The 247842-nt window shown below is 41.6% G+C and overlaps 3 protein-coding genes across 8 annotated transcripts; all 3 read right to left on the reverse strand.

The window, feature by feature from the left end:
• Positions 1–25762: 25762 nt before the first annotated feature.
• On the reverse strand, positions 25763–32571 carry LOC124479107. Of its 3 annotated transcripts, none has more exons than XM_047037643.1 (13): positions 32142–32571; positions 30746–30847; positions 30161–30203; positions 29990–30018; positions 29710–29764; positions 29517–29563; positions 29280–29312; positions 28986–29049; positions 28259–28332; positions 28086–28118; positions 27812–27841; positions 26871–26953; positions 25763–26754 (listed from the first exon to the last, which is right to left on the reverse strand). In XM_047037643.1, the coding sequence occupies exons 2-13, from the start codon at positions 30843–30845 to the stop codon at positions 26728–26730; spliced, it is 618 nt and encodes a 205-aa protein (XP_046893599.1). In that variant the 5' UTR covers positions 30846–30847; positions 32142–32571; the 3' UTR covers positions 25763–26727. The 3 variants fall into 3 exon arrangements, with proteins under 3 accessions (XP_046893599.1, XP_046893600.1, XP_046893601.1); XM_047037644.1 differs by lacking the exon at positions 32142–32571 and adding an exon at positions 31316–32134; XM_047037645.1 differs by lacking the exon at positions 29280–29312.
• A 2810-nt stretch (positions 32572–35381) lies between these two features.
• spns1 (spinster homolog 1 (Drosophila)) lies at positions 35382–117769 on the reverse strand. 3 transcript variants are annotated; one of them, XM_047037638.1, is made up of 13 exons: positions 117505–117769; positions 116496–116705; positions 116247–116312; positions 116015–116151; positions 89935–90086; positions 63288–63354; positions 62966–63108; positions 61537–61689; positions 42887–43076; positions 42350–42415; positions 42103–42201; positions 39023–39191; positions 35382–36598 (listed from the first exon to the last, which is right to left on the reverse strand). In XM_047037638.1, the coding sequence occupies exons 2-13, from the start codon at positions 116701–116703 to the stop codon at positions 36528–36530; spliced, it is 1521 nt and encodes a 506-aa protein (XP_046893594.1). In that variant the 5' UTR covers positions 116704–116705; positions 117505–117769; the 3' UTR covers positions 35382–36527. The 3 variants fall into 3 exon arrangements, with proteins under 3 accessions (XP_046893594.1, XP_046893595.1, XP_046893596.1); XM_047037639.1 differs by having other exon boundaries at positions 117531–117758; XM_047037640.1 differs by lacking the exons at positions 35382–36598; positions 39023–39191 and adding an exon at positions 40989–41497.
• A 55-nt stretch (positions 117770–117824) lies between these two features.
• Positions 117825–223245, reverse strand: LOC124479106 (nuclear factor of activated T cells 2 interacting protein). Of its 2 annotated transcripts, XM_047037641.1 has the most exons (9): positions 223162–223245; positions 194294–194404; positions 153055–153109; positions 152719–152827; positions 121648–121731; positions 121267–121513; positions 120762–120906; positions 120546–120661; positions 117825–118375 (listed from the first exon to the last, which is right to left on the reverse strand). In XM_047037641.1, the coding sequence occupies exons 1-9, from the start codon at positions 223171–223173 to the stop codon at positions 118214–118216; spliced, it is 1041 nt and encodes a 346-aa protein (XP_046893597.1). In that variant the 5' UTR covers positions 223174–223245; the 3' UTR covers positions 117825–118213. The 2 variants fall into 2 exon arrangements, with proteins under 2 accessions (XP_046893597.1, XP_046893598.1); XM_047037642.1 differs by lacking the exon at positions 194294–194404 and having other exon boundaries at positions 223162–223201.
• Positions 223246–247842: the final 24597 nt, after the last annotated feature.

A 247842-nucleotide genomic window follows, 5' to 3' on the forward strand; every position in this document is an offset into this window, starting at 1 on the left:
AGAATAAAAACGACCGGAAGAGTCCGAAACCTAACCGTACATGCAATATCACCTACATCCACCGGGGCCGTTGCTTCAAGCCGAGGGGCGAGGGGTGGGGGCTTGGTCCCAAGACCTCTACTAACCGTGCAGCTAATTTGATGCTTAACACTTCAACGGGGGATTATTACTTGAAAGAGGAATTATTTACTGTGTGTCTGTGACACTCTCAGGGGATACTGTGACTCTCAGGGGATGTACATAACATTTCATAATAATTTCAGTAAATCAAGCAGCGCTGCAAGACCCAGTGAAATGTAACTAATGTTAGCTAGCTAGCATCGACATTAGATAAGTCAACTTCCGTAGGCTATTCTAAGTATTTGCAAGCTAGCTAAACTTATACCATATCTATGCTTCTATACTCTTTGACTATAGCCCACAACTAACATGGTAAATCTTAATAACTTGTTTGTTTATCCAGATATATCATATAATATGGTGTATTTTATCTCCTGCAGCCGAATTCGCAAATGTCTTGCAGAAAAATTTGACCGACTACCGAAACTATCACTGCAGAGCGCGAGCCAATCGCGCCTCGCAGTGCTGTTCGAACAGGGCTGGGTGTGCAGCCACACACGATAAATGTCTCCATCTTGAAACTGTGAAAACTAGAAATGTTATCCATGACCAACGGTTGCTACGTCACAAGAAACCAATCCGATTGGCCAACGCTAACGTTTAATGCTCATGTACATGAAGTTGAGAAATTTCAGCTCACAACATAGACATAATAAAGAATATACCAATTATTTGTTTGTAAACATTCGGGATGCACGCACAATGTGGTTGCAGAAAACCTGGAAAGGATAGCATTTAAAACGGCAAAAGGACCACACGGATCATACAAATAGTTTGATTTAAAAAAGGCCAAAAAGGTTGAGGAGGACAGCCTTAAAAGAGAAAGCGATTCCCCATTGATCTGTCACATAAAAAAAAATATTTGGATCACGAAAGTCTTGAAATTTGAGTGAGAATGTCGCCCGGTACAGACCGCATAGTCGAGCGGCAACCATGTCTTCGTCATGTCACTAAGTTCATAATTTTACAGTTTTACTGTCAATTTTACATTTTAAAAGTCGAAAAGGACAGCTTTCAAGAGATATGGGAATTCTGCTTTTAGCCAGCTGGTCCTATTGTTTTCGTGATTTGTTCAAACTGGCAATCTCAGTGAGAATGCGTCCCCATTACACTGTTTTGACGTTAGCCTCAGTCAGACTCGCTCACTGGCAGTGTGCACAATGTTGTGATTCACTCCATTCTACACCAGAAGGACTGCCTAATGTAGATACGAGCCTGATAAAGATAGCCAGTGTCTCGGATTTCTTTAACCAAGCCTGTTTAATTCGTGATTTGCCTGAGAAAGCGACCTCCGTTAGCCAGGCTAGTTTTGGCCGATCACTTGGTCAGGCTATTTAAGGGTATCGGGGTCAAGTGAATTTTGTGCGTAGACAAGTGAAACGTAAATGTATTTGTCCAAAGGCCAAGAGCCTCCAAATAGTTAATATCAAGCCCTGCAATCCAGTGGCCAGAGATATATGATGACCTGATCGACACTCCAAGTGTAAGAGACCGGGGAGAAGTTTGTCTTTTACAACCGACATGCGCAGTTGAGACTGCTTGACAGTTGTGGGACGTAGGGTGATAATTGGTCTATACAAATGGCGAGTTGAACAAACACGTCGGATGCGCCGTGTTTGGATGCCGATGTAGGTTCGCAAAACCATGAGCAACAACAGCAACGAAACGTCCGCCATTGTTGATGTTGTGTTTGGCGCTACCGCGCTATATGCTGCGAAATATGAGACGTATACAGTGACGTAATGACGTGGCTCTGTGGTGGCTCTCGCCCGTGGAAAAACAAACCGGTTCTTAGTAAGCTCCGTTCTTGAACCAGCTCCGAACTGGCTCTAGCACCAGCTCCTAACTAGCTCCCGGTTCACTTTGGTGGAAAGGGGGTATGATACAACAGGTCACTCATTACTCGCAGACGGCTAGTGGCCCATGTGTGCCCATAGTTGGCGCTATAAAACACGCCCAAAGTCTACGTGAATACCCCAGCGTCCCATAACTCCAAAATGCGGTGTGTTCTTTTTTTTAAAGACACAGATGTGTACCATAAGGAAAATCACAAAAAGAAACCATCAAAGTCTGTTACCATAAATTGCTCTGGGTAACGTGGGCTAATATTCGCTAACAAATGTCAACATAAAACGCTGATGCAGTTTTAAATGAAGGTCATCGCAGGTTTCATCAAATATACGTTAACATCAGGGACAGAACAATAACATCCAGAAATCAGCAACTATATGGATAAAAAAAAAATCTATTTCAGGTTTTTCAATTTATTGCAACAAACGTGCTCACGAACTTACCTTCAACCCCGTCCATAAAATAAGTCACGATTTAGTATTTTTGACCCTCTGAACTTACCCTTGGACAGCTTGGGCACGAGACGGGAGGGCACGAGACGGGAGGGCACGAGACGGGAGGGCACGAGACGGGAGGGCACGAGACGGGAGGGCACGAGACGGGAGGGCAAAGTCGGCGTCTTTTTCGCCTGGAATTGAACCGTGTCACGTGACACGTTGACATTTACACACGTACCTTTTGTCTCAAATTTTGAGATGTGTTTAGCAAACCATGTGGAATTTACGCCTGGTTTGGCTCAATCAGCGTCTGGTTTTAAAGCGTCCAAAATTTACGTCTGCTTGCTTGAATCTCCAATGGGAAATGATGACAACAATTGTAACATCTAATACGTAAGTCAAGTAGGTCAAAGGATGCTCATGCGAGCTACTAGCAAATGCAATGTTGGTTAGCTATTAGTATGAAGTTGGTGGTCAAAATTGCAATACTAAAAAGGGGTGCAGACTAGAGACAAATAAATGCAGTAATATCAGGCTGGCTGGTTGTCTGGCTTGGAGCTTTGTGAACTTTCCTTGCACTGCGATTGTGTTGCCTCAGTATTGTGCGCGATTTGGTTTCACTGCCAACATTCCTTAATGTAAGAGACAATGTGCAAACTCAGTTGTTGGCAAAATACAACTGTCGTTACTATTCATGTCAAGTGTATTTTATTATCATTTTCAATTACTTATGGTTGTACATAATAAAAACAGTATGTACAGTGACAGGACAGTATGTACAGTGACGGGACAGTAGGCTATGTACAGTCATTGGAGGTAGCAGTTATGAAGCGACAGGTTCTCGTGCCAATATATTGTGATGCCAATTTGTTGTCTTCCTTGTATAGACCTACAAAAGTGAAATACACAGCCATGGTGACATAAGTTAATCGGCTGTCCTTCACATTCACACACGTTGTCCTATACTTAACAGATCATCTATGATGTCCCAAAGGCCCAACTCCTTCTCAGGTCACCTTCTGGCAGCAACCTTGCAAGTGGGTTTCACTGTGCTGCTGGGCCAAGGGCTGATTGTAATGGCACACTGGGACTTGCAGATGACCTATAATACATTTTTCTTTCTGCTGTGTAAGATGTAGGCCTACTGCTTGTAATATGAGTTGAACGCTGTTAAACACTGCCATGGTCAGCAAACACTAGCCATGGCTCTACTTCAGAAAGGATACTGTTCACAGCTGTATGAGTCAATAGGACATTACCATTACCTGAATGACTTGTAGTGGTCAGGAGGTTATGCCTGTTCTGATGATAGTATAAACCATGTTAGATTGTTGGCTCTGTGTATTGTTTGGGTCTCCTCTCCCTGTCTTCTGTTTCTGTGTCTTAGGTTCTGTTGCAGGATGGCAGGCAGGTAGAGGAGCTGTGATTGCTGCAGGGGCACACCTGTGACCTGTGCCTTGGTCCTTAATAAGCTGTGCCCTAACAAGCTGGGTCTCTCTATTACTAGCAGGAACATCATCAGTGTTTGCTTTTTAGATTGTAATGATTCTCTACACTTGCACTGATCCCACATCCATTCCTTACACTACAAATTTACATGACCATCACATACAACCGTTTTTTTGTAAGCACTTTCTATGGAATAAATACACTGTTATCCATATTAATGTGGCTTGCCACTTCCTTCATTTACTTCTGGAGCAATAAAGTATCAATCTAATCTTCCTATGAACCCGGTTAACACAAAATATCGTACACTGCTAATCGTCAGCTAACTAAATGGTAGGCGAATAGACAATCAAGCTTGATATGGTATAGTCATGAACTAGCACTGTTCAAAGATGTCCAACTTAAGTTCTCACTGTCAGCAGAAAAGCACAAAAGAGCAGAAACCTGCTCTCGCAATGCAGTGTTAGGCTACTAATAAAATAATTGTGATAACTTTAATTTATCTTCAAAGTGCCCGCTCAATAGGGATAATTTTCCGTAACAAATAACGCAATGCGTCCTCTACTTTTATGAGGTGACCTGACGCTCAGGTCATTGACCCTTTAGTGACACCATCTATATGGGTAACACCATTTTCATTTTCTGGGAAATCACACCCTAATCTTTAGTTACATTTTCTTCCATGTAATACACGTTCCCCTACATTCAGCCTAATAACATACTCCAAACTAACACAATGTACCATCATTAGGCTACAGCGTCTTGGTAAAGGGGTGAAATATACTAGATTTTAACTAAACTTCCATTCAGGATTACGACTGCAGATGCATTGATTACAGAGAAGTTTAAAGAATAATAAGACATTTTTGTAAGTCCAATGGTAATATCTGTAGGTTGTTGTACACTTATAAGCCAATGCTACTAAGAAACCCTTTTAAAATCAAACACTCTAAAATGAAGGTTGTACAGTTTAATTTGAAGTCTTTAATTAATTCAATTATGCCTTATCTGTCACGGTGTGTGGTGGGGTAGAACCCAAACGCAGGAGAGTAGCCAGACATTGCCTCAAACAAAAGGGTTTATTCTTTTAAACGGGAAACAGCCAGGGTCAGTAGCGGTCCTAGCACATTTGGCGCCCCAGGCAAGATTTTTCACCAGCACCCACTCTTATGCCGCCCTAGGCGGCTGCCTATGTCGCCTACAGGAAAGACCGGCACTGGACAGGGTACTCACGTTAACAAGGGTAAGGACAAGACAAAGACTGGACACAAAACAGGAACCTAAAATACACAGACCCAAACAAGACACAGGTGGACATGATAATACAAACAATAACTGAAACCATTCAACGAGACACAGGTGAAGACAATGGCAGACACAAGGACGCGGTAGGGCAGGGCAAAACCAAAAACGGGGGCACGGCTGTGGCCGTGACAATATGCCTGCCCAAAGGTGGGTGACTGTATTATCCCAGACTTCATGTACTGTTTGAACTATACATGGGTTGTGTGTATGGGCAGTCTCAGGGTTATGTCACAGGCGTTGGCCTCTGGGAACACCCTTGGTGCTGGGGGAGGACCAGGGGACAGAAAGATAGTCAAAATATATTGTATTTTCCTTAAAGTAGAGGTGCTAGACATGTCGTAAATGGATACAGGTCACTATACAAACGTTGAATGTATTCATTCACACAAGGTAGTAGCCTACACTAAACCTTTCAAAGTGCCAATACACACATCTGTATAAGCCCGGCCTGAGTAGTGTAGCCCACCAGTGCTTGTTTAATGCTGCCATAACTGGATTCATAGGGAGATTAGATAAGAACTTCAGGAAGTGACAAGGCACGGTAATAAGAATAAACATGTATTTATTTAATAAAAAGTGCTTACAAAGAAACGGTTGGTAAATTAGTAGTGTAGGGAATGGGTGTGGGATTAGTGCGAGTGTCGAGTGTAGAGAATCATTACAAACTAAAAAGCAAACAGTAATGATGTTCCTGCTAGTAATGGAGAGACCCAGCTTGTTAGGGCACAGCTTATTAAGGACCAAGGCACAGGTCAAAGTTGTGCCCCTGCAGCAATCACAGCTCCTCTGCCTGCCAAACTGCAACAGAACCTATGACACAGAAACAGAAGACAGAGAAAGGAGACCCAAACAGTGCACATAAAGGCAACAATCTTACATGGTTCATGCGATCATCACAACAGGCCCAGCCTCCTGGTCACTACAAGTCATTCAGGTAATGTCCTATTGACTCATACAGCTGTGAACAGTATCCTTTCTGATGTACTGCCATGGCTAGTGTTTGCTGACCATGGCAGTGTTTAACAGTGTTCAACTCAAGTTAAAAGCAGTAGGCCTACATCTACACAGCAGAAATAAAAATGTATTTGCAAGTCCCAGTGTGCCATTCCAATCAGCCCTTGGCCCAGCAGCAGCTTGGGTAGGCCTGGTTGCACAGTGAAACCCTCCTGGTTGCTGCCAGAAGGTGACCTGAGAAGGACTTGGGCCTTTGGGACATCATGGATGATCTGTTAAGTATAAGGACAACAGTGTGTGAATGTGAAGGACAGCCGATTAACCTTTATTTATGTCACCTTGGCTGTGTATTTCACTTTTGTAGGTCTATACAAGGAAGATGACCGCTCAACAAATTGGCATCACAATATATTGGCATGAGAACCTATCACTTCATAACTGCTACCTCCAATCACTGTACATACTGTCCTGTCACTGAACATACTGTCCTGTCACTGAACATACTGTCCTGTCACTGTACATACTGTCCTGTCACTGTAGGCTACATATGACCCTGGCACCTTACTGTCATGTTTTCTAATATGGCATCATGGTCCTGGGGAAACTCTGTTTCGTTTGTACAACCATATGTAATTGAAAATGACAATAAAATACACTTGACTTGAATAGTGTAATGAAATGATGTTGTGTTGGCAATGCTCGGACAATGCTTGTTCTTGTAGAGGGGGAAGGATCTAAGGGAAGAGCTGGGGGTGTTAATTCATAAGATACACCTGGTCAGGGATAATGAGCGAATGAACAGGGATATAAAGGACGATGACAGCGACAGGTGAGCAGTCTGGGAAGCGGCGCTAGATGGCTCACGTCGAGCTGCACTCAAAGAGAACATGCCGTTCGCACGCTATTTAGAGCTGCCGGCGGTGAAGATAGGCTAGTGGGGTGACTGATAGCTAAGGCGGGGAAATAGGAGTGCATTGGCTGCTTCTCAGTAAGAGGTTTCTCGCTGACGTCACTCGCAAGACCTACGAGCACTGGATCAGTGGCTGTTGTCTCTACCCTTACCGGTGTTACGTCCCAACTGGTTCCCAATTCAACTGGTTCCCCAGCTGTGCGTGCACCTATCAGTCCGCCTCCATCACCAGATTTGTCACAAATTCGCAAACATATTACTAGCGATTTTCAAGTCGGATCTCATATTTGCTGCGGCAAATATGAAAGTAGGCCAATAGCCTACGTGCGCACTACATAAGGCTACCATTTGCGACAAAATAAATGGAGACAAAATAAAACATTTGCAGGCTTGCATGAAGTGGGATTCGATCCCACAACAGCAAAAATACGTTCACACGTAAGTCCGATGACTTATACCACGTGCCATACCAGCTCTGAGATGTAGGTAATATGATTATGTAATTATTAACTACGTTGGCCTTCAGGTAACATTTTGATTTGGCTTCTTCTGAATCAACTGGTTCCCATAGACACTACCCGAATGTAGGCTACTAATCACGTATTTGGGGTTGTTCAGAGGCAATAGTCGTATTTACCACGACATCAAAGCTCCTTCTGACACCACATATTAAAAATTCATACGAAGAACGTGCTGCTAACCCAGACAATACGATCAAAATACGCGTAACACAACATGGAAACATTCGTTTCCTATGCGATTTGTGTAGCCTATGGCTGAGTGTTTCTTCGCTATATCTTTTGAAATCAATTCATTTCATAATTTAATATTCTGAACAAATGTACTGAGCGCTACATTACAGCCAAGCACACCATAATAAATGGATAGCTAAGAAAATAAAAGATTCGAGTTGGATTTGATACCACGAGCAAAAACACCTGCGTCTTTACAATCCGTTACATTATACTGTGAGCCACTGAAGCACATACATGGAATGGTCACAACATTTTTAAGAACGTTGGCCTTCAGGCAAAATGTTGTTTTGGTTCTTCTGAATCAACTGAACACCACCCGAATGTAGGCTACTCATCACGTAGGCTACTTGGAGTTGTCTCAAGGCAATAGCCATATTAACCACCTATCTTTTGGGGTTAGGCTACTGGAGTTCACCCAAAACAGCTGGTTACCTGTTAGGGTTACTTTGCCATGATAATCAGAAGTATGATCATGTCTGTGCCCACGTTTCTATATCATGCAGCGACGATTGAAGTATTACTTCGCAATATGTGGTGTCATTAGCCTAAGAGTCTGTGATATCGTGGTTAATATGGCCTTGAGACAACTCCAAGTACGTGATGAGTAGCCTACATTCGGGTGGTGTCTACGGCAACTAGTTGATTCAGACGAACCAAAACAACACGTTGTTTCATTCATGTCCGTGGTGGGGCACAGCCGCGATGCCAGCAATAATCATGTTTCTTCCTAAATATTTTAAGAAATGATAACTAATTTTATTTTGAACTGAAATACTCACGATTAGGGCCTACTTAAAAAAAGCAAACAAACATTGTATTGTTGGCTTAACCGGTGAAGACCTCACACTTTGTAACGAGTGGTGCGAACGCAGGGTTGGACCAAGTGTTGATTATTAAACAGAGTCAGGGTACAGGACAGACTACACAACATAACGCTAGACCAAGTTAGCCGGTGACAATGCTAGATAATGGTTCTTGTTGCTTGCTTTCCAGTCAACTTCGAAAGATGCTCCCAGCCAGGCTGCAGAGACCATCGATACATCTATGGCAGAGACGAGCAGCAGTAGCCACGATGCTAGCCAAGAGGAAGCTAGTTTGAGCAAAGCTGACACTGAGAAAGCGCATGTTCTGCATTGCTCATTGCTCTGAGGATATTCTGCACTTACCTTAACCACTTAACTGTGGCAGGAGGAGAAAGGTCCTTAAGTAAACTCAAAATCATAAAAATGACTTGCGCTCCACAATGAGCAAGGAGAGGCTCAATCACAATACTTGCCATTGCGTGTGAAATGGCTAAACAAATTGACTTCAAATACATTATAAAAGACTTTGCATCCAGAAAGACAAGGAAGATAGCTGTATAACAGGCAAAGATGAAGGCAGGTAAATTGCATTTTATACTAGAAAATGTGGTGTGAGTGTAGCAGATCTCAGTGTGTCAAATTGTTATTTTTATGTGTGTGTGTGTGTGTCTGGCGCGGTGCCACACAAGTTGTTAAGGCCTCAGTTATATTTATTAAACTTTATGTTTAAGTTTTATGTATAAAGATGTTTATATTTGTTTTTGAATTTGTTTTTCTATAATGTAGGTCCCATTACTGAGTAAGTCTCAGTAATGGGAGTTTACATATGTCTTATGTAGAGAGAGAGAGCACACGTACATGCGTTAATATAAGTAGCCTAAAGACTTATTGGGGGGGGCCCATTCACTGGACTTTTTCAGGGGCCCAGCCATTTCTATGGGCGGCCCTGCCAGTAGGCCTACAGTATTTGGTCATTTAAATTTGTCATTTTGTCCGCTTAAGTTACATCTTTCCTCTTGTGGGTTTTGCTTTTATCTTTTACCCTAAAACAAACATTTGGAATTGCAAGCTGTCAATATTCTGCTCTAATCTCTCTCTGTTTTGAGCTCTGCATTTACCTGCTCGAACAATTGCAAATTCCCTTTACATCGAACTTCAAGGTGATGATCTATGTGATTGTCTTTCCTCTTAATTTTTCTATGTATGTTACGTAGGCTACGTTGACCAGACTTTTCTTTCTTTCTCAGCCTGGTATATTTAAAGCCACGTATATTTACGTTCCTTAGTTGATTTATCTACTTCTACTATTTGGTACTCTATATTAGTGGCGTTAACAATGCTAACGTGTTCCTGTAAACCAATTACTAAATCATTAGCTTCTCTAACATCAAAAATGTCATTTTGACTTGTCTCATTGGCATCATGAGACGCTTGGGCGGAGTTTCTACAACTTCACGCCCATATTATGGAGGTAGTAGCTCAAACACCACACCGAGACACGATTCTTTATCACTAACTCTTGACTAAATTATCAAATCGTTTCATCAGTTTACTTACAACAGTATGTACTCTGTTCCATATTTGATCATCAAAGTCATGTTCGTGGAGTTTAAAGTTATTTTTAATTATATTAAATGTTACAAGTTGCGCTGGCATTTGAAATACTAATTTGTGACTACGCGTGATAATGTCGATCATGATCCCATTTGTTAAGGTTTTGTAATGGTAATTTACCACAAACCCTATGACTATTTGGATCTAAAATGATAAACTAAACTTTTGCAAGTGGCTATGTGTTGCTCCCCCTCACCTATGAATGCAATTTCAGTAGTTCTTGTTTTTTATCTGCCATAGAATTTCTTTTCTTGTGAAATTGATTGCCAGAAAGAAAGAATATTCACACTTTTTTTTTTGTATTCGTGCATTTCCTGACAGACAAAAAAGGTTATGATTGGTTCCGATTTGTGCCACGTGACAAGAACATTTGCATATCACTACCATGAATCATTTCGGTAGAAACATTTATTTATTATTTAAAAGTCACCAAGAGAGTGGGTTTTATATTGCCAACCTTTGTTTTTTGTTCTGCACACTGTAAAGATACATGTAAAGTGTCAAAAATATTTATCTTTTAAACCAGTAACCATGACCGATACTTGCATCCACATACTGCTATATATAGTAAGGCTAGTAGCACACACAAGATATCAATCAGTTGATGTGAGCATTGGAAGCAGCCTAGCATGAGTCAAGCGCGGGAGTTACAGAGGCTTTAAAGGGGCAATTGACTGCAAAACCGATTTCACCTTGTCATTGTTGAAAAACGACAGTTCGGAGGGTAAACTGAACATACCGTGAATATCAAGGTCCATTGACACCTCTTTCCTATTCAAATCTCAAAAAGAAAAAAATTGGCTGTAAAACGCTAGCTTTTCAACAAAGCCACCGGTCCTACGTAGGACCGGTGATTGCCCTCTTATTGGCTCTGGTCTGTATCTTTGTCACGCCCCAGAATTTACATACAGACCAGTCTGAGGTAGCGTCTATCTCCGATACTAGTTTAGCTGCGCGCTGCTCTGTGTGGGCTACTTATAAGGAATTACAAAGAAGAACGTTTTGAATTATAACAAGGATATTGAAAATGGACCACGGTCGTAAATGCTGTGTTCCAGGCTGTACAGGGAAGGCTAACACTCAGTCTTCCCAAGGAGCCAAACATTCAACAGGCATGGCTGCTGTTGTCTATGAGAAGATCCCGGCGAAGTTCGACACTCAATCATTCGTTTGCTCTGAACATTTCACCCAAGACAGTTTTGACAACCTTGGACAATTTCAAGCAGGATATGCTAGGAAGCTGAACCTGGAAAGAGGTGCTGTTCCAACCGTATGCTCATTGCAACCGCAAGCTATAAGGACAGTATGATGTTGTGCTAACAGTTATTAGCAATGCTAACGTTTCCTGTATATAGCATACCAGGTAGAACAGGAGAAGCTAAATCTTTTTTTGCGTTTTGGACGTCCATATGGACGTCCATAGACTGACGGCGATGGCTGCTGATCTTTGCATGGATGGACGGACGGCGATGCTGTTCAGAGTGCCGTCCATAGAGGGAGCATATATTTTGGACGGCGTCATAGCCGTCCATACGGACGGCGATGCTGTTCAGAGTGCCGTCCATAGAGGGAGCAGATATTTTGGACGGCGATGGATTAGCAGGGACGTCCCTCGTGCCGTCCATAGAGGGAGCAGATATTTTGGACGGCGTCATAGGCGTCCATATGGACGGCGATGCTGTTCAGAGTGCCGTCCATAGAGGGAGCATATATTTTGGACGGCGATGGATTAGCAGGGACGTCCCTCGTGCCGTCCATAGAGGGAGCAGATATTTTGGACGGCGTCATAGCCGTCCATATGGACGGCGATGCTGTTGAGAGTGCCGTCCATAGAGGGAGCAGATATTTTGGACGGCGATGGATTAGCAGGGACGTCCCTCGTGCCGTCCATAGAGGGAGCAGATATTTTGGACGGCGTCATAGCCGTCCATATGGACGGCGATGCTGTTCAGAGTGCCGTCCATAGAGGGAGCATATATTTTGGACGGCGATGGATTAGCAGGAACGTCCCTCGTGCCGTCCATAGAGGGAGCAGATATTTTGGACGGCGTATATGGACGGCGATGCTGTTCAGAGTGCCGTCCATAGAGGGAGCATATATTTTGGACGGCGATGGATTGAATGTTAAGCAGGCTGTTGAGCTAACAACTGCCGAAGGCTACCATAGCATGTAGCTAGCTACATTAACTTTGGATGACTCAATCTTTTGTCAAGTTAATTTGTATGAATTGCATGTTAGTGCAATATTTACGCCTTTATTCTGTTTTTTTTACATAATCAGCAGTATGATCTCATGACAATATAGACTTGAAAAACAATATGTTATGGTTTGGGTTTGCCTATAGGCTACATATATTTTAATTATTTCGAGAATTGTTAATAAAGACTCATTTAAAATGTTAACATTGTGTTATGACCCTATGAAATACATTGCCATTTAGGTCTTTTAAACCGTCAGTTTAAAGTGTTTTATGGGTGGATTTGAAGCCACCAGTCAGTAGCTCCAATCTTGCGCACGAACTTTGCGCACGGAGACAAACGCAAAACAACAAACACTCGCTTGGAGCGGAGACCAATGCAAAACACAATACGATGTGTTGAGCCAAACCAAAGCCGTCAAAGGCTACCATGAATGTAGCTACAGCAACCGTGGATGACTCAATAAGTTTTGTCACGTTATTTTGTAACGTGTAACGTGTAATTTGGAGCCACCAGTCAGTAGCTCCAATGTTGCGCACGAACCACTTTGAGTGACCACAGTATTTGACAGTTGGTTAGCCTTGGCCAAAAATGACGCGTTCTATTGTCCTCCCTAATAATAGGGCCCTTTTAATCTTATATTGCTGCACACCAAATTACAGCTTCTTACTTTGAGATTTGAGTATGTAAATACGCTCTCAAACCGTATGTGTAGCATCTGCCTTCCGCAGCGTCAAACTGACATTTCTCCATTGAAAGTGGTTGGGTGGACGATAATGGGACCCCCTGGCTAACTGCTAAAATCAGGAAAGTAACATTTCTAGGCATATCCTGATTGGATTTCAAAACCGGAATGTTATAATAGAGGCGTGTATCTATATATTAAAGTACAATGTTGTGACATAACGTTTTTAATTTGTATTATAACGACATTTTGGTAACATTGCTAACGAGCGTCGAGAGCTAGGTGGACGATAATGGGACCCCTTACGCTAGCATAATGTTCTTTATTTATTGCCAGGATACGGTAGGCCTACAAGTAGCCTAGGCATACGTAAAATTGAAAGCTAACGCTAATTCGTTTGGAATTTCGAGGCTATTCTTGATGTTACATGTTGATGTTCAGCCTATTCAATTTAACAACTTCAGAAGGACAAGGACAGGCAGTACACTGTTATCCTTATTTATGTGGCTTGTCACTGCCTGAAGTGCCCACGTATCTATTCTTCCTATGAACCCGGTTATGACTGCTTTACACAAGCACCGGTTGGCTACACACCTCATGCCGGGCTTATATAGATGTGTGTATTGGCACTTTGAAAGGTTTGAATTATTATATCCACATATCAATGTATAATTATTAAATCTACTGCAACAATAGGACAAAGGAACACCAACAAAATGTGAATAGCCTACAAACAATACTGTAGTATAGCCTAACTGTAACAGGCTAGAGGCGATTCTAGGTTTTAAAACTGGTCGTAGCACTCTATCTAACCCCTCGTTCAGGTGCTTTCTCGAGTGTTTGCAACCAACTACCGCACACGTCATTCCCGAACCACTCTTCTTCATGTTGTAAATGTTATATCCTCTTTGTCACTGCGATATCAGTGCTTTGTCGGCACAACGGAGCTAGATGGCAAAACAAACCCAGCCCGCCAGAACGGAAACTCCTCATGAACTTGTCTATAGGCTAGTATAAGCAGAGAATGTCTAATAAAGAGAGAACTCCCACTCTCGGGAAACTTTCGGGTTCTGAACTGGTTGCAGTTCCACTCAAGTTCCATATGAGGGCGCTAACGGTCGAGTGCAGAATGAATGGAGGTCTATGGAGCTATACCCCTCAAAATCCACTTTTCTCAGGATATAATTTTTTGTCTGGTAATTTGAATTCTGAAATCGAAAGGGAGGCAAAAAAAATACACACCGCGGGGTGTTGGATTTTTTAAAGTCGCCTTTCTGTTCTAAAAAAACCTTTGAAAATGGCATTGATGTCATACACAATGTACAACTAGAGCTACTGCTTGACGGCAAGCTCTGGTTACTTCCACTTTTCTCTCGAGGTATCGACAACACAGCTGACAGGTTAGGCTCTCCCTGTCAATACACATGCTAGAAATAGTTTTGGCTTGCTAATGTTGTTGCTAATGTTGCTAATGCTCTGACATTCTGGTTCTGCTTCGGATGCCATCAAGCGGGATCTCTGGTCGTAGTCAGTCCTTCACTAACCAATCAGCATTCGTTAGCAGAATGCTAGCGTGTTATGGGCCACAACGACTTACCATGTAAGAAATCGAAAGGACATAAGTACTCCTTCATTCAACTTTTGACTTGTAATCTATGTTGAACATGCAAAAACTACAATCAAATCTGAGATTTATCAACAACAATCAGGCGAAAGAGACAAATTTAGCCGTTTAGCTCCATAGACTCCCATTCATTTTGCACTCGACCACAATCACTCCCAGTGGAACTCTGGTGGAACTGCAACAAAATTCGGTACAATGGGGCTTAATAGGGAGTGGGCAGGCTTTCCTTAAACAGGCTCTGGTATAAGTTTAGCTAACTTGCAAATCCTGAGGATAGCCTACTGTAGCAGACCTTTCTATGTGACAACGGACAAGGGTGTTTTGTCCCTCTGGAGTTTCCGTAGGCTTGATGTTAAACGCATTTGTGAAATCAGTGAGGGCTGTTCGAATAGCGATGTCAAGAAGAGCTGTGGTAAAATACAAGTTATGAAAAGAGACAGCATCAGTGTCTTTTTGTCCACAGGATCATTTACAATTAGATCTAAACCGAACTTACAAAGAGCTTGGTTACACTACCAAAGTTGAATTAGTAATGTTGTTAGCGATGCTAGTTATTTTGCTAGAGCTAGCTAGCCTATAACATTTCACTGGGTCTTGCAGCTGTTTGATCAACTGAAATTATTATGAAATGTTATGTTCTACTAACCATTTGCCTACTTTAGCAAGTCACTGTATTTCCAAGCCCTGATAGTGTAACTGAGATAGCCTAAATAATTCCTCTTTCAAGTAATAAGCCCCCGTTTAAGTGTTGAGCATTAAATTAGCTGCACAGTCTGTTGAAATCTTGAGACAAAGCCACTTTTTTGTTCTAAAACCGGATTATATATTTTTTTTTAATCAGAGTACAAGCCTACTGACTGTCTCAGTTTGTCTGTTATTGGAGTCGAAGTTCCAACATTAACTTACACAGCTACTGTAGGCTAATCAACATTTGTAAAAAATGTTCAGGAAACCTAAACCCAATGCAAACCTTAAAACTTACATCAAATATTAGGCCTTTTTCAATTGCGAAAAGAGCTTCTGGAGCTGTGGAAATATTCTTTATTCTGCTGTCTGTTCTAATTCTTCTATATCTCACAACAAATGTCTCTCTTTGATTTGAATAATGCACCGCAATGCAACTTCTTTCAACAAGAGATGAAATGAAATGTCAATTAGCATCAAATTTCCAGTAGCGAATTACATTTTGGGGTGGCACCCGGGGTGGCCAATCAGATGTCAGGGGTGTCCAGTGCCAGCCCGGACACCCCTCGGGCTCCGCTACTGCCTATGCCACCACAGCTGCCCTGCTAATGAATGCACATTCTGGGTTTGATGTGATCCTAGTTAGTGACTTTCACATCTAATGCGAGCGTGCAGAGCGCACAAGAATTTTTGTTTTTTGCTGATTTGAGCAGAAAGAAAATTGGGAGCTTTATGTCAAATAATAAACATAGCCGTTTTTCGATTGGTAAAACCTTGTCTAGTGAATGTGATGTCTCAATCTTTAAGTCCCATCTTTACGTTTCTTAGCCTGGTCTTCCATCGTTATATTACTAGCTAGCTTTCGATCTGTCATTCCCACTTTTATGTGTAAAAAGCAAGACTAAGCTATGACAGTGACACCCGAAGTGCTTTCCTTATATCCAGTTTATTCTGTGATTTTGTTTGATTGCTGTCACAGCAGAAAATCCCGCTTCCAAAGGATGTTAGAAATGGAAGCAGGGTTTTCAGTGCTGCAATCTCAGGATATTCAGCCTTCTTCCAAAATACCGGCACAGGCTTCATTGAGTGGTAACTATCACCTGTCATGTGTCAAGCGGAAGAGACGCGTGTGATAGTTACCACTCAATGAAGCCAACAAACTTGCTAAAAAATTAGTAAACAAACGTCTTTGCCAAGCTTTTTTGCCCTCAAAAGAAGGAAAGAATCCCACAGAAAAGGAGAGAATCCATTCATTTTTCAGAATAAAACGTCTTTCAGACTCTGATAATCAATTAAAAGGAAATAATGTTATTTTTTCTGTGCGGCCCGGTACCAAATGGCCGCAGACCGGTGGTTGGGGAACGCTGCTTTACGTCATCAAAAGATGCGCAGTAGGCTACGCTCTGACGTAACCATAGCCAACGCAGAGGATAGCCTACCGGAAAAAAATATTAGACCTGGCAGAACCATAGAGTTAATATAACTAGAATAAGCTATTTTGTCTTCCAAGATGGCATCCCCATTCATTTCTATGAAAAGTGCTCAGTGAGGTAAGCGAGAGCGCGAGACTGGACGCAGCCATATTTCCACTTCCGTGTCTTCCGCTCTAGCTTTAAACAGTGGCTGTTTATCAATCCACGTTTTTTTCGTTCTTGTGTTCTCGCGAACTCGTTTGACGTCATCTTTCATTGCCCAAGTACGGTTCCAATCCAAAGAACACAAGTCACCAAGAACGCCAAAAATACCCGGAAATGTTCTTGATCCGCCCCTTTTATCGAGGATGCATCGGATGGTGACTTGACCAGCGAGAACGCTTCTGATTCCCCTGAAGTCATTGCAAGATGTCAAGCGAGGCGGACAAACTTTACAACTGTAATTTTTTTCTTTTCATATTCCAACTTAACGGTACGTGTAAATCAGCATCTGAATTAAAATGTGACGAGAAATAGGCAGTTCAGTCGCTGAAAATGTTCTTCTTTTATTGATGAAACGGCTAATTTGTAAATTTGCTCCAACTTGTCGATAACCTAGCTAGCATCTCAGTGCAGTGCAGACAATAGTTAACATTAGGTACTGTAAGTTAGCAAGGGTTACAGAAAACGTAAAATTACAGGTAGACGGCCAATTTTTTTGCTTTGTTATCTAGTTTTTGTAGTTAGTCAGTGTTATCATAATGCTGCGAGTCCAGGAAAACCCTAACCATCTCAATTCATTCTCCGTCCTTGCGTCCTTGCAAGACCATTCTTCAAAAGAATGTAATTGCGTTCTCAGCGTTCTTCGGATTGATAAACAGCCAGTGGCTCTTTTTTCCCTAGCTCCGAGACCTCGTGCACGCTTGCAACAAGCTGTACACGTCATACTTTGCGACAACCAGTAGCAAGCATAGATTTATATCAGAGAATGTCTAATAAAGAGAGAACTCCCACTCTCGGGAAACTTCTGGGTTCTGAACTGGTTGCAGTTCCACTCAAGTTCCATATGAGGGCGCTAACGGTCGAGTGCAGAATGAATGGAGGTCTATGGAGCTATACGCCTCAAAATCCTCTTTTCTCAGGATACATTTTTTTGTTTATTAATTTGAATTCTGAAATCGAAAGGGGAGGCAAAAAAAACACACACCACTGGGTGTTAGATTTTTTAAAAAGTCGCCTTTCTGTTCTAAAAAGCCTTTGAAAATGGCATTGACGTCATACACATCGTACGACCAGTGCTACTGCTTGACGGCAAGCTCTGGTTACTTCCACTTTACTCTCAAGGCATCGACAACACAGCTGACAGGTTAGGCTCGCCCTGTCAATACAAATGCTAGAAAGAGTTTTGGCTTGCTAATGTTGTTGCTAATGTTGCTAATGCTCTGACATTCTGGTTCTGCTTCGGATGCCATCAAGCGGGATCTCTGGTCGTAGTCAGTCCTTCACTAACCAATCAACATTCGTTAGCAGAATGCTAGTGTGTTATGGGCAACAACGACTTACCCCGTAAGAAATCGAAAGGACATAAGTACTCGTTCATTAAACTTTTGACGTGTAATCCATGTTGAACATGCAAAAACTATAATCAAATCTGAGATTTATCAACGACAATCAGGCGAAAGAGACAAATTTAGCCGTTTAGCTCCATTGACTCCCATTTATTTTACACTCAACCGTGATCACTCCCGGTGGAACTCTGGTGGAACTGCAACAAAATTCGGTACAATGGGGCTTAATAGGGAGTGGGCAGGCTCTCCTTTAACAGGCTCTCTTTATATGGTTACGAGCGTGTGAGCTCAGGCATTGCAGTGGCAGAATCTATGGGCAGAAAGTCCGATAAGAATCAGAGACATGATCCAAACTTAACGGAAATGTATTCTGTCACTGTATAGTATTCCTCCCACTTGTTTTTTAGAAATAGGCTATAGGGCTAAATATAGGGCTATTCTAGATGGAACTCATCACATATGTTGCTTTTTTTCTTCGTGATATGAGTGTGATTTCCAACGCATTGTATTGGATTTAATAAACTGTTAACATGAACAGCTCCGTCGTTGTTCTCGCCAGGCAAAGAAAGCATAATAGTTAATTTGGTAACCGAAATCTTCCATAATGCAGACTTACCATAGCTTACTATCAACTTTAAATTCAAACGAAATGCCACGAAATTCGCACTGCCTTCAATTTATCATCAGTGTAGAAATGTGGCCAGTGTTTTATACGTTCATCCTACAAAACCAAACGCTTATTAATGGATATAACGTGATTTAACAAGACTTGGTAATAATGTAATAAATAAAAGCTTGAGAACTGTGTCTAAAATATACTTTATTGAACATTTGCCTTTGAAAGGGGCTTATTCACAGAACCATATAGGCTACAAGACGTTTCCATCAGATGTAGGTGGGGGTGAAACAATCACTGAGGACCTTCATTGTCCCACAAAAGCAGTCTGGCTTGATGACACAATCAAAAAAAGAATAATGGGTGTGTTTAACAAAGCTTCTTAAGGCAAGACTAATATTATTTAAATATATAAATTGTGGTTAACAGTTAAAGTATTATTCTTCGTCTTTGCTCCAGATAGACATGTCAACAATCTATGCTTGCTCTTAACATAATATATTTGCCATCATGTCATTAACGTTTTTACGAAAAATCTAATCTGTTTTAAAATAACGGGAGTAAACTATATTAACAACATTTCATGTATGTGTGACAACTATTTGCTAAACTAGCGACAACAGGGCAGGCAACTCAAGCCATTTCTCCCTGTGCTCATTCATTAAGTCTATGGCTCATTCAGCTCAATGTAAATCGGCTATTGTCCAATGTGAACTTTTGTGCTCGTGCCCTGTTAGTATCCGCGAGCACATTTGCAGGCAACGTTTATTGACGTAGGCAAATAAATGGGGTGCTAGTTTACCCATTTCGGATTGGTTTCAAACTTAGCAAAAATCTGGAAAAATTATTCTATGAAAAAGCTAGTAGTATGAGCCAGGTTCGAGAATGGAACAAAAATTATTGGGGGAGATAGTTTTGTAAATGTTGACTGGAGTTAATAGGAAAAAAAACCGACCGGAAGACACAGGAACCTAACCGTAAATGCAATACCACCTACATCCACCGGGGCCGTTGCTTCAAGCCGAGGGGCGAGGGGTGGGGGTCTGGGCAGAACGGACGCATTTTTGCAGTGACATGACAAAAAAACTTATTATTAGGAATAGCGATTTAAGACTTTTTTAAGGACCTGCGGCCACCCTATTTGAGCTGCAATGTCTTTACGAAAATGTGTTGTATCAACACAGTTATTATTATTATTCTGCAATTGCTGTAGTTGTGTATTCTTTTCCAAAATGTTAGTTAGGTTTACTCAGGAGAACTGTGATATCCTGTGATTATTTATCTTTGTAAATGATTCGCCTTTTCATCACATTTAACTTTTAAATTATTGGAGCTCAAATTTGCATTGTGTATGATTTATATATCTTTGTCTGCTATACAAATAATGTTAGATTATTAATGTCACACATCGTCAATTGATTGCTTTTGTAATTTTTGGAGTAAAGAATGGAAATTATGCCAAGTTCATTTTAGTATTTTAGCTAGTAGCCCAAATTGTTTCTGTAGATTAAAAAATGAATGACTACTATGACATAAGGCTGTGTTGCCAATTAATTACATGTCAAAGCCTACATTTATACCCGCAGGTATGCAACACTTAATACTGTGCGTGATTGAAATCCATGTAGTAGGCTATATATTTCAAAACTGTCACTTGCAATAGGTTACAAACTGAAAAAATGAAAATGCACTCGAGATCTGTTGTGATCCCAAGACCAGAACGACGTCATCACGGCAATTGTAGCCAACACATCTCCCTTACTGTTATGCAAATAGTTTAAGGAATTATCATGTTACAACAATTTACAATAGAAGAAGGTGATATGAAGTTGCCTGTCTAGTTGGCAGGTTTATTTTTAGGCGTCGTATTAATTGTAGCCTATAAAGGCCCAACGTAGAAAAACTAACCAAGTTTAAAGGAAGCTCGCATCAAGCACTTTTCAAATGTGGTGTCCAAGTCTAGATGCTGCAAAATCCCTATTCTACGTACCCACTTGTTAACAAATCCGATCCATAACTCAACGGTTGTGAACGATGTTGAAACAATCTAAAGCAAGGTTGAATCGATGTTGTTGGAACGACGTTCCACGACGTTGAAAGAACAACCACTTACAACGTCGATTCAATGTTGAATTTAAGTTATCCGACGGAAACCGATCAATATAACCTAAACTCAACATCAATTCAACGCCTTTTTGCTATCTGGGAAACTTTTGAGCACAACTGTATGTAAATGTTCCTTTTTGTCTCTGTGTCCATAAAGCGAATGTTATTTTGACTGATGGTTTTTCAAACCTAACATGCTTCAAGATGACATGACTGTAGTACTGTGGGAAATTTCAACTTATGTCTAAAGATTACTAATTAGACCTTTAAACCCAAATTGGATAACAGTCTACTTGCAAATTACAGACCAATATCAAACCTTCCATTTATTAGTAAAGTACTGGAAAAGATAGTTTCAGTCCAACTAAATTATTAACTTGAAGAAAATAACATTCTGGAAGTCTCGCAGTCAGGTTTCAGGAAATTTCACAGTACTGAAACTGCTCTCACCAAAATAATTAGCGACCTCAGACTAAACTCTGATGCAAATAAAGTCTCTATCCTTATCCTTTTAGATCTCAGTGCAGCATTTGATACCATTGATCACAACATCCTAATCAATAGACTGGAAAAGCTTATTGGGTTCACGGATAGTGTATTGAACTGGATGAAATCATATATCACAGGAAGGAAGCTTTATGTTAGTTTAGGAGACCATAGGTCTAAGAAACATGAGAACTGCTACGGGGTTGCTCAAGGAAGCTGCCTAGGTCCATTACTTTTTTCTCTTTATATGTTACCACTCGGTGACATAATCAGAGAACATAACATGAATTTCCATAGCTATGCAGACGACACACAACTATATATATCCACTGAACCCAACGATGCAACGGCCATCAATTCCATTACCAGCTGCCTGTTGGCAATAAACAAATGGATGAATGATAACTTTCTTAAATTAAATGAAGACAAAACTGAAGTCCTACTATGTGGCCCCGAATCCAAAAGAGAGATGCTTACTAAGAATCTAGGAAGTTTAACCCCCTGGCTTAAACCAGAGGTGACAAGTCTCGGTGTAATCCTGGACTCAGATTTGAATTTCAACTCCCACATTAATAAAGTGACCAAAACTGCTTTCTTTCACCTGAGGAATATAGCAAAGGTACGACCATTCATAAACCAAAATGATGCAGAGAAGTTAATTCATGCTTTTATATCCAGCCGGCTGGACTACTGTAACGCACTTTTCGCTGGTCTTCCCAAAAAAAACACTGAAAGACTACAGCTCATTAAAAATTCTGCAGCTAGATTATTAACCAAAACTAAAAGGAGAGAACACATTAGTCCTGTCCTAGCTACTTTACACTGGCTCCCTGTTACCTTCAGAATTGACTTTAAGGTCCTATTCCTCACATACAAAGCTCTACACGGACAAGGACCTAGCTACATTGCTAACTCTCTTATAAACTACACACCAGCTAGAACACTGCGATCATCAAATGCAGGCCTATTAGAGGTCGCCTGAAGCAGCCATAAGAAGATAGGTGTCTTTGCCAATTACGCCCCAAAACTATGGAACAAATTAACCATAAATATCAGAGAAGCAAATACGCTAGCCATTTTTTAAAGACAGCTTAAAACCTACCTTTTTACCATAGCATTTAACTCATTTTTATCTCAGAAGGGCCTTACAACTGGTAGTAGTTATATTATTGTTTTTATAGATTTGCTTTGTATTCCCGCAAAGATGGCGGCTTGTGTTTGACTCGCACTATTGCTTATGTGTTACATTTTATCAATTTTGTTGAGTTATTGTATTTTGTTATTCTGTATTTTTTATTATTATTATAATTTTACTTTTTTTTAATTTAATTTTTTTTATTGAGAAACCACAAAGACTGTGCAAGAGTGCATGTGTGTTGTTATATTGTTGGAAACTGCAAGTGCAGCTCGGATCTAAGACGGATTCGAGAGACCGCAGATAGAGTGCGGCTTGTCTGGGTTGTTATGTGTGTGGAAACTGCAAGTGGCAGCTCGGATCCAAGACAGATTCGAGAGACCGCAGATAGAGTGCGGCTTGTCTGGGTTGTTTTATGTGCGGAAACTGCAAGTGGCAGCTCTGATCCAAGACGAATTCGAGAGACCGCAGAAAGAGTGCGGCTAGTCTGGTTTGTTATATGTTTTAGATCTATTACTTTTATCACTTGTATTATTGTTTTTGTTGATTTTATGTAAAGCACCTTGAGCTGCAATTCCTGTATGAAATGTGCTATATAAATAAAGTCTTACTTACTTACTTACTTTGTAAACTTCTCAAGTTTCATCCAAACTATTAAGCTAGTCTTGCAGTCTTTTTCTTAACTAAAAGCAAATGGTTATTTCAGCAGTGTTCATAGCCTAGCTCAACTAAACTTAGCAAGGTGTATAGTAATGACAGGGTTGATGGTTTGATCCCTGGGTCCTCCAGGACAGTGGTTCTCAACCCTGGTCCTCAAGTACCCCCTGTCCTGCATGTTTTACAGTAGATGTTTCCCTGCTCCAACACACCTGATTCAAATGAATGTGTCGTTATCTAGTTATGCAGAAGCCTTCTAATGACCATTTAATCGAATCAGGCGTGTTGGAATAGGGAAATATCTAAAACATGCAGGACAGGGGGTACTTGAAGACCAGGGTTCAGAACCACTGCTCCAGGACTTACAATAAAAAAAAAAAAAAACTTATACAGGGTTGGAGCTAGACCCACACCACAGAGGGGGAGGAACATTCTCCCTTCTGATAAGGTTATTCTAAAATGTAAACTGCGATAGGCCTACACACAAATGATCAGATAACAACACTTTAATGAACATGTAGCTACAATTCACTGCTCCTTTACTGAAAATAAAATATCCACTTTATATTGTCCTGCTTTAGAAGATATGGAAGACTTAGCTAGCCAGCAAGTTAGTTAGCCAGCATTTCATTCATAAAGAAATCCTGTTTAAACAAGCTGATTCAAACGACTGTGCCTGCAATGTGACTAAGCACTGCTCATCTGTCCGTGTCTGTGCTGGTTCCTTGTCATGTCCTTGTTACCCCACGTTTTGCAATAAGAATTGTTTTACCTGCATTTCACAGTTCAAATTTGAGCAACTTGAATTTTTTTCTATTAGAATTTTTGGAAGCTTGAATTTTTTTATTTTTTTATTGAAATAAAATAATATTTGCATTTTAAGGTGAATTCATAACTATTGAATTCAGGTATGGCTTTCAAAGTAAAAATGTTGATTCTATGAATTTGGGGTTTAAATGTTAAAGGTCCCATGACATGAACATTTCACTATAGGAGGTTACTTAACATTAATACGAGTTCCCCAAGCCTGCCTTTGGTCTCCCTGTGGCTAGAAATGTTGATAGGTGTAAACAAAGCCCTGGGTATTCTTCTCCGCCTTTTAGAAAATGAAAGCTCAAACGCTCCGATCTTATATCGCCATAAGAGGAAAAGTTACCTCCCTTTTATCTGCTTTGCCCGCCCAGAGAATTTGGCCCGCCAATGAGAAAATGAGCTACGACCGTGCTAGCGCGATATTGTTTTTTCCTCGAGAGACATCGTGGCTTGCAAACGACCAAAGCATGGCAGTTAGCCCCGCCTCTCTCCTCCTATCATTTAAAGCTACAGACACAGAAATGGCACGTCCTAAGGAAAGCTCATTGTGGGACTGCTCGTAGTGGCTGTAATTCTGCACCAAGGCTGTATTTCGGGAAAGAGATTTCAGATACAGTATTAGGGGACCACTAAGGCAACGAATTTCATTATTGAAATTCGTTGTGTCGCTTGGTTATTACGCCACTGAAGTCGTGGAGATGTTTGAGAATTAAAAAAAAAGTTTAGTTGAGCGCAGAGCAGAGCGGAGGTAGAGGAAAGGCCATAAGAGAGACGTTGTTGAGTAACGTTGTTCTGTAACACATGGCGGAGAAATCAGTACGACTTAAGGCTTCCAAGGTGTGGGAGCATTTCACACTAAATACGTTGAAAAGGTGTGTTAATTGACCGAGGTGAAGTTAGATTCATATTCGACATTCGTCTCACATTAGGAAGACGCTACTTTGCAGCATCGCGTTAGGGACCGGGGGAAAACTACCCATACCATTTTGAAAATCTTTGACTTTTATAATATTTTTATGAATATAAAACCTCAAACAGACACCAGAGTATCTTCACAATGTCTGGTATACTTCCACAGCCTTTACGTTTTCAATGACGTTTCAAATAAAATGATAGAAAATCACTAATCTTAAAAAATTGCTTAATCCTGGCAAATGGCAAAATTAACTTTTTTCAAAGTTGTGTCAAAAAATCTTACATATACACCAAATTATTCTAATAAAGTCTGGCCTATTTCCACAACCTTTCAACTTTCTGAGACTTGAGCTCCTTTTACTGCTTCTTGTTGGCATCAATAAATTACCAATAACCAGCATGGAGTCTAATATTAGCAAACACATCCTACCCCTGGTTACCTTCCCGTCCTACCACCTCAACATTTAGTTGAAAAGGTCAATGCCATGTTTCCCTGTTCAGTAGGACTTATAGGCCTGAGTAATTCATGGGCACAAATATTTAATCTCTTTCTGTTACTAATTCCATATTTGGTATGTCTGTAAAAATGGTTTGGCAGGCAAGCCAAGCATGTGTCTTTGTAGACTTTAGAGCAGTAGTGAACCTCAAACTTCACTCAGATAACTTCTGTTTCACAGTTCAATGTCAAACCACACATTTCAAGATAAAAGCACAAACACCCTACCTGAGGCACACACAGACATTACAAATACATTAAGTGAATAAAACAATTTCTCAGAATTTGTCAGCAATTTCTTTCCATTAAAACAGCTACTCAGAAGTCCCTCCCACATCTTGTTTCTTTACTATACTGACTACCACCAGAGGGTGTAATAAAACAACATGGTCTAATTTGTTGCCCCAGTGTGGCCATTGGGTCCAATTGTATCAAGGAAAACGGCCCAACTTCCTAAGGGGATAGTTTATTGCTAAAATAGTTGCTATTGTCTTTGCTCTGGATTGTCTGTTACCAATGGAAGAGATTGTTATAGGATTACTTTCTGAGCATTTATAGCTACAGACTTCCAAAGTTGTCATTATGAGATTCTAGGAGACATTATTATTCACCCAGACATTCTGGATTTTAGTGATGACACTAACACGAGTTGGTTAGGTTCTCGATATACTTCCACCTGTTTGTTTCTTACCATTTTCATAAGCCATTATTTAATACTAAACGGATACTAATACTAAATTATTCCACAAGAATACAATGCTCAGCCTGTCAACAGTATTCTTGTGGAATTATCCTGGACCATACAAATCCATTTGGTATTCATAAATGGCCTATGAATACGGTAAGTACCAAAGTACCAAACCATTAGCAGTAATCTGTTTCCTTACTGAACAAAACATAGCAGGGTCCAAGGCAATTAGAGATCTATAAATAGATGCCAAAAAGCATCACACCAAGCAAACAACTATCAGTATGATTTGGCAAATCAGACATCTGATGTAGTACTAATGAGTACTAATTGATATAGATACATATGCTATGTGTTCCATATTTCCATGAACAGAAAGCATGCTACAGGTGAATCCTTCTTTTGTGAATCATCCATTTCCTCCTCTGTGTCAACATTGATTTACTCATATGGCGGTCTCAGTTAAACGCATCTGAAAGAGAAATGGACAACAAGATGTCATGTAGAGAAGTCAGCCTCTGTTGATATAATACTTAACTCATTAAATGGTAACTGTATAACACAATGACCTCCCACTGAAGAACATACCATATCTTGATTGACATAATTGCCAGTTTCTTCATCACTGTCCTTATCACTGTCTTCAAGACAATACAATCTGGAGGCCATACCTGAAGAACATTCAACAGTAATTACTAGAATGGTGTGTACACCCACAAAAGACTGTCACACACACTAGCATTAAAAACATCTTAAACCAAGCACTGTTAAGTCCTTGTTTGTTGAGCGCTTAGACTCTTTGAAATAAGACAGGATATGTAATAGGACACGTAATTGCTATAACATAGATTTTTAAGATAAGGTTAGAAAACACTTGATCAATCCTGTAGTGGAACATTCGATTATCTGTTTGCTTATTATGTCTTTTGTATTTTCTGTCATGTCATTTACTAAGGGACCTGTGTCTTCATTGCCTTGGGAAAGTCAGGGAGACGTGGTCACAGGTTGTAGACTGGGGATTTATTGTTTTATGACATGGGACACAGAGAGGAAGATGCTGTTTGATTATCTAGAGCATCTCAAGGGTTGGGCAGATTACATGTGCCTTTAAGTAAGTGTGTTTGGGGGTAGTAGTGGGTCATCAGAAGCTGTGAGACGCTGCTTTTGAGCTTAAGCGGTTTCTGATCACTATCTGTTTTGTAGGCCGGATGGTTTTTGTGTATTGTTTGATGTTGTGTGTCATATATAGTTATGTTTAATAAATCCTTATTCAAAATACTTTTAATTACTTTGAGCCGATTGATATTCTACCACAATCTGCAGGTGGTGAAATGTAGGTGTTGAAGCAGCAGAGAGACAGGCAAAAATAGAGATATTACAAATGATGAATACTATATAATAAATGGGATGATAATTTGGATGAATATGACAAATTGTTGAAGTGAAATACTAGCTAATCTTCTGTATGCTTTTCCAAAGCACATGAGAACCAGACCATAATTGGACATAATGACGCAATACTACATTACCAAGGTGAGGATCCACATTCTGATAGTTTTCTGAGGAGTGAAGTAATATATAATCATATTTAAGTAATAAGAAAATATATAATGAGATACATTCATTTTTGGTAATGTAAATGACAAGAAGCAATGTTAAAGATTTAAATTATTTAAACATGGGATTTATTTTAATCTTTAACATAAGTTTAGCAACTGGAGTGGATCAAGGATACAATTTAGATTCCATAATGCAGTTGATAAATTGTTAAACAGATAACGTACATTAGTATGTATCACTTACCTTGCTCTCTCTCAATATTCACATATGGAGGTTCTGCATGTTGACGTACGATTTGATTATCATCCACAGAGTATCATTGTTAAAAAATGGTTTACTACTTCACTATTTAAGTGAAACATATTAAATGAGTCAAAACTTAACTCTAAATGATCCGACATTTATAGTACATTTACCTGAGCTCTGGGTTGAGGCTAGACTCTGATTGGACTGGTGAGTTTCAATCATAGGAGGGTCTGGTAATACATCTCTGAAAGAGATGAAGAGTGAGTGGAAGGGGAAAGAAAATTGAGATGAAAATTACCTCTCATGCAAAGGTAGAAGCTGAGATAGCATTGGGTGGTTTAATAAGATTACAGCTCAAAGTAGTCCTACTAAAGCATGTCATAATTCTTCTATTTCTAAAACAGAAAACCTACATATTAAACACATTTGAGGCATGCAACATTTTTTAAAGATGAAACCATAAGCTCAATACTGTTTAAGCTGTACTAATTATTTCATTTATCAATTAAAACACAAAGCTTTCTTTCACTAAATATTCAATTTTGTAAGGGCACTGCATTATTTTCCTTATACCAAATATGCGATACAAATGATATTTTTAAGCATGGTTTTTTTTTTCTTTACTACCTCACCCCTTGATGTTTTTAAATTCCGTCACATAATCATAAAGGTACATTCTTTTACTTTTTAATATTCAATGTTATTTGGAAAAAAGACAAATATGGCTTGTATGTATCAATGTGGATTGTATCCATCAACAAGCTGCAATACAATTAGTCTATTAAAAAAACATTTTCTAGACTAGTTGAGGCCTATATTTTGAACAAAAACAAACCGTATTTTAGCTGATGAAATGAATTTGAAATCTCCATTCTAAGGTACATTAAGAGGACTTACACGTAGGGCGCATCAGCTGCCTGCTCATACTCCTCATCCTCATCCTCAGTGTTCTGGTACTGAGCTGCACAATGGAAAGAGACAAGAAATTCCTAAATGTCAATCAAGAGCGTCCATCAAGTCAACATGACACATATGTCGGCTTGCTTTGTCAATGCAGACAATGAGTCCATATATTCCACCAAAAAATCCACAATAAATTACAGATGGAGAAAATTATACAAGGGGGACAAGCGCAGAAAGAGATTGATGTAGATGGAGAACTAGGAGACAAGATTCAGATATTTCTAGTACCTTCTGTAGGATTTTCATAACTGGGATTGCTTTCTGCAAAACAGTTTTGGGGTGTTATCAAGTGATGCAGTATTAGTTAAATAGTAGCCTCAAATGGTACACAATACTGTAATCCCTCACATGATGTCTATCCTGTGACTGTTATGTAACGAATCATAATAAAAAATGCTTGATTGATGAGATGTAAAACATAAAAATAGAGTCAGACAACAGTAATGTGAATTAGACATTGCTCACCGTTTTCAGTAGGGGTGAAAGAGTTATGTCGCACAATTTGTTCCGAACTGTAACATACATAAAACAAATACATACAGGGAACTCCAAATATGATACTTCCCTCTCACAATGTTTTGTATGAAGCAGTTTACCTTGTTTGGCTGTTTATGTGTGTGTGTTATTCTATGTTGTGGCAGGTAGCAGAGACACTTACACAGGTAGAAGGGTCGAAGACTGTGTGACCCAGTTTGTGCCGATGGTGCCTTGATCTGATAACAAATATTTATCATCAATATTACTACAATTAGGCTGAAAAGAATATATTATGAATATGTCTGATTCCCAATAACAGTCTATGAATATTAACAGTAATAAGTATATGTACCAAGCCTGGGCTAGGACTGGGACTAAAACTAGCCTTTAAAGGTGCAAAATTGCTTCCACTGAAAATACTTTCTTGCACTCATTTGCCACATAAAACGGCTCATACTCACATGAACGAATGACTCGCATTGGTTGTGTTCTAAATGAGGAAAGATACAAGTATTGTTCATTCAACAAACTGTAATCCAGCAATTACTGAATAAACCCATTTCTTTCAACCTTATCACATCTTATATTATTTATCAGCACATGCCAGTCAATCTTTCAAATATAGTGCTTACTGTTGTGTGTAGTCTTCTGAACCGTGGTTGGGCTGGATAATGACTAGTGAGGGAGACAAAACAATATTAGTGACAAATGTCTTGTTTGTTTCATCCTGGTCAGGTCACTGGTGAGGATGTCTGGGACATGGTAATCTAGTTACTTATGGTATTATTTACAGTAGCTCTCCTAGGTTAAAGTTAGCCAAAGCATTAATATCTAAAGAATCTCTAAACTGACATCAGCTCATGTTGAGGGGAATGTACAGTTAATCCAAGCTGAAATATGGATTGAAGCAAAGGGGCCAAGGAAAGGAGCCACTAAACCAGTTCACCATGTGCTGTACTGCATAGCATGTCTGTCAGGGTTTTGTTATGGGGAAACCTGCATTTATTGTCAAGCAAATGTTTGCACCTCTCTGGCCTTCCCTCTCACCATCAACAAGACAATGATAGTTGTGGTAGTATTTTGGTTTAATAAATCTTTAGAGATGAGACTTTAGAATTCCTGACTGGTCTTCAGGTTATCTTCAACAGTCCTTTTCAAGATGGAATGACATACACAATCTAAGAAATTCTTGTGAGATCAGTCACCAGTCATCTTACAAGGTGCTGAGTGTCTTCTGCAGTGAAGACACAGGCCAGTCAGCAGGACCATGGACAGCAAGAGAGCTCCGCTTAACAATGCCAGTGTAGATATTTCCATTCCTGCAAGAGTACACAGCATCCTGTAAATGAAAACTCATCACAGTCTTTGTGTTACTTTCCAGTTAGAAGCTGGTGTTGACAGTGATCAGCACCATCTTGTACATTTATATAAAACAAGTGCTAGTTTCCCAGACATAAATTAAGCCTGGTTACGGTCTAGAAACTCCACTGGCAGTCTAGGACAAGTTTTCTTGTGAAACTGGGCACCCTTTCTGATACAAGAGCAACTAACCATTAAAAAATAATTTAAATACATACTGTAATATCCTCTATACAGTACTGAAGAGTATAGTGGCAAATGTATCTACAAAACTAGAAAATTACTGAAAACTCTGTTACTTTTCCAGGTTACCAGTCACATAATTGACCATGTTTCAACTACATAGCTGGCAAAAGAGGAACACTGTGTGGTCTAAGAGAAAGCTTTTCATAGAATGAAGTGTGTAGTTTTCTACTTTGAAAACATACCATCAGTCTGTGTGGTTGGTAATATGACATCCTCTTTTTTTCTTTTTCTTTTGCGCCTCAATCCTCCATTTCACACATACTCTCACATGCTACCTCTGTGTAACTGAGGTTGAATTGAGCTCTTTATGGCCAGGAAACGGATTTCCTGTATATTTATGTAACAGAATAACCTTCAACCTTCTTCCTACAGTACAAATTTCTACATAATCTGTCATATGTTTATAATGTCTCACAGTACCTAAGTAATACAGTATATTAAGTACAGTAACAATACAAAATGTCTAACAATATAATAACAAGATGTAATATAAAGCCCTGATCTACCAGAATGCTGATGCTGTGCCTAAATGCTCACAATTTTTTTAATACTGACGTCTCAAACAGACATGTATTTTCAAACACAAACGTTTGAGTTTTTGGGGTGTTTAACAGGGGTGTTTAACAGTGGTACATGCTTTGAAATAAGGATGATGAACAAACCCCAAATTCATAAAAAATATCTTAGATTAATATAACCACAATAATGAACATAAAAATGTATAAAATGATCTAATGACATATGAACTGATTCATAGACAATCAGTGGTCAGGTTGCTTGGGGGGTGCCCAAACAGTCTGAAAGATTGTAAGAGACTGAGGGAATAAGACATAAAAGATATAGAGGGGGAAAAAGATCATAAGGATCACAAATGTGATAGATGAGAATGGAAGCTGAGGGCGCAGGAGGCTACATTCTGTCTAGTTATCTGGTGAGACAAAAGAAACTCATATGCTCCAAATCACATACTAAAATACAGAAAACTAGCTCAACAGAGTACTGACTTACCTACTGCACACGTGTGGATCCCAGTCTGAAGGACAATACGTTGTGCTGCCTTTGCAATACCAGTTAACAGATTTGACCTCTTCTAAACCTAGGCCAAGATTGCATGTACTCCACCTGTGACATCTGTTTAGTGCCTGAGGTCCACCATGTCTATCGTTTGTGTGTATTTATGGCTGTCTTAAGAAGTTGTGCTCTCTGCTACTAAACTTACTAGTTAGTCTCTTGCCCTCTACTGCTCAATACATCAGCTTTAGGTGGGTGTCCCTCTTTGAAGTAGCTTTTTCTTGTGTCTAACCTACTTGATGTGCTCCGACTTCCCGTGCTCTCGTCAGAAGATCTCCTCTTGTCATTGCACCCAACCACCAACCATGCACCGTTTTCTGTCACTCTAGCAAGCCATTTCATTTTACCTCCCCCATCCTACTTTTACAATATACAGTGCCCTCCAAAAGTATTGGAACAGTGAGGCCAATTCCTTTATTTTTGCTGTAAACTGAAAACATTTGGGCTTGACATCAAACGATGAATGTGAAACCAGAGATCAACGTTTCAGCTTTTATTTCCAGGTATTTACATCAGGATCTGATGCACAAATTAGAAAATATCACCTTTTTGTTCGAACCCACCCATTTGTCACGTGAGCAAAAGTATTGGAACATGTGACTGACAGGTGTGTTTTGTTGCCCAGGTGTGTCCTATTACATACATTATTCAATCAATAAATACCACTGAATGTCTACACTCAGGTTCAGATTGGGTAAGATAGGTTTTGTCTATGCAGACTGTATTCAGAGGTGAAAACAACATGAAAACCAGAGCGCTGTCTTTGGGTGAAAAACAAGCAATTGTGAGTCTTAGAGAAGATGGAAAATCAATCAGAGCCATTGCAGAAACATTGGCCATAGCCAGTACAACCATTTGGAATGTCCTGAAGAAGAAGAAAACTACTGGTGTACTAAGTAACAGACGTCGAACAGGTAGACCAAGGAAAACATCAGCAGTTGATGACAGAAACATTGTGAGAGCTGTAAAGAAAGACCCTAAAACAACTGTTAGTGAGATCAGCAACAACCTCCAGATGGCAGGAGTGAAGGTATCACTATCTACTGTTCGCAGAAGACTTCATGAACAAAAGTACAAGGGCTACACCAGAAGATGCAAACCACTCATTAGCAAGAAGAATAGGAAGGCCAGGCTGGAATTTGCCAAAAAGTACAGAGATGAACCTCAAAAATTCTGGGACAAAGTTTTATGGACTGATGAGACAAAGATTAACTTTTACCAAAGTGATGGAAAGGCTAAAGTTTGGAGAAAGAAAGGAACTGCTCATGATCCCAAACACACAAGCTCATCTGTGAAACACGGTGGAGGTAATGTCATGGCTTGGGCTTGCATGGCTTCTTCTGGGACGGGCTCAATAATCTTCATTGAGGATGTAACACATGATGGCAGCAGCAAAATGAACTCGGAAGTCTACAGAAACATTTTGTCTGCCAATTTAAGGAAAGATGCAACCAAACTGATTGGCAGAGCCTTCATCATGCAGCAAGATAACGACCCAAAACACACTGCCAAAACAACAAAGGAGTTCATCAGGGGCAAGAAATGGAAGGTATTAGACTGGCCAAGTCAATCTCCAGACTTAAACCCTATAGAGCATGCATTTTACCTGCTTAAGAGGAGACTGAAGGGAGGAACCCCACAAAACAAACAACAACTGAAAGAGGCTGCAGTGAAAGCCTGGGAAAGCATCAAAAAGGAAAAATGCAAAAGTTTGGTGACGTCAATGGGTCACAGACTTGCTGCAGTTATTGAAAGCAAAGGATTTGCAACTAAATATTAAGTCTTATTCACTTAAATATGTTTTAAGTATATCTGTTCCAATACTTTTGATCACATGACAAATGGGTGGATTCAAACAAAATGTGATATTTTCTTAGTTGTGCATCAGATCCTGATGTAAATACCTGGAAATAAAAGCTGAAACGTTGATCTCTGGTCTCACGTTCATTATTTGATGTCAAGCCCAAATGTTTTCAGTCTACAGCAAAAATAAAGGAATTCGCCTCACTGTTCCAATACTTTTGGAGGGCACTGTAATTAACACATCTTAAAAGAAAAAAAGATTTAAAGAAATATATTTACTATCTACCTCTCAGGACTAAAGCTAGAATGAAGTATGTATTCTCAAAACTGCCAGGCAAGTACTTTCATCAGTTTTTTTGGGAAAAAACACTGATACATATACAGTTTCATAACAGCAGTGGTAATGGAAGCTTAAACAGCTCTGTGTGAATATTTCTCATGCATCTCAAAATAGACAGTGAGTTTGAGGGTCCGACACTCCTGAGATACTGAATAAAGAGCACCTTGTCCAATGAAGGAACATTTTTCTTCTGATCTTGTCTCATTAAATTGTCAACCGTAAACAGCACTGAATTGAAAATTATTCAGAAAACAATTTACATAGGAGGGAACCTAACATATGAGAACCAGTTTTTAAGATGTTAAGGTTGAAAAGCTAAACACGCATAATTCAAGGAGTTAGTCTGCACATTTAACAAACCACCATCAGTGGGAGTTCAGTTGACATCCACTTTGCTGACATGCTGTTCCATTTTTGTGTTACCAACTAAACTGTGCCTGGTCTGTGTGGGTCTCAGTATCAGAAAGGTCAGACAAACTGAATTGCACATCTACTCATACCTCATACACAAAGTTCTTGCTGTTTAGATTGTGTATTTTGTGAGGGTTACTGCAGCAACCTGCCTTATCTCTGACGTTCTCCCACCTACAAACAGGAAACCACACCAAAGGAAGGAAGCCATGCACTCCTCTTTCCCCATAAAAAACAAAAAACAGACTATGCAGACAACTGAAAAAGGAGGGGAAAAAAGGAATCCCTGTGAGGAGAATAGAGGGAGCATGCCTGTAGAATGGGGGGTAGGGGTGGCAAGAACAACTCTTGTAAGGGGGGGACAAAATGAGTCAGGGGTCCATTAAATAATGTTCTACCCTCCATAACAGCAACAGTAACACCAGAGGAACTGTGGAACACAACTCGTGCTTCAAAGATGCAGCTTTCTCAACTTTGCAACTGCAAAGCTGTTACAACCACAGACACACTGTATCCATCCACATTCAAATCAGTCTGCCAAGTCTGTATACATCCATACTACTTCTTTAATGTTTAAAAATAAGATAGCTACAACAAAATGGACCTTTTTTTGGGGGGGGGGGGGGGGGGGGGGGTGTTCCAAAATACACTTTATAGAAAGAATACACCATAATTGCTGATATTAAAAAAAGAGACAATAATGTTTGCTCAGACAATTAAGAAAAGCATACTCTTAAAGGCCTGACTGGGATATCAGTGCCTCTTCACAGAAGAATATAACCACAGATTTTACAAAGAGCATTTTTAAAAAGGTTAAGCTAATGAAAGAACACAAAAACAAATGGAAGACAGATCCCTCTAATATAGTGCTGATCATCTAGTTACTCATCAATTCATTTCCTTTCTAGCCATCTTGCTGAAGCAATTGTGAGTAGACTTTCCAGTTGTGCTGTTACACAGATGGGCATCCATCTTATATGGAACATTGGTATTAAAACATCTAAAATATCTCTGAAAAACTAAATGGCAAATTTAAGTTTGATTCAACCTAATTTAAATTGCATATTGAGTGTTGGGGTCCCATGAATGTACCATGCGATGTTCCCTGCTCTGGTGTGGTGCTCTATCTAGAGTTCTCTTGTATTCCGTAAGAATAACTAGATTGACAAGCCAGATGTCTGTAAATTTTGCCAATGCAAGAATGTTTCATATTAGGAATAGCCAAATACAGAGCAGAACGAATGTAGTGGTTACAACTCACTGAGAATATTGATATTCGAAGTGTCCCACCAGATTCCAGAGGTTTGTGGTCAACACAAATGTTTCCAGCAGAGTAAGTGTTGAACATTTACAGACTCAGTTGTCTGGTGAACACAAAAACAACCAACAGGGAAGATTTTCTTTCACTCAAGTGATGAATTAGTCAACTTGTTCTAATCTTTTACAGATCTGAGATGCCGACCTAAACTCCTTGTTTTCATCTATAAACACATCTGTCCATCAACATTGCCATGTTTAGCAAATTTCAGTGGAACAGCTGGTGTATAACACCAGAATGTCGAAGGCCAAGGTTTTTCTTTTTCCGGTGGTAATTGCCATGTTGCGTTGATGTCATGAGTTTTTTGGCTGCAAATAATAAATAATCATAAAACTCCTCAATAACCATTGTTGTAAAACATAAAATAGGTGTGTAACTGGCAGGGGCTGTGGGGACCATTGCTGATGGAGCCTTCTCCTGCAGTAGCACCCCAGGTCCCTTGCAACTGTCCTTAAATCAGAACACTGGACACTGGCACCCTTGTTGACCTGCCGCTCTTGGGAACAATGATTGGTTCATCATCTGCCAATGATAAAAGTTAGTATAAGTCAAAACCTGTATTGATGAAGAAGAGACTAAATACAGTCCTGGTCAAAATTATTGCCATCCCTGAATTTTAAGTACAGAATTCAGCATATTTTAAGAAATAAATGAAAATGAACCAATTTTGTTTAATCTGAACATTTAAATGATTTGTCCAAAGTTACTGAACACACACCAATTTTTGCATAAGAGTGAAATAAAAAATACAAACATAAAATATACCCTGGACACAATTATTGGCACCCTTTTGATGAATTCAAATTAGTTCCCAATTTTTTTTTTATATGACTCATCTTTGGTTAATTGTCAGTATTCATGTGACCTCAATTAACCAATAAATGGTTCAGGCAGGAGGACTCCGGTGTTATTTACTTGATACTTTATTGCACACGATACAATACATTACTGTAATACTTGAATTTGGCCTATGGTTGTGCTTGCGGCTCTCTGCCCCACCCAACTGAGACACCGTCTCCTGAGAGCAAAGAACGCATTCCCCCTGAGAAAGAAGAACACAGACAAAGGGTGGAGGCCGGGGAGGCGGAGGCAGCAGGAAGACTGAGGGCCTCATGTACTAACGCTTTTGCGCCCACTTCAGGCGTATTTGTTTCGCAATTTGCGCTTAAAAGCATGGCAAGGTATCTACAAACATGGCGCACTGAGGTTACAGCGCAGATTGCCGGTCGCAGGAAATGGAAATGGCAAATTGCGCTTTTTGTGTCATGCATATGCATTCACGGGAGGGTCAAGGGGAAAGTGGGAGTTTCCCATAAAAGATGGGAGGGGATGCGTTAAGTGCGCCTAATTATGTATTCCGCGGTATGTACAAAAACCGGCTGTGAAAGCGCACCTCTATTTAGCGTTGACAAATCTACGCTTTTTAAAAGCAGGCGTAAACCAGGATGCGCATATGCCTCCTGTTGAAATGGCAGCCGTAACCCGAGCAAGACGTCCCTGTTCCGACTTTGGTGGCTGATCCATGATAGAAAGAGAGAAGGAGGCCCATTCAATTGCGCGTTTAAATGCTCGCAGTGTATGGTATAGTGGGCACAGAAAGGCGCTGATTACCCGATGACTTGCATGTTTCGTAAATATGACGTAAACTGAAGTATCACAGCGTGCGCAATCTGCGGGTTGGCCATGGCGCTAATAACGCTACGTTTGCGAATGTACGTACATGAGGCCCTGAGGGCGTCTGTGTGCCTTGACGCGTGATATGACGAGTTGCTGTGACGTGCTAGGTCTCGCATCTCCTGCATGAACCAGCTCCGCTTGATTTTACTGCATTTTGTTTCCAGTTGCTTATTCACAATGGTGAAGACAAGAGAGCTGTCAGAGCATCAGAAATGCTATTATCCAAAAACATAATAATTTACAAAGGCTACAAGTTAATCGCCAAAGATCTAGAAATCCAAGTTTCAACAGTGGGGAATGTTCAATCAAGAAGTTTCAGTAATAAAACTGTTAAGACACTTCCAGGACATGGTGCAAAGAAGAAACTCATTGAGAGAAGTTGGCGAAAGTTGGTGCGGATTGTGGAAAAAACACCACACAAGACATCTACAGAGCTTCAGGCTAACCTGGAGCAATCTGAAGTTGCTCATACCATACGCCGCACAGTAAACATAGTAGAGCTCCATGGTCAAAAACCAAGGAGGAAACCACTATTGAAAGAAAGGCACAAAAAGGCAAGACTCATGTTTGCAAAACCTTTCATAGATAAGCCAACACAACACAGTTTTTCTTGGATAATGTTCTATGGACGGATTACCAAGGTATTTTAGAGCAAAATGTCTTACCCAGTGTCAGACAACTAGGTTTGAGTCGAAGGGCTTGGGTTTTCCAGCAGGAAAACGAGCCAAAGGAAGCATCCAACAGCATAAAAGAATGGTTGAAAAGGAAAATATGGACTATTTTAAACTGGCCAGCAATGACTCCTAACCTAAATCCCATCCAAACGTTTGGAGAGAGCTAAAACCTGCCATTTGAAAGAGGAATGCTGCAAGCTTAAAAGAGCTTGAACAGATAGCAATGGAAGAGTGGCAGAAACTACCAGAAGACAGGTGCAAGAAGCTTCTAGAGGGCTACAAAAAAGTTTGAAGGCGGTCATTGTAGCCAAAGGTTCTGCAACCAAATATTAGTGAGGGGTGCCAATAATTGTGTTCGGAGTACATTTTATGTTTGCATAATTTCACTATCATGGAAGTATTATTTTAGTTTTTACTTTTGTTCAGTAGCCTTGGACATCTTATATATATATATATATATGTTTATACAAAATTGGTTAATTTGCCTTTATTTCTTAAGATATTCTAAATTCTGTACTTACAATTCAGGGGTGCCTATCATTTTGACTAGGACTGTATATTTCACACAGCAGTTAGACCAGATGTGAAATCTTACCGGAGGTGACATCGTTTTCTGCTCGTTGACGGTCTTGCTCAATAAAGAGGGCGGTGGCCAGGAAGAAGGCCCCGCCCCCCACAGCCACAAAGGAACTGAGCAGGAGGGAGAGCTGGAGGGAGCGGAACTGCCACAGGTAGGAGTCTGTCTGCCTCAGAGAATCAGACACCTGAGGGAGAAAGAGGAGGAGAGAGCAATTGTCAGTGGAAGGCCAGTAGACATAGAGGAGTGTCAAATACAGCTCTTTAAGCCTGCGTGTTAAATGTATGTGTGTCGAGTTGCATCTGTGTGTGTGTGAATGAATGTGTCTGCATGTGTTTGTATGTGCTTGCGTGTATGCCGCCCTACAAAAGCAAAAAACCTTAACTCACCAGGGCTGCGTTTCCCGAAAGCGTTGTAAGCTTAAGTTGATTGTAGAATCCATCGTACAACGAATCTTAGTTTTATGGGCCATTCCCAAAACCATCGTAGCTTAAGTGTCTCTTGAAAATGTGTAGCTATTGAAAGCGCGTAGATTAGTCTACTCCTTACAAGCATGTTCGGGAAACGCATGTAAGAAATATCAATGTTTTTGTTTTGTGCCCGATCGTTGCTACGATCCATCGTTATCGGGAAACGCAGCCCAGAGTGAACAACTGGAAATCTAGTTACTCTGTTGTCCACCCAAATGAATTGTAGGCAGAATATAAGAAATGTGCCAATTAATCGGCCATTAGTCGGCCAGAAATGTGCCAATTAATCTGCAATTAGTCGGCCAAATAATAAGGGGTCATACTAAGGCAAAAGGCATAAACTTCCGTTTGATTGAGTGGGTGCGGCTGCAACTGTCTAACACTGTCTAGTACAATTATAGTTATTTTTCTGCTGCTCAACAGTGAAAACGGAGATTGCCAAAGTGGCAGAAAGTCACCAGATTAGTTGCTGATCACTTGATTAAACTTTTTTCTCTAGGGAAGGTGAAGTCACTAAATCTAGCGACAGAGTCGCCAAATTGGCAACACTGCAGAGTACCTTCAATCAATTTGGACGTTCTACAGTGCAATAAAACGATAAAAAAGTCAAAGAACCGTAATTTATGTTACGGGATTCTGTCTTGGATTCTCAAGTGGTTCTTTTGGAAGTTATGGTGAAGACAACCCCTATTTTCTCAATATAAAGCAGACCTTAAATGTCACAAAATAAATTACATTAAATAAGTCAGTTAAACTGCAAAACCAAGTTTACCTTGTCATAGTTGAATAATGACAGTTCTAGGGCTGTCCCCGACTAAGATTTTCTTTGGTCGACCAAGACTCGTCTGAAAATATACTAATCGGAATTTGAAACGCTTTGTTTTTCACAAAAAAAACAAACATACATTTTTAGATCTGACTCAATGGCTGCTGGACATTGCAGATTCAGCCGCTAATAGCCTGAATAATAAGACTCATATCACCAGTCGTGTTGTAACCGAATGCCGATGGTATTTAGTATCTCTTACAATGTACTACAAATAAAAAATATTGTTTGTTTAACATTCAAATCATCAGAGCGCGCTTATCACTGCCTGAAAACTTGCAGCATGCGAACTTAGTAGAAGCCGAGTGGGGATTGGTGCAACAGATGACTATTTTGTTGTCTTGGCCGGAGAAGATAATGTCATTCGATTTGGATGGGATTCTTATAATTAATAAATATTCATTTTTCAACCCAGCATGTTAGCATGAGCGAAGTAGAGCTAGGCCAACTTACGTTTTTCAGGTGGTAGGAAGGCTACATCACATTCAACGTCGAACTATGAAAAATAAACCGTTGTTGGCAGAGTTTGCATTCAACGTTTTTCGAGTCACTCGGTACTTTGTAAATGTACTTTAATGAAATGCTGCCATACCACAGATTTCTTTGCCATTTTGACTAATAACACCGACAAACGTTTGTAGTTCTGCAGCCAATTGTGCTCGTGCTGTGTGCAAAATAACAAACCAAAACAAAGCGCAGATTAACGAAAGGGAAAACAGTAACACCTTTTCTTTTAAATTATACATTTTTAGAGTTGCTTTATGTGTCTTAAATAAGACTTTACAATTTCTGTAGAACATTAAGTTAATTCAGCAATGATGACACAAGCGGGAATCAGATTTTCCTATAATTCCTATGCAAATTCACAATTTGAAACTTCTGCTGTAAAACAGTGTTTCAAAAAAGTCACCTTTGTGACGTCACAAAGGTGGCTCCACCTTTTTTGCCTCTGGTCTGGACCTTTGTCACGCCCCAGGGTTCACGTAGATCTCAGACAATAGTTTAGCTGCAAGCTCTGTTTACTTCCATGGAAATTACAAAGACAAAAGTTTGGAAGTTTTTCAAGGATATTGAAAATGGACCACGGTCGTATATGCAGTGTTCCACTCTGTACAGGGAATGCTGACACTTTTCATAGTCTTCCCAAGGAACCAAACACTTGACGGGCATGGCTGATGTTCGTCTATGAGAAGATCCCTGTGAAGTTCGACACTCAATTATTCATTTGTTGAACCATTTTACCAAAGACAGTTTTGAAAACCTTGGACAATATAAAGCAGGTAAGCCGCTGTTGCTGAAAAGAGGTGCTGTTCCGACTGTATGCTCATCACAACCGCAAGCTGTAAGTATGATTTTGTTGCTTATTAGAACAGTTATTAGCAATGCTAAGTATCCTGTATCTAACATAGGTAGAATGTGTGATTTAGTTAATTGGCAATGGGGCTAACATTATTTCATTTTCCTAACTGTATTTCATTCAAATAAATAATGTTTATTGTCATGTAAATCTCCAATTCACGATGCATGTTTGGCTATGTTGTGTAAAACAACCAATCAGTGGGCAGCTCATCTATATATTCATGAGCATACCATAAAAGGGAGAAAACCTTGTTTTATTCCAGGGCTAATTCACAGGGTTGCATTAGGGCGCATAGAACAGCACCCGGGCCATTTTCAGCCCAACCAATGTTACATACCCTATTCGGAGACCGTAAGTAACAGGGTGAAATACCCTATGAAATAAGTCAATTACCCCTTTAAGGCCTTTTGCTTTTGCATGGTAGTATGTATGTGCATCGTACCACTCCAATAAGATATGGACTCCCTGCGTCTCCGAGCAGGTGAGAGAGAACAATCTGGAAGGCCTCAGCAGTAGAGCGTCGAGTAGGGACGACCACATACTAAGGAGGGAGGGAGGGATGGAGAATAATGTCACAGGGCCACTTGTAAACCTTACTGAGTAAATAGTACCATCTCCATCTTTGTACAGTACATAGAAAAATGACATTCACATTTAAGTTCCTTCACACTGAGAATGTATCAACTCACCAGCAGGATGTCAGCCACTATGGCCCAGTTCATGGACAGGAAGGTCTCACCCAAGAAGATAAACACCTATGTCAACAGAGGCAACATTTAACCAGTTATGCCACCAGATCATCATAATATGGTGCTGAGGAGGGAACACAGAGCTGAGAACGATATAGAGCCAGATTCCAGCCTGGCTCTCTCATGCCCACGAGGCCCACACCAAGGACAAACAAACTCGACAAGGATAAACGTGAGTTTGTTGTGCGTCTCACTATGTTTCCATATCTTGTTAATCTATGAACAATGTTTGTGTTCTTCTAGTGATCATTGGTTTGTTTGCATCTGAGACAAGATGTTCAGCCATTGTGTTCATAACACATTTAACGTGTGCTTATTTATGCATGTGCATGTGTGTAAGGGTCTGAAATAGGGAGAACAGTATGTAAACATGTAGGAATATGTAATGGACTGAATGAGACTGGGAGCGTGTGTGTGTTTGTATGTATGAGCGGGAGACTAAAAAAGTCCCACAGCTTTAGGATGGCCCAGACTCACGTAGGTGGCAATGGTGCTGGCTTGCGCAAACACAATCGCCAGGTAGAGGAATGGTGCTGAGAGGAGGAGCCCTGCTGCGCACACCAGTGGGTCAGCTCGCGGCGTCCTCCTCCGGAGCCTCCGGCTGATCTCTGCACCACTGCCAACCCCCAGCAAACCCGTCACACACGTGATGATGCCAAAAATCAGGCTGGGGGAAGGAAAGAATGAGAGAAATCAGAAGAAAAGGGTGGATGGGGAATGAAAGAAGGAGTGTGAAGAGAGTGAGAGAGGGAAAACGAGGCACAGGGACAGAGAGACAAGAGGGAGGGATGAGAAGATAACTGGTGAACAACTGGCCTTACACAAATATGACACATGGATTACCATCACAAAGGATAATTATGTTAAATAGTCCTAAATTGCTGTTGTAATAATAATGCTGGTGAACTGAGGTATTTATAAGGTGCATCAAAAGATGATCATGGAGTTCATGTTTCAGTCTTGTTGCCAAACAACAAGACTTTGTTCAACTTGAATTTAGTTCTAGGATTAGATTAGAGGTCAAATACTGAAGACGTGTAGAGAAACAGAAAGAGAACGTTTTTGTTCAAAAAGTTCTTTGTCTGTTTATCTAGGGAGTCAAATGGCTGAGCGGTGAGGGAGTTGGGATAGTAATCAGAAGGTTGCCGGATCGATTCCCCGCCGTGCCACATTATGTTGTGTCCTTGGGCAAGGCACTTCACCCTACTTGCCTCGGGGGGAATGTCCCTGTACTTACTGTAAGTCGCTCTGGATAAGAGCGTCTGCTAAGTGACTAAATGTAAATGTAAATCTCTCCCCGCGGACCTTACAGCAGTGTTTCCCACACAGACTAGTTTGTGGCGGTGCGCCACAGAATCAACACCGGCCGCCACATATTGGGTTTCGTAAAAAAACACTTTTTTAAAATTACTATTTAAGTAAAAACATGCAGTGTATTCGTTCTGCTGCATTTCCTTTCCCTGCTCTCCCTCCGTCTCTATATCACTCACGCTCACATACACACACAGTCACTATGTCAGCACGTGTTGGCAACGATGCATACAGTACATACGCCATTCTAGTAAGACCGACAGCTATATCAGCATTAGTGCCGTAGCTAAAGGTCTAGGAAAGTTGAGGCTACTTTTTTCGCTAGGTACCTGCGGACATGGACCTGTTTCATGCCCCCCGGTCTGACATGAAACAACCCCCCCCCCACCCCACCCCCCCGCCACAAACAACTTTCTAATCTGTGGGAAACACTGCTTACAGCAAGATTCAATCAGGATACTGTAGGTACAGTAGGTACTTAGGTACAGTAGGTTAATGTTGAAGGTAGGTTGTGTGACGGCATTAACGAACGTTTATAAAAAATTATGTAAAACTGTAACACTTAATTACAACTTTCTAACAACTTTCTAACAACTTTCTAACAACTTTCTAAATTGATGGTGAAAGTGGCAAAGATGTGTGTTTTCTGTATAACTGTGTGTTTTAGACATTACAGAAGTTAGGAGGGACAGAGGCAGGAACGTCTAGCACAGAGTTTCTCAACGGGAAACTCAGAATGTTGGAGGGTGCTGGAACCAACATTTTTGGAAGGGGGGCATTGAGGTCTTCTTGGTTTGTGTGTGTCAGGTTTTTTTTTCTCAGTTTAGTCCTACATTCAAAGCCTCATTCTCTCAATTTTACCATTACACTTGCTTTTCCAGAATCATCTGAAGTTTGCTTTGACAAGGCTTTCCATGCTAAAGATAGGGCTGCAACTAACGATTATTTTAGTAATCAATTAATCTGTCGATTCCTTTTTCGATTAATCAATGAATCGGATAAAAAAACAAAAAAGCGTTAATTTCCAACCCTTTATTCAAAAACAGAACTGACAGTGCATATTCACAGTGCAAAAAATCTTCAGAATGTGCACAAACAGGCAAACCATTTTGAAAAAGCATGGATTTAATGCTATTTTCAGAGATTAGCAATTTATTTGAGTTTTGTTTATAACATTGAAAATTGAAAGGTTGTGGAAGTAGGCAAGACTTTATTAGAATAATCTGGTGTATATGTACGATTTTTGGACACAATTTTGAAAAATAATTTTATTTGAAACTGAATTGAAAAAGTAAAGGCTGTGGACGTATAACAGACATGGTATACGTTATCTGTTAAGATACTCTGGTGTCTGTTTAAGGTTTTATATTCATACAAATATTATAAAAGTAAAAAAAATTCAAATTGGTATGGGTAGTTTTCACCCGGTCCCTAACGCGACGCTGCAAAGTAGCGTCTTCTGAATGTGAGACGAATGTCAAATATGAAACTATCTTCACCTCGGTCAATTAACACACCTTTTCGACGTATTTAGTGTGAAATGCCGCACACCTTGGATGACTTGGGTCGTACTGATTTCTCCGCCATGTGTTTCAGAACAACGTTACTCAACAACGTCTCTCCGATGGTCTTTCTTCTACCTCCGCTCTGCTCTGCCCTCAACTAAATTTAGTTTTTGAATACTCAAACATTTCCGCGACTTATTGAGTGGTGTAATAATCGCGAAACACAACGAATCGATAATGAAATTTGTTGCCAACGCTTTTATTAATCTATTTTAATCGATTTAATCGATTCGTTGTTGCAGCCCTAGCTAAAGACAAGGCTTTTTTTGTGAATCACGCAGATCTTCAGTTTTCTTTGGATTGGTGTTAGGCCTAATACAATCTTTTCATAGGAAAGGGCATACCATTTTGTAGGGACAAGTCCTAACCAAAGCCACGGAAACATGAATTGTCTAACAAAATTTGCAGAGTGAAACGGAATGTTTGTACAAAAAACGGTATTTACGCTCAAATTAATGCCAACATTTTGTATGAACTATAGCTGTCCCTACCAAAGCTGAGATCAAACTTATGCTATTCATAGACCTGCAATTTATGGACGTGATCACAGTTTCTTTGTTTAATCACAGTTACACATTTTTTTAATGAGATGGGTCAAAAGCGTGGTCACTCTTTTATTTGAATCCATAAACACATTTCAATGCTCGCTTCCAGGCTAAAACTGACTTCCCTTCAACTCACAGTGGAGAACCTGGCAGAGGACCACCAATGGGCACAGGGCTCACACACTAACTTTCAAAGCAATGTAGCTCATTTCCTTTGAAAGTTTAGATAAATAAGCTATAATATAGGATAACCTACATATCCTTCTGCTTTTATTTTTATCATATTTATTGTTTATTTTGGGCGCAATGGCCCATACACGAATACATTACATACAAGAGACATGAATCTACTTAAAAACAACACATGGCCTATGTACAGTGTAGCAGTAGTTCCTCCAAAACTGGCTACTGGAAAAAACGTCTGAGAATAACAGGAGCCTAACTATGTCATTGCCAGACGCCAGGAGGCGAGCCGCAAAAGAATGCATCAGCTTTCGCCTCCTGGCGTTAAAGGTGTCAACACGCAGCTGCGCAAAGAGTCAGCTGTTGCTGCTAGACCTTGGTCGCGACACGATAATCTTAAAAGCGTTGTGGTAAGCAACTCTAAGTCTCTGCAGCTATGGTTGCACCATAGCTGGGCGCAATACAAGGGAGAGCAGTGTGCCATAAACAGGATTTGCTTCGCCTCAGTAGAGCATTTGCCAAATGTTCGGGTTAAAGTGTTAGCTTTTGTGTACAACTGGCAAAAAGTCATGTCATTTTCAGCACCAAAGGCCTCACAAATAGGAATCAGTTTCTGCAGAGCCTTTACCGACGGACATATCAGGCAAATATCATCAGCATACAATAAATTATTAACAGGGACATTCCCAATAAAGCAGCCAGCATTGGCGGCGTTTAGCTTCCCAGTAAGGTTTGAAACATACATCTTGAACAGTAGTGGAGACATTAGACTCCCCTAGGGGACACCGTTACTGGTGCTAAAGCTGACCGAAAGGGTAGTCCCCCAGCGCATCCTGAAGGATAACATATACAGTCATGGCCGAAATTGTTGGCACCCCAGAAATGTTTCCGGAAAATCAAGTATTTCTCATAGAAAAGTATTGCAGTAACACGTTTTGCTATACACATGTTTATTCCCTTTGTGTGTACTGGAACAAAACAAAAAAAAGGGAGGAAAAAATGCAATGGGCTGGTCAAAATTCTTGCCACCCTTAACTTAATATTTGGTTGCACACCCTTTGGAAAAAATAACTGAAATCAGTCGCTTCCTATAACCATCAATAAGCTTCTTACACCTCTCATCCGGAATTTTGGACCACTTTTCCTTTGCAAACTGCTCCAGGTCTCTCTAATTGGAAGGGTGCCTTTTCCAAACAGCGATTTTAAGATCTTTCCTCAGGTGTTCAAAGGGATTTAGATCTGGACTCATTGCTGGCCACTTTAAAACTCTCCAGTGCTTTGTTGCCATCCATTTCTGGGTGCCTTTTGACGTATGTTTGGGGTCATTGTCCTGCTGGAAGATCCAAGATCTCGGACGCAAACCCAGCTTTCTGACACCGGGCTGTACATTGCGACCCAAATTCCTTTAGTAATCCTCAGATTTCATGATTCCTTGCACACATTCAAGGCACCCAGTGCCAGAGGCAGCAACACAACCCCAAAACATAATTGAACCTCCACCATATTTCACTGTAGGTACTGTGTTCTTTTCTTTGTAGGCCTCATTCTTTTTTCAGTAAACAGTAGAATGATGTGCTTTACCAAAAAGCTCTATCTTGGTCTCATCTGTCCACAAGACGTTTTCCCAGAAGGATTTTGGCTTACTCAAGTACATTTTGGCAAACTGTAGTCTCGTTTTTTTATGTCTCTGTGTCAGCAGTGGGGTCCTCCTGGGTTTCCTGCCATAGCGTTTCATTTCATTTAAATGTCGACGGATAGTTTGCGCTTACTCTGATGCTCCCTGAGCCTGCAGGACAGCTTGAATTTCTTTGGAACTTGTTTGGAGCTGCTTATCCACCATCCGGACTATCTTGCGTTGCAACCTTTCATCAATTTTTCTCTTCCATCCACGCCCAGAGAGATTAGCTACAGTGCCATGGATTGCAAACTTCTTGATAATGTTGCGCACTGTGGACAAAGGCACATCTAGATCTCTGGAGATGGACTTGGAACCTTGAGATTGTTGATATTTTTCCACAATTTTGGTTCTCAAATCCTCAGACCGTTCTCTTCTACTCTTTCTGTTGTCCATGCTTAGTGTGGCACACACAATCAAAGCTAAGTGAACTTCTCTCCTTTTTATCTGCTCTCAGGTGTGATTTTTATATTGCCCACATATGTTACTTGCCCCAGGTGAGTTTAAAGGAGCATCACATGCTTGAAACAATCTTATTTATCCACAATTTTGAAAGGGTGCCAAGAATTGTGACCAGTCCATTTTTGGAGTTTGGTGTGGCATTATGTCCAATTAGATTTTTTTCCTCCCTTTTTTTGTTTTGTTCCAATACACACAAAGGGAATAAACATGTGGATAGCAAAACATGTGTTACTGCAATACTTTTCTGTGAGAAATACTTGAATTTCTGGAAACATTTCTGGGGTGCCAACAATTTCGGCCATGACTGTAAAACCAATATACAATGGTGCATACTAAGTAGACAGGTACGTTTCTGTCAATCAATTTCTGAAACAGTGCATAATAGTTAACTTTATCGAATGCCTTAGAGCAGGGGTGTCGAACTCCGGTCCTCGAGGGCCGCTGTCCTGCATGTTTTAGATGTTTCCCTGCTCCAACACACCTGATTCAATTAAAAGGGTTGTTATAACGACCATTCATTCGAATCAGGTGAGCTGGATCAGGGAAACATCTAAAACATGCAGGACAGCGGCCCTCGAGGACCGGAGTTCGACACCCCTGCCTTAGAGGCATCAAGGAACAGATGAAGATGTTAGAAACTCGTCTTTTAAGGTACGATATGATCTCCTTAAGAGCGAAAATGCACGTCTGTACCATGATGTTTTTTAAAACCAAATTGATTCGCTGGAGAAGACAAGCACTCTCCAGGCGGTTGAGCAAAAGCGATTCAAATAATTAAAACGTGGGGCTAGAAATAGCAATGGGACGGTAATTATTCTTGATAGAAGGGTTAAGGTTTTGTTTCATGATTATAGGAATAAGAATGACCTTAAGTAGGATAGGGGAGACATGGCCGTGCACTAACATGGCCGAAAACAAAAGAAACAACAGAACGGTAGACCGAGATCCCGCATGCTTTAAATGCTCAGCTGATAAGCCGTCAGCATTGCACGACTTCCCATTGGGTAGCTTATTAATTGCTGCGCCTACTTCAGGTACAGGTGCTGACATACCGGGGTTATAGCTGACGTCTGTGTTAATTGTGACATCTACAGATGACTTACAATCGTTAGGACCAACAGAGTTCAGCAGTGAGTCGTTATGTTGCCTCCACATTCTGGCAATATTGGACACGCCACTGTGACCATAAATATTGCAAGGAAGGTTCAACCTGGAGCCATTTTGAGATCGTAGGGTTGACCGTAAGCCTACTTGCCCCCCTTTATGTAATCTAGAGGCGAGCGCATCTGCCCTGTGCTGGGCTTCCCTGCGTTGACACTCTCTAAGAGCAAGTTTAAATTTGGCCCGGGTTGATCTCATTAAGTCCCAAATGGCCCCATGCCTCGGTCGGTCGAATTCACGCCAAAGAATGAATGCGTCTCGAGCTGCGGTGTGATACTCTTTAACGACAGAATTCCAACAAGGAATCGCGAGGGAAGTAGCACATTTCATTGACAAGAAAGAAGTCCTAGCTGCACTTTAAAGAGCTGTGACTGTATCAGAAATAAAGTTGTCAAGACAAATTTGGTGGTCGTTGCTCCAACAATTTGGATTTTGGCATAAAAGAGCATTGGTTGGCAATTAAATTTCAGCTAGGAGGGCATCAGCACAAGTGTGTTACCGTGACAGGTCTGAGGAGGATGCACGTTCCCAGTTGATTCTGTTTGGGGTAGAAATTCCGTCGCCAGCTGTGTTTGTAAACACAGGAGTTCAACATCAAAGGAGACCCATATCGGAGCAGACACAGTGATCAAGCCACAACGTTGACCCATGAGCTTCACTGAGGTACGTCAATGTATCCATAGGAAGTAGGTCCACGTCGCTTCCGTGGAGATTACAGTCATGTTATACAATAATGGCGAAAATACACCATCCGGGCGCCTATTGAAGTCGCCCATAATACAGACATTGGTTAAATCGGACTGTTGTATTATAGATTCGATTTTGCCTAGTTTCTCAAGGAAAATATCTATGTTGTTCATGGATTCGACAGGTAAGTACACACAGATCAAAAGAAATTCACAGTTTGCATCAGTGTTAATCGTATGGCTAAGACTCGATCGTCATCATCACTCACAATACTCACGGTGACACCGAGAGACTTGCGCCAGACGACTGCGACGCCGCCAAAAGGCCGACCGTACAAAAGGCCTTTACCCAAGTCTACAGCTGAAGAGCCGTACGTTAAAAACTCCTTGTCCAAGCTAGAGAGAAAGTTTAAATTGTTCGGCAAGAGCCAATGCTCCTGTAGAACGACAATGTCTGCGATCTGGCACAAGTCCTTAACGGCTTGGGCAGAGTTTTTAATGGAGCGGCAGTTAAAGGTAGCCACATTCAGTGAGTCCGAGCCAGTCTTCATGATCCTGGTTGCAGGGTGGAAGACGGACGACTGCCGTGGAACCGCCTAATAAGTACACCGCAAGGCCAGAAGGACGGAGACAGGATTTCAGATATAGCGTCACTGTCTATTGACACCCTAAACGAGGAACAAGTGTCAAACTTAGTTGGCAGGTTCACGCAGGAGAGCGTCCGGTCGTGGGACAGGTTGTCGTGTAGGTACCGTTCAACGTCTTCGGGCTTGGTGTCCGGACCCAGGCGCGTAACAAATATCTCGACTGGCCTGGCCTTAATCGCGGACAAGGTGGAAGGCTTGGCCGTGCCGACCACTGCTCTAGATTTGGATTCTCTCCTTTGGACCACGCTAAACCTATCCTCATTGGAGACTGTGGTGTTGCCCGGTCTACGGCCTCAGAGACGTGAACGAGGTGTCTGGGCAGGGGACTTCGATTTAAAAGTGGAGCTATACCCAACGACCTGGCCTTGGTTATGCGCATGTCGTGGGGCAGAAGATATTCTCACCGTCGGTGCGTGTGTAACCATCTTGGCGTGACTGTCGGAAGCCACATCAGCAAATGTGGCCCTACCGGGTACTTGCGGTGTTGGTGGTACTCACATCCTCTCGTTTTTCAGGTCAGCTATCTCCCTTCGTAGGGACACGAGCTCGGCCCGCACTTCCACAACGTCAACAGAGCAAGCCCGAATGAGCTCTGTCTCCCGTCGCACGATCCACAATTCCTGGAGGCAAACGGTGATGTCGACATGTTCCAAATCCACAGCAGGAAGGCGGAGGGACGCCGACACGAATTTAGGTAATGACGGAGGGTTCGTCGAGTGAAGGACGCGAAGTATGTACGCCATGTTGGTTAAATTGGGACCCTGTCGCTTCTTATGGCGCTCAGTCGGCTTGCATACATCGAACAGAAGCCTTTTTGCTGACTACCTCCTCTTCTAGGTAAGTTTCTGTGCACAGCTTGGTGATCACGTCGGTAGGTAAACAGTCCATTTTGTTGAACGCGAAACATAGCAAGTCATTAATGATAACACCCTTCGTTGGAGGTGAGTCGCTGTACCTGGGTAGAAACCGCTTGTCCGCACAGCTTTGGCAGAGAATTAGGTCTCCTTGGCGGGTCTCAGCCCCAAAGCAATGGCAATCCTCGCAGGTAAGCATGCTATCCAGTTGTGGGTCCCCAGTTGCGTGGTGATTGACATTCATATCTCCGTTGTCCACCATAGCAGGATTTTGTACGGCAAAGCATGAAGTTTAGCTTGCAAACTAGGTGGTCTAGCTACAAGCTACTAGCTACTAGCCACAAGTTCTATGCACGGTGTAGGAAACAACGTTTTTAGTGACCAAACAATCAGTATTGCTATGTCGCTATTTCTTCTGAGGATGTCCACACGTAACCTCAGACTTTTTTCTAGGTAGGCCAGTGTTTCCTTTAGAATTATTTTAGCAGTGGGGGCAGGTCTGTCCGAACAACAACGACCCCCCCCCCCCGCCAAATGTTTTACGTATGAAACGGAACTGACACTGCTGCAACACAAACAAATACATGTATTCACCTCCCACCCACAATGCATTCATCTTTTTCTCTTTCACTCTCCTCTCTTTCTGCCCTCTCCTGTTACATTGTGCTCTTCTGCTCCACTCTGCACTAGCACTTCACTCTGGTGTCCTCCTCTTATACACACCTGATTCAAATAAATGGTCATAAGCAGGCTTCTGCAGAGCTGGATAACGACCCATTTATTTGAATCAGGTGTGTTGGAGCAGGGAAACATCTAAAACATGCAGGACAGGGTGCCCTGAGAACCAGGGTTGGGAACCTCTGGCTTAGCCTATCGATTAAGGTAGGCCACTAACGGTGCGTGTCCACTACAGTGGCGCGGAGCGGCGCGGAGCGACGGCTTCCAATCCATTTTCAATGACGCTGGTGTAGGGCATTGTGGGAGCGTACGCGAGCGTCAACGCCCGGTTTCATTGAAAATGGATTGGAAGCCGCCGCTCCGCTGTAGTGGACACGCACTGTAAAGCACGTGTACACTGTTTGCTTAATTTGATCTTGACATATAGGCTAAGCATTCTGTAGCAAATAATAACAATAAACTCTATATTAATTACATTATCTTAATGCAGCATAACTACTTCAGCATAATAATGCACCTAAAATACAAACGTGAGCAAGGGCGTTCAGCAATCGCTATCAAATCAACAGCCACGTGCAATTTAGCTAGCAAGGAAAAGAATACAAACAACGAAAATCACCAGTTAATTAAATTGGACATCTTTTTTGTATATATATTATTGTGTTAGCATCAGTGGTCGAAAAGTCAACTAATTGAATGTAATGATGTTGTTCAAAAACTGTTTGTATTGTCTTAGAAGTATCAAGATTCTCATTAAAGTCCCCCATGATATTAATTTAAATATGCAAGAACTATATACTAATACTATAACAGGCTTAAATGAACTGACAACATAAGTTTTACGACTTGCACTTCTCAAGGACGCACACACGCGATCTCAACTGGCTAGTTATCCTCCGGACAGCGGCAGTCTCTTTTTTCTTTCTCTCCCTTTTCCGCCGAGTGGCGCGCGTGCCCGAGCTATTCTCCGACATGCACTCTAACAATCACTGTTGATAGACGGCCTTTTGTAAAGCCCAATTTCTGATACTGTGGCGGCAGAAATTTTGCTGTGGCGGGCAAAATTATTATTTGTTCTGTTGGAACAAATAATAAGAATTATTTTTGTTTGGCACAGGCACTAATTTACCACCGTCTGATTGGCTGCTGTTTCAGAATCAGAAGGGATTTTATTCGCCATGAATGTTTGCACAAACAAGGAATTTACTTTGGCAGGGAGGTGCATACATTCAACATATAGGAATATTGAAACTTAAATATGTGGGCTAACTATACAAAAGGAGCAAAGTCTAGCTAATACTAAGGTGGGTATAGCTAATACTAAGGGAAATAAAAAATAAAATATAAAATTTAAGTAGCCCTAATTTACAATCTAACCTAAAAATACAGATAGTGCAAACAATACAATAGTGCAAATTGCAATGTGCTGGGTGTCATTGTGCAGATTGTGATTTAAAGTCAGTGTGAGTCCTTGGCCTTGTTAAAGAGAGACCAACAGCAGATGGGTAGAAACTGTTCTTGTGGCGTGAGGTTTTGGTCTTGATGGATCGCAGCCTTCTGCCGGAGAGGAGTAGCTGGAACAGGGAGTGTCCAGGGTGGGAGGGGTCGGCCACAATCTTCCTCGCTTGCCTCAGGGACCTCGAGGTGTGCAGATCCTCGAGGGAAGGCAGATTGCAGCCGATCACCTTCTCAGCAGTGCGGATGATACGCTGCAGTCTGCTCTTGTCCTTGGCAGTGGCAGCAGCGTACCAGATGGTGATAGAAGAAGTGAGGATGGACTCAATGATGGCTGTGTAGAAGTGCACCATCATTGTCTTTGGCAGGTTGAATTTCTTCAGCTGCCGTAGGAAGTACATCCTCTGTTGTGCTTTTTTGGTGAGGGAGCTGATGTTCAGTTCCCACTTGAGGTCCTGGGAGAGGATGGTGCCCAGGAAGCGGAAGGACTCCACAGTGTTGACTGGGGAGTCACTCAGGGTGATGGGGGTGAGTGGGGCTGTGTTCTTCCTGAAGTCCACAACCATCTCCACTGTCTTAAGAGCATTGAGCTCTAAGTTGTTCTGGCTACACCAGGTCACCAGGTTGTCAGCTTCCCACCTGTAGTCAGACTCGTCCCCGTCAGAGATGAGCCCAATAAGGGTGGTGTCGTCCGCAAACTTCAAGAGTTTGACAGACGGATGACTCGAGGTGCAGCTGTTGGTGTACAGGGAGAAGAGCAGAGGAGAAAGGACGCAGCCCTGAGGAGATCCGGTGCTGATGGACCGGGAGTCAGAGACTTGTGTTCCCAGCTTAACGCACTGCTTCCTGTCAGACAGGAAGTCTGTGATCCACCTGTAAGTGGAGTCGGGCACGTTCAGCTGGGAGAGCTTGTCCTGGATCAGGGCGGGATGATGGTGTTGAAGGCAGAGCTGAAGTCCATAAACAGGATCCTGGCGTAGGATGCTGGGGAGTCCAGGTGCTGTAGGGTAAGGTGGAGGGCCATGTTAATGGCATCATCCACCGATGTAGGCAAACTGCAGTGGGTCCAGGAAGGGGTCTGTGATGGATTTGAGATGTGCCAGCACAAGGCGCTCAAAAGACTTAATTACCACAGAGGTCAGGGCGACGGATCTGTAGTCATTAAGTCCTGTTGGCCTTGGCTTTTTGGGCACAGGGATGATGGTGGAGGACTTGAGAAAGGCTGGCACATGGCATGTCTCCGGGGAGGTGTTAAAGATGTTTGTAAACACAGGAGACAGCTGGTCAGCGCAGTGCTTGAGGGTGGCAGGAGAGACAGAGTCCGGCCCAGCTGCTTTGCGGGGGTTCTGACTCTTGAAAAGTCTGTTAACTTCACCCTCCTGAATTGAGAGACTCGTAACAGTGGGGGGGGGGGGGGGGGGGGGGGGGGGGGGGGGGGGGGGGGGGGGGGGCCTCATGGATGGGAAGGGATGGTTCAGGACTGTCCAATTGTCTTTCAAATCTGCAGTAGAACTTGTTCAGGTCGTTGGCCAGGCGGGAGTCGTTGGTGGAGTGGGGGGCTCTGGGCTTGTAGTTGGTGATTTGCCTTAGCCCTCTCCAGACAGAAGCAGAGTCGTTAGCAGAGAACTGACGCTTCAGTTTCTCAGAGTACAGTCATTTAGCCACTCTCACCGCCTTGCTAAACCTGTTCTTCGACTCCTTGAATCTGTCTCTATCCCCACTCCTAAAAGCTTCCTCCTTCTCTGACCTCAACCTTCTCAGCTCTGCTGAGAGACAGGGCTTGTCGTTGTTGTAGCTCACCCTGGTGCATGTTGGTATACAGCAGTCCTCACAGAAGCTAATGTATGATGTCACAGCCTCAGTGAGTTCATCCAGACTAGTGGTAGCAGTCGTGAACATATCCCAGTCAGTACAGTCCAAGCACGCCCGCAGATCCTCCATAGCCTCACTGGTCCACTGTTTTGATGTCCTCAAAACAGGTTTACAGAGCTTTAATTTCTGCCAGTATGCAGGAATCAGATGGACCATGGTATGGTCAGAGTGGCCCAGTGCTGCACGAGGGACGACGTGGTAGGTTCTACTGACTGTAGTGTAGCAGTGATCCAGAGTGTTCTCTTCTCTGGTTCGGCATTTGATGAATTGTCTGTATTTAGGGAGTTTGTGGCTGAGATTACCTTTGTTAAAGTCGCCGAGTACAATAACAAGGGAATCCGGGTTTGCTCGCTCCACACTCATAATCTGGTCGGCGATCGGCATTGGGCCTCTTTAACCTGTGGACCCGGCACCATGTAAACTCCGACCAAAATGAGCGACGTGAATTCTCGTGGCGAGTAAAAAGGTTTACAGATTATAAAAAATGATTCCAGATCCGGAGAACAATGTTGCAGAATCACTGTCACATCTACACACCAGCCACTGTTGATGTAGAAACAAATATCACCGCCTTTGGTTTTGCCAGAGAGTGCAGTGTCCCGATCAGCTCTCACGAGTTGATCGGGACATTGAGTTTGTGCTCAATAAGGAAAAATAATTAAAGTATGCGTTTTGTTGCATTTGTTTAACACTCAAATACATTCCTTTTAAGATGGCTTTTTTGCTCCCTGGGAAACTAATGACAATATTTAACTTCCAGTTAAATCAAATCTGATATTTGGTATTCAATAAAATGCACAAACAAAATTGACATATGCCTAACACAGAATAACTAAAGAGGGTACAATTTCTGGGGAAATTGTAGAGTGTGCTTGCGTCGGTTGCAGGTGGGTCCATTTTCCCATCTAGTGATATTTTCAAGCATTTAGCCCACTCATATTGCATAATTCATTAAGAACACCCTTTGAAACAAGAAACCCCCTTGAAACAAGCTACTGTAACAACGTTGTCACTGGCATTATTTCAGATATAATTGCGATTCAAATAGTAGTAACACAACTAAATACATAAACATGCAAAAAATAAAGAAACGCGCTGCAAAAAGGAAAACACGCAAACGCAATTGCAAACAGAAAAATGCTGCATCCAGATAACACAACGGAAGTGCTCCAAGCCAGTGGGAGCGCTAAGTAGAAGAGTGTGATTTTAGAACCAGAGAGGGCAGATGAGAAGTTTGTTTTGAATAGGACCAAAATCGAAGTAAAGAGGCGACATAAAAAGATTAGTATTCAAACTTTTCATATGCTCTCTCTTTCTCTCTCGCTCCATGGGGCCGAAAATCAAGATGTTCCACTTGGCTCTCCCCCTAGAGGCCTGGTAAACTTCCGTTGTGAAAACTGGATGCAGCATTTTTGGTTTGCGTGCTTTTGTTTTTGCAACGCGTTTATGTACGGCAGCGTTTTTGGTATGCGTGCTTTCGTTTTTGCAACGAGTATTTGCAGCGTGTTTATGTATTTGGTTGTGTTGTGTGTATTTGCAGCGTGTTTGCTGAATGCTGCACATGTGTTGTCAAATTTATGAAGATGTTTTCTTAATTTGCTTGTGTTTTGTCTATGCATGTGTTTTCTTAGTTTGCAGTGCGTTTGTACATGTCAGCCACCGGTGCTGTTCGCCCTGACGGGGCTTATTTTCCCGATAATGACCGGTGTTATATACATTATCCCTTACTTATTACACGGCTATCTAAATTTAAGATTCCTATACGTTTATTGTATGCACCTACCTGCCAAAGCAAATTCCTTGTCTGTGCAAACTTTCATGGCAAATAAATCCCTTTCTGATTCGGCTACTTGCCAACAAAAATAACTTACCACAGTGTGTCTTTTTACAATGTATTTGTTACCATTCGTATTGTTCATCAGCAGAGAAATAGTTCGCCAAAGACGTTGAACTTCATTGACGTTGAACATTCTTTAGGCTTCAAATCAGCTGACGTGGCTAAGCAACAGAGTACGCTGGGGTTGAAAAGTTACCGGAGTACTTGCGGAGTGCTACGAAAGACGTGAATCCGAGGCAAAAAGGCCACTTCCCTTGACAGCGGTCAAATATGCATAGCAACGGTCAAATATGAGAGGGAAGCCCCATTCAAGTGAATGGAGCATTCTACAGCATTAAGAACAGCCGTGTAATAAGACATAATAAAGTTTAGCCATAGCTGTGTCATTGAAGACAGTACTGTAGCCTACTACTACACACTGCAAGTGGCAGTGGGCGAGCCGAGTCTGTGACTCAGAGGCTAACATCAAAACAAGACGCGGTCTCACTGAAATTCCAAGTTTTACACAAATAACAAAAATATGCTGACCCGCTGGCTGTCTTCACAATCGCCATATCTTTAAAACTCTGCTCTCCATTTGGATGTAGAATTGACCCTGGTACGAAATTAAGAAAATACTCATCAGACGCAGATCGACAACACTGTTGTCGACACTCGTTGACAACACTGTTGTTGCTGCTGCAATCGTCAATGGAGGCTGACGGGGCTCTCACGTAGCAAACAAATCAAAGTTTTACAGCAACCTACATTAAAATCTCACCACCTGGCTGTCTTTACAATAGTCATTTCGTCATAAAAGTTCCCACTTTCTGTTTTTTCGTGTAAAATTTAAGTATAAAAATAGCAACGAAAATACTACTATGACGCTTTGTAGCATGGCTGCCGCCTAAAAGACTAGGCGGTCTCACGGGCGACCCGCACTCGCTCAAATTACAAAGACTTTGACGACCTAAATCAAACATCCGAGATTTCAGCTCCACTCGAAATCGCTTTCTCAATGGTTTCAATTTCAAATGGTTGGGATTTTTTGTTTTATTTTTCACTCGTAATCCAAGCTCCAATTTGTGTGCTAGAACGTCTCTATCACGTTGTATCCATGCACGTTGTATCCATGCGTCGTTGCTAACGTGTGTTGAAGTGGTGACGTAGCTAGCACAGATTACCCTTCGTCGACTAAAGGCACTTTGTCGCCACAAAAACGTTGTAACCTCTTAAACTGTGCAACAGAGCGTAAATCCGAATAGAAGCAACACAATCGCTACCAAGACAAAACCTTTGACACCACCGTTGTCTATGTAGTCCAAATATTGACTGAGCCTTAGGGGCGCGAAAATAAACAAAAATAATAATAGTATATATGTGAGATAACAATGGTTTGTGCTCGCCGAAGGCAAGCACACCCCAATAATCAACATAAGTATTGAGGTAATCTTCCATTAAAACTATTTTTAGCCATTGACAGAATTGATTGAATGTGTATTGATTGAATGTATATTCATGTCTTAAAGGGGCGATTGATTGCAAAACCGATTTTACCTTGTCATAGTTGAATAACGACAGATCAGTGGGTAAAATGAACATACAGTGAATATCAAAGTCCATTGACACCTCTTTCCTATACAAATCTCAAAAAGAAAAAATATGGATGTAAACGCTAGCTTTTCAACAAAGCCACCGGTGTGACGTAGGACGGGGGACCGCCCTTTTTGGCTCTGGTCTGTATCTTTGTCACACCCCAAAATGTACATCCAGACCAGCCCGAGGTAGCGTCTATCTCCGATACTAGTTTAGCTGCGCACTGCTCTGTGTAGGCTACTCATAAGGAATTACAAAGAAGAACGTTTTGAATTATAACAAGGATATTGAAAATGGACCACGGTCGTAAATGCTGTGTTCCAGGCTGTACAGGGAAGGCTAACCCTCACAGTCTTCCCAAGGAGCCAAACATTCGACTGGCATGGCTGCTGACTGTAGTCTATGAGAAGATCCCGGCGAAGTTCGACACTCAATCATTCATTTGTTCTGAACATTTAACCCAAGACAGCTTTGACAACCTTGGACAATTTCAAGCAGGATTTGCTAGGAAGCTGAACCTGGAAAGAGGTGCTGTTCTGACCGTATGCTCATTGCAACCGCAAACTGTAAGGACAGTATGATGTTGTGCTAACAGTTATTAGCAATGCTAACGTGTCCTGTATATAGCATAGGTTAGGGTGACCAGACGTTCTATTTTACCCGGCATGTCCTCTTTTCGAGACCTATAAAATGCGTCCGGCAGGGATTCCAAAATTGTCCGGTATTTTGCCTCGTCAGATATTTTTGTTTCTCTGTGTCTTTCACAGACTTAGTTATTACGCCCTTACAAGTTTTGGAAAGGGTATCTCCCTTACGTTCCACCTTCTTGCGCAAGCTCTGACTGTAGAGAAACTGTCATTGGTCAACCGCCATGTATTATTTAATTATTAAAAATGTCTTATCATTATTGCTTTAATATATGTACAAGACACATTAGACATTAAACAACCACTGAAAGCCACATAAGCACTGGACTAAATGCAAAAAAAAATATGTTTTACATTTGCACTTTGCAATTTTGTTAAGGTTCAAAATTGAGCCCCCCCCCCCCCCGCGTGACGAAGTGTCCTCTTTTTCACAATCTTGTCACCCTAGCATAGGTAGAATGCTAAATACGTTTCTACACACATCAAATTACTCTAGCTAGACTAGCTGTAGTCGGCATTGAAGGGAAGCTTCCGAAAAAAATAGCCAGAAAACGAAAAGCAGTCTGGCTTATTGCCAACGCCTGTCTAGATAATCGATTTGAAAGAACTGGAGAAAGGCAGGTGCTAGATACAGGATACGTTAGCATTGCTTGTAACTGTTACTAGAAACACCTAGACTGTAGGCATGTAGACTAAACTAATTTAGCTTCCTAACGCAAGAGCATAGGTAGAATGTGTGATAATTTAGCCTAGTTTATTGGCAATGGGGCTAACGTTGTTTCATGTTCCTGACTGTATTTCATTCAAATAAATAGCCTGTGTTATGTAAATCTACAATTCACGATGCATGTTTGTCCAGATCTTTGTCATGTTATTTTTCAGCAAGATATCTAGAGCTAGCTAACTGAAGCCGAGTTGAATCACGATATGGTTTGGTTGCTAAGCTGTAGCCTAACGTTCTACCCACCTAAGTCAATCCAGTTTGCTTCAACAACAGAAGTGGAAACCAGTAATGTTATAATTTCAAATGATATGTAGTCAGTCTGTTGAAAACAGTGTTGTGTAGACACAATAGATTTATTTGCGCGTTTTTATTTCAAGTCTCCACCTTCGGTGTTTCAGTGAGTGCTGCTCTTGGCCATGTTGCGTTTTTGCTCCCCAGCTTCACTTGTTGAAAACCAACCAATCAGCGCGTAGCTTATCTAAATATTAATGAGCATACCATAAAAGGAGAAAAGCTAGTGTTTTTTCCCGGGAACATTTCAGAGGATCTATCAGGGGGCATAGAATAGTACCCGGGCCATTTTCAACCCAACCAATGTTACATACCCTATTCGGAGACCTTAAGGAACAGTGTGAAATACCCCAAAAACTCAGTCAACCACCCCTTTAAAAGAGGGCTAGCCTATGTACAGTAATGCGTGATGAGCCATCTTTACTGGATAATCACTGTCTACTATCGGCAACTTGTAATGTAAATACAGTAGACATGAGTGACATAACTTCTTGTGTCACAACTAACCTCAACATTTACGAAATAAAAACCATTGATGGTATTTACTTAATAAAGATTGACTCATTGGTAATATATATTCAAATTGTGGTTGTGGTTTGGAAATAAATGATGTGTAAGAAATAAATTATGTTGTGTAAGACTCTAATGAAGAGACCATTTGAGAGGAGGAGCAGAACTGCTCCAATGCAGTCAATCACTCTTCCTCCCGACACCTCACAATCCATAACCTACTCTCTAGCAACCTTGGGGAATCTATGCAAATGCACGTTAGATGGTATGAATGGATTTTAATGGCCGGAGCCATATCCATTTGAATGCTGCGTTTAGCAGGACAATTTTACCAGTTGTGTACTAAATACTAAAGGGTTATTCTACAAATTAGACATGTGTTAGGGTTGGGTTAGGGTCAGTGTGTATGTTTGTGTGCATGTGTGTATGTACTGTTCTCAACATTGTACCTGTCTGAGGTGTCGCAGGGCCCCTGGACGCAGGGAGACTTCTCCCCGGTGAAGACAGCCGCTCTGAAGAGAAAAGCTGGGGCCCAAAGGGCCAGGGAGCCCGTCACAAAGGCCACCGCTGTGAAGCCGAACGTAGACAACACAAAGCTGGGGCTGCAGGAGTACAAGCAGATTGGTTCCATCAAACAGGACATGTGTACAAGAAGTGCCATCTCACACCACAAAGACACTCTTAACACCCAATAACATCTACCAGTACTTATAGAACATCTACAGCAAATGATGGAGCTGCAGACACAACACAATCTATAATTCCATGGATCTCTCTTTGGGCCTCATTTACTAGCAGGGTTGCGTCCATTTCAGGCGTGAAATAGCGGGTTAAGACATAACACCGTATCTACAAAAGCAGCGCACTTGAGTAAAAACGCAGATTACTGCTGCTGGGTGGGTATAAGGGAAAGTGTGTGTGTATATTTCAAGCTCCTGTTCGCTGAACTAAAATTTAAAAAAAAAATCTCGAATCACCCATGGTGGCAGTATCATGCAGCCGATTTTTCCTGTCTTTTAACGGCGTGCTAATTAACACAAATGGGCGCTGATTGCCCGACGAGGATTTGGTTTGATAAATACCACGCAAAATGCAGAAATACACCGTCCGCTATTTGCTGTTGGGCAAAGGCGCAGATTAAGCTGCGGTTGCAATGTTAGTGAATGAGGCCCTGTTTGTCTCTCTGTATCTCGCAAAGCAGACACTGTATTAAGTTACAAATTTGCAGGTGTCTTGCTTAGGTCCCAAGGTTCCGACTTCAGAGTACAACTGGAATGCACCGACTGTTGAACCTTTTAATTAATGCATACAAATAAGATACAACATCCATTATTGTAGTAAAATGATAGTTTGGTTTGCATAGATTAAAGCGATCTAGCATAGGAATCGGGACAGTTTTGAATATTGTAACACTAAGTTGTGAGAGAAATGTTGCGAATTAATGAATTAACGTGTTTGCTGTAAATCCAGGTGAATACGAAGTAACATCTCTAATCAAACTTTGAAAATGTTTTACCCATGCGCACAAACTCCAATTAAGTTTACTACAAAATTAACTAACCGACTGATCTTAGTCAACAGCTGCATCATGGCACTTGCATTACTTACTCTAATGGAGTTCCTGCACCCCCCTCCCTTCCACCATGCTCAGAAAAACCTTTCAATAGTGAACCTTGTGTGAAGCCATAGTGGATTGCTTCATCTCAGTTTTACTTCTCTTGGAAAAGCCACAAAGAGGGGCAAAAGACGTTTGTCTTGTGACTCCTGATGCACTCAACAAATGGGTAAAAAGTGGCTAACTCAGCACACAATACCATCCCGTACTAGCTCTTGTGATGTTTCCATGGACATTGTCTGAGGTTGTGAAGCTGGACCTACTTTCTGCAGAGGGCCTTCATGTCGGTCAGCCAGCTGGTTCTGTGAACGGTATGCTCCGGCCTAGCCTCGATGGCTCCTCTCTTTGGCTCCTTGACCACGAACAGAAGCAGCACCACAGCAACCAACCCCAATGCTGGAGTTACCTAGTAGATAGGAACAAAAAACTGTTGGACTAATGTGACTACAATTGAGAGGTAGACAACATTCCAGAAGATATACACAGTGTATAATTATTTTTTAAGATTGAAAGGCCATTTTGTTGAAATGTAAATCTCACTTCAGTCTATGACAAACAGCAATACTTCTGTTATGAGTTACTTACCCTTAGTGCCCAGTGCCAATCCTTGGCTAGGTCATCCACCTTTGACCCCACGATGTACCCAAGACCACTGTGGAAGAACATGGGAACACGTATTAATTTGAAAACAAATACTGTTTGAAAAATGTTTTATACAAGGTTTGACGTGTGATTACCATTCATGCTATTGAGAGCCCTGCTGTAATTGTTGTAACAAACTATGAATGCAGTAAATAACTAGAGAGGGTAACATTTCTGGGGAAATTGTGAGGTGTGCTTGCATCGGTTGCAGCTACGACATTTTTTTTTTTTTTTTTTGCTATATCACCTCCAGACTTATTGTTTAAACTATATTAATAATACAAACATTTGGAGAATTTTCAAGGGTGTACTTAAATTTTTAAACTGATATTTACGTATATTTTAAATAAGTATGCATACTTTTTATTTATGAAGATTGCATAGATTAAAAAGCATACATTTGCTGCTGCAAGAAGGAATGGTGATGTGGCAGTCTCAAATCGTTGAAACATTGCATCAAAACAAAGAAATTGGGCAATCATGTATAAAAATTGTCTTAACCTATATGATTTCAAGATTTTCCCTTAAAGTGATATTTTTAAGCATTAACTCATATTGCATTCATTCGTTAGGAAACCCCTTTGAAATAAGCTGATTCTAACAAGGTTGTCACTGGCAATATCTTGGCTGGAATCGCAATTCAAACAGTAACATCTGTAAACTGAAAATATTCCCCCAAGAGCCTTGAAATTTATGGGGGTGGGGGTGCATGTATTTGGATGAGGCACTCAGTGGCCATTTTGGGAACCGGAATTTTAGGGATGTTTACATCAAAACTGAAGTAAGAACAAAGATTATATGAGTGACTACAGCGCAACAGGCAATCACTTTAGAATGATGCAACAAAATTCCATGGGTATTTATGGATGAATACTGTGTTCTGGACTAATTATTTAACTTGATTGGATCATTCGGACCTTTGAGAATTTAACCAGACCATTTTTGTTGGAATGAACTGTGAGGCTCAATATGTCGTCTCTGTTTTCTTTTGGTTTGTTGACATGTTGGTGGTAGGACAAAGATGTTGATTGCACCTGCTTTTGCAACTAGTGCTGTCACGATACCAAAATTTTGACTTTGATACCAATACAAAGTTTAGTAAGGCTGCAACAACGAATCAATTAAACAGATTAAAATCGATTAATAAAAGCGTTGGCAACGAATTTCATTATCGATTTGTTGTGTCACATGATTATTACGCCACTCCATAAGTCGCGGAGATGTTTGAGTTAAGTTTAGTTAAGCGAGGAGCAGTGCGGAGGTAGAGGAAAGGCCATCGGAGAGACGTTGTGGAGTAACGTTGTTCTGAAACACATGGCAGAGAAATCAGTATGACCTAAGTCAGGGCTCTTGACTAACTTTTTTTACTAGGACCACAGTAGCCCCTGACTGAACATTTTAGGAGCGCAAGCAGAAAATGTAGGGACACACCTTATATTGTCCTGCAATGCATTTATTAATGTAACTAGAGAGGGTACAATTCAGTAGCAATTTTAGACCCTTTTTAGGAGTGCTCAAGCACCCCTAAATTTAATCACAGCACCCCTAAAAATATATATATCTTTATATATTGTTTATTAACATTTGATGCTGGTAGTTCATGAAGAAAGGGACATCTTTATTTTTTTTAATTCATTCAATATTTTGCATAATAATACATAAATGTGTTAATTGTTATCCAGTGAAATTAGGGATTAATTTTAGCAAGGGGGTTTACGTTTATCACTTTTACAAGGCAAATTTCTGGGCAAATTGTGGGGTGTGCTTGCGTCAGTTGCAGATGGGTCAGTTTTGTTACCGTCATTTTTACAACTGATATACAGCGACGCACCATATAAGCTTGAGTTTAAATACATTATTTAATGTGACATTACGTACTGTACATGCAAGTCTTAGCTAAATGACTTGGACGTTTGATGCACTTTTTGATCAGTCCTCCGACACCACAACACATACTTGCTGAGTATAACAGCATAACAGCTCAAACACAGGCAGTAATAGAGTAGGAACGCTAGTGCTAAATAGACCAATTATTTGTTTGTAAACATTCGGGATGCGCGCGCAACGTGGTTGCAGAAAACCGGGAAAGGATAGCATTTAAAATGGCAAAAGGACCACACGGATAATACAAATAGTTAGATTTAAAAAGACCAAAAAGGTCGAAGAGGAAAGCCTTTGTGAGAGAAAGCGATTACCCATTGATTTATCGCATCAGAATTTTGATTTGGGTCACTAAAGTCTTGACATTTGAGTGAGAATGTCGCACGGTACAGATCGCATAGTCGAGCGGCAACCATGTCTTCACGTCATGTCACAAAGTTCATAATTTTACAGTTTTATAGTCAATTGTACATCTATAAAGTCGAGCAGGGCAGCTTTCAAGAGATATGGGAACTCAGTTTTTAGCCAGCTGGTCCGATTATTTTTCTGATTTGTTTAAACTGGCAATCTGAGTGACACTGCCTCCCCGTTACACTGTTTTGACGTTAGCCTCAGTCAGACTCGCTTACTGGCAGTGTGCACAATGTTGAATTTCACTCCAATCTACCCCAAAAACGGCAGGGAGGACTGCCTAATGTAGATACGAGCCTGATGAAGATAGCCAGCATCTCGGATTTCTTTAACCAAGCCTGTTTCATTTGTCATTTGCCTGAGAAAGCGACCTCCGTTAGCCAGGCTAGTTTTGCCCGATCACTTGATCAGCCTATTAAAGGGTATCCGGGGTCAAGTGAATTTTGTGCATAGACAAGTGAAACGTAAATTTGAAATTTATTGTTTGGAGGATAACCCCTTGAGATGCAGCATCTCGTTTTCGAAGGGGTCCTCAAGACACAAGACAAATACAATTACATGCACATTCAAACTCGCTCAAGTTCCCCCACTCCCAGACCTCACCCACCCCACCGACTCCTTATTGAATACATATTGTATTATTGAGAGGCATTTATACACATATACATACATACACATATACATACATATATACGCACACATATACACAAACCTTCACCCATACACACATACAGTCTTTATTCATAAAGAAAAAAGAAAGAAAAAAGAAAGAAAAGTCCAGTCAAACATGAGCAAAACATTTACAGCGACAATTTGCTTGTAAGTGATTATAAAGGGATATTTTGAAGGAGTGCAAAGAAATGATAGATCTTAGAAACCCTGGTAGGCTATTCCAGTCTGAAGGGGCTTTAAATTTAAAGGTACGCCTGCCACTCTCTTTTGAGATGTTTGGTACAGTAAAGAAGGGGTATTCGGTGTGTCTCAATCTGTAGATAGGTCTATATATATATATATATATATATAAAACCTGATGAATATTTCCCCCTGAATGAAGCATCGCCTCCTGATTTTGCGTATTCACACATCCCTCGTGTTTCAAAGAAAGGTGGTGGTGTTGCTATGTTATATAAAGCTAGCTTCAACCTCAGCCTAAAATCTGTAAATACCTTTAAATCATTTGAGATAATTTGTATGAAACCACCAACTACTTTAAAAAGGACTAATTCTACTACTGTTGCCCCCCCTCCTTCGTTTTGTATAGTTACTCTATACCGGCCCCCTGGCCCATACTCCCTCTTCCTTGAGGAATTTGCTGATTTTAGTGCTGATCTAGTGACATACACTGACAATATCTTAATTATGGGTGATTTTAACATTCATGTAGATGACCCAAAAGATCCTCTAAGTAAGGCCTTTACTGCTCTTATGGATTCCACAGGTCTCACTCAGGTGGTTTCTAAACCTACCCATCTTCACTCGCATACATTGGATTTAGTTCTCACGCGGGGAATCAAGATTAGTGATGTCATTGTCCATCCCCACAATCCTATATTATCAGACCACTGCCTGGTAACCTTTAAAATGGATCTCTGCCAGAGCCTTGGAGGCACCCAGAATATTTCTATTAGCCGCTGCTTAACCCCAAATACAGCTCTGGAACTGGCTAGTATTCTACCCGCTGCACTAGAAGCACTTGATGTCCCGAATAAATCATTAAATGCTAAAACAAGGGATCTGAATTTGGTTCTTCAGCAATCCCTAGATTCTGTTGCTCCACTCAAACCAAGGAAAAGAATAGACAAGAAACTGGCTCCATGGTATTCAGAAGAAACCCGCACTCTCAAGAGGTCCACTAGAAAATTAGAGCATAAGTGGCGTACCACTAAATTGGAGGTTTTCCGCCTGGCCTGGAAGGACAGCCAAATAGAGTACAAGCAAGTCCTCATCAGGTCCAGATCAGAATATTTCTCTAAGTTGATTAGTAAGAACAAACACAACACTAAGTTCCTATTTGATACTGTTGCAAAACTCACTAAGAAAAGTACACTCTGTGTTAGTTCAGATCTCTCTCCCAATGATTTCTTAGATTTCTTTGACCAAAAAATCTATGCAATAAGGGACAAACTACAGACTAGTCCTGGAGGAGTGGCCATCAACACTGATTTTCCCTCTGTACCCAGCATTCTGCATGTTGAGACTCTCACTCACTTTAACCCTATTTCTATGGAAGCATTCATCAAGCTGATAGATTCCTCGAAACCCACTAGCTGCCTTCTCGATCCCCTCCCTGCCAAACTTTGTAGGGAACTTCTCCATATTATTGGACCGCCCATGCTTAGTATTATTAATGAATCTATTGTAACTGGACAAGTCCCTGACGATTTCAAACAAGATATTATCAAGCCCCTTCTTAAAAAAACAAACCTGAATCCAGGTTGTCTTAGCAATTACAGGCCCATTTCAAATTTGCCATCTCTCTCCAAAATTTTTGAAAAAGCTGTGGCAAAACAGCTCACTGAGCACCTCTCCTCAAATCAGCTCTATGAACCTCTCCAGTCTGGATTTCGTCTTCACCACAGCACTGAAACTGCATTAGCCAAGGTAGTCAATGATCTATTATTAGCCTCTGACGCGGGCTTTAGCTCTGTCCTTGTTCTTCTAGACCTAAGTGCAGCTTTTGACACTGTAGATCATGAGATTCTCCTGGAACGTATGGACAACTATGTTGGGATTTCTGGTACTTCACTTCAGTGGTTCAGATCGTATCTATCTGATAGATCACAATATGTCCACTATGATGGTTGCTCATCCAGGAGCTCCATTGTAAAATACGGAGTACCACAGGGTTCAGTTTTAGGCCCTCTGTTATTTTCACTCTATATGTTGCCTTTAGGAAACGTAATTAGAAGTTTTGGGGTAGATTTTCACTGCTATGCAGATGATACTTAGCTATACATGTCTATAAAGCCGGGAGAACTTCCACATGCTATGGAAACCTGTGTTTCCGGGTTGAAAACTTGGATGACTGCAAATTTCCTTCTTCTTAATTCGGATAAAACCGAGGTTCAAATTTTTGGTCCGAAAAAACACCGAAATAATTTATCCCATCTAACCTTAGACTTAGACGGCGTCAAAGTATCTCAAAGCCAGCTGGTAAAAAATCTGGGAGTCACAATGGACCCAGACCTTTCGTTTGAGTACCATATTAAGCAAATCACCAGAACAGCATTTTTCCATCTACGTAATATTGCCAAAATATGAAAATTCCTCTCAAAGGATGATGCTGAAAAACTAATACATGCTTTTGTTACGTCCCGATTGGACTACTGCAATGTGTTGTTCTCTGGCCTCCCAATTACCTACTTTAAAAACTTACAGCGTGTGCAAAATGCTGCTGCTAGACTATTGACTAAAACTAGAAAGTTTGATCATATAACATCGACTCTTATCTCTTTACACTGGCTCCCTATCCAAGCCAGAGCTGATTTCAAAGTTCTACTACTAACTTACAAATCTCTGCATGGATTGGCACCACTGTACCTCTCCGGTCTCCTTGCACCCTATTGCCCCGCAAGGACTCTAAGATCTCAAAATGCCGGCTAAATGGTAATACCCAAAGTTAAGAAAAAAACTGCTGGAGGTAGGGCGTTCTCATATAGAGCACCTCTTCTTTGGAACAAATTACCCATCTCAATTAAGGAAGCTGATACTGTCTCGACATTTAAAACTAGATTAAAAACGTTCTTGTTTAGTCAATTCTATGATTGTTAAAGGGAAGTATGTGTGTACTTTCTATGTAAACCTGGGGTGTGTGCTTGCCTATGTGTGTATCACATGTAACTTTTAAATTTTAATTATAGCTTATGTTCACATTGCCCAGCTAGATGTTACAAATAAAGTAAACCTGTTACTGTATATTGCTAGTATTATTATTATTAAAGTTCCGTTGCTGTATATTGTTACTGTTATAGTTTTTATTACTAGTTGGAGACAACGGGGGACTGGTTGTTTTCATCCTTATTCGTATAAGTATAACCTACTTTAGAGTTCTTTCCCCTGGAACAGATTTCATGTTCCAACTGAGGGGGGCTGTCGTTGTTTTGGTGTGTGGGGCTGCATCAAATACCCTTTTTGCTCTGTTAAATTGCTGCACTAGTCCACACTTGACCGGTGGGGATCTCATTCTATTATGACTGTAACTGTTAGCTGCTCCTGGCATTCTCTAATCCCTGCTCTCCTCTCTGTCCCCCCCCCACACATTCCCTGTGGTGTGGGGGGTTTGAGCTGTCAGGACCTGCTTGGTCGTCGGTCTGCCAACGCTGAACCAGGTCGTCACCCGGAATCCAGTCTCCATGACGGCCAACAGCGAGTTTCCCGGTCCCATCCAACGTCTATAAAGCCGAACAATGGATTTTGGTGTTTCAAAACCCATTGACACTGTATGACTATGTTTAGCTTGTGTTCTGCTCCTCTCTCTTACCAACCGTCTCTGGAGGAGGGGATCCCTCTCTGAATTGCTCCTCCCAAGGTTTCTTCCATTTTTTCTCCCGGTGGGAGTTTTTCTGGGAGTTTTTCCTTGTCTTCCTTGAGGGTTTAGGTTGGTTGAGGGGCAGTTCTATGGGCGCATGTGAAGCCCTCTGTGACATGCTTGCGTGTAAAAAGGGCTATACAAATAAATTTGATTTGTTTTGATATGGAATTAAATATTCCTTCAGGTAAGGAGGATAGTCAGAGTAGATACATTTGAATATAATCTGGTACCAGTGAAACTGTCTTCTGGCTTTTGGTGATAATAAATTCAGTGTGTTATACATAATACAATGGTGAGTAGTGAACGGACATCTCAACACAAATCTGCACATACTGTAGCAGAGAGTCAACAGACAAAGCTTGGTACCATCCACACCTTTCTCCTACCCCCGAAAAGGGGGAAGGGTCCTTCCCCCTTTGTCCTTATCTCCCAGAAGTAGACGCTTCAAAGCCCTGACCCAGCATGGGGTCAGGAACAGAGACCACATGGTCACACAGTATCAGACAAAGGATTATAAGGGAGAACTTTCTTTCGTGGATTTACAAACATATTTCTCAAAGACTACATGGCTCATGGACACTAATTCAATGACAGTAGTCGATGTGTTATAATGTGTGTTTTTCTCATTTACCTAGAACGTGTTTATTGATGTTTGATTATAACTCCCCTTCAGATATAGTTAAATCAGTCAATCTTGATATCAAAATAATTGTATCATACTAACAAAACCAGTTATGAACGTTGTATTGTTCTATTCTGAAGTTTAAGCATTTCATGGACATTTGAGATAATGGAACTTAAACTATCAGCCACTTCACACCTCTGGGCAGATCTCAAGACGACGCCCAGGTGGAAGTAACTGACCAATGAGAGAGGTCACCTTCACACGGATGACCCCCTGTTCTTTGGAGTATAAAACCCCCAAACGTACAATCACCCCCGCTTGTTCGTAGGATCCACTTGAGGTGTTCGCGACATTCTCTAACCTTTACCTCATAACCTGCACATTCACTTCGCGCCCGGAACTTTGACGAGAGATTCCGTTTCCTATTCGTTGGACATAACGAACCATTGACTCCGTTCTTCAAACCAACAAAGTAACTGCGATTTGCAATATTTCTTACTTGTGACATATTGGCATTTTGTGATTGAATTGTTGATGTTTGATTGTATTTTACAAATGATTTGACTTGACCATCGTTAGGTCAGTTGCTATTGATCGTCCATTGTTACTATAGAAGCCTCTTCCTCTGTACCTCTTCCTCACTCTCTTTCTCCCCTCCCCCTCCACACGCGCTCTACGCAGCCATTGTGTAGTGCGCTCTCATTAGAATTTAGGCCTACTGTACTGCTTTAGCCCAACTAACCCATAACTTATCTGGTATGTGTTCACTATAATTACATTCTCTTAAATAAATCATTGTGTATAATACTTGCTTATCTCTCACGTTATATGATCTGCTCTACTTTTATAGAATTCCCTACTTAAGATTAGACTGATTATTACGAGTGCTATTATTCAATATTATTAAATAAGGTTTCCTCTGTCCCTTTCACAAATCATAGTTGGTGCCCCCAAGAACTACTATACTTTATTATAAACTAAGTATTGCTAATCTTAACCGTGCAAACCTCGCTACAATACTATTGAAAACAACATTTAGTGCTTTTAGATTGGATTCTGATGTGTTTTGATAGACAACATCTACATAGTCTAATATAGGAAATATTAGCTGTGTCACAATTCTTAACCTAATCAGTTGAGTGAAATAGTTAATAGAACGATACAATATTCGTAAATTACAATTTATTTTATTGACTACTGAATGAATGTGACGCCTAAAGGAGAGTTGTGAGTCAAGTATAAGGCCCAAATATTTCAGTTCATCAACTTTAACTAGCGGAGTATCATCTGAGAATTTGAGTAAGATATTGTTGTCTTGATTCAGTGTAGTTGATCTGGTGGGAAACAGCATACTATATGATTTTTTCTTATTGAGTAGTAGGTGGTTGGAATGGAACCAAAGTTGGATGGCATTAAAGTTAGATTGCAGTGTGGATTGAATCCTAGAAATCGACGCGTTACATGCATAGATCACCGTGTCATCTGCATATAGATGAATAAGACAGTCTGAGCTTATTTGAGGAAGATCATTGATAAAAATAAAAGAGGCCCTAAGGAAGAGCCTTGAGGGTCACCTTTTTCCATTATTAAGGATTCTGATAAATAACCCTGAAAAGAGACTCGCTGATGTCTAGAATGGAGATAAGAGTTAATCCAAAGAAGGGTTTGTTTAGAGAGGCCTATCGCATGTAGTTTGTCAAGAAGCATATAATGATCAACCATATCGAAGTAAATGTATTTGTCCAAAGGCCAAGAGCCTCAAAAAGTTAATATCAAGCCCTGCAATCCAATGGCCAGAGATATATGATGACCTGATCGACACTCCAAGTGTAATAGACCGGGGAGAAGTTCGTGTTTTGCAACCGATATGCGCAGTTGAGCCTGCTTGACAGTTGTGTGACGTAGGGTGATAATTGGTCTATAAGTAGCTGCTAGGCTCCATGACGCCGAATAAGAAGGGCTCGTGAAACTGCTCACCAAAAGAATGAAGGGGAACCCACTTGTTTGGTAGATTAACACTTGTTCGTAGGAACTTAACGAAAAATAGCCTAGACTAGACTTTTTAGCTACGGGACTAATGCTAAGGGCTTGCTGATATCGCTGTCTTACTAGAACGTCGTATCTATGCGTCGTTGCTAACGTGTGCTGACATTGCACACCCAATAAATTCCAAATTTGTAGGTCGCACATGCGCGAGTGCTTGTAAAAAAATGCTCGCACTGTTTCAAAAACTGGTCGCAAAATGCAAAATACATTCTACAAAAAGTTTGCTAGCGGCAGGGTTGCTATATCAGCGGATTTCTAGCCAAATTGGGCTACTCTGAAAACACTGTTGCGGGTGAAAATGTATTGGTGGCGGGTTTTTGGGGTACTTCTAAATCTCACTGCGGCCGCTGCATTTCTGCCCCGTGGCGGCCTGCGCTGGGAAAGAGGGAAACAGCACAGATGGGGAAAGTGTGTGGGGAGGGTTCAGAGTTCATAACCTACACACACTTCCTTTACTCAAGTGTTTCCTCACTTTCATAAAGTAATTGTTGCTCTTTGTCTCTGTTTGGTGGTGATAGGAAGCGGCATGATTACATTATTTGTTGTAATGAACCAATGAAATATGAAAATAGTAGAAAACAAGGAAAATATTAGTCCAGCAGTCATTTTTACATTAGAACTATGGAGGTATTAGGCTTGTGACAAATGATCTAAAAAGGGCTTTAGTTTTTGAGATACCCCTACCGGAGGTAGAACTAAACCCAACAATGTTTTTCATCATCTCTAAGGTCTCCCATATATGAAATGGATTCTTGGCAAAACATATTTTCCTGCTAAGACTGTTAAATTAACAGATATTGTTATACACCCCAAAACCAAGAAAGGACTAAAATATAGCCTGTCCGTATGGGAGTTTAGGCACATAAACTAATGCAGATCAATCACACAAGCTCTGAGAGCTTTGAAACTTGGCGTGCTTGTAGTTAGGAAGTTGCTTTACCTGCCAGAAAAGACTGGATGTGAATATATTGATGTATAGATTAAATAAAGACATATAAACACATACCTAAAATAGGCGAACATGCCAAAAATCAAGATCTATGCAGAATGTTTTCATTTACTTTGTGGTTACTTTTCCAGGGATTATCATAGAAACACATATGGCCTGTTGGGAAGGTGGGGTTGTGGTGAATCCAGCAATACCAAATATGTAAATATAGCATCACAAATCAGGGTGTTATGTCCAGTGGCGATCCTTGCACATTTGCCACCCCGCACTACCTTTTTATGTCAACAGAGGCCGCCAAACACAAAAATGCCTGATATTGCCGCCCTTTCTTCATGCCGCCCGGTAGGCTAGTGACCCCACATTTTTGAGATACCCCTACCAAAGGTAGAACTAAAACGAACGTTGTTTTTCATCATCTTGTCTTTGTTGATATAATCCTAACTAGATAGGTAAATCATTACAAATATTATGTCAAATGTCAAATTATTAAGGCTAACCTAGCCTAATACAAGTAGCTAAATAGCTAGCTGTAGAAACTATTTAGTCTAGCTAAGAAAGTACTTAGCCCTCTGTCTAATGTTGCAAGGCCGTAATCATAATACATATTGGGGGGGGACACATCCCACCCAATATTCAAATCTGGTCAAAATGTCCCCCCGAATATATTTATATAAAATTATAAACGTGCTACGCTATGTGCCAGGTACACTGTCCGAAATTATCATAAAAAATGTATTAGTCCCCCCCAATGTTGACTCCATGGCTACGGCCTTGTAATGTGTTGTGTAATTCAACTTGATTTGCATTTCAATGAAAATTCTGAAATGTACATCATTTTTCCTTTTCACTAGTCTATTGAACTATGGAGAATGCCTTACAGACATTGGATCCAAAGCTTTGTATAATTTGTGGGAAACATTTTGAAAAAGGCAAGAAAAAAGATCCCTATATCCAAAACCCTACAGTACAAGGCCTCCAATACATACTTACTCTTGCTCAGCAGAGAGATGATGACATCCATAAAACTCTGGCTCCTTATACAGATTACATACTTTCATCCAAAATCTAAGTTTCATATCATGTATCATGTAGAGCAGGGGTGTCGAACTCCGGTCCTCGAGGGCCGCTGTCCTGCATGTTTTAGATGTTTCCCTGCTCCAACACACCTGATTCAATTAAAAGGGTTGTTATAACGACCATTCATTCGAATCAGGTGAGCTGGATCAGGGAAACATCTAAAACATGCAGGACAGCGGCCCTCGAGGACCGGAGCTCGACACCCCTGATGTAGAGCAAACTACTGCAGTAAGACAAACATCAGTGAGCAGCAGCAAGTTGCAAATGTTGAGAATGAGAGCACATATGCACCAAGAAGGCTGAGTAGGGCTGATACAACATCATTTGAAATACGGAGAGATTGCTTCATTTGTGGAAAGGCCAGCTCTAGACCAGAACCTCTGACAGCCATTTCGACTGGTACAGGCGCAAGTACCAGAGACAAGGTGCTTCGGGCAGCTTCTGAAAGGCTTGATGAAGATGTAAATCTCTGAATTCTTTCATGCCCAGATCTCTTTGCATGTGATGCCAAATACCATAAAATGTGCCTTACACACTACATTTCTGACCGAAATATAGCAGCTGCCAGACGAAGAAAATGATCAGAAAAGCAGACCAATGTCTATGACAAAGCCTTTATTATTAACAGTATTGTCCAAAGATATGAAAGTGAGGACTCTCAACTCTTTGACTGATAGCTATGACAGCATACTAAAGACCATTTCTGAGGAAGAAGGTGTGTCCATTGTTCAACTCAAGAAATACAGATCCTGGAAACTAAAGGAAAAGCTGATACAGCATTATAAAGACAGGCTTGTATTTGTTCCACGTCCAGGACAGTCAGTTCTGATCTGCTCAGATAGTATGACCATAGGCTGTGCACTGAGGGAAGCTGCTAAACTCACAGAAATAACAGTAGACTGTGAGACAACACTTCCACAGACAAGTCAGAGTCTTTCCGAAATCCAAATATTACACAGGGCTGCAGACATATTGAGGAAAAACATGGAGCAGGTAGAGCATGACAGTCAATCATATGTCAGCAGTGACCGTCTATCATATCTCCAATGCAGCAAGTATGTACCCAACATACTGTATGACTTTGTGAACTGGTGTGTTGATTCACATGCCCACAGAGATTACCAAACATGTGATGATGACCCAGTTTCAAAGGACAATCTGTGTGTTATCGCAATCTGTCATGATCTCTTTGGACAGAGCTGTCACGTCCATACGCCAATCACACTGGGACTTGCCATTTTGATACATCATGAGTTTGGTAGTAAGACACTCATCAATAAGCTCAGTGCACTGGGGCACTGTGTTTCCTATACAGAGGTTAGGCACTTCCTCATATCTGTGGCAGCAGACCAGATATCAAGGACAGAGAGTGGTGTCTACATCCCAACTGGCCTCACTGGAGTCGCTGAACATGGAATTGTTGATGCAGCCATCGACAACTTTGACCAAAATGAAGACACCCTGGATGGGAAGTGTACAACTCATGCTATGGCGTCTGTTGTGTTCCGAAGAGGTCAAGTCTCCACAGCAGATAAATGCCTAGCACGGGTTCCACAGAGGTCCCTCACCACCTTAAACCCGTTTGATATGGATGGAGATAAACTTTACAGGTACCTTTTGTTAAAAAATGTCTCTGAAATCTATTTTTATGTTGTTTTTGTTTTCATGTTATGATATTCACTCAGTCACATGAACTGCTAAAGATTAATACAAATTAATGTTCAATATGAATGTTTGTTGTGAGGTTTTAAAGTCATTTGTTATTCAATGCATATGATCATAAGCTTATCCACTCATTTCAATTGTGATTACAGATACAGCAGATCTACAAAGCGACCCGAACCACCTGAACTTGCCCAAACTGCACACAAACACAACAACCTCTAAAGCAGCTGAAGACAGAGATCTGGTATGGAAGCTGTCCCGAAATGTAATTGAGAATCAGCAGTATGTCCCTGCTTGGTCTGCATTTAATGCCTTCACGTCAGACACTGCTTGTTCAGTAGCCAGTGTACTCTACCTGCCCTTCATAAGAGAATCACCCTCAGATTTGTCCACTATCTATACATCTATGATACGACTTGTACAGCTTGCTGCAGAACTGGGACAGCACCATATTCTTGTGACAGCAGACCTTGCTATTTATAGTAAAGCACAACAGATCTTGTGGAGCAAACCATCACCCTTACAAAGGAAAGATCACAATGAGACTGGGAGGTATGCATATCACAATGGCTTACCTAGCAAGCATCGGAAAGCTCTATGGCGATGGTGGACTCTTTGACATACTAACTGAGTCAGATGTGTATGCAGAGGGAACAGCTCGACAGTTGCTTCAAGGGAAACAGCTGGCAAGAAGAGTAAGAAGCATTAAGCTAGCCCCTGAGGCTTTGTTCAGGCTCTTCTGGCAAGCCATGCAATCATGGCTTGAAAAACAAGGCCTATGTGCAATGACTGAAGCACAAGAGCAAATCCTACGAGATATACAGCATGCATTTCATGGTAATGACAAGGCTACTGCTCAGCAGCTCATCGGTGAGGTGGAGACTGAACTTCCTGAGATCCAGAAGAGAATCCAGATGTTCACAAATTAGGGAGTTAAGCAATCAGCAACCTTTGGATACTGGTTAATTTTCCTCAATGGTGCTGATCTATTCTGCCGTGCAAAGGCAAAAGACCGTAACTTCAATTTTTTCAAAAATGATTTTTTTTATTTTCGGAACAGCTAAGGTCTGCTTGATCATGTGGCCAAATATCTTAAATGAACTCGTCTGTTTTTCAGAGAAAATAAGGTTGTTGTCTTCACCGTAACTTCCAAAAGCCTGCTTTGGCTTTAGAAAACCAATGCAGAATGCCGTAACATCAGTTACGGTTGTTTGCCTTTGTTTTGCGGCACTCAAAAACGTTCAAATGGAGTTACGGTTTCAATTGAACTAATACGTAACCTAGCAACAACAAACACATCTAGCATTAGCCTAGCCTACTCGCTGGCATTTCAACACAAAACATCCCAAACATGAGTCGTTTGTAAGTATCTTACCCTGGCAGTTAAATCAAAAACACTCTTGTCTTGTGAGTCTTGTGACAGGTATCCACGTGTATGTTACATTGGCTTATAAAATACAGAGTTTATATCGTGATAAGCAACTAAGTGAGCGAAGAAACGGAAGTTACTGTATTTTGCCTTGGCATGACCACTTACGATAGACTATAGTTTACTACTGTAACTTCAAAATAGGGTTCAAAAGTGCAGTTTTAGATCAACAATTTCAAAGATTTCTAATTTAGATAATGTGTAATCACTAAAACATCAAACTGCTAGATTTCCAGTGTCCTACCTAAAATACATTTGGCAGGACAACTACTTTGAAAGTACAAAAACTTTGAAGTCGTTTTTCTCCGTTCTACACTTCGGCGATTTACGGTCTTTTGCCTTTGTAGGGCAGTATTGCTAAGGATTCTTCGTTCGGAGCGTGAAGCTGACTTTCAACTTCACCTGAATTGCATGTGTGAAGTCATGCCGTGGTTCCGAGCTGCTGGCAGGACCAATTATGGCAAGTACAGGCCAGTCTATGTTGCAGAAATGAAAGCACTTGAACAAGAACAACCAGAAGCATACGCATTCATGCAGCAAGGTGGGTTAGTTGTTCGCCGGTCTGAGCATCGAAGCTTCAACTGTGTGGCTACTGATCAGGAACTGGAGCAAACCATCAATCGAGAAGGCAAGAGTCAGGGTGGAGTTGTTGGCTTCACATTACGAAAAGGAGCTCTCACAAGATGGTTGATGACAAGACATGTGACCACAGCATATGTGGATGCCATGAAAGAGCTTTGTGACACTGATGATCAGAGCCTGAAAGCACACAAGTAGCATGGAGCCTCCAGAATGGACCGAGACGAAAGAGACCTACAGAAGATAATGGAAGCTGTGGAGCAGGGACAGAATCCCTTTGATCTTGATAGCATTCCTGAGGAGCTGATCAAGATTGCAAGTGGTCAGGTTGCATCTGAGAAGGTTGCAAAAGAGCTCTCAAGCTTCCTCCAAGATGGTGCAAAGCAGAATGCCATCTTTATTGAACAACGACTGGCAAAATCAAAAAGAACATAGAGCTTCTGGGAGCCAGAGAAAAGAAAACAGTGTGCAACCTTCAACGACATGAAAACATCAGTTGGAGTCAGCATTTCTAGAAAGGTTCACATGGACTCAGACGTGCTCTTTCGAAGATTACTGGCTGTCTCCAAGCAAAGAGAGGTGTCCATGGAGACTGTGATGTCTCATGAACTCGCAGCTGTCCCACCCTCTTTGTTTTATGATGATGGAAGCATGAGGAAGACAACAAAAGCTGACCTGGCCAAGAAACTCGAGGCTGTCGTTGAAAAGACACAGCAGATGCCAAATGTTGAAGAACCATCAGCATATATCATCGATGGCATGGCTCTTCTACAGAGTCTCAACCTTTCAAACGTTCAACGACCTGGGAGAGTGTGTCTGGAAAAAGATTGCAACTTTAATGGGAAAGGAAGGCAACAGCTGTGTCGTTATTGTGTTTGATAGATATGACCACCAACACTCAGTTAAAGATCTTGAAAGACAAAGAAGAGGCACTATTCAAACCAGCAGACGAACACATATCATCACAGGACAAACAAGTGTTCCAAACTACAGAAAATACCTCAGGTTCAGTGGAAACAAAGCTGCTCTATGTAGCTTTGTCAGCACCTTCATCGCCAGTACTGGGCCAACGAGAATTTCTTTAGGGAAGACTGTCATCTTAGCAGGTGGCTTTGAAAATGGTCAGGAGGTTAAGAGGGTTAGCAAGTCAGGCATTGATTGCTTGACAGATTTTTACAGTGACCAGGAGGAGGCTGACACAAGGCTGGCGTTACATGCAATACACCTTGCACAGTCACATTCTTGTCTAATTTTCAAAAGATGATACAGATGTACTAGTTTTGCTTGTGTACTATTCAAGCAAAGGGATGTTTGGATCCTCAGCAGTGTTTATGCACTCTGGACATGGCCTTAAGGAAAGATTTGTCCCTATCGGTTTGATCGCTCAGAAGCTTGGAGCAGTGGTTTGTGAGTGTTTACCTGCATGCCACGCCCTCACAGGTTGTGACACCACAAGCAGTTTGTACCGAATTGGGAAGGCCACTGCCCTCACAAGACTGAAAACCCATCTTTGTGAGTTACAGGAAATGACCAAATTTGGACTCTCTTGTAGCATGGAAGAGGCTTTGCTTTATCTATTGGATAAATGTGTTGACTCCTCTGTTGTATACCCCAAAAATATTGGTCTAGTTTTCAGGCATTTTGGGCTGGTTTTGAGCACTTGTTGGGCTGGAAATTTTTGCTGGACCTGGCAACCCTAGCTAGCGGGAATTCATGTTAGCTAGTAAGGCTGTCCCCGACTAAGATTTTCTTTGGTCGACCAAAACTTGACTAAAACGTCTGAAAATCGACTAATCGAACTTTGAAACGCTTAAAATAAATTTAAAAAACATACAAAAATGTTCGTGATCTGACTCAATGGCTGCTGGACATTGCAGATACAGCCGCTAATAGCCTTCTAATAATAAGACTCATATCACCAGTCCTGTTCTAACCGAATGCCGATGGTATTTAGTATCTCTTACAATGTACTACAAATTAAAAATATTGTTTGTTTAACATGCAAATCATCAGAGCGCGCTTATCACTGCCTGAAAACTTGCAGCATGCGAACTTGCGTAGAAGCTGAGTGGGGAACGTTGCAACAGAGAAAGATTTTGTCTTGGCCGGAAAAGATAATGTCATTTCGATTAGGATGTGATTCTTATAATAGGCATATTCCTTTTTCAACCCGTGAGTGAGTGAAGTAGGGCTAGACCAACTTACGTTTTTCAGGCTACATCATTTTCGACGTTGAACTATGAAAAATAAACCATTGTTGTCAGAGTTTGCATTCAAAGTTTTTCGAGTCACCCGGTACTTTGTAAATGTACTTTAATGAAATGCCGCCATACCACAGATTTCTTTGCCATTTCGACTAATAACACCGACAAAGTAGGCTATGGCAGATTTTGTAGTTCTGCAGCCAATTGTGCGCGTGCCGTGTGCAAAATAACAAACCAAAACAAAGCGCAGATTAACGAAAGGGAAAACAGTACCACCTTTTCTTTTAAATTATATATTTTTAGAGTTGGTTTATTTGTCTTAAATAATATAATCTACAATTTCTGTTGAACATGTCGTTAATTCAGCAATGATGACACAAGCGGGAATCAGATCTCACACTGCCATATGGCAGCTCGACTAAAACAATCTTAGGCGACCAAGAGCATATCGACCAGAAAATCGACTAGTCGACCAAGTGGGGACAGCCCTATTAGCTAGTAGCTAGCTAGTTTACTAATGATGGACGACCACTGTTTGACGAACTGTGACCACCAGTGGCGGTTCTAGCACATTTGGCACCCCGGGCGTGTTCTTCACTTACACCCCCCCGCCCCATCACAGTACACGAAACGAGTCGGACGCACACAATCGCAATACCTTTTTTCGCCAAACACAAAATGCGGAAAAAGCCGACGCTCTTGTCGGAAAATGCCGCCCCTAACTTCGTGGCGCCCCGGGCGGCTGCCCGTGCCTAAAACCGCCCCTGGTGACCGCACACTGGAGCGGCGCATAAAAAGCACCAAAATGCGACCCCCAAATAACTGAAGCTTAAAATATTTCTCATTTTGGAACTCACGTTTTCTACTATGCTTGCCTGTCATGTTATTTATACAGTAAAGCAGGCCTGACTTAGGCTAGACTACGTATTTCACCACCCTACCAACTATGAAAAGGGGCTCTTGTTGGCATTCCGTATTGTCCGCTAGATGCTTTCTGTGTGTTTGTCATACATTTTTGTCATACTTTCGTTTGAGCCTACATCCACGGACTAAATAGAATGAATAGGGTAATCTCGGGCATTGCATTGTGCACAGGATTTCTTTTTATTTGTTTGACCTGGTAAACCATGAATACATTTTTCAAGCAGTTATCGGAAGATGCGATTTGCACCAAAAGTTAAGACATAACTTAACTTAAGACATGCACCATAATCGGGCCAGGTACAGTGCAATGTAGTCAGTACAGTATAACCTATTTTAGAGTTCTTTCCCCTGGAACAGATGGGCTAGAGCTTTCTTGGTTTTTCAACATTCAGGTACGCGTATCTTCAACTATTTTCAGATTTAAACGTATGACACATCATTTGAAAGCTTATAATCTGCACTTTCACAATCTGTAAAAAACTGGGAAATTAGTTGACCGACAACCGCCCCTTTTCACCAGAGCGTGCCATATAGGGCTTTTTCTTTCATTACATTTTAACCTTCCGTTCCTCACAAAAAATTGTCTTCCTCAACTTTTTTTTCCTTTTTATAAAAGAAAAAGTGTTCAATTTTCTTTCCCGAGCTGTATATGAAAAAATATATTTTGTGTGTCACATAGTTTAGTACTTAACAATCCTACAGCCCGCTGGCCCATAGGAACGCTTGTCATGTCAACTAAATTGATGCAACCACCACATTGGATTTTATTGAAAGGTGTAAAAACTTTTCACTGGCCAAAAAGTTTGTCTGATCTCCCCAAAAATTGGTTGCGATGATCTTCAGACCAAGCCTCATAAACAATCTTAGAAAAAAAAATTCGGACAACCGTTTGTTCGTTACAGCCAAATGTGGCAGCTACATACAGGAAGTGCGTATCTCAGCAACCATTTGTCTTATTGTCAAGTTAATCGGCCACGTGGGGCGCTATAGCTGAAAAACACTTTAAACCAGGGGTGTCAAACATACGGCCTACGGGCCAGAACCGGCCTAACAAAGGGTCCAGTTCGGCCCCTTGGATGACTTTGCAAAGTGTGAAAATTGCAGTAACTTACAGTTTCTTTAACAAAATCCACTGCTATTCCTGATTTGTCCACTAGAGGTTGCGCTGTCGGGTCACTCTGTCCTAGTGTAGCAGGCCTATGCTCTGATGCAATTATAGGTCCCATGTGGTAACGTAGAGGCTGTGAGACACAACACTGTCAAGGGCAGGCAACTGTCGATGTAGGACAGTGGCAGATTGGATTTCGGATCTTGCTGGAGATTTGGACAGCCAAATTATGCACAAAGTTAGTCAGTTGTTGCTTTTTTGTTGCAATCAGTGAGGGCACGGACATTACAGATGTTGCTCAACTGGCCATATTCATTGGTGAGACAAAGGAGTTGGTGCCGATGGCAGACACCGCAACAGTGAATTACATTTTCAACTCTATTGTTGGTGCGCTGTCAGGGCCGGGGTGGACTGGGCCAGTGCTGTCAGCCTGGCTACAGATGGCACACCATAGATTATTTTTCTGTAATGCACATGTAATGCCAACAGACTGAATATGATCAAATTAAGACATCAAATTGTTGAAATTGTACTTATTTTTCTAAGGCTCAGGCTGTTCATCATCTGATTTGTAAATGGATGGTTTATGAATTATGAACGTTTTCCTAATGTACATGTACTTCTTTACACTAAAAGAATTGGAGGTGTTGTTATTAGGTGTGCTTGCTTTCGGCAGCACAACCTATTGTAATCTCACATATGTTATTATATACCAAAATATTACTTTTACAATTTAAGTTAAAAAACATGCACAGATCTGCAACTGACGCAAGCACACCTCACAATTTCCCCAGAAATTGTACCCTCTCTAGTTTATAGGTTATTAACTTGGGCTGTGGGCTAATTATCAAATTGGGCTGTGTGTGGCCCATGAACTAAAATTAGTTTGACACACCTGCTTTAAATGGTCAGTACTCCCAAATGCAGATATTTCAACCAAACTTGATGTGTTGCATGAGTGCAATAGCTTGTTGCACAAGTACCATAGGCTATGTCCTTTCTGGACTGCTTGGCCCTTTCATTGTTGCTTGCAGCTATATGTGGGGGCCAAGCAGCGAAGCTGCGTAGCCACTTATTGTGTTTCTACCTTTTCTTAGGGTTAGGGTTTTAATCGTTTGACAGCACTACTATTACATTTCTATGTAACGCCAAGTTAGTCAAAAATAAATAAATAGGTAAATAAATAGATAAATACATACATAAATAAGGCTATGAAAACAAATCGGGGAAAAAAAGATGACAATAAATATCTAAATATAGCATTATATAATGATATGGCTGAATCCATTTACCGACATCAAAAAATAAATACATTAATTTATTTCATAATGACGTTTTTGGAAAGACAACATTTATTTATTTCATGGGACTTTTCCACACAACATTTATTTACACACCACATTTATTTCTGTGCTGTATTTATTTCCGATCTCACATGCAAACGAGAGGGGCGTGGTTATCTTCAGACCAACGCAGCTCCACACAAGATCAAAGGCAGATAGGGACACCTAGATTCGGTAGATTATGGAAGACATTAGTCGTGTCAGAGATCGCATGCTGGCCTTATAGATCAAATTGATCAGCATGGCTTGTGAGGATGTATTATTTTGGCACACATTGTAGATTTTGTAGAGGAACTTGACTAACTCGGCGTTCCATACATTTCATCAACTGCCATTAGAATCTTTGCAAGGGAGGGAGGGACTGCAGGAAGCAAAAATGTAATGTTTGGCTAATAGCAGTTGATTCAGTGTTTTTTTTTGCAGTGGGGGCAGGCCTGTCCGAACAACCCCCCCCCCCCCCCCCCCCCCAAAATAAAAAAATAAAATATGTTTTGCGTATGAAACGGAACTGTCTGCTTAATTTGATCTTGCCATATTGGCTAATATTCTGTAGCAAATAATAACAATAAACCCACTATTAATTACATTATCTTAATGCAGTGTAACTACTTCAGCATAATAAGGCACCTAAAATACAAACGTGAGCAAGGGCAAGGGCGTTCAGCAATCACTATCGAATCAACAGAATCAGAATGGGGTTTTATTCGCCATGAAAGTTGCGAGACAAGGAATTTACTTTGGCAGGAAGAAGCCTACCGAGGCAGCCATTTTCGGCACCATCTAAGGGTTTCAGCATTACATGAGGAGAGGGGAGAAAAAAGGCAACCCCCAGACTATGCTCCAAGGGGAGTACAGTGTGGGAACAGGCAAAAAAACACCTCTGCACATAAGCACATACATTGTACAACATTACAGAACCACATGACTTGCAACGAGGAGGGGGGGAGGGGTATGGACAAGCAGCATCTGGACCTGAAGCAATAATAGGCGCTGGTCGCAGACCCGCCAGCCACACCGGGGGAACAAACAGGCAAAGGCGTTGGATGGGGGAAGGGGTGTGATAGCATATCTGTAGTAGATGAAAGTTAGTGTATGAGTGTGCCTGGGTTGGCGCCTTCGCCTAGGCCACAATCAGTCAGATTCTCAGTTTGCAGATAGTATTGCCATGGAGACATCCTTAGTCATGACCCAAGACAGAGACGCAATCCACAGGTGTCTGTAGGAGGTGGAAGGGAAGACACTACAGAGAGTCTCACTGCAGCGCTCTCCAGGGGAGATGTTGTTCCAGCAACGGCCTTGGCCAAGGCCTGAGCTGGTTACGGGGCCGAAAGCAGATAAGATTGAGGTAGTTGCTTGGTCAAGTAGGCGCCTTCAATTCCACGTCTACTCATCATTATGGCCTCCAAGTAGGTTCACTTTCCTGTGCAGAGCCGCTAGCTTCTCCATGATGTTACCCAAATTGTGCTCAACGCGTTGTTAAGTCACAGTCTGAGTGCCACCACCTCTGCCCACCGCATCAATCAAGTTGGGCAGCCTTACGGGGCTTTTGACAGCTGGAGCCATTTCTGTAATTTTCCGATATACCAGGCCAGCGCCCAATCCAATCAGCAGAGAGCCTGTAATCATGGTTCCAAAGAGGAAGATGTCTTCAACGTCCTCCACGGAAAGCGCCGCTAGGCACACGACACGCCACTTATACTACGCGTCCATCAAGTACCCAGCTGCGTCCCGTCAGGACAGTTAGGTTCCCCCGAACCCGAGTTTCTCTTCGAGAAGATGGTGTGAATTGCGTTGAGAGACCAGCTAATCAATTCCATGCTTTTTGCTTCGGAGAGTGATGCGGAGAGAGTCTCTCTCGAGTATATACAAGACAAGACAATACGATAGAAGCCAAGCAGGGACGATCAGGGGAGGAGCGAAAAAATTTGACCGTCTTCGTCGAGAGCCAAAGAGAGAAGCCACGTGCCAAGTGCAATTTAGCTAGCAAGTGAACACGTGATCTCAACTGGCTAGTTATCCTCCGGACAGCGGCAGTGTCTTTTTTCTTTCTCTCACTTTAACGCAGAGTGGCACACGTGCCCGCTCGCGGTGTGAAGCACGAGTCCGTGCTATTCTCCGACATTAACTCTGCTGATAGACGGCCTTTTGTACGGCCGTATTTCTGATACCGTGGCGGCAGAAATTTAGCCATGGCGGGCTTAACCCTTTACTGCCTGAGCCAAAATTCTGAACATTCCATATGCTGTTGAAATATGATATTCGTATTATTTCAATATTTTATGAATTTTCATATTTAATCTGTTTAAATCTTAACTGTTTACAACATATTGAAGAGGAGAACTAGGGGATTTTTATGATGTGAATAAACATATGATTACTTAAGGCAAATCATATTTTATCAAGGTGATTTTAGGCAGCAATTTTTTACAAAAACTTCTGCATCCACCATACCTCATCAGACAATTACAATTTTTACCACAATTATCACAAGATGGAGAAATACTTTAAATAGGTGGAATATCCACAAATATGTGGGCAATGTAGAACTTAAGGCAGAGTAGAAATATCATATTTTGATTAAAAGTTATGACCATTGTAGTGACTAGTGGAGATATAAGGGAAACCGGAATTATCCTCCCCAAAAGTAGCTAGCGCTATGGCTAGATACTCCTCTCGATAACTAAAAAACTTTAGAGTTTCTTCCACAATCTACCAAATTGGCCAAACAAGGCATGTACATTTAGCTTACAGTGTACACAATCTAGCTAGTTAATGTTGTTTTTCCAAGTTTTTTAGAAATCTGCTCAAATCGAGGCTAAACAGTGCTACTACCGTCATAGCTGCCTGTCACGAACGGCCAAGCCAGACACGTAATTCTTTCCTGAAAAAACTTGCGTCACTCCCACAAACAAATTCTTCATAAGTAAAACGTTTAGACTTTTAATTGACAATATTGACAACACATATTAAGAAACTTGTATTTAATTATAATATCTTCGATTTCAATTAGAAGCAGTAAATCTAACACTCAATCTTCCATGGTCTCTGCTCTGGCTCCGCCTCAGAAAACAATGGCTGCCGTTGCTGACGATACATTATTTTCCCCTCCCAGTAACCCCTTAACCAATGATATGTACTTTGAGCTTATGTTGTCATGAGTATCTGGCAGTTTTCAGAAATACAATCGGTGATTGGATGGCAAAGATATTAAAAAAAAATAAAAATGCCCATATTTGAATGGTACGGCAGAAAAGGGTGAATTTACTGATTTATTTATCTAGTGATATCGTGGGAGATCCCAAGTCTGATGTGATACCAGTCGAATTGATGCAGTCGCCATTAATTAAAAAAAAAATGTTTTAAAGTTATTCGCTTCTCCTCCTAAAATGTTGTCCCAAGTTCACCAAATTTGTCAAAGATGATCTTCAGACTAAGGCCGAATCCCAATACTCCCGCTTACCCCTAGCCCTTAGTTAACCCCTAGCCCTTGGCCTTCGAAACTAAGGGGTAAGGGCTACATTTCCCTAAGAAATGGGTCGCCACTTGGTTACAGGTACGTCATTTAGCATATATCTCCAAAGCAAGTAGTGTTATGCACAGATATTAAACGAAATTCGCTGCTAATGGAGTTTACTTAAAACTGTAGACATACTAGTAAAATAAATACGGGACTTTTGTGCAATCCAGCACTGTAACATTAGCGTACCAAACTAGCGATTTTTAGAAACGTTTCAATTAGGTAAATCGTTGCAAATATATACAGTGCCCTCCAAAAGTATTGGAACAGTGAGGCCAATTCCTTTATTTTTGCTGTAGACTGAAAACATTTGGGCTTGACATCAAACGATGAATGTGAAACCAGAGATCAACGTTTCAGCTTTTATTTCCAGGTATTTACATCAGGATCTGATGCACAAATTAGAAAATATCACCTTTTTGTTCGAACCCACCCATTTGTCACGTGAGCAAAAGTATTGGAACATATGACTGACGGGTGTGTTTTGTTGCCCAGGTGTGTCCTATTACATACATTATTCAATCAATAAATACCACTGAATGTCTACACTCAGGTTCATATTGGGTAAGATAGGTTTTGTCTATGCAGACTGTATTCAGAGGTGAAAACAACATGAAAACCGGAGCGCTGTCTTTGGGTGAAAAACAAGCAATTGTGAGTCTTAGAGAAGATGGAAAATCAATCAGAGCCATTGCAGAAACATTGGCCATAGCCAGTACAACCATTTGGAATGTCCTGAAGAAGAAGAAAACTACTGGTGTACTAAGTAACAGACGTCGAACAGGTAGACCAAGGAAAACATCAGCAGTTGATGACAGAAACATTGTGAGAGCTGTAAAGAAAGACCCTAAAACAACTGTTAGTGAGATCAGCAACAACCTCCAGATGGCAGGAGTGAAGGTATCACTATCTACTGTTCGCAGAAGACTTCATGAACAAAAGTACAAGGGCTACACCAGAAGATGCAAACCACTCATTAGCAAGAAGAATAGGAAGGCCAGGCTGGAATTTGCCAAAAAGTACAGAGATGAACCTCAAAAATTCTGGGACAAAGTTTTATGGACTGATGAGACAAAGATTAACTTTTACCAAAGTGATGGAAAGGCTAAAGTTTGGAGAAAGAAAGGAACTGCTCATGATCCCAAACACACAAGCTCATCTGTGAAACACGGTGGAGGTAATGTCATGGCTTGGGCTTGCATGGCTTCTTCTAGGACGGGCTCATTAATCTTCATTGAGGATGTAACACATGATGGCAGCAGCAAAATGAACTCGGAAGTCTACAGAAACATTTTGTCTGCCAATTTAAGGAAAGATGCAACCAAACTGATTGGCAGAGCCTTCATCATGCAGCAAGATAACGACCCAAAACACACTGCCAAAACAACAAAGGAGTTCATCAGGGGCAAGAAATGGAAGGTATTAGACTGGCCAAGTCAATCTCCAGACTTAAACCCTATAGAGCATGCATTTTACCTGCTTAAGAGGAGACTGAAGGGAGGAACCCCACAAAACAAACAACAACTGAAAGAGGCTGCAGTGAAAGCCTGGGAAAGCATCAAAAAGGAAGAATGCAAAAGTTTGGTGACGTCAATGGGTCACAGACTTGCTGCAGTTATTGAAAGCAAAGGATTTGCAACTAAATATTAAGTCTTATTCACTTAAATATGTTTTAAGTATATCTGTTCCAATACTTTTGCTCACATGACAAATGGGTGGATTCAAACAAAATGTGATATTTTCTTAGTTGTGCATCAGATCCTGATGTAAATACCTGGAAATAAAAGCTGAAACGTTGATCTCTGGTCTCACGTTCATTATTTGATGTCAAGCCCAAATGTTTTCAGTCTACAGCAAAAATAAAGGAATTCGCCTCACTGTTCCAATACTTTTGGAGGGCACTGTATGTTCAGGACTGTGTATAACACAAAACAAGACTGTTATCATTTTTTCTCAATTAATTAAGCCGAAAATATTACATTTATCGGACTCTGGATGATCTGGCCGCCATTGTTGCCGGTCGCGCAGTATTCACATAGCCCTAGGTTTCAAGTAAGCTCCCGATCTTACTTGGTTTTAAGGGGTGTATACCCCGTAGTCTTAGCCCTACCCCTAGCTCAAAATCGGCACCAATTTGGGTTGTATATCTCAGTAAATCTATAATACACTCACACCAAACTTGGTAAATATATTCTGTCCTGTTCTGAGGATATTTTAATTGTTTGTTGTTTTTTATAATGATTATTTAACAAGAATGGACAGACCTGCCATTGTGTGTGTGTGTGTGTGTGCATGTCTTACCTGCCCACTGGAATTGCAAAATAGAAGACTGACAGCATTCGTGTCCTCTTCTCCTTAATGTACAGATCAGCTATTATGGTGGGTGCTATGGTGGAGTAGCTGGCTTCCCCTACTCCAACCAAACCTCTTGTCAATAGCAGTGCCCAGAAATACTGAAATACAAAAGTAAGTGTAAAATATACATATATTTATATTAGGACTGGCCCCTAATAGTCAACCAAACAATTGATGAGGAAACTCTTTGTTAACCAAGTTGACTGGTGGATTGGTTGCAGAAAAAAAATAACTCAACAGGAAGAGATTTTAATCAGTCAGTGACAGACAGACATGATCGTTTACACAGCTGGTCCAGCCGTAATTAATTATGTCAGGCAGGAATAACAAAGGTTGGGATGATTTTTAGAGGGCCGTGGGCCGTGCCAAATGACTGTGTCACTTCACCCTACTTCCCTCGGGGGAATGTCCCTGTAATTACTGTAAGTCGCTCTGGATAAGAGCGTAGCTAAATGATTAAATGTAAATAATGACTCCAAAAAGTTGACAGGCAAACTCTGCATGCAAATGAAACATATAAGTAGCCTAACATTAGCCACTTTGCTTGGCCGGTAGGTCTAACGTTAGATAACCTAGATAAATATGCACTATATGGCTCATCCAAGTATTAATGGGGAAGTTAAATTAATACCTTGTTTACTGCATGTATAACTCAATATGCATTTCTCTCTCAATACAAGCATTCACTATACTGCCCGTGTCAGCCTCAACTGAGAAACGAAAGAGTATGGACAAAATTGCTGATTTATTGCACTTGACGTGTAACTGATGTTACACTTTGTATATTGATAAATTAGCAACATGTTCAGACCATCTTCTTGCTGGTTTTTCCAACACATTCAGAATCATCAGCCTACCGCTTTTGTTGGCGTTGCTGCGGCTCACTGTGTGTGTGCTTGGAAACGTTATATTTTAAAGGGTTATTTTTATGGTTTACTATTTCTCTGTAATGTAGAACAGTGTTAGCAATGTTACTTAAAACATTATTTCTCAGCACTGGAACTCAAACCATTTTCTGATACCCCCAAAATATATTTTTTATTAATTTAATTAATATCATAAACGTGCGAAGACTAGGAAAATAAGAAAATACTTGGTCAGGGGCAGCCCTTGTGTATAAAATAGTTTCATGTATCTTTTTCAACCTCCTAAAACTGAAGATGTGTTATTGTACTCTAACTCAAACTGTAATGGAATACAATACTTCAGTGATATTCCTGGACTAAATTCCCAAAAAGTTCCAATCGCTAGCTGAGTCATTAATCTAATGCAAAGCTTTATAAAGTGCTTTGTGTCTTATACTATTATTTGTGTGTATTCATCTTTGTGCCTAAACAAGATGTCGCACCAAGATGTGCACCAAAAAAAAACAATGACGTACATTTCTCAGGATCAAATAATAAAACAAATATTTTGGATTCCTAAACCTATTGTAATTGTTGGTATTATTATTATTATTCTAGTAACTCATTTCATGAACTCATGGGTAAAAAGTTTAGACATTTTGCATATTGATACAACATGCCACAACTAGAGAGGGTACAATTTCTGGGGAAATTGTGGCGTGTGCTCGTGTATTTTTGTATGCCCTTTGACTGGTTAGCTCCTGCAAATTCCCACAGCAGAAGTGTAGTAGTTAGACTAGCTAGCTCTACAATTTCCTGGGGCTAGGTCTGAATCTAAGAGCAAAACTTGCAGGTAGCTACTCTGTGCTTAATATGTATTTAGCTGGTGGGCTCCATGACACCGGGAAAGTAGGGCTCGTGAGATTGCTCACCAAAAGTACGAAGGGGAACCAAGTAACCTAAACTTTCTTAGACTTTTAGCTATGGTATAAATGCTGAGGGCTCGCTGTCGTATCTATGAGTCGTTGCTAACGTGTGATGAAGTTGTGACGTTAGGCTAGCACTGATTACCCGTGTGCCACACAAGGCACTTTTGCCATAAAAACTTAATTCAAGGCTAAACCGTCAAACGGAACTTCCGCGCGAATACAAGCAACTCAATCGGGACCAAGACGAACATTTTGACACTGACGTTGTAAGGCAGATTTTCTGTGTACGTGTACAGCTTGAGTCTCTGTAAGGTCAAAAGGTCATACAGCGAGGCCCCCTCTGAACAGAATATAGCACACAGCCCAGACAGTAAGGAAGTAAAGAGAGTAAGGAAAATCATGTACAAATAGGGCTAATGTGAATTACGACTACTTCACCTGCCGAACATTCTAGTGTATCAGTGCACTGACGACTGAATACCGGTTAAGGAACCAATTCTGTTTATTCTATATCTGTACTGGCCAACTCATGTATTTAATCATGGCAGAGAGACAGAGTGTTTTACTCATGCCATCAGTTTGTCTTGAACTGATTGTTTGATCCGGGAAGCTCGACTAATAAACCAAAGTCAACTCCTTTCCTTTGTTGTGACTCCTTCCGGCCTACCTTCTCCAGAATAATCATCATATCAGACGTTGTCTATGTAGTGTAAATATTCAAGTTTTTGAAAGCGTGGGAAAATAATAATGAAAAAAAAACATATGAGACAGAACAATGGTTGTGCTCGCCGAAGGCTTGAACACACCCAACTAACACCCACACCAAGAATGGCCCACATCAGACCTTGGGGGGGGGGGGGGGGGCGCCACAGGCCACGTCCACATGTCAATTTCTCAAACTGATGGCATCCACCCGATTCGTCCCAATTCTTCTGAAACTTGTTGTACATGCTTCATGAGGAACAAAAATGCCTCAAGAACCCATAAAGTCCGCCATGATGGATTTTCCTGTTCATTCAGGGCTCGACATTAACTTTTTGAGGCGCTTGTCCTTTGCACAAGTACATTAACGTTTCACATGTCCATGCACAAAAGTTACTTGTCCGGGTAAAGATTTATCATTTAATATATATATTTTTTTGTGTTGACATTAGCTAGCTAGCGTCGGCAGCTGTGTATATAGCAAGCATTTGTATTGGTTAAATGTACATATTAACTTATATTCAACTGTAAAGTATACACCTTTTAAAGGATCCCTTGGTAAATCAGCCTCTGCCGGGTAGAAAGGGAAATTGTAGAAAAAATTTAAAGTTAACACCAACATTTAGTGGCAAATTCCATTGTTATGTCTACAAAATTATTTTAGATATAGTATAAGTTTAGCTAGCTTGCAAATACTGAGGATAGCCTACCAAAGTTGAGTTAGCCAATGTCGTTAGCGATGCTAGCTAACGTTAGTTTGCTAGCTGTATATAACTTTTCACTGGGTCTTGCAGCGCTGCTTGAGTTCCTGAAAATATTATGAAATGTTATGTTCTACTAGCCACTTTCCTACTTTAGCAAGTCACAGTATTTCCAAGCCCTGATAGTATAACTGAGACGACACAGTAAATAATTCCTCTTTCAAGTAATAAGCTGAGCACACCGGCGACCAACAAGGCAGGCTAACAGCTAGACCTCGTCCTGACACGTAACTGTATCACTGACTTAACCTCTGTAACCCCACTACACACTTCTGATCACTACTTTATCCAATTCTCTGTCTCTCTCCCTCCAACCCCTCCTACGTCCCCTCCCCTTGTAACTTTCCGCCGCAACCTCCGCTCCCTATCCCCCTCCCATTTCTCCTCTATTGTAACATCCTCCCTCCCTCCCATTGACGAGTTCTCGTCCCACCCTACTAACACTGCCACCGACTCCTTGTTAACCACTCTAACTGCATCTCTTGACTCTCTCTGTCCCCTGTCAACCAGGCCTGCGCGATCTTCTCCCTCCTGCCCGTGGCTTACGGATGTTATTCGTGAAGAGCGGTCCACCCTTAGGGCAGCTGAGAGGAGATGGCGCAAGTCCAAAGACGGTCTGGACCTTGATAAGTATCACTCCCTCAAATCTTTCTCTTCTCACATAACTGGTGCTAAAACCATCTACTTTCTGAATAAAATTAACTCTGCTTCAAACCCGCATAAGCTTTTTTCTACCTTCTCCACCCTTCTTAACCCACCTCCCCCTCCCTCCACCCTGACAGCAGACGACTTCTCCTCCTTCTTTGAGAAAAAAGTCGCCGACATTAGCAGTCGGTTCCCTAAACCCACCTTTCCTACCCTCTCTCCCTCCACGACTGACCCAACTAAATGTCTAAACTCTTTCTCTCCTCTGTCCGAGGCAGAGATCTCTGACCTCATTCTCTCTCATCGCCCCACCTCCTGTCCCCTTGATCCTATCCCCTCCCCTCTCTTTCAAACCATCTCCCCCTCCATCATAACTTTTCTTCTCCATGTCCTAAACTCCTCCCTTACCTCCGGCACCTTTCCCTCTGCCTTCAAACAGGCCAGAGTTACCCCTCTACTCAAAAAACCCTCCCTTAACCCTGCCGTCCTCCAGAACTACAGACCGGTATCACTGCTACCCTTCTTCTCAAAAACAATTGAACGTGCTGTATCTAACCAACTGTCTAACTTTCTCTCTCAGAACAACCTGCTTGACCCCAACCAATCGGGCTTCAAGACCGGCCACTCCACAGAGACTGCCCTTCTTTCAGTCACCACTGCCCTCCAGTCTGCCAGAGCGGCCTCCAGGTCATCCGTCATCATTCTGCTGGACCTTTCTGCAGCTATTGACACGGTTAACCACCAGATCCTGCTCTCCAGGCTTTCTGAGATGGGCATCACTGGCACTGCACTCCAATGGATCTCATCCTACCTGTCGGGAAGATCCTACCAGGTCTCCTGGGGAGGCAAACTGTCAGGCCCTCGCCAGCTCTCCACTGGTGTCCCACAGGGCTCCGTCCTTGGCCCCCTCCTCTTCTCTCTGTACACCACCTCACTTGGACCAATCATCACCTCCCATGGCTTCTCCTACCACTGCTACGCTGACGACACGCAGCTGTACCTGTCGTTCCCCCCGACTGATCCGGGGATCTCAGCTAGGATTGAGGCCTGCCTCGCAGACATCTCTGCCTGGATGACCGAGCACCACCTCCAGCTGAACCTCGCCAAAACAGAACTTCTCATCATCCCGGCTAAACCCTCCATCTCCCATGATCTGTCAATCACCCTGGGATCTGCGATGGTGACCCCTTCATCCTCTGCCAGGAACCTTGGGGTTACCATGGATGACAAGCTCTCCCTCACGGCCCACATTGCCGCAGTCTCCCGGTCTTGTAGATTCACCCTCTACAACATCCGGAAGATCAGGAAATACCTGTCTGAGCACTCCACCCAGCTGCTAGTCCAAGCAATGGTCCTCTCCAAGTTGGACTACTGCACTTTTTTGTGTTTTACTAATGCAAAATTAGGCTAAATAAAATTGGTAAAATAGACGTAATGCGTGGAACATAACGTGAAGTAGCATGGCATTTTATTTTGTTTGAGTTTTAACTTGTCCAGTGGTGCAAGTAAATTTCTCTTCCACAAAAAAATCCACTTGTCCCGGACAATCAGACAAGCCTTCATGTCGAGCCCTGACAGTGACATTTTGCAGATGTGTAGAATTGATGTCTTTCAAAACGTTATGAGGGAAAAATGACTCAAATACAACATGGCTGAAAGGGGTGTATTTATGTAAATGTCCACATTGCCTCAATATGTTTCTGTAACTAAATCAATAAGTCATTTTGAATGATGGTTTTTGAAACCTAATAGGCTTTAAGGTGACACACCCCTGAAGTATCGTGCAAAGTTACACCTTGATATGTGAAAATATGACTGAATTACAGCTGTTTGAGCTTGGACCAAATCTGACAATGATTGCCATTGGAGAAACGTCTTATTTTATGATCCAGTTACATCTGGTCAACCTTTCGGTTGTAAAACATAGCAATTAGTGTTTATTTTAGGAGGAATCTGCCAATGCTACTTGCAGGTATATTTTATGTTACTATTATATGTTACTACTGGGAGTCAGGTGGCTGAACGGTGAGGGAATCGGGCTGGTAATCTGAAGGTCGCCAGTTCGATTCCCGGCCGAGCTAAATAACGTTGTGTCCTTGGGCAAGGCACTTCACCCTACTTGCCTCGGGGGGAATGTCCCTGTACCTACTGTAAGTCGCTCTGGATAAGAGCGTCTGCTAAATGACTAAAAATGTAAATGTAAATGTACTAACCATAAACATACAAATTGTTTGTTTGTGGAAATTATATATTCAAGAGGATAATATTAATATATTGCCAGTTGGAGATTTTAAAAAAACTACAACCCCAATTCCAAAAAAGTTTTGATGGGTGATTCTCATGAAACCAACTTAAGACATGTCCAAAATGAATTAATGCACATAATAACAGCAAATGCAAAATAATACATTTTAATATATAAGTACACCATTTTTACTACACAGCCCACTTAGTCCTTTAACATTTGTATATTATAAAAAATATTTTTGTGAGATTTCTTTATGAAAAAATGCATTACTGTAACGCGTCAGTGTTGGCATTTAGCTTTCTCACAACAAAATAAGTAATCTATAAATACATATAAAAACATTTACATACAGTCTATAGCAGAATATATTAACATCCAATAAGTATTTATATAAGTTATATAGTCTTATTATCTATATTACAGGCAATCAAGTTTTATTAACCCAAAAAGCTCGACAGAGAAGAGGACATTCAAGATGGCTACAAGGTAAGAACATCCGTTATCTCTTGAGAGTTAAAGTTTTTACTTGAGAGTTAAAGTTTTTACTTTAGTTTTCTTACACCTCTTTTACCCCACCATATGTGATCATTACTGTAACAATGTAGTATTTCAGATATTGTAAGCAAATATTACTAAATATAAACATCCCACAGTGTTGTGGGAACATTGTGATGGAGTAAAAAAATGCTACGTCATAGTGTTTCCCGCCTTTTTATGCTAGTTGAGCTCAAGAGCTTTCATTAACGTAACACAGTCACTTTTGATATTAAGATCTACAACTTTGGAAGAGAAGAAGGCTGCGACAGGAGCTCGGGTTCCAAATACATGACTCGAAAACAAAGAAAAGCACAACAAAAGAAGTGTAGGATAAAATACAACAGGTGTAATGCTAAAAAAACAAACCAGCTAAGCATCATGAATCTTAAACCAGTGTTTCCGCTATGTCGATTTTGCCCGCCACGGCTACATTTCTGCAGCCACGGTATCAGAAATAGGGCTGTACAAAATTTTAGGCCGTCTATCAGCCGTGATTGTTAGAGTGCAGGTCAGAGAATAGCACGGACACGCGCTTCACAGTGCAGATTGCGTGTGCAAATCTGAAATGCACTACCATCAAGATCCACGAGGGCCTTTATTTCAACCCAAGGAGTGAAGGGAGGGGGCTGGGTTAGCCTATCCATTCCAGAAAGCCTCGTATCTTTGTACTTTAGGGCGTGGAATGTAGCGCCACCTATGGGTAATGGTGGGCCAGTTGTGGTGTGGTAATTACTCTTGGTCTATACTTTCAAAAAAGCTAGACCAGAGCAAACCCCCCGCTCTCAGGGTACTGAGCTTCAGCTCAGTCATGATGCTGGGGTGAATGTAGGCCTATCTGTAGAGACCAGGGAGACAGACCCACCCGGCCAGCTGCCCTGATGGGTCTGTGGTAGATCATTAATGCGGGTTGTATCCTACAACGCTCGTGGCCTCCGAGTAGGACATACTGCTGCTGATAGATCAAGACGTTTGGTGGTGGACACATTGCTGGACGAGAGTGACATTGTCTGCCTTCAAGAAACCTGGATGGCCAAGCAAGATCCGGACAAATTGAACTCCCTACACAAGAACTTTCATGGTGCTGGAGAGTCCACTACCGATCTCAGCATGAGAATGGTTCGTGGGAAGATAGCTGGTGGTGTAGCTATACTGTGAAACATAAAATATGACCCAACGTTAAAGGTGGTGCGGCTTAACGTTGACTGAGCTATTGGGTTGGAGTTTAATCATAATGAAAATAAATGTACTATTTTAAATGTGTACACCCCATATGAATCCTATGACCATGAGGATGAATTTCAGAACAGGTTAGCTTTTATTCAGTCCTTTATAGAGGACAATAGTTCATGTTGTGTCGATGTCATGGGTGATTTTAATGCTGACATGTCAGATAAGTGTTTATTCGCACAACATTTGCAGCAGTTCTGTAATGAAACTCAATTAATTATATAAAGCGTTATTGCCTGATACAAGTTTTACCTATGTAAGTGAAGCGTGGCACACAACTTCCTGGCTAGACCATATTGTGACCACAGCCGATGCTCATGACTCACTGGAAAGTATAGAGATATGTTATGGGCTGGCCACCACTGATCACATACCAGTTGCTATGCTGCTAAATGTTGAGAGTGTACCCTTGTTGGCCAACAAGGCTAATGCTGCTCCCTCAAGAAAACTGGACTGGTCAAAACTGACCAAAGAGGTTATGCACAGATATTCTCTATTAACTGACAGCTTACTTAGTGATGTTGAATTGCCTAGAGATGCCCTAATGTGCACGGATATGAACTGCAAGGATAAACATCATGCTGAAAAGCTCTGTGGCATGTATGATGATATTGTCAAATGTCTTTATGCTTCCAGTGCCTTTTATTAATCACAAGAGTAAGGTCCCTAACACACAGCCTGGCTGGAATGAGTTTGTGTCTGAGCAACATGCTGCTGCTAGAGAAGCCTTTAGAGTCTGATCATAGGCAGGCAGACCCAGACAGGGAGTGCTGCTTGATAACAAAAAACTCACAAATGCTATATTTAAATATGCACTCGTTTTAATAAGAGAAATGAAAACACAATGAGAGCAGACTCGCTGGCCAGAAAGATGCAGAATAACAATCTTACTGACTTCTGGAAGGAGGTCAAGATCATAAATAATAACAGAACTCCCCTCCCTTCTGATATCGAGTGGGTTAGTTGTCCAGAGAAGATTGCTGATCTATGGCGTGAGCACTACAGTAAACTATTTAATTGTGTTAAAAGTAACACAGTGAGAATTGATAATGAATATAAAGGTATCTCTGCAGACTTGATAGTTACATGGTTGATGACGTTGTCCCCAAGAAGGTTGTCCGGTCTTTCCCAAATTAGAAGCCCTGGGTTGATGCCGCGGTCCGGGCCAAGCTGAGAGCCCGTACTGTCGCCTTTAATTCTGGGGACCCTGATGAGTACAGGAAGGCCAGATACGACCTTCTGAAGGCCATCAAAGCAGCGAAAAGGGCCTACAGGACCAAGGTGGAGTCCAGCTACCATGGCTCTGACCCCAGGCGCATGTGGAGTGGACTTAAAGCCATTACAGACTACAAAGGGAGAGGCTACAATGAGACCCAGTCCTCTGTCCTACTGCCAGACGAGCTGAACTCCTTCTACGCTCGCTTTGAGAGGGACAGTGACCCCCCTGCAGTGGAGCTACCTGAAGGCCAAGCCAGCGGTGTGCCTACACTAACTGTAGCCGAGGTGAGGCTATGCTTTAAGAAGATCAACCCACGCAAGGCACCTGGCCCAGACGGCATATCAGGTAGGGCCCTTAGGGGCTGCACTGACCAGCTGGCAGGGGTCTTCAGTGACATCTTCAACCTCTCCCTTAACCTGTCTGTACTCCCCACCTGCTTCAAGAGGACCACCATCATCCCTGTGCCCAAGAACACCAAGGTCACATGTCTGAACGACTATCGCCCAATAGCACTGACCTCTATCATCATGAAGTGCTTCGAGCGGCTAGACAAATCATTAATCTGCTCCTCGCTGCCCCCCACACTGTACCCTATGCAGTTTGCATACCGGTCCAACAGGTCTACAGACGATGCCATTGCTCTGACTATGCACACCGCTCTCTCCCACCTGGACAAGGGGAATACATATGTGAGGATGCTGTTCATTGACTACAGCTCTGCATTCAACACCATCATCCCCTCCAGACTGGTCTCCAAGCTTGTGGACCTGGGACTAAGCACCTCCCTCTGCAAGTGGATCTTCCACTTCCTGACGGGAAGGCCACAGGTGGTGAGAATCGGTGACCGCACCTCATCTGTACTGATTACCAACACAGGCACCCCCCAGGGCTGTGTGCTCAGCCCTCTCCTGTTCTCCTTGTTCACCCACGACTGTGCGGCAACGCACAGCTCCAACCTCCTCGTTAAGTTTGCTGACGACACAACCATCGTGGGCCTCATCTCTGACAGTGACGAGTCAGCCTACAGAGAGGAGGTTGACACCCTGACATCATGGTGTCAGGACAACAACCTCTCTCTTAACATCAGCAAGACCAAGGAGATGATTGTGGACTTTAGGAGGCGGCAGGAGGAGGAGCATGCACCCCTATTCATCAATGGATCGGAAGTGGAGAAGGTCAGCTGCTTCAAGTTTCTCGGGGTGAACATCAGCAATGACCTCACCTGGTCTGTTCACACGGACAAGGTGGTCAAAGCGGCCCGTAAGCGCCTCTTCTTCCTGAGGAGACTGAAGAAGTTTGGTATGGACTCAGTCATCCTTACTAACTTATACAGATGCACTATAGAGAGCATTCTGACTGGTTGTATCACAGTGTGGTATGGGAGCTGCACAGACCGGGACCGCAAGGCCCTACGAAGTGTGGTCCGTTCTGCTGAGTTCATCATCGGCAGGAAGCTCCCAGCCCTACAGGACACCTACCACACACGTTGCCTAAGGAAAGCCAGCAGGATTCTAAGAAGACTGTTCCCACCCATCCTTCAGTCTCTTTAGCCCGTTGCCCCTCTGGCAGGCGTTACCGCAGCATCCGGTCGCGCACACGCAGACTGGACAACAGTTTCTACCCAAGGGTCATCAGGCTTCTCAATGGACACTGATATGGACATTTTTACTGCACACTAGTCACTTATACACTGTCACTTTCAGCTACTGGTTGCTCTTTCAGTAACATTGCACTACTGTACCTCGCCACCAGGCTCCTGTTTGGTCATTGACATAGTCACTGATCTGCAAATTTGCACTACTGCACTGTACTCCACTTAGGTTAGATTAGGTTATAGGGTTGTAACAGGTTTTTTTTGTGTATTAGGGTTAGTATAGCGTACTATTTATTGTTATCTGTAATTTAGGATGTTTTAGTGTTGGGGTTAGTATAGTCGTTTATTTATTGCTATCTGTATATTTAGGAAGTTCACTTATCTAAGCTCAGCATAGATGTAAAATTGTTCTGTGTACTTATATGTTATGTTATGCCAGGTGCTTGCGTTGTCTTGTCTTAAGAATTTCAGTGCCCAGTCTAACCTTGTGTTGCTCTGTGCACCTGACAAATAAAAGACTTGAACCTTGAACTAGATCAGTAGATATTTATAATGCCATCCACATGCTAGACAACAACAAAGCTTGTGGTATGGATTGCATTTCTGCAGAGCATCTAAAAAATGCCAGTTATAGACTCAGTCCATTACCAGCCATGTGTCTCACTGGAATTATCGTTCATGGTGTTCTACCAAACTCTATTATGTCAGTACTGTTAGTGCCTGTTGTTAAAGATAAGGTTGGTAAACTGAACAGCATAGACAACTATTGACCCATTGCATTGGCCAGTATCTTGTCTAAAGTGTTTGAGAGAATTATTTTATTGAAATTGGAAATGTATATTCTGACTGCAGACAATCAGTTTGGTTTTAAAAGAAAACATGGTACTGATCTCTGTATCTATGCTCTGAAGGAGATTGACTCGGGTACACAAGTCTTAATTAATCTGTATTTTTACGCTTTATTGATGCTTCCAAAGCTTTCGATCGAATTTGTCATGAAAAACAGTTTATGAAGCTGCTAGCGAGAGGTGTCCCTAAACCTCTTGTGAGGATTTGTGTTCTGGTATGCCAATCAAACTTTTCATGTTAAATCGGACAATGTTGTATCAGCTCCTTTCCATGTTGGCAACGGAGTTCGACAAGGAGGAATTTGATCTCCCTTTTTGTTTAATGTGTATATGGACGCCTTATCAAGCCAGCTGAATAAAACAAATACTGGCTGTCTTGTTGGTGAATCTATTGTCAATCATCTGATGTACGCAGATGATCTGGTCCTACTCAGCCTGTTGCAACAGATGCTATGGGTGTGCTCTCAATATGGCATAGATCATGATATAAAATATAATGCAAAGAAAAGCCACATAATGATAGTCAGAAGTAATCAGGACAGGAAATTAACCTTCCCTACATTTTATTTATCTGGCAGTCCCCTTGGTGTTTGTGAGGAAATAAAATATCTGGGCCATGTCATTTCTGACTATTGGACAGATGACAACGATATATATCGACAGCGCTGTAAAATGTATTATCAGGCCAGTATGTTATTAAGGAAGTTTTCTATGTGCTCAGATTCAGTTAAATATTCCCTGTTTAGAACCTACATAACACCATTGTACACTGCTCATTTGTGGTCTATGTACAGGAAAAGGAGTATACAGATACTGAAAGTAGCCTACAATGATGCTTTTAGATTGCTACTTAATGTGCCTAGGTGGCATAGTGCTAGTCAGTTGTTTGTGTCTAAGCACGTACCAACCTGTAAGGCACTCTTGAGACAACTGATGTATGGTTTCATATGTCGACTGGACAAGTCTGAAAACTGAATAGTAGAGGTTCTGGTCAACCCTCTAAAGAGCTGCTATCGATTTACTTGGAACTTAAGACGACATTGGCACAAAAGTCTTCATACTTTTTATGCACTGTATTATCTATGTTTTATGTTTTTGTTTTACTCTCTTTTTTATAGGTCTATGTCTGTTATTTTATATGGAACTTGGCGTCTGAAATAAAGATTTATATGTATATATATACATATTTATATATATCAATGTTTCAGGATTTGTATAACTTTTTACCATTGCATACAAAATCGGAAATGCAATACCAAAAAGATCAGCTTTTGTTAAGAGATCCACAAGATCCAAGATCACAAGATCCACAAGGCCTTTGCTAGAGACTAAGGAATGAGTGGGGGCTTGGTCAGCCCACACTCTCCTGAAATGTTGCGTGTGCGTCTTGCCAAGCCCTTTCCAAGTCAAGGATTTGGAGCACGCGCGGGCAGAAGGAGGGGAGAGAGGATTTTTCCAAGGAGCTCTGAAATTAGCCAAGCATGTATATTTAAAATATTCACTAAAAATCTACTTTTCATCTTACATTCAACTTTTTTTCAGATTTGAATACTAAACATTCACTTCTCAAGAGTCTTCTTATGAACTAGTGATAGTATCAGAGTATCCGTTTTAGACCGGTGGATGTGTAAAGCATTATTTTAGCGTTAGCGATAAATTCGATTTGCTTTATCAGTAATTTTTTAAGATATTAAGTCAATTTTTCACATGGTAACATGATGTAGTGTCGTCCACCGATATACCAACTTTGGTTTTGATATCTCAAAGATTTGCCGAGATTTGATCCACTTTCCTGTTTAGTTGCTTTGTTACCGAATTTGATTGGTTGTACCGGACAAACGGTTGTGAGGATCAAAATTCCTTTCAGTAACTTTTGTGAGGCTTGGTCTGAAGATCATCTATGATCATTTTGAAGAAGATTTGACAAGAATTGTAGGAGGAGTAGGCTTTCAAAGGTTTTTGATCAAACCGGAAATTGCGGAAAATCTATATAATCGGAAATTGACGCCATGGTGTACGTTGAACTCGTCTTGATCCAGGGAATCCAATGGGACCTCATCTTTGAAAAATCGGCCATACGGCTTGGCAAGACGCACACGCAACATTTCAGGAGAGTGTGGGCTGACCAAGCCCCCACTCCTTCCTTAGTCTCTAGCAAAGGCCTTGTGGATCTTGATGGTATTGCATTTCCGATTTTGTATAAAATGGTAAAAAGTTCTAAAAATCCAGAAACATTGATAGTATGGGCCAAGAGTAATGACCACACCACAAATGGCCCACCATTACCCATAGGTGGCGCTACAGGCCACGCCCTAAAGCACAAAGATACAAGGCTTTCAGGAATGGATAGGCCCACCAAGCTTGCTCCCTTCACTTCTTGGCTTGAAATAAAGAGCCTTGTGGATCTTGATGGTATTGCGTTTCAGATTTGGTATCCTATTGGTAATTCTGCAGCATTGATTTTTCTAAACAGTTACAATTTGTCAAGAATATACATTTTTCAATGGTTCGCAATGCTTTACACATCCGCCAGTCAAACAAGTTCATATGAAGACTCTTGAGAATGTTTAGTACACAAATCGGAGAAAAAGTTGACAGTAAGATGAAAGGTCGATTTTTGTGAATATTTGAAACATGCATGCTTGGCTAATTTCTAGGCAAATTTCCAATGAAATGTGTCCCCTGCTCCTAATGTGCTCCAAATTCTCACAAACTCATTCTTCCCTTGACACATGCGCGGGCTTGGCAAGACGCACACTCAACATTTCAGGAGAGTGTGGGCTGACCAAGCCCCCACTCATTCCTTGAATGTCTGCATAGGCCCTTGAGGACCTTGGTGTCATTGCAGTTCCGATTTGGTATGCAATGGTAAAAAGGTCTCCAAATCCTGAAACATTGATAGTAAAGGCCAAGAGTGACAACCACACTTTAACCAAAGCCCATGTGGATCTTGTTGGTATTGCATTATCGATTTTGTATGCAATGGTAAAAAGTTAAAACAATTCTGAAACATTGATTGTATAGGCCAAGAGTAATTACCACACCACAAATGGCCCACCATTACCCATAGGTGGCGCTACAGGCCACGCCCTAAAGCACAAAGATACAAGGCTTTCTGGAATGGATAGGCTCACCAAGCCCCCTCCCTTCACTTCTTGGCTTGAAATAAAGTCCCTTGTGGATCTTGATGGTATTACATTTCAGATTTGGTATCCCATTGGTAATTCTGCAGCATTGATTTTTCTATACAGTTACAATTTGTCAAGAATAAACATTTTTCAATGGTTCGCAATGTTTGGAGGAATCCGCCATTACTGCTTGCAGTTATATTTAAATGAGCTATTAGACTATTACATTAACCTGCTCCTAAATATAGGGTTAGGGTTGGAACCTTGTTGAGGGGGGGGGGGGGGGGGGGGGGGGTTCGGACAGACTTGCCCTTACTGAAAAATCCTAGAGGAAACACTGTTACACCACCAACAGATGATGCAGAAGAGCAAAACATCATAATGCGACCCATCCTTAACAGAGTTTTGCAACCAATCCAGCCACCCCATAAATCAGAACAAAAAACCGAAACCGCAACAAAAAAACATTTAAAATTAGAGGGTACAATTTCTGGGGAAATTGTAGGGTGTGCTTCCTTGCGTCGGTTGCAGATGGGTCCGTTTATTAACTGTAATTTTTACAACAGATATTTCTGTATATTTCATATAAATATGCGTACTTGCTATTTATGAAGATTGATTCGATTTTAAAGCATTCACTTGTTGCTGCTCATTTACAATTCAAAATACTAAAAGTGAAGTGCAGAATGAAACGCTTGTCTTCTCATTTCCCCTGCAAAAGGGAATAGTGATAAGCTATAACAGCCTCAGTTGGAAAAGTTGGATTAAACAAAGATATTGGGCAATCCGGTGTAGAAATTGTCCTAACCTCTATGAAGGGAGAAACTTTAGCCTTTAGCCTACTCATATTGCATTCATTCATTATAAATCCTCTTTGAAACAAGCTGAACCCCTTTTGAAACAAGCTATTCTAACAATGTTGTCACCGGAAGTATTTCAGATGGAATTGCAATTCAAACTGTACCATCTGCTAACTGGAAATATGCCCCCAGAAACATAAATAAGCTTACTGGAAACGATCATTGTCAGTAAGAATGCCAAATGCGACCATTTGGTCTCAGTCTAGAGCCCTGCGTGGAGAAGCTGAGTAAATTGTGTTACGAGCAAGCTAGCCTAGATGCTGTTGCTAGCCAAACTTCCCTGAGGGGATTGTTTGAATGCGCCGGAAATGAAAATCGTTTCTTTTGACAACGTTTAGGCTGTGGCTTTGAAGACACACCAGCGACGCACCACACAACATTGAGTTTAAATACATTATTTACTGTATATGCAAGTCTTGCTTAAATGTATGATGCTGCTAGTACACCACGGCACCATGCTATACTTGATGTGCAACAGTCTCGATCTGTCTTGTATCTATGCGTTTTTGCTAACATGTGCTGACGTTGTGACGTAAGGCTAGCACTGATTTCCCTTAGTGCACACAAGGCAATTTTTGCCACAAAACTTTGAAACCTCCTAAACCGTGCAACGGGACTTAAATCCTAATACAAGCAACGCAATCGCTAACAAGACACTAACGTTGTCTATGTAGCCCAAATATTGACGGATCCTTAGGGATGGGAAAATAAATAATACAAATATATATCTGAGAGAACATTGGTTGTGCTCGCCGAAGGTTTGAGTACACCCAACTTGATAACAAATGAGAAAACACCATAAAAAAACTCAAGAAAAAAAACAGGATACTTGATTGTATGAGAAAGAGAATAAAACGACTGGAGGACGACCGAAGCAGAACCAGGCCCATCAGGGGAGGAAGAATGTGGTCCTGACTGTGACCAACACAACGAAGAGAATAGGAACCCTTCTTACCTTTAGAGATGACTTTACAACCATAATCAATAGTAAAGCTTGGGAAGTAAGGAAATGTGGCCAGATCTATCGGAAGAGGTACCTCAGAGATACAATTGAAAATATCCACATGAGGTTTCTTGAAGAGGACCCTACTCTGTAGTAAGGCTGGGCGGTATGGCCTAAAATGTTTATCACAGTATATTTCCTAAGCACTGACGGTAACGGTCCGATATATATATGAAGTACAACGATATATTAGTTATACTTATGTCATGACAATGCAACCCGCACAGCAGTGGCTAACCTGGGAGTCAGATGGCTGAGCGGTGAAGGAGTCGGGCTAGTAATCAGAAGGTTGTCGGATCGATTCCCCACCGTGCCAAATGACGTTGTGTCCTCGGGCAAGGCACTTCACCCTACTTGCCTCGGGGGGAATGTCCCTGTACTTACTGTAAGTCGCTCTGGATAAGAGCGTCTGCTAAATGACTAAATGTAAATTTAATTAATTTCATTGATTTGCAAAGTTAATTGCAAAGTTATCAAGTTATTAAATGCGTATTTCATTTAACCGTACTTTGACCATTCTTGCTCTGATTTAACCCATCGAGTCAAATACCTGGAATTCTATTGGTATTGGCATTATTTGGTTCATGCTAATACACTGTTCAGTTTCCCATCTTCCTTTAAACCATAGGGGAATTTGTTTTGGTTGTTTGGCCAATATTTAACCCCCTACACTTACATGTTATGTTATGCCAGGTTGCTTTGCTAAGAATTTCAGTGCCCAGTCTGACCCTGTGTTGTTCTGTGCATCTGACAATAAAATACTTGAACTTGAAGTGAAAATGGTTGTTCTGGAGAAAACGGTTGGAACTATAGAGCAGCTTGTAGAACTCACAACAGCAGTCTCCCTCGGTTGTGTACACACGTGTCTAACATTAATCACCAGTACAAGCACCTAAAGAAGCTGAAGGAAAGCTTAACCGTGGACCAAGTCGTAGTCCATGTAGGTTACGTATAGTGAAAACTATACATGCAAACGGAGCAGGGAGACTTTGGAGGGTCACACAAGCAGGTGACAATTCACACTGGAGTCCTTTACTTTGCTGGAGGGAAGGTGGAATTGATTGCCACTCTCGCTGAGAGTCTACAGCATGATGCCATTCCCACATGGGCCCACCATGATCCAATCTTGGATCATGTCCGAACAAGCCATCCTGCTGCATCAAAGATCCACTTCCTGTTTGATGGCCCAACTTCTCAGTACAGGAACAAGACATCATTTTACATAGCCTCAACAGTTCCATTCCTCTGAGAGGTTTCACATCAGTCACGTGGAATTTCACTGAGGCATCACGTAGTAAAAGAGCCCCAGACAGATAACTGGATGGTGGCCTATGGGACAGACATTCCTGATGAACTTCTTAATGGAAAACCTGTCCAAACTGAGTTATTTCTGCTTTTAGAAGTAACGAAGGAACAGATCTCAAAAACTGGGATAATGATTCCTCCATCCCTGAAGACAGTGCCAGGGACTTTGAAAGTGCACCAGGTAAGCTCTGCTCATTTTTCATACCTGTAGGCCTATACAAAAGTGTAATAATTTTGATACAACTCATGTTTAATGTATAATGTTTAATGTATAATTTGAACTATGACTTGAACAAGGAAAGTATGAATGATAATTTAAGTATATTTTGTTTATATTATTATAATTTTTTTTTTCTTTAGCTTGTTGCCAGAACCTTGCATCATCAGAACAAGAGACGTCTCTTGCTTTTGTAGTCCTTCTTGTGTTTCTCTCCGAAGACTTAATTTTTAGTCCAAAGGAGGTGGAGGTTGAGAAATCTTATGACAAGCAATATCTTGCAATCAAGGTTGGAACATGGGTTCTTGTTGCCCATGATGGTGATCTCTACCCTGGCACAGTCACACAGGTAGGCCTATATTAAAACAGACGGTACAACTTAATTTGTACCCTGATAATTTAACAGCTTTTTCAGAATTTACATTCATGGATACTTCTCATTCTTTATCAGATTGTTGGATAACAATATGAAATCGAGAGCATGAACAGAGCAGGGGGAACAGGTTTTTTGTACCAGCTATACGGTACCCTGGAGCAGCGTCGGAAATACACGAGGGCAAAGGGAAAAAATGCCCCTAAGAAATATCATTTTGCCCCTGATATCACTAGGAGAGGGGCAAAAATTGCCCCCAAAACAAACGTTTTGATTTTTTTTTATCAATACAGTATTTGCTTCAAAACCAACTTAAATGCGATTTTGCTCCGGAGGCAGAAGCGCTCATTGCCACAGGCAGCAGCACTCGCTGCTAGCTTTGTGACGCATTTGACGTCAAACGCGTCACAAAGCAAGGGATTCAGCAGAGGAGAGCCCAGGCAGATAAGCCGAGTGCACCAGCTGGGCGTAAAAAAGTTGGTTTTAACTCCTACGTCGGTCTTAGCTACGTCCGACTTTGTGATTTGAATTTATATCAAGTGCACCAAGCTTGACAGACCACGGTCGTAGTAGCTACGCCTGGTTTTAAGATGCACGTCCTTGTTGAAAATGCGAAAGCGTCTATCGTTGCCAAGCAACCCATTTAAGAGCCTATCCAAAGCGCACTGCCTATCTCCCTTCAAAACAAGCCATGGTTTAAAAAAAAGAAAATAAATTTCTGATTGAGAAATTAGAACACTTCTAGTGTTGTTTACTCAAAATAGAAGCGTGCTCACGGGGAAAGTTGTAGAAATACCTTAAAATAGGGTTTATCATCAAAAACCATCAAGACGCTCTGGATAAGAGCGTCTTCTAAAAATGACTAAATGTAAAATATTGTCGTTATGTATGCGTTATTATGCTATGATTACTGCTCTGGCCCACTTGAGATCAAAGTGCGCCATATGTGGCCCCTTACCTAAAATGAGTTTGACACCCCTGCCATAGAATGTTTTGGATTCGCGCCTTGACCTGTGTTGCATGCGCGTATATTATCGAACGTTCTAAAAAAAGAAAGAAAAAATGGAGCGCTTCTTGATCAGACCTGCGAGTGTGAGGACACCTGAGGTTAATCAAACACAGTCTCCGTTACCATCTCTGGTTCTAAGGACTAAATTAACTCACCCAGCGACCATAGAAAAATGGAAGCTAGATTGGCTTGGGGTGGAGGTAAATGTCGAGAAAGACACACATTTTTTGTAAAGCCTGTCGATCTTGTGCTCAACGAGATGCTGCCAAAGTCGTCAATCCAGCACAGGCAAATTCTTCCGCTGATTTCATCAAGGGGAGTGAAAATATCAAGAAATACGTGGCCTTTCGTCACCAGGCGACCAAACAACACGCAATCGCCTTTGGTGAGTGATAACTTCATTCATTTCATCATTGATTTGTCGGGCCCTGTCATAGCCTAGGGCTGTCAGGCCCTGTCACACAGGACTGTGACCAGCCGTGCTGCTGCCTGTGACAATTTTCAAAAAGTGCCCCCAATTTTTTTTAAATGCCCCTGGATTTCAGTCAGTGGGGGCAAAAATTGCCCCCCCAAAAATGTGTAAATTTCCTACCCTGCCCTGGAGGCAGGGTCTGGTACTATGAGACGGACATCAAAGAAGTCATTCCTGAACCCATGCCGGCAACATCCTCTGCCAGAAACTTCAGTGTCCTGCCAGAGATTTGGGCAAATGTTAGGTGCCGGTGTACCTCTGTCCGATTTGTCTTATTTTCTGATATTTTGATTAATTGTTTCTTTGGTAGATCGTTTATATTTTTGTTTGCATAATCGGTTATAGGTTCACGGGAGCCTATAACCTTTCCTGCCTAAGCCAAAATTCTGAACATTCCATATGCTGTTGAAATATGATATTCATATACATATTTTATGATTGTTCATATTAAAATCATACACCTTAACTGTTCATACCATATAGAAGAGGAGAACTAGATTTTTATGATGTGATTAAATATATGATTACTTAAGACAAATCATCCTCTATCAAGGTGATTTCAGGCAGCCATTTTTTTTTTTTACAAAAATCTTCTCCATCCACCATACCTCATCAGACAACTTAATGTTTAACCACTTTAATTACAAGATGGAAGAAAACTTTGGAATGTTCACAAATTCTGGGCAATGTAGAACAGAAGACAGATTTGAAATATCATATTTTGATTAAATGTTATGACCATTCAAATGATTAGTGGACACATGGAATAAACCAGAATTCCCCTCCCCAAAAGTAGCTAGCGCTATAGCTGGATATTCCTATCCATAACAAAAAAACTTTCGACTTTCTTCAACAATCGACCGAATTGGCCAAACAAGGCATGTACATTTAGAAAGAGTACATAATCTAGCTAGTTCATATTGTTTTTGCAAGTTTCACAGAAATCTGCTCAAATCGAGGCTAAACAGTGCTACTACTGTCATAGCTGCCTGTCACGAATGGCCAAACCAGTCATGTAATTCTTTCCTGAAATAATTTGCGTTACTCCTTCAAACAAATTCTTCGTAAGTAAATACTTTAGAATTTTTATTGACAATATTGACAACACATAGGAATCCTGTTAAATGTGCTTTAAAACGCCTAAACAGCATACCCAAAGTAAATTGACAGCTGTTCTTGAACCATTTGCAGTACATGCATGTAAATTAACTCTTTTGAAAGCTGACACTCTGAAGTCATGTTCCTTGTTGTCAGGACACCTGTCAGTCCTACTGGTGTTGAGTAATAGAAGCTTGAACACAAGGAAAGTGAAAGTTTCTATTTCCGCCTAGATTTTGTTTTGAAAACAGAGGCCTGAAGAGGCCTAAAGGTGGTAGGTATTAGCTGGAAGACGAAGCCTTAGCCAATTCAAATCAAAAGTCCAACATAATACCACAATATATTCATATTTGTCACATGTTTTTATAAGAGTACATCCAGGCATTTTCTAAAAGGGCCTTTTGGAGACTCCAGAATGACCCTTGTAACCAAGGTCAAATTCTTAGGATAGAAAGGTATAATTGTTATCTCTAATGAAAGGTGGTACTTAGAACTATCATATATAACAGCTAAATCCCTCATTAGTATTACTGAAACACAAAACTGAAGCATGAACACATTGGAGTGCTTTATCTGATTCCCAGGATTGGCGCACAGAGAACACTGATTCTGTCAAACATATTGCGCAATCGACTTTAATTTTGAAGGCTCCACAACACCTAACAAATGGGGTATCGCCATTTACAGCTAGCGCTAAGCTACAAGGATAACTAGCTCATTTCAGAGCCAGTCGAAGCCAGTTAGAAAAAATCTTGTAGAGGGGACGGGGGACGGGGGACGCACAGACCTAGTTGGCTTTAGAGGGCTGTCACCGGGGCATGGAAGCTCCTATAGGGTCAAGGTGTCAATTGAAAGGGAAGAGTGTAGCGGCCATTTTAAGACTATCCCCGCGTTTGTACTCGACCCACATCTCCTCCTATGAGCGATAGTGAGTGAGAGACTGAAATAAAAATAAATGGCGAAGGAAGAATGAAGCAACAAGATCGTGGCTATGTGTTGATTTAATTCACTGTTCGGACAACTATTCGACATGGTTAGATACTTTGGACCTATAATCATATATATATTTGCTTGAATTAAGTCTGTCGTAACTGAGGGAGGGGGGGCAGCATTTCTTTATCGCAGGCGATACAGGACCGTTAACAGGTTACTGGCTCCGCCTAGGCAAACAATGGCTGCCGTTGCTGACAATACATTTATTTTTCACAGCCAGTGACCCCTTAACCAATGATATTTGATTTGAGCTTAAGTTGTCATGAGTATCTAGCAGTTTTCAGAATTAAAATTGGTGATTGGACGGCAAAGATATTAAGGCGGGAACCATGGGCATTTTAATGCCTATATTTGAATGTTCCGGCAGGAAAGGGATAAATGTCACGGAAGAGGGCGGTCGATGATCTCGCCCATTCCGACGCCAGGCTGCTCAAGCACTGGTGTGAGCAGCGTCTTAGTTTTACTTTGGGTGAGACCACTCTTTTAATTATGATTAATGCTACATCATGATCAGGCATAGGATGGGATGCGTTTGGTTAGGTGAAAGCTTGACTTGGGGAGGGATCTGCCCTTTTTTTCAGTCCTAAAACTAGTTACACTTAGGCCTACTTTTATTAAGCATGCCAGAATAAAATGTGCTGCATTCTTGTTATTATTTTGAAAAGACCATTCTCATCAATTAAGGTAAAACTGTAACAGGGTATATACAGCAATCCTTAAGTTAAATGTAATACCTTTTTTTTTTTCTACCTTCAGAATAAAATTAAAAAAACATCACAACACTGAGTTGCAAGTGTTAATAGGCGACCTTTCTAACGTTTACGCAGATTTGGACATATATAACACTATACACAACAGAATAGATTTAGAGACTCATTGATGTTGACCACATATTGCACACATTTATTTCATTTTGTGAATAAAAATAAAACAAACTACATAAAATGTGCAATGAAGAGATACTTCCAGCACACTGGCTGGCCTTCACTGCATGAACTGTTGATGCATTACAAACTGGCATCTGCTATATGAATTGTTGCTGATATCACTTCACAAACTGGCATCCACTACGTGAACTGCTATAATTTGATTTTAACATAAACCTGTGCTATAGGCCTCATATGAACTCATGAGCAAAAGATTCTTATGGCAACTGTCTGAATGGCCTTTTCCTCAATAGTTTTGTCCATTTTAACCTGTTTGTCTTTTGTCTCTTTGTATCTCCTTCTTAGTGTATTGGATTTAGTGATTAGCTGGGCCATTTTTGACACAGAAACATTTCTTTAAACTGCTCCAAAATTCCTTCATTGGAGATCAATGAGTGGTGTTTAACTGCAGTGTTTGCACACCACAGAGCCTCCGCACGCAGTGTTGGTGTGGCGCCCATAGTCACCCGGAGGTCAGACGTAGTTGCTGGAGCCGTAGCGTTGGCTTGTACCGTGGCACTAGTTTTTGGAGGTGCAGCAGCAGACAGTTGAGAGTGGTAGAGTTAACTGCTCTCGCGACCGCGCATTCCATTTTACAAACCGAACAATAAGCCTGCCGGTTATTCCCTACTACAGGCCTGAGCCAGTCCTTAAACGCTGGGTCTTGCACCTAGTTGTAGCACGTAAAACTAGCATTTGCCTATGATGACGACGATGGTTGTCTGGACGTTGAAGATATGCCTCAAGCTTTTGCAAGTCAAAAACATAAGCCAGGCAGTTGGCTACCCAGTTGAAGCGCGCAAAAGATCTTTGATTATTTGCCCAGCTTTGCTAAAGCCAGCATTTAAACGAACTAACGCAAACTTTAGCAGATAAAATTTCAATCAGAATAGGACACTTGATAGTCTGAAAAAATAAGTCCTTTTTTTTTTGTATATATATAATATCTCTATAATCACGTTTAACACTTTCAATGGCCTTAAATTTGGCTATTTTGATTTATCACCTTTTAATACTTTTTAAAACCCAGCGGACACCCTGTGTAAATTATACTGGGATTTATTACCAAAGTATGGTCTCATTACCGTAATGTATAATTTAATTACCGAAATGCATCCATCTTTGCCAAATGTTCAAGTTATGCTTTAACCTTACAGAAAATGTTTTAAGGGTGTTAGAAATATGTAGCATTCTCTTTCTACTGATATTATTGTTTTATAATTTTAGCTCATTAACAAAACCACAAAGAAAATCAACTTGAAAAAGCATTTGTATGCTACGGTAATGACATAATTATATTAATAACAATTATTTAGTTTTGTTTAGTTTTGTTTAAAACATCATTTTAGGATGAAATCCCCTAATTTGTATTATGCAATTGTGCATGCCATAAAATAAATAGAATATATACAGTTGTTATTTATGATTCCTCAACTTTTCTTTTTGTTACAGTAATGAAAAGATACCGGATAGTGTCAGAAAATAAAAACTACCAATATTAAATTGTTGTCTAAATTAATTAAATTAACATCAATAGTAACTTGAGAAGATATTTGATGTCAGGAGACACCTAAGATTTTTCTATATAACTATTTTCTCTAACAGTAACTTCGAGCTTCGTGAGAATCGCTTGGACGCTGTGTAAAATGAAAATATATACAGAATGCAATGACTTGATTGATTTTATAAACTCATGTCATTCACAATAGATCATTTAAAACATATCAAATGTTTAAATTTAGGAACAGTACCATTTTAAGGAAAAAATAAGGTAATTTGGGATTTGATTGCTGCAACACGTCTCTAAAAAGTTGGACAGGGGCAATAAAAGGCTTGTAAAGTAAGTGTTACTAAAAATACACAGCTGAAGGAACATTTGCAACAAACTAGGTAAATTGCAAACAGGTCAGTAACATGAATGGGTATACAAAGAGTATCTTAGATCTTACTCTCAGAAGTAAAAATGGGGTTGACCAACCTAGAAAAACCTGCATTTACACATTGTGGAACCATTTCAGAATAATGTTCCTCAACGTAAAATTGTGAAGACTTTGAATATCTCATCATCTAAAGTACATAATATATAAAAATAATTCTAAGAATCTGGAGAAATCTTTATGTAAGGGGCAAGAGAGAAAATAAATACTGCATTCCTGTGATCTTCAGGTACTGCATAAAAACTGTTCTGATTCTGTAATGGAAATCATTGCATGGGCTCAGAAACACCTCCAGAACTCATTGTCTGTGAACACAGTTTACCGTGCCATCCACAAATGCAGGTTAAAGCTCTATCATGCAAAGAAGAAGCCATATGTGATCCAGAAACACTGCCATCTTATCTGGGCTAAAGCTAATTTCAAATGGACTAGGACAAAGTGATAAAACTGTTCTGTGGCCACACAAATTGAAATATGCAATTATTTTTGGAAACCATGGATGTTGTGTCCCCTGGAGTAAAGAGGAGAGGGACCATCCGGCATGTTATCAGCACTCAGTTCAAAACCCTTTATTTCTCCACACTTGTGGGTGCGCGTGGTTTTAGAAGTCAGATTCTTTTTTGCCATGCGCCATTTTTGGCTTTTGGACGTACATACACTTTTAGTAAGAATCCTACGCAGTTTTATAAACGAGACCCCAGACCTTTCACCAGTTAAAAACATTTGGTGACAAAGACAAAGAAGACCCAAGACCGTTGAGCAGCAAGAATCCTGTAACAGACACACAAAAGGGACAACATTCCTCTCCCACAACCCAGCCACTGGTCTCCTCAGTTCCCAGACATTTACAGACTGTTGTTAAAAAGGGAATGCTACACAGTGGTGAACATGGCCTTGTCCTAACCTTTTTGAGACATGTTGCTGCCATCAAAATCAAAATTACTGTATTTGTTCCTTAACATTTTACATTTAATCAGTTTAAACATTTGATATGTTGTCTATGTTCTATAGTGAATAACATTGGTTTATGAGAATTGCAAATCATTGTATTCCGTTTTTTTTTTTTTTCACAACGTTCCAACTTTTTGGGAATTGGGGTTGTAAAATACTTTGTTTTCACAAGTGTAAAGTGAAATAAAGATACACTTACTTCTTTAGGTGTGTAGGAGCTGGCAAGAGTCACCACCGACCAGAAGCTGATGCCAATAAGCATGATAAACTTCCTGTTGTACCGGTCGCCTAGGTAACCAAATAAAGGTGCTAGAAACATGTAGCTGCAGATGAAAACTGGGAAGCAAAGAAAGTGAGTAAGGACCAAAATTACAAACAGCATTATATATAATATTAAAAACGTCATTTAATATGTCAAACTCTTCCCCCACCTGTCTGAAGCAAGCCTGACTTTCCATCATCAATACCAAAGTACCGCTCAATATCAGGAAGAACACCTGTGTAAAACAGAGGTAGTCCATAGTGAATATGTTTTTTCACAGTTAAGGCAGACACGCCGTAACATACACCTATCTTATTTTGTAAATATTCGTATTACACCTTTGTTTATTTCTAAAGTCTGAGAACCCCAGAAAAACTAATTTGACATTGAATTATCTCTTTATGATGCCCCATCATACCAGCTACAGTGAACCTGTCCATGTAGTTGAGTAGGTTGATGTAGCAAAGGACACCAACGGTAACCGTTGCTCTAATATTAGAAACGCCGCTGGCTGGTTCCTCCTCATCACGTTGGACAGGCTTCATCCTTGGGTCTTCCGACCCTTCGTTCTCGCTGTCGTCTGTAATAAAGGGCATCGAGTCGGAAGTGGGATCGTCGGTAGACATGGCTAAAAAAAGAACAATAAATAACATTGTATATTATTTTCTTGATGTAAGCACTGGTCTCTATCATCAGGGCATGCTACAGACCATAATTGAAAGAAAAATAACAGCATTGATACAGACATAACATATATATAAACAACATTTAGAAAGCAGATACTTCAAAGGGGGTAGACAAAATATGTTCTTACTCCACTGCTACTGAACACCTTAAAGCTAGGAAGGATAGAGCTACATGGATGTACAGACTTATATGGTTAGGCTCTAGTCTCGAGATGCCAGTTGACAGAAACACCTAGCATACATGCGCAATATCTGCAAGCCTAACGTGTGTGTAAAAGTGTCTTCTCTGTTTGAAATGTATTTTCCTTTTGCTCCTAGTCAGTCATTAGCCTAGTAGCCTATTGCATCTCGCCATGATGTGTTATTTTTTCAAATTTATGGTCAGTTAGCAAACAATCTAACTAATTTAACCTTGTACTAATGTTATGAAATTGCTTCACGTTAGTGCAAAGCCTGCCATACCACTAGCTTATAAACTGTTAGCTAGTTTGACACTACTAATTATTGCTAGTAGTAGCCAACAGTCTACTAGCTAGTAGCCTAGCTAGCTACAGACAGTACTGTAGCTACTTTAATCAATGCTGATCAAGCTATCTTAATAAAATGTGCTACATATGGTGACAAACGTTAAATGAACATAATGAGTAAAATGAGTGCAACATCTAAATGTCCAGGTGATTTTTATTTTTTTACTTATACCAACAATCTACGTTTTTATTGTTTACATTTCAACATAGCTACCTGTAACCTGGCTTGATTTTGCTCACAATGCGTCTGGATTGTTGCTGCAAAGCTAATGCGAAGCTTCGTCCTTAAAAATCCCTGGTGCCACCTTTAGCTGACACTTTATATATTAACTTTACAGACAATGGCCAACATGTCAACTATGCGCTGTGAGACGAAATGACCAAATTAAACTGAACTCGGACGTTTAAAAAGCACTGCACTTTTATCCTAATCCCGTCGCAGCCATGTTGACTACCTATACTTCCGCCAACACTCACATGACTATTGCAACACGACCATCAGTTTTGTTACAAATAAACAACCCTCAGTCGTTGACCTTTTCGAAAATAACTTTATCCACAAAATTATGTACATTTGCATTCAGTTACACAGTTCCATTAGATCTTATTACATACATTATCTAGACTAAGAGTTGACCAGCCATATTTTAATTCCAAAACAATTTCCAAATACTTTGTTTATAAACACACTAATACAGATGAAAAAATCTAAAATTGGTGCACACATTTCCACCACTAAGAAAACAAAGGCGCAATTGTGGTTTATTTTAAGCATGTCATTTATGTTTGAAATTGTGAAATGCTTAAATTGAAGTGGACCCCAAAAAGTGGTTCAATATATATTCAGTCTTAGTTGTGTGTCTTCGGTATGTTGCCGAAGGGAGAAAACTTGCACCAGTATTCCTTGCATCAACAGTCAATGATCAGGCCCACACCTCAATAACATCACCATCCTCCATGTCCAGTTGGGATGGTGTCTGGATATTTGTGACCTTTGACCCATCAAACAGGAAGTGCACTTTTCGCCTTGCATCAGTGACAACATTTGAAAGATACTGGGTGAGAATTGAACCTAGAGGAGCACACTGGGAGGGGAAATTGAAAAAAACAGGGGTTAAGAATGCGTTCTGTAGGGACTACTGCCTGCCTGATTATATATCAACAACCAATCACAATGTGTATATACACCGATCAGCCATAACATTTTGACCGCCTGCCAAATATCATGTAGGTCCCCTTTTTGCCACCAAAACAGTTCTGACTAGTCGAAGTATGAATTCCACTAGACCTCTGTGGTATCTGGCACCGATACCTTAACAGCAGATCCTTAAGTCCTTTAAGTTGCGAGGTGGGGCCTCCATGGATCTGACTTGTTTGTCCAGCACATCCCACAGATGTGCGATTGGATGAGATCAGGGGAATGCAGGTCTCTCAAGTGTCACGCATTCGCCATGAGACTCACCCATTTCAACCATTTCTCATGCTAAGAAATAAGGGATGACTTGTCCTGATATACATTAATGGACGAGGTGCAGGCATACTGAGAAGATCGTTTTTTTTTACTCTGTATAACTCAAAACAACTACACTCAACAACTCAGAAATACATCCACATGAATGGCAGGACTCACGGTTTCCCAGCAGAACATTGCCTCCGCTGGCTTGACGTCTTACTATGGTGCCATGTGGTCCTCAGGTAAGCGACCACACAAACTCAGCCATCAAGGTGATGTAAAAGAAAATGTGATTCATCTAACCAGGCCACATTCGTCGATTGCTACGTGGTCGAGTTCTGATGCTCACGTGCCCATTACAGGCACTTTCAGCAGTGGACAGGGGTCAGCATGAGCACTAGAGCTTGACCGATTTATCGGCGGGCCAATATTGTCAGCCGATATTAGCCATTTTCCAAATTATCGGTACCTGCATTTTTAATGGGCGATAAATGATTTAAAACATTTTTTTACAGAGGGCACTCTACTAAATATTTGTATCGATATCGGCCTTAAAAATACTTTATTGGTCGGGCTCTAATGAGCACCCTGACTGGTCTGCATTTACGCAGCCCCATACACATCAAATTATGATGCACTGTGTGCTCTGACACCTTTCTATCAAAAACCAGCATGAACCTTTTCAACAATCTGCGCTTGTCTGTTGGATTGGACCACACGGAGCAGCTTTTGCTCCCCACGTGCATCAATAACCCACGACGGTTCACCACTTTGGTACTGACCACTGCAGACCGGGAACACCCCCCAAGAGCTGAAGTTTTGGAGATGCTCTGACCCAGTCGTCTAGCCATCACAATTTGGCCCTATCAAAGTTGCTCAAATTCTTACGCTTGCCCATTTTTCACTTCAACTTTGAGGACAAAATGTAAATGTTCAATATATATCCCACCTACTGACAGTTGCCATGATAACAATATAGTCAGTGTTATTCATGTTACCTGTCATTGGTCATGATTTTATGGCTTATCAGTGTATAAAAGTTCTGAAAAACAAGAGACAGTACTGTGCAAAGGTCTTAGGCACAATAAAAATAAAAAAAGGTTATGAAAAATGCTTTAAGAATTTTTTTTTTATTTTTTTTACAAAGTTTAGCAAAATTGTACTTTTATCCTGCTGCACAAATTAAAAAATAATATAACGTGTTTATTTGATTAAATGTTGGATTCAGATTTACTATAATTCTAATTTATTTTTACTACAAATAGGTACAGTACAAAACGGTTGCTAAACTTTCTGCATCACTATTAGTATCCTCATCTGACTCCTCACCGACAAGACACCAGAGATGTAGCCTACTAATTAATAAACTGCTTTGCGCAATTCCTGTGTTGTTCTTTATTACAAATTAAATAAAAGTCGCCCTCTTGTACACACCCTCATCAAAATTCAAGAAAAGCTGTAGCATTAAATTGAAGAAATACAGTATAAGACATTATTTGTGTAAAAAATCTTGGGTGCCCAAGACTTCTGCACAGTACTTTAAGTGGTAACCTTAGAGCCATGGTTGGCCATTTTTGCATGCTTGTACGCATTCTGTGGTGCTCATTGCTAACATTGATACGAAAAAGTAATAGTTAAATAAAGAAAGTCGTCTTATTGTTAATGAATTAGATTTTAATTATGTATTTTTGGCTAAGAACAACGGGGGTGTCACCACTACTTCCCATGGCTATGATTAGAGCCAATCAGTTTCCTCAAGAATAGAAACCAGACCGTGGAAAGTATAAACTACTAATACTCACTTTATGTATGGAAAACTCCTGCACTGAGCCTTTCTCCTTACCCTGCAGTCGCAGAGTGATCATGCCACCTTTGTCCATGGGGTCCAATTTCTCATCTGCTGCTAGGATGACACAATCTGACAAGCATGGAGACGTCATTAATGAGGGCATATATAAGGGTATAACAGGTGTGCTCATCTAAAAAGATCCCTTGGAACACCTTGTTATGAGACCCACCTATGATGTCCACAATTCCCAGGCCCAGTTCATTGGCTGAGGAGTGTACAGGAAGCTCAGTATCACTCCTCAGCAGTAGAATCCGTGACGGCGGGACCTTGAGCTTCGCTGACAGCTGATCCACTGCCTTGCTCAGGGGGGCTGTCTACATATGACAGGGCCATAGAAGAATCATGAAATTGCGTAAGTAAAAACCTTGATTGTGCAGACTACTCTTGGGTTAACTCCCTTAATGATATTCAAAAAGCAGTAAGATGAGATGAGCTGAGGTAAAAGGCTGTCACTATCACAGAAAAATCTATACGCCTTACATTCTCTACACAAGCAAAATGGTATCATGGACTAAGAAAAGTTTGGGAATTGTTTTCAGAAATTGCAGAGCCCAAACTTGAGGTACCACCAGGAAAGTAATTTACATACATGTCAAGTTCATAAAAAATACTTCTTAACTTCTAATAACTCAATGACAGAATTGGAAGAAGAAATAATATGCCTCAATTCATACAGAAATCACTGGGATCTTGTAAAGATCTGTACGACAGCGGAACTTGAGCATGAACTCGCGCGATGTCAGCGGGATTTCCACTTTGGTGGGGGGCTGGCTCCTGGACCTGGCCTTGCTTGCAGATAGGATGATGTTCTCATCGTCATCAGTGTCATCAAGCTGGGTGGGGTATTCAAGCTCTATGGCCTTAACCTCCGGTGGAGGTGAGAGGAGAGAGCCAATCGCATCTAACTTTCTATCGATCTCTCTGTGTAGGTGAGAAAAAATGAGAGAGATGCAAAGTGTGAACAATGCTGATGTAACCATTGACCACAAACTTGCATGCATGCATTATACAGAAAATCCTGTCTACTGTACCTAAAAAAAATGATCTTAACTCACCGGATCTTTTGATTGGCACGCTTGGATACTTTCATTGCTGGGCTATCTGGAGGTGGGGGTGGAGAGGGGGAGCGAATGTCTATTCTGAATGGGAGAAAGAGGAGTGAGGGAAATTAGATTCTGTCACACCTTTGATTAATAGATTTTCTGTCAATGGTTCCATATGATCAGCTTCTAGAAAAGTGAATTGGTCTTATGACTCAACTCAAACATCACTGCTGCTATCTACCTTTAACTAAATGTAATACAAAAATTTAACAATTAAGCCTGCTTAACCCAAAGGAAATTCAAGACAATGTCAAGTCATTATTCCTTCCAGCAAGGTATGAAAACGCACTGCTTCTAACTCTACCTGGACTCATTACTTAACCTAAGCAGCATTTAGATTCCTTCTCATGGTTTAGGATAAATTGACCTTTTTGGGGGAGTGTGTAGTATTTGAGATCTTGTTTTGGCATTGTCTTGTGAAAAGACTACACCTGCAAAAAATTACAATGTTATTGAGATAACGTTGTTGCGGCACTGTCTTTTTGCTGAATTATGCAATGTTGTAACTGAGAAACTGTTCTTGTAAAATACAAAACATTCCTTAGCAATAACCTGGGTAATACTGTTAGAACCATTAACTACTAGTCCTTGATTATTGCTGCACTTACAATAACTACAGCTACCAACTACAAAAATAAAGAGACCACTGCACCTTTTTCTTTCATTGAAAAAAAAGTTGAGACGGACAATTTTGAGTGAGGAACAGAAGAGTCAAATTTGCAGTAGCCTCTTAAATTGTACCCTTCTATTACTCACTAAAATTGTCCTTTACAACAACAAAAAAGGTATATGCTTTATATATGCACTGTATATGCAGTATTTGTATGTCGTTTTGGATAAAAGGGTCTTCTAAGTTAATTTAAATGAGTGCACAGTGCCCGTGATAAAGTCAGTGATAATGATGTCAATGAAACACACAAACAGATAAATTGGACTATAGATAAAACTAGAGGGGGTACAATTTCTGGGGAAATTGTAGGGTGTGCTTGCTTACTTGTAGGGGTCCGTATTTAAATTACATTTTACAACTGATATTTCTGTATATTTTATATTAAAATGCATAGCCTTCTTATTATTTATTAAGATTACATAGATTTAAAAGCATATTTTTGATATATAGTTGAATCAAAACCAATATATTTGGCAGACCGGTGTAAAAATTGACCTAATCTCTATGATTTAAACGTCATTGTAAGTTTTTCCCTTCTTGTGATATTTTCAGGCATTTAGCCTACTAATATTGCATTCATTCATTAATAAAGAACCCCCTTTGAAATTTATTTTAACAACAACGTTACCAGATAGTTATCTCAGATGACCATCTGGTAACGTCATCTCAGATGGAATCGCGATTCAAATAGTATCATCTGCTAACTGAAAATATGCCCCCAAAAACGTAAATAAGCTTGACATTTACTTAGGGGAAAATCATTCATTCTGCTGTGTGGAGAAGCTGCCCCGGTAAATTGTAGGCTACAACTACTACTACTGTCTTTGTAGCGATTGCGTTAGTTGAATTCGATTTAACGTTACTTCCGTTGTAAGGTCTAGGCTGAAATGAATTATTTTCATCAACAGATTGAAGTTTAGGCTGTAGCAATGGAGTTCAGGTTAGTAGTCACTAGTCAGATAGTTTCACCTATTGAAAGACTTTTGATTTAAGTAAGGGTAGTGCCGAACATCATTGACTTCCTACTAGGCTACTGTAAACCAGTGGGGAACCGTCAGGGCCCTTTGGCCCTCAGAGAGAGCCTAATATATTCTAAAAATATATATTTTAAAAGTAATCTGTTATAATTGTATTTTATCAATCCATAAATTGACAATATTTCTGAAATAAACCCTTCAATCCTGCCCTATTCAGTTTATGTTGTAATGTGAAGAGTTAAATGAAAAAATACAGTTTTGTCACCCTATCAGAATTTTGCTGTCTCCGTTGTTGGGAGGAAAATGCTATGCAGCTAGCTCTGTGATTGGTGGTCCAGCTATGAATTTTACAGAGGGCCGCTTGATAGAAATTCAATGAAAGACTAATTTCCTCTGACAGTAAAATTGACCAATCATATCTTCCCTCTAAATGGGTGGGCCTTGTTATCGCTAACTTAATGATAAGTTCCGCCCGCTGTGGGAACGGAGAAACGCGATCACAAGCCTAATAAACTAGCTAGCCTGTTCGTTCATTTCACAAGTGAAGCTGCGAGTAACGTTCCCGCTAGTGAGGAGGACATTGTTTCATATTTGTTATGCGCCGTTTTTTAGGTTAACTTTTAATGAGAAGTTGGAGTTAATCGGCAAAGGAAGACCTACACTAGTACTTAATTTTGTGCAGAAAAAAACTAAGCTTTTGAGAGCCTAACTATATGTTATAGTATTGTGCAGAATGACCGGTCAATCTGAAAGTACCAACGCAACGTCATTGTGCACAATTACAGTACGTGAGTAGTGCCGCAAGGGCTGGCTCAAATAGTGCTTAATGACCAACACAATTTCATGTAGGCCTTAATGCTGTGCGCGCTGTATCTTGTGTTTTTTTCCCGACGAGTAATTTAGGTCAGCGGGCCAAGGATTAAGAGTCACGGTTCGCTACTGTACTGCTGCTGTAAACAGCTGTGGAGATGTTTTCTTTTTAGCTACTAACAGTACAGCGTCGCAGTGAGCTAAACTGGTTTGAAACCACAGGTAATGATAATTTCACCAACAAATCGTTTACTTGTAATCTAATGTCATAATAAATCCTACAACGAAAATGTATTTGTGAGGAATGTTTATTTTAACGATTGAAAACAGGTGCATCATAGACCGCTGTAGTATGTGTTGCCCGGACAACAGAGGCTAATGTCATGATGCTAACGCTTCAGTGAAATAGTAGACTAATGTTTTCAAAAGTAGATGTAACTACTTCCTTATATCATTTACATTTATTCATTTAGCAGACGCTTTTATCCAAAGCGACTTCCAAGAGAGAGCTTTACAAAGTGCATAGGTCACTGATAATAACACAGATAGCCCCACAGCATTGCGGGTAGTCAAAAACAAGAAGTACATATTTTGAACAAACAAAAAATAGTGCTAAAGGGAAGAACCCATAAGAGCATGTAGTTAAACAAGTTAAATTACACAACATTAATCTCTAAGTGCAGGTATACCTGTAGAAAAGCAATAAAAATAGGATTAACTAAAATAGAATACAACAGTTTAAACCAGCTACCACTAACCAACAAGAGCAACAGTCTAAGCAAGAGTCATTGTGATCCTTGAGGAGACTAGCGTTGGGTTCAGCAAACCATTCCTAAGTACCATTGTACTCCCGGAACAAGTGCGTCTTGAGCCTTCTCTTGAAGGTGGAGAGACAGTCCGTGTCTCTGATGGAGGTGGGGAGTTGATTCCACCACTGGGGTGCCAGGCAGGAGAAGAGCTTGTGCTGGGACCGGGCGGTCTTGAGAGGTGGGACCACCATATCAGCTTATATTGTTTATCATATCACAAAGTAAAATGAGTAAATAGTTATAACCTTGGCCTATTTGCTTGTGGCGTTTCTGCAGCTCCCTTGCAGTAAAGCAGGTAGCCTAGCTATCTCCCAGAAGTTAACGAGCTGCTAAACTAATGTTCTGCTAGAGGTAGTCACGCGATATTTCGTGACTTTAGTGACGTCAGTAGCGTCAGTGACTGTGGCTAGCAAGTTAGCCACCGTTAGCTTCACTTTTGCCACAAAAACTTAATTAAAACCTAAACCGTGCAACGGAACATAAATCCCAATAGAACCAACGCAATCGCGACCAAGACGAACCTTTTGACAGCGACGTTGCCTTAGGGGCGCGAAAATAAACAATAATAATAAATAATATATATGTGAGATAACAATGGTTTGTGCTCGCCGAAGGCAGCACACCCCAATAAATAAACGTAAAATAAGACATCTACAGAGCTTCAGCTTTCAGCCCGTACCATACGCCGCACACTAAACAAGGTAGAACTCCATGGGCGAAGACCAAGGAGGAAAAACACTATTGAAAGAAAGGCACAAAAAGGCAAACTGTTGGCAAAAACATTCAAAGATAAGTCACAGTCTCCCTAAGATAATGTTCTATGGACGGATGAAACCAAAATAGAGCTATTTGGGAATGCAGTACAGCAGTTTGTATATAGGTGACAAAAATGAAGCCCATAAAAGAACACCTTTCCAAGAGTAAAACATGGTGGAGGTTCCATCATGCTGTGGGGCTGCTTTTCTTCCTCTGATACCGGAGGCACTGAATGCATCAAAGGAATAATGAAATCATAGGATTACCAAGGCATCTTAGAGCGAAATGTCTTACCCAGTGTCAGACAACTAGGTTTGAGTCAAAGGGCTTGGGTCTTGGGCCTGGGTCACTGGCTACCCATCACGGCCTGCATCAGATAAAAAGAAACACCACTGCACTGCTGAAAAAAGCACAACAGAAGCTGTATTTCCTGAGGTTACTCAGGAAGAACACATTTTTAAAAAAACTGTTAGTGTCCTTTTACCGCTGCTCTGGGGAGTCAGTGTTGAACTACGGCATCTCGCTGTGGTTTGCCAGCTGCACTGTAGCAGAAAGAAAAGTACTCCAGAGGGTCATTAACACCGCACAAAAAGTCATTGGTGCTCTCTTCCACCTCTTGAGGACATCTATAAAACACGCTGCCTCAGATAAGGCCACAGCATCCTCAGAGACTCAACACCCCCTGGTCACCACTTATTTGAACTGTTGCCCTCAGAGAGGCACTTTAGGACCATCAAAGCAAAAACAGACAGGCTGAGAAACAGCTTCTATCCCAGCTCTATCATAGCACTTAACAATGCACAAAACTGACCTGTATTTGTCTCTCTGTTGTTGTGTAATATGTCTTTTGTTTTTACTTGTTTTACTTAAACTGAGTATTTATAGTGTAAATCTGTATAGTTCAGTCTACAGTACCAGTCAAAAGTATATGTCGTGTGGGCTCTGTGTCTTGTTTTTAAGGGATGGCTTATGCATGTCTATAATCTGTGATGGGGATGGGAATGTTTGTGTTGTGTGTAGGGGTGGAACGGTACATGTATTCGTACGGTACGGGCGTCACGGTTCGGCTCGTGAAATTGCACGGAGAATACACAGTATAAAAATTAATAAAACTCCCGTGCAAATTAATTAATGTAATGCGGAACTACTGTAAGATATTCGTGTTCTTTAGGGACAATCTGTAGCCCCGCCTTAGCTCTGAAACTGATTGGCGCCGCCACCTGTGTAGCCGAGCTGTGCCTGAGTGAGTCAGAGATAGCTAGCAGCAGCAGCAGCACTAAAGACGTAGCCTATGCAACGCTAGTGCTAAATATAAATGTTTGTAGTGTAAGCATAGCGAAAAATAGCCTAAACTTTCCTAGACTTTTAGCTGCGGTACTAAAGCTGAGGGCTCGCTGATATGGCTGTCTTACTAGAACGTGCATTTAGTCTAGCAGACGCTTTTATCCAGAGCGTAGTATCTATGAGTTGTTGCTAACGTGTGCTGATGTTGTACACACCCAATAAATTCCAAATTTCCAGGCCTGTCTAGTTTCTACTCTGCCACGACCTTCTGTAGCTTCTCAGCTAGCTAGGTGAGTGCTTGTGTGCTGCTCATACAGGGGCCGTGTATGTAGAACTGACGCTTTCATTTCCCACTCAGTCAATAAAATGAGCAGTCATCGTGAGGTAGCTTTCGGTAGCACGAGAAGTCCAACCATCAGTCGTTAGTGAAACGAAGGGTGCAGCTGACAACTCGCGCTCCATCAACGTCGGTGTTTTGTTGTATATGTAAGGGACCAGGGCCAGCGTTGCTGCTACTGTATCCCTGCCTGCGTTTGCGCTGTTGCTCAGCTAGTAGCCTGTCGTGGTGTAGGAGGACTGATCGACAAGCGCATCATACATTTAGCTAAGACTTGCATGTACAGTAGTTAGTCTGGAGCCCTGCTTCTGCATTTTTGTTTTGCTTTTCCCCCCATTGTACTGAACTCGTACCGAACCATGATGTCTAAACCGCGGTACGAACCGAACCGTGACTTCAGTGTACTGTTCCACCCCTAGTTGTGTGCTTTCTGCTGTTCTGCTCTTTCATCCGCTCTCGAACAGGCACTCCGCTGATTGCCGTGCGAGGACTAATTAATAGGACACGGCTGCAGGCCTTCAGCGAGATTGAGTGGCCAACATAGATCGCTGGAGCCCCAATTGAACTGGATACAAGAAGATTTCCAGCGGCGAGATGGGGGAGAACGGAACAAAGGATTCCACGACCAGCCAAGGCGACGGGTTGGATATCCACAGTCGCTTTCCTCCGCGATACTAGCCCATTCACGTACTGCTGCTGTTACGGGGTCTACGCTGTCTACTACGTTCGAGTCCCGAGGGAAGGGGAGCGGAGACATCGGACGAGCGAGATTGTCCTGTGCTTTCAAATATAAGAAAAAGGAACGGTGACTCCAACATCCATTACCGCGTGAATGGGTTGCTGTGTGTGTGGGCCCTTGAGGATTCACCGTTTGTTTGCCATTGACAGGTTCGAAGCAGTAAGGAATCCACTTCCTGGAATTCTCGGGGGGATCCCGAGGGGTGATGTCACCCAGGCGGGGGAAACCACATCAAATGAGCAGCTTCAGCCACTCGAGGACGGGTGGTGCAGCCTGACTAATCCAATATCTAGGTTGGACAGTTTTCCTGAGTTGTGTGTATTTTTGTTTGGTCGACCGAACATACTTTTTTTTCTATTTGTCTGTATGTCCATCTGCTTGCCTGGAAAGGGGGTAGTGTTGGGGGTGTGCTCTATGGGAGGTGCAGGTAGAGGCTTGGGGGGTCCCTGTGTGTACGTGTGAGTGTTGAAGTATGGGATGCTATCTGTGTTACTGAGTAGCTATACGATTCCTTTAATCTTGTGTGCAGGATTGACCTGTGTGCCGTTTGCTGTGTGCCCCCTTGCCGTGTGGTTTTTCACCCTAGTACAAAGACCCTAGCTCTACCGGGTGCCCAATATTGGCCTGTACCCTTCATTAAACCTGTTCCAGGGGTAGTTTTATGAATTCCAAATAAAAGTATTTTCTTAACAACATAAAACCCTCCTGTCTCTGTTGTGGTGTGTCCTGGGATTCGTTGCCTAGTGGGTTTGCTCGTCTGTTCGGCAACATATTTTTTTTTTATTGTTTTTGTTTTTAACTGCACTGAGTCTGAGAGCTGCTAACTAAATGTTGTTGTACTTGTGCAATGACAAATAAATATATTCTATTCTATCCAGTCTCTCGTCCAGCCTTACACCCCCACTTACGGTCTTCTTCTGACAACCATTTGGTGGACCCACCTCAAGAGTGCCCGCTCCCAACCCAAGCTCTTGTCCTGTCTGGCCCCCCAATGGTGGAATCATCTCCCCACCTTCATCAGAGATATTGACTGTCTCTCTTATTGAGGGACTTGTTGCACTTGTTGGTTGGTTGTAACTGATTTATCTACTTGTATTCGCTGTGAATTATATTATTTTTAGTGCTGTCAAACGATAACAATATTTAATCGCGATTAATCGCAATAATGTCATAGTTAACTCGTGATTAATCGCACATTTTTATCTATTCTAAATGTCCATAGATTTATTTTTGTCCCATAATTGTTCTCATTTTGATGCTCTTATCAACATGAAAAAGTGGATCGGATTGCTTAGTGCAAATGTTTGCTTTTTTTTTTTAAAACAACATTGCAATCGCCTGGCTTTGACAAGGGGGCGGAGAATTAGCATCAGCTGTGTGCTTGGCCATCAAGTGGTATTTCAGACTGGACATGCTGCGATGATAGCTCAGTTCACAACGACAAAACACAAAGATCACTTTGGTCTTGTCAATGGAACCATTTGGCAACTTTTTACAAGTAAATGTTCCATTCAGAATTTTGATGGCATCCATTTCGGCGTCTCGCACTCACCATCCACTCAAAACGTAATGTTAGCCTATACTCCTCTTTAGCCGGCTCGCAAGTCCAAACAAGTGTGTGAGGCATGCCTGTTGTTTTATTTCAGGTCTAGCTAGATCCGGTGTGGTGTTATAGTTTTTCTAACGTCAGTAGTTGCTGCAACAGCATGTGAAAAAAACTACAACGTTTGCTTGGCCAAAAGAATTGACGCCGTTAATAACGAGTTAAACTGACAGCACTAATTATTTTGCTTGCTTTCCTCCAGGTACACTCTAGCTCTTATTTGCTTTTCACAATCTATGCTTCATGTTTTGGCTACCCACATTGTTTTTTCTAGTTTTTGATCATTGACTTATGCACATTTTGCTCTTTCTTGTAAGTCGCTTTGGATAAAAGCGTCTGCTAAATGACTAAATGTAAATGTCTTCCAGCAGGACAACGACCCAAAGCACACATCGAACAGCACAACAGAATGGTTAAAAAGGAATAGATGGACTGTTTTAAACTGGCCAGCAATGAGTCCTGACCTAAATCCCATGGAAAACCTTTGGAGAGAGCTGAAATCTGCCATTTCAAAGATGAATGCTGCAAACTTAAAAGAGCTTGAACACATAGCAATGGAAGAGTGGCAGAGACTACCAGCAGACAGGTACAAGAAGCTTCTAGGAGGCTACAAAATACTTTTGAAGCCCGTCATTGTTGCTAAAGGTTCTGCAACCAAATATCAGTGAGGGGTGCCAATAATTGTGCATTAGTATTAGTATTCTTCTTATTATTAGGGTTCCTCCAGTAGGAAGAAACGTATTGTTTTTGTTAGTCTTAACAAGGTTCCTCTGCTAGGAGGAAACCTATTGTTTTTGTTAGTATTCTTATTACTCTTATTCGGGTTCCTCCGGTAGGAGGGAACCTATTGTTTTTGTTAGTATTCCTATTATTAGGGTTCCTCCGGTAGGAGAGAACCTAGGGCTGGGCGATAAATCGATAAAAATAACTATCGAAGTAATGACTTCCCTCGATAAAGATATCGTAACATTAATTCATTTTCAATAATATCGATAAGTTCGATAGAGAATAATTAGGAACAGCAGTCCATTTAATTTCTGTGATGCAGCAGGAAGATGCGGAGAAATGGTAGCCTACGCTCACGAAAAAATACTGAGCACCTCGAGTGGAGTAGCTAATGTTAACCGCGGAAAATTTGTCTTATTGCCGTAAACAGTGACAGCGATAGCCATGGCGAGGGAGAAACTTCCAATGAAGAAATTATTGATAAAAAGGGTTCGTCTTCTTCAGTTATTTGAAAGTTGTTTGGCTTTTTGAAATCCGACAAAGAATGTTCCGTGCAAATTGGTGTAGTAAACAAACAGGTGGCTACCAAGTCTGGTAATACAACAAACTGCAAATGTGGACTTCTTGATGACTACGGTCTCAGTTAACAAACGTTTTAACAAATCTCTGTTTACAAAGGTGTTGGTGGATCTGTCGAAAAGTCCATATTTGTTTTTTTAAATAATATAACAACACGTAGGAAAATCCGAAATCAAAAACAACGAATCTGGAGCAGACGCCATGTTGTCAACATCTCCAAGGCAACCGCTTAGTAGGTCTCGTTTGCAGACCTCTGGAGAGGTCTGGACCAATAAGAACAGCGTATTGGTCCAATTATAATACTAATATATAAGAAACCTTTTTTACCACCTGACGCAAAATCAGTCGTTGGAACATGCAGAAAGTGTGAGTTTGCGCCAAGGTATTGATAGGTAGGCTATTGATAAAAAGCAAGGTTTTAAAAAGCTGAAGTTATTTGACCCCAGGTATGTGCTCCCTGGGTGCAAGCATTTCTCTCACACCGCTCTGCCTAAACCTTATGCCGAGTGTAGGGAAAAAATTGAGGAGGAGACTTATTTAGCTGCTACTACAGATCTGTGGTCTATCGTTTAATTATCTTTATCGAATGTAAATATTAATATTAATATCGATAATATTTTAACCATATCGTCCAGCCCTAAGAGAACCTATTGTTTTGTTAGTATTTTTCTTATTATTAGGGTTCCTCCAGTAGGAGGAAACCTATTGTTTTTGTTAGTATTCTTATTCTTTGTTTTTGTTTTCTACTTGCGCCCCCAATATTTTAAAAAGTCCCTGGTCATAAATGTTTTAATTTGACACATTGATACTACATCCAAGTGGGTACCCCCCACATCAAATATGGGACACACCCTAAAGTCCGATTTTCAAAGTGATGGCATTTCCGCTCCAATTCTTCTGAAACTTGGTGTACATGCCTTATTTTGTCATGGGCAACAAAAAAGCCTCAGGGCATAAGGTCGCCATGATGGATTTTCCTGTACAGTGAAAACTTGGGGAAATCTTTCAAATTCATCTCTTCTTAAACTAAAGGTCCAATTGACTTGAAATGGTGTATATGCAGTGCCCTCCAAAAGTATTGGAACAGTGAGGCCAATTCCTTTATTTTTGCTGTAGACTGAAAACATTTGGGCTTGACATCAAACGATGAATGTGAAACCAGAGATCAACGTTTCAGCTTTTATTTCCAGGTATTTACATCAGGATCTGATGCACAAATTAGAAAATATCACCTTTTTGTTTGAACCCACCCATTTGTCACGTGAGCAAAAGTATTGGAACATATGACTGACAGGTGTGTTTTGTTGCCCAGGTGTGTCCTATTACATACATTATTCAATCAATAAATACCACTGAATGTCTACACTCAGGTTCAGATTGGGTAAGATAGGTTTTGTCTATGCAGACTGTATTCAGAGGTGAAAACAACATGAAAACCGGAGCGCTGTCTTTGGGTGAAAAACAAGCAATTGTGAGTCTTAGAGAAGATGGAAAATCAATCAGAGCCATTGCAGAAACATTGGCCATAGCCAGTACAACCATTTGGAATGTCCTGAAGAAGAAGAAAACTACTGGTGTACTAAGTAACAGACGTCGAACAGGTAGACCAAGGAAAACATCAGCAGTTGATGACAGAAACATTGTGAGAGCTGTAAAGAAAGACCCTAAAACAACTGTTAGTGAGATCAGCAACAACCTCCAGATGGCAGGAGTGAAGGTATCACTATCTACTGTTCGCAGAAGACTTCATGAACAAAAGTACAAGGGCTACACCAGAAGATGCAAACCACTCATTAGCAAGAAGAATAGGAAGGCCAGGCTGGAATTTGCCAAAAAGTACAGAGATGAACCTCAAAAATTCTGGGACAAAGTTTTATGGACTGATGAGACAAAGATTAACTTTTACCAAAGTGATGGAAAGGCTAAAGTTTGGAGAAAGAAAGGAACTGCTCATGATCCCAAACACACAAGCTCATCTGTGAAACACGGTGGAGGTAATGTCATGGCTTGGGCTTGCATGGCTTCTTCTAGGACGGGCTCATTAATCTTCATTGAGGATGTAACACATGATGGCAGCAGCAAAATGAACTCGGAAGTCTACAGAAACATTTTGTCTGCCAATTTAAGGAAAGATGCAACCAAACTGATTGGCAGAGCCTTCATCATGCAGCAAGATAACGACCCAAAACACACTGCCAAAACAACAAAGGAGTTCATCAGGGGCAAGAAATGGAAGGTATTAGACTGGCCAAGTCAATCTCCAGACTTAAACCCTATAGAGCATGCATTTTACCTGCTTAAGAGGAGACTGAAGGGAGGAACCCCACAAAACAAACAACAACTGAAAGAGGCTGCAGTGAAAGCCTGGGAAAGCATCAAAAAGGAAGAATGCAAAAGTTTGGTGACGTCAATGGGTCACAGACTTGCTGCAGTTATTGAAAGCAAAGGATTTGCAACTAAATATTAAGTCTTATTCACTTAAATATGTTTTAAGTATATCTGTTCCAATACTTTTGCTCACATGACAAATGGGTGGATTCAAACAAAATGTGATATTTTCTTAGTTGTGCATCAGATCCTGATGTAAATACCTGGAAATAAAAGCTGAAACGTTGATCTCTGGTCTCACGTTCATTATTTGATGTCAAGCCCAAATGTTTTCAGTCTACAGCAAAAATAAAGGAATTCGCCTCACTGTTCCAATACTTTTGGAGGGCACTGTATGTGTAGAATTGATGTATGTATATAGGGTGACATGCAGGGCATGCCATTGGCACCCGCCCACCCGCCAAATGCGGATAAAATGTGTCTGTGGCGGGTAAAGCAGTCACTCTTACTAGCCATTTGGCAGATGGAATTCTACATATCTCTCGCTATAAGATTTTTTATTGTAGTCTTCTCCAAACAAAATAATAAACTCATTGCAGGGTTCTCAAGCCTCACGCATTGACCGTGAGATGCACGCGTTTCAACCAGCACGTATCGTTTCCCCGTGTTAAACAGTCTCGGCCACTGTACATTTGTTGCTAAGCAACATAGACGCGCGAACACACGCGAAAGCTCGTCTCGTGGGGTTTTTGATCAAACTTGAGGACCCTGCTCAGTGTAAAGCAAGGATTTAGCGGTAGGCTACATAACAGGTGTAGGAAAACCCTGAGGGCAGACAAAAAAAAAGAAAAACTGGTGATGAAAGTGAAACCGAAAATAAAGAGACTAAAATAATGTTGTTGTTTATAAATTAACAGGACAAAAATAAATTCAGTTTAGTTCATATATTTTCAATACATCTTTACACCCCGTTATATGCAATGAGCTACTCTTTTTGTCTTTGTCTTAATCGGTTGCATATTTTCATACAAAAGGAGCCTTACACACTTACTAGAGCTGAAGATTTGGCGACACATACATTTTATGTTGTCTTGATTTGGGGTGTTTACAATGGTCATTTACATTTGAAAGGATTGTAAATCTAGTTCTTCAAGTAAATTATAGCAAACCGTAGTCAACTTTAATCAAATAAAACTTAATTTCCCAACAATAAAATTGTGGCTAGTGAAATTGCTGAGTGGCTAGTAACTTTGGAAAACCACTAGCCACAGTGGCTGGTGAGCAAACATTTTAATGTCAGGCCCTGTTGACATGGAATAAGAAATGCAATACAAAATGGCTGAAAGGGGTGTATTTATGTAAATGTACACATTGCCTCAATATATTTGTGTCAATAAATCAAATATAATTTCAACTGATGGTTTTTCAAACATAATTGGGTTCCAGATTACATCACTAACATACCATAAACAATTTCACCTTGGTATGTCAAAAATATGATTGAATACAACATTTTACACTATGGCCAAATCTAACAATGCTTGCCACAGAAAAAACTGCTTACTTTTATTATACAGTAACTGACCGAAGGAATTGCCAACACTGAAATAGCTCAATGGGCTGAGACAGTGCACTGCAATGTGCATGGTCATAGGTTCAAATTCAACCACAGCCTTTGGGCCTGTCATGATACTGATTCTCTGTTTAGTTAAACAGGATGGCATCATTCTGAAGTACCATGCATGGCCGCGGGAACTAGGGGTACACTGAGGGTGCTGCAGCACCCCCTGACAGGACGAGAATTTAAAATGATATGACTTGAAAGTCCACCACCGCGGCTGCACGGCACAGCCCCGCAGTAGAGGACTGGCCATCGAGAGCACCGGGAGAACAATAACGATGGAAAGCCAGGCTAAGAAACGTAAGGGTGGGGCTGAACAATTAAGAGACAAAAAGACATCAGCTTCACTAGACAAGGATTTACCAATTGAAAAACGGCTATGTTTATTTTACATAAAGCTCAACTATTTTTGCTGCTCAGATAAAGGGCCAAAAATGTGCGCGCTCGCATTAACTATCGAAATCTCGAACTAGCATCACATCAAACACAGAATGTGCATGCATTTGCAGGGCGGCTGTGGTGGCGTATACGGGGGCCGGTTCTGGTGGGCCGGTCTGGATCAAAGTCCAGGGCCTATTTTTACTCCCAGTCCGTCCCTGCCGCCCCGCAACATTAAGCCCAACCCCCCCCAGCACCCCCCTGATAAAATATGTTCCCGCAGCTATGGTACTGTCAGGCCAAATACTGTCCTAGGGCAAATAGTGTCCTAGCGTCAGATAGGACAAATAGTGTCCTATCTGACGTCACAATGCCATTTTTTTTGGACGGGTCCGTCGCTATGCCAACCTTAAATTCCTGAGATATCTACGCGTGCTAGCAGGAAACTGTCATGGTTGCTATACTGGTTACTAGGTAGGAAGTTTTGTATTTAGGCTTATTTAAACCAGTTTATTGGGGTGTGCTCTGCCTTCGGCGAGCACAAACCATTGTTATCTCACATATATATTATTGGGGTGTGCTTGCCTCGGCGAGCACAAACCATTGTTATCTCACATATATATTATTGGGGTGTGCTTGCCTCGGCGAGCACAAACCATTGTTATCTCACATATATATTATTATTGTTTATTTTCGCGCCCCTAAGGCTCAGTCAATATTTGGACTACATAGACAACGTCGATGTCAAAAGGTTCGTCTTGGTCGCGATTGCGTTGGTTCTATTGGGATTTATGTTTTGTTGCACGGTTGAGGTTTTAATTAAGTTTTTGTGGCAAAAGTGAAGCTAACGGTGGCTAACTTGCTAGCCACAGTCACTGACGCTACTGACGTCACTAACGTCACGAAATATCGCGTGACTACCTATAGCAGAACATTCGTTTACCAGCTCGTTAACTTTTGGGAGATAGCTAGGCTGACTGCTTTACTGCAAGGGAAGAGCAGAAACGCCACAAGCAAATAGGCCAGGGTAATAACTATATACTCATTTTACTTTGAGATACTTTTACTTTGTGATATGAAACACAATTGTGAAGTGTAATGTACAATATAAGCTGATATAAGGAAGTAGTTACGTCTACTTTCGGAAACAGTAGTCTACTATTTCACTGAAGCATTAGCATCATGACATTAGCCTCTTGCCCGGGCAACACATACTACAGCGGTCTGTGATGCATCTGTTTTCAATCGTTAAAATAAACATTCTTCTCCAATACATTTTCGTTGTAGGATTTATTATGACATTATATTACAAGTAAACGATTTGGGTGAAATTATCATTACCTGAGGTTTCAAACTAGTATAGCTCACTGCAACACTGTACAGTGGCCTAGTAGGCTACTTACAAAACAGCGTTAGCGGCTAGATAAACACTACTAACAGAACAGCGCTAGCGGCTAGGTAAAGACTACTAACAGAACAGTGCTAGCGGCTAGGTAGCCTAGTAGGCTACTGTAGCTAACAAAAACATCTCCACAGCTGTTTACAGTACTGTAGGAAGTCAAACGGCGGCACATATTTTTGGTGAAACTATCTGACTAGTGACTACTAACCTGAACTCCATTGCCACAGCCTAAACTTTGTCAATCTGTTCATGAAAATAATTCATTTCAGCCTAGACCGTACAATGGAAGTAACGTTAAATCGAATTCAACCAACGCAATCGCTACCAAGACAGTCTAGTTAGTAGTTGTAGCCTACAATCTACCGGGGCAGCTTCTCCACACAGCAGGGCTATATCGCATTTTGCCTTGTTACTGACAATGATCGCTACCACTGACATTCTTTTGAATGAGTGATTTTCCCCTAAATAAATGTCAAGCTTATTTACTTTTTTTGGGGCATATTTTCAGTTAGCAGATTATACTATTTGAATCGCGATTCCATCTGAGATAGCTAGCTACTGCTGGTAACGTTGTTGTTAAAACACATTTCAAAGGGGTTTCTTTATTAATGAATTAAAGCAATATGAGTAGGCTAAATGCCTGAAAATATCACGAGAATGGAACAATTTACAATGACGTTTAAATCATAGAGATTAGGTCAATTTTGACACCGGTCTGCCAAATGTATTCGTTGAGGTTGCTGATCACCATTCCCTCTTGCAGAGGAAATGAGAAGACTACTATAAACTATTTCATTCTACTCTTCACTCTTAGTATTTTGAGTTGTAAATGAGCAGAAAAAATATGCTTTTAAATCTATGTAATCTTTATAAATAATAAGTAGGCTATGCATTTTAATATAAAATATACAGAAATGTAATTTAAATACGGACCCCTGCAACCAACACAAGTAAGCAAGCACACCCTACAATTTCCCCAGAAATTGTACCATCTCTAGTTATTTATTGTTTCTTTTCGCCCCCCTAAGGCTCAGTCAATATTTGGACTACACTGACAACGGCTGTGTCAAAATGTTCGTCTTGGTCTCGATTGCGTTGCTTGTATTGGGATTTACGTTCCGTTGCACAGTTTAGGAGGTTACAACGTTTTTGTGGTAACAAAGTGCTTTTAGTGACAAAGGGTAATCTGTGCTAGCTACGTCACCACGTCAACATACGTCAGCAACGACGCATGGATACAACGTGATAGAGACGTTCTAGCACGCAAATTGGAGCTTGGATTACGAGTGAAAAATACCACCCCCAAAAAATCCCAACCATTTAGCTTTGTTGACAAAGCGATTTCGAGTGGAACTGCAATCTCGGATTTTTGATTTAGGTCGTTAAAGTCTTTGTAAATTGAGCGAGTGCGGGTCGCCCGTGAGACCGCCTAGTCTTTTAGGCGGCAGCCATGCTAGAGAGCGTCATATTATAGTAGTATTTCGTAGCTCATTTTGTAGTTTAATTTTACACGAAAAAAAAGAAAGAGGGAAATGTTATGACGATATGATTAATGTGACAACATCCAGGTGGTGAGATTTTAATGTAGGTTGCTGTATAAACTTTGATTTGTTTGCTACGTGAGAGCCCTGTCAGCCTCCATTGACGATTGCGGCAGCAACAACAGTGTTGTCGATCTGCGTCTGATGAGTCTTTGTTTAATTTCGTACCAGGCCAGGGTCAATTCTACATCCAAATGGAGAGCAGTGTTTTAAAGATATGGCTATTGTGAAGACAGCCTGTGGGCCAGCATATTTTTGTTATTTGTGTAAAAAAAAATTGAGAAAGACTGCGTCTTCTTTTTACGTTACAGACTCGGCTCACCCTCTGGCAGTGTGTAGCAGTAGGCTACAGTCCGTTTGGACCCTTCCACATTTGCGATCAAAATATTAGTGCATGACTGGTCTACTAGTCCAGCGATCTTTCCATTGCTTCACAATCAAATCCGTTCCACTTTATCAGTAGGGAGAATACCCACAGCAATAGAATTCCACTCCACGTTTTCTAGAAAAACAGCATCATGCACGCAGATTCAACTCCCATATTCTTTGATCGACACATCGCGCACTTCAGACATGACGGTTCCACAGACGAGATGGACATTAGGAGGGTTTTTTCGACGAAGAGGAAAGTAAGTCAAAGTTGCCCAGTTTTCCCTTCAGTGGCCAAAGCACCCTTATGAGACATTCTCTGACTATAATAGCGTTAGTTAAGTCACAAAGATCCTTCTGCAAACATTATAATTATTGCTAGCTAGATGAGCAAGTGTTTTACCTACATCTAGCACTAGGCTATACCATACTTTATTTATCCATTACAAGTAGAACAGCATTTGTTGATTCTTAATCTGGGTCTGAAATATGTTGAGCTTTTGGCCGTGTTCAGATTTAGGCGTCTGTTTCAGGCAGTAATAGATGACAAGGATGTTTTTTCCAAGTAGCTACAAAATAAATTGCTGGTGTTTTTTTATTGCCATAACAACCGTGAGCTAATCTGGAGTTAACCTTAGCTAACATGCTAGTTTGTCTAGTTTGTGTAACATTGTCTTCCAATTTAAATACGGTTGCTCAACTTGTAATTTGGGCAATTCGCAGAATTTTATTGCTACATGTTAGTCTGTAACATGAGGGCAAAACTGATTCAACCATTAAAACCATATATCCTCTGAAAGCTTATACCCTCAGGATGTTATCTAATGAGACAAGAGACACGTCCATCTCTCCATATTAGGATGCTGTCCATGCATAATAAATTCGGTATTGGTAAATGGAGTAGGCTATATGGCCGATACTTTTTTGGGCTGTGCCATTTAGGGAAACTGATTCAACCACCTAAACCATGTATTTTCAGGTTTGAACACAAATATGATAATTTCTGAACTGTCCAGTCATGCTTTAGGGAGATGCAATTTTTTTAAATGTATCCTACATAATTATTAGGCTACTAAACTACCAATTCTGAATTTTATATGCTGATAACATGATGTACATCTCAGAAATCTTCATATGAAAAATCTACGTTAAGCTTATTATTATCAATATGAAAGAATGCTCAATGCATCTCCATGTCTCCTGATATAGGTGGTAGAGATTGAGAGTGAGTCAGAGGCAGGGGCAGTGGAGACAGCTCTGTTGCTGAGGTGAGTGCTGAAAGGTGACAGGTAGTTGAAGATGTCCCCTTGCTTATTGGGAAGTTTAGTTTTTAAAATATTTTCATGTCCAGACCCTCAGTATATGTATAACAACTATGGTATATAGTTGGTAAATGCACCAGAATGCGGGAAATTGCATCTACATCTCAAAACATTCTAGGGGAGAAACCCCCAGACCCCCCGCATAATGTGTGTCCCCCCACTCTCAAAATGCTGCTGACGCCCATGGTTACAGTTCTGTCTTCAATGCCACAGCTATGGCTGAACTATATTATGTCTTATTACGCGGCTGTTCTTTAATGCTGTAGAATGCTCCATTCACTTGAATGGGGGTTCCCAACGTTCTGCGGTGAACTATTTTCTCATATTTGACCGTTGCTATGCAAATTCGACCTCTGTCAAGGGAAGTGGCCTTTTTGCCTCGGATTCACGTCTTTCGTAGCACTCCGCAAGTAGTCCGGTAACTTTTCAACCCCAGCGTACTCTGTTGCTTAGCGACGTCAGCTGATTTGAAGCCTAAAGAATGTTCAAAGTCTATGAAGTTGGCGAACTATTTCTCTGCTGATCAACAATACGAATGGTAACAAATACATTGTAAAAAGACACACTGTGTTAAGTTATTTTTGTTGGCAAGTAGCCGTGTAATAAGCGGGATAATGCATATAACGCCGGTCATTATTGGGAAAATAAGCCCCTTCAGGGCTTCTGCTGTTCGTCTTGTCGGGGCTTATTTTCCCGATAATGACCGGCGTTCTTTACATTATCCCTTACAAAAGAAATATCATCATTTCCAGCGCTTTCAAACAATCAGTGAAGTGTGGATAGCAACGGCAGCTAGCTTGCCTCTAGCAAACTGCTTTTGAATTAGCCATGTCCCCCTAAATTCATATCGAACTTATTTACGTTTTGGGTGCTTATTTTCAGTTAGCAGACGGTACTATTTGAATCGCAATTCCATCTGAAATACTGCCAGTGACAACGTTGTTAAAGTAGCTTGTTTCAAAGGGGGTTCCTTGTTTCAAAGGGTGTTCTTAATGAATTATGCAATATGAGTAGGCTAAATGCTTGAAAATATCACTAGAAGGGAAAACGGACCCACCTGCAACCGACGCAAGAAAGCACACCCTACAATTTCTCCAGAAATTGTAGCCTCTCTAGTTATTATTATTACACATCTGTCATGGAAGTCTATGGCAGCCCCAACCACATGGTCAGAAGTTGTGAAATTTGGCACACTCTTTGGGACCAGACCCCTCATCAATTTCACCAAGTTTCATGTCTCCCATTCCAACCATCTAGCGCCACCAATGGGTAAAAGTTGAAGGTGTGTTTACACGTGTTAACTTTGAACCATATGCCCCATTGTCCAAAATGAGGTATCATTGGATTCCTTGGCTCTTTTCTTTGGCTCTCGACGAAGGCGGTCGCATTTTTCTCTCCTCCCCTCCCTGACCTTCCCTGCTTGGCTCTGTCTTGTCTTGTCTGTCTCAAGATACTCTCTCACCACCACTCTCCGAAACTAGAAGCATGGAATTAATTAGCTGGTCTCTCAATGCAATTGACACCATCTTCTCGAAGAGAAGCTCGGGTTCGGGGGAACCCAACTGTCCTGACGGGACGTTCGCAGCTGGCTACACGATGGACGCGTGGGACAATTGGCGTGTCGTGTGTCTAGCGGCGCTTTCCGTGGAGGACGTTGAAGACGTCTTTATATTCGGAACCGTGATTACAGGCGTTCTGCTGTTTGGAATAGGCGGTTGGCTTGTATATCGGAAAGTCAAGGATACGGCTGCGGCCATCAAAAGCCCCTTTAGGCTGCCCGACCTGATTGATACGGTGGGTAGAGCCGTTGGAGCTCTGACTGTGAATTTACAGCATAATATGGATTACAACAGGGATAAGTTTGCGGCTCTGCAAAGGAAGATCGAGGAGCTGGAGACCTTTCTGAAGGGTGGACGTGAAAATTAAGTCGCGTCTACTCGTCAAAACAACTACACCAATCTTATCTACTTTCGGCCCCGTAACCAGCACAGGCCTTGGCCAAGGCCGTTGCTGGAAAACAACTCCCCTGGAGAGCGCTGAAGCGAGACTATCTTGCTCTTCCCTTCCCCCTCCCCCACCTACATCTGTGGCTTGGTCTCTACCCGGGTCATGACCAAGGATGTCTCCTTGCCAACACAATCTGCATAGGGAGACTCGGACTGATTGTGGCCTAGGTCGAGGGCGCCAACCCAGACCTACTCACACACTAACTTTCACCTACTACAGATACCACCACCCCCCCACCCCCATCCAACGCCTTCGACTGCTTGTTCCACTGGGTGGCTGGTGGGTCTGTGTCCAGCGCCTACCATGGCTGCAGGTCCAGATGCTGCTTGTTTACCCCCCCCCACTCCCCGTTGCAAGTGTCTGTGTAAATGTTGGGCTTATGTGCTGAGGTTTTTGCCTGTTCCCATACTGTACTCCTCTAGGAGCATTGTCTGGGGGTTGCCTTTTTCTCTCCTCCTCTCTCCTCATGTTATGCTGTAACTTTTCTTGTTGGCGCCGAAAATGGCTGCCTAGGTACGCTCTCCTGCCAAGGTAAATTCCTTGTCTGTGCAAACTTTCATGGCGAATAAACACCAATTCTGATTCTGTTTCTGATGTAGATTTTTATAATATTTTGCCATTTTGCGGAGGAACCCGCAATGCTGCTTGCAGCTATATTTAGGGTTCCTCTTCTCCGCTAAATGGCTCAATAGCTCAAAAAGTCCTGGACCCAAATTTTCAAATTTGGCCCTATGATACAACAGGTCACTCAGTACCCCCAGACGGCTAGTGGCCCATGTACACCCATAGGTGGCGCTATAAAGCACGCCCAAAGTCTACGTGATTTCCCCAGCGCCCCATTACTCCAAAATGCCTGTAAATTGGTAAAAGACATGCCTTATTTCTCGTGGGGAACAATAAAGCCTCAAGGAGCCATATTGTCAGACTTATAAATTTGCTTGTACTGTCCAAATTTGGTACAACCTTCAATGAACTATAGATCCAATTGACTTGAAATTTGTTACGGATTTGTAGAATACATGACTTTCTATAGGGTCAAATTGAATAAGGAATGCAATACAAAATGACTGAAAGAAGTGTATTTATGTAAATGTACACATTGCCACAATATGTTTGTGTTAAGAAATCAAATAATTTTGACTGATGGTTTTTCAAACGTTAATGCTTTCAAGTTGACATCATTCTGAAGTACCATACACAATTTTACCTTGATATGAAAATGTATTATTGAATTCAATTGAATGGCTCCACAGTGCGCGCACACTCATCCTCCCCATTGACACACGAGCGAGCTTGGCGAGACACACACACATGCTTTCTGGAAATTGTGTGCTGACCAAGCCCCACACCCTCGGTTTTTAGCTCCTGTTTTGTTTTGCTTCCAATCGCAGCTCGCCATTACGAATATAAATTATTTTTCGACGGCCATTGTTGTTTTCAACTGGAGTCGCCTGATAGCCGTGTTGGAGACAGCTACGTTCGGTAAGTCCTATTTTTACGCATTTTAAGATAGAATCAAAAATTGGGTTTGTGAAATTACATTACTTCAATTATGGTGAAGGTTTGAGCACTTTGAGACCTTTAGATCGTGAGTTTGAAGTGACGGAAAACTGAACTCGAAAAGTAGTTAACTTTTTCCCTTTGTGTTTATAATTAGTAAATCATTTTGCATCTCGGCGAATTTTTCACCAAGAAAGTGGAGGGCGGCAGCCTTTAGGAGAATTAGCGATTCCCCACAGAATCGTCTCAGAATTTTGATTTGGCTCGAGAAAGTCTTTGTAATAAGCCTATGCGCCCATCCAACGTCTATAAAGCCGCATAGGCTTGGGCGGCATCCATGTTTTGGTCGCGTCATGTTCATAAGTTCACCATTTTACAGTTTGGTCTACACCAAAAATGAGGAGGGCAGCCTTTAGGAGATGTTGGAATTTTGCTTTTAGCCAGATGCTCCGATTATTTTTGTGATTTGTGGAAAGCTTGCAAGTGGAGTGATACTGCGTCCCAGCGGTACATTGTTTTGATGTTAGCCTCAGAGTCAGATTCGGCTCGCTCACTGGCAGTGTGTAAACAATTTTGTATTTCACTCAATTCTACTCCAAAAACGTTAAGGAGGACTGCTTTTTGTAGACAAGAGTCTGCTGAAGATAGCCAGTATATATGATTTTTCAAAGCAAGCCTGTTTCATTCGTCATTTGCCTGAGAAAGCGACCTACGGTAGCCAGGCTGGTTTTGCCAATTTCACCAGGTCAAACTACTTAAAGGTCTCTGACAGTCAGAATCAGTGTTGGGGGTAATGCGTTACAATGTAAGGCGTTACAGTAGTCAGACTACTTTTGTTAGGTAACAAGTAACTTAACGCGTTACTTATTTAATTGAATGAATCCGTTACTAGTTCCTTGTTCAAAAAAATAACGCGTTACTCAAGTTAGTCTTTTGGTCACCTTGATCCGTATTGCTGTACAGTGAGGATTGATCATGTTATATGCGACTGTCACTGACTATTCAGTCAAATATGTGCTATTGCTGAGGTCAAAAAATTTGCCTTCTGGGCATCAGACTGACCTAGGTGAATTGTCTTAGAAATAAAAGACTTCTTAATTGAAACACAAAAGTAACTTAACGCCTTACTCTACAGCAAGTAACTAAGTAACGTAACTAGTTACTTTACAAGAAATGTAACTAGTAACTGACACCAGCTCTCCACTGGTGTTCCGCAGGGCTCCGTCCTTGGACCCCTCCTCTTATCTCTGTACACCACCTCACTTGGATCAATCATCACCTCCCATGACTTCTCCTCCCACTGCTACGCTGACGACACACAGCTGTACCTGTTGTTCCCCCTCAATCACCCTGGGATCTGCGACGGTGACCCCTTCATCCTTTGCCAGGAACCTTGGGGTCACCATGGATGACGAGCTCTCCCTCACGGCCCACATTGCTGCAGTCTCCCGGTCGTGTAGATTCACCCTCTACAACATCCGGAAGATCAGGCGATACCTGTCTGAGCACTCCACCAAGGTGCTAGTCCAAGCACTTGTCCTTTCCAAGTTGGACTACTGCAACTCGCTGCTCGCTGGTCTCCCAGCATGTGCAACCCGCCTTCTTCAGAGGATTCAGAACGCAGCGGCCCGCCTGGTCTACAATCTACCCAGACGCTCCCATGTTACCCCGCTCCTCATCTCTCTCCACTGGCTACCCATCAACGCCCGTATCAGATTCAAGACCCTGTTACTGACCATCCGAGCAGTGAACGGGACTGCACCCGACTACATCAAGTCTCTCCTGCAGCCTTACACCCCCACCCGCCACCTACGGTCTTCTTCAGACAACCGCCTGGTGGTCCCACCGCTCAAGACCGCCCGGTCCCAACACAAGCTCTCACACCTCCATCAGAAACACAGACTGTCTCTCCACCTTAAAGAGAAGGCTCAAGACGCACTTGTTCCGGGAGTACAACGGTACTTAGAAATGGTTTGCTGAACCCAATGCTAGTTTCCTCAAGGATCACAATGACTCTTGCTTAGAGACTTGTTGCTCTTGTTGGTTAGTGGTAACTGATGTAAACTGTTGTATTCACTGCAAAATATTCTAATTTTGTTCATTCTATTTTAATTTTTACTGTTGCTTGCTTTTTCTACAGGTACACTTGCACTTATAGCGGTTCATGTTGTTTAATTGTAACTTGCTTAACTACATGCTCTTATGGTTCTTCCCTTTGGCACTTATTTTTTGGTTGTTCACAATATGTACTTCTTGTTTTGGCTACCCGCAATGCTTTGGGGCTATCTTGTTATTATCAGTGACCTATGCACTTTGTAAAGCTCTCTCTTGGAAGTCGCTTTGGATAAAAGAGTCTGCTATATGAATAAATGTAAATGTAAATATAATATTGTTGGTCACCCTGATTGTGCATGTTGTGTAATTTCATCTTTTTATTGGCTATTCTCGCAAGCAGCTGAACATGAGCTCTGCCCTAGCCCAGTTGCCCACATGACTACTCTTAATTGTGATTTGACTGAGATTTTGGTAAGAGATCAACTTATGAAGATTTTCGTTATCTGCGGTATTCGGTAAAGTTTGAAAACAGTGTTACGGTTAAAATGTGGGAGGTGTGTTTTTGGGCTACTTCTAAACCTCATGCCGCCGCCGCAGCATTTCTGCCTTGGCGTGACCTGTGCTGGGAGAGAGGGAAACAGCATGGATGGGGATAGTGTGCGGGGAGATGTCTTTATATAGGGTGAAATGGAATAAGAAATGCAATACAACATGGCTGAAAAGAGTGTATTTATGTAAATGTCCACATTGTCTCAATATCTTTGTGTCAATAAATTAAATATAATTTGGACTGATGGTTTTTCAAACTTATTAGCTTCAAAATTACATCATTCTGAAGTACCATGCAATTTTACCTTGAAATGTCAATCGTTTCTTAACCTTTGTCACAAAGCTCTGCCCTTTCTTTTCATTAAATCTACCCTCGTCATCTACACAACATCCACACGACCGGGAGACTGCAGCAATGTGGGCCGTGAGGGAGAGCTCGTCATCCATGGTGACCCCAAGGTTTCTTAACCTTTGTCACAAAGCTCTGCCCTTTTCATTAAATCTACCCTTTTAGCTCTGTTAAATTGCTGCACTAGTCCACACTTGACCGGTGGGGATCTCATTCTATTATGACTGTAACTGTTAGCTGCTCCTGGCATTCTCTAATCCCTGCTCTCCTCTCTCTGTCCCCCACACATTCCCTGTGGTGTGGGGGGTTTGAGCTGTCAGGACCTGCCTGGTCGTCGGTGTGCCAACGCTGGACCAGGTCGTCAACCGGAATCCAGTCTCCATGACGGCCAACAGCGAGTTTCCCGGTCCCATCCAACGTCTATAAAGCCGAACAATGGATTTTGGTGTTTCAAAGCCCATTGACACTGTATGACTATGTTTAGCTTGTGTTCTGCTCCTCTGTCTTACCAACCGTCTCTGGAGGAGGGGATCCCTGTCTGAATTGCTCCTCCCAAGGTTTCTTAAATCTTTTCTCCTGTTGGGAGTTTTTCTGAGAGTTTTTCCTTGTCTTCCTTGAGGGTTTAGGTTGGTTGAGGAGCAGTTCTATGGGCGTATGTGAAGCCCTCTGTGACATGCTTGCGTGTAAAAAGGGCTATACATTTAATTTTATTTGATAAAATCTCCAAAGTTGATGTATAGCAGAGAGGATATAGCAGAGAGGATAGAGAGACTAACTTGTAACCTAATGCTAATAAGTTCAAATCCCCATCCAGGCTATTGTTGTTGGCCAAACATGAAGTAGTTTTGCTCTCTTGTTGTCCAACTCTCGATCTTCTACAATGTATATTTGTATAATATTTAGCAATTTTGTGGAGGAACCTGCATTGCTGCTTGAAGCTATATATTGCATTTATATTCTGAATTATGTACTTAAAATTTAGGGGTGCCAATAATTCCCTATTTTCCATATTACGAACTCCGGTGCATTAAGCGTTTAGTTTAGTTTAATTGTGAATGCCTTTGTTAAAGGCATTAGTTCATTAATGGAACAAAACAGCCTCCAATAAAGCATGCGCTAGTGAAGCGTATGATGCGAGCTGAACATGGATGAAAAAGATCCATCGCCTAACGGGCGGTGAATTATTTATCTAAATGGTTATCCAAACAGTCAACCACAGCACTGCACTCTGTTGGATAATAAAAAGGACACCTGGGGGGTATCATTGAGTTAATATAACTAGAGTAAGCTACTTTTGTCTTCCAAGATGGCGTCCCCATTCATTTCTATGAAAAGTGCTCAGTGGCGCAGTGAGGCAAGCGAGAGCGCGGGACTGGACGCGGCCATCTTTCCACTTCCGTGTCTTGCGGTCTAGCTTTAAACAGTGGCTCTTTTTTCCCCTAGCTCCGAGACCTTGTGCACGCTTGCAACTAGCTGTACACGTCATACTTTGCGACAACCAGTCGCGAGCATAGATTTATATGGTTACGAGCGTGTGAGCTAAGGCATTGCAGTTGCAGAATCTATGGGCAGATTGGGGTACAAGTCTGATTAGAATCAGACACATGATGCAAACTTAACGGAAATGTATTCTGTCACTGTCTTTCACTTGTTTTTTACAAATAGGCTATAGGGCTAAATATACGGCTATTCTAGATGGAACTCATCACATATGTTGCTTTTTTTCTTCGTGATATGAGTATGATTTCCAACGCATTGTATCGGATGAAATAAACTGTTAACATGAACAGCTCCGTCGTTGTTCTCGCCAAGCAAAGAAAGCTTAATAGTTATTTTGGTAACCGAAATCTTCCATAATGCAGGGACAGGGTTGCTTCTATCCCCACATATAAAATACACATCCACACCACTCCCTGTTACTGCCAAATCATTTGAACATCATGATGTTATGCTAACTGATCCTATCAAAGCATGCTTAATTGTTCTTTACCGCCCACCAGGACCGCTAGCCGACTTTGTGGAGGAGCTGGACATGCTCCTCAGCGTCCTCCCGGATGATGGAACCCCCCTGATAGTCCTTGGGGACTTCAACATCCACCTCCAAGGAACGCAGACCATCGACTTCTTGTCTCTCCTGACTTCCTTTGACCTGACGCTGCTGAGCACACTGGCGACCCACAAGGCAGGCAAACAGCTAGACCTCGTCTTGACACGTAACTGTATCACTGACTTAACCTCTGGAACCCCCCTCCACACTTCTGATCACTACTTTATCCAATTCTCTGTCTCTCTCCCTCCAACCCCTCCTACCTCCCCTCCCCTTGTAACTTTCCGCCGCAACCTCCGCTCCCTGTCTCCCTCCCATTTCTCCTCTCTTGAAACATCCTCCCTCCCCTCCCATTAACGAGTTCTCGTCCCACCCCACTAACACTGCCACCGACTCCTTGTTAACCACATCACTCTCTACAACATCCGGAAGATCAGGAGATACCTGTCTGAGCACTCCACCCAGCTGCTAGTCCAAGCAATGGTCCTCTCCAAGTTGGACTACTGCAACTCGCTGCTCGCTGGTCTCCCAGCATGTGCAACCCGCCCTCTTCAGAGAATTCAGAACGCAGCGGCCCGCCTGGTCTACAATCTACCCAGACGCTCCCATGTTACCCCGCTCCTCATCTCTCTCCACTGGCTACCCATCAACGCCCGTATCAGATTCAAGACCCTGGTACTGACCTTCCGAGCAGTGAACGGGACTGCACCCGACTACATCAAGTCTCTACTGCAACCTTACACCCCCACCCGTCACCTACGGTCTTCTTCAGACAACCGCCTGGTGGTCCCACCGCTCAAGACTGCCAGGTCCCAACACAAGCTCTTCTCCTGCCTGGCCCCCCAATGGTGGAACCAGCTCCCCACCTCCATCAGGGACACCGACTGTCTCCCCACCTTCAAGAAAAGGCTCAAGACACACTTGTTCCGGGAGTACAACGGCACTTAGGAATGCTTGGCTAGACCTGTTGCTAGTTTCCTCCTGGATCACAATGACTCTTATTGAGTGACTTGTTGCTCTTGTAGGTTAGTTATAACGAAGTTAAGTCTTGTACTCGCTGTGAAATATTTTGCTATTGATTGTTCTTCCACAGGTACAGTCCTGCACTTTTTGTGGTTCATGTTGTTTTAATTTGCACTTTTTGTGGTTCATGTTGTTTTAATTTGTAAACTTGTATAACTGCATGCTCTTATGGGTCTTCCCTTTTGGCACTTGTTTAGTTTTCCACAATGTATGCTTCATGTTTTGGCTGCTTGCAATGTTTGGGACTACCTCGTTGTTATGATCAGTGACCTATGCTCTTTTGTAAAGCTCTCTCTTGGAAGTCGCTTTGGATAAAAGCGTCTGCTAAATGCATAAATGTAAATGTAAATAATGCAGACTTACCATAGCTTACTGTCAACTTTATATTCAAACGAAATGCCACGAAATTCACACTGCCTTCAATTTAACATCAGTGTAGAAATATGGCCGGTGTTTTATATGTTCATCATACAAAACCAAACGCCTATTAATGAATATAACGTGATCTAACAAGACGTTTCCATCAGATGTAAGTGGGGGTAATATATAGTCACTGAGGAGCTTCATTGCACCACAAAAGCAGTCTGGCTTGATGACACGATCAAAAAAAGAATAATGGGTGTGTTTAACAAAAGCTTCTGAAGGCAAGACTAACATTATTTAAATATAGGCCTATATAATTTCCTATTGTGGTTACCGGTTAAAGTATTAATCTTCGTCTTTGCTCCAGATAGGCGTCAACAATCTATGCTCGCGCTTAACATAATATATTTTCCATCGTGTCATGAACGTTTTTACGAAAAATCAAATCTGTTTTAAAATAACGGGAATAAACTGTATTAGCAACATTTCATGTATGTGTGATAACCATTTGCTAAACTTGCTACAAGATAAGCTAAGATAAAAAACGCCCCTCTTTTTGGTTCATGGAAGCAACTTTCGATATATCAACATAGTAACATATCAATTAGCACTAAACTGTTCCAGAGCAGGCTCACGCAAGTGTAGCTGGATAAGCTTGCCACAGCCCCGGAAAAAAACATGGCAGCTCCCTTTTTGAGAGACTCAGTTGACCAAGGAGCTATTCTAGTTCGATTAGCTTTCCATACCAATACAGTTCTTCGCGATCGCCAAGATCCTTTATTTCACACGGATGAGTTCTTGTTTGAGCGATATCGATTCAGCCGAGAAGGACTCATTTATTTGCAAGACCTTCTCGGGCCGTACGCCTACATTGCAAATATCACATGCCGCAGCAAGCTTTATGCTTTATTATGAACTTCTGCTGCTGTATGTGAATATGTAATTAACGCTATGTTTTAGGAAATGTCTTCTCTTATCTGTTGTGCCTGTGCTTTTTATAGGTTTCACTGTGGGAGAATGGGAAACGTCTTATCGATTCCTTTTTATGTCTTGACATGTGAAGAAATTGACAATAAAGCTAATTGAAACTTTAACTGTGTTTCAGACTCTCTGCATAGCCTTGAGGTTTTTTGCGTCAGGAACATTTTTATACAGGCGATGCAGAAAACATAGGCAAAGCCGCAGCATGCGTTGCTGTAAGAAAAGTGAAGGCTATTGGCACTGAACCAGCTGATGAATCAATTCATCATATTCCCTTGCCATGTCCCAGTCAATGAAATCAAAGAGGGATTTACACATAGGCCTACATGCATATACACATATTACATGATATAAGCGCTTTCAGTATATATATTATCATAAGTGTCTATGAATTCGTATCAATTAGATACTCCTTTGGCCTTGTTTTAACTACTTATTCTTATTAGACTTTAGATCATTATTTTCGCTAGCAAGATCTCATTCAATGATTAATTTCCATTAAGCCTACTGCCAGCAGGCAAATAAATGTGATCTGATTGATTGGGGTAGTGAGGCACTTAAGATGACCCTATACATTTTCCAAAAACTTATGCATTTAGCTTATCGGGAATTTTTGGGCCAAGCTGCCTGTCTTGCTCTGGCAGCGGTGGCAGTGTTCGACCTAGCCATGATAATATGCTTATTGTCTTTGTAGAGACTCATTATAATAGTTTGCTCGGATGGTGAGAATACCACCGCTCTCTCTTTCGTCTTTTCCGCCATCATCCCGTTAGAAAATCACGGTTCTGATGATCGACCTTTCCTGCCGTTTGAAGTAGGACTTGCACGTGCACTTACCCTGATGAGTTTAGCCTGATTTAAATTAACCACATGATTTGGATGCGGATCAGCCGTTGACGAACCGATATTTGCTGTTCTCAATTAGCTCGCTAATGTTAATGGGCTAAAGGGACAATTGATTAACTTAGCTTCAACCCTTACAACGAATGGGGCCCTGCAAATCTGAATTTTGCAGAGTCCGCAGTTCTCGAGATAATCCTGGGAAACTCGCTCCCCTATATCCCATTTTAATACGCGGGTACATACACAGACAGATACATACACACACAGAGATTCCTGGCATTTTTAGATAATGTCTGCTGGAATGTAAAACAAGATTTATTTAAATTTTAATTTATTAAATAATAAATGTATTTGTAAAGCAAGACAAAAACTAAAAAGCACATTTAGGCTATTTAATTTATGCCATGGCAATTCTTAATTTTAGTAATTTAGATTTTTTTTTGCTGAGAAAAAACTTGTTTGGTATTCAGTAGGCCTCAACAACGAATCGATTAAATAGATTAAAATTGATTATTAAAAGCGTTGGCAACGAATTTCATGATCGATTCGTTGTGTCGCGCGATTATTACGCCACTCAATAAATCGCTAAATCAATAAATTTAGTCAAAAAATCTTAAATGTACACCAGATTATTCAAATAAAGTCTGGCCTACTTCCATAACCTTTCAATTTTCAATAAAGTTTGAGACAAAATTCAAATAAATTGCTAATCTCTGAAAATAGCATTAAATCCACGCTAATATTAGTAACTTTTTCAAAATTGTGCGCCTGTTTGTGCACATTCTTTAGATTTTTTGCACTGTGAATTTGCACTGTCAGTTCTGTTTTTGCATTAAGGGTTGGAAATTAATGCTTTTTTGTTTTTTGTCCGATTCATCGATTAATCGAAAAAAGAATTGACAGATTAATCGATTATCAAAATAATAGTTAGTTACAGCCCTAGTATTCAGTGTTAGGTATTTAATTTTGTTTTGGCCAATCATTTTCATTTCAGGGCATCCCTAAGCCCAACTAATGTGGTAATTACTCAGACATGTTTGATCCACAGAACTTACCGAGGTGTACTCTTTTCTAGTTCCTCTGACTCCTCCTCTGAGTCAGATAAGACTATACAGATAGGTTTCTTTTCTGACTGAACACGCAAACTGGCTTCTGTGTTTCCACCTACGGAGAGCACAGATCCATCAGAAATAAACTCAAAGATTAACAGATTGACACGTGTCTAATATGTTTAATCAAACATGAAAATCAATAAGCATGGAAACAATTCTAATGTATATGGTCCTCTTCAGATTCACAATAAAAGGTACAAAATGTACAAATATTGGCTCCTTGAGCACCGTAAAACTCTAACTGAGAAGGCATAATGCGCTACCAGTGGAAACCCTTACCCGCTGTATCACTTTGGATAAAGGCCGTCGGCTTCAGTTGTAAACTGCTGTTTACCTATAAAGAAAAAAAAACTTCAAGCTTAATGACACAAAATAAACATACCTTTTTATGTTCTAAATGGAAACTATTTTACTTGTAAAAGGAATGCAACTTCACCATACCCAGAACTTCACTCACACAGAAATGAGTTAACAACAAAAGGGATGTTTATAGACTTCAGGTCATTTAATCAGCTAAATGCCAGGGGCCGGTTTCACAAAACACCTTAAGTTAGATTTTCCTTAAAGTCAAAGTTAAGGTTTCCTTAAAGGAGACATGACATAAACACTTCATTTTATGAGGTTATTTAACATTAATATGAGTTCCCCTAGCCTGCCTTTGGTCCCCCAGTGGCAAGAATTTTCCATAAGTGTAAACCAAGCCCTGCGTGTTCTTCTCTGCCTTTGACAAAATGAAGGCTCAATTGCTCTGTTTGAAAATCTCCCCCAGTGACGTAGATAGGGGGAAGGTTACCTCCCCTCTCTCTGCTTTGCCCGTCCAGATCATCTGGCCCGCCCATGAGAAACTGAGCTACCACCGTGCAAAGGCAAGTGCGATATCGGTTTTTCCTGGAGAGACATCATGGTGAGCAAACAAACGAAGCATAACAGTTGCTCAGTGCTTGGATGTACAAATCAAAACAAAAGTATTTTTTTGGTTCCTTCATCCAAGCTTCTGCACAACCAGTATCTTAATTTGATTTTCGCTGGAATTGCGCCGACACAACTTCACAAAGTTTTGTATGTCTACGCCAAACATTTCAGCCTCTACTGTTTCCTCAACTTGAGCCAATACAAAACTGGCCTTGCTGAAAAAAAATTCTGGATCATTGCTAACTCTCCTTGGTCAAGCTACAAACCTTGGACAAGTAAGTTAACTAACGCTAGATCATTTTGTTGCTTTACTGTATATGGTTACCTAGCATGCTACCCTTAGAATGTGGCTGTAACATTAGCTCTGCAGCTAACAGCTGAGTTACTGTTGCTAATGTAAAGATAGATGGCATCAAGTATGTGTGTGAATACAAACACTGTAACGCCAGTGTTGTACACTTCTTTGTTATTTGGATAACCGTTATGCTGTTGGTGTTATGGCACGGGCGATATCCGCCATTGAAATTATTTATGAGTGTGCACCTCTGCAAACCTGTGATCAGATGAGAATGGCTTAATTCGAGGCATCTTACAGCAACGGGGGCTACGAGCCATTGCGATAGTCAGCCCATACAGCTGAACATATACTGCGCTAGTCAATTAGCAGTGAAGTTGTCGTGCGTGAAAGGGCGAGTGTTACGTGCACGCCTAGTGGCGGGGTGAGAGGGAGGTTTAGAGTCCTTTCTCGAGAGTAACTTTTAAATGTAACACTTTAGTGGCACGGCAGCCTTGCACATGGTGGTGATTGGAGGGGAGTGGAACGGTGTCCTGATTGGGGCCCGGGTAATTAAGGGGAGCAGTTTATTGTTTTTAAACTCCCGGATGGCGGAAAGATGGGGGGAACCTCAGAGATCTTGTGAGAGAACGTCACTATCGATGCCGACTGGTTGTCCCCCTGGGTTTTCTGTCCCAAGCTCCTGCTGATCCATCTTGCTGTGGCACACGCCGCGCTTAATGTATGGAACATCTATCTAATCTGATCAACCCGACCAACCGCGAGTGAGCTGTCCACCGAAACGAAACGGCGGCTTGGGCTGTCCCGAAGCTTGGGGTGGGAGTCTACCTGGCTGGGGTGAGTGTTCCAGTTTTCTCCTTCCACTTTCCACCTGTCAGGGCCTGCCGCTGTTTCCGATTAGCATCTGTTGTAGCCTCGATATCCCCCTAGACAATGACGACTGTAACAGCGAGGCTTATTCCATCTTAAAACACTGTATAATTATATATTGTTTTAATCAAATAATGTTGGATTATTTTGATGTTGAGCTGCCCTGTTCATGAAGCTGAAAGTGCACGTAATAAAATAATATACCATTGATGGAAACCAACAGGAATCCTTGCCTTTTCTGCTCTATTATGTTTTGGTAGGGCCCCATATTAGTTTTTGAAACGGGCCCCCAGATGCTTAAGGCCGCCCCCGCTCACATATATATTTAGGGTTCCTCCGGTAGGAATTAACAAAAAATTGTTTTTGTTAGTATTCTTATTATTATATTTCTCCGCTAAATGGCCCAATAGCTCAATAAGTCCTGGACCCGATTTTTTCCAATTTGGCCCAATGATTCAACAGGTCACTCATTACTCCCAGACGGCTAGTGGCCCATGTACGCCCATAGGTGGCCCTTTAAAACACGCCCAAAGTCTACGTGATTTCCCCAGTGCCCCATTACTCCAAAATGCCTGAAGATTGGTATACATGCCTTAATTCTCACGGGGAACAAAAAGGCCTCAAGGACCCATATTGTCAGACTTATGAATTTTCTTGTACAGTCCAAATTTGGTACAACCTTCAAACCTTTCTCCTTATGAACCATAGATCCAATCGACTTGAAACATGCTTTTATGAAGGGTCAAATTGAATAAGAAATGCAACACAAAATGGCTGAAAGGGGTGTATTTATGTAAATGTCCACATTACCTAAATATCTTTGTGTCAATAAATCTAATATAATTTTGACTCATGGTTTTTCAAACCTAATAGGGTTCAAGACGACATCACTCTGAAGTACCATAAACAATTTCACCTTGGTATGTCTACACATGATTGAATTCAATTGAATTGCTCCACAGCACGCGCTCCAATATTTCACAGACTCATCCTGCTCCTTGACAATAGGGTGACCACCTGTCCCGCTTTGCGTTGTGTCGCACAGCATTTTCACCTCTTGCTGACCCTTTTTTCACTTTTACAGGTCATGCAGAGGCCTGCTCAACAGAGTGCAACAGAGCATAATAAGAGCAACAAGAGAGGATGCTGAGTGTAACAGAGGATGCAACAGAGGATGTTGGAGCAACACAGACCCCTTGCTGGACTACCCCTTTCTACCTGGACAGCTTCTCTTCAGCCCTGCCCCCAAGACAGCTTCATCCACCTGGCCTGCCCTGCCTGCCTGCCCCTGCCTTGATATCTCAGAAGATCACAGATTTACAGCTGTTTAAACTTCAGCCAAATCTTATAAAGCTTGCCACAGAACAAATAGCTTACTTTTCTATACATTAACTGACCACAATGGTTCTCAACACTGAGAATAGCTCAGTAGGCTAAGACAGTGTACTGCAAGGAGCAAGGTCACAGGTTCAAATCCAGTCGCAGTCTTTTGGCCTGTCATCATTTTGATTATCTGTTTAGTTAAACAGGATGACATCATTCTGATATACCATGTTCAATTTCACCTTGAAATGTCAACCGTTTCTTAACCTTTGTCCCCAAGCTAACCAAAGCTAATACTCAAATCACTGTTGGAGCACAGCTAGATAATCAGCGTCAGCGCCCCTTGGGTACCCAGCATGCAGTGCGGTATGTCAAATAGGCAAAGACTTGTGGAAAATAGTAGGGTTACAACAGCCGTGCAAGGGATTTCAGTTGTTGTGTTTGTTCAGTTAGATGTTTGTAATATTATTGTTTATCAGTTAATATAATCTTGTTGGTCACCCTGATTGTGCATGTTGTGTATTTTAATAGGACCAGAGTCGGCTGCTGTACAGCCATAGGGCCAATTCCAGCGTTATGGATGTGACATTTGTACTCAAAATGACAAGAAAGATTTCTCAGTAAAACAAAACTTCTTACAATATTTTAATTAGTCATGCATATTCTGAAAGTACTCAATGGGTAGAATTAGAGGAGGAAAACAATTCTTTGCAACAAAAAAAAATTCAGAAACAAAATTATTACAAAAACACCTGCGTTATGGATGTGACGAGAAATTACAGTCATTTTCTGGACACAATACTTTTTTCTGTAACTCTGTGAACCCTTAAGTCGAATGTAGAAAGTTTGATATTGACATGATCATGGAGTCTTAAGTAAACATAAAAATAGCAATTTTTTAAACATTTCTTCATAGTCTTTTATGCAGAATTTTATGAGGAAAAACCTCCGTTATGGATGTGACATTATTCTGTTATGGATGTGACTTGTCTGAAATACACACAGAACCTGTTGGGAAATCAAGAATCTAACTTTTACAGCGCTTTTCTCAACATCTAAAATAACTTACGAATTAGTTTTGACATTAAGAAAACCATCTGAAATGTCACTGGAGATTTTCAAGATGGCCACCAAAATAGCATTGATAATGACATTTTGGGCCTTATTTTAACAATCTGAAACGTAAGTATCAAAAAGTGAAACGCAAGTGACTTTGTGGGCGGGACTCCGGCGCTGTTGCTATTATACCGGCGGGATAAATGACTCTGCGCCTGGCGCAAATCTAAAATGGGTTGGTCTGAAGTAGCTACATTACTCATAGGTGTGGTTTGGGCGTAACACGCAATAAACCAATCAGAGCAACATCTCACATTCCCTTTAAGAGCACGCGCGCTTGTTATCTTGCGGATTGCTATTATAAAGGAATTTGCCACAATTGTTACAAATCAAGTTCACATACAGAGACTCATGAAACTCTTTTCAATCATTGACATGGAAGAAATGTAACGTAGCTTGCAGGAATAGGGACCCTTGCCTCACCAGTAGTGCGCATGGGCCAAGCATGCACCCTTAAAATAGCATCTGAATAACGCGCCATTAACTTTAAACAAACTTTTTCCTGGTCTGTGGCGGAATTGTTTTTTGAAAACTGCAAAATGACACCAAGGAACGTTTGCCCCGGAACACGCCCCCTGTTTTCGCTGAACTGCCATGGGAGCGCAAGTTCATTCACTAATTTACCGACGTGCGTCTGAATGGAAAAGTCTGCTTTCCGTTGAGTGCAAAATAGGAATGATACTTGCGTCAGTGTACAAAGTCAATTGCGCTGGGTACAAGAAAAGGACCCCTTATCTTTTTTTAGAAGGAGTTGTTGTCAAATTACTATTATAAAAGTTCAGAATGGTCACCAATCATCTTTAGCTGTGAATAGTCTCACACAGTCTTACAAATGATTTTGAGTAATGAACACAAAAAAATTATTTTTTTTAATATTCTTTTTGGGAAACCAGCATTTCGGATATGATGCGTCTGGACCAGTCTTCTGCAAATTACATAAAACGCCTACATGAATAGTGATTTTCAACATTAAACTATTAATTAGGCTCTGAAATTAAAAACATTGAGTTACAAATAAACTGTGAAATACCCCAAAAACACAGTCAATGACCCCTTTAAGACATCTTTGATCGAAGCTGTCAACTTTACCTCAGCTTGATCCGATCAAGGGGGTTTTAACAGCCAAAAACACGATTGCCATCTTTACCGTTTCATTTTTACGGACACATTGTATTTTGTACACCCAGTATTTTAACATTTTCAAAATCACAACGGGAAAAGCGAATTTAAGGATATTTCACTCCTGTTTACTGTTAAATTTTCTTTCATGCATTCCAAGGCTGCGATTCTCTTTTCTATCAGCAGATGTCGCAAGGGCTCCCATATATGAGTCTTCTGTTATTCAGACAGTTTCATGGTTCATGGCACTTTGCAGTTAAGGCAGCTGCCTTAACAACACACACCTGCCGCCTTGACTTTGTGGTCAAAATATTTTTTTATATGAATTTTATAATTATCGAATATCGCTAATTTTATTAGCGATATTCACTGTGTTTCCGTCAGATTTCTCCGCCAGTAATTTCCCTTTTTTATTCGAACGGCAGTGTCCCTTCTCTAGAGCACTTTGTTTTTGGAGGAGAACCCCCCACCCCTCCCCCGATCCATCAGCAAATCTCACCCTACCACCTTTACTAACACATTTTTCTGCGAGAAACCCTGAGTTTAATATATAGTGTGTAAATGTGCAAAATGATAGGAATTTAACTATTTGAAGTGCATTTGTTTCACATACATTTGTGTGTAGACAATGCAATAAGTGCAATTCTTATGTCCCATTATTTTAGAGCGGCAACAATAATTACCAATAGTAGATGGCAAATAATCAATGTTTTGTAAAGCAGATAAACTTAACAGTTTTGAATGTATTAAAACATATGTCAAACGAATCATTAGACAATACAATCACCAATGAAAATTGACAATCTATGTATGTAAGGCGAATTACTGGATACTCAAACTATAGTTTGCAATCAGCAGGTCTATTGAAGGAGCTATTGAAATGGTCTCAAACATTCAAAGGGTCTGATAGATACATTTATCCTGTTAAAACAGTTATTGTTATTTATTGACAGGGCACGGTCCAAGTATTGCAAAAATGAGAAGTGTATTAGATTGGAACTTTTAAGATAGAAGCTATGGTCTCTGCTTGCTGTCCTGTTAATCCTGCTCTCAAATGTTTGCTCCCTGAACAATAAATTGGACTGAAGCTTGTGTGTTAACACACACAAAACAGTGCAAAAACTCAAAGTTTATAATTAGGCTACTGCTCATTGCTGGTGGAGCTAATGACTGTCGTGTTTTGCTAGCGGGTTCGCTAACAGAGAAATCGCATCAACGTTTGTTTTCATCGAACCAAACCAAACCAGCGGCAGATGTTCAGGGAACCAAACTTGTGAGCTCTGCCAGACATGTAAGCGACATGTAAGCTCTGTGGAATGTAGTAAAAATGCACCAAAGACATGCTTGGAATGTTGACGGGAACATAACTTGAGTTGATTATGTTGAAGGGAAATTTACTTGAGACCAAATCTATTGATTCGCAAGGCAGTCTTTAGGCGGGGGGATGGGATACCCCACTTACCAGACACAGCCTGAAAGTTTGGGGAACAAATCTATGGCATCTGCCAGAAATGTAAACCGGACACACTAAACATGTGCGCTGAATGTTAACAAAGATACTTGTGAATAGTGTTGCTTTCATCAACAAAAATGTTGACTAAATATCGTTGTCAACAAACTTTTATCAAATGAGGAAAACGAGAGGAGACACAACGTATATACTGGTCATGTGACGACTAAAATTAAATGTATAATCAGAGCCTGTTTAGGGAGAGCCTTGCCACTCCCTATTAAGCCCCATTGTACCGAATTTGGCTGCAGTGACACGGAGAGCCTAACCTGTCAGCTGTGTTGTCGATGCCCTGAGAGAAAAAAGTAAGTGACCAGAGCTTGCCGTAAAGCAGTAGCTCTGGTCGTACGATGTGTATGACGTCAATGACATTTTCAAAAGCTTTTTAGAACAGAAAGGCGACTTTAAAACCATCTAACAGCCAGCAGTGTGTATTTTTTTTGCCTCCCCTTTCGAATTCAGAATTCAAATTACTAGACAAAATATTATATCCTGAGAAAAGTGGATTTTGAGGGGTACCGCTCCATAGACCTCCATTCATTCTGCGCTCGCTCGTTAGCGCCCTCACATAGAACTTCAACCAGTTCAGAACCCGGAAGTTTCCCGAGAGTGACAGTTTTCTCTATATTAGACATTGGCTATTTATCAATCCACGTTTTTTTCCGTTCTTGTGTTCTTGCGAACTCGTTTGACGTAATCTTTTATTGCCCAAGTACGGTTCCAATCCAAAGAACACAAGTCACCAAGAACGCCAAAAATACCCGGAAATGTTCCTGATCCGCCCCTTTTATAGAGGATGCATCGGATGGTGACTTGACCAGCGAGAATGCTTCTGATTTCCCAGAAGTCATTGCAAGATGTCAAGCGAGGCGGACAAACCTCACAACTGTAATTTTTTACTTTTCATAATTCAGCTAAACGGTACGTGTAAATCAGCATCTGAATTAAAATGTGACGAGAAATAGGCAGCTCAGTCGCTGAAAATGTTCTTATTTTATTGATGAAACGGCTAATTTGTAAATTTGCTCCGACTTGTCGATAACCTAGCTCAGTGCAGTGCAGACACTAGTTAACAGGTACTGGAAGTTAGCAAGGGCTACAGAAAACGTAAAATTACAGGTAGACGGACAATTTTTTTGCTTTGTTATCTAGTTTTTGTAGTTAGTCAGTGTTATCATAATGCTGCGAGTCCAGGAAAACCCTAACTGTTCTGCCCATAATATGTTTTTATTCTGTCCATAATGTGTTTTATGTATTGGGTTAATCTAACTTGAAACGTTTGTATGTTCACGTAATGTAATGTGTTTGATATGAAAGCAACTTTGGAATGTTTGTATGTTTGGAATGTAAACAAACCAGGCATCGTTCACATAGCAACTATCAACTGTCACATAGCAAAATAACAATTTTATGTATTTTCAATCCGTTGTGTGAATCTTAAAGAAAGCAATGACTAAGTTTTAAACGATCGTAATATGTACATTAAGTTAAATACAATGAGTTATATTGTAACCTTGATGATTATTTGGATGTTGTAGTCAAACTCAATCGCTACAATTGCTAAATACTACTGTCGCATATGTTACGTTATGTTTTCTAGCTTAGAGCTAGTATTATCAGTTATGTATGTATTTTATAACTAAGCATTATTCTACTTTGTCTTTTTATTTTGTAGTTTCACTCCATTTCAATGTTTGTCAATGACTAATAGTCAATAAAGGAGCAAGAGGCTCATTTTCCTGCCTCTTGAAAAAGGAGTTTGGCTCGCTGTTGAATCTACGTTGACGCTAGGAAGCACAACACGTACAGAGAACAGTACACTAACCATCTCAATTCATTCTCCGTCCTTGCGTCCTTGCAAGACCATTCTCGCAAGGAGGCTTGCCAGAACGTTCTTCAAAAGAATGTACTTCGGATAGATAAACAGCCATTCTCTGGTATGATGCAATACACAAGTTCATGAGCCGTTTCCGCTCTACTTCCTGAACTGCTCCCCTACATGCAATCCACTTCCGTTCTGGCGGGCTGGGTTTATTTTGCTAGCTAGCTCCGTTGTGCAGACAAAGCACTGATATCGCAGTGACAAAGAGGATATCAAATTTACAACATGAAGAAGAGTGGTTCGGGAATGACGTGTGCGGTAGTTGGTTGCAAACATTCGAGAAAGCACCTGAACGAGTGGTTAGATAGAGTGCTACGACCAGTTTTAAAACCTAGAATCGCCTCTAGAATCGCCTCTAGCCTGTTACAGTTAGGCTATACTACAGTCTTGTTTGTAGGCTATTCACATTTTGTTGGTGTTCCTTTGTCCTATTGTTGCAGTGGATTTAATAATTATACATTGATATGTGGATATAATAATTCAAACTTTTCAAAGTGCCAATACACACATCTATATAAGCCCGGCATGAGGTGTGTAGCCAACCGGTGCTTGTTTAAAGCAGTCATAACCGGGTTCATAGGAAGAATAGATACGTAGGCACTTCAGGCAGTGACAAGCCACATAAATAAAGAAAACAGTGTACTGTCTGTCCTTGTCCTTCTGAAGTTGTTAAATTGAATAGGCTGAACATCAACATGTAACATCAAGAATAGCCTCGAAATTCCAAACTAATTAGCGTTAGCTTTCAATTTTACGTATGCCTAGGCTACTTGTACCGTGTCCTGGCAATAAATAAAGAACATTATGCTTCATGTTTTGCCAGGATAACTAGCAAACCATTGAATGTTCATTATGTTCCTGTGTGTTTATTCCTTTGACTGGGTACAAGAACGCAATCAGTCAACCGACTATTAAAAAAAATTATGTCGGGCTACGAATTTGTTGAACAACTGATGTCTGATACGTGTGGCATCCTTTAGCCAAATAATTAGCCTACATTTTGCTGAGAGATTGAAGAGCTAGACAACAAATGTTCTAATGAATCACCGACTAAAGTCATCTTCTGACATTGCCTTTGCTCCATGTTAAAAGCTCCAAAATGATGGACTGGCAAAAGCTTTATAACTATAAATCTACTCTAAAATGTACTTTAAAGTATGGCGACGATGTTGGCAACTTATCCAGTAGTAAATGTCGAACGACATGTCAAAGTAGTAGAACCGTGATCCAAGCTAGCATCGACATTGCTGTGTTTACACTGGCAGACGCTGTGCAAACCACTTCCGGCGAAAATAAAGTGCATATTTGTAGCGTTATGGCGGCCCCCTAGTTTTGGCGCGTAACCTTGTGTATATTGTTGACGAATAAAAACGAGACTAAATGTGGTTAATAAAAACTATGCTAAAATGTCTCTTCATTTTCGTTGACCAAAACAAGACTGTGTTTTAGAAATGTTTAACGTTTAGTCGCGTTATTATTATTATTGTTTTACATTTACATTTATGCATTTAGCAGACGCTTTTATCCAAAGCGACTTCCAAGAGAGAGCTTTAAAAAAGCGCATAGGTCACTGATCATATCAACGAGGTAGTCCCAAACATTGCAAGCAGCCAAAACATGAAGCATACATTTTGAAAAACTAAACAAGTGCCAAGGAAAGACTCGTAAGAGCATGCAGTTATACAAGTTACAAATTAAAACAACATGAACCCCAAAAAGTGCAAGACTGTACCAGTAGAAGAACAATCAACAATAAAATATTTCACAGAGAGTACAAGAGTTTAAGAGTTAACTTCGTTATAACTAATCTACAAGAGCAACAAGTCTCTCAATAAGAGTCATTGTGATCTTGGAGGAAACAAACATCAAGTCCGATCAAGCATTCCTAAGTGCCATTGTACTTCCCGAACAAGTGCGTCTTGAGCCTTTTCTTGAAGGTGGGGAGACAGTGTCCCTGATGGAGGTGGGGAGCTGGTTCCACCATTGGGGGGCCAGGCAGGAGAAGAGCTTGTGTTGGGACCGGGCAGTCTTGAGCGGTGGGACAACCAGGCGGTTGTCTGAAGAAGACCGTAGGTGGCGGGTGGGGGTGTAAGGCTGCAGTAGAGATGTAGTTCATGTAGTCGGGTGCAGTCCCGTTCACTGCTCGGAAGGTCAGTACCAGGGTCTTGAATCTGATACGGGCGTTGATGGGTAGCCAGTGGAGAGAGATGAGGAGCGGGGTAACATGGGAGCGTCTGGGTAGATTGTAGACCAGGCGGGCCGCTGCGTTCTAAATCCTCTGAAGTATATTGCAGTATTTCCAGACCCTGTTTAAGGAGAGCCTGTCCACTCCCTATGAAACCCCATTGTACCGAATTTGGTTGAAGTTCCACCAGAGTTCCACTGGGGGTGATCGCGAGCGAGTGCAACATGAATGGGAGTCTATGGAGCTAAACGGCAAAATTTGTCTCTTTCATCTGATTGTCACTGAGAAATCTCAGATATGATTATAGTTTTTGCATGTGCATCATGGATTATAGGTCGAAAGTTGAATGAACAGGTACTTAAGTCCTTTCGATTTCTTACAGGATGAGTCGTTGTTGCCCATAACACACTAGCATTCTGCTAATGAATGCTGATTGGTTAGCAAAGGACTGACTACGACCAGATCCCGCTTGATGGCATCCGAAGCAGAATCAGAATGTCAGAGCATTAGCAGGGCTCTACAGTGCGAGCATTTCACTCGCATTTGCGCCTAAAAATATGTATGTGCGAACTTGAAAAATAATTAACAAGCACAGTGCGCGAGTGACGGGCTGTTGTCAATACACGGAACAACAGCGCGATGAAGTGAAGCACCATTGATTTTACATGGAAAGCAAGTGACGGAGTCGCGACTCCACGATGTGAACATAGCATAATGACGCGCAAGCAACGATTCTTAACCAATGGGCCAGAGCCATATAAAAAGAGAGTTACGACACTCTTTGATCTCGCCGACACATAATCACTTGGGAAAAAAACCCACTGCTGGCAACCTGTTTGGTTTTAACAGGACAGACAGTAGCAGCATCTCGATTTACTGACATTTCCGGTATATTAACATAAAATATCAATTGGTTACTGGTGTGTTGTATTATGTATATGTCTGATACTTTAACATTTATGTATTACATTAACTTATAACACTAGGCAGCAATATTGTCAAGCAGAGCTAGAAATAGCTATGCTAGCTACCATACTGTAGCACACACCAGTTTAATTTAAGTCAAGAAAGGAGTTTGGTAAATAGAACAGAATATACAAGGCAACCAATTTACATTTAATAAATTATTTTACTATGCAATGTCCAGTGAGAGGGTCATTTGTTTTAAGTGAGTGGACCTGAAATTCCTGCCGAGCGTCGACAGCTAGCTGGACGATAGGGGACCCCTTAATCTGCAATTCATTGTTGCTAGCTCTAATCAGATGTGCATTTAGAATCTAACAAGCTATATCTTAAAATAAACTTGTTTTTGTGTTTTGTGTTTCTCTACGTCTTTCACAAACTATTACGCCATTCATGTTCAGTGTTACGAAGCAAGTTAGCTGGTAAATTACTACATAATTTTAAAACTGATTTTCAAATCAGCCAACTTGATTCATAACACCTCTCCTTGAGTCACCACCTTACCGCGGTGGAGGGGTTTGCGTGTCCTAGTGATCCTGAAAGCTATGTTGTCGGGGGCTTTATGGCCATGGTAGGGTCACCCAAGGCAAACAGGTTCCAGGTGAAAGACAAAGCGTGGCTCATGGGGGTCGGGTGCAGTGTGACACGGGCAGCGGCCGAAGGCGGGGGCCTTGGCGGTCCGATCCTCGGCTGCAGAAGCTAGCTTTAGGGACGTGGAACGTCACCTCGCTGGCGGGAAAGGAGCCTGAGCTGGTGCGCGAGGTAGAGAGTTTCCGGCCTCGCCTCGACGCACAGCGTAGGCTCCGGAAGAGGGGCTGGACACTCTGGAGTTGCCCTTGGTGAGAGGCGTCGAGCTGGGGTGGGAATACTTGTATCCCCTCGGTTCGGCGCCTGTACATTGGGGTTCACCCCGGTGGACGAGAGGGTAGCCTCCCTCCGCCTTCGGGTGGGGGGACGGGTCCTCAATGTTGTTTGTGCTTATTCACCAAACGGCAGCTCAGAGTACCCACCCTTTTTGGAGTCTCTGGGGGGGGTGCTGGAAAGCGCTCCTCCCGGGGGTTCCCTCGTCCTCCTGGGGGACTTCAATGCTCATGTGGGCAATGACAGTGAGACCTGGAGGGGCGTGATTCGGAGGAGCGGCCCCCCCGATCTGAACCCGAGTGGTGTTTTGTTGTTGGACTTCTGTGCTAGACACGGCTTGTCCATAACGAACACCATGTTCAAACATAAAGGTGTCCATATGTGCACCTGGCACCAGGACACCCGAGGTCTCAGTTCGATGATCGTGAAGTCGTGTCATCGGACTTGGGGCCGCATGTCTTGGACACTCGGGTGAGGAGAGGGGCGGAGCTGTCAACTGATCACCACCTGGTGGTGAGTTGGCTTCGATGGTGGGGGAGGACGCCGGTCAGGCCTGGCAGGCCCAAACGTAATGTGAGGGTCTGCTGGGAACGGCTGGCGGAACCCTCTGTCAGAAGGAGCTTCAACTCCCACCTCCGGGAGAGCTTCGATCATGTCTCGGGGTGAGCCGGGGACATTGAGTCCGAATGGGCCATGTTCCGGGCCTCCATTGTTGAAGCGGCTGACCGGAGCTGCGGCCGCAAGGCGGTCGGTGCATGTCGCGGCGGTAACCCTCGGACCCGGTGGTGGACTCCGTCAAGCTGAAGAAGGAGGCCTATTGGACTTTATAGGCTGGTAGGACTCCAGAGGCAGCTGATGTGTACCGGCAGGCCAAGCAGGAACGCGGCTTTGGCGGTCGCGGAGGCAAAAACCCAGGCTAGGGAGGAATTCGGCGAGGCCATGGAGAATGACTTCCGAACGGCTTCAAAAAGGTTCTGGACCACCATCCGGCGGCTCAGGAGGGGGAAGCAGTGCTCTGTCAACACTGTATACGGTGGGGATTGTGCGCTGCTGACCTCGACGGGGGACGTCCTGGATCGGTGGAAGGAATACTTCGAAGACCTCCTTAATTCCACCAACATGTCTGGGGACATCGGGGGGGGCCCTTTTATCTCTGGGGCTGAGGTCGCCGAGGTGGTTGAAGAGCTCCGCGGTGGCAGGGCCCCTGGGGTGGATGAGGTCTGCCCGGAGTTCCTTAAGGCTCTGGATGTTATAGGGCTGTCTTGGTTGACACGACTCTGCAACATCGCGTGGACATCAGGGACAGTGCCTCTGGACTGGCAGACCGGGGTGGTGGTTCCCCTCTTTAAAAAGGGGGACCGGAGGGTGTGCTCCAACTTTAGGGGGATCACACTCCTCAGCCTCCATGGGAAAGTCTATTCAGGGGTCCTGGAGAGGAGGGTCCGTCGGATTGTCGAACCTCGGATTCAGGAGGAGCAATGTGGTTTTCGTCCTGGCCGTGGAACAGTGGACCAGCTCTATACCCTCTGCGGAGTCCTGGAGGGTACATGGGAGTTCGCCCAACCAGTCTACACATGTTTTGTGGATTTGGAAAAGGCGTTCGACCGTGTCCGTCAGGGGCTCATGTGGGGGGTGCTCCAAGAGTACGGGGTACCGGATTCCCTGATCTGGGCTGTCCGGTCCCTGTTTGACCGGTGCCAGAGTTTGGTCCGCATTGCCGGTAGTAAGTCGAACTTGTTTCCGGTGAGGGTTGGACTCCGCCAGGGCTGCCCTATGTCACCGATTCTGTTCATTACCTATATGGACAGAATTTCTAGGCGCAGCCAGGCTGTTGAGGGGGTCCGGTTTGGTGACCTCAGGATCGGGTCGCTGCTTTTTGCAGATGATGTGGTCCTGTTGGCTTCATCGGGCCGCGACCTTCAGCTCTCAGCCCGAGCCAGCTGAGGTGGCTCGGGCATCTGATTAGGATGCCTCCTGGACGCCTCCCTGGTGAGGTGTTCCAGGCACGTCCCACTGGGAAGAGGCCCCGGGGAAGACCCAGGACACGCTGGAGGGACTATGTCTCTCGGCTGGCCTGGGAACGCCTCGGGGTCCCCCAGGAAGAGCTGGTGGAAGTGGCTGAGGAGAGGGAAGTCTGGGCATCCCTGCTTAGGTCGCTGCCCCCGCGACCCGATTCCCGGACAAGCAGCAGATGACGGACGGACGGATTCGTAACACTGAACATGAATGGGGTTGAATGTTTGGGACTATAGGTCGCAAATGACACGCTTTACTTCTGGCTTCTTCAATTAGACTACAATGGAAGACTATGGAAGTGGCCCAACTTTCTTTTTATATGGCTCTGGGTCTACCTAGCTTTGACTACTAAGCCTTTTATCTGTGGCGTCCTTACATAGTCTATAAAGTCCCAGTATTTTAAGAAAATATTAACTATAACTATATACATGTTTCTTAACTATTTGTTCTAGTTCTATCAGAGTGAAAGTTGCTTGTTGTCTAGCATTAACTTTTAAGACAGTGGCGTTGTTAGACATAAAACTGTACTGTGGCACAGGCCCTTGTTCATATCCGTTCTTCTAAGCTTGTTGCACACAATGCACTATTAGGCTATAGAAACTTCCCTCGCTTAACCCACTATATAACAGTTCAGGGACGCATGTTTGATATCAGCTTTGGCAGGGACATCTATATTTAATGCAAGCTTTGTGTTTCCGGTTTGTTAAAACTCAAACTTTAGATTTTACTGGGGCACAGCAGATTTATACTGGGCACGTGCCCCTGTTCAAATTACTCGACAAAAAATCCTGAGAAAAGTGGATTTTTAGGGGTATAGCTCCATAGACCTCCATTCCTTGCTGCACTCGCTCGTTAGTGCCCTCACATGGAACTAGGTTGGAACTGCAACCAGTTCAGGACCCGGAAGTTTCCCGAGAGTGGCAGTTCCCCCATATTAGACATTTTCTGTCTCACTTCAGGGGCTGCAATAGGTCGCACTGCGCAGACACAGGCGATGTCACTTCGTCAAGCCCCACTTGCAGCATCATTAGAAGATGCAGCTGCGATGATGCAGTTAGCGTAAACGACAACAAACAAAACTAAGTCTGACACAGAGAAAGGGACCGATGGCCAGTCAGCCGGGGTTTGTGTATGGGAGAAAAAGAAGAAACAACATTTGGAAAAACCTTCATTACGTAGCAGTGGAAAAGAAAACAGAATGTGTTGTGGAAAAGGATGGGGAGAAATGTGGCCACAAAATCACAGGAAAAAAGAGAGATCTCTTTTATTTAAATATATGTGTGGGTACTTCTAAGATGTTTGGTTGGTAAAATAAATATGTTGTAAATTCAAATCAGAGCGTCTTCCATGTCTGTATTCTTGAGTCTATAACACAGGGTTTTTCCTGCATAGAGAATTTGGCGAGCCTAAGCCGTTTTCCCAAGCGCCTATGACAAATCCCAATGAGCAAAGAAAAAAAAAATCTGTTCATCACACGTACAATGCATGTCAGCAAATATGTTCTCAATAGTACGTTTCAAGTAGGCTACAGCCGAACCCTCATTTTGTTTTGATCAATAGTAAATCGAGTTGATAAACGTGTCTTTGTCTGATCAATACACAACTGTGAGGTGCGCGAATGGACAGAGCGGCCAGTAAACTGTCGTTCCGCTGCGAGGGCCAGCCCGACGTGCACGAATACACCTGTACAAATGCAAATGAAATTTCCACTCAAAATGCTGTCAAAAGTTTGATTAACGATTTCCAACGCAGCATCCATTGGTATTCTTAACCCGGAATGATAATATATAGTGTAGGCACAATTTTTTTTAAGGAAATTGCAAAACACCTGGGAATAAGTACAATGATTATAAAAATACATAAAGTTCTATGTGCTCACTATAACTTCTATAGATTCAATTGATATACATTTCAGTAGTTTGCAAATATATCAGTGTTTCCGCTATGTTGATTTTTCCATGGCGGCCCGCCACAGTTAAATTTCTGTCGCCACGGTATCAGAAATAGGGCTGTACAAAATTTTAGGCCGTCTATCAGCCGTGATTGTTAGAGCGCATGTCGGAGAATAGGAAAGACACGCACTTCACAGCGCAGTTGTGCGTCCTTGAGAACTGTAAGTCGTATGTTGTCAGTTCATTTAAGCCTGTTATTTCATTTCATGTCTATTGTGCTTGCAAATTTAAATTAAGTTAACTGCTGATTTCCGTTGTTTGTATTTTTCCCCTGCTAGCGAAATTGCACGTCTGTTGATTAGATAGCGATTTAGGTGCATTATTATGCTGAAGTAGTTTTAATGAATAAATAGTGGGTATATTGTTATTATTTGCTACAGAATACTTAGCCTATCAAGATCAAACCTGGGAGTCAGGTGGCTGAGCGGTTAGGGAATCGGGTTAGTAGGTTGCCGGATCGATTCCCCGCTGTGCAAAATGACGTTGTGTCCTTGGGCAAGGCACTTCACCCTACTTGCCTCGAGGGAATGTCCCTGTACTTACTGTAAGTCGCTCTGGATCAGAGCGTCTGCTAAATGACTAAATGTAAATGTAGCAGAGAGTGTACATTCTTCCGAGTGGCCTACCTTAATCGATTGGCTATAGCCTGTAGGCCACTGACTATTTACAATAAGTTGTTACGTCAATTATTAATTGGCAGCATTTATGCCATTTAGAACATACTTTAAAGTTACACTAGCTATTAGACTATTACATTAATCTACTCCGAAATATAGGGTTAGCACTTTATTTTGGCTGGGGGGGGGGGGGGGGTTCAGACAGACCTGCCCCCACTGCTAAAAAAAAATCCTATAGGAAACACTGTATATGTAAAGGTAAACCTTGATCATCTTTGAAGCATACATGATAGCACCATGGAGCTTGGACGATTGTCAATATATTAGCCTATGTATTTTAATCTAAAGTGGAAACAAAATTATTTCCCCTAGCATAGCTTCCATTATTTATGAAATGGTAAAAAATCAATAATAATACATAGATGTCTGCTTATAAGGTGACACGGTAATAGACTTTTTTTGAGCACCGAAGACTCATTTTTACCTAGGAAAAACCATGTTACAGTGGACAATTTTTTTCATAAGAGCCACAATGATAAGATAAAGTCAATATGGAGAGCTACTTTTACTTCAAAGTATCAAAAGTTACATCCAGTCATAAATATCGTATTTCTTCAATTAAACGCCACAGCGTTTATTACACAATGATAATTTTGGGTGCAGCGAGAGAGATTTTGTGAATTGTAGCTGCAGTGCGGCCATAGACAAACAAAGAATAAACAAGGAGGGCAAACACAAATCCTAGTGTAAAATTGAAGCCGTGCGTGTCTACATTGTGTAGAAATCTGAAGCAGCATGCCGAAACGTTCTTACACGTTCTCTTCAAACAGAGAGCTATGCAGAAAGCACTCACCAGCAGCAACATATCTGTTGCACGTGAACTTGGTATTGATGAAAGGCAAATTTGCAAGTGGTGAAGTCAGCTACCTTGAAATATTGTACATGCAATCAGAGCTGCCGGCACACGTGTGGCGAACATGCATTTGCCCCACTACTTTTCAAAATGGTAGGGCCTTGCCCCACCACTTTCGACACAGCGGAGTATTGAGCGCATGTAATGTATCTACTATTAAAAACGAAAAACTTTATAAACTTTATTTCTTCATGCAATTTATAAAAATAGAAATTTCAGCCCGTTTACTCTGTTGACTATACTTCAAACGCCTACTGCAACAAGTGAATGCACCTGTTAGTCACAGTGATCTCCGAGCTACAGCCAACCCGGCCCCAAAGGCAGAGCCTCAACGGTCCGTGTGCCTTGTGTCCATTGGTTTTTCTATTTTGCAACCCGTGTTGACAAACGCAAAATAGGGCCGTAATATCGTTTTGTCATTTTTGTAACTCAAACACACATTTAAGTATTACGGCTTGTTTTTGGTTGTTTTGTTTTTTGGGGAATAATGAAATAACCATATAACACAAATGGTATAACGAGCCATTAATCGTTGTTTTGATTATTCCATATCCTTCATGTTAATATCGGCAAAAAATGAACAATTGCCTCGTAATATCGTTTTGTCCATTTTGGATGTCAGAACCAGATTATGGGGAAAGGCTTGGTTTCCGTTGTTTTGTTTCATTTTGGAATTACGGAATATCCATATAACACAAACGGTATAACGAGCCATTTACTCATTTGTTTGACCGGCCGTATTATGCACACTGGCATAAGTGAAAAAGAGAGAGAGGGGGAGAGACGTGTAACGATTGGGGGTGTTATTACTATCGAACACCAGAGGACAGCAACGACTAGCTAAAAAAAAAAAATGTCCTGTGATCTGTAGGCCTACAATCTTGAAGAATTACCAGCAGGTTCTTTAGTAAAAGGCACACACCAAACTGGAGGCACATGTTGACCGAGTTTTCTAGTTGCTACTTAATTAATAAATCTTTGATGAACCCAAGTTTCTTTAAAATATATTAGAAACATTACAAGACGGGGCTCCAGTGTGTGTTCAAACAAGGCCAAAAGTGGCAGACAGCATTGGTTGAAAAAGATAATCATACCCTTTGCAAGAAACACTCCACGCAATCATAGTGAGCAAGTTGAGGTCATGAGGGCTACCTTTGCATTTTACATAGACACACAACTGACAGAGGCACTGTTGTGGATACTGTTTTCAAAGTTCTGATCATATTCAATGTCCAAATTCAACTTCTTCAAAGTCCATAAACAACACGGAGCAGCAACGAGAGGGTTCCCAGGAAAATCTGATTTCATTTGTCTGTGCTACACCTTTTATATCCAACAAATTACACCCCTGAACTTTTAAAACAAATCTTTTGGCCTACTACAATTGTAAATAACCTATGAATTCTGCTCCAATTGGGCCTTGATGCAATGCTATGTCATATTTTCAGCTTTTTCTGCAACATTTTTGGGGACTAACCAGGGACCAAACCAGTTCCTCTATTCTGCCCTACTACATGTGTTTTCCAACACCAGTTGCAATCAACCCTGGGTTATAGCCCTTCACCATTGAATGGTGCCATTCATTCTTCACAGGTCACAGGGATCAAGTCAAAGTGAATAGTAACTGGTCCAACTCCATATCCAAGCCCATGGTATCTGTGGAGGAATACAGTCATCACACTTGTCAAATCCTTCCCACACAAGTCCAATGACTTTAATAACTTGTGTGTAGGCCCATACTATAGCAGTTTGCTGACATACAACACAGATGAGACTGAGGAGAGTGAATTAGAGATAATGGTAATGGGAGGGTGTTGCACTTTTCTGCTTCTCTTTTTCTCCACTCACTTTACCTTCTCACGCTTTCCAATTGTTTAAGTCTCTATACTCTATTCTCTCTGTATCCTGCATAAAAGATGACTGTGTACTGTATATCAAAACAATCCGGCATATCAATCCATATATCTCTCCACACTGAGATCCCATCACCCTTTCCCAGCCCACTGCTGTTTTCAACTAACTTATATACTACAACAGCATAATACAATCCCTGAAATTCAGATATGGCTTTTGATTTTGGAGTGCCACCCCAAGATTTCAGTGGCCCCATCTGGCCACTCCTATAAAACATTTCTGGGGGTGCCACTGCTTCTGCCTGTTTATGCTTGCACTGCAATGAAGAAAACGATATGACAACAATAATGTTTAATGTAACTGGCCCCTCTAACAGCACCACTGGCCCCAATGTAACTGCCCCCCCCCCTCATGGTCTAGAACCTCGCCTAGCTACATTGCAAATCAAGACAAGAGCCTTTTCATAAGGCCCAGTGGCAGACATGCTGTCTGAGGCTGTCAAATATCAGCACTCATGGAATGCCTCCTCTACAATTAAAGTAGGCCTACTTGGTTGGAACTAACTTAATATTTAAATTACGAACAAACAACAAGAAAAATTGTATGTAGACACAGCCGCCCCTCTAATTGCATTCATTCTCATTCCTGTGGCTACGGTGGTCTCAAGCTAGTATACTAACTTTAAGCACAGAAGTATAGGCTACTATACAAATCGTCACAAGCAGAACAGTAATTTCCTTTCTCAGGACATTTTAAAATGGTGTGTAACAGCGTATGATTGCATTGATGTAGGCTAAAACGTGTTGTACATTGATGGAAAAATATATGTTTTTTATTAATAAAAAGGGAAGATTTGCTCACTGATTGCCTCAATGCACTTCATTAAAACGAACAACAGAGCTGAAAGGTAATTTAGGTGGGGGGAGGGAGGTCTGGGGAGGGTTTCTTGCACAGGTGTGATTGTCTTTTTCAACTAATACCATTGGGCCCTTTTGGCCTTGTTTGAACACACACTGGAGCCCCGTCTTGTAATGTTTCTAATATATAATACAGAAACTTGGTTTCATCAAAGATTTATTAACTAAGTAGCAACTAGCAAACTATGTTAACGTGTCCCTCCAGTTTAGTGTGTGTCTTCTACTAAAGAACCTGCTGCTATGTCGTCAAGAGTGTAGGCCTACAGATCACAGGTCGTTGCTGCCCTCTGGTGTTCGGAAGTAATAACACCCCCAATCGTTTAGCATCTCTCCCTCTCTCTCTTTTTCACTTGTGCCAGTATGCACAATACGGCCGATCAAACAAACGAGTAAATGGCTCGTTATACCGTTTGTGTTAGGCCTAGGTCCGTGTACCTTGTGGCCATTGGTTTTTCTATTTTGCAACCCGTGTTGACAAACGCAAAATAGGGCCGTAATATCGTTTTGTCATTTTAGTAACTCAAACACACATTTAAGTATTACGGCTTGTTTTTGGTTGTTTTGTTTTTTTGGATATAATGAAATAACAATATAACACAAATGGTATAACGAGCCATTAATCGTTGTTTTGATTATTCCATATCCTTTATGCTAATATCTGCAAAAAATGAAAAATAGCCTCGTAATATCGTTTTGTCCATTTTGGATGTCAGAACCAGATTATGGGTAAAGGCTTGGTTTCCGTTGTTTTGTTTCATTTTGGAATTACGGAATATCCATATAACACAAACGGTATAACGAGCCATTTACTCATTTGTTTGACCGGCCGTATTATGCACACTGGCACAAGTGAAAGAGAGAGAGAGGGGGAGAGACGTGTAATGATTGGGGGTGTTATTACTATCGAACACCAGAGGGCAGCAACGACTAGCTAAAAAAAAAAAAAATGTCCTGTGATCTGTAGGCCTACAATCTTGAAGAATTACCAGCAGGTTCTTTAGTAAAAGACACACACCAAACTGGAGGCACATGTTGACCGAGTTTTCTAGTTGCTACTTAATTAATAAATCAACTGGTGTTCGAAAAAAGGGAAGATTTCCTCACTGATTGCCTCAATGCACTTCATTAAAACGTACAACAGAGCTGAAAGGTAATTTAGGTGGGGGGAGGCATGGTTGGGGAGGGTTTCTTGCACAGGTGTGATTGTCTTTTTCAACTGATACCATCGGGCCCTTTTGGCCTTGTTTGAACACACACTGGAGCCCCGTCTTGTAATGTTTCTAAAATATATTAAAGAAACTTGGGTTCATCAAAGATTCATTAACTAAGTAGCAAGTAGCAAACTCGGTCAACATGTGCTTCCAGTTTGGTGTGGGTCTTCTACTTAAGAACCTGCTGCTATGTCGTCAAGAGTGTAGGCCCACAGATCACAGGTCGTTGCTGCCCTCTGGTGTTCGGAAGTAATAACACTCCCAATCGTTTAGCATCTCTCCCTCTCTTTTTCACTTGTGCCAGTATGCACAATACGGCCGATCAAACAAACGAGTAGGCTAAATGGCTCGTTATACCGTTTGTGTTATATGGATATTCCGTAATTCCAAAATGAAACAAAACAACGGAAACCAAGCCTTTCCCCATAATCTGGTTCTGACATCCAAAATGAACAAATCGATATTACGAGGCTATTTTTTTGTTGTTGCAGATATTAGCATAAAGGATATGGAATAATCAAAACAACGATTAATGGCTCGTTATACCATTTGTGTTATATGGTTATTTCATTATTAAAAAAACCCCCGAAACAACCAAAAACAAGCCGTAATACTTAAATGTGTGTTTGAGTTACTAAAATGACAAAACGATATTACGGCCCTATATTGCGTTTGTCAACACGGGTTGCAAAATAGACAAACCAATGGCCACAAGGTACACGGACCGGCCTATATGGATATTCCGATATTCCAAAATGAAACAAAACAACGGAAACCAAGACTTTCCCCATAATCTGGTTCTGACATCCAAAATGGACAAATCGATATTACGAGGCTATTTATTTTTTTTTGCAGATATTGGCATAAAGGATATGGAATAATCAAAACAACGATTAATGGCTCGTAATACCATTTGTGTTATTTGGTTATTTCATTATTAAAAAAACCCCCGAAACAACCAAAAACAAGCCGTAATACTTAAATGTGTGTTTGAGTCACCAAAATGATAAAACGATATTACGGCCCTATTTTGCGTTTGTCAACACGGGTTGCAAAATAGAAAAACCAATGGCCACAAGGTACACGGACCCTCAACCACCCCTCTCAACAACTCATTGCTGCTAACGCTATCGAGCAAAACGAGTCAGTTGAAGATGGTTACCAAAAAGGTTGATTGTATTGGACAGAAACAAGGTAGCTATGTCAAAATTCCTCAATGTGTATCTATCACAATAAAATGATCATGCAGAGTAGTATCCATTTTTAGCTACTACATGTTAACTTGAAAGCTAGGTTACATGACATTATTAGCTAGCGAGCTAGCTAGGTAGGTAGGTGGTATAATTTTAAGCTCACTGATGACATTTGTTTGCCACAGAAAATATGAAACGATGAACCAAACGATGATACGTGACCCAAAGAGAACAAAATCCAATCATAAATTTGGCATGTACTGTACAATCATGTACTGTAACTATAATTTTTACGTGCCTTTTGTGTAAGTGTCTACTAAATAACTCATAGTATGTGAATGTTTACAATTATCCATTGTCAATTAACAAAGAATACAAACAGGACACAGAAGTTGACTTGTTCATTAAAATATAGACTGGTCCCGAAGAAAGGCCCCCGATATGTCCCAAATTTTGCCCCACCACTTTTGGACCTGTGGCGCCACCTCTGCATGCAATTGTCGCAATTGGACTAAAATAATGTATACATTTTTTGTCAACCAATGTCATAATTTTGAATTATATAATTGCATTCAGTATTATTAAGTGACTATTTGGTAAGAGTACAGTGCCTTTACTTTGAAGGCCTTTTGGAATGCTCGTGAGTGAGAGTCGACAAGCTAACAGCAAGCGCAGCACGGACAATTAAATCCTCCAATAAAAGTTTAAGGTTGTTATAGCTGATGTTTGCGATCAAAGGAAACCTCTAATCCCTTGTGTACAGCATGCAGCCAACAAGGTATGTTTTTTTGTCTGTATTTTACTTCGGTGAACGTTATGTACATGCTGTGCATGTCATTGTATGTTCATATTAATTTAATGTCTTCTTTATTTCCTCGTTATACAGTGGGTTTAGTTTTCACGGTGGATTTGGAGAAGAAGCTTCAAATAGACCTGCAGCAAGAAAGCCACTTGTGTCTGCCAGAACTTCAAGGGAATTATAGTACACTTGTGATTTACTTGTGTAATAACTACTTTGTTTTAATTTAACCAATGAAATAACCGTTGTCTGATTTTTTTGGAGCAGCGTTTAATCGAGGGCAGAGTGTATTTGAGGGTGGCGTTTAATTGAAGAAATAGGGTAGCATGTCTGTCTGTTTATCAATCTGTTATCCCTGAACATGGGGGGGTGTCATTCGCATGCGCCGAATCTTGGTTCCCTGTTTGTCACTGTCACATTGTTTTGTTGCTGTCTACTTGATGCGCGACTTTGTTTAATAAGGAATCGATCCATTTTCAGTCCGTATATAACACTATACATATATAAGCTGGAAATAACAACATAGCATTGTTGTTACAAATTACCATATTATTTATGCGAGGCACAAATTAAAGCTTTGCGAGCCGCTCAATGAGCAATACTGGTCTAGAAGGTAACAGTAGGGGTGGAACGGTACACTGAAGTCACGGTTCAGGTTCGTACCGGGGTTCAGACATCACGGTTCGGTACGAGTTCGGTACAATGCGGGGAAAAGCAAAACAAAAATGTAGAAGCAGGGCTCCAGACTAACTACTGTACGTGCAAATCTTAGCTAAATGTATGATGCGCTTGTCGATCAGTCCTCCTACACCACGACACGATAGGCTACTTGCTGAGCAACAGCGCAAACACAGGCAGGGATACAGTAGCAGCAACGCCGGCCCTGGTCCCTTACATATACAACAAAACATGGACGTTGATGGAGCGCGAGTTGTCAGCTGCACCCTCCGTTTCACTAACGACTGATGGTTGGACTTCTCGTGCTACCGAAAGCTACCTCACGGTGACTGCTCATTTTATTGACTGAGTGGGAAATTAAAGCGTCAGTTCTACAGACACGGATGAGCAGCACACAAGCGCTCACCTAGCTGAGAAGCTACATAAGGTTGTGGCAGAGTAGAAACTAGAGAGGTCTGGACATTTGGAATTTATTGGGTGTGTACAACATCAGCACACGTTAGCAAGTCTGCTAGACTAAATGCACGTTCTAGTAAGACAGCAATATCAGCGAGCCCTCAGCATTAGTACCGCAGCTAAAAGTCTAGGAAAGTTTAGGCTATTTTTCGCTATACTTACACTACGAACATTCATATTTAGCACTAGCGTTGCATAGGCTACGTCTTAAGTGCTGCTGCTGCTAGCTATCTCTGACTCACTCAGGCACAGCTCGGCTATACAGGTGGCGGCGCCAATCAGTTTCAGAGCTAAGGCGGGGATACAGATTGTCCCTAAAGGACACGAATATCTTACAGTAGTTCCGCATTACATTAATTAATTTGCACGCGAGTTTTATTAATTTTTATAGGTCAGGTGGCTGAACGGTGAGGGAATCGGGCTGGTAATCTGAAGGTCGCCAGTTCGATTCCCGGCCGAGCCAAATGACATTGTGTCCTTGGGCAAGGCACTTCACCCTACTTGCCTTGGGGGGAATATCCCTGTACTTACTGTAAGTCGCTCTGGATAAGAGCGTCTGCTAAATGACTAAATGTAAATGTAACATGTGTCAGACATGGGATCGCCCCCCTAGAGGTTAGAGGACACATATCTGTAAAGCACAATAAATCTGACTCTTCTTGAGTATAGATCCTGATGAAGAAAATTACGTCACCCTGCTGAAAATGATGGAGATGGGTTACATTTATGGAACTATCAAATTGAAAAGTGAATGTCTCAGTTATTCCTTATATTATACTCTAAGTTGTATTATGGGAAATGTGATGCTAAGCTCTGACTGAGTAAAAACAATAGAAGTGTGAAACGTTGGTTTTAGCGAAGGAGGATAGGGAAGTACCACTCTAAGGAATGCAGAGGCCTAGCCGTAAATTAGAACGTACACATAGGGCCAAGCTGCAGGAAAACTCCTCCAAACCAAGTCTGAAACTGTCACCCAGGTCAGGCCTAGGTCTGTGTCGAGGGGTTTTCTATGTTTATAAAGCACAAGCATCCCATACCAACTAGAAGAAAGTCTAAGATGTGTGTGCACCCAACACGAGCCTGGACATGGTCAGATTTATGTAAGGACAGAGATGCCAACGTGACACAACTTCTGTAATCAGAAACCCTAGTACAGGGGCCAATTGGGTGACAAAGCGTAGAAATGGTCATCAACAGAAAGGTACCAATAATGTGAGGATGCATAATGTATCTGTGACCAACAGTGTTGTACCAATAGCAAAAAATGACACAAATAATAGGCAGAAAATACAGTATATAAGAGGACGTTTGGAGAGAACTTGCCAGTCTGCTCTTTGGAGCTCACTCACTTTTTTACCCTGTGTTGGAATAAACCTTTGCATCAGACTCTGAGTTCCAGTGCATCTGTTTTGGACTTAGTTTATTTTTCATCTGTTGGGACTTAGAATAATTTGCACTTGTTGGGATTTAGCCTGATTTTTGACTGGTTTGGACTTAGAATAATTTTCAACGTTTGGACTTAGTTTATTTTTCACTTGTCAACACTTAGAATCATTTTCAACCTTTGGACTTTGTTTATTTTTGACTTGTACGGACTTAGGATTTTCTTCACTTCGAGACTCTGATTTATTTTCACTATACACGGGAACTTATAAAATTATCCACAACAATCCCGAGATTGAAACATTATCATTACCATTATGATTATACCGTTAGACAGCTACTGTGGCATACCTGGCTTCACTAAACAGATAAACAAGTATCATGATATACATGATGACTGTGGCTGTATTCGAACCTATGACCTTGCACTTCAGAGTCAACGTCTGAACCCATCTTATCCCAGTGAGCTATTCTCAGTGCTAGGAATTACTGTGGTCAGTTACTGTATAAAGAAAAGTAAGCCGTTTTTCCTGTGGGAAGCGTTGTCAGATTTGACCCAAGTATAAAAAGCTGTAATTCAGTCATATTTTGACAAATCAAGGTGATTGTAATCTGAAAATGATTTCATTACATGTCCATGAATATAGGAGCAACGGCGAACGAGGAGTTCAAAAAAGTATGTTTTTATGAAAATTCCAAATGGCCGACGCCCAAAATGGTGGACACGGGACAATGTGATATATTTCGACTTGGTATGCCACGTAGAATCAGAAGAGACCAATCTTGTGATTTATGACAAATCTGTTCAGAAGTTATGATGCAAGAAATCCGATGCACTGGCTAGATGTAGATTCACTATATCTACAAAGCACAATAAATCGGACTCTTCGTGAGTATAAATCCCCTGAGAATTTAACATTATCGTGGCCATTATGATTATACTGCTCGACAGCTACTGTCGCATACCTGGCTTCACTAAACACAAACCAGTATCATGACATGCCTGAGACTTTGGCTGGATTCAAACCTACGACCTTGCACTTCAACGGAGCCCGTCTTATCCCAGTGAGCCATTGTCAGCGCTGGGAATTGCTGTGTACAGTTAGTGAATACAAAAAGGAAGCCGTTTCTCCTGTGGCACGCATGGTCAGATTTGGCCCAAGTTTAAACAGCTGTAATTCAGTCATATTTTTACATGGCAAGGCGATTGTGGTCTGAAGATAATCTGTGCCAAATCTGGTGAATATTGGATACATTGTGTAGGAGTAAGGTTTAAAGTTTTATTCATTCAAAATGGCGGCCTCATCAATTCGTCTGGTACCACGCGTTAACGTGTCAGAAACGGGATCTACTAAGATATCACGAGACAAAGGAATCAATTAAATAAGACAAACAAATCAAAAGTTATTGGTCAACACACAATCCTACCTATTGTAGTGCCCCCTAGAGGTCAAATGACAATTCCTGTCTCAAACCTCTTAATAAGAGGGCCTTGAGTCCATACACCAAGTTTGGAGTCAATGCATCAAAGATTGGCTAAGATATTACCTCACTTCCCTTTTTACGGATCAGTTCCTCAATTTGATTGGCTGTAACTAACAAACGGTTGCAAAAATCAAAACGCAATGTGATGTCTTTTGTGAGGCTTGGTCTGAAGATAAATGGTGCAAAATTTTTGCCTTTTGCAGCGCCACCTAGAGGTGAAATGGCATGACCTATTTTGGACTTCTTTAAAACAGGGTCCCTAGTCCTTTACCATATTTGTTGTCAATGCAGTAAAGAGGTGCTGAGATATGACCTCACTTCTTTTATGGTGGCTTGGTTGACGACTTTGTTTGGCTGTTCCAGTCAAAAGGTTTAGATAATCAAAAAAACATGTGATTTCTTTTGTGTGGCTTGGTCTGAAGATGATCTGTGCCAAATTTGGTGAAGATTGGACAAAACTTATAGGAGAGGAAGCGAAAAAACGTTATATTCAAAATGGCGGCCACATCAATTCAGCCACATAAATTTGATGTGGCTGTAACTAACAAACGGTTGCGAAAATTTAAGTTCCAGGGGATAATTTATGTGAGGCTTGGTCTGAAGATCATCTGTGGCAATTATGAAGAAGATTCGACAAGAATTGTAGGACTAGCGAAAAAACGCTTTTTCTTTACGTTCAAAATGGCGGAGAATCTATGAACTGGGTATGATGTCATAGAGTGCGTTGAACTCGTCTTGATCCAGGGAATCCAACGATACATCATTTTGGACAATGGGGCATATGGTTCAAAAGTAACATGTGTTAACACACCTTCAACTTTGACCCATTGGTGGCGCTAGATGGTTGGAATGGGAGACATGAAACTTGGTGAAATTGATGAGGGGACTGGTCCCAAATAGTGTGCCAAAATTCACAACTTCTGACCATTTGGTTCTAGGGGCTGCCATAGACTCCTATGGCAGAAGATGTATAATAATAATATTAAATATAGCTGCAAGCAGCAATGGAGGGGCAAAGCAGTCCAGAGCAGGACAAGGCCTCCATAGCACTTGCGCAACAATTAAGTCACAGCAACCTGTTGCACTCATTTAACACACCAAGTTTGGTTGAAATATCTGTTTGCGTTCAAGAGTACTGAGTGTTCAAATTTTTTTTTCTGGTATAACATCACAGGCCTCCTCTGCTCCTCGTAAGAGCGAAGGAACCGAAGTTTGGTGACAATCGCACAAATGGTTGCTGAGTTACGCTCTCACGTGTCTTTTGCGGCTTTGCCACCGCCTTTAATCGGCTCAGCCGAACAAACTGTTTTGAAAATAGAAAATTCATCCAACACCTGTGTGAAGCTTTGTCTGAAGATCATCTGTGCCAAATTAGGTAAATATTGGACAAAATTTGGGGCGTGTAAAAGGTTTTTACACTTTTCCATTAAATCCAAAATGGCGGCCGCGTCAATTCGGTTGTTATAAAATATTATTGATGGTCAAGCTTGATTTCTCACAAGACATCAAAAGACAAAGAAATTACTTTATTAAGGTAAACACTTTAACAGTTATTAGCCAAAACACGTTTATGCTTCCGGCCACGTCCCCTTTTAGTCACATGACACAATCTTTGGAGGGCATCCTCAGAATAAGGTTCCGAGATGGTGTACCAAATTTAGTTTCACTGCCTCAAACAACTGCTGAGATATGACTTCACTTCCTGTTTGGTGGCTTTACTGCTGATTTTGATTTGCTGTCACGGACAAACGGTTGTGGGGATCAAAATGCTCTAACTTCAAATCTAACTTTAAATCCATAACTTTTGTGCGGCTTGGTCTGAAGAGCATATCTGGTCATTTTGAAGAAGATTTGACAAAGATTGTAGGAGGAGTAGGCTTTCAAAGGTTATTGATAAAACCGGAAATAGCAGATAATCTTTACAACAGGAAATTGACGCCATGGTGTGCATTGAACTCGGCTTGATCCAGGGAATCCAATGGTATCTCATTTTTGAAAATGGGTCTTACGGTTTAAAAGTTGCGTGTGTAAACACAACTCCAACTTTGACCCATTGGTGGCGCTAGAGTGCCAAAGTATGGGACATGAAACTTTGTGAATTGGACCAGGGAACTGTCCCCAATGAGTGTGCCAAATTTCACAACTTCGCTGCTTGGCCCCTAATAATAATAATACTAATAACAATAATAATAATAATAATAAAACTAACAATAACAATAGGTGCCTCGCAGCTTCGCTGCTTGGCCCCTAATAATAATAATAATAATAACAATAATAATAATAAAACTAACAATAACAATAGGTGCCTCGCAGCTTCGCTGCTTGGCCCCTAATAATAATAATAATAATAATAACAATAATAATAATAATAATAAAACTAACAATAACAATAGGTGCCTCGCAGCTTCGCTGCTTGGCCCCTAATAATACTAACAATAACAATAGGTGCCTCGCAGCTTCGCTGCTTGGCCCCTAATAATAAAACTAACAAAAACAATAGGTGCCTCGCAGCTTTGCTGCTTGGCCCCTAATAAGAATACGTAGAAACACTTAAGGTGGCTTCGCGGCTTGGCCACCAATAATACAAGTGTTGATATAACTAGCCGCACTCTATCTGCGGTCTCTCGAATCCGTCTTAGATCCGAGCTGCCACTTGCAGTTTCTAATACACAAACATGACAAGGGGGTAGACAGGATAGGAAGAAATTTTCAGCATAACGAGGAGAGGGAGGAGAAAAAAAGGCAACCCCCAGACTATGCTCCTAGAGGAGTACAGTGTGGAAACAGGCAAAAAACACCTCAGCATTAAGCACAGACATTGTACAACATTTCAGAACCACATGACTTGCAACGGGGAGGGGGGGAGTGGTATGGACAAGCAGCATCTGGACCTGCAGCCATACTAGGCGCTGGTCACAGACGCGCCAGCCACACCGGGGGAACAAGCAGGCGAAGGCGTTGGATGGGGGAAGGGGTGTGTATGCAAGAGAAGTCTCGCTGCAGCGCTCTTCAGGGGAGTTGTTGTTCCAGCAAAGGCCTTGGCCAAGGCCTGTGCTGGTTAGGGTGCCGAAAGCAGATAAGATTGGGGTTGTTTGGTCGAGTAGCCGCATTCCAATTTGCACGTCTACTCCTTTTTCCACCAGTCTCCGTCGGTCCAATCATGTCGGCCAGCCTTAGGGGGCTTTTTAACAGCTGTAGCCATTTCCTTAATTTTTCGATATGCCAGGACAGCGCCTAATCCAATCAGCAAAAGCCTGTAATCGTGGATCCAAATAGGTAGATGTCTTCATTGTCCTCCACGGAAAACGCCGCTGGACACCCGACGCGTCCATCGAGTAGCCAGCTGCAAACGTCCCGTCAGGACAGTCAGGTTCCCCCGAACCCAAGATGGTGTCAATTGCATTAAGAGACCAGCTGATCAAATCCATGATTTTTAGTTCGGCGAGCGGAGAGAGTCTCTCAGTATAAGACACAAGACACAGGACTAGACAATACGATAGAATCCAAGCAGGGAAGGTCAGGGGAGGAGAGGGAGAAAATGCGACCGCCTTCGTCGAGAGCCAAAAGAAAAATCAGTGTTCATTTACTAAAACTGCACGAAAATAGTCATGGATAATTCTGACTAAAATAAGATTAAAATGCTTAAACTTTTAGTTGACTGACACTTGACTAGACTAAAAAGAGTATAAACGTGACTAAAACTAATAAAAACTCAAATGACAGCTTGAGGGTCAATGACAAATAAGGTTTCTAAAAAAGTTTCACTTTTTTATAAAGTGTTTTCAAAATGGATGTCATGCATATTTTTACATCTGGAGCAGTGTGTTTAAGCAACTTTTGTTATTTAAATAGCATTTCAAAGTGGTTAAATTCATTTTTTTCCTGTATTTTTAACTTCACTACCCAAAATATGTCAGGTGGCGCAACAAATATTTGTTAATATATATTTATTTTCCGACTATTTATTTTAAGTGAATTATTTTCAAAAGTATCCATTAGAATGTCTATAGTCCCTAACACATTATAATTTTGAGTTGGTGTTTTGTATTTATAACAATTTAAGATCATTGCATTCTAGTGGCCCGGTATTTAGTATCTTCAGCATCCGATTTTCACATTTAAAGACAAAAAAAGTATTCTACAAATCTACAAATGAATGCATTCAGTACAATAGCTATTCACATCATATATATCAACCATTTGTTCACTTTGACCTATTATTAATTGGTTGAATTTAATATTTTACATGGTCGCACCACCTGACAATTATCAGTTGTGCCACTTGTAGGGATGGGCATTCGACTAAATTGTCTTAATCGATCGTCGGGAGAATTAACGATCGATTTTCGATTAATCATTAACATTTTTATATTAAAATTCACAATTTATAGGCAATATTAAAATGCAGTGAAAATAGAAAAAAAACACAGCGTGTTTCCGCATTGAGATCTGTAGCCTAGTATAAAGGGCCCTATTATCGTCCACTCTAAATCTCCAACGTTCGGGGCCCCATTATCGTCCACAACCGTTTCTTCCGTTAATTTCTTAAAGAAGATATGCAGCAGCAACAAAAGAAAGTAACTCATCGATATGTACACATCTTATAGTGCTGCACACCAAATTACAGCTTCTTACTTCGAGATTTGAGTATGTAAATACGCTCTCAAACCGTATGTGTAGCATCTGCCTTCCGCAGCGTCAAACTGACAATTCTCCATTGAAAGTGGTTGGGTGGACGATAATGGGACCCCCTGGCTAACTGCTAAAATCAGGAAAGTAACATTTCTAGGCATATCCGGATTGGATTTCAATACCGGAATGTTATAATATAGGTGTGTATCTATATATTAAAGTATAATGCTGTGACATAGGCCTAACGTTTTTAATTTGTATTATAACAACATTTTGGTAACATTGCTAACGAGCGTCGAGAACTAGGTGGACGATAATGGGACCCCTTACTAGGTATTACAAGAAAAACAACTATTTCTGTAACTCCTAGAAGCGGAGCCGACAGCTAGAAGCCTGTGTTCAAACACAACTGACCCTCGTTTTTTTCCGGCTAATTAACAAAGCTTCATAAAAACCTTCGCCCTCAACAATACTTAAGGGTAGCATTTCCATCTCGATGGACTTACACTGTAAGTTACAGATCCGTTGGGTAATTTTCTCTGCTCGTTGTGCATTGCAGCTCCTCCATGCTAGCACCAAGAACAGGATGCACCGCCACTAACCAGGCTCGGATGTACGTTCTTCAAGTGGTACATCATTTGAGTCGTGGAGGAGTTGTATTTATACTCAGTTTTGCAGTGTTGGCAGTGAACAAAGTAATTTTTTAGTCAATATGGTCTCACGCTACACTTCGCCGTGACCTCTTCATATTTACTTTTGAAATAGCTACATGGAAACTCGCCGGTAATTGAGTAGACCTGTGGCGTTTTTTTCCAAACATTGGCTTCATTTGGTAAAATGTTTAATTGCTGCCACATAGAGAAATCCATTGCAATCCTTCAAGACTCACACTACGCAACAGAACACGCATTAGTTTTATCGATGAACAAATAATGTTATCGACTAAATTCTTAATGATCGATAATCGATCGTCGATTAATTATGCCCATCCCTAGCCACTTGACAACATTATTAATGACAGAAAATATGCTGAATAATATATATTTTTATTTCAAGTACACAATAAGTGTTTAAGTCAACAGTTTTTATTAAAGTAAAAGTAGTAAATTGATCAAAAACAGGATACATCACTATACAATAGCTTGATCGACAGGTAGCGCAAGCAAATTAGAGAGCGCCGCCTTAAATGCCTTAACCAATCTAGTCCCTCGCGCACTTTCGAGTTGCCTCTCTAGTAGGAAGTAAATATTATAAACATAGAGCGGGGATCGAGGTTATGGCAAAGACAGTTACGGCAAGATAATTAGGCTACTCAAAATTTAAGTATCACTCGAGAAGATGTCGATCGTTGATATGTTTATATCATGTTTGGTTTACCCATGATGGCGACTATAATCATCACTGGAATGTCCGCTGTACTGAAACACGTCGGTGAAAGGGGTTATAACATGCCGAAAATTAACATTGTGTAGCGTCCGTAACGTCACGTCCATATAACACATCATTAGAGTTTTTAAAAGCAACAAAGGGGCAATATTTGTTAATTAAACTAACCATAGGTATAAATAAGCTTTGCACAGAAACTTTGGATGTTGTAGCATCGGCACTGTTTGAATGGCATAAACTTATTCTACAAAACGTTACGGACGTGACTTGGCCATGGAACTCGGGGGTCAGATGGCTGAGCGGTTAGGGAATCTGGCGGGAATCAGAAAGTTGCTGGATCGATTCCAGGCCGTGCAAAATTACGTTGTGTCCTTGGGCAAGACACTTCACCCCTACCTGCCTCAGGGGCAATGTCCCTGTACTTACTGTAAGTCGCTCTGGATAAGAGCGTCTGCTAAATGACTAAATGTAATGTAAATGTAACTCACTGACTCATAAAGGCTTAATGCATTTAAGGAGTTGTGGTTTTAACTCAAGCTGAGCATACACAATGCTCTATCATTCCCTTGTCAATCAGGATAATTGTAACATTTTATTGAAAACTGGAGTTCATTTACCCCATTCTTGAAACGGTACAAAACGGCAATTTTTTTTTTTTGCATGAGTGCACAACTTGTATATTATGTAAAAGAGTGTAATTGTCTGTACATTTCGATCAGACTGGTTCCATGCAACAAAAAATAGACCTACGTTAATATTTTAACAACAGTTATATTTGTGGTCTATCTATGGTAAGGGTGATATGGCATGTGTACCATACAGTAAACAAAGCAGCAGTTTTGCCACCTGACGCTGGTTGCGCCACCTGACTTTTGCAACTCATTTCAAATTAAACAGGCTTCTACCTGGGCGCCTGTTTAAGCTTTCACCATTGCTAGCAAATTAATACACATCACTTTTAAATAGAAGAAAGAGTTTTATAGTAAAAACTTGTTTTCCTTGTTATACATTGGTTGTACCATCTGACATGGAAAGTGTACCAGCCTACCTATGAGGTGAAAGTAGCTATTTTTATCTATATTTGAGAGAGCTCTACAAACCTTTTCACTCAATAACTCGGGTCATTTGAGGTCCTCTAGATGATGCAATATCCTGTTTACTGTTTAACCTGTTTACTTCACAATAAAGGTCCCATGTTTAGGGTTGTGCCACTCTGACATTTGACAACATACAAATGACCGGACAAAAGTTCTTCAGTTATCTCAATGGCTTAAGAACTTTTGGTATTAAAAAAATGTGGTTCATTAAAAAGGTTTCAAACATAGAATCATGCCAAAGTATTTTATTTTGAATTTGTTATCATTCAAATATATTTTTTAATCGTTTTCTTAGTCCCCTTATTTGCATGGACAGTTGTGCCACCTGACGTTCTGGAGGTTTGAGATGCCAAAGCATAAAAGTATATTTATTATCTGATTATACTGAAATAAATTACAACTAATTAGGTTTTAAAGAGTAAATTGATACATGTCATGAATTGATTACATAAAAAAAAATGAAATAATGTTTTTCCGCCATTCTTCCGCCACTACAAAGGATAGTTCCTATATAAATCGTTGCCACGCAACAGTCTTGCTTTTGCCAACGCTTTGATTTCAGCCTCTGTCTTCTCTGCATGCCTGGTCTTTTTAAACTCTGTCAATCGTTAGCCCACCCAGCAAATACAAATTCACAACAAATTCTGCCATTCTCTTTACGACTAGGTTGCTTACTACCTTGTAACCTTGTAACGTCTTTTTTAATTTGAAATATTCGATCTGCAGTAATATGGAATGTTATAATAGAATGTTATTTGGACAACTTGAAAGGCAATGCTGGATTTTACAACGGCATGGAACCATATAGCCAATCACAATCAAGGATTGGAACAACAGTTTTAGAATTTATATTAATGAGTTCCCCTAGCCTGCCCTTGGTCCCCCAGTGGCTTCGATAGGTGTAAACCAAGCCCTGTGTATTCTTCTCCGCCTTTGAGAACATGAAAACTCAAATGCTTGGTTTTGAAAATCCCCTATTGTGACGTCACAATAGGGAAGGTTACCTCCCTTTGCTCTGCTTTGCCCGGCCGGAGAATCTGGCCCGCCCATAAGAAACTGAGCTACCACCGTGCAAGTGTTTTTATCCTCGAGAGACATCATGGCTTGCAAACAAACTAAGCACTACATTTGCTCAGTTTGGATGTACAAAGGAAAATAAAAGTATTTTTACAGTTCTTTCATCCGAGCCTCTGAACCCAAGACCCAGTGTCTCAATAAAATTTTCTCTGGAAATGCGCCGACACAACATTTACATTTTACATTTAGTCATTTAGCAGACGCGCTTATTCAGAGCGACTAACAGTAAGTACAGGAACATTCCCCCCGAGACAAATAGGGTGAAGTGCCTTGACCAAGGACACAATGTCGTTTGGCACGTCGGGGAATCGATCCGCCAACCTTCTGATTACTGGCCCGACTCCCTCACCGCTCAGCCATCTGACTCCAACTACAACTTCCCAAAGTTTTGTATGTCTGCGCCAAACATTTCAGCCACGACTGTTTCCTCAACTTGTGCTAATAAAAAATCTGGCCTTGCTGAAATTAAATTCTGGATCAGTACTAACTCTCCTTGGTCCAGCTACAAACCTTGGACAAGTAAGTTAACTAACGTTATATCATTTTGTTGCTTTACTGTATATCAGTGTTTTGCAAAGTCTGGATCGCGACCCACGGGGGATGAAAATTGGGTCGGCAAATATGTTTTCATAATTATTTCGTCATAGGCTGTCGACAGTCTCGAAGTGGGCCGGTACTCACGGGTACACCGCACTGGCACCTTTGCTTGCGTAGCGCTACTTCTCTCGCATGTAGCCGGCCCGGCCCGACTACCACTGACAGAGAAAGCGTCAGTGTCAGAGAGATTGGTAATGACCCTAACAATACATAAACTACACTACCGTGAATTACTTCAGATCTTGAGGAATCACGGCAAGCAGTCGGCCCACCTATCAGAAGTTCGCTTCTCCACGGACGCTAGTTCGAAAAATGCCTTGTGTTTCTGTGTTTCTGATGTTTCTGATGCCTGCGTAGGTGCGCAACAGATTTTTCACTGCTGAAAACCAAGAAACTAAAAAAGTGTGTTGAGTTTTGGAGTTTGTAAGTCGTTATGCTAGCCTGGCTTCAGAAAGGTACTAAAAGAACGCGTGTGCCAGAGCCAGACACGTCAACAGAGGTCCAAGTCCAACCAAACATTGGGTACGAATCATGCTTCAAACTTGTTTAATTAAAGACATACATATGCATTGCCGTGGGAAGTAGGAGTGCTGCAGCACCCCCTGACAGCACGAGAATTAAAAATGATATGACTTGAAAATCCACCACCGCGGCACAGCCCCGCAGTAGCGGACTGGCCATTGGGAGCTGGGACTAGGTTTTACCAATTAAAAAGTGGTTGTGTTTATATTACATAAAGCTCAAAAAACTTTCGCGCTCAAAAAAAGGCCCAAAAAGTTGGCACTAAGTATCGAACTCCCGAACTAGCATCACATCAAACACAGACTGTGCATGCATTAACAGGGCAGCTGTGGTGGCGTATATTATTCCTGATGACAATTAGAACGAATTATTCTGTACAAATAAATAATAATGATAGGGAAATTGTATATTTGCAAACACCCTTTTTCATATCATTTGGGTCGCAATGGTTTGCTGTATATGGTTACCTTGCTTGCTACCCTTTGAATGTGGCTGTAACATTAGCTCTGCAGCTAACAGCTGAGTTAGTGTCGGTAATGTAAAGGTAGATAACATCAAGTATGTGCGTGAATACACATGATGCAACGCGAGTGTGACTTCTTTGTTAGTGTTGTACACTTCTTTGTTATTTGGATAACCGTTCTGCTGTTGGTGTTATGGTGTGCGCAATATCCACCTTTACCCTCATTGAAATGAATATGAGTGGGCACCTCTGGGGCACCAGGGTGATCAGATGAGAATGGGCAAATTTGAGGCATCTTACAGCAACGGGGCTATGAGCCACTGCGATACATCCATTGTAAACATAGCATGTTGCCGCCTATCTCCTCCTCGTTAGCATTTAAAGCTACAGACACAGAAACAGTGCATCTTGAGGAAAGCTCATTGTGGGACTGCTCGTAGTGTCTGTAATTAAGCACCAAGGCTGAATTTCGGGAAAGAGACTTCAGATACAGTATTAGGGGACCACTAAGGCCTATATAAAAGCATCCAAAAACAGCATGTCATGTGACCTTTAAAACGGGCCACCAAAAACAGCACTACTTGTGAAACCTCTTAAAGGGAACTTTAGCCTACTTCATTTGGTTGCAGATATAACTGGAACAAAACTTATGTCATCTGCAGATGTTGATTTATTTTATTATTATTTTTAAGTTGTTCAGTTTCAATAAATGAATAAAAGCGAGCAGGGATTTGTAATTTTGTCCATTTTCATATCAGGTGATTTTACATTTATGTTTAAACGAAACAGCATTCATCCAGAACCATGGTGCTGCATGAAACAACACAGAAATACATGAGATTACATAGGACTAAATAAGAAATACACATTTTTACAGTGCAAATGTGTGCAACAGGACAATATAAGCTCGACAAGACACAGTGCAGTGTCAACCAGTAGCCTACACAATTCTAGTGATCAGCCACCTGCTTCAAAACCGGTTCGGAGCATCTGATGAGCAGTCTGTATGCAGGGAATAGCGTAACAGAGATGTGGTTTTAGTACCTGAGTTGGGGGTGGTCAGCAGCGCACCATCCCCACCGTATAGAGTGTTGACAGAGCACTGCTTCCCCCTCCTTAGCCGCCGGATGGTGGTCCAGAACCTTTTTGAAGCCGTTCGGAAGTCATTCTCCATGGCCCCGCCAAACTCCTCCCATGCCCGGGTTTTTGCCTCCGCGACCGCCAAAGCTGCGTTCCGCTTGGCCTGCCGGTACACATCAGCTGCCTCTGGAGTCCTACCAGCCAATAAAGTCCGATAAGCCTCCTTCTTCAGCTTGACGGCATCCCTCACCTCCGGAGTCCACCACCGGGTCCGAGGGTTACCGCCGCGACATGCACCGACCGCCTTGCGGCCGCAGCTCCAGTCAGCCGCTTCAACAATGGAGGCCCGGAACATGGCCCATTCGGACTCAATGTCCCCGGCCCCCCCCCGAGACATGATCGAAGCTCTCCCGGAGGTGGGAGTTGAAGCTCCTTCTGACAGAGGGTTCCGCCAGCCGTTCCCAGCAGACCCTCACATTACGTTTGGGCCTGCCAGGCCTGACCGGCGTCCTCCCCCACCATCGAAGCCAACTCACCACCAGGTGGTGATCAGTTGACAGCTCCGCCCCTCTCCTCACCCGAGTGTCCAAGACATGCAGCCCCAAGTCCGATGACACGACTACAAAGTCGATCATCGAACTGAGACCTCGGGTGTCCTGGTGCCAGGTGCACATATGGACACCCTTATGCTTGAACATGGTGTTCGTTATGGACAAGCCGTGTCTACCACAGAAGTCCAACAACAAAACACCACTCGGGTTCAGATCGGGGGGGCCGCTCCTCCCAATCACACCCCTCCAGGTCTCACTGTCATTGCCCACATGAGCATTGAAGTCCCCCAGGAGGATGAGGGAATCCCCGGGAGGAGCGCTTTCCAGCTCCCCCCCCCAGAGACTTCAAAAAGGGTGGGTACTCTGAGCTGCCGTTTGGTGCATAAGCACAAACGACAGTGAGGACCCGTACCCCCACCTGAAGGCGGAGGGAGGCCACCCTCTCGTCCACCGGGGTGAACCCCAATGTACAGGCGCGGAACCGAGGGGAAACCAGTATTCCCACCCCAGCTCGACAACTCTCACCAAGGGCAACTCCAGAGTGGAAGAGAGTCCAGCCCCTCTCAAGGAGACTTGTTCCAGAGCCTATGCTGTGCGTCGAGGCCGACTATATCTAGCCGGAAACTCTCTACCTCGCGCACCAGCTCAGGCTCCTTTCCCGCCAGCGAGGTGACGTGCCATGATGTCTCTCCAGGAAAAAACGATATCGCACTCGCCCTTGCACGGTGGTAGCTCAGTTTCTCATGGGCGGGCCAGATGATCTGGGCGGGCAAAGCAGAGAGAGGGGACGTAACCTTGCTCCTATCTACGTCACTAGAGGGAGATTTTCAAACAGAGCAATTGAGCCTTAATTTTGTCAAAGGCAAAGAAGAACACCCAGGGCTTGGTTTACACCTATTGAAAATTCTAGCCACTGGGGGACCAAAGGCTAGGGGAACTCATATTAATGTTAAATAACCTCCTAAAATGAAGTTTTCATGTCATGTGACCTTTAAGGGCGCAGTGAGGTCTGGGCTATGTTGTGGGTAGCTATCTATGTTTTCTGTTCAAAATGTATCGTCTTTGTAGGCCTATTTGAATAAACGATACACAAGGCTGTGTGCCAAAAGGGAGAGGTTTGCCGAACTCCCATTTTTCCAACTCAACAAGAGCATTTGTATGAATTCAAATTACTGATGTGGCGCAACATGTTTTAATTTCTCTCCAAAATGCTCGCTAATTGCAGTAGTATGTGCCTGCAGTGAGCTGATACTGTGACCGTTCCAACGTCACACAACCAATTAAACTTCCTCTTTATATTCTTAACTTGAATGCAGATTTTAGATTAATATTACCCGTCAATCACTCCCTTTGGGAGACACCCGAGCAAGACACACAAGTGTTGATGACGTTACCCTCGCAGTTTAATAATCACTCACGGACAAATTTGCCAACTCTGGCAGACTCGCTCCCTCGTTTTTTCAACTTGGATTTTTTTTTAATGTCTACTTTGCAGGCCGCACATGCGAGTAGTTGTATAAAATACACGGTCTCAAAATGTGCAACCATTTGGTCGCGGTCTAAAGCCCTGAATGCATTGGGAATTGACTTGGTGACAACTCACCTTGTTTGAGTAAACAGACACAGAGGAAATAGATGATGGATCAATGCGACGTCGTTTGGGTTGGGGCTTAACAGAGACAGGCACTTCCACATCGCTGTCACTGTCAGAAATCTGCAGATGGGGAATGCCAACATGTCACAACCAATGACATTCATGTTAGCTAGTCAGCAGGAATTTACACTTACGCAAACAGGCTATAAGCTCTCAACCCTGGTCCTCTAGCAGCACCCACATTTTTTTTTTTTTCAGGTGTACTGGAGCAGGGAAACATCGAAAACATGAAGGGCATGTTCAACACCCTTATAGTTCTTTCTCAACCCTGGTTCCCCCCCCCCCAAAAAAAAGCATGTGGTATTTTTCCATTGGATTTTTGATTATTTCAGAAAACAAACTCAAAGAGCTTTATCTCTTCGAATTAACGCTGCAGCGTTTATTACACAATTATCATTTTTGGTGCAGCGTTTATTCGAGGGCAGCGTTTAATTAGACAGATTTAGAGAATTGCAGCTGCAGTGCGGCCATAGACAAAGAATAGACAAGGAGGTCAAACACAAAGCCTAGTGTAAAATTGAAGCCGCGTGTCTACATTGTGCAGAAATCAGAAGCAGCATGCCGAAACATTCTTGCACTTATGCTTTCAAACAGAGAGCTATGCAGAAAGCACTCACCAGCAGCAACATATCTGTAGCACGCGAACTTGGTGTTGATGAAAGACGTTTATTTGAGGGCGGCATTTAATCGAAGAAATACGGTAATTCTTTATTTTACAATACATTATTGGGTTTTTCACACCTTACACAAAGTACACGAATACCAATGACCACAACAGTAGAAAATAGAGTATAAGTGTACTATACAACAAGACAATCAAAAGACGAAAAAAATATTAAATAACACAAAACAATAAGTAAATAAGAAAGAAAGGGCAGCAGTAGTGATGATAGTCAAGTCAATACAACATACTCATCCTCCAAAAATTCCAAAAAAGGTTTCCATACTTTATCAAACTTTCTTTGTTTTCTCTTCCCAATATATGTAAGTCTTTCCAATGCAAGGTATGTTGCAATCTCCTTCAACCATAACTTTACAGAGGGCATTTGGATAGTTCTCCAGAAAAGAGTGATTGAAGTCTTTGAGCTTGGAGAAGTCCAAAATCAATCAGTACTGATTGTGTAGAATTGACAACCACATTTCCAGGGTATATACCCATGATACAAAGTTTTGCATGTAGGGGAACATTCCTACCCACCATCTGGGAAATGGCCCCCACCACACTCTCCCAAAATGATTGTACATTTGAGCATTCCCAAACACAATAGAATAGTGTTCCTTTTTCTTCTAAATACTGCAAATATCCGGAATATTAGGATAGATTTTATTAAACTTTACTGGGGTGACCATTCCCCATCCACAATATAATGCACTATTTAGGTTGTCAGCCATTTTATAGTGGTGTCCGAATTAATTCACTACATCTCGTTCCTTACATGTTTTCACTTATTCTTACCCACAATGCAATCTGATTTTGAGGGTATATCCTACGTACAATAGAATAGTGATGGGAAGTTCGGATCATTTTACTGACTCGGTTCTTTGAATCGCGTTCAGTAAAATGAAAGAATCTTTCTTCGAGTCATTCGTTCATTTCAACGGGTGTTTGCTCAACATTTCCCTGGCCTGAATACGACCACAGCAAACATTTATCATATTCTCATATATATCTTAGTGCATCTAAACCAGGGATGCACCGATCCAACTTTTTCAGTCCCGATACTGATACCAATGCCTGGGCTTTGTGTATCTGTCGATACCCGATACCGATACCGTTGTTGAATTAATAATAAACTGTATACCTTCCACCTTATACCTTCTTTCCACCATGTGGAAGAGACTTTTTACTTACAAAGAATTTGTTTGTGGGAGTGACGTGAGTTATTTGAGCAAAGAATTACGTGTCCGGCTTGCCTGTTTTTGACAGGCAGCTATGACAGTAGTAGCACTGTTTAGCCTCGATTTTAGCAAATTGCTGTGAAACTTGGAAAAACAACATGAACTAGCTAGATTATGTAAACTATAAACTAAATGTACATGCCTTGTTTGGCCAATTAGGTCGATTGTGGAAGACAGTCTAAAGTTTTTTTAGTTATCGAGGAGTATCCAGCCATAGCGCTAGCTACTTTTGGGGGAGGGAAATTCCGGTTTCCCCCATGTTTCCACTAGTCACTAGAATGAATCAAAATATGATATTTCTAATCTGTCTTCCGTTCTACATTGCCCACAGATTTGTGGATATTCCACTTACACAAAGTATTTCTCCATCTTGTAATTAAAGTGGTAAAAAATTAAGCTGTCTGATGAGGTATGGTGGATGGAGAAGTTTTTGTTAAAAATGGCTGCCTGAAATCACCTTGATAAAATATGATTTGCCTTAAGTGATCAAATATTTATTCACATCATAAAAATCCTCTAGTTCTCCACTTCAATATGGTATAAAGAGTTAAGGTGAATTTAATATGAAAATTCATAAAATATTAATATGAATATCATATTTCAACAGCATATGGAATGTTCAGAATTTTGGCTAAGGCAGTAAAGGGTTAAGACATGTTCGTAGGTACCCAGCGAAAAGTAACCTAAACTTTCCTAGACTTTTAGCTACGGTGCTAATGCTGAGGGCTCGCTGATATCGCTGTCTGTCTTACTAGAACGTTGTATCTATCTGTCGATGCTAATGTATGCTGACATTGTGACGTTAAGCTAGCACTGAGTTCCCTTGAGCAACACAAGGCACTTTTTGCCACAAAAACTTAATTCAAGCCTAAACCGTGCAATGGAACGTAAATAAAAATACAAGCAACTCAATCAGGACCAATACGAACATTTTGACACTTGTCCATGTAGTCCAAATATTGAGGGATCCTTAGATGTGTGGAAATACTAATAATACATATATATGAAAGAGAACAATGGTTTGTGCTCGTCGAAGGCAAGCACACCCCAATGACACTGGGAGAAGATACAACATCATACAACTCTTCCAGCATGCGACACATGCTGCTGACGAATGACGTGCTGCGAAAAAAAAAAAAATGATCGGCCTGTGGATCTGTTAATTTTTGCGATCCCCGATCCACCTATTTGGTCAATATCGGGGCCGATATCCGATCTTAATATCGGATCAGTGCACCGCTAATCTAAACCATCCAAGATTACACGTCTGGCAGATACTATTTTAATAGAAAGATTCCCGCATTAAAATAATGCGTCATTTTAGTAATTTGCAGCAGACCCTCTTATCCAGAGAGACTTACAGTTTGTATGATTTGAAATGGTCATTTATTATCCCTGTAGCATTTAATAATCACGGCAACCAATTATACTGCACTGAACTGTAAGTAAAGTATACAAAAAGGGTCATTGACTGCAAAGCCGAGTTTACTTTGTCATAGTTGAATAATGACAGTTCGGTGGGTAAAATGGACATACAGTGAACCTCTTTCCTACGCAAATCTCACAATTTGAAACTGCTGCTGTAAAACGGGTGGTTTCCAAAAAGCCACCGTTGTAACGTCACAACGGTGGCTACACCTTTTTTGGCTCTAGTCTGTACCTTTGTCACACCAAAAAATTTGCTGCGCGCTGCTCGGTTTACGTCAGCGGGAATTACAAAGAAGAAAGTTTGGAAGTTTTGCAATAATATTGAAAATGGACTATGGTCGTAAATGCAGTGTTCCAGGCTGTACAGGGAAAGCTGACACTTTTCATAGTCTTCCAAAGGAACCAAACAGTTGACGGGCATGGCTGATGTTTGTCTATGAGAAGATCCCTGTGAAGTTCAACACAATTATTCATTTGCTCGAACCATTTCACCAAAGACAGCTTTTAAAACCTTGGACAATATAAAGCAGGATTTGCTAACCCGCTATTTCTGAAAAGAGGTGCAGTTCCGACTCACAACAGCAAGCTGCGTTAACGGCACCATTTTTTTAAATTGCATCTAAGTGAGATTACGCATTATTATCGCGTTAACTTCGACAGCCCTAGTTTTATCACTTATTACAATAGGATATGTTTTGGTATTTTTATATTTTCATAATGACTTTGTTTATCATCTTTAATGTCATAATTGAATATGTGGTTCCAACAAATTCTTTTTTTTTTTTTTACTTTATTGCCCATGATGAACATTGCAGGCATTTTTTTTGCATTACAATATCAAACATAAAATTAGTCATAAAATTTAAAACAAAAACAAAAAAACACACCAAACAAAACCAAAGTCACCTTAAGGTTGGGCTTCAGTCACCACAGACAGTACAGTTGGCTACATACAGGTAGAATAATTTTCCAGAGATACATCACACGCTGGACAGATCGATATTATTGAGTCAGGTAAAGAATGGCAGGTGTCCATCTTCGTATGAATATAGGTACTTTTAGTTGAAGGATAGCCGTCATATTTTCCATTGTATGGACCTGTCTGACTTTTTATATCCATTGAGTTATTGTAGGAGGGCTAGGCTTCATCCAGTTAATAGCAATAATTTTTTTTGCATTCATCAACAAAATGTGTAACATATAGCACTGGTCGTTAGTAAACAGTTCTTCTTGTGTCTTTTCCAGTAAAAAAAAAAATGAAGGGTCCAGGGGAATCATCAGTCTCAAAGATTTTTTCCAACTCTTCCTTGATGTCTTTCCAGAATGTCTGTATCATGGGACAGTCCTAGAATGTGTGTATGGTCCCCAACCATACCACAATTTCTCCAACATTTGTTAGTAGCATTATCCTTAAACATTGACACTTTCAGAGGAGTCCTAAAGAATCTTATCTTCACCTTCCAGTCAAATTCTTTCCACATCTGACTACTAACCCCCTTGTGACACGCCGTACAGATATCTTCCCATGAGTCATCATCTATAGTTGTGTTGAGCTTAAAATCGCTAATGCCTACATAGAGAAGGCGTTGAATTGGCAGGTCATCAGGATGGAAGATGGCAAAGCTCTCAATAGTTATGCGTTGTTCCTGACTGGCTGCAAGAACACAATGGGTGATTTAGAGTTCATGGAGGAGATGAACAATCCAAATAATATGAGGACTGTTCTGTCTAAGCTTCCTTATAAATTGCTCGAGAAATGGAGAGTGACAGCTTTTGACATTCAAGAGAAGGGGAGAGGACGTGCAAGATTCTCTGAACTGGTTAACTTCATTGACCGCCAGGCAAAAATTGCCATGGAACCCCTATTTGGAAACTTGTCCGGATCTCATGGAATGAAGGAAGAAAGGGATAGAAAATATCAGAAGTTCAAGAAAGGTGTCCACAAGGGAAGCAGCAGCTTTGCTACAGAAGTTGTAGCTCCACAAGAAGAAAGGGAACAACAGGTGACAATTAAAAAGGCTACTATTGCTTCACAGAAACCCTGTGTTTATTGTCACAACAACCACACTTTAGCAGAGTGAAGGAAGTTAAAGGATTCACCATTCAAGGAAAGATTGGATTTATTCAAATCCAAAGGATTATGCTTTGGATGTCTGTCCCCAGGACACTGCAAAAAGAGAGCAAAGTGTCAAACATGTTCACAAAGACATCCTGACTTGTTGCACATTGTCAAGAAAGATGACAGTGTGTCTGCTGACAAGCAGGAATAAGATGGCTCCGAGAGCAAGGAAATCTCCAATGCATGCGTCTCTCTGCGTAAAGAAGCATGTGCCTACACTGGGTCCGGAGAAAAATGTGCATTAGCTGTTTTGCCTGTTAAGGTGAAGTCAAAGATGAGTGATAGATATGTGGAAACATATGCGTTTATGGATCCTGGCAGCACGGCAAGCTTCTGCACAGAAGATCTCGGAAGAAAGCTGAATCTCAGAGGTAGACGAACACAGATTCTGCTCAACACCAAGGGCTGTAGCAAAGCAGATGATGGTAAGACTTTGAAGACGCTTGTTTTGACAGACTTAGAGATGTGTGGTGTGGAAGAGGATACTTACATAGACCTGCCCAAGGTATTCACCCACAGCTTCATTCCAGTTCATAAGGATAACATTCCCAAGCAGGAAGACATTGCAAAGTGGTCTTACCTGAAAGATGTGTTACTAGCTCATATCGACGCTGAAGTGGGTCTGCTCATTGGCACCAATGTCCCAAAGGCAATGGAGCCATGCCAGGTTATACACAGTGAAAGAAATGGTCCCTATGCAGTCCGAACGGCCCTAGGTTGGGTAGTAAATGGACCGATAAGAGGTTTACAGATGAAGAGTGACACCAATGAGAGCCACACAATCAATCGTCTTTCAGTTGTAGAAATTGAAGAGTTGTTACGACAGCAGTATAATGCGGACTTCCCAGAGCGTGACTGTGAAGAGAAAGAAGAATTGTCACAAGAGGACCACAAGTTCATGACTCTGGTGGAGAGTTCAGCTAAACTGGAAGATGGGCATTACTGCATAAGTTTGCCACTGAAAGATGAGACAAGGAAAATGCCAAACAATCGTTGCATAGCAGAACAGCGTGCCATCAGCCTGAATAGGAAATTGAAAGGACCTGAGAGCTTCCATGAGGACTAAGGCATTCATGAAGGACATCATTGAGAATAGCTATGCAGTCAAGGTCCCCACGGAACAACTGTTGCGTGATGATGGCAAGGTGTGGTACATTCCTCACCATGGAGTGTACCACCCCAAGAATAACAAGATTCGCATAGTCTTTGACTGTACAGTATCATACAGAGGAGTCTCTCTGAATTAACAGTTATTGCAGGGTCCGAATCTTACTAACGAGCTTATTGGTGTTCTGATCAGGTTCCGACAGGAGTCGGTGGCGTTGATGGCGGATGTCAAGGCTATGTTTTACCAAGTAAAGGTTCCCGAGAAAGATGCAGATCTCCTTCGTTTCTTGTGGTGGCCAGATGGCAATCTGAGTGAAGAGATGGAAGAGTTTAGAATGATGGTTCATCTTTTTGGTGCTACATCTTCACCGAGTTGTGCATCTTATGCCTTGAGGAAAACAGCCGAACACAACAGGGGAACAGCTAGCCAAATAGCAGTTGACACAGTTCTCCACAATTTTTATGTGGACGACTGCCTAAAGTCAGTTCCTACTGAGACTCAGGCAGTTGAAATTGTGGGAGATTTGAGAGCATTGTGTGCCAAGGGAGGCTTTCAACTGACTAAGTGAATCAGCTCTAGTAAGACTGTCCTATTGACAATACCTGAAGGAGATCAAAGACTTGGGCCTAAGCCACAATATTCTTCCCATGGAGCGTGCTCTGGGTGTCCAGTGGTGCACAAACTCAGATAGTTTCCAAATTCCATATGAAGATACCTGAAAAGCCTGTGACTAGGCGTGGGATCCTGTCTGTTGTAAGTGCGATATATGATCCACTTGTACCCCCTTTCCACCAAAGTGAACCGGGAGCTAGTTTGGAGCTGATGCTAGAGCCAGTTCGGAGCTGGTTCAAGAATGGAGCTTACTAAGAACCGGTTTGCTTTTCCACGGGCGAGAGCCACCACAGAGCCACGTCATTACGTCACTGTATACGTCTCATATTTCCAAGCAACGCTAGTGCGGTAGCGCCAAACACAATATTAACAATCGCGGACGTTTCGTTGCTGTTGTTGCTCATGGTTTTGCAAACCTATATCGGCATCCAAACACGGCGCATCCGACGTGTTTGTTCAACTCGCAATTTGTACAGACCAATTATCACCCTACGTCACACAACTGTCAAGCAGTCTCAACTGCGCATTTCGGTTGTAAAAGACAAACTTCTCCCCGGTCTATTACACTTGGAGTGTCGATCAGGTCATCATATATCTCTGGCCACTGGATTGCAGGGCTTGATATTAACTTTGAGGCTCTTGGCCTTTGGACAAATACATTTACGTTTCACTTGTCTATGCACAAAATTCACTTGACTCCGATAGGCCTACCCTTAAATAGCCTGACCAAGTGATCAGCCAAAACTAGCCTGGCTAACGGAGGTCGCTTTCTCAGGCAAATGACGAATTAAACAGGCTTGGTTAACCTGTTCTGGAGACTGTTAAATGTGCCTAAAAACGCCTAAACAGCATGCCCAAAGTAAATTGAAAGCTGTTCTTGAACCATTTGGAGTACATGCATGTAAATGGTCTCTTTTGAAAGCTGATACTCTGAAGTTATTTCCCCTGATGTCAGGACCCCTGTCAGTCCTACTGGTGTTGAGTAATAGAGGCTTGAACACAAGGAAATTGAAAGTTTCTAATTCCGCCTGGATTTTGTTTTGTAAACAGAGGCCTGTAGAGGCCTAGAGGTGGTAGGTATTAGCTGGAAGACAACTTTGGACCACAGCTTGAACCCTTACCCAATTCAACTCAAAAGTTGAATATAATACCATGTAAAAAGGAATGTTATACACATGTTTTTCTAAGGGTACCTCCAGGCGTTTTCTATAAGTGCCCTTTGGAGACTCCAAGGACCCTGGGTAACCATGGCCACATACCTAGCATAAAAAAGCTACAACTTTTGAACTATTTCACCTACAGTCATAGGTTTGGGCTCTAATGAAAGGTGACACTTAGGGCTATCATATCCCATATTCAGATTCACCATTAGTGTTGCTGAAACAGAGTAACTGAAGCATTAGAGTGCTTTTTACCTTCTTGAAACAAAACTTTGTGCATATAAAAGACTCAAAACAAGTGCTATTGTGGAAAAGCAGTTTATATAAGACACACCAAACTATTTACATACAGTGAATTGTGACACTAATTATTTACAAACAATTTCACAGAATGTTTTGGGCAACATGCCAGTCATTGTAGCAGTCACGTTTGGGGACAAAGCACAAGGCCACATCACAGGTTGAGCACTTCACTGGTGTCTTTACACCACAGTGCCTGCACTTCAGCCGACCAGCGGTGCTGTCTCCACTGATATGCACTGGCCTGTGACTAGCTGTGGGTTGAGGCACGATGGAAGATGAGGGACCGGGTGAGAGGTCAGACCCCAACTTTGCCAGCTCAACAACAAGGGTCTCTCTGAAGGCCTTCTGGGTCAGAGGTACCTGTCCTTTTCCTTTTGCAATGTCTTTGTGAAGGAGGAAGGCGTTTACAATCCTAATGTCCATGAAATGATAGAAGAAGGTCTTGTACCATCTCTGGGTCTTGTGGAGTACTTTATAATACCCTATGAGTGCATCAGAAAGGTCCACTCCACCCATGCACTGGTTGTAGTCCTTTACCACTGGCGGAATTGGGATGTCTTTCAGTACCCAGTGCTGATCTGCATCTTTGACCCTCCTCTGCACTGTGTCCTGTGCATGTGCTGTGTGGAGTGTTGAACACAGGAAGACGTCCCTTGTGTCTCGCCACTGGATAAAGAGGAGGGAGTCTTTCCTTATCCAGCGAATGCTGCCGCGGGAAGATTTAGAGTCCAGACTGTTTTCTTTTTTTTTCGGGAATCCAATTCTGTTTGTCCGGATGGTTCCGCATGCCCAGATCCTCTTCTGAAGGAGGTCTCGGAAAAGGGTGGGACTTGTGTAAAAATTGTCAACAAAGAGCTTGTACCCGGTGCCCAGTAACTGTGTGTCCATTAGCTCCATCACTGACTCATAGCTGAGTCCCTTGCCAGTGTTTCCCTGGAGCTTTCCTTCATACACAAAAAAGTCCCATGTGTATCCGTTTTTCGAGTCTGCCAGAACAAACAGTTTGTATCCCCAGCAAACAGGCTTATTTTTCATGTATTGTTTTAGGCCGGTGCGTGCTTTGGAGGCAACCATCCTCTCGTCAATGGCAATATCCTGGCCTGGGTGATAGTTCCTTTTGCAGGCTTCTCTTATCTCCTGGTAAAGTGGATTGATCTTGCAAAGGCGGTTGAAGGCTGCTGTGCCTCTCCTCTGCTCATTAGCAGCATCGTCCGCCATGCTACTGAGATGAAGGGATCGGATGATTCGGAGGAACTTCATCCCGGTCATCACCTTTTTTGGGAAAGGGAAGCTGTGCAGATTGTCCTTTCGCCAGTAATCAGCAAGTGCAGAGCATTTCACTAGACCCATGTAGATGACCATGGACATGAAGGTAAACATGTCCTGCAATGTCAGGTCAATCCAGGGGTGAGTGGGTGTGGAGTGGTGAGTCGAGCCAAACTCATTGGTGTTTTGAAGGATTGTCTGTAAAACGGAGTTTGTCCAAAAAAATTGGAAAAGCTGCAGGGCTGTGTAAGTTGCTGTCCGAATTAGCTGGGGTCCAGGTGGGTTTGTTGGCCTGAAAGTAGGTTGAGCTGGAGTTATGTCAGGAATGTCAACATCATTCCATCTCTCTCCAGATGGGCTCGTTGATGCTCCAGCCTTGGTTCTGCTGCTGCCTCTCCCCCTTCCTCTCCCCCTTCCTCTTCCCCTTCCTCTTGGCCTTCTCCTGCTGGCAGACCCTCTCTGGACAGTTTGAGGCTCATCGCTGGATGAGCTGCTGTTGTCCTCCTGTCCTGCTGCTGTATGAGACCGCTTGCTGACTTGAGCAGGAATGTCCGGCTCGTAGTCCTCATCAGATGTTTTCCTATAATGACAAAATAAACAAACCAAATCAGTTACAAACCATTCCCATATTTGCTGTATTCTACTTCTCACAGGTTACTGCCTCAAACATCAGCAGTTCACACAATGACACCCCCACCCCCACAGACTCAGTTCACACCTTGAAAACAAAGGGACACACACACCTCCCCCAGATTCAGTTCACACTTTGAAACAGAGAGACACACATACATTTAGTCATTTAGCCACTAAATGTAACACATACTATACTATATATACACACATAGTTTTTCTGGTGCTAGAAAAAATAATGTGGGCTTTGGCTATGTAAAACAATGTTATTCCATGACACATTGAGCTATCTGATCTGATTCAGTGAAACAACAGCACGCATGCATACAAAGTTACAAAAAAAATGTTGACGTGTGTTTGTTGTTTCTTAGTTCCATGTTTCACTAAACAAGATATACCAATGGAGTCACCTATTATTATGGTATAAAACTTTGTTTTTACAACTCCAAAGTAGCTCTATTAGTATCTCACTCAGCGACAAAGAAAAAACAACAAATGATTACAAACACACGGCAACATTTTATCTTTGAATTTCAAACTAAAGCTTATTTGTGAGGAATATACAGTAAAATATGTTTTATAATATAAAACGAAACTTACTTATCAAGTATAATATCTCCTCCTTCCAGAAAGAAATCTTCGGCCTCTGAATCATAGTCCGATTGATCAGTATTGACCTCGGATAAATTATCTGATAAATCACTTTCACGTCCTGTAAGTTCTTCCAGAACTTCTGTGAGAGAATACTTTGATTTCTGCGTCTTCTTTGCGATTATATCCAACTGCGTCAATTCGCTCTATGACCTACTTGCTTCAGAGCGCAGGACGCACAGACCATATGAACTTCTTTACGCAAGAAACTTTAGCTTATACCTGTTTTCACTTCCCTGGAAACCCCCATATCATTGTTTTCAGAATTCGATTGGCTAAAAGACGTGTCAGTCATTTCCACAATTGGTTTTGATTGGGCTGAGCTTCAAACAAAGAAAGAGAAGGTGGGTTGTGATCGGCCAACAATTCAGATGAGGCACTGATTGGCTGTTGAAGACCTTGGCCAGACAATGGAAGCTCTGAATTAGTCAATCGAAAGGGGAGGGTTCAGCGGACATTTTGGTGCCTTCATATCGTAAATACTCCGTTGCTAACCGGAGAAAATAACACTTTTATGTGAACAAGTTGTTTCTTCCATCGGCTAACTTGCATAATGAAACAAAAGATAATGGCTATTCATGAATGTAAAACATTGTATTTGGACGAATTAGTTTACATGGTTAGATACTTTGGACCCTTGGGAATGTAAGCAGATCAAGTTTTGACGACGTGTTTGCATACCTGGACGACACTGAACCTTTGAGGGTAAGTAGAGACGTTTGGCTTTGGTGTTATTTACAAAGTGATGACTGGATTAAGACGTTGACTGACCTTGTTGTTGTGACTCGATCTTGAAATGGTTTACATATCTAAAAGCACAAGAATCGTAGCTTTCCAACAATGTATAACATGTGTACTAGTCGAAAAAAATGTTTATGAATTTTGAATGCGTAGTAACTGGGGGAGGAGGGGGCAGTGTTTCGGGCCCGCGGGCGGGCCCGCACGGACAACAGGTTAAAGAAATCCGATGCTGGCTATCTTCATCAGGCTCGTATCTACATTAGGCAATCCTCCCTAACGTTTCTGGTGTAAAATTGAGTGAATCACAACATTGTGCACACTGCCAGTGATCGAGTCTGACTTAGGCTAACGTCAAAACAGTGTAACGGGGACGCAGTCTCACTCATGGCCAGTTTGAACAAATCTGAAAAACAATCGGACCAGCTGGCTAAAAGCAGAATTCCCATATCTCTTGAAAGCTGTCCTTCTCGACTTTTAAAATGTAAAATTGACTGTTAAACTGTAACATTATGAACTGTTAAATTATGAACTTAGTGACATGACGAAGACATGGTTGACACTCGACTATGCGGTCTGTACCGGGCAACATTCTCACTCAAATTTCAAGACTTTCGTGACCCAAATCAAAATTCTGATGCGACAGATCAATGGATAATCGCTTTCTCTTTTAAAGGCTGTCCTCCCCGACCTTTTTGGTATTTTTAAATTTAACTATTTGTATTATCCGTGTGGTCCTTTTGCCATTAAAATTCTATCATTTGCCGGTTTTCTGCAGCCACATTGCGCTCGCATCCCGAATGTTTACATTACAATCGAGAATAATAAAAGTCGGAGCAAATTTACAAATGAGCAGTTTCATCAATAAAATAAGCAAATTTTCAGCAACTACACTGCCCACTTCTCGATACATTTTCATTCAGATTCAGATTTACAAGTACCGTTTAGCTGAAATATGAATTGTAAAAACTTTGCAATGGCGGCCAAAGCGTTTTGTTGGTCACTGTAACCCCGCCCCAAGCGGTTCTTTGTTGGTTCGTAAACTAGACCAGCTCCGAAGTGGTGCTTGTTGCGAACCACGTACGAACCACGTACCAACCACTTTTCCTGTTCCCAGTCTGTCGAAAGAGGAAGAACTGGTTCGCGATTAGGCACCGGCTCCGAACCGGCTCCCAAAATGCGTTGGTGGAAAAGGGGTATTGGATTCCTGGCACCAGCCGTTCTGCCAGCAAAGCTGATCTTGAGGGCGCTTTGTGAAGAAAAGTGTTGCTGGGATCAGGAAATCATGGAACCACATGCACACAGATGGCAAGAATGGTTGTCAGAGTTGAAAATCCTGGAAGGATTCACAGTAAGCAGGTGTGTAAAGCCATTGACATTTGGATGTTTGCAGTCAGCACAACTACACCACTTTGCTGACGCATCAGAGATTGGTTATGGGACTGCCACATACCTGCTGTTGGAAAACAAAGAAGGTAACAGATGTTGCACTCTTTTGATGGGAAAGGCAAGGGTAGCACCTTGAAACGTGTGACAATCCCACGGTTAGAGTTGATAGCCGCAGTGGTGGCTGTGAGAGTGGATCAGATGCTGCGACGTGAGCTGCAGGTGCCACTCCAAGACTCTATCTTTTGGACTGACAGCACCACAGTTCTGAGATACATAGGAAACCAACACAGTCGCTTCAAGACATTTGTTTCAAACGGTCACAATGAATCAGAGAACATTCCCATCCCTCACAATGGCGTTATGTGAAGTCAGCAGAAAGTCCGGCGGATAAAGCTTCAAGGGGAATGAGAGTGAGGAACTTTGTAGAAGGCAAGACTTGGTTGCAAGGTCCAGGTTTCCTCTTACAATCTCAGGAAGATTGGCCGGAATTGCCTTACATAATGGACGTATCCGTAGATGACCCTGAGGTCAAGTCCTGTGCAGTAGGAGTTGAAGAGGATGCTCCTCAACAACAGGCCTTGTCGCTGAACAAGCGCATATCACACTTCTCAGATTGGACACACGTCAAAAGAGCAGTTGCTTGGTTTCTAAAACTGAGAAGAACACTGTTAGAGTTGAAAGAGGAGAGAAAGGCTTCCATGGATAAACTCAAACAGTCAGAAATCTGCCCAAACCAGCGGGATATGTTGGCTACAGCACACATGAAGAAGTTCAGGTGGAAGCTTAAACCAGCTTTGCTTGACATAGAAGACTTGGAAGAGGCTGAAAAGGAACTCATACGGGTTTGCCAAATTCAGACTTACTTAGAGGAGATCATGGCTCTTCAAACGAAGGGATATGTGAGGAAGAACAGTCCAATCTACAAATTGGATCCATTGCTGAAGGATGGAATCGTAAGAGTAGGTGGTCGACTCTCCAGGTTGTCATTGCCAGAGGAGACAAAGCATCCTGCAATTCTTTCCAAAGGGTCACCAGCGGCTGCTCTTATCCTGCAACATATCCATAAAGAAATTGGACATTGGGGGGCAACTATATGTTATCTTGAGGTCAATCGTCCAACAGCAATCTCTGGATGACGAAGGACTGTTAACAGTCATGTGTGAGGTGGAGTCCATCATTAACAACAGGCCTCTCACACTGGCATCAGACAATCCCAACGATCTGGACGTCTTGACACCCGATCATCTGTTGCTTTTGAAGGCACAATCGAGCATCCTTCCAAGAATTTTCTCCAAGGATGACCAATATGCTCGAAGACGATGGCGGCAGGTTCAGTATATTGCAGATCTGTTTTGGACCAGGTGGCTCAGAGAGTACCTACCATCACTTCAGAATCAACAGAAATGGTCAAGACCAAGACGGAATCTTCAAGAAGGACATGTTGTCTTGATTGCAGATAATTCTGCCTCCCTGAATTCCTGGGTAATGGGACGGATCAGTCAAACTTTACAAGATGGCAACGGTGTGGTAAGGAAAGCTATTGTGCAGACGAAGACCAACAAGCTGGATAGACCAGTCAACAAGCTTTGCTTGATACAAGAGTCAGAATGAATATGGCTCTAGGACTTTTGAATGGGATTTTGGAACTGTATAGTTTGAGTATTGTTAGTATGATTTGAGTATCTTATATGTATGGCATGAGCGTATGGTACGTTTACAGTGTTTGGCACTGTCTTGTTAAATAAAGACATTTGGTAATTGTTCTGCCCGCCTGCATAACAATTAGGGGCCGGAAATGTAAGAGCCAATTTGAAGAGTTTTGTTGTATAAATTAATAGTTAGAATATTGTTTATTTAAATCTGTCATGGTTTCATGTATGGAGAAATATTGATTTTTGATTGATAAAGATTTAATTTGGTGACTGTAGAGTGCATTGATTGGAGTGGAATGTATTACAGTTGAGAAGGGTGGTCATGTGACCAATTTATACTTGTTCAGTTGAGATGGTCAGGTTACGGAGCAACACAGTTTTCTGACCGACAAGGACGATGACACCACGAAGATTATTAATATACCTATTTACTGCTAGACCAAAGGAATCCATGTTTGTTTGTATATAAGGTTTTTGTCAGTAAAGGTTTAAACCGAAGATTTGTTTTTTGTTTTTATATTGAATTTGAGTCGTGTCATACTTATTGCTAGAAACCTGCTCCATAAGTGGCATAATGAACAAGGACGGAGTGCCACTTACACATATATCAGGAACATGTCTAGTCTAGAATAGCTGCCATGAACCTGTGACATGAAAGTAAAGTCCTTCTCCCTAGGATGCAAATGGCGCCAAACATCCACCAAGCCCAGTTCACCCATCATTGCACAAAGAATAGAGGACTTTCGAGATACAGAACCAGTTTCTGCTGGAAGCCTATCCATACTTTGTCTCAGGATACAATTGAAATCCCCTCCTATTAATACAATCCCCTCTGCTTTATCTGCTAGCAAGGTTGCTGTAACTTAAAACAAGTCAATACAGTCTTTGTTCGGGGCATATAAATTCAGCAGTGTTATTTTAATACCCTCAATAGTCCCTCTTACCATAACATATCTACCTTCCTTATCATTAACTGTCTGTGTATGATTAAAGTATACTGATTTATTGAAAATAATGGCCGTTCCCCTTTTCAAAAGAGGAACTGTAAACCTGATCCACCCTTCTCTTTTAAATCTTTGATGTTCTATTTCTGACAAATGGGCCTCTTGGATCACTGCTATTGAACCGTGTAGTTTTTTAAGTTGATTAAGTATCTTTTTTCTCTTGACTGGATTACCCAAGCCCTTTACATTATAACTAATGCAATTCAAACTATTCATACCCTGCATGTTGTGTAGATGACGTGTTAGTATCCCTATACGGCCAACTCGTTAACATAGACCAAACCAAAAAGCAAGTTGCATAGAATAACAGCCCATCATTAATCTCAAGGTGAAAAAAACAAATCGAACAAAGAAAGAAACAATACCTATTAAGGAGATAAACGAAACTATAAACGTCCACCTACCCAACTGGTTTGCAATAAGCCTGAACTGGGCTTTTAAGCTAAACAAACCAGGTCTCGATGCAGCTTGGGCGGAGAATGATGACCATTCCTCCGTGGGATTCACACCTAGTGTTTGCGCTGCTGTCGTCCACTTCGTGGAGTGGTTGCTGCTCATTTTGCGTATTCATGCACAGTTCCGTCAAGGTCCGTTCGACGATTGAAAAAGAAAAATGCACTTGTCCAAACATTGTTGGTTTTATGCATATCCAATATAAAAATAAATTTCAAAAACTCGGCGTTGATGTCACTCTGCTTCACTGTAGACCTTCTCGTCTCTTACCCACGCTGTTCCACCTGTAGCGGGACATCTTGTCTTCCATCTGCGCCCTTTCGTCGACTCGTGGATGGATATCAAACTTCAAAAGGGCCGGGAGAGCCTCTGTGAGCGTATGGTAGGTCTGCTCACCTGAATCCGTGGTCACTTTTAGTTGTGCCGGATAGAGGCATTTAGCCTTGATGTTCTTTTCTTTTAGTTGTTTATTGACCTCTCTCACCTGTGCTCTTTTCTTTTGCAACTCAGGGGAATAGTCGTGATCGAAATACATTTGTTCGTTGTTGTAGGTAAGTTTTTGGCTCCATGCTTGACGAAGAATCATGTCTTTAACTGAGTAATCGACGAATCTAACGATGAGGGACCTGGGAGTGGCCGCAGGGTCTGTGGGTTTGGTTGTTAGAGAGCGGTGGGCTCTCTCTATTTGCAGTTTCACATCAGGCATCGGTTTAAAGACCGACTGAATCAACGTCTTTGCAAACGCTTTCACATCTTTTCCTTCACTATCCTCTGGTACACGATATATTCTCAAATTGATGCGTCTTGACCTGTTCTGCAAATCTTCACATCTAGCTGAAAGGTTCATTTCTCTGCGTAGCAGATAACGTATAGCTCTCTCATGCCTTCTCCCGTTGTCTTCAGCGTCACCGGAAGTCGGTTCCAAAAAATTCATGGTGTAAATGACACGCTCACGAGAAAAAACATATCTCTCAAAAAGTTTAGTATAGTAGATAATAGCATCCTGCCTATTACGCAATACTTGAGTAATTCGGGTTAGGGTTCAATTCCGCTAATTATCCTTGCACCTTCCTCAGGCGAATAAAGTAGGAAGTAAACATTCACATGTGCATTTTGGTGAAACGGTATATTGTCAGTGGTCGACTGGGCTTCAAATGTATGGAAAAAAAGTAAAACAAATGGCTAATTCAGGTATTCTTTAAAGAAACATTGCAAAATTCCACTTAAACAAGCATATTTGTTATATTATTGCGCTGCTATTAGTCATCAGAGTGATACAGTTAACAGTTTAGTGATAATGACCTGTGCAGAACATTGTTCAAATAAATATACAGTATTGTTTTATGTGTATGTTGCCTAAACATAAAATAAAGACATGAATCAATGACATAAGTAATTATAATTAGCAAAGAGTAGGTATACCACATCAGTAACACTAATCAATACATATTGACAGCTCTGCAGAAGCCTGCTTATGACCAGTCATTTGAATCAGGTGTGTTGGAGCAGGGAAACATCTAAAACAGGACAGGGGTGCCCTGAGGACCACTGTTGGGAACCACTGTGCAAGGTAATGCTGGATTTCACAGGGGTGTTACAGTAACTTCACCAACACAACAAATATAACTAAAGCACGTAAGAGTGAAAATGCAGCTCTGGAGAAGGATTTCTGTATGGCAAGATGTACGGTGGGGTCATACAAATAACCTACTGCAAAATCAATTTCGCTGTTACAATCTAAGTGCACCACATTTTATTTGAAAATTAGTTGACAGACATTGCATGCTTATTAAAAGCACAGACAGGACGGGCAGGGCAGAGGAGAGGATGGGACAAAGAATACCTATAATCTGATGTGGAATACCATGCCCCTCTAGTCGTCCGAGTGTCTGCTCCCAGTTTTTTTTTTCCATACAATAAGGTAAACTATGCAAGATGCCTTTCTTCTTACTGGCTGGAGATGAACAGTCTGGAGGACACATATTTTGCATATACCTGCATGTACAATCTGTGGATTTTGTTGCTCAGAGACAACAGAAGTATGGTTTTGCAAACACTGCCTGTGATCAAGTCATAGAGCAAACAGCCAACATACCTGCATGTACAATCTGTGGATTTTGTTGCTCAGAGACAACAGGAGTATGGTTTTGCAAACACTGCCTGTGATCAAGTCATTGAGCAAACAGCCAACAGACTCAAACTAAAATTGGACTGACTGGATACTCCCTAAACAAAGATGCAGTGCATAGATGCACCTCATCAATCCAACACAGTGAACTGCATGAATCATGAAAAGATCAAAACGATATTCAAAACATCATGCAACAATCAAATGCCCATTTGACCAGATATTGGAGGGAAAAAGTCATATAAAGTCATGAAAACTAGCTTCAGATGCTGTTGTCAGTGACCTTTTTGAGGCTGGAGAGGAGACAATGCCTTTGTAGAGTTTGTACAATAAAGGCTATAGAGTGAAGAGATTAAAAGACAATCTTTAGATGTTTAAGGACAGAGCTATGACAATGACGAAGGTTAAAGGTCGGGAAATAACTTTTGGAGCAGACAGAGACCTATCGCTCGTTTGATTATGTTGACACAGATCAGTCTCCCATCTCCAGTCAGCTCAGGGTCCCATCATCAGCCAGCTCAGTCTACGATCTCCAGTCAGCTCAGGGTCCCTTTAACAGCCAGCTCAGTCTACCATCTCCAGTCAGCTCAGGGTCCCTTCACCAGCTAGCTCAGTCTACCATCTCAAGTCAGCTCAGGGTCCCTTCACCAGCCAGCTCAGTCTACCATCTCCATTCAGCTCAGGGTCCCATCACCAGCCAGCTCAGTCTACTGTTGTGTATTCGGTCTATATTGTATAACCTATTGTTCATTCTTTACAATACCACCACGCCACCTAAGGGCGCTGTAACTTATGTTATGTATGCTGTGTGGAATGCCATCGAACTTGAATGAAGAAGTGAGATAAAGTATGGACGTTGCACGTTTCTGCCTCATTATAATTTTACAATAATAAACTACAATACTAGTACAAGTGTTTACATCTAGGGATAGAACAAATTGGCGACGAGGATGGCGACTGCAGCAGTGCCTCTACCTGCTTAATTCCTGCCGTGTGCCGGACAACCTACAATTCTGTTCGACATGTGGGCTAAAATGTTCATGAACTACCTGCTAGCTGTTCATGCAGAGGGGGACGACTGGCCAGACACGAGGTTACGTGCAATCCTCTTACACTGTCTGGGTACAGAGGCTCAGCGTGTGTTTTACACACTTGCAGATACAGGTACGACCTACAGTGAGGCAATGAATGCACTGCGTGCAAACTTCAATCCAGCAATAAACGTGGTGGAAAGGCATAAGTTCAGGCAAAGAATACAGAGACCGCAAGAGTCCATTACAGAGTCCGTTGCCACGCTGCGCGAGCTTGCCACGACATGTGGATTTGAAGAATATAGAGACGAAATGATACGTGATCAGATAATTGAGCATGCTAGCTGCGCAAAGATAAGTGAGAGACTGCTACTGCAAAGTGATGTCAATTTGACATTAGAGAAAACACTGCAAGTTGCATGCTAGGTGGAAGCTGCCATCGGATATGCGCGGACTCTGGGACCAGAGTCCCAGGCTCCTGTGCACGCTGAGACGGCGAAGCCTGCATTCAAACGTCCATTCAAGAACAGAGTGAAGAACAACTCTGCAGAGCATGGGAACGCCACTCCAAGACGGGGGGATAGATGCTGTTTTAGGTGTGGGTCATCTACTCATCTTGCAAATGCTCCGGACTGCCCTGTGAAAGTGACTTGCCGTAAATGCAATAAACCAGGACATTTTGCCTGCTTGTCTTCTGAAAGGTCAGTTGAAAAGCCAGCCAAAAAAGTAGGTGAAGTCTTTGTGCTGGGAATAAATACAACACAGCCAGCTCAGAAAATAGCTTGTGAAGTGACTTAACGCAAAGTCAACTTCCTGCCTTGTAGAACTAGTGGTGGATACGGGCACTGCTGTGTCCAACATTCCTGAACCTGTTTACAGAGAGCATTTCACTAACTTAACCACAGGTCAAGCCCCTCCTTAAGTCACCACCTTACCGCGGTGGAGGGGTTTGCGTGTCCTAGTGGTCCTGGAAGCTATGTTGTCGGGGGCTTCATGCCCCTGGTATGGTCACCCAAGGCAAACAGGTTCCAGGTGAAAGACCAGACAAAGCTCAAAAAACCAACCATGAAGAAACACAGCAATGGTTCTCAGTTGCCCCTGCCCGGAAGCGGGTCACCGGGGCCCCCCCCTGGAGCCAGGCCCGGGGGTGGGGCTCGATGGCGAGCGCCTGGTGGCCGGGCCTTTTCCCATGGGGCCCGGTCGGGCACAGCCCGAAGAGACAACGTGGGACCCTCTTCCAGTGGGCTCACCATCCGCAGGAGGGGTCATGGGGGTCGGGTGCAGTGTGAGACGGGCGGCGGCCGAAGGCGGGGGCCTTGGCGGTCCGATCCTCGGCTGCAGAAGCTAGCTTTCCTCGCTGGCGGGAAAGGAGCCTGAGCTGGTGCGCAAGGTAGAGAAGTTCTGGCTAGATATAGTCGGCCTCGCCTCAACGCACAGCATAGGCTTCGGAACCAGTCTCCTTGAGAGGGGCTGGACTCTCTTCCACTCTGGAGTTGCCCTTGGTGAGAGGCGTCGAGCTGGGGTGGGAATACTGGTTTCCCCTCGGTTCGGCGCCTGTACATTGGAGTTCACCCCGGTGGACGAGAGGGTGGCCTCCCTCCGCCTTCGGGTGGGGGGACGGGTCCTCACTGTCGTTTGTGCTTATGCACCAAACGGCAGCTCAGAGTACCCACCCTTTTTGGAGTCTCTGGGGGGGGGTGCTGAAAAGCGCTCCTCCCAGGGATTCCCTCGTCCTCCTGGGGGACTTCAATGCTCATGTGGGCAATGACAGTGAGACCTGGAGGGGCGTGATTGGGAGGAACGGCCCCCCTGATCTGAACCCGAGTGGTGTTTTGTTGTTGGACTTCTGTGCTAGACACGGCTTGTCCATAACGAACACCATGTTCAAGCATAAGGGTGTCCATATGTGCACCTGGCACCAGGACACCCGAGGTCTCAGTTCGATGATCGACTTTGTAGTCGTGTCATCGGACTTGGGGCCGCATGTCTTGGACACTCGGGTGAGGAGAGGGGCGGGGCTGTCAACTGATCACCACCTGGTGGTGAGTTGGCTTCGATGGTGGGGGAGGACGCCGGTCAGGCCTGGCAGGCCCAAACGTAATGTGAGGGTCTGCTGGGAACGGCTGGCGGAACCCTCTGTCAGAAGGAGCTTCAACACCCACCTCCGGGAGAGCTTCGATCATGTCTCGGGGGGGGCCGGGGACATTGAGTCCAAATGGGCCATGTTCCGGGCCTCCATTGTTGAAGTGGCTGACCGGAGCTGCGGTCGCAAGGCGGGCAGTGCATGTCGCGGCGGTAACCCTCGGACCCGGTGGTGGACTCCGGAGGTGAGGGATGCCGTCAAGCTGAAGAAGGAGGCCTATCGGACTTTATTGGCTGGTAGGAATCCAGAGGCAGCTGATGTGTACCGGCAGGCCAAGCGGAACGCGGCTTTGGCGGTCGCGGAGGCAAAAACCCGGGCATGGGAGGAGTTTGGCGAGGCCATGGAGAATGACTTCCGAACGGCTTCAAAAAGGTTCTGGACCACCATCCGGCGGCTCAGGAGGGGGAAGCAGTGCTCTGTCAACACTGTATACGGTGGGGATGGTGTGCTGCTGACCTCGACGGGGGATGTCCTGGATCGGTGGAAGGAATACTTCGAAGACCTCCTTAATTCAACCAACACGCTTTCCGACGTGGAGGCAGAGTCTGGGGACATCGGGGGGGGGGCCCTTCTATCTCTGGGGCTGAGGTCGCCGAGGTGGTTGAAAAGCTCCGCGGTGGCAGGGCCCCTGGGGTGGATGAGGTCCGCCCGGAGTTCCTTAAGGCTCTGGATGTTGTAGGGCTGTCTTGGTTGACACGACTCTGCAACATCGCGTGGACATCGGGGACAGTGCCTCTGGACTGGCAGACCGGGGTGGTGGTTCCCCTCTTTAAAAAGGGGGACCGGAGGGTGTGCTCCAACTTTAGGGGGATCACACTCCTCAGCCTCCCTGGGAAAGTGTATTCAGGGGTCCTGGAGAGGAGGGTCCGTCGGATTGTCGAACCTCGAATTCAGGAGGAGCAATGTGGTTTTCGTCCTGGCCGTGGAACAGTGGACCAGCTTTATACCCTCCGCGGAGTCCTGGAGGGTACATGGGCAGTGTTTCCCACAGATTAGAAATCTAATTGTGGCGGGGAGGGGTGGGGGTTGTCAGACGGGGGGGGGGGGGGGTCGTAATATTTCCTTCGTAAATAATTCGTTACACAGTTAATTTGTTAATAATTTGTTACATTAAATATTAATCCAAAATGATTCACACCTTCACAAATTAACATATCATTTCTGCATTATGCATGTAGCAACGCTAGTGCTAAACAACTATTTAACTGGTCGGCTCCATGACGCCGAGTAAGTAGCTAGCTCTTGAGACTTCTCACCAAAAGAACGAAGGGGAAACTTCGAGTACTGTAAGTCGCTCTGGATAAGAGCGTCTGCTAAATGACTAAATGTAAATTTGAGTAAGGTACCTAGCGAAAAGTAGCCTCAACTTTCCTCGACTTTTAGCTACGGCACTAATGCTGAAGGCTCGCTGATATAGCTGTCGGTCTTACTAGAACGGCATATGTACTGTATGCATTGCTGCTAACGTGTGCTGATGTTGTGACTGTGTGCATATGTGGGAAAGACGCATCAGTAACAGAGAGACGGAGGGAGAGCAGGGGAAAAGAAATGCAGCTGAACGAATTGCTGCGTGTTTTAACCTAAATAGCGATAAAAAAAATGTTTTACGAAACGCAATGTGTGGCGGCCGGTGTTGAGTCTGTGGCACACCGCCACAAATTAGTCTATGTGTGGGAAACACTGATGGGAGTTCGCCCAACCTACACATGTTTTGTGGATTTGGAAAAGGCGTTCGACCGTGTCCCTCGGGGGCTCATGTGGGGGGTGCTCCGAGAGTACGGGGTACCGGATTCCCTGATCGGGGCTGTCCGGTCCCTGTACGACCGGTGCCAGAGTTTGGTCCGCATTGCCGGTAGTAAGTCGAACTTGTTTCCGGTGAGGGTTGGACTCCGCCAGGGCTGCCCTATGTCACCAATTCTGTTCATTACCTATATGGACAGAATTTCTAGGCGCAGCCAGGGTGTTGAGGGGGTCCGGTTTGGTGACCTCAGGATCGGGTCGCTGCTTTTTGCGGATGATGTGGTCCTGTTGGCTTCATCGGGCCGTGACCTTCAGCTCTCACTGGAGCGGTTCGCAACCGAATGTGAAGCGGCTGGGATGCGAATCAGCACCTCCAAATCTGAGGCCATGGTAATCGACCGGAAAAGGGTGGAGTGCCATCTCCGGGTCGGGAGGAGATCCTGAACCAAGCAGAGGAGTTCAAGTATCTCGGGGTCTTGTTCACGAGTGAGGGTAGAACGGAGCGCGCGGTCGACAGGCGGATCGGTGCGGCGTCCGCAGTGATGCGGGCTCTGCATCGGTCCGTCGTGGTGAAGAAGGAGCTGAGTCAAAAGGCAAAGCTCTCTGTTTACCAGTCGATCTACGTTCCTACCCTCACCTATGGTCACGAACTATGGGTAGTGACCGAAAGAACGAGATCGCGAATACAAGCGGCCGAAATGAGCTTTCTCCGCAGGGTGTCCGGGCTCTCCCTTAGAGATAGGGTGAGAAGCTCGGTCATCCGGGAGGGGCTCAGAGTAGAACCGCTGCTCCTCCGCGTCAAGAGGAGCCAGCTGAGGTGGCTCGGGCATCTGATTAGGATGCCTCCTGGACGCCTCTCTGGTGAGGTGTTCCGGGCACGTCCCACTGGGAAGAGGCCCCGGGGAAGACCCAGGACACGCTGGAGGGACTATGTCTCTCGGCTGGCCTGGGAACGCCTCGGGGTCCCCCAGGAAGAGCTGGTGGAAGTGGCCGGGGGGAGGGAAGTCTGGGCCTCCCTGCTTAGGTTGCTGCCCCCGCGACTTGATCCCCGGACAAGCGGCAGATGACGGACGGACAGATATTGAAAGAGAGAAGTGGTGAAAACCCCAACAAAAGATTCAAAAGGCACAACAAAAAAAACACAAAAAGGTATAAAAAGACCAAAACGTTGAAAAAAGTTTAACAAATAAATCCTCATGCAGGGCTCTAGAGTGCGACCAATTTGGTCGCATATGCAACCAAAATTTGTACAGGTGCGACTAAGAATTTTCCTAGGTTGCACCGGTGCACCTAACCTCGCCGCCTCTCCAGGAACGAAGCGTTTGTTTCTTGTTTGACGGAACTCACACTCATGGTTGGATATTATCGTTGTCTAAACTAATCAGAGACAGAGAGGGGGCAGGTCTTTGCCGTCTAACCCTAACCTGCTGTAGTAAATATGTAGTCCTGAAAGACTAGTGATCAGGCGATTTACAAATGTGCGCTTGAGCAACCTCACCAACAAAAAACAAAAGGTTTATACAGAATGTAGAGTTTAACAAGACATGGACTTCTAAGTATCTGTTTACTAAGGTCAAAGTCAAAGCTGTGTTCTTAGTTTTGGAGGACAGGTCGCTGTGTTGAAGGATTCTAATTTGAATCGGCACTTAGCAACTAAAGAAAAAAACTAACGCGGACATAATAAGAACTTGACTGATTCAGTGGGCGAGGGCTGATGGTTAATGGTTTGCTAGTTAAACTGCAGGTCCCTGATCATCACCTGTCAGCTGTCCTTCGCATATCCACGTCAGACATTCAGCCAGATTTCGATGCACTTGCCCACTGGATTCCTCTCACAGAACAAAATTAACTGGAAAAAAGTATTGCTTTTTGTACAAAGTTGATCAATTGCATATCTTTAACATACTGCAAAACAACTTTTCATGGTTTGTGAAGATTAACTAGTTACAAATAAAATGAAACACTGATGTTATGATTATTTTAGTTTTTACTGTTACTTCGATAGTCTTTTTCTAGTTGACCAACAGGTAAAATATTTATATAAAAGATTTACAGAATATCCTTATTCTTCTGATAATCAGTAGCAGCTATCAAAATATATACTTTACTGCTTTTTACAATGGGGGGAAATGAATAGTGAGCAGAATTAAGTTGAAGTTATTGTTGATGCGGCCCTCCAACACATTTCAAGTTTCTCATGTGGCACCTTGTCAAAATTAATTGTCTACCCCATGATTTACGGAGCTGGGCCATGGAGCTGGGATCTTGATGCTAGGGAGAGTGTGGCAAGCTGGTTTAGCCAAGGTCAAAGGGCAAGAAAGCCTAGTTACAGGTGTTGGCCATCTGAAGGGCATGCGACAGTAAGGGGGGACCCGCTATAAGACTTTGAGCCATGAAATGTTAGGTCAGCAGCAATGTTTTAGTTTGGCAGCTCAGTGAAGCACTCATCACAAGTTTTTTTTTTTATATACAGTTTAATTGTGCTTCAAAGAAAACCAATATTTACCTACACTTTATTCTTGTTTAAGATCATTTACATAATAGATATATAAATGAATATGGAGCGTGATAAAAAGGTGACCTTGAAATTGTGGCGACGCAAGGAAAAATGTGGGCGCACCTAAATTTTTTGCTGGTGCACCTAAATAAAAAAGGTTAGGCGCACCAGTGTAACCAAGGGAAAAAAAGTTAGTCTGGAGCCCTGTCATGTGTTCTCCCTTCCCTAGGAACACAGAAAAATATGTCAGTGTAACTAAGTTTATTGTCATTCATTCAGTTATGTACTATTTCTTCTCATATTCCAGTCTTATCATATTCTGTCTCCAGCCTTGTTTTTTTAAATTAAAACCCTCTTATAATCGAGAAACAGGGTTCTTTTATACAGCGCCCTCACTTTGTCTGCCCAAACCTGAAACAAATAAACAACATTGTCCCTTTGCAAGGCACACTTGGAAAAAGTCAAAGGTTTTCATTTGACTACTTCGTTTCAAGGTTCATTGCTTATACCTCGTGTCTTTGTCTTGGCCTTGAAGTGAAGGCCCTAGGCTCAGGGGGAGGAAGAAGTTCCTCTTCCTGCTGAGTTTAACACCAGAGCAATTTAATCAATTTAGTCATATTTGAAATGAGCAGACTTGTGTCTTATGTTGAGACCACCACCATTAGTAAGTAATTACAGACACTTCAATCACAGCCACACATTCACACACTCTTCACCATCTGTGTTGCAAGTGGTAAATAAAACTCAAAAGTGTACCCCCAAAATGCTCTCTGAGCAGGCAGACACAGTTTCCTGATCATCTACGACCTCCACTGAGAAAGTAAATGGTATATTTGATCAATATTCAGCAACCACATATGGTAAACATACTGGCGTATGACTATTAGTTTCACTGTTACAGGGATGGAAATTAAATTTGTTGTCCACCGGCCACTGTGGCTGGTGGATTTCAAAATCTACCAGCCACTCAATGTTTTTACCAGCCACTTTCTTGTTTTTAACCGAAAATGTGTAACTGCGTGTGAAAATGTATACTACAAGATATACAATACTTAAGCAGTTTATTTAATCTCAAGTCTTAATGAAACACTTTTCTTGACAGTGGTCAGTTATACATAGCAACGGTCTGTTATTGAAACATAATTGACCGCAGAACTTTGGGAAGCACCATTCAAGGGAATGGGGCATTCTGCAGCATCAATAACAGCCGTGTAATAATTTAATTTACCCGCCACGGTGGCCGGTAGCTGAAGCGAGTTTACCCGCTACAACACAAAATCACCGGCATTTGGCTGGTGGCGGGTGCTAATTTCCATCCCTGCACTGTTACCTCTGTATGGCACAGTGGGACGACAGTGGGTGGTGGCAGCAACACCACTGTATTTCCTGTCACTGCAGAGAACAGTAATACATTTCACTCCTACAATATTCATAAATAATTGTTGAATGAACATAGTCACATAGATTACTTGAAACATACATATGCCTGGGCTTCCAACCTGCTGACACCAGGGTCTGAAGAAATGCCCCCTTCCACTGCTTCCATCATGGGGTGACCCTTATAGCTGGAAATGGCCAGCTCCCCGGCAGGAGTGAAGTCCTTTGGAGGAGGGCCCCCCACCCCAGTTGCCTAATTTTTCTTCCAGTTGGCTGCAAGCAATTTCATTGTTCTATAGGCCCTTTGTAGCTATAGGCTACCAATATCCTACAACAGGGACTGATTCTGGCAATTCAGCCTTTAGATGTTGGCCTTAAAATATGTGCAAGTATTGCCTACTGCTACTTACCGTTTTGAATTACGGTTTTATATTTATTTTGTATTTGCTCCCACGATCGTTTGCCACTGCCACATTATGGAATACACACGTGTAATTATGGTCACATTTTCAATAAGTCATGTATCTTACGCATTTACAGCGTCTGTTATTTTCTGCCAGTTTGGCAGCAGCGACTGTTGATTTTTGCCTGTATTATATGTCTCTATTCCTGATATGCTTGTATTACTATATTTCACGCAGGAGGAGTAGACAAAGGTTGTAAGATTATTGTCTGCTCCTCCTGCGTGAAATATGCGGCTTTTGTTTTATCCATGTTTGCGATTGGACATATGGTGCAAACACCACCCCTTTAAGTGAACGTGCACGTCTATAGATTTGAAAGATCTGGGTTGAGTTAAAGAGTTGATAACTGCCGTCGTAGTACCGCTTATCGTGATTGCGATTGTTAGGCTTTGCGTAGCCGGGTAACTGAAAGTAATCCAGAGCATGTTGATAGTTGGTAGTGCAGGCCCCAGGTGTCGGACTCGGCACACAAGTCAGAATTGAGGTAGGCTAAGAAAACATTACAAAACTAAAGAACGTTTCTAAAATGATAGGCCTACCGATACTCTTATTTTTACTAAAACAAATACAATATTACATGAACCAAAAAAAAATATATGTTGCATTAACTATAGATGTCCCTGCCAAACCTGATATCAAACTTTTGTCCCTGAATTGTTGTATAGTGGGTTAAGCAAAGGGAGTTTCTATAGCCTAGTAGGCTAGTGCATTGTGCGCAATACGCTTGAAAGAAAAAGGTATATGAATAGGGGCCGGTGCCCCAGCAGAGTTTTATGTGTAACAACGCCCCTGGCTGAACTTTCCTTCCAGTCTTAAAGAAATCGCCACTGGTGCACTCATTGCCGTTCATAGGGGATAGTGAATGAGCGAGTTTCACGGCGGTTTCAGACACACGGAAGCTATCATACGAAATCATACGATACAACACGCTAGCCATTTAATGCATATGTTCCAGTGTTAATTACTTCACTACTTGTCTTGACCTAAACTGATTTTCGAGTCCGACACACCAAAATAAAACTTACCTTTTCAGCCATTTTCTTCTTCTATGAATTTGATTCTTCTACTTCTTTCCGTATTATTGCAGATGGCTATACATTTAAGAGGTGAATCACCGCCACCTACTGTTCGGGAGTGTAGTCCTAATCAGAATGTTAAAGCAATATAGTACGAGCAGAGAATGTCTAATATGGGGAGAACTCCTAGTCTGACCTTGTCATACTCATAATTCTAGTCAGAATATGAGTCTGAAAACCAAACGTAAGTTCTAAATTTCTTGACTGTCCCGCCAGCGTGAGTTCTTTTTGCGCGTGAGTTTGGATCAATCTCAACAATCCAGAAATTGATTATGACATATTAAAATCGAATTGCTATACAATTTCCGCATTTCTCGGTTTGCATTTTCCATTGATTTTCCATTGACCTAGTTTGTTTCTAAACCATAGACATGTATATATGTCTATGGTTTAGACATATATACATGTCTATGGTTTGCACCAGAGCCATAGAAAAAGAGAGTTGCGACACTACCATAGACTCCCATTGTTATCGAGGAATGCGGAAGTAAAGCGTGTCCCACGCGACCTATAGTTCCAAACATTGTATTTTCCACCGTTGAACCCCATTCATTTTCAGTGTCTCCGAAGGAAGTTAGCTGGTAAATTGATGAAAATCATGCATTTTTTCATATTTCAACCACCACATATCATTTGTTATGAGTAGTATTTCATATGGCCAACTTAAGAAAACAATTTTCGTAAGATAATAGCTTGTTAGATTCTAAATGCAGTTAGAGTTAGATTGCAAGTCTACTATTTTACGTACAGCTAAGCAACACTTTTACTGTAGCTAGCTAAAGAGCATTTGTATCAGAACCAGAAGTCCGTTGGTTTATAGTCTGTCAAATTAGTTCTAGTTATTGGTGTTCGTTGGCGTACAAAGTTTGTCTTCTCTTACTTGCCGTTTGGCTTCCTAAACAGCAGTAGAATTCCGTTTTTCTAAACCGCGTCGCGTACAGCATTACAGTGAGCTACACTGGTTTAAAACTACAGGTATATAAGGACAATTGTACCCATGAATTGTTTACTAGTAATATAATGTCATAATAAATCACAAAAGGTTCATTGATATGTGAGGCATGTTTATTATTTTAACGATTGAAAACGGATGTATCACAGACCACTATCGTATATGTCGTTAAACAGAGGCTAATTACGCTAACGACTCAGTCATCAAACGAAAATTGACTACTGTTTTCGAAAGTAAATGTACTGATAATATCAGCGTACATAGTACTGTACATTAAATATCACAATTGTGTTTTTTATCACAACGTTAAATGAGCAATAAGTTCAGTTTGGCATTTGTTGACGCTTGGAACTCTCCGTTGTGATTAGATTGAGAGCAGAACGTTTGTCCTCCCTACCTTAGAGCTAGCATCAATGTCATGGCAGATTATGGGGTCCGAAGTAAGTGAGCTGGTAAATTGATGAAAATCCAGTATTTTTTCATATTTCCACCACCACATATCAATTGTTAATAGTAATATTTCATATAGCCAGCTGTAGAGAAAATGTATCGTAAGATTATAGCTTGTTAGATTCTAAATGCAGTTTGCGCTAGACTATGGGTCTAGTATCTAGAGCTAAGCAACACTTTTACTGTAGCTAGCTAGAGAGCACGTGTATCATAACCAGAAAATCGTTGGTTTATAGTCTGTCAAATTAGTTCTAGTTATTGGTGTTCTTTGGCATACACTGTTTACAGAATCTGCTCTTATTAGCTTATAGTACGTCTGATTAGAGCTAGCAACAATGAATTGCAGATTAAAGCCTTTGGGTACCATATCGTCTAGCAACGCTCGGCAGGAATTTCAGGGTCCACTCAATAGCTAGCTAGTTAGCTCAACTAGATGCATCTACTACTGCGGTCTAAGGTTTGTGAAAAGCAGACATTTAGATCACCTGCTCACTAAAAACAAAAGGAGTGGAAGAACACTGGACATATTGTATAATAAAATATTTTATTGAATTGCAGTTGGTTGCCTTGTAAATTCTGTTCTATTTTTTTCTATTGAACAGTTGCTGGTGATCATGGTTAGATTCAACTTGCATCAAGTACTACAAACATAAGTGTTGTTAATGTGGTAAATTGTAAGTGGGCTGATGAAGAAGAAAAAAAGTTGAACAAATCCCATTTACTTCAACAGTCGAAGGTTAAACGTGAAGTGGAACAATATAGGCTACTGCTAGCATAGCCATTTCTAGCTCTGCTTCACAATATTGCGTAATGTATTATAAGTTAATGTTATACATACATGTTAATAAAGTAGCATACATACATGATACAACACACCAGTAACCAATTGACATTGTGTTAATATACCGAAAATATCCGTGAATCGAGATGGTTCTGCCAGAGAATGTCTAATAAAGAGTGAACTCCCACTCGCGGGAAACTTCCGGGTTCTGAACTGGTTGCAGTTCCACTCAAGTTCCATATGAGGGCGCTAACGGTCGAGTGCAGAATGAATGGAGGTCTATGGAGCTATACCCCTCAAAATCCACTTTTCTCAGGATATAATTTTTTGTCTGGTAATTTGAATTCTGAAATCGAAAGGGGAGGCAAAAAAAATACACACAAATTGCTGAACCGATTTAGCAATCAATTTTACCTTCATAGTCATAGTACCGTCATAGTTGAATAACGACAGTAAGGTGGGTAAAAGGAACATACAGTGAATATCAAAGTCCATTGACACCTCTTTCCTATACAAATCTCAAAAAGGAAATATTTGGCTGTAAAACGCTAGCTTTTCAACAAAGCCACCAGTGTGACGTAGGACGGGGGACCGCCCTTTTTGGCTCTGGTCTGTATCTTTGTCACACCCCAAAATTTACATCCAGACAATCCCGAGGTAGCGTCTATCTACATTTATATTTAGTCATTTAGTCTTATCCAGAGCGACTTACAGTAAATACAGGGACATTCCCCCCGAGGCAAGTAGGGTGAAGTACCTTGCCCAATGACACAACGTCATTTGGCACGGCGGGAAATTGATCCGGCAACCTGCGGATTACTAGCCCGACTCCCTCACCGCTCAGCCATCTGACTCCGATACTAATTTAGCTGTGCGCTGCTGTAGGTAGGCTACTTAAAAATAATTACAAAGAAGAACGTTTCGAATTATAACAAGGATATTGAAAATTGACCACGGTCGTAAATGCTGTGTTCCAGGCTGTTCCAGGCTAACACTCACAGTCTTCCCAAGGAGCCAAACATTCGACAGACATGGCTGCTGTTGTCTATGAGAAGATCCCGGCAAAGTTTGACACTCAATCATTTATTTGCTCTGAACATTTAACCCAAGACAGTTTTGACAACCTTGGACAATTTCAAGCAGGATTTGCTAGGAAGCTGAACCTGGAAAGAGGTGCTGTTCTGACCGTATGCTCATTGCAACCGCAAGCTGTAAGGACAGTATGATGTTGTGCTAACAATTATTAGCAATGCTAACGTGTCCTATCCTGTATATAGCATAGGTAGAATGCTAAATACGTTTCTACACACATCAAATGACTCAAGCTAGACTAGCTGTAGTCAGCATTGAAGGGAAGCTTCCGAAAAAATAGCCAGAAAACGAACAGCAGTCTGTCTTATTGCTAACGCCTGTCTAGATAATCTATTTGAAAGAACTTGAGAAAGGCAGGTGCTAGATACAGGATACGTTAGCATTGCTAGTAACTGTTACTAGTAACACCTAGACTGTAGGCATGTAGACTGAACTAGTTTAGCTTGCTAACGCAAGAGCATAGGTAGAATGTGTGATAATTTAGCCTATTTTATTGGCAATTTAGCCTAGTTTATTGGCAATGGGGCTAACGTTGTTTCATGTTCCAGATTGTGTTTCATTCAAATAAATAACCTGTGTTTTGTAAATCTACAATTCACGATGCATATGTTTGTCCCGATCTTTGTCATGTTATTTTTCAACAAGATATCTAGAGCTAGCTAACTGAAGCCGAGTTGAATCACGATATGGTTTGGTTGCTAAGCTGTAGCATAACGTTTACCCACCTAAATCAATCCAGTTTGCTTCAACAACAGAAGTGGAAACAAGTAATGTTATCATTTCAAATGATATGTAGTCAATCTGTTGAAAACAGTGTTGTGTAAACACTGTTTTCAGATTTATTTGCATGTTTTTATTTCAAGTCTCCAACTTCGGTGTTTCAGTGAGTGCTGCTGTTGGCCGTGTTGCGTTTTTGCTCCCCAGCTTCACTCGTTGAAAACCAACCAATCAGCGCGCAGCTTATTTAAATATAAATGAGCATACCATAAAAGGACAAAAGCTAGATTTTCACTTACAAAGTATTGCCCATACTAGTACTAAGCTACAGACGGCCGCAGCCCGTGGAGCGAGTTGAATAGCAAATGGATGTGAGATGACCGCATCAAAGTTGACATTTTCTCCAAACAGTAATCATAATTTGACAGTATGTTTAACAACAAGACTAGATAGCTATCGAGCCATGTCATTGTCCCCAAATAAAATAAAGATTTTTAAGAAGAAAATAATCGGCCATGTGTAGAGTTCCTGCTACTGCTGTGTTGGCCGCTAGCCTGGCTGCCAGCCCAATTTAGCCCCGCCCACAAAAAAATTGGGTTGGTAAGTTGGGTTTGGAGTAGCTCGGTTGGGGAAAAACTATACCCGAACAGGAGCTGTTCGGACCAATTAAATTATAAGGGCGGGCTTTATACGATGATGGACAGCTGATCAACAGTAACGTAATCAACCACGTCACCAAAGAGCGCTTGGGTCGAATTTGTTTTCAACAAACAATATATCAAGTTGCTCTGATTGGTTGTAGGTCTATCCAATTGAGCGAAGAGGCATTTGTTTTACGAGTTCGGTTGAAACACGCCCCATACTCACAGCCCAACGGAGAGTTATCAGACTCATATTCTGACAAGAATTATGAGTATGACAACGTCAGGCTAGTTGGCCGCAGCCCGTCTGAAGTAGATTGACCAGCGAGGTGAATAGGGAATGGGATGTGAGATGAGCGTTTACGTGACACTGACACAGTACATTCTGAAAATATTTTTTTTTCAAATAGGTTAAAATTAAAATGAAAGTCTCTCATTGTTGTAAATACAAGTTATCTTGTTAAAGTCATTCAAAATTGTAAATGGAGGCTTTGACTCGTCCCCGTTGTTATGGTTACTTATTTGTATCAACAGGAATGTTTCATTGCGGAGTGATTTATTATTAGCTGCGAAAAGTTAGAGTTGAGTTGTTCTGGGATAATTTAACTCATGGAACGTCTCTCGTCCAAAAACAGGCATGTAAAGGATAAGGCTTTTTCCGTTTTGCCACGGTTAAATCGAAATCGACCCAAAGGAACCTGTGGATAACGTTAGCACAGATCCAGCTATAGTAGCCAAGTCTACGTTTACCGGGCAGTCTCGCTGCATCTAACGCCGTTTTAGTAGTTAGTAACGGTACCAATGGACAGGCAGGCAACCAACCACTCATGACCGGATTTAAGGAAGACATTTCCTCACAGATCATTTATAAAACGTTTTTGTTGGGTTGCTGTTGGGCAGCATAACGTTGGGTAGCATATTGTGCAAGCTTGCTAGCGTAAGACTACTAGTCCAGTTGATGTAAATAAACAAACCACACACAGTGGCATAATCTGTCTGGAGTTTTTCATTTACAGGCCAATAAATTTCAGGCATAGGGCCTAGACCTCAGGTCAAACTACAAACATCAGAACACACTCAAGGCTCTAATAGGTATCAAACCCTATGGCTTAATATCATTTGTTTCCAAAATGTGGGGAGGAAGAATATCAGACAAGGACATCAGTGCAGTCTGACTTGTACACTAACATCAATTCAGGAGATCAGGTTATGGCAGACAGGGTTTTTTTGATTGTTGAAGAACTGGCTAAATATGGTGCCACACTGGTCATGCCTTCATGTCTCAAGGGGAGAAAGCAGCTAACATTTAGCTAGGCCAAACACTTATAAATTGGCCATGAAAGCAAAATACAAATATTTCATTATTTACAGTAATTTGTACAGTATACACACAGTAAACACAGTATTTACAGTAATTTGTTTTGTATTATCTATAGATATCTGTATATTTAGGAGGTTTACTTATTTGAGCTTAGCATAGATGTAATTTATGTTCTGTGTACTTATGTTAGGCCTATGTAAATGCCAGGTGCTTGCGTTGTCTTAAGAATGTGCATCGGACAATAAAAGACTTGAACTATATGAAAACAATATATATATGCTATATATAGACGTATACCTACTATATGAAACAATCAGTATTTAACTGATAAGAAATCTTAATGTTTGCTTTATCCAACATTTACGTTTCTACTGTAAACTTTGCTTTCTCATCAATCCACAAATCCTGAAAACTGCTCATCATTACAATGATAAAGTTTCCATAGTCAATAAGATAGATAGGGTCTTAATTAACCCCCGAAGGAAAATTATTATGTCCAGACAGATAGCTAGAAAGCTCACGCAGTCCAGAAAATCTTTAATCGTTAAGTTGGACATTGGATATAAAACGTGTTTGTGGTTAAATGACATGGAAAATCCTGTTGGCTTCAATGGCTTGTTAAGGTTAACTATCGCCAGCCAAGATCGACGTTATCCACCCGGAAGTAAGATATTTGTTGTTGTGACGTCAGGCTGAAATGTCCTTTTAGCTCTACCTTATTTGAACAAGCTTTCAGTCCAAGTCCATGTTAGCATGTAATTTCATACACAAGGCATACACACAGGTTCGAAGACTCGTTCTCGCCCCCTACAGTCCAATTCTATGGAACGCCGAGTTAGTCCAAATTAAAAAAATAAATAAATAGGTCAATAAATAGATAAATACATACATAAATAAATATGGCTATGAAATAAACTCTGAAATTAAAAAAATATGCAATAAATATATATAGCATTATATAATTATATAGCTGAACCAATTTACCGACATCAATAAATAAATATATTTATTTATTTCAAAATGACGTTTTTGTAAAGACAACATTTATTTATTTCATGGGACTTTAATTTCCTAATGCCACATTTATTTATTTATTGAGACTTTTACACACCACATTTATTTCCACTTATATTTCCACACCACATTTATTTCCACACCACATTTATTTCCACACCACATTTATTTCCACACCACATTTATTTCTGTGCTGTATTTATTGCCATGCAAACAAGAGGGACGTGGTTATCGTCAGAACAACGCAGCTGCACACAAGATCGAAGGCAGATAGGGACACCTAGATTCCTAGATAGCTATGCAACCTGTATGGGGGGTGACAGTGGCATCGCACTGCCGAAAAGCATACAATGTAGACAAGCTTTGCCCACAGTGTGTGTCCCTTCTGCCTTTTTATCATTGGTTCCCAATGGGGGTGATGGCGGTGACCTAGTAGCCTACATGTGGGGACTTGCTCTTTGATAGCTGCGAGGTAGCGCTGAAGTTACCTTTGTAAACATTGCTTTAGCTCGTGTTGTAGCGTGGTTTGCACGGTTAAGATTAGCAATACTTTAGTATATAGTTTATAATAAAGTATAGTAGTTCTTGGGGGCACCACCTCTGATTTGTGAAAGGAGCAGAGGAACCTTATTTAATAATATTGAATAATAATAGCACTCGTAATAATCAGTCTAATCTTAAGTAGGGAATTCTATGAAAGTAGAGCAGATCATATAACGTGAGAGATAAGCGAGTATTATACACAATGATTTATTTAAGAGAATGTAATTATAGTGAACACATACCAGATAAGTTATGGGTTAGTTGGGCTAAAGCAGTACAGTAGGCCTAAATTCTAGTGAGAGCGCACTACACAATGGCAGCGTAGAGCGCGTGTGGAGGGGGAGGGGAGAGAGAGTGAGGAAGAGGCTTCTATAGTAACAATGGACGATCAATAGCAACTGACCTAACGATGGTCAAGTTAAATAATTTGTAAAATACAATCAAACATCAACAATTCAATTACAACATGCCAATATGTCACAAGTAAGAAATATTGCAAATCGCAGTTACTTTTGTCGGTTTGAAGAGCGGAGTCAATGGTTCGTTATGTCCAACGAATAGGAAACGGAATCTCTCGTCAAAGTTCCGGGCCCAAAGTGAATATGCAGGTTATGAGGTAAAGGTTAGAGAATGTCGCGAACACCTCAAGTGGATCCTACGAACAAGCGGGGGTGATTGTACGTTTGGGGGTTTTATACTCCAAAGAACAGGGGGTCATCCGTGTGAAGGTGACCTCTCTCATTGGTCAGTTACTTCCACCTGGGCGTCGTCTTGAGATCTGCCCAGAGGTGTGAAGTAGCTGATAGTTTAAGTTCCATTATCTCGAATGTCCATGAAATGCTTAAACTTCAGAATAGAACAATACAACGTTCATAACTGGTTTTGTTAGTATGATACAATTATTTTGATATCAAGATTGACTGATTTAACTATATCTGAAGGGGAGTTATAATCAAACATCAATTAAACACGTTCTAGGTAAATGAGAAAAACACACATTATAACACATCGACTACTGTCATTGAATTAGTGTCCATGAGCCATGTAGTCCTTGAGAAATATGTTTGTAAATCCACGAAAGAAAGTTCTCCCTTATACTCCTTCGTCTGATACTGTGAGACCATGTGGTCTCTGTTCCTGACCCCATGCTGGGTCAGGTCTTTGAAGCTTCTACTTCTGGGAGATGAGGACAAAGGGGGAAGGACCGTTCCCCCTTTTTGGGGGTAGGAGAAAGGTGTGGAGGGTACCAAGCTTTGTCTGTTGACTCTCTGCTACAGTGTGACGTGTAACTCGTCTGCAAAGCAAACAATCACTGCCACCACTACGTCTTTCTAGGTGGTATGTTGGTTATCACCGGTCTCGAAGTCGGCAACTGTAGGTCAAGTGGCTGGCTGGCCGGCTAGCTAGCTGGCGAGATAATAAAAGGATGACATCAGTGTGGCCATTTCAGCTAGAGCAAGAGCTAGCTAGTAGTGTTGTGCTGTATTGGCACAGACCTGAACAGCCAAACCCGTTTTGTCACTGAATGGTCAGTAAAACGAGTCTAGTGGTAGTGGTTTGATTTAATATTGAATAATCACATAAATTATAATATCTGGGTTTGGGTATTGTGTACCGTGTTGAATGGGTCTTGGTCTGGATATGTCTTGAATTTGCAACTTTAAATTGCCAATAATAAAAAATGACCTCAATTTGAAGCAGTACTGTAAATCCAAAGGTATGGGTAATGTCTGGAATGGTCTGGCTTCACTTCAGGTCTCGTCTCACTAAATGGTAATACCGGCATGGCATAATGGTGAGGCTAGATAGTTATAGCTAGGTGCCTTATTGACCTAGCTATCCACATAATAGCTGAGCGATGTAGCCGTGGTGTCAGGCCAAATAGTGTCATAAAGCCAATTGGTCAGGCAGGACACTATTTAGCCCTAGGACACTATTTGGCCTGACAGTGGCAGTGATTGTCTTCTTTGATAGGTGTAGCGACGGTTAATAGCTGTGTTAGCTAACATTACCTGGCACTAATCACCCCCTGACTACCTGTACATCTTGCACACGAACAGTGCTCGAAAAGTCTCAAACTATTTAAGACTTCAATATCTATGTTCTGTAGAGCACTTATCCGCCTAAGTACCTCTACAAAATCTACAATGTGTGCCAAAATAATATATCCTGACAATCCATAGTGATCAATTTGATCTATAAGGCCAGCATGCGATCTCTGACACGACTAATGTCTTCCATCATCTACCGAATCTAGGTGTCCCTACTATCTGCCTTCGATCTTGTGTGCAGCTGCATTGGTCTGAGGATAACCACGCACCTCTCGTTTGCATGTGAGATCGGCAATAAATACAGCACAGAAATAAATGTGGTGTGGAAATAAATGTAATGTGGAAATTTGTGTAGAAATAAATGTGGTGTGGTAAAAGTCTCAACAAATAAATGTGGCATTAGGCAAATAAAAGTAAAACGTCATATTGAAATAAATAATTGTATTAAGGCTTCCTTCGGTAGAAGGAAACCCTATTGTATTCGTTAGTTTTATTAGGGTTCCTCCTGTAGGAGGGAACCTACTGTTTTTGTTAGTATTCTTATTAGGGTTCCTCCGGTAGGAGGAAACCTATTGTTTTTGTTAGTATTTTTATTAGGGTTCCTCCGGTGGGAGGAAACCTAGTGTTTTTGTTAGTATTCTTATTATTATGTTTCTCCGCTAAATGGCCCAATAGCTCAAAAAGTCCTGGACCCGATTTTTTCCAATTTGGCCCAATGATACAACAGGTCACTCATTACTCCCAGACGGCTAGTGGCCCATGTGCGCCCATAGGTGGCGCTATAAAACACGCACAAAGTCTACGTGATTTCCCCAGCGCCCCATTACTCCAAAATGCCAGAAAATTGGTATACATGCCTTATTTCTCATGGGGAACAAAAAAGCCTCAAGAACCCATAGGTCCGCCATGATAGATTTTGCTGTACTGTCCAAATTTGGTACAACCTTCAAAACCCTTCTACTCATAAACCATAGACCCAATCGACTTGAAATTAGTTCCAGATGTGTAGAATACATGTCTTTACATAAGGTGACATGGAATAAGAAATGCAATACAAAATGGCTGAAACCACAGAGCCCCCCCTATATATCAAACCCCAATTTACCCCCTGATTGTAAGTTATGTCATAGAGTTATATCCGTGATTCAGACTGTAGTCTGTTGCAACATTTCTTAAACGGTCTTAACAGCAGAGGTGTTGTAGACGAAAGGGAATGGGTCTCAATTGTTTCGTTACCCGGGCTTGCATGATTAAGTTAATGACTCGTGTATAGCGTTGGCTAGCTTGTAGCCGTGGAGTGCATTTCATTAACACAGTGAATGAACTAGTTATTACTGTTTAACCAACAAGGTTGAATATAGTAGGTTTAGTTTGATTTGTTGCCAACATGGGACAACTGCACAAGACTTCTCAGACATCACTCATGGTTGCCAACAGTTGGTGTGTAGCAGAGAGGATAGAGAGACTGACTTGTAACCTTACGCTCATGAGTTCAAATCCCCATTCAGCCTATTGTTGTTGGCCAAGCATGAAATCGTTTTGCTTCTACATGGCCCATGTGCGCCCATAGGTGGCGCTATGGCCCTGCTTGCCCCTGCCTGCAGGTCCTGCTTGCCCCTGCCTGCAGGCCCTGCTTGCCCCTGCCTGCAGGCCCTGCTTGCCCCTCCAGAGACAGACAGTAACCCCACAGACACAGTAGCTCTGCAGACTGCTTTTTTGAGGACATTGATGAAAAAGGACAAACCAGCATTTTTTACTTTGATGAAAGTCTAAATGTTTAATCATTTCCATGTCCCAGCATGCCAAGCTGCTGACTTTTAGTGTCCTAAGTGATGAAACCAGTTCAAGTTATAGACTTTTGACCTGAATCCAATGATTAGTCATCTGAATAAAAACCACTCAAGAGAAGTACTGCTTCTTGGATGATTTGTGCTCCACATCAGTACATCTCACACATTTGCCTTTGTTTCCATGGGATTCATGGAATTGCTAGTTTCTGCTCCACCATTGTGTAATAAAAAATATAATTTAGGACAGCAATTCCATTTTTGTGTTATCCTTCGCATTACACACATTTAGTCAATGTACTTAAACTCAACCGATTGTTGTCATTTTACCATACTGTTCATATTGAACAGACATCAGTGTTTGGGAAGATTGGGCTTGGCAAGACGAACACGCAACATTTCAGGAGAGTGTGGGCTGACCAAGCCCCCACTCCTTCCTTAGTCTCTAGCAAAGGCATTGTGGATCTTGATGGTATTGCATTTCCGATTTTGTATGCAATGGTAAAAAGTTCTCCAAATCCTGAAACATTGATAGTAAAGGCCAAGAGTTACAACCACACTTAAACAAAAGCCCATGTGGATCTTGTTGGTATTGCATTTCCGATTTTGTATGTAATGGTAAAAAGTTCTAAAAATCCTGAAACATTGATAGTATGGGCCAAGAGTATTGACCACACCACAAATGGCCCACCATTACCCATAGGTGGAGCTAAGGCTATGCCCACATTGTCAATTTTCAGTTTAGTACTCAAATCTGAAAAGAAGTTGAATGTAAGATGAAAAGTAGATTTTTAGTGAATATTTTAAATATACATGCTTGGCTAATTTCTAGGGCTTTTTTGCCAAATCCTCTCTCCCACTCCTCCTCATCGCGCGCGCTCGACATTGTCACACACTCACCCTTCCCTTGACACACGCGCGGGCTTGGCAAGACGCACACGCAACATTTCAGGAGAGTGTGGGCTGACCAAGCCCCCACTCATTCCTTAGTCTCTAGCAAAGGCCTTGTGGATCTTGATGGTATTGCATTTCCGATTTTGTATGCAATGGTAAAAAGTTCTCCAAATCCTGAAACATTGATAGTAAAGGCCAAGAGTTACAACCACACTTAAACAAAAGCCCATGTGGATCTTGTTGGTATTGCATTTCCCATTTGTTTGTAATGGTAAAAAGTTCTAAAAATCCTGAAACATTGATAGTATGGGCCAAGAGTAATGACCACACCACAAATGGCCCACCATTACCCATAGGTGGCGCTACAGGTCACGCCCTAAAGCACAAAGATACAAGGCTTTCGGGAATGGATAGGCCCACCAAGCTTGCTCCCTTCACTTCTTGGCTTGAAATAAAGAGCCTTGTGGATCTTGATGGTATTGCATTTCAGATTTGGTATCCCATTGGTAATTCTGCAGCATTGATTTTTCTAAACAGTTACAATTTGTCAAGAATATACATTTTTCAATGGTTCGCAATGCTTTACACATCAGCCAGTCAAACAAGTTCATATGAAGACTCTTGAGAATGTTTAGTACACAAATCTGAGAAAAAGTTGACAGTAAGATGAAAGGTCGATTTTTGGTGAATATTTGAAACATGTATGCTTGGCTAATTTCTAGGCAAATTTCCAATGAAATGTGTCCCCTGCTCCTCCCTGTACGTGCTCCAAATTCTCACACACTCATTCTTCCCTTGACACACGCGCGGGCTTGGCAAGACGCACACTCAACATTTCAGGAGAGTGTGGGCTGACCAAGCCCCCACTCATTCCTTGAATGTCTGCATAGGTAAAAAGGTCTCCAAATCCTGAAACATTGATAGTAAAGGCCAAGAGTAACAACCACACTTTAACCAAAGCCCATGTGGATCTTGTTGGTATTGCATTTCCGATTTTGTATGCAATGGTAAAAAGTTTTAAAAATTCTGAAACATTGATAGTATAGGCCAAGAGTAATTACCACACCACAAATGGCCCACCATTACCCATAGGTGGCGTTACAGGCCACGCCCTAAAGCACAAAGATACAAGGCTTTCTGGAATGGATAGGCTAAACAAGCCCGCTCCCTTCACTTCTTGGCTTGAAATAAAGGCCCTTGTGGATCATGATGGTATTGCTTTTCCGATTTTGTATTCAATAGGAAAAAGTAGTGCTGTCAGTTTAATGCGTTATTAACGGCGTTAACGCAAACCCAAATTAACGGCGTAAAGTTTTTTATCGCGTGATTAACGCTCTTTTTGGCCTAGCAAACTTTGTAGTTTTTTTTCACATGCTGTTGCAACAATTACCGACATTAGAAAGACTACAACACCACACCGGATCTAGCTAGACCGGAAATAAAACAACAGGCACGCCACACACACACTTGTTTGGCTTGCGAGCCGGCTAAAGAGTAGTAGCAGAGCCCGTTTACGGATATTAGACATTCTCTGGTAGTAGGCTAACGTAACGTTTTGAGTGGATGGCGAGCGCGAGACGCCGAAATGGATGCCAACAAGATTCTGAATGGAAAGTTTACTTTTAAAAAGTTGCCAAATGGTTCCATTGACAAGACCAAAGTGATCTGTGTGTTTTGTCGTTGTAAACTGAGTTATCATCGCAGCACGTCCAGTCTGAAATACCACTTGATGGCCAAGCACACAGCTGATGCGATTCATGCGAATTCTCCGCCCCCTCGTCAAAGCCAGGCGATTGCAATGTTGTTTTCAATAAAAAAGTATTTGCACGAAGCAATCCGAACCACTTTTCCATGTTGATAAGAGCTTTAAAATTGAAAAAAGAATGGGACAAAAAGAAATCAAGGGACATTTAGAATAGATAAAAATGTGCGATTAATTGATTAATCGCGAGTTAACTATGACATTAATGTGATTAATCGCGATTAGATATTTTAATCGTTTGACAGCACTAGTAAAAAGTTCTCCAAATCCTGAAACATTGAATGGATAGGCCAAGAGTAACTACCACACTTTAACAAAAGGCCATGTGGATCTTGTTGGTATTGCATTTCCGATTTTGTATGCTATGGTAAAAAGTTTTAAAAGTCCTGAAACATTGTTAGTATAGGCCAAGAGTAATTACCACACCACAAATGGTCCACCATTACCCATAGGTGGCGCTACAGGCCACAACCTAAAGCACAAAGATACAAAGCTTTCTGGAATGGATAGGCTCACCAAGCCCCCTCCTTTCACGTCTTGGCTTGAAATAAAGGCCCTTGCGGATCTTGATGGTATTGCATTTCAGATTTGGTATCCCATTGGTAAATTTGCAGCATAGATTTTTCTATACAGTTACAATTTGTCAAGAATATACATTTTTCAATGGTTCGCAGTGTTGGGATCCGCCATTACTGCCTGCAGTTATATTTAGGATTTCTCCGTAAGGAGGAAACCTATTGTTATTGTTAGTTTTATTCTTTTTTTATTTTTTATTCTTGTACCATTGAAGTCAATGGCAGCCCCTAGAACCAAATGGTAACTTTTTCTGAAATTTGGCACACTCATTCAACCTGACCCCACAGTCTATTCGTAACATGAAAACACGAAAAACCGAACCACAAGGTGGCGCTTCACCCGAAATGTCACCTAAAATGTGTGTAGCTTATAGTAAATTCAAATTCAAATTCTGCATTCATATCCACAATAGAAATTATTTACATATTGCTCTCTGCTTTAAAGATCAATTCTGAAGTGTTTTGCGAGCACCCGTTTATGGCATTTTAACGGGACGGATCGTCAGTATTTTCAGTATGGAATTACGCCTTGACCTTCATCAATCGCCTGTCAATCAAAATGTGACATCCTTGTTTACGGCGCTGACAAGTGACGTCCATTGTTTTAGAAGTTGGCGGTAAGTAACCAGCTAAAAGATGTTCAGATTATTTTTTATTTATTGTAAATGCAGCCTTTCAGGCCGAAAATTTGTAATTTTATGTAATAGTTAAGCAAGTAAACTCAAGGTAACCATGGGAATGCTCCAAAGTGGAGTTCTAGCTTAATTTTGTGAAAGTGCATGGTAATAAATGCATGTTAGCCATGCAACGTTAGTAAAAAGGCTAATTAGCGGTACGCTAGCGTGGTCAGTCAGAGTATTCATGAAGGCATTCAGTTATTTCATTTAAAATACTAATAATATATATTTATGTCTCCCCTGTCTTTCCCCTGTGTGTGTGCACCTTCCCCTTCTTTAATTGTACGTTTTGCTCCTTCCCAATATCCTCACCTGTCTTTGCCCCCCCCCCCCCCCCCCCCAACACACACACCTGTCTCCTCAGATTCCTCTGTCATCTCTCTCCAACATTGACCTCCTTAGTCTATTTGTCTACTTGTCTGCCTCTCGTCTCATTGCCTGTTGTCCATCTGTCTGTCTGTCTTCCTGTACTGTATATTTATTGTCTGTCTGCCTTGTCCTTTTGTCCTTCTCTGTGCCCGCCATTTCTGGCCCGCCCCAACGGTTCTTTTAAGAACCAAAGTTCTACTGTCAAGTAAGTTTAACATTTAAACAATAGTCATGTTTAATCAAGTATTGTCATAATCCAATAATAATAAAATCTCAAGCCTATGTCTGCCTTGTCAAACTACCTTTAACATAGTAATGTTGCCAGAAAAATAAACTGATGGAAATGAAAATCAAAACCACATCTGCACAACATAAGTAAAATTAACTTTCTTTTCAGATGGCCGGTTCTACAAAAAAGTGCTGCACCTCCTGCAAAGGCCGCATCAGGGTGGCATTCAAAAAGTGTCCCTTGTGTGGAGCAGTCCAGCCCATGAAGAGTAAATTGGAGTCACAGAAAAAACGCTATGACACCAAGTGGGCAGCAACGACACTTAAGGGAAATAACATCCCCAAAGTCCTTAACTCTGCCAATTTAATGGTAGGATAACAAAAATCTTCAGTCCCTGTCTCTTCACCAAGAACTAAGTGAACGGCATTAGTGACTTATACATTTTGTCCTTTCGTTGTTTCAGGTACACAAATTAGATAAGCTTGGGTTCGTCCCCTTGCTTTTCCTGGGACGCAAGTCCAAAATGTCCTGTGGCTGGTCTGAGGTGGTGTGTCCTCAGGAATTGATGGATGTGAATGGGACAGCCATCAAAACCATAAAGGACATTTTTGACAGTGCTTTGACAAGTAGGTGACAGACCCAGTATTGATATATGTGTGTAGACATATTGTAGACAGATGTGTTGAGCATGGTCATGTAAACATGTCGACATGTAGACAGATGAGTTAGGCATACTTCGGGTTGGCAATGTAACAATTGTAATTTCCCCTCATAACTTTATCAGGTTCAGGATAAGATAATTTGTAGAGTCCCTAAAGCCATAACATTATGAACACCTGTCTAATATTCTGTAGGACCCCCTTTTTCTCCTCCTTGTCAGAACAGCCCTGACCCTTCGACTCCACTAGACCTCTGAATATTTGCTACATTTATTCATTTAGCACTCTGTAAAGCTCTCTCTTGGAAGTCGCTTTTATCCAAAGCGACTTCCAAGAGAGAGCTTTACAAAGTGCATAGGTCACTGATAATAACAACAAGATAGCCCCAAAAACAATGAGGGTAGCCAAAACATGAAGCACTTATTGTGAACAACCAAAAATAGGTGCCAAAGGGAAGAACCATAAGAGCATGCAGTTAAACAAGTTATAATTAAACAACATGAATCACAATAAGTGCAAGTGTACCTGGAGAAAAGCAAGCAACAGTAAAAATATATTTCACAGCGAGTATAACAATTTAAATCAGTTGCCAATAACCAACAAGAGCAACAAGTCTCTAAGCAAGAGTCATTGTGATCCTTGAGGAAACTAACATTGGGTCCAGCAAACCCTTCCTAAGTACCATTGTACTCCCGGAACAAGTGTGTGTGGTATCTGGCACCAAGACATTAGCAGCAGATCCTTTAAGTTCTGTAAGTTGCGAGGTGGGGAGTCCATGGATCGGACTTGTTTGTCCAGCACATCCCACAGATGCTCGATTGTATTGAGATCTGTGGAATTTGAAGACATAAAACTTTTTGACAACATAAAACTTTTACTTTCATGCCTAATAGGCTACATCCCACCCATTGACAGGTGTCATGATAATGAAATAATCTGTGTTTTTCACTTCACCTGTCAGTGGTCATAATGTTATGGCTGATCAGTGTACACATAACTAGGATTTTGTTCTTAGGAAGTGGGCACTTAAAACAACAATGTATATAACTCATAATTATCATATACTCATTTGCATTTATACTCATTTGCATTTATATGTATTTTTCTTCAGTTTTCTACAGAAACAATGATATCGCAGAAGCTGAGGACATCAGTCCCCGCCCTCCTGCAGAAGCTGAGGACATCAGTCCCCGCCTTCCTGCAGAAGCTGAGGACATCAGTCCCTGCCCTCCTGCAGAAGCTGAGGACATCAGTCCCCACCCTCCTGCAGAAGCTGAGGACATCAGCCCCCGCCCTCCTGCAGAAGCTGAGGACATCAGTCCCTGCCCTCCTGCAGAAGCTGAGGACATCAGTCCCCGCCCTCCTGCAGAAGCTGAAGACATCAGTCCCCGCCCTTCTGCAGAAGCTGAGGACATCAGTCCCCGCCCTCCTGCAGAAGCTGAGGACATCAGTCCCCGCCTTCCTGCAGAAGCTGAGGACATCAGTCCCTGCCCTCCTGCAGAAGCTGAGGACATCAGTCCCCGCCTTCCTGCAGAAGCTGAGGACATCAGTCCCTGCCCTCCTGCAGAAGCTGAGGACATCAGTCCCCGCCCTCCTGCAGAAGCTGAGGACATCAGTCCCCGCCCTCCTGCAGAAGCTGAGGACATCAGTCCCCGCCCTCCTGCAGAAGCTGAGGACATCAGTCCCCGCTTCCTGCAGAAGCTGAGGACATCAGTCCCCACCCTCCTGCAGAAGCTGAGGACATCAGCCCCCCCACTCCTGTATGTGTAAGAGATGCTGCTCTCCAGAGAAATACAGAAAAAGATATATGAAACTGTACAAGATAGAATCAGAATCAGAAGGGGTTTTGATCGCCATGAAAGTTTGCACAGACAAGGAATTTACATTGGCAGGCAGGAATTTACCCATAGATACGCATATTTCAAATATATTGGTCTCATTCACTTCAGTATAATATAATATCTACAGTTTGTACAGTGACCACGTTCATATTTATGACACAACAGCTGATTGCGAAGCTTGCTGCTGATTAGGTGGACTAATTCCACTAGACACACCATTGTAATACAGAAAGTACTGTTTTTGTAATGGATGCATTTGGCTTTATACTTCCTCTTTAGGGGCCCACTGTTCCGGCTCATTCTAAACATGCAATTCAGGAAAGGAAGAGAAGCCGGCCTATAAAGAGTGGTTCAACCATCCCCCCCAAAAAGAAAGGTTGACCATGCTTTTCAATAAGCAGACATGTTCTTGGTTATAATGATGTTTGTCTCCCAGAGATACCAGAAGGCATTATTTGAAGTAGATTTGAACTCTTATTGGAACCTAATAAGACACCACCTCCCACAGTGGACAGACTGACATTGTTTAGATTTCAGAGTTAGTGTTAGACAAGAGGCCATGTTTAGGGATAGGGAGTAATTAAAGACACGTTACTCTATAATCATCAACAAAATGTACATTATTTACCCTATTGTGTCATAATATGACATAGAACACCACCAAAGATAAGTCTCTTTTTGATTTTGTTTACCTTTTTTTGCAGTTTGCCGTGTACATGCAAAGAAGAAGGTGTTTCTCTTTCAAGAAGTTGTAGGCAAGAGGAAAAATCAAGTAAAACTTTTTGGGGTTTCTTAAATACTTAAAACATAAATGGATGTTTATACATTTACCAGATCAAAACCTTTTTTCCATGTGATTTCTTTATGTCAAATGCTTAGGACAGGGAAGAAGTCCTCGTGCTGTGGCAACCTTGTTATGGTCGGTAAGTAATTCCTGTAAAGTATGTAAACTGTCTAAATAGCTGTGTGTGTTTATCTGTATACTGTATTTTATCTGAACAGTATGCCGGCATATCTGACTAGATGACAATAACACTCTGCCGTAATTTACAGTTATTCAAATGTTTTTATATGTTTTACAGCGGCGAAAAAGTGATTAATAAAGATTAAATTTGCTTTTTTTAATGTGGGTGTGTGGTTTGGTTTTGTGATGACAGTATTTCAGTAATTAGACAATCATGTTAATTAAAAGTATGTAAACAATGAAGTACAGCTGTGAACATTAAACAGTGTTTAAAATGTATAGACCATGTATTTACATTAACGGAAGATGAAACATTTAGGAAGAAACAAAGGCAGTGATCAACACATAAGGGCGGCCGGGTGCCCAGTCCAAGTTCTCACCAGGGATGGACAGGAGAGTGATATGTTCTGAATGTTATTAGTCCGGACAATATTTTTGCCTGACATGCAAGTGTTACAATGTGTCGCTGTCAATGCTGTCGTTTTGAAAGTTATGGCACTGTCTGATATGACGAGGATCTCTGACCTCACAGTCCATTTGTAACATAGTGGACGTCTTTCTGTGTCCCCCAACCCAGTCTCCCATACTTCTGCGTATCTATGACACGGGTTTACACATCTATAAGAAATTCAACCTGCCAAAGACAATGATGGTGCACTTCTACACAGCCATCATTGAGTCTATAGACCAATTATTTGTTTGTAAACAATCGGGATGCGCGCGCACTGTGGCTGCAGAAAACCGGGAAAGGATAGCATTTTAAATGGCAAAAGGACTACAAGGATAATACAAATAGTTAGATTTAAAAAGACCAAAAGCGTCGAGGAGGACATGCCTATAGGAGAGAAAGCGATTACCCAATGATCTGTCGCATCAGAATTTTGATTTGGTTCACGAAAGTCTTGAAATTTGAGTGAGAATGTCGCCCGGTACAGACCGCATAGTCGAGCGGCAACCATGTCTTCACGTCATGACACAAAGTTCATAATTTTACACTTTTACAGTCAATTCTACATTAAAAAGTCGAGCAGGGCAGCTTTCAAGAGATATGGGAATTCTGCTTTTAGTCAGCTGGTCCGATTATTTTTCTGATTTGTTTAAACTGGCAATCTGAGTGAGACTACATCCCAGTTACACTGTTTTGACGTTAGGCTCAGGAAGACTCGCTACTGGCAGTGTGCGCAATGTTGTATTTCACTCCATTCTACACCAGAAACGTCGAGGACTGCCTAATGTAGATACGAGTCTGGTGAAGATAGCCTGAATCTCGGATTTCTTTAACCTGTCTGTTTCATTCGTCATTTGCCTGAGAAAGCGACCTCCGTTAGCCAGGCTAGTTTTGCCCGATCACTTGGACAGGCTATTTAAGGGTATCGGGGTCAAGTGACTTTTGTGCATAGACAAGTGAACGTAAATGTATTTGTCCAAAGGCCAAGAGCCTCAAAAAGTTAATATCAAGCCCTGCAATCCAGTGGCCAGAGATATATGATGACCTGAACGACACTCCAAGAGTAATAGAACGGGGAGAAGTTCGTCTTTTGCAACCCACATGCGCAGTTGAGCCTGCTTGACAGTTGTGTGACGTAGGGTGATAATTGGTCTATCCTCACTTCCTCCATCACCATCTGGTATGCTGCTGCCACTGCCAAGGACAAGAGCAGGCTGCAGCGTATCATCCGCACTGCGGATATATATGTTATATTCCTATATGTTTATTGTATTCACCTTCCTGCCAAAGCAAATTCCTTGTCAGTGCAAACTTTCATGGCGAATAAAATCCCATTCTGATTCTGAATTAACCAGATTTCTTTTGAAAAATTCTGATTTAACTCTGTATAACTCCAGACAACTATCTCAATAATTACCACACACGTTAATATCTATTAGTGACCTTCGTAAAATCCAAATTTGGATGATGACTTAAAATGATGAGCGTTGATGAAGTTCTGCGTGTCATTTGGCACCTCACAGTCTTCGTAAAAGAGTGTACGTCTTTCTGTGTCCCTCGATTTGGTATACTATGTTACGAAAAACCAAACCACAAGGTGGCGCTTCACCCGAAATGTCACTTAAAATGTGTGTAGCTTATTCGTAACATAGTGTACGTCTTTTTGTGTCCCTCGATTTCGTATACTATTTTACGAAAAACCGAACCGAAGGTAGCGCTTCACCCGAAATGCCCAACGGAACTCTGAGTTAGCTGAAAGCTAATGATAGCTAACTGTCGTTCTTTAAAACAAACAAGATTCCAAACAATCGTAAAACGAAGTAATCGGATGGTTTGTAATAACAAGTGTTTAATTATTCGAAATTACACATGATGACTAACCAAACCGGCTAAATATAGCCACCAACTCTTGCCATACACCATGATATAACTAGGCCTAGCCTACACAAAAAGTATGTTCGACAGTGTATTCGACTTCATGCAGCGCCGGCGGCGCGGACCAGCCAATGACATTCACTGCTTCAAGTCAGCCAGGCCGGCTGTCTGTGCCGCCGGTGCTGCATTACTGTAAGTCGAATACACCTAAAGTCTCATGGGTAGGCTAATCCCTCGATGCGTCATCTCATTTAGAGTATTACTCCATTGCCAACTAAGGCATTTCATGCTTAATTTAATGCGTAATATTGATTACCTCTTCAACACCTCCATTATATTATAATCTATTCATACTTTGTATGTGATAAATCGTTAAGATGTTCTGTTTTCAAACCCTAAACATGTAAACTTTGAAACATGTAGTTGAACTACAAATATGGCGTCGTTCAACATCTTGATTTAGTGTTTAATGGAATACGTTTGTAGTTCTTTTAGTAATTTGTGTTTTACACCAATATCATCTCCAATTTTACATCAGATTAATCAGAAATGTAAAATGTACATGTATTATAGATCAATAAGCATTATTTATAATCAGCACTACAAAGGTAAACTTTGGAATGTCTTTTTTTCATACTTTTCATTTTATATTATATTCAAGTTTTGAATGTTTTTGTCACACTCTGCATAGAATGTCTCAATGGAGCAACATGCTAATTTTCAGCCCGGTGGCAGCATGCATTGGAGTACAAGACACATTTTAGATTACGAAAATGAACATTTCAAGGTGGCGCTGTTGAGCCTCTATCTGGCTTAGAGGTAAGGCCATATGAAAAAAAGTATTTATTAGTCCAAAATATTTTTCAGGGCAAGCCACGAACATGTACCACCAAGGACAACAAACCCCTAACCCTATCACGGTCTGTTTAGACCATGTCTTAAGCAGAGCAAATAGTCATCTTTAAAGTTTGGGGATAAACAAATGCACAAGTGGGTCTGTACCCTGATATTGTTTGTGCTAAACCAGGACTATATGCCACCTAAACATAATTTGACTTTGACCACTGATGTCGTCTATTTAGTTTATGAATGGTCTTGGAATCTATACTTGGAAAGATCCTCACTGCAATGGCAGATTTGGATTTAAAAAATACTTTGTCGTACAACAAAATCAAACCCATTTTTGGAAAGATCTTAGCTTGCAGGTTCATTTATGTAAGTTTGACACATTCCTGTAAACCCTTATCTGATATATTGACCTTTGAACGCTTGCCAGTGGTCACCTTAAAGCCCTATATTTAGTAGTAGGATGGTAATTTGGGTTAGGGTTCCTTTCATGGCACGTAGTCCTGGCTTGGTACAGTGAATAATTGGGGTTAGATAAACTGTGTCTTTCAGTTTCATAACCCTAGCCCCTACAGCGGATCAACAGCGCCACCTAGGAAAGGGTAATTTCCTAAAATTCAATTCAATTAGTTTTTTTAGCTGAGGCTAGGATCAGCCTGGGATTTTGTATTCAGACCAAGATTGACCCTCTTCACATCATACTGGAACCATGTTTGAAGATTATGATGTGAAATAATGTTTAGTAAAGGTTACATATACATAAAAACATTTACATTTTGACTTTTCGAGTACTGATACATTGTGTCTTTCATAAAAGACCAATGAATGTATATTTGTCATATTAAGTGATTTAAATGTAACTGAGGACAAAGATCTTCTCATAAAATTAGTTTTTAATTGAAAGTAAAAATAGAATTTCCCAGACACATTTCCCAGAATCCCGCCAATATGTTTTAACACTAATATGCGCCATATTTGTAGTCTATGTAAGTTCACTACGGTTATCATTTTAGTTAAGTGTAACGCACATTATATAAAGACCTATTCAATTACTTTAAAAACTTGTATAAGTCTTACAACGTGTTCAACACTCTAAAAATGTATGCAATGTATAAAATTGTATGCAATGTGGTGTTAATAGGATAACAAATTTACATTTGCTTATAATGGCCTAACTTTTAATCCAAGTCTTCTCTTCATAGGTAGTCTACTCTTACCTCCACCAAGCAAAGGATCAGATAGTTGCTTGTAGGCTTACATAAGTGAGTCCAACCATACAAGTCAATGTTTATAAAATTAATACCAAAGTTTATTGGACAATCAAACACAAAACCCATGGGACACAAGAAAGTGCAATATTAGAACACTTTGAATACAAATAGGAGATAATAGACTCGGAAGTACAAGGAGGCCAGGAACGTAGCTACCAGGTTGTAAAAACAACGATCTGGCGGTGAGTGGAGGGCAAACCAGGGTATGTCACCGCAAGTTATTGGGAGTGTGGATCTTGTGCAGGTAGGATGGACTGGATCACTGGAGATGCACACAAACACAGACAAACAGAAATACAGAAACAGAAAGACAGGTAGAGCTTGTGGAGGGCGTAATACAGGTAGAAAGAAAGAAGGGTTAGTGCAGTGGTCACCAACCTTTTTAGGCCAAAGATCACCGACCTTTGCCTTGGTGACCCGAAGATCTACCTATTGAGGCGTTGAGAGACAGAACAGACTCCAGACTGAACTTACAACTTAACTTTATATTTGGCCTTATTGTAATTGAATGAAATCAAACACTTTGTGAACAATATGAACAAGAAAAAACACTTTTGCAATGAGCAGGCTGGATATGAACGGTTTTATTTATAAACTGAAGTTACAACACAACACTGACAAATTTCTCATGTGACAAGTCAGTGTGATGGCTGTGACTGAACACTGTCTGTGAGTGCCTTGTAGTTTGGCTCATAAGCAGAGACAGCCAGTCTGAGGCAGTCTGTGAGGTGTCTGTCAGTAAGCCGGCTCCTGTACTTGGATTTGGTGATTTTCATCTGTGAAAATGCCATTTCACAGAGGTAGGTCGATCCAAAGTAGGCACTCACTTTTAGTGCACATGCACTGAGGAGAGGAAACTTCTCTCGGCTGA

Source organism: Hypomesus transpacificus, chromosome 17 (genome assembly GCF_021917145.1).
Source record: "Hypomesus transpacificus isolate Combined female chromosome 17, fHypTra1, whole genome shotgun sequence".
Classification (NCBI taxonomy): Eukaryota; Metazoa; Chordata; class Actinopteri; order Osmeriformes; family Osmeridae; genus Hypomesus; species Hypomesus transpacificus.

Coding starts and splice junctions, on each gene's coding strand:
- LOC124479107 (XM_047037643.1), bottom strand. CDS start 30,845: ATGGAAATATCTACACTGGCATTGTTAAGCGGAGCTCTCTTGCTGTCC. Junction 29,050..29,279: donor TTATGAAAATCCTACAGAAG/GTACTAGAAATA, acceptor TCCATTGTGCAG/CTCAGTACCAGAACACTGAG. Junction 27,842..28,085: donor GAATATTGAGAGAGAGCAAG/GTAAGTGATACA, acceptor TTCACTCCTCAG/AAAACTATCAGAATGTGGAT.
- spns1 (XM_047037638.1), bottom strand. CDS start 116,703: ATGTCTACCGACGATCCCACTTCCGACTCGATGCCCTTTATTACAGAC. Junction 116,313..116,495: donor GGACAGGTTCACTGTAGCTG/GTATGATGGGGC, acceptor TGTTTTACACAG/GTGTTCTTCCTGATATTGAG. Junction 42,416..42,886: donor CCAGCACCATTGCCACCTAC/GTGAGTCTGGGC, acceptor CTGTTGACATAG/GTGTTTATCTTCTTGGGTGA.
- LOC124479106 (XM_047037641.1), bottom strand. Junction 153,110..194,293: donor TGTCTGTTTACTCAAACAAG/GTGAGTTGTCAC, acceptor TTTTCTTTATAG/GTAAACAGCAGTTTACAACT. Junction 118,376..120,545: donor AGGAGTTTTCCATACATAAA/GTGAGTATTAGT, acceptor TTCCCCTCCCAG/TGTGCTCCTCTAGGTTCAAT.